Below are 242100 nucleotides of genomic sequence, written 5' to 3' on the forward strand. Positions count from 1 at the left end.
ATCCCGGTGACCAGAACCGGTAACGCACTCTCTCACCAGAGCAGGATTGGCCACCCTGGTGCAGTACTTGGCCACAACCTCCTATATGAATACAACAATCGAACCCCGGCCCTCAGTCCCCAGCAGCCGCGAAGCAACTGACCACGGCGGCGGTCAGATCTGTGACGCTGCAGAGGGTGCTAAGAATACCTGGCTCCGGACAGGCCGCCATTGGAATCTGAACCTGGCAACGTTTAACGTTAGAACGCTATCTAGTGAGGCGAGTCTAGCAGTGTTATTGGAGGAATTAGAGGGTAGTAAATGGGATATAATAGGACTCAGTGAGGTTAGGAGGACAAAAGAAGCATATACAGTGCTAAAAAGCGGGCATGTACTGTGTTACCGGGGCTTAGCGGAGAGACGAGAACTAGGAGTCGGATTCCTGATTAATAAGGAAATAGCTGGTAACATACAGGAATTCTATAGCATTAACGAGAGGGTGGCATGTCTTGTTGTGAAACTTAATAAGAGGTGCAAAATGAAGGTTGTACAGGTCTACGCTCCTACATCTAGTCATGATGACCAGGAAGTCGAAAGCTTTTATGAAGACGTAGAATCGGCGATGGGTAAAGTCAAAACAAAATACACTATACTGATGGGCGACTTCAATGCCAGGGTAGGCAAGAAGCAGGCTGGAGACAAGTCAGTGGGGGAATATGGCATAGGCTCTAGGAATAGCAGAGGAGAATTATTAGTAGAGTTTGCAGAACAGAATAATATGCGTATAATGAATACCTTTTTCCGCAAGCGGGTTAGCCGAAAGTGGACGTGGAGGAGCCCGAATGGTGAGACTAGAAATGAAATCGACTTCATACTCTGCGCGAACCCTGGCATCATTCAAGATGTAGACGTGCTCGGCAAGGTACGCTGCAGTGACCACAGGATGGTAAGAACTCGAATTAGCCTAGACTTGAGGAGGGAACGAAAGAAACTGGTACACAAGAAGCCAATCAATGAGTTAGCGGTAAGAGGGAAACTAGAGGAATTCCGGATCAAACTACAGAACAGGTATTCGGCTTTAACTCAGGAAGAGGACCTTAGTGTTGAAGCAATGAACGACAATCTCATGGGCATCATCAAGGAGTGCGCAATAGAAGTCGGTGGTAACGCCGTTAGACAGGAAACCAGTAAGCTATCGCAGGAGACGAAAGATCTGATCAAGAAACGCCAATGTATGAAAGCCTCTAATCCTACAGCTAGAATAGAACTGGCAGAACTTTCTAAGTTAATCAACAAGCGTAAGACAGCGGACATCAGGAACTATAATATGGATAGAATTGAACAGGCTCTCAGGAAAGGAGGAAGCCTAAAAACAGTGAAGAAGAAACTAGGAATAGGCAAGAATCAGATGTGTGCGTTAAGAGACAAAGCCGGCAATATCGTTACTAATATGGACGAGATAGTTCAAGTGGCTGAGGAGTTCTATAGAGATTTATACAGTACCAGTGGCACCCACGACGATAGTGGAAGAGAGAATAGCCTAGAGGAATTCGAAATCCCACAGGTAACGCCAGAAGAAGTGAAGAAAGCCTTAGGAGCTATGCAAAGGGGGAAGGCAGCTGGGGAGGATCAGGTAACAGCAGATTTGTTGAAGGATGGTGGTCAGATTGTTCTAGAGAAACTGGCCACCCTGTATACGCAATGCCTCATAACCTCGAGCGTACCGGAATCTTGGAAGAACGCTAACATAATCCTAATCCATAAGAAAGGGGACGCCAAAGACTTGAAAAATTATAGACCGATCAGCTTACTGTCCGTTGCCTACAAAGTATTTACTAAGGTAATCGCAAATAGAATCAGGAACACCTTAGACTTCTGTCAACCAAAGGACCAGGCAGGATTCCGTAAAGGCTACTCAACAATAGACCATATTCACACTATCAATCAAGTGATAGAGAAATGTGCAGAATATAACCAACCCTTATATATAGCTTTCATTGATTACGAGAAAGCGTTTGATTCAGTCGAAACCTCAGCAGTCGTGGAGGCATTACGGAATCAGGGTGTAGATGAGCCATATGTAAAAATACTGGAAGATATCTATAGCGGCTCCACAGCCACCGTAGTCCTCCACAAAGAAAGCAACAAAATCCCTATAAAGAAAGGCGTCAGACAGGGAGATACGATATCTCCAATGCTATTCACAGCATGTTTACAAGAGGTATTCAGAGGCCTGGAGTGGGAAGAATTGGGGATAAAAGTTGATGGAGAATACCTTAGCAACTTGCGATTCGCTGATGATATTGCCTTGCTTAGTAACTCAGGAGACCAATTGCAATGCATGCTCACTGACCTAGAGAGACAAAGCAGAAGGGTGGGTCTGAAAATTAATCTGCAGAAAACTAAAGTACTGTTTAACAGTCTCGGAAGAGAACAGCAGTTTACGATAGGTAGCGAAACACTGGAAGTGGTAAGGGAATACATCTACTTAGGGCAGGTAGTGACCACGGATCCGGATCATGAGACTGAAATAACCAGAAGAATAAGAATGGGTTGGGGTGCGTTTGGCAGGCATTCTCAAATCATGAACAGTAGGTTGCCACTATCCCTCAAAAGGAAAGTGTACAACAGCTGTGTGTTACCAGTACTCACATATGGGGCAGAAACCTGGAGGCTTACGAAAAGGGTTCTGCTGAAATTGAGAACGACGCAACGAGCTATGGAAAGAAGAATGATGGGTGTAACGTTAAGGGATAAGAAAAGAGCAGATTGGGTGAGGCAACAAACGCGGGTAAACGACATCTTAGTTGAAATCAAGAAAAAGAAATGGGCATGGGCCGGACATGTAATGAGGAGGGAAGATAACCGATGGTCACTAAGAGCTACGGACTGGATTCCAAGAGAAGGGAAGCGTAGCAGGGGGCGGCAGAAAGTTAGGTGGGCAGATGACATTAAGACGTTTGCAGGGACAACATGGCCACAATTAGTACATGACCGGGGCAGTTGGAGAAGTATGGGAGAGGCCTTTGCCCTGCAGTGGGCGTAACTAGGCTGATGATGATGATGATGCTCTGAGAAAGTTTCCGTAACATCTGGCGTCCCCCAGGGATTAGTGCTTGAATCGCTTCTTTTTCTTTTGTATATAAATGATATTGTGAGTAACATATCCGTTAACGTAAAACTGTATGCAGATGGCTATGTTATGTATTCTGAGGTAAAAAGCTTTAATTATCCAATAACGTTAAACGATGCATTTCAAAAAGTGATCGCTTGGTGTGACACTTGGCAGATGCCTATGAGGTATGAGAGAACCGTGTTTATGAGCATTTCGCATAGAAAGGAGCCTCTTGCGTTCCAACATCATTCAAACCATACATTTATCAGTGAGGTGCAGCACTACAAGTACCTGGGGGTAAGGATTACTAATAATCCCTCCTGAAATAAACACATCGATTACCGTGTGGCCTGTGCTAACACTACGCTTTCTAAGGAGGCCTCTCAAGCGCTCCACTCCTAGTGTTCGCTTGCTGTCGTACAAATCCACAGTACTACCAAATACTTGATTACGCAGTGATTATTTGGAATCCATTCTCGTTGACTTATATAAGGAGGATTGAAAACACGCAAAGAAAGGCTGCCCGTTTTGTCTATAACTGTTACGGTCGAACATCTGTAAATGCACTGCTGTCAAGAGCAAATCTCTCGCCCATAAGTGAAAGGAATAGAGGTTCCCGTCTCAAATTTGTATACCAATTAATTAACCGACACTATAGTATAGACCCTAATAAAGTATTGCATTTCTCTTCAGGTAATGCCACAAGGCAACGTCACGATCTCACTGCCGCACCCTTTCAATCGCGTAATAATTGTTTTAACAATTCGTTTTCTCCGAGGACTATCAGAGCCTGGAACAGTCTGACTAATGATGTTGTTCTACGACCATCTCTTGAAATGTTTGTGGCGTCCCCTTAACAGCTCACTGAGCTCCTTTGTTCACTATTAACACGGACATTGTTCTCAGTTTGACTATATCCTACAATTATATCTTTGAAATATTTGTATTGTATCTATAACGATCCACAAAATTATTTTTCGGTTTTCTCGCATTTTATTTTTTCATGCGTCAGATATCGTATAACTTAGAACACTTGCGCAATTCTATGTTCTTACTCGTATTTTCCTTCCATATTTGACTATGTTTTTGCTAATTCTTATGTACCTGCCAATACTTTTTCATTTGTACTACACTATAACCTTGGTAACTTATAAGTATACCTATAAACATGAGTAACGAATAAAATAACGGTTACATCGTCCGTCCTTTTGATGTTTTCATCATATTGCTCATGCTAAGGGTTACAATGACGAAACTGAGTGCGACGGGAGCTGTTTATTAGTTACATTGATCTGCTGCGAGCATGTAACCTCTATGTTGTAACCTATAGAATTTTAAGTAACCTTTAACCGAGACCCCTTCGCAATTTACGGATTAACAAAGCACAGGATAAGCTACCTGCGTGCACACATGGTTGATCCACTTGATAAGCACGTGTACGGGTGTTCAGTCGCAAATTTGCCTGAGTGCAAATTACTCATTGAGCCGGCTGAGCCGCATATCGGAAGTAGGCCGCGGGAAAATAATGTTCTGCAATAATAATGACGATTCTTGCCGGAAGTACAATCACCGACTGAGCAAATATTACATACAATTAGCGCTTTTCACAGACTCTACATGTGTCCTGCAGAAAGCCATCTCGTTGCCGCCGCATGCCGCTGCCCACACACGCTGCCGCAAGTGTTTTTGTTGTTTGTTATGAGTCTCACATTCACGGAATGGGGAGCACTTTTGACATACGTTTAGTTTGTCACGTGACAAAATAGTGCTCCTCTGGCAATTCTGCCTTCTTGATGAGGCGAGAAAAAAGAAGCATTATTATTATTATTATATGGTAGGAACCTGGAAGACCCTCTTGCCGTGTTTGCTTAGTGGGAATTTGGTTGGGTGCATTCATGGAGCAAGCTCAATCGCAGACTGATGTACCAACGTTTTCCTTATATTACAACCGTCCAGCGCAATGCGTAGTTGCCTACAAAGCGTCCAAAGAATTTAATGAGTCTTGCCCCAGCGGAAGGTATATTAATTTAGCATTTTTAGCAAACAATCTCTGCAGCCGAGGTGCGCAATTGGAGCAAACAAAATGCAATCATTAAAACGCTTGGAACGTTTCTCCAATTATTATTTGTGTACTCAGGAACGGTACGAGTAAACGTCAGCGACACGCCACATTTCGCTATATTGTACAGCAGCAACACAGTTGGTGCAACGCGCCAATGCATGTCGGCGCAACAAACCCAGCACGGAAAAGCCGCACACAGCCGCTCCGCTACCGCGGAGCCGTGTAGAGAGATGAAAGATACAGTTGTCTGGAAGTTATACCAACATGATAGCAATAAAGAATGATTGTGTTCAATGCTGCAACATTGTTTCCAAGAGCGCACTATGTCCATAAATTTGTGTTTTTGTTTTACCCTCAACGAACCTGTTTTTGTTTGAATATGGGCAGCTGGATCTGAATGTCCGAATCGTGCTTCAGCTACTGTACTTCAGTGCAGAAGCAGTGGCCATGTTTTATGCCATCTCTCCGCGTTTCCTTATATAGTTCCAGCATTGCATGACGGGACGTAGTTGCAAACATGGCGTTATGAGCTGTGCATGCATGAGTGCATGTGTGTTTTGTTGCTGGTTTCGCGCCAATTTTGTCAGTGGCAATGGTAGTGACGGACTGGGACTTGTTTGGGATAGCGCGCGGCCGCTGCAAGGAGTCATTTCGCGAGTGTGAGCGCTACAGCGTCCTCAGTTCGGCGAACATTCTCTGTGGCTACTGTGACCACAGCCCCGGATCGCATGGAAAAATAGACGAACTTGGTAAGTGTTCTTGCATTGTGCTGGTTTGTCTGTGAGAGAGAGAGAGAGAGAAGGGAAGAAGGAAAGGCAGGGAGGTTAACCAGACTCAGTCCAGTTTGCTACCCAACACGTGGGGAGGGGAATGGGGAGTGAAAGAGAGAGAGAGAGTGAGAACTTAGGTGTAGGATGTCTATAGTCGGGCACTCAAGTCTGTTGCCTTCAGGTAGTGAAAAAGCGCTCGAACTGCTTTCTGCGCTAATGAACTGTGAGGCCAGGCTCCCAAGATCTTCGCTTCAGTAAATGGCCTGTCATCCAGTCTATTCAAGGCACACTGGAGAGTCTCACGTTGATTATCGAAGCGAGAACAGTGGCACAGAAGGTGACTGATGGTCTCTTCACACTTACACTTAGCGCACATTGGTGAATCCGCCATTCCAATACGATAGCTGCAGGAGTTGGTGAACGCTACTCCTACCCACAGCCGACACAGCAGTGTTGCGTCACGTCGTGGAAGATTCGCTGGTAATTTAAGTTTCAGTGATGGGTCGAGGCTGTATAAACGACACTTAGAGTTCTGTTGTGTATGCCAGTAACTGTATTCAGTACATAACTATATAAGCTGCAGCTTTTCTTTCATCATATTTTGGAGGCACATTAACTCAGACGCAGTATATGTTAGAAACCTACAGCTGAGTTATATTGGCAGTCAAGCAGGAACTGTACCCCAAAGGCTATGTTAAATTTAGGGGTTACTTCAGCTATTTATTCAGATGTCTTTATTGTGATTGCGCTGTATTTTTATAGCTAACCTATAAAATATATCACCGCGTCATGATTCAAAATGTTCTGCATCTCGAATGGGGCTAACATTCTGATGCCTGTCACTTGCCTCTGATTTCTTCTCACCACAGATTGTAATGCATAAGTTTGAATTATGGCACTGAAAGAAAAATGTTTGGGTCAATACCAATTCGAGCAAATTACATGCTCTCTTCAAAGCTTTAATGAAACGCATGGACAGTGGAAGTCTCTTCTTTACAGTCCCACAACTTAAACACCAGCATCACTACAATCTGAGGTGAAAACATCAGTCAACTGGCAGGCGTGACAATATCGGCCCAATTCGAGATGCAAATATCTTGTAGTGGAACATTGTCAATTTTCTAGGTTAGCTATAAAAATAGAACGCAATCAAAAAGTAAAATATCCCTATAAGTTGCTGACGTAACCCCTAAATTTAACACTTCCTTTAGAGGTTACATTTGCTTTTAGAAAATAAAACACTACAGCGTAACCTCTAAAGCTGTATATTTTTTAGAATAACAATGTACCTTATAATATATTGGTTACAGTGTACCTTGTAAATTCTTTTCAAGGGCAACAATGTACTTTATATTTTGTATTAGTTAAAATGTACCTTATAATATATTAGTTACAATGTACCTTATAAATGTGAATTTGTACATCTATACTAAGGGTTGCCCAGCTATGGTTGTAGTCCCGATTGTAATTCCCACCCAGCTAAAATCCCTTGATGGGATTGCAGTATGTATAGATAAACAAACATATAAAGAAATAGACGGGAGAGAGGTGCACTAGGTCTGGCTTCCTGCTTATAGAAGCAAGATGCGCAGCAACTCCTTGCGACGCGTGCGATAGCGCACCCTGGCTATCCTCATCAAATGAAGAGCTCGGACGTCTTCACACGCATTAAGTCAAAACGCTTCTACTAAGCATTTTTCACTCTCGCTTCTGTTTCCCTCTGATCATCCAGTGTTCCCGGCCGGCCGATACCGGTGAAAACGCGGGCGTAGCGCCGTACGGGCCACGGACAATGCGCGAAACGGAAACTGATTTGAACCCACGGCGGGGTAGCCCAGTGGCCCTGACGTCGCTCTGCTGAGGTCGGGGTAGTGCGTACAGCCAAGGCCGCATTTCGACGAGATGGAAGTGCGAAAACATTCGTGCACTTGGATTCTAGTGGTCGGCGAATATCCGCAACTTTCGAATAATGAGTCGAATACTGCCCTATTTGATACGGCCCTGGAATCGAATGATCAATATTAGTGAATGCGAATGTTCTCGAATAGTTTTTGAATATTTCAGAGCCGTGAACTGTGCTCACTGAGGCACAAAATTGGAGCAATCGTACAATGAATTCCTTCCCCGCAGCCATATGAGGCATAAAACGCGAGAGAGAAATAACACGTGTTCGTATGCTGTAGCGACCGTCAGTCACTTCGTTGTCCCCGCTGTGGGAGTCATTGCCCCTTGCTCAGGAAATCCAGTTTGGCTCGCCGTGGGGGTTATTGCCCCCTGCTCGAACCGAAGCGGCTGCCTGACTGCGGCGCCACTTCCACTTGGCAAACCTGCTGCTACTTTTGAATAAACCCAGTCGGATCGCCGTACTCAACCTGTCAAAACGAGTATTACTTGCCTCCGCTAAACCGAGCTCCCAACAAGTGGTGACCCAGGACATTTACGCCTTTTTTTGGGGGGGAGCGAGGGCACTAGCCATGGACAACGCTGCTCATACTTCTGCTGACAGAGATGACGGCACCATTACGTCTCCTCTCATCGCTGCAGAGCTTCAGCTTCCCAGCTTCTGGCCCAAGAATCCATGAGTTTGGTTTATGCAAGTAGAGGCCCGTTTCCAACTCCAGCGCATCACTTCACAGACAGCAAGGAACCTGCACGTCGTCGCCGCGCTACCCTCCGACATGGCCAATGTCATAGACGACTTGCTAGCGGGTACATATATACGCCTTCGGCCACAGCACACAACGACCTGAAACGCACGGTCCCCTAGCGCTTCCAGCCATCGCAACAGAGTAGTCTTCAACAGCTCCTCTCCGAGGAAGTCGGTGACCAACGACCGTCACAACTCCTGTGCCGGTTGCGTCAGTTGCTGGGTGGCCGCTCCGCAAACGACAGCCAGCTCCCTATTTTGCGCGAGCTGTTTTTGCGGCGCCTCCCACGGTCGACAAGCATGGTGCTCGCGGGTTCCGACAAGACGAGCCTCAATCGGCAAGCTGCACTCGCTGACCGCATACGCGACTCCTCGTCTGCGTCACAGCTACCTATCACCGCTGCGAGAGTCTCAGAGCCAGGAGACCGACTCTCGCCTGGAAGAAACAGTCGACCGCCTTACCAGTGCACTGGAGAAGCTGACGACGGGCGGCAACTCGGGCGACCAACTTCGGCGCAACCATTGGTTTTCAGTCGCGCAGCGCCCCTAGACACTCGCCGCGGCAGTTGTGCAGCTATCACCGTCGCTTTTGGGAACAAGCAAGTCGCTGCACCCAGCCCTGTTCGTGAACGGGAAACGCACCGGCCAGTCGCTAACGGCGACATGCGACATCGGCCCTCGCGCAAGCCGCCTATTCTTCGTGGTCGACCGCATCACCGGCACCCGCCTCCTCGTGGACACCAGGGCTTAGCTGCCTATCGTTCCCGCCGCGACCGCAGATCACCAACGCGGCAACTCCACACCCACGCTTCATCGCGTCGTGTGGACTCCGGTCAATAACGCTAGACATCGGACTCCGGCGCTTGCACAGATGGGTGCTTGTGATTTCCGACGTCAGCTTTGTAATACTGAGAGCGGACTTCCTCGGCCGATATAATGGGATATAATAGGGCTCAGTGAAGTTAGGAGGACAAGTGAAGCATATACAGTGCTAAAAAGCGGGCACGTCCTGTGCTACCGGGGTTTAGCGGAGAGGCGAGAACTAGGAGTCGGATTCCTGATTAATAAGAATATATCTGGTAACGTACAGGAATTCTATAGCATTAACGAGAGGGTGGCAGGTCTTGTTGTGAACCTTAATAAGAGGTACAAATTGAAGGTCGTACAGGTGTACGCCCCTACATCCAGTCATGATGACCAGCAAATCGAAAGCTTCTATGAAGACGTGGAATCGGCGATGGGTAAGGTCAAAACAAAATACACTGTACTGATGGGCGACTTCACTGCCAAGGTAGGCAAGAAGCAGGCTGGAGATAAGGCAGTGGGGGAATATGGCATAGGCACTAGGAATAGCAGGGGAGAGTTATTAGTTGACTTCGCAAAAGAGAATAAGATGCGGATAATGAATACTTTCTTCCGCAAGCGGGATAGCCGAAAGTGCATGTGGATGAGCCCGAATGACGAGACTAGAAATGAGATAGACTTTATTCTCTGCGCTAACCCTGGCATCATACAGGATGTGGACGTGCTCGGCAAGGTGCGCTGCAGTGACCATAGGATGGTAAGAACTCGAATTATCCTAGACTTGAGGGAACGGAAGAAACTGGTACATAAGAAGCCGATCAACGAGTTAGCGGTAAGAGAGAAAATAGAGGAATTCCGTATCAAGATACAGAACAGGTATTCGGCTTTAACACAGGAAGACGACCTTAGTGTTGAAGCAATGAACGACAATCTTATGGGCATCATTAAGGAGTCTGCAATAGAAGTCGGTGACAACTCCGTTAGACAGGATACCAGTAAGCTATCGCAGGAGACGAAAGATCTGATCAAGAAACGCCAATGTATGAAAGTCTCTAACCCCACAGCTAGAATAGAACTGGCTGAACTTTCCAATTTAATTAACAAGTGTAAGACAGCTGACATAAGGAAGTATGATATGGATAGAATTGAACATGCTCTCAGGAACGGAGGAAGACTAAAAGCAGTGAAGAAGAAACTAGGAATAGGCAAAAATCAGATGTATGCGTTAAGAGACAAAGCCGGTAATATCATTACTAATATGGATGAGATCGTTCAAGTGGCTGAGGAGTTCTATAGAGATTTATACAGTACCAGTGGCACCGACGACGATAATGGAAGAGAGAATAGTCTAGAGGAATTTGAAATCTCACAAGTAACGCTGGAAGAAGTAAAGAAAGCCTTGGGAGCTATGCAAAAGGTGAAGGCAGCTGGGAGGATCAGGTAACAGCAGATTTGTTGAAGGATGGTGAGCAGATTGTTCTAGAAAAACTGGCCACCCTGTATACGCAATGCCTCATTACTTCGAGCGTAGCGGAATCTTGGAAGAACGCTAACATAATCCTAATCCATAAGAAAGGGGACGCCAAGGACTTGAAAAATTATAGACCGATCAGCTTACTGTTCGTTGCCTACAAAGTATTTACTAAGGTAATTGCAAATAGAATCAGGAACACCTTAGACTTCGGTCAACCAAAGGGCCAGGCAGGATTCCGTAAAGGCTACTCAACAATAGACCATATTGACACGTGTACTTATCTTTATCGGGCGAGCACGTTTCGCCGCCTAACAAATGTTATCGCACAGCGCGGGACGCGCCTGCATGCATCCGAAGTTTCTGGAAAGTTATCGATGCTTCTATCCGCTGTCTGTTGTCGCCGAACCTTATGTTATCTGATTTCATCGCCTGACGCCAATGGTGTAGAACTTTGTGGAAGGCACGCGGGTCCCAGCGATTAGTTTGGAACATTCGATGACTACTGTATAAAAGCCGACGCACTGGACCCGCTGATCAGATTTTCGACGATCGCCGACCGTGTTCGCCGCTATCGTTGTGCTATAAGTGTAGCCTGTTTTGTGGGCACAGGTTCGCCCAATGAAAGTTAGTTTTGTCGTTCACAGTATTGCTACTGTGTTATTCGACGTCACTACCACGTGACAATATTCACACTATCAATCAGGTGATAGAGAAATGTGCGGAATATAACCAACCCTTATATATAGCTTTCATTGATTACGAGAAAGCGTTTGATTCAGTCGAAACCTCAGCAGTCATGGAGGCATTGCGGAATCAGGGTGTAGACGAGCCGTATGTAAAAATACTGAAAGATATCTATAGCGGCTCCACAGCCACCGTAGTCCTCCATAAAGCAACAAAATCCCAATAAAGAAAGGCGTCAGGCAGGGAGATACGATCTCTCCAATGCTATTCACAGCGTGTTTACAGGAGGTATTCAGAAACCTGGTTTGGAAAGAATTTGGGATAAGAGTTAATGGAGAATACCTTAGTAACTTACTAATTCGCTGATGATATTGCCTTGCTTAGTAACTCAGGGGACCAACTGCAATGCATGCTCACTGACCTGGAGAGGAAAAGCCGAAGGGTGAGTCTAAAAATTAATCTGCAGAAAACTAAAGTAATGTTTAACAGTCTCGGAAGAGAACAGCAGTTTACGATAGGTAGCGAGGCACTGGAAGTGGTAAGGTAATACATGTACTTAGGACAGGTAGTGACTGCGGATCCGGATCATGAGACTGAAATAATATGAAGAATAAGAATGGACTGGGGTGCGTTTGGCAGGCATTCTCAGATCATGAACAGCAGGTTGCCATTATCCCTCAAGAGAAAAGTGTATAACAGCTGTGTCTTACCAGTACTCTCGTACGGGGCAGAAACCTGGAGGCTTACGAAAAGGGTTCTACTTAAATTGAGGAAGACGCAACGAGCTATGGAAAGAAGAATGATAGGTGTAACGTTAAGGGATAAGAAAAGTAAGATTGGTTGAGGGAACAAACGCGAGTTAATATCATCTTAGTTGAAATCAAGAAAAAGAAATGGGCATGGGCAGGAGATGTAATGCGGAGGGAAGATAACCGATGGTCCGGTGGTATAACCGATAGGATAACCGATGGTTAAGGGTTACGGACTGGATTCCAAGGGAAGGGAAGCGTAGCAGGGGGTGGCAGAAAGTTAGGTGGGCGGATGAGATTAAGAAGTTTGCAGGGACAACATGACCACGATTAGTACATGACCGGGGTAGTTGGAAAAGTATGGGAGAGGCCTTTGCCCTGCAGTGGGCATAACCAGGCTGCTGATGATGATGATGGTTACCTTGGTATGCCTTTAAATATATTCTTCAATAAAGCTTGCAGGCGTATGTGATTCGCCCATGTTTCAGTGCACAAAGACGTGTTTCCTTAGTTTTTATAGCTCTTAGGCCTTAGGCTAGGGGTAAGGAAAATAACAGATAGGTTGACTGCGTTATGTTGTTCAGCGTTTACGTTTTGCAGATTACGTGTCTCACCAGTTTGTGAACGCACGACTTCCTTTCCTTTTACATAGATTTGCTTCTGACAAGCCTGTTTCTCTGTGTAAGCGAGAGCTAGCGGTGCAGTAAAGCTCTTTCCAGCTCGAGTAACATTCTTTCTTTTCCTCTGCTCTCTCTCCACCTCCATCCCTCTGCCTATGTTTATTGTACACTTCTCCGGGCTCTTGGCAGTATAATAATGATCTCTTACGTTCATTTCTTTTTCCTTTTATAGCATGTGATCGTTGTCACTGGCTAGCAGAGAAATGTCGCAACAAAGGCTTTCTCTAGTGCTTACGACGCCGAGGAACAGTCTTTGTATCTGTTGCTGAAAACGACAAGTGACAGGAATTGTTTCATCCGAAAATTTCGTGGGATTGGCATTTTCAAATCCGGTTTTGAACACTGAGCTAAAAGAACAGCGTTTCTTACTCGCCTCTTGGAAAAAAGTGCGCCTTCGAAACACCCGAAAATGTCTTAATCGGCTTGGCACACGAAAGTACCAGTCGGCGCCAGTCGCAGGAAAAATTGCCCTGCGACTGGCCGTTCGAGGCACTTTGCGTGTATTCGCGGGCTTCCCTCGTGCTTGGAAAAACACATTTATTATAGCACGTATTAAGCAACAGGAAGCTGTGTCGGCAGTTTTTCATGTCGCTCTACAATTTTCGCATTGACACTTCTAGCATATTCGATATGTTGATTAATTAATGAAGACTAATTATGTAATTAGGCTAAATGCAAAAATATACTCTGAGCATCTGCAAGCGACGGCAAACAACATTACCTTGATTTTGTCCAGCTACGTAGCATTTGCATATCTTTAATGTTTAGCTCAAGTTACGTGGGACACCCTATACATCCCCTGCAAATATTATTACCCGTGATATGTATTCCCCGCATGTATGTATGTATGTATGTATGTATGTATGTATGTATGTATGTATGTATGTATGTATGTATGTATGTATGTATGTATGTATGTATGTATGTGTGCGCAAGTGCGTGTTCCAATTCATGTGAAGTGTGAAGCAAGCAGATGCTGGTGTCACTGCCGACACCAGCTCGTCTTTCTCTTTCAGCTAAGCAAGGTTTCATTACAATAGAGAATAACACGATAAGACGAGAAATTAGGTCTAAATGATAAGCGAATAGCGAACGAGCCCGCGAGAAAACGTACCGTTTGTGCAGCTGAGCAGGTAAAATGCTCTCGGTGCACAGAAGCGATGTTTCTTGTTGCCTTGGCTACACAGTCCGAAAATGGCAGCCACAGTGAAGAGGCCGCTGACAGAGGGTGAATCACACTCACTCACTCACTCACTCACTCACTCACTCACTCACTCACTCACTCACTCACTCACTCACTCACTCACTCACTCACTCACTCACTCACTCACTCACTCACTCACTCACTCACTCACTCACTCACTCACTCACTCACTCACTCACTCACTCAACTCACACACACATCCACTCGCTTGCTCATCACCCTAATTCATTCAAAAGGTATACTTTCATTTCAATAAAAAAATGACAGAATAAGACGACGAATTACGTCTAAGGAATAAGTGAATAGGAAGAGCTCACGAGAAAGACCGTGGTATGGCGGCACCTTCGAGCAAAGATGTTCCCCCGCCTCAGTCTACCCCACGCCATGCAACCCACATTTTGCTCTTACAAATGTCCATATGCTATGGAGCGTATACGCCTTACTCTACCACACCGTCTAGAAATGTCTCCTGCATTCCCGATACACCTCCCATCACCAACCTCACACTTAACCAATGGGAGGCCTTGCTGTCGAGCTCGGACCCACGTGACCAGCACAGACTGGTATGGCAGGCCTGAGAGACTGCTGAGGCCGCAGGGGTCGCAGACTAAGCCTTTTCGCTCAATGTTCAGTGAGACTTTATCGATTTTGACCAGCGCCCGTATTCACAAAAATCTCTTGTGCTACAGCTGTGCACAAAAGCGAATTGAAGCCAAACCTGATGCTATACGTATTATTAGCGAAGGGGACCGGCGAATCACAAAGAACACTTATAATCATTGGGTAGTCAGCAGCAGATAAGTTTGTTATCTTAGGATTTCATGCCGTGAGAACAAAATTGATTTCAGAATCATTTATTTGCAAAGCGTAGCAAAAGCTTTTGCTGATGCTTTTTACCTCAGAGATAAGCTACAACTTGCTCGGCGGAAGACCTGATATAAGGCAGTCTCCCTTGAGGTTCGCAACGTCCACATTTTGCGCTCTTGAACGTCCTCTATTGAGACCATTGAACGCAATGACAACTTAAGAGAAACACGACAAAATTTTCATCAAGATTTCTGTATGGGCGGGCTGAGATCCCCTCACTAAATACTGCCAGTGGTGATCATTATCGAACGACGCTATATACCGATAGACTTCGGTCTGCGCTAGCCGTCAACCCTGGCGGTGCGGGGGTTAGGGGAAGCGCGTCGTCTGGCAACCCTGCCAACATCCGAGCGGACGCACTTTATTTTTACGTCCAGCACCGGCGAGGATAATTTTCTGCCCTTCGGAATCCGGCGGCTTTCAAAGTAGGTCTCTTGTATTCCGTGCGTTAGCCTGCTATCCTTTGTCTGTTGTAACAGAATAATTTGCAGAATGGGAAACCCAAGTTCCTTCCAACGATGGCCCTCTCCACTCATGAGTATAATGCAGCCAAGTGCACGTATACAGTTGCGAGACGTTAAAGTAACGACGGAGGAAGAGCGCTTTGCAGACACGCGTGCATTCAACGCACCTGACAGCGTGTATTGGCGTTGGACCGACAGTATTCGCTGTATAGCGATTGCTGCAAGTTTTGACAGTCCCGATCGTACGTGCACGGTTATTGGGCCAGTTAAATTAAGATTCATCCCTACTTGTGCGCCCGTGTTCCAATGTGAGGAGAGAGGCGTCTGCTTCATATAAAGCGACCAGCAGTCTGTTTCCAACCGTGGTTTCTATGGCACCGTCACGTTCCGCCGCTGTTACCAGAGGTGGCTCTCTCATCCGACGTCAATACGACGCGCGCACCGAAAGTTTTGCTCGCGCGGAGTACCGGTATGTACAACAATGTTCGCCCAATCACATCCAGTGTTGCGCGTTGTTCTTGTAATACCCAAAGCGCCCAACGAGTTGTCGCAGTACAATAGAACGAATTCAAGTGTGTTTCATCCCGCGATGTCAGCAACACGATCAGTGCCGTCGCCACTGTACATGAGCTCGCTCGTTTAAGCGCAGTGGCGGGCTCTCTAGAACCCTGATGGTGCATACATTGCTAAATGTACAGTCGCTGCGTAATGAATGTTTAGAGAAGAGGTGCTGCAATTACATTCACGAACTTTTCACCCGTCTGTACTGAACGCGGTCGAAATCAGGATGGAACACTGAGGGAAAGCGAACGCATATCGAGAATGGGTGCGAAGTGTGGATCATGAGAAACTGCAAGGATCCTTCTTATTTCATTGCTCAGTGTCGGGCAAGAAATACTCGTTCCTCGCCGAATGGAATGATGCGAGCACTTTCTCCGTGAGAAATTTTATCCTGAACTTCTTCACCAGGGACTCGACGGTGGAAATGGTGAGCTGCTTTGGGTGTTTTTAGGTTGCATGAGTCATTTCTTGAACCCATGCGTGAACAGCCGCGTGAACGTCTGCATGTCTGACGATGCTTGCTCTGAAGGATTAGTGTGTTCCTTTCAAATTATCATTAATGACGCATTGTGGGCTCCTAATCAAATTCTCGGGGCCGTCCTTTTGTTCAATTGGAACAGGGCATAAACTGTCGGGTGACTCATTCTGATGTGCGATGGAAGCGATAGAAAAAGAAAGGAGAAACAGTGTTTTAACGTTCTCGTTCTTGATCTCACAAAAAGTCTCATAAACGATGAGGGCTGTTCGCGGCGCTTGCGGTACTACTACAGTGGGCTTGTAATGGTCGCACCCGTAATTTTCAATATAACTCTAATGGCGACTACGTTTAGTTGTATGACGCCACGTCGTCGACAGTCTGGACAGCTGAACAATTGAGCCACGTTGTTACCATGGGTATCATAAAAGAACTTACGCAAAAATTAGAGGCAACTCATTAATTTCAATCTCTATTGTAATCTGAGATGTTTGAAGTAAAGATAACCCGAAAAGAACATACTAACGCGGCAAAAGGCTAACTCGGCATAGCGTAGTCATATTATGCATACTGTGGAACGTGATGCACACGTAGGGAAGCCGACAATGTCGATATTACCTGATGGCTAGTCACCAGGTTTGGGTGATTGATCGATTTGCTAAATTTTATTTCATCCAATTTGATTCACTGGAGCACTTAGTGAAAGCATCCATTCAAAGCTATGTATAACAGGTATGTTAGAATAGATAAGTTGTAACAGTCCAACCGCTCGCTGAATTGTGAACCAAGTGCTAGCTAAGCGATCAACACTATGCCAGTAACAACCAATAGACTAGGTATATTTTATGTAAGTGTAGACATGTGGAATTGAAACCGTCTCTGGAATATGTACTGCCAGCCCAAAACCGCTACCGTTACAGCACTACTACTACTGGTTTGTCGTCGCGATCGTCGTCTTCTTTTCCTTCTTGCAATGGCTTACTATTGGTAGAGCCGGGTGGCGATAACGTGTAGAATTTGCATAACGCAAATGCTGCCGTTCTGCCAACACATACTCAATTCCTACCCGCCGTGGTTGCTCAGTGGCTATGGTGTTGGGCTGCTGAGCACGAGGTCGCGGGATCGAATCCCGGCCACGGCGGCCGCATTTCGATGGGGGCGAAATGCGAAAACACCCGTGTGCTTACATTTAGGTGCACGTTAAAGAACCCCAGGTGGTCAAAATTTCCGGAGTCCTCCACTACGGCGTGCCTCATAATCAGAAAGTGGTTTTGGCACGTAAAACCCCAAATATTATTATTATTACTCAATTCCTTGCTTCTCAGCTTTATACACTTCAGCGTATTTGTGCGACTCAATCATTGGCCATTCCCTGGAGTGTGTATGTTTATTTCCGCAAAACGACTGCTACTGCTGTACTGAAAAAAAAAAAAAAGCAGATTACCACACATACTGTAATCCACATGAACTCCTCCTCCTCCTCCGTGCGGGTGGCCAAACGGATGTCCGTCTTGTCACCCTCCCTGTCCTGTTTGCCTCTCTCTCTCCCTCTCTGCTTCTTTCTTGTGTCGCGCCTGCAGATTGAGGTGAAGACTCGGCGCGTGTTTTTGCGGCGCACCGAGTGCGAGGACTGTTCGTTGCGCGACCTGTACGCGGGCAACGTGGTGGCCGTGCTCTCTCGACACCTGCGCATCCTGGGATACGCCGACGCTCAGACAGCCGCATTCCTGGGACCCAAGCACGAACGGTATGATGGCGCAACGATGCGTGAACATCGCTTCGCGTTAATTCTGCCTTTTCCGGGTTTTTTTATTTATTTACTTACTTATTTAGTTTAACGTCCACACTTAGGCTGTAAAGCACATCGCAGTGGAGGGCTTCGAATGAATCTTCAATTCAATTCAATGCTTTATTTATCTTTCTGTGAAGGAAAGGAAGGAGCAGTCACAGAAAGCTACTGCAGCGAGTAGCTTGACATGGGGCCCTATAACCTAAAACTATTCCACTATGTTTTTATTCCAATCTCCTGACGTCAAATTTGCGTAACCGCCGACGCAAGGATCGGGCGGTCACCCACAGGGTTGTCTGAACAGACCAATAAAACGCTGTCCTCGTTCATAGGCGGTCACTTTTGTTTGCTTGAAGAACGAATAACATTGCCTACACTGAGCGGCTTGTCGAATCTAATTGGCTGGCAAGAGGCGAGGAGCACGCTCAAGTGGAGAGGGATTTGATGAGGCCGAGCCACTGCAGTGAAAATCGATAACTGGATGAAGGGGGTGGTGCCGGCGTCTGCGATTGGTCCACTTTCCCTTACTTGGCTTGAGGTGGCTGGTCGAAAATTGTGGCAACATGCAACGGAAGGTTGAGATTGCAACTAAGACGGATCCTCATCAAAGGAGAGTTGGTAAAGCAAGGTCGTAAATGTGCCGAAAGTGCTTGAGAACGTTACAAGGCCACGCAAAAGGTTTTATTGTATGCAAATAAACCCATGCTCTCCGGCAGTTGCGAGTCGCCAGTGCCTGAGCGATCGGTGGCAGCCATCTTTTATTCCTTTCGGAACGGGGCAGCCTGCGGCTATTCAGAAGAAAATGCAGTTTTGTTCGGCATATTAATGCATCTTTATCGCGTACACGTCACTTTGACGCGTGAGTTCTTGCGGTTTTGTGACGTAGCATGACAGGCAGGTGAAGTGGGTGCAGCCCGAAAACTTTTGACCAATAGCCGAGGGCTAATGGCGAAAAGGGGTCGAATCAGAAATAACTAATATTCTTTTGTTGGACCAAATCATGCATAATCAGTGTGTACACGTTATATCAGGTGGGGAGCTATCATGGTTTTCGTGACGTCGCGTGACAGGCAGGTTAAGTGGGGGTGGTCCAAAAAAGTTTTGACCAATCGTGGAGGGCTGATTGCAGAATTGGAATAGAAAGCTTTGGAATAGTTTTACGTTATAGCGTCCATAGTGGGTGCTGCTCCGAATGACGGCAGCGGGCAGTTGGCAGAAGAAACACAGAGTACATAGGGAAGATGTTACAAAGATGCTTGAAATTTCTTTAACACAGACCTGAGAAGCAACTTTTTAGTCTAACAAGCAATTTAGCAGTATGAAATAAATTTTACAGAAATAGGTAACGTCCCAATGTAATATGGTAACATAAGAAGCAGTTCAACAATTAAAATGATGAAGGAAAAAAATGAAAAATAAAAACAAAAAGAAAATGGAATTTCAAACAGGAAGGGTTCGTTAACGCGCTCATAAATTGTCATTGTGGAACATGGTTACGCTGTGCTAAATAAAAACGAAGACATAGCAGGAACTGCACAGGAAATGCGCTGCGCACCAACTGGCTTTACTGCACCAGTGCTTATATGCATGAAAGAACCATCGCATCAAAATTCGAGAGTACATGTCGTATCATTGAGAATGAGAATAAATTGTCATATTTACAATTCTCAATCCCAATTTGTCTGTTGTTTTTTTGTCTTGTTTTTGTTTTTCCACTGATTGTCGCGGAATTGAAGTCTAGATTAATGATTTTGCAAATTGCACTTGCATGCATCGATACCTACGTGTTTATATTGTAGCGGCGCGATTATCGCCTCCAGAGCAGGTGAAGAAGACGATTCACGTGCATGTAGCGTGAGAATAGAACACGCTCGACCGGAGCGGTCGCGGTGTCAGCCGCTCCCGAGATGCAGCGGCACGATGGCTGGCCGGCCTAAATAAACCGTGGCTACGGCGGCTACCTCTTCGCGCCGCCTCCAACAAAGTGGGGACCCGGACGACCGAGACCAGCCATGCCAACGTCAGCGCACCGACTCCACCAAGGCGACAGTCACGTGACCTCACGACGTCCGACAGACGTCCCGGGGTTGTAGGGTGTCCGGGAATTTTACATCGACATGCCGGACATCTGGTTCATCCAGCTGGACAGCTACTTCCATATCAGCAAGGCTCCAGGCTCCGGCTGGGTTCCAGGCTCCTGCGGCCATCCACCGGCCCCGACTTCTACAAGGACTTGCGGGCAGCCTCCCTTGCTCACTAAGTAACCTCGAGGGCTCAGTCGCAACAGCTCTCGCCATTCGAACCGTCGCGTCATTCCGCGTCTGGTCCCACATCGCATGCATCAACCCATGCCGATCGTCAGCAAGCGCTGGCTCCAGCATCAAACCTCTGCTCCGTCCGTGAGCCTCCTCCGCAGCGGCGCGACCACTCTTTCCAAAGAATTCACTGGGTCGAAAGCTTGCGCTTTCGGCTATTCCACAGACCGCTGCTCTCCCTCCTTGGACCTTTGCGCAAGCTGTCCGCTTTGAGTTCGGGGGCATCTCACTTATCACCGATTCAGGGGCTCTCCCACCGGCTCCACTAGGCGCAAATTTCACTCTCTCAGGAACGGAGACAAACAAGTACAACCTTCGCAATGCTTTCAGCGACGACCGCAACCCTGATGCTATCGGTATTCGAGATTTCACCGCAAGCAGCAGCAATCGGGCCTTCCGGTGTTCTGTGCACCCACCTTCCACGGGTGCACTGCCTATAGAAATTTTACAGGAGCACATCCCCCCCAGCTCTGCCATCTGGTTTCTTCAACTCAAATATCACTTCTACATCAACAACGTGGGTGACCAACACTTGCGCTATCTTCACGCAAGTCGTGAGCTGGTAGACGGTTTTCTTTAGGAGCTCCGACTTCTACCCGGGCCGGGCATCTACGAGAACCTGCGGCAGGTCGTCATTTCGCACTATTGGATCACTGTGGCTGCGCCTCGCTCGCAACCTACGCTGCCGGTGCTGCCTGGTACACCTCTCTCGGATTGCGTGAACCCGACGCTATCAACGACGACAGCATCTTCACAACCGCACACGCACCTGAAATGGTGACGCAGCAAGAATCAGCAAGGGCAACAAGGCACACTCGCGACCCTCGCAGTTCTCCGCCACTGCCACCGTTGCACGTCGTTCGACAACACCGTCTTCTGCGTGTTTTCCCTCAACGGCCTGAACTCTCGGCACTCGCCAAGAACCGGCCAGTATGCCGCAACTATGCTTGCCGAGTTGCACCGCACTGGGTGCGCAGACGTCGACAACGCAAGACCACGCCCTCAGCGCGCTAGACAATGCGCCCTGTGTTCAGACACTCTCAGCCACGGCCACCAGAGAGCTATTTGTGGCCTTCGCCGCAACACGGACGTTTCCTGGACTTCTTAACGGACGCTACGAATTGGCACTGATGTATATAGACTTGCAGACCCCCCCCCCCCCTTTCTATATGCATGACTTCTGCACATGCTTTGAACATGTTTTATACATGTTTTTGTACATGTTGTGTACATGTACATTTTGTGGGAGGCGGTGCGCCACCTCCCACAAAATGATTGTTACTTCCGTGCTTGCATGTATTACTTCTTGAAGTGAACATTCTGTATATCTTGCCCGTAATTATTTTTACGTGCTGATTCTGCTCAAATCGGCGCCTTCCTTTAATCAAGCTGCCTGTATTTACTGAGTGCTGTTTGTATGGTAACGGGGACTGATAAACTGCCAGACATAATAATGAGAAACTTTCTTAAAGTGTTCCTAATGTCCGAAAATAAAGCACAGGTGAGTTTTCGTTAAGCAGGGAAATAACTTACCGCCAATTTTTTCTGAAACTACCACAGTATGCATCGCACTTAGCAGTCTATCCTATTTTTGTCTGTAAACGGGGGTCGTTGATTTCATCAAGAGCTCCTTCAATATTCGACGCATGATGAAAGTTGCTGTGTCAACTAGTGCTTAATCTTCGATAATAGTATCCATTTCACCGTCTAAAAATGAAGTTTACCTATAGCAATCCGAAACATTTTGTCCATCAAAGTGGTGCTAGAAATAAACCGTGTAACATATTAAATGTGCAAAGAACGTTCAACAACGCATCAGAGTTTATTCGTAGCGATTAGCTTGTGCTGTCAAGCCTAGGCAATCCGTTCGGCCTGAAGCGAAGGTAGTCCTGGGAGGGGATCTTGCCCTCACATAGCCTAGATACAGGCAACAGTGCAAATACCGATGTTCAACGCAACGCATAAGATGGGGTTTCTTGTTTGTTACAACACAACCCTCCTCAGGAAAGAAAGAAAGAAAGAAAGAAAGAAAGAAAGAAAGAAAGAAGTACAAACAAATGCGCTCCAGGCTTCCCTGGGCTGTTCTCGAGCAGTTGTTTACACGGTTTCGTATACAAGCGATCCAATTAGCGCGTTTACAAAGCACCCAGCTAACAATGGCGCCACTGGAGAGCAGCGGGTTGCGTTGTACTCAAAATTTCACCGCTAATGAAGTTCCCTAACGCGTACGAGAACCCCTGCTGCTCGTGGTTAGCTGTGACCTCAATTTGCAAACTTGTTAGGAGTAGAGCAACACCAACTCTCTCTCCCCTCGTCACTTCACACCTCTTTCGCCTATCACACCTATTTTGCCTATCGTTTCCCCGAGTGTCACATCAACTCGTTTGTTCGTGGATTTCGGATCGCAGTTTGCAATATACTTGGGAAAGGTTACGTAGATTTTGAAACCTGCAGATATTCAAAGGCGATGGATGGCGCCCGCATCACGAAAACACTACGTAGGGAAAGGCATGTTAGACTGCACGCAAGTTGTCGCTTCGTTCTCGATGGTGAAACTTCCACATAGAAAGTTTATCCCATATGTAGATCAGAAAGATTAACAGCAACTAAAAAGAAATTTTACCTCCTTGTCACACACGCGCGCGCGCGCGTACGCACCTCGGTTTTTGTTTCAATTTGCGGCTCCTCCCATGCAGCGCCGTGCTCGTGCTGAGACCGGCTGGTGTGAAGAGGCTGGGAGACGTCTGGGCGGCCGTCGAGGCAGCGGGGGCCACGGTCTGCAAGGCGCTCATGCTCAGGCTCACGCCCCAGGATGTGAAACTGCTGAGCGGAAACCAGCAGGAAGTGTGAGTGTTCCCGCTTTGGGTGTCTCTAGCGCCAGCGAGCGCCAGTATACCACACGAGTACCAGTAACTGCACGGAAATGTTTACATGTGAGCATCCGCGAGTTTCAGCAGTAAGGACGCGAAGAAAGTAACACGCACCTTACCGTTCGTCCTGTTGCGCTGCGCTGCATGGTACTATAGGATCTGCAGGCCATGGAGATGTTGTCGCTCAAAAAATGGCCATTTCAACCGCGGTGGCTTGGGCACTGTTCTACGCGTTCTGGGAGACACGAAAATAGCGTAGCAGAAACCTGCTTGTGTGCAACGCGCCTTGGCACCTTTTTTGCGAGTGTCTATTTACGCGGAAGTAATGTGATGTCAATTTGAAATGTTCCTCAAAGGGTATATCAGCCGGCGACATTGTCAGCAAGGGAGTCACCTACAAATAACCTTGCTGAGCCGGATAGCTAGGTCATCATGCCAGAATAGCTGCACCCACACGGAGCGTTTTTACACCTTTATTGGTATATAAAGGGTGTTTGGTTGTCACACGGCCGACACCCTCACGTGTAAGGGGTAAGATCGAATTGATGGTAGGGGCCAATGAAGGCATGCTTGCCGACTTTTTCTGGCAAGTAATAGTTATGATAGCTGTGAGAGACGACAGAAAAAGTGCATTAAATAAACTTTCTAAGCTATCGCTGTCAAATTTATTTGTCACATATTTCTGCGCGCTCAAAACTCAGAATTATTACGCAGTTTTCGATCACACCTTTTCGCATAGCACGTCTAATTAGAGCTCTGTTGTCGTGCGGTATAAAAACTTTTTAAGTCCTAGAAATAGGGGTGTTACCCATGTGGCTGTGTAAAAATATTTAGAATGTAGTTTCTAGGATTTCTTTCAAGACTGACGCTGCAAGGCAGCTTCGAAACCTGGCACGCAGTCTCACAGTGACCGAGTGGAACTCGCCAAACTTACGACTTACACGACTGCATCGACTAAACCCCTCCCTGCAACTCTGACCTCCACTCGGACTTCCTCGACGTGAAGCTACGCTTCTCTGTCGCCTTTGGTTAGGAGTTGCCTTCACAAAGGCATACTCTACATTAATTGGAGTGACTGACAGTGCAGCATGCGAGGTCTGTGGCACCGAAGAAAACATCGACCACCTGCTGTGCCACTGTCCAAGATATGCCCTAGAGAGACAAGAACTTTCCAAAGCTTTCCAAAAACTGGACAATCGGCTGCTTTCTGTGCAGGTGCTGCTGGAACACCGCCCCCATCGCCCGTCGGCCCATAAAGTGGTGAAGGCGCTTTTGTGTTTCTTAAGGACGACGGGTTTGTGCGACCATCTGTGACTATCAATGCAATTTCTGTTAAACCACACGCGTCAGCGAACTTGCCGCAATTTCCTTCTTTCCTTCCCTCCTCTCTCTCCCTGTGATCTTTGTTTTCCCCTTTACCATTCCCCCGGTGTAGGGTAGCCAACCGGACGTTATTCTGGTTAACCTCCCTGCCTTCTACTTTTCTCTTTCCTCCTCCTTTCAGACGTTTGCTAGATTCTGCATTTACTCGCACCAACAGCTCATTTCTAATTGGTGATACTTTTCAAACTTTTTCACGCCTACAGATTCATGGTATGCTTTCATCGGCGACACATAGCACGGATCAGTGGATGCACGAGAAAAGAGAAATTTCGCCAAATCCGGACACACGGTTCAGAATACAGAGTGGAAGTATCTGATAGTGGACAAGCAGTGATGTATTCTCTTTCGAATACCACTATATTCAACCTTTCTCGCCTAACCCTCAGACATCGAGTGCGTTTTGCGAAAGCTGTCGATGTCTTACGCTGTAACAATACGACGTAGACAATGCGTTGCTCCCACTTGTACAATATTTATTTTCTTCCACCGCACACGCAGATTCGACGAGGGCCTCTTAAGCGACCCAGCTGTCTGCATCCAGGTTCTGGGAGAAAGGGTTCTCGCCCGGCTTAGGAACCAACTAGTGAAGACGGAAGGCCGAGATTCGGGCCAGCAAGGTATGACTTCGTGGCCATAGAACTTTGTTTTCTTCAAGTTACATACAGACGGAAGAATGAATATTAAGTTGGAGGAAAGGGGAGAGCACTAAACAGCTAGCACTCTGCAGGTCCGGTAATCACGAACCTGATTTAACATAAAGGCGTTTGCTAATGGGCTGTCCTTCGGGTGCAGGTAAATCATTATAACGATCGATGTCATAGCGAGGGAATTGCCGTGGTGGTGGCGATTTTTGGCAGGCAGTTGCAAAAGAGAAGTTTCAAGAACACGGTTCCCGTTCCATAACTACAGGCGTCAGCGTGCACACTTGTCCAGAATGGCGCTATGCAATGAAGCACGCAGCAGCGCGGTTTCGCAAATGTTGAGCTTTGTTTGGAAGAGTGTTCGTTTAGTTTCCATGTAGCTCGTCATTAAATCGAGCCATCGATATACACGGTGTATCCTGCGTAAATCTCGTGCCGCAATGACAGACTCAACTTACAAAAGAAAAAGTCTTTGTGAACGGCCTTCATTATTTCTTTGTTTTTTCGGCAACCAAAGAGGCTATTCAAAAGATGGCAGGCTGGTTTGATGGCTTGATTGCTTGCTTGCTTCCTCCCCCCCCCCCTTCCTTTTGTCTATCTATTTTTTCCATATTTCATGCTAATTTATTTTTCGCTTCTTTGGTCATTTCTCAAACTCGAAGCATTGCTCACCCTTACAAATCGTCAAGACGCCTTCGAGGATAGGTCCTATTATTTTGCGTGCCAGCGAAGCACATGATTTCAACATTTGCTCTTGCTTTTGTACCCTAATAGCGGACCGCACCGCATCAACTGCCATTGAATTAAGTTGGATTTCCTCCTAAACGGGAGTGCTCGCAGAAGAACACTTGCCTATCCCTTCTTTTTTCATGCGAAATTTCAATAATTCCTACAAAAATTTGGAGGATGCTTAAGCTTCACCTTTAAGAGTGGAACGCGATAGCGTTCAAAGACCGGCCTTACTGCTTTTCATGCTTCCAGGCAACTGAACCTTATGCAACCATAACGTTTACCGGAAAACGCTGGCTGCGAATGCTATGCACGAAGGCGAGCTTTCTGGTATACAAACCCGGCCTCTTGCATAGGTCGATGTCCTGTTATGGTTTCGCAATTTTAATATTTCAGTCTGAGAAGAGATAACATAAAGGACATGCGCTGTCGGTGTCTTTTTTTTTCGTTACATTTGTTTGTTGGCTGCCGTTCTCAAAATTCGGAGGAATAACTTTGTGAATAATGAAAGACAAGGTATGGACCAATTTGGCAGTAGAGAAGTGTAACGTAGAAGAGCCTGGTGCTGAGCCTTTTGGTACATAGCTTGACAAACATACAGCGAAACCCAGTCTTCGAAGACACGTGCACAACATGATAGAAAAAGACAACTACGCACGGTGGTACTAGCAACAGGGTTTAATGAAACACTTGGCAAGGTATATATGTAAACTGGTAGCGAAGCTTCCATAGAAGCCCACATGTCAAGAAAATGATGGGTCGTTGCAACCGTCGACATCTACGTATCGGGGGAACAACTAACCGCAAGCAAGAAATAAAGAATAAAAAACTGACGTCACAATGGGAAAGGGCAGTGACGTCAAGATCTTATGTTGCTTGGCGCGAATGTTTGAATTTCTTTAGCGTCCGGCATTTATACCGCTACGCCAGCAATTATTTTTCTTTTGATGCTGAGGCGAGCCGGCGAGCTTGCGACTTGCCTCAGCTGAAACGCTGGCGTGTCCTTTAGCTATAGGAGTGGCGTATGTCCTAATGTGAACGCAATTAGGCTGTTATCGATGGCAATCGCTCCAGTAGCTTCCCTTGGGAAAGTGAGAGAATAGGATGGAAATAATTGACAATGCCACAGAGGTTTCAAAAGCAACTTCACTTTTATTCGTCTAGAATAATGCAACCAATATGATTGACCAAACATAACGCCTTTCAATGGATGAAAAGTACTATGGCCAGCAGACAGTCGTAATGTGCAGCAACATATGCAAATCCTTTTCACTGAATCATTCGTAATTCCTTGCGACACCATGTATTCATAGGCAACTGTTTTCAGACAAGACAACATTGCCCCACATTATCATTTCGGAAAAACATTCGACTTACTCATGTTGCTACCCGTCGGACACTCAGAGCCTGTGTTACGGAGAGTAAACCAACATGCCGCGATGTTTCTTCGCTGAGCGGAGCGTTCCGCATTTATCGTCCCCACGAGACAAGCACGTCGGATGCCGCAGCTCGAACTTGCACGATAACAAAAACCCGCCGTGGTTGCTCAGTGGCTATGGTGTTGGGCTGCTGAGCACGAGGTCGCGGGATCGAATCCCGGCCACGGCGGCCGCATTTCGATGGGGGCGAAATGCGAAAACACCCGTGTGCTTAGATTTAGGTGCACGTTAAAGAACCCCAGGTGGTCAAAATTTCCGGAGTCCTCCACTACGGCGTGCCTCATAATCAGAAAGTGGTTTTGGCACGTAAAACCCCAAATATTATTATTATTACGATAACAAAAAACCTGCACCCGCACCTTTCGCCAATGAATTCCGTTCGCTAGGTCACGCAAAATTTGAAGTGAAGCGCATGCCGCACTTTGAACAAACACGCAAGGAAATAAAAAAACTCGGACGAAACCGCCGCGTTCACGTGAGCAACGCCATTCCGCACAACGTAACATCTTGTTTGCAGTCTTGCCAAGCCTTGCGCCCGAATCACTGGTTGGTATGGGTCATCAAGAACGAACTAACAAATTGTGAAATAGAAAAGAAAATCAACTTTTGTTGTATTGGTACAGGAAACATATATGGAACGGAATATTTATCTTATGGCAGTATTCTGATTTAAAATTTTCGAAATTGTTTTTTCACATACATAGGTTTTCTAGTTTCAGTGTTTGTCCGCCCCTCACCTAGTCGTGCTTCAATCGTGCACCACTAACTGATATCTTTGGGGACAGATTCTGGCACGCTTTTCGTTCCAAGCTTCGCGAATTATTTAGATGGACCTTGCACTTGGTTCGAAAAGAAAAGGAAATCAATACGCGCATGCGCCATACAAAACCAAGGCAGTCGTTAAAAGAGCGTAAAAACCTTAAAAATATTGGTGAATGACACATTCTAACGGCGGCATTTTTCCAAAGAAAAAAAGAAAAAGCCAGTTCTTTGCAAGATAGTGATACGGAGGGTGCGGTCACGCACTGATTGTGGCCGTGTTCTTGGATTTGGTAAGCTTCAATGACTTTCCTCTCGCATTTAGTGGCTCCCCTGCCAATATTTTGAGTGTCTTCACAAACAGGATGGCAAGAGCAACTTCGGCAGTGAGCGGGAAAGTTTGCCCCTCCACCTGACGTCACAGACGTTTCATCTTCTTTTAAGCGAACTTTGACGCAGCGTCCTGTCTGTCCGATTTTCACCATGCTGATCAGTTGTGATAGTTCCGCGAATTCTGTCTTATCTCTGGAGTTGGACACTTTCATTCTCTGTCGCTTCTTTATTAGGTCCTTTGTTACTTGGGAGAGCTTGCCTACTGGTTGCCTTGGTGCCTTGCATCCCACTTCAACTGCTGATTCTGAAGCAACCCTAGTTGAGGTTTCATCCATTACATCTATGTCATCTTCATCCCTCGGTTCTAAGGCTGCATATTTGTTTGCAGGTACCAACCTGAATTTGTCTGCTTGTGCCCTTACTGCATCTAGGTTGGCCTGTTTCTGCTTGACCAATATATTACTCTTTCTCTCTTCAAATTAAGGCTTAGATATTCCAAAAGCATATGACAGTGTCGAACATGGAATTTTAATTTCTAGACTAGCAAGCTGTGAGGTTTCAGGTTAAATAGGGGCCTGTATACAAAAGTTGTTTTCTGGTAGAAAATTCTTTTGTTTCAAGGATGGGGTTCCATCGGGCACATATGAACAGACCAGAGGCGTACCACAGGGATCAGTTCTTTCACCGCTTTTGTTTAACATTTTGATATCTTCTGTCCAAGTTCAGCAGGATGTGAAACTCTATCTCTATGCTGATGACATTGCACTTTTCTCCTCATCACGGGATATCAATACGTTAAACCAAATTTCACAATCTTATTTGTCTGCACTCGAGTCCTGGCTGGACCGACTGTATTTTTCCCTTAACGCCAAGAAATGCTCGTTACTTGCGTTTCCATTGTCAAATCCCGTTTTCACTTCTCTTCATTATCGAAATGAGCCGATACCGCAAGTTGCAGCTTTAAAGTACTTAGGGATAACATATGATGGCACGCTAAACTGGCAGCAGAAAATCGAAACAAATGCTAGTACAGGAGAACGTACGTGCAATCGGATTGTTGCACCGTTTCAGTAATAAAAAGACATGTATGCGTAGGGCTTTGTTGCTGATGATCTATAAACTTAACGCACGTCCCATTCTCGAATTCGGCTGTGTTCTTTCTTCAGGATGTGCAGCATACAAGCTAAGACCTTTAATATACACAGAAAAGCAAGCTCTGCATCTTTTGTCTTGAACTGTCAAATTTTGTGGCTAACGATGTGCTTTATCTGGAGGCTGAAATTCTTCCGCTTGAGTCCAGATTTAAGAAACTTACTGTGCTGACATTTCTAATGCTTTACGATGCATCTCTTTCCCGTTTGCAGTCAGTTTTCATCAATTCTTCCGATTCATTTTTCAGGACACGTTGGCGGCGTCATCGACAATTTTTTGTTCAGACGTTGTTACCAAAACTTATCGGGCGTCGTTATCAAAACTACTTGAAGGTCTCCTTCAAGATCACCTTAATCAATTTCCGTCTCACTTGGTTAATTCTACGGATGCAACACACGCTTTATTGAAGGCCAGAGTTGGTATCTTTTCAAATCAGCTGAATTGGTCTTTCGCTATCCGTTTCGCTGATTATACCCTAATATTTTTTGCGGAATTCTTGGCAATTATTCCGTCCATCATAAAATTGGGTCTGCAGAAATCTCAAATAATAATTGTTACCGATGCGCCTTCGATTTGTACACATTTAACTACTAATAATCAGTCACCCCTGCTGACTGTATTTTCGACTCTTGCACCGGACAATTTGTCTGACGTCCGCCTTGTCTGGGTCCCCGGTCATAGTGCTTTTTAAATGAATCAGATGACTCGCTCGAATTGTTATCACTAAATGGCTCAGTCTTAAAAAGTCTTCCCGATTTCGCCTGTATAACAGGAGCTAGATTTCAATGCCTTTTACTTCTAAATTATTATGAATTATTCCTGCTTTCCGCAGATGATTTTCGACACCTAAATTTCCAGTGGAACACAAGAAGAAAATGCCTTTCACGACAATGCGAGGTGACTTTATCAAGCTTCAGTTTGTAGAGTTCCCCGCCTAAATTTTTACCTTCATAGATCTGGTTTATGCATAACAAACCTCTGCTCTTTCTGCTATGAACTGGAAACTATGGACGGTTGCTTTGTTTTTTGCGTCGCTTCTCCTTCCTCCGCAGAAAGTTCCTCGTATTTCCAACTAGTATAAGCTGCAGCATCAGCGCTTACTACACCAAACATTTTGTCGTTTATTGGCGCCTGTCAATTAGGCGCAAGCCATGGGTCAATGATTAGTGCTATACATAAGTTCACTGAAGCGCCAGAAAGCCATCACTGCTCGGGTACCGACCGTGAGACACTTTATTTTCATTTTATCCTAAATTTATATATTGTGCCTCTAGAAATATCTATGAGCATTTAGTTGCCTAATAGTTCGTTTTGAATGTTCGCCTTCTCTCCTTTTCGTATTTTCTTAATTGCTCTTTCCAATCAACCTAGTGTGGCCAATCCCCCCTATGGGTACCGAGCCATGTTTTGAGGCAACAGCAACGCGCTAGTGCGCTCCGCCTGAGCGGTCGCGGTAATGGCCGCACCCGGGATCCCGCGACACCGTGGCTGGCCGGCCCAAATAAACCGTGGCCACGGAGGCTGCGTCCTTGCGCCTCCTGCCCACAGTTGTATATGAGCGTCTGTTAACATGCTGTTTCATTGTTTCATTAGTGTCATTGCCATGAGGCCCCAGATAACTTAATGTAGTTGTTAGTCGTTTGCCCGATCCTCGGCTATTCGGACGGTCGGACGACTAATTGTCAACGGCAAGTATACGCCAGTGTACATAAGCCTGTTTCTTTCCCCCCCCCCTTTTTTTTTTCACCAAGTGGACTCGGCACAAACTTCGTATTTGTTATTGCTTCATAAATGATAAGATATTCGGTATTCGATTCGTTTTCGGGGGTCGTTTTTCTAAAATAGTCATGTTCAACTGGATTTTGAAATTTCACTATGCGAATACCCCCAATAAAAATTGATCTCCATACTTTTTTTAGCAATAATGAGCAGTAAGGAAAGCTAGTGGCTAGTCGAATTTCGGTCACCATTCAATCACCGTTTTTACCCCCTTGAAAGGACTCTCTGCTCCGCATTGGAGGTGCGTGCGGTGAAGCACAACTGCTTTTGCGCACATGCCTCTATCTATACTCATATTCTTCGACGTTCGCAGAATGACGCAGACAACTCATTCAAAACAGTTACTCGATTGGAAAAACTATCATAGCATATCCTTAATGATTGAAGGAAGAATGAAGACAATGCTGAGGCATCTCGTGCTGTAGACAGCTACTTACGAAAACACTCCCCGCACTAGGACTCGAAAAAAAAAATTCTATGTTCGGAAAACAAACTGTACGACTGGCACAAAGAAAAAAAATCTATCATCTAGCTTTCTGGACCGCAAAGATACTATGGGATCGAGCTGGCGTCCCCAGTTGTTGTACAGCTCCGGAAAATGAACCCGGACTACCGTGTAAAAAATTACTTAAACTTAGGTAGTTAATCACTATAATGCTTGCACTTTATCTAAGTTTCGGGATATGTCGAAACCAGCTGCCGTTTATATTATTATTATTATTATTATTATTATTATTATTATTATTATTATTATTATTATTATTATTATTATTATTATTATTATTATTATCATTATTATTGTCGTCGTCGTCGTCGTTGTTGTTGTTGTTGTTGTTGTTATTGTTGTTGTTGTTGTTGTAGCATTGACACTGCAAAGCTTAAGCATTGCTCATGCTTCTTTTCTCTATTGCGTTATTTGCCAGATGTGGTTATTCTTTTGATATTGTTCAACTTAATTCTGTTTCACTCACTTTTGCATACAGCAGTCACATTGCAAAGTCTATGCTGGATCTCAAAGGACAAGCCGTCAGCCGAGAAGGTTTGTCCCAAATTTTACTTGTAACACAGCTTAAAAAAAAAGAAGTGTGCTCTTCCTTGCGTTCTTTTGTATCCCTGCGCTCTTTTGTAGTGCCTGTCAACTTCGCGGCCCCTATTTCTAAAACTCCCTAGTACTTGCGTTGTTCTGCCAACTCTTTCTGCCTCATCGGCGACTGCTCAAAATGAGCATCGTAGTAGCGCCTGGGACTTCGGAGGAAACGGGATCTCTGAATGTTTTGGTGGAATACGGAGGGCGACGGGGGGCGGGGGGGGGGGGGCTGGAAGTCATCTCAAAATGACGTGTAAGTCTCTAAACGTATGTCCAAAAGTCAACGGTGGATAACTGTTGCTTCGCAGGAACTGAGTTAATAAAATCAAGAAGTCACTGCAGAGTCTCAATCACTCTCGCAACGCTTGTCACGAGAAACGAAGCGTGTTGTAGTTGAAACGTTTATTTAGATAAAATGAATAAAACATTGTGTCCATCCCAGGAAACTGATTTATCAAGGCGGGGGAAAGCAATGGAAACAAGAGAAGAGTTAAAAATTGTCGACCATTCTTGCGTGAAGTAGAAAACGGAGCAGTGAGTCGAGTATGAGGCGTCGTTGTGAATTTTGTTGGGATACTGAGGAGAAACCGCCGTGTTTTGACAGGATCGACGACTAAGCTTACTTGAGATTTCACGTCATTAAATTAAACATAGCCAAATCACAAGTAAGTCAACTGCCCGTATATGTGTATGTACGTAAAATCACAGCATGTGTCATAAAGGTTGCCAAGCCAGAGTGTAAGAAGCCATATTTTAGGCAGCATTATCAGTTCCAGGTGGGCCTACAGCTCGTACAGCTCATACAGTTCAAGCTGATTCTTTCATGAACAAGCATTTGTATCAGCAGAAAAGAACACAAAGCCGGTATGACAAAAGCATAACTCTTAATTCCGAAGCTTCTATTTTCTTTGTAAGGGTTGTAGTTGCAAACACGGGTGCAATAGAACAGTTGAACAAACTTAGATGACCTAGATGAAGTGCTAATTGGCTCTAGGTAAACGTTATTGATGCATGAAACGACCATCCAGAAGAATTTACTTGGCAAAGCTCAGAAATAACAGGCTCTTGGCGAATTCAAGAGCGAGAGAGAGAGAGAGAAGAGGGCGACGATTGAAGCTCTTCCTTCCTTCCTTCCTTCCTTCCTTCCTTCCTTCCTTCCTTCCTTCCTTCCTTCCTTCTTTTCAGGAATCCCTGGTGCTCTTTGGAAGCCAGTTCGATCGTCGCTGTAACACAGCGGTTTTCGAGAACACCACCTGCTGCGTCGTCAAGCCACACGTGTTCAAAGACGGTTTGTTCAGATTTGTCCCTTTAACACAAACCGTGATCAACCTTCGAGTTTTAAGCTTGCGAGTGCTCAAAAGGGTTATTTCTACCTACCTTCAGCGTAGCAGAAAAATTATTTTCGCTGTTGACAGTACACGGCACCCGCGCGGGCCCAATAATGCCTCAACAGCGGCACTACAGTGGACGGTGGCAAAATAGGTGTACGATGCGATGACCTGTTGACAGCCGCAAATAGCGCTTGCAACACTGCCAGCCGTACCACTCCTCCAGCGTTGGACAGACAACGTCACAATTTTCTTGTTAACGTCCCGGCATTCCCTCTTGTCTTTCTTTCGCTCCCTCTCTCTGCTAAGACAGGTAGCACCATGTTAGCACGCATCATTGGCGAACATTTACCAGTGTGGACGCCGCTCATCATCGTGACGCGCTCAGTGCACATGCATACCCATAGCTTCTCACTTCAAGGTCACGTGTTGCTGCTGCAAAGGCAGCCAGGCTTTGAAGGAGACGAACTGGTTGCGGCACGGAGGGAACCGCGTGACAGGTCGTTCCTAGCGGGGAACGCAATGTTAGCGAATGTGAGCGGTAATTGAGGAACGTTCCTTTCGAACCGAAGCCTTCGGCAATTCGGCCTCTAGATTTGTTACTTATTTTCGCGAAGTCTGCCTTCGTTATAAATATTTCAAATAAGTCTGCATGGCATAAACAACATCCTCAAGCCTCAAAACAGTTTTGCTCATTGCTAAGGTCGTGTCACAAGAGCTTAGGACAGCTGTAACGTAACGATATTACTCCAATTATATTCCTTTCTGCGACTCGTCAGTGGTCCAAGACGCCTTCCCTACCACTGAAACCGGTCAGACCAGTGCGGTTGATGATATGAAATAGAATAGAACAAAAAAGGAATCGTTATGTTGTACCGAGCTTGAATGGAAAAACTCAATGCGCGGCATGTTCGGCTCTGTTGTCTAGCTTTAAGCGATGTGATTTGCTAGCAATTTGGATCACCGACCGGCTCTTTTCCAAATCCTGCTCCACTAACCCGTCGCTTAAGTCCACTTTGTGGCTTGTGCGAGTGTAAAGCTTATTGTGTTTTCTCGTTTGCATTACAGGGAATGTCAGCAGTGTGCTGGGGAAGATACTGACTTCGGGTTTCGAGATTACGGCGCTCCAAATGGTAAGGTAGTTGTAGAGGACCGTTAGCGTGTACTTGTTTTCGCTTGCACTGCCCGCACCTTTTAACAGCGCGTTATAAGCGATACTTGCGAAATTGCCCCCACTGCAACTGCAGCTTGCAAAGTAAATCAATAGCCGCCATGGTTGCGTAATGGCTTTGGATTTGCCGGTGCTAAGCCCGCAGTCACGGGATCAAATCCTGGCCGCAGCGGCCGCATTTTGATGAGGGCCAAAGCAAAGAATCACCGCTCAAGCACTCCGTACAGATGGTTAACCAGCGAAGCTGAAACGTGTGGCCCCGGTGTTTATCACTGGGTTGATCCCGACGGTTCACTAAATGACGGCTTGCTAGGTTGCCGGATCCTCAGTACGCAGCTGTTGCTCGCGCTCGGCTGCGCGAGCCTGTTCTTGTGCCCGGGCTGCAGCATCGGCACGGCGTAGACGAGCTCGTTCCGGGTTCTGCTCGCGCCGTTGCTGATCAAAAGCTGCCTGCTCCTCAGGAGTACATATGGCGCGAGGCCTACCCATTCCGGTGCAGGAGAGAAACTGCTGCGCGCGTGCGCGCGCTCGGCTGCGATGGATAGCAACGACGTCACTGCTGGCGCAGCCAGTCACGAGCCTCTCTTTCACTTTTTTTTTTTTTTTTGCGCATGCGCTCGGGGTTGCGCCGAAGGAGTTTTCGCCGTACAGACGGCGGATGGACGAATTGGTTAGCCACATCCCGCTTCGTTTTAAACACCCGTGCTACCGTGCATTGTGTGTAGGTTAAAGAACACGGGGTGGCCAAATCAGTCCGGAGTTCCCCACTAGGTCGTGCCTTACAACAATATCGTGGTTTCGCTTGTAAAACGCTAGATTTAATTTTGAACTTTTAATGTAAAACAATTGGCCCTCTTCGACCATCCCTGCTCCTTGCACTCAAAAAAAAGCCCGCACATCATCAAAATAAACCAATTAAGGTCCACTGAATCTCGGCCAAGCTAAAGCCAATACTTCTGCGCTGGGCAGGGAAGACGTGGCGTTTCGATTTCAATGCTATTCCTAATCGTGCTTCGCCAGTGGTAAAAGCAGCGTTCCGCCACGTTATCACCGGTATCGGCTCAACGCGAAGTTTGACTGATAAGAAAAGAACAGAACTGAACGAAAGGAATCCTTACGTTATACCTGTCCCGCTCTCGTGTTGTTCGGGAGACAGCGGGAGGCAGGGCACAGCGTAAAAGCGAATGCGCAGTGCGCGCTCTTGTAGGACCTCGTGATTGGATACCCGTCTATATGTTCCATGACCTTACCCTACTCGAAGTTGTTTTGTCATGTCATGCGCAGAATACAATGTGAACAACGAGGATTTTGGAGATCGACAAACTGAAATGAATAATTCTAGAACTAGTAGCGTGAGCCACTATATACGGACGTGATCCGTCGCTCCCGCACAGAATTAGTGAGCCCAACAGAAATTTTTGAGGCAGTGACTCAACCCACTTGTTTCTCTTTCTCTCTTTCTTTCTTTCGCTCTTTCTTTCTTTCTCAAATGAACACTGCATAGCAGATAAACTGCGAAGTAATGGGATTAATAACTTACGTACGTTATATTTTACCGTCTCGATTATTTGCCCACTACGTATACTCCTAAAAGCTGAGAAACGTTTTGCTATATCCGATTACGCACACGTCCAGCTCGAAAGAAAGATAACGCTTCCGCATGTGTACGTACATAACGTGAACTTTTCGGCAAGGTTCTTATATGTTTTCCATAATGACGGTTGCACTTTAGTATTTATGTTTCGGTGAGTTCGTTTAGCATACGAAAGTAAAATAAATACCGACAAGCAGAGGTCTCAGGAGATTACCCGAGATTATAATAGAGCAGACGGCGCAGGATCTCCGGGGCACCCACGGGGACCAAACATAGATGGAGTCCGGGTTCCATCTTCGTTGTGCTCGTTGCCTCTTTTGTGTCATAAAGGCACCACCAAAGTATACTAAATAATTACACGCGGCTTACGCTAAGTTCTTGCCAGAATTATCACTCCCTTTCATCACAATACAGTGCGCGTGCTCAGCCACGTTACACTTCTGTACTGCGGCGCAGCCATTATAAAACGCATATAACATCTTTGTCAACATTTCCTCTCTCTTTCTTCTATTCTTTCACTTCTCTCTTTCTTCTATTCTATCACTACCTTCCTTTCCCTTATTACTGCTCTTTCTCGTTCCCCGCCTCACTAAATTTGCGCATGCAAAATTGATTGCTAAGCGACATTTTGCAAAATTGTTTCGCCTGCAGGCATTTGGACCTCACAGTGAATCAATAGGGATGTGGCTGTTGCCCCAAGTTTCCTAGCCTTTTTCGTCCTTCAAAGCAATTCCGATGGCCATTTCTGCCGCAGTTACTTTTCAAAGAAAGCTTGGCACTTTCCGGATCTGCAATTCCCGTCTGTCCAACTGCAAGCACAGTTGTATTTCTTATCCTTCTTTCTTTTACAATGCAGTTCCATCTAGATTGCGCCAAGGCAGAGGAGTTCCTCTTGGTGTACAAGGGTGTTGCTCCAAATTACACCGTAAGTTTTTCTTTCCTTTTTTTTTACTTTGTCAAACGACGTAGCAGCTGCAATATCGGTAGCCTATAGAGCTGTATTCTAAAACGTAGCGTTTTCCAACGTCCCCCAAGTTTCCACACTTACTCCACGCGCCCCCATTTATAGCCAGGGTGTTCAACCGAAAAGTTTTCGGATTCGGCTCGAGTTCAGGTTCAGCCTTCCGCATATTTTCTGGTTCAGTTTAGGTTCAGCTCCGGTGCAAAAATATCGAACTGGTTCACACGTATTGATATCGGTTTAGAATTTGAGAGAACTAAAATATTTAGAAAACGTTTCTCCTCCTCGACCTCGAATTTATGTGACCGAAAGACAGTTTATTTGTGTCCTCACGTGTCGCAGATTATTGTATCTCTGATTACGCAAAAAATTTTGTACACTGCGACCCGAGCCGCGCTCTGTGGTTTGTTTTCGAAAGCTCACAGTACACAGGCTTGTGTGACAGCTGTGTTGCCCTTCCAAGTATTGTTCTGTTCTGTAGAGCCTGAAACCGAACTCTAATGATGCACCGTGCAGGTTTCGTTATTTCAATAGCTTGAAACCTAGACGCTGCCACGTTTTCGCCACGAAGCTGTTAGCTCGACTAGACACTTTCGAAAACGTTATATTCCAGATTCTCACAATTTTCTGGAAAAAAAAATTGATCACTCATGAAGTTTATTTGAGATACTGTGCCCAAATGTGGGAAACGTTCAAGGTGATATGCAGATAAATGTGGGCGCCTCTGCTTTATTTAGGTGCTAAATGAAATTTGCTAAAACTTCGTTTTGGGCCGCCTTAAAGGCGACATTTGAAGCGCTTACGAAGTTTCCCGCTCGTTAAGAAGGAGTAAAGGCAGCAGGAATTTCATAAAGGAAGTAAGGATCATGATATGTGTGTACTGTACCGAAAGCATGAAGTGAGTAGAATAATTATGTACCTTGAAAATAATAACTGAACACTGACTTTCGCACAATTCTCATGCGTTATACTGGGCGAATATTTCATTTTCCCCCATATTCTCCGTAAACTATGCCAGGTACTTTGTTTACTTTTCGTTGAAGTGGGAAGCATATTGCGGGTTACGTACAATAAGTGTCTAATGTGCACACAATAATAACAGTCTTTGTGGAAGATAACTTGTTGAAGCGTTCCAGAGTATCATATTGCTGTTATCTGCATTTTTTCCCAGAGTCCCAAGAGAACTATATATGGCACCCAGTTCAAATTCGTTGGAAATGAAGAGGGAGGGGGGGGGGGGGGGGCACTTAATTATTACTGCAAATATTAACTGAACTTCTGCCTTATTTGGGTACGTAGTTGTTTTCCCCTTGTCGTTCAATTAAACAAACCACCTGTTTATATTTCGTGGAAATATGGGGAACGTTACGGCTAATGCGTAGGTAAAGTGGAGTATGTCTGGTTTTATTGCCGTCTTTGCGATGAATCACGTATTTAAGTGCTTCAGAGCGTTATAAAATGGTACGTTTTACGAGCGGCACACGATTTTAGACCACTGCCGGCATAATTACAAATACCACAAGCGTTGGCGTAGCCAGGATGCAGAGGGGGGAGGAGTCGACACTCACCTCCCTCTGAAATTTTCTAACTAAACCCTCCTTCCCCTTTCCCACGGAACAAAGTTTCAGGAGGCGGGCTAAGACAGACATGGACGAAAGAAAAATTGATAACCCCATTCCCTACCGTGAACAGAGGTGCAAGCGAAGCTCGAGATCCGCGACTCTTCATTGTCGTAACGCTTGGGCTTCGCGCTCCCTCACGGCGACGTCGGCACGTCGACGACGAACCCTTTCTCGAGCGACTTCCCGGCGGCGTTCATGAAACGCCGCCTGTTCTTCCGCCGAACGCACGACGCGCAGCCCGCTCTCGATGCCGTTCCTTCAACGCAGCCTGCTCTTCGGCAGAACGAACAAAATGCCGCCTCCCCATCTGACTGCCAGGCCTGAACTGGCGGGATGATGATAGTGATCTAAAGAAAGGAACGGTGGGCGCGAGGCTAGCGAACACGTGATCACACCCTTTCCCTCCTCCGGAGGTAGGGGACGCCTGTGACTGGCTCGCGCCTTGCATTGCGTCTAGTTCTTCATAGATATAAAACCCTGCTTTAAAGGGTATGGTATGTACACTATAAGTATATATATACTATACTTGCAAGATTTCAAACGCGCGAGTCATACGCGGGAAACGTCTTAAAGTGCGTATTTTAATGGCAGGCAACTGGAAATTCTAAATGTAACTGCTCGAAAGAAAGAGCTTCGCTTGAAATTGAACTGTGATCCTGGAACGGTCGCACATGCGGGTCCTTTTGCGTTAGCGCGTCTATCGCGTCACGGGCTTTTTGCACCACTTTGTAGTTTGCTGTAGGGTTGATTGATATTAATTATTTTGTGACCACGCGGTCACTGCACCCAGGGGTTCGTACCAAGGGTTCGTTTCTCCTAGTTTAGTTGTCTTAGTTCGCAACGTTACATCAAGCTACAGCAATGGCCTGGTATCTCTCCAAGTATACCTGTAATAAGTGAAACAAACTTATGCCACACTGAAACAAGGTTAGTTCTCAATCCCATACGTATTTGGTCTGTGTGGATTCAATGTAGGGCTTTCCATTCCTCTTTCTTTCGCCGTCATTGTCCCATGAAGCATTGACGTCACACGTTTCGCCAAGCACAACCGTAATGACGGGCAGAACATTAAACGCTATACAGTTCTCTCATGAGTATAGTTGGATTACAACTGATGCACAGCCGCCCGCGTACAGCATTAAAACAGAAAAAGAAGTTCAGCGGAATTGTTAATCTCCCTTTGTGCGAGACTCACAAAGCACCGGCATTTTTTTTATCGCGTAAAAGGGAGCCTTGGTTGCATAAAAAATTAACAACGTAATGGTGACAGAACTGAGCTGAGGTTACTTGAAGTAATTTTAGCATTAGCGTGGGAATTGTTCGCCAATTACAGGGTGATTTGAGCATTTGTCCAACATTTCGTCTCTGACGTGACCTTCATAGGGCCCGCAGAGCCTTCTGAACCATTTGTCGAACCGATTCGGAAAGGTTCCTCCAATAAGTTCCGATTCGGGTACAGTTCCAAGATGGCGGGAAAATTACAGTTCGATTCATTTCCGAATAAGCTGAAAATACGGGTTCAGCTCTCGTTTTCGCTTCAGTTCCGATTCGGTTCGACACCCTCTTTATGGATATGAGCCTGTGCGAGTTCTCTGTACCCTTGTATCCCTAGTTCCCACTGTTGGTTTGTGTTTAAATCGTTCCGAGTTCGCTTGATTGATTTTGAGCTGCGTTGCCACTGCATCCTGCAACGCCGTTGCTTGTCGGGTGATATCGCAATTGACGCTGCCGCAAGAAAGAGCGAACACACATGCGGGCTCGTGTATGCATGTATTTTCTCTCTGCTTCTTCTCTGCTGGACGCCGGCGCCGCAGACCATGGTGCAACAACTGTGCAGTGGTCCCTGTCTAGCCATGGAAGTCAGGAGCTCGTCGGATTCCCAGAACTCGGCTCTGCACCTCAAGGAACTCGTCGGCCCGGCAGACCCTGTGAGAATGCGCGCCTAGATGCATTGCTCCTTTACCCTAACGCATACGTTATAAATGCCGCTCAGTGGTGTTTCAGTTGGTGGCCGCTTTTCCACGACAGGCAACGTGCACCATGCAGACGCAGAGGATAATTTTTTTTTTAATGACCTCTTTTTTTTCTTCTTTGCACGTACGTATTCACCATACTTTTGCGGGTTATAATATCGAAACGAGCCGGCTCATAATGTTCAGAGTGATGTTACGTATATAGTTTTAGAGGCGTCGAATACTTCAAAAAGCTGTTCTGATAACTCGGAATGTTGCTGCCCCCTGCAGCGAAGATTATTCACTATTATTCCTGCAGTGGAAGCCAAAGATATAGAGGAGGCACATTGCAGCCACGCACTAAAAAAATCAGTCCAGAGCTGCAGAGAATTCTAGCTTGTGCGCTGTGTGCAGGTAGCGGTAACGCGAAAATCGAGAGCTCGACGAAATCTCGTCTCGTCGGGATTGCTCATCGTCAAAGGTAAAAATTGACGCCGGCCAAAAAACATAAAATAAAATAAAACAAGACGGTTCGGATCCCTGTTCACAATGAAAGCAAACGAAAGGGAGAGGCGATTATGCACGTGCGAATAGATGGCGCAAACAGCGAGAATGAACGGAAGGAAGGCTGCCGCGATTGCGATTCAACTTGGTATCAGAAGTCTGCATTAGTAATGACCCGTCTGGGCAGACTAATGTCTCGCCCTTTCGTTTGCTTTCATTGTGAACAAGGCGCCCGTATGGGAGCCGAAACGCCTCGTTTCCTTTTGTTTTTATGTTTTTGGTCGGCGTCCGTTTTACCCTTGACTAGCAGTAGTACTAGCAGTACTTGCCGTAGTTGCAGTAGTAGTAGCAGTAGACTAGCAGTAGTAGCAGTAGTAGTAGTTATTACTTTTATCTGTTGGTGGATGGGGTTAAATTGGGCTTAACTGGAGAGGCTGGGAGCAGTACGACTCAAACTACTCCATTTGTATTATATCCCCCCAAAAATGGTTTAGAGTAACATAAGAATGACTAATTATCGAAAACAAAAAGAACGCTTTAGGGGGCACAAGCACTTCAAGAAAAAATAAACAAAACAACGAAGGCGAGTCACTGCACAAAATCGTCCCTGTAGTATTTCACTCACATGTCCGCACTTACATAAAAAAAAGTATTTTACTGCACTGAAAGCTGTTCAATCAAGGCCACTAACAGGTCATGCTCCAAGCATTGTTCCACGGGACAAAGGATGATTTGAAGAGCCCAAAGTTTAAAGCGTATCTATTGCCTTTGCTGGGTGTATCAATGGCCAGCCTAGCAGCACGTGGGCTAAGTCCCTGTCCGCCTCTCCACACGAACATGAGGCGGAGCTTGCACGATGGGGGAAAAAAAGGTAAAGAAAGGACCGGGGGTTTATAAGGTGCCAGAACCATGACATGGTTATGAGGCACGCCGTAGTGCGGACTCTTGGTTAATTTTTACCAGCTCCTGTTGTTTAAAATGCGCCCAATGCCCGGCACACGGGTGTTTTTTTGCATGTCGCCCCCATCGAAATGCGACCGCCGCGGTCGGGATTTGATCCCGCGCTCTCAGGCTTAGCAGCGCACCATGAAAATGATAAAGAAAATGTTTTGTGCATGCCCCGCCAAGGGGAAAGCGGTGAACTACTTCGAACTTTCAAAGTTGTTTGATATGTCACTTTATTATATCAGGTTTATTTTTTTAACGTACTGCAGGCTCATTGCGGCCGATGCAGGAGTGGGTGCGCGATCAAGTTTTGTGTACAGCAACAACACAATATTTATGGAGTTATTTGCAATGATAAACTTTCACGATGAGAATTCAATATACTGGATGGTTTACGAAGGAATCAATGCTATTCCAGCACACCGCGATGTTCGATAGATTTTATTCCGAAGAGGTTCATGCAGATAATGAGATTTCGGTATTTTGAAGTGGCCATGGCATAAGGTGTAAATAGATTTTTGTATAGAAATGATTCTTCGTTGTGAAAATGATTACAAGTTCGCACCCGTAAGCACTACAGTACCCGAAGTACTCGAGTACTTTGAGTAGTCTAAGTGCGCAAATTCAAGGGCTACTTTTGGCATGCGTTCTATTTTGCTGATTAAGTGTTTTTGATAGGGATTTAAGATTAAACCGGCGTGCTTGGTCTGATTAGTGTCTTATAAGCATTTAGTTTGCCATGTACGGGAGCTGTACAAAATTTCCTTTCTGGCATACGGCTGAAATATGGGGTGTCCAATTAAGACCAGACGTGAGGTTATGACCCAGATATTTCACCTGATCACTTTTGATAATTTCCGCGCTTCCAATAGTATGTATAGATTTAAGTGGTGTTTTTTTATTGACAAATGAGATGCAATGAGCTTTTGGCGTACTTAATTTTGTACCCCAAGTGTTACACAAAGAGTAGAAATGGCTGCAACGATCTATCAAGTTTTATTTGATCGATTGCTATGTACAACTGTGTAAACAACACAATCGTCGCCAAAGAGTACCATCTAAATGGGACCTTTAATGGAGAACTGGAGGTAATTAATATGCATTAGGAATAAGGGGGGGGGGGGGGTGCAAGAACTGACCCTTAAGGCCCTCCGGAACAAACATCAAGTTCTTGCGATATATGTTTGTCGATCGCCCACCTTGTCTTTCTCTTTTTAGGAAGCTTGAAATTCATGCTATTATTTTACTTTGAATACCAAAAGCTGATAGTCTCGTAATTAAATCTTGACGTGCGCACGTAATTATGCATACCTTAATATGTTATCACAAATCATGTCACATATCATCTATATATATAGTTCCGGCAGAAATACTCCATTGTCATGTCTACTTTTGTTAGCTGCAAGAGTTCCAAGCTTTTCGCTCGCGAAGATAGAAATAATTAAAAAAGCCGGTACTAAGGTGAGTGAGTGACACGACATCTCTTTTTCTCGGGAATTGATGTTTAAGTGGTAGGGTAGTTAAAAAAATAGGTTGTTTCAGCAGACTTGTCACCAAACTCGACTACTTTTCTTCAGATATGCCAAAAATCATTCTTCATGGTGGGTCTTGTAGTAATATATATCGCACTCTCCTTTTTATATTATTGCTTTAAGACGTCTTCTTATTGAATATCCGTGGCAGTGAGTGAGTGAATAAACCTTTATTGGGTTCAGCAAAACACGGTAAAACGCGGCCGTTTTAATGGTTTAGTGCAAGCCGCTGTTAAATGACAAATGCGAACGTGTTTAAACGCAGGCTTCGAGCTTTCTTTAAAACATTCCCATGGGACAGTTGAATTATGACGACGAAGACGCCGATATCGGTGACGAAATGAAGAACGTGAGGCAGTGTCTCGTCTCGATCGTGTATACTCGCCATATGTTGCGTTTTGCGGCAAATTGCTGTAAAAAAGTAATTGCGCATAAATTTCGCCCCCCTTCCTTGCTCTGTAGATTATTCTACTCATTGTATACGTAGTCGTGCGTAATATAGCGCTCGTCAGTACTCACCCCTCAGTTCAGTTACAGCCTGTTCAAGCTTCAATGATCGAGGAGTGAATGCACATTGAATTCAAAGACCCCTGAGGGCGTCGTGGTGGGTGGAGGCCAGCGTCCCGCAAGCGAGTCTGCCGCGATAGCACTAATCAGCAGGCCGCCATATTTTCCTCGGCAGGCTCTCGCGAGGAGGTTGTACCCGGACTCCCTGCGAGCCGACGTGGGAAGAGACCTGCACAAGAATGGCGTGCATTGCACCGACGTGCCCGAAGATTCGGGGATCGAGGTATGCGCAGCAGCAGGTGGACGCTACAGATCGCACGTGCAAGTGCACTAATACGCTGGCTTTACAGTTGACAGTCTAATCTAATTGCTCGCGCCGTGGGCGGTAACGAACTGGGTATTTATTTATTTATTTATTTATTTATTTATTTATCCATACAACACAGGTTCCAACAGGAGAACTGAGTGATGGGGGAGTAAGTACAACAAAATTACATAAAGCATAAACAGGAATGTTGTTAATGACTACAAAAATTCTATGCAATACTGAACAGACAACTTTACAAGAAGTGAGTGTAGAAATTCTCACGGAACGTTTCACGGTTCGTGAAGGAGACAAAGCTGTCACGAAGATCATTGTAGAGTGCAATGGTTTGTGGCAACGCCGAGGAATTAAAAGCGTTGGTTCTACCAAATATACGCGTGAGGCTGCGATGGTTATGAAGACGCCTATAGAAGTATGTACTGGGTCTACAACGGGCAACTTGTTCTTGGTTGTGCCGTGAATGTATTTGCGTGTCAGACTTAACAGTGCGATTGTTGTACGGGTACGTAATGCTTGAAGTCTGCGTAAGTCTGCGTAATGCGTAAGTCTGCTTTAATTCGTGTGACACTAGAGTGCCGGTCGCAGTTGGATGAAATGAATCTTGCAGCTCTGTTTTCTACTGCTTCTAACATTGAAATTCAGAAAGCTTTCCGTTGGTACGAGGCATTCACCTGGGTATGATAACTAGAGGTGGGAGAATATTGACTTTTTCTAATGTCGAACCGAATATCGAATAGTCAAATGCCGACGCAAATACAACAGGAACATTATCACGGACAATTGGGATCAGTTTCAAACACAAGATCATTATAATTGTCATTAAAAGAACTGCACGAATAGCCGCTCGAAATCATTGCGTCGTAAAACGGCAACGAGCATTCTTTGGGTGCTTCCCACGGTGCGACCCCTTCGCCCGCCAAAACGACAGCGGAGCCCCGCGCTGACTATTGACGGGTCGACTTCGAGGTGGCAACCGCCGCGTTCTGTGGAAGCGGTAACGACCGTCATGACCAGGGTTCTTACATCGCTGCCAGCTGACCCTCATGGAGAGCCCATTAATTGATTCGAGGGTCCAACGTCGATGACTTACTTGGGAACAGCGTCAACTTCAGTTTCCCTATTGCCGCGTGTTTGCGTGGCCCGCATGCGGAGGCGATCGCGCAAGATTTGGAGGTGGAGTCCGGTGGAAGGGTGCAGGATTTTGCGAATAATTCTACCTATGATTGGCTGAGACACGCTCATCAAATTCCATCGTGCAAGAACGACTGTTTTAAAAGCGAGGACATGTCTATATTGCAGTGAGGTGTTCTCGGACATCTTGTGCGCTCAGACTCGGACATGCAATGCTCCCCGACCTGGAGTGTGCTCCTATATCTCGGGACCAGTTGTTAGTTCTAAATATGTAAAGTAAACCAGGACGACCCCCCGTATAACTCAGGCCTAGCTACCATGTTTTAGGTGTTCGGGCGGCCCGAGTCCGAACCACAAACCCCCAGAGCCAGATCGCAACATTTTTAGAGCCTGGTCATGAACGAGCTTTCCGAGGATGACGTGGAGCTGTATGACTGGGTTTCCAAAGACGATAATTAATGGTTGTCGAAAAAATATCAGAAGTTGTCGAAAAAAAAAAGTCTGCTGAAGTATTTGTGTGCCGTGGGCACAATAAAGGGCCCGTTACAAGGAAAACATCACTTGTTGTAGCGTAAAAGATGAAACTGCTACATGACTAGACTGCAAGAAACACTAGTTGGCAGGCCAGAAGCAAAAATAACCGGTTATCAGGTCACGGACGAGAAGAAGGGGAACCGAGGGGCGCGATTTTCTTATTCACAACCATATGAAGCCAAAGGATAACGAAGCCAAGGAAAGCATATGGTAAATTATTTGGAATTATTGAAGTGCGAAAATTAAAAGCCCAAGTAAATGAAAGTATAGAAAAAACAAAACGACTAGCTGCCGGTGGGTGTCGAACCCACAACCTACGCATCGTGCTACGGCGACGGCTGATCCCACGTCAACATTCTTGGGTATTTGCGTGTCTGTGCAAGATCAAACCCGACGCGTGTTAGCCAGTGCCACGCTTCTGCACCGAAACCGAAAACGAAGCTTGCATTATCGATTTTGTTTCTGCATTGCTTGGAAAACCTGCGTCGTCGTTTTACTTCTGGTAATTTGCGATAGATCGTTCAGCGGGAGGAGAGCAGTAACTCGATTTTAGCAGTCGGTGGTTTGCGAAATAGTTGCTTAGTTTCGATATTCGAAAATACCGAATAGTTAATTTCCGAAAACGAATCGAATATCGCACACTAACTATTCGCATTCAAAACTGCAAATATTCGCCCGCCGCTAGTAATAACATGTCCAACATCTCGATTGGCTGACACTTGCTCTTACAAAAGAATTTCACAAGAAATTTTTATAAATAAGGCACAAATTCCGAAAAAAAGAAGGAAGCTTTCGTTTATATCCACTTACGCACCTCGTAAGCCCGCAAGCGAAACGTGATTATATATTCCTCAATCTACCATATACATTCCTGTTCACGTACCATTTATCTGGGGATTTATTTATTTATTTATTTATTTATTTATTTATTTACTTATTTATTTACAAAGACCTTATAGGCCCCCGTAGGAGCATGACGTAAGAGGGGCATAAACGGAGACAATACTATAAGAGCTAGTAAGCATATTATGTAGCAAGTGGCCACTTATTTTACATTTCTAATGCAAAGCATACAAACACAAGGGATACAGCTTACTTTCAAAATGTAACTGATGCGCAGTACAAACCAGAATGCGACTGAGAATTAACAAAGAAAAGCATTAAGTCGGTGAACAGATTAAAAGGTCGTAATTGAAAGATGACTGCTGGCTTGGTTGCGGTAGGAATCATGTTTTGTTAAGAAAGCGATATCATCGGGCAAATCGTTCCACAGAGAAATGGCACGTGGAAGCGCAAAGCTGTCGAAGGTTAATGTGTGACCGAAAATGCGCGAGTAACCGAAATTGTTATGGAGGCGTTTTGACATGCGCAAAGGCCTTTCGAGAGGTAGTGGAAGCAGCCTGTTACCATAAACGTACTTGTGAAACAAACAGAGAAGTGCGATGCAACGGCAAGCTTCAAGTGAAATGATGTCATTATTCTGTTTAATCTAAGTCAGGATAGTGAATATGACTGTCTTATCACTTGCCATACGCATCTAGGCCCGTATTAATTCACGAAATGCCAGCCAGTCTTGATGCTGGACATATTATTAGCAACGGCAGCCAGCGAATGACAAAGAGCACTACGATCGAAAACGTTCATGTCATTTTATGCGACCCACTTTTATATGGGTACAGCACGACGTAACATGAAAGAAAAAATTACAGAGCATATCCAATCTGGATCGAACCAACGACAAGCAGTTTGCAGCCGAGCATTCTAACCAACGCGTTCACCATGTTCACTTATACAGCATATAAGTGAACACATTGTATTTGCTGGAGCAAGTAAGCAGGTGTTACAATTGGTTGTTAATTGTGTATAACATCGAAAAATGTCTAGGACGAGCAAGTATGTATAATAGTGTCGTGAAATTTATCTTGTAGCGCGAATAAGGTGTATAGTTACAGCGAAAAAGGAAAGTTATCGCACGTAGTGTAGGTTTGAAGCGTTACCGGAACTAGCAAACAAACAAAAAGAAAGAAAGGAAAAGTGTGTACAAATAACATTCGATTCCTTGCTATAAGTTATAACTGTTATTCACAGTAATTCAGTTTAAAAATCAGAGTCACCGTGGAGTCGGACATTTCTATCTGGTTCTATGACTGCATACCAGGCATTTGACGCCATTGGGCAAAAAAAGGACTTTCCACATCCGCCCACCATGGCTCTGAGTGGCGCTGGTTAACACTCCTAGGATAGATCTTGTAAAACATGGAGCCCAGCATGGAGGAAGAGAAAAAAAACCTAGGTGGGAGCGTCACGTGACAATCTTGAAACCTTGCGTGACAGTGCCCACAGAAATAGTTCGTGTGTACGTGCGTGTGTGCGCTTAGGTTTTTTTTTTTTTCCTCTTTTTTTATCCTTCTTTCTTTCTCACCTATTGCATCCCCTTTCCCCTCCCCCAGTACAGGGTAGCCAACCGGAGATCATCTCTGGTTAACCTCCCTGTCTTTCCTTTGCCTTTCTCTCTCTCTCTCTCTCTTGAAACCTAGTCATAAAAAATTTAGAGGATTCGGATCAAATAGGCCCTCCCGTGATAGGTAAGCGGTAGATTTAGCCGGCTCGCTTTGGTTGCCTCTGCTGCGGGAGTTTATGAATATGCGCACATAGTAGGCGTGGCAAACGCACGCCGAGGCTGAGTGAAGGAATTGAAGTGTACGAAGCAGTCGAGTCTCGATCTGTTATGCCAGTCAGCCAATGCACCGAACGACCACGCGGCTCGCCGCTTAGGCAAGCAGCAGACATGCAGGCGCCGAGGCTGTAGCGAACGAAGGCGTCCGGTAATTAACCGTCATTGTGCCCAACAACCCGCCATGATCACCTAAAGTACGGCTGGTCTTGTTTCGGGGAAGTTTCAGGAAAACGAGGAAACCTTTCGCACTGCAAACGTGTGAAGGCAACCGAGCCGCCCTTGCGACGGCGATTCGTCGCGTTTGGGGCCATCTTCTAGGAAGCAATATGATGTCTCGTCCCTGCAAATATGTGCAGGCGCACAAGCGGGCGTCCAGGGCCCGCAGCGACTGCTTTCCTAGGTGAACAAAAAATTCGTCCCATTTTGTGCCTAACGGCGATGGGCTGCCGAGCCGGGGACCCCGACCATATTTAAGGCCATGCCGGCCCATTGTTATGGCTGACGGTTCCAGTCAACGCTGTCGTTCTGCTGAATGTCTTCTGCCTCTCGGCAGACCGGCGAGAACTTAATAGGCGCGTATCAACAGCGTAACGACGTCGAATCACACAATCTTACAAAATAGTACCACCACCACGTAAATCTCAAGGGAAGGCGACGATTTCGGCGTTTAGAGTGCTGGGTAATGCTATTTGTTTATTTCACAACGAAAGGCGCCCAGCAGAACCTTTTACTAAGCGAACACGCGACAAATAACTATCCCGTGAAACATGTCGTCTTATCCTATATAGGTGCAAGACAGCGGAACAAAAATTAGCAAGAAAATACGCACCGGAGTTTACGGTACACCACAGCTGGTTCGACGAAACAATAGACCACGCTCGGGCATTCTCTGGACGGTTTTCGAGGTGAGCGCGCTAACTGCGCAAGTGATAAGCGCAAGTGATGCTTTGAAAATTATGTCGTCGTGGGTCTGGCTTCCCAGTCTTTCTCCATGTTCCAAGGCAACGCGTTTGAAGCGAAGAATTAAGTATGGACAGCGGGGCTAGTTGGTGGTGATTGGCATCATGAAACATCGTCAAGAAGAAAAGAACAACACGAACGCCGGACTTGTTTTCCGTGTTTTCCTATCTGTTTTCCGTGAATAAAATTCAGTTGAAGTCCGGCGTTCGTGTTGTCCTTCTTTGTCGTCCGTGTTCAAATGTGCGCTGGAACGATGTTTCATGAAGCGAAGAACGACGTCCGCGGTAGCAGAAGGCCACGCGTTATACTTCCTACGTGCCTCCGTGCCTTTGACGGCAGGCGCCACTAAAACAATGATCGTTACCACGTACCAAACAATCACGAATGGCCCGGCAACAATGTGGGCCTATTCTTACCCAAAAGGCACCGCGCACAAGGCCCCAGAGAGCGGAAGGGGCGGCTTCAGAGGAGGTTGGCTAGCCGAGGCTAGCTGAATCAGCTGACGCTCCCTCCTAGTTTTTTTTTCCCCTTCCCTCTTGTACCCAAGTTAGTGGACGGATTACTGGCCGTCGCCGCAGCACGATTGGTAGTGCAACGAACGCGTAATGCGTAGGTTGTGGGTTTGGCTCCCACCGGCGACAGGTTATCTTTTCGCCCACTTTCGTTTCCCTTTTCTTCGTTATTTTCTACATTTCAATTTCAACTACAGCTAACTTCCCCGATGCCTTCCTTGGTTTCACTGTCTGTTGGCTTTATGCTGTCATGATTAACAAAATCGAGCCCTTCGGTTCCCCTTCTTCTCTGGTCTATTTCAAGTAATACGTCTCTACTGTATTTTTTTTTTCTTGCTTCCTTTCGCGGTGTGAGAAAGGAACGGAAGAGCTGCATCCTCTACACTCTTCTGCCCACTTCCTTGTGTATCGTACGAAGTTCATATAAGCCAAAGTGAAGAGAGAAATAATTGGAAGTTCTTTTCAGGGACTCCTAGTAATAATTAGTTAAGTGGGCTTTTGTGCATCAGTTTCTATTGTTTTGCCTGCTGTTGCACGTAAAAGTTCCGCATGTTTCTCGGGGCACATGGTCCGTAGGCGTCCACTTATTGTTAAGTGCATGCCGAAAAGTGGGCTTTTGCTTCTGTAGTCAGCTCTCACCTTGGTCTATTTGCAGGTGGAATTCTTCTTCCACGCTGGAAAATCCTGAAGCTCCGTGAGAAAGAATAAAAAGTCCACGGTGCTCATCGAAGGCACGCCTCACAAGAAATTGATTATTTTTCATCGGCGTTGCTTTAAATTTACAAGGAAGAGAGAGATTCAACAAAAAAACTAACTAGAACAATAGTAGCTAATTTATCTAAACGCCAAACAACCATGAGCTTAACTCAGCCCAAACTTTTCAGTAAGACTACAAGTCTAATACCATCAGCAAACCCTAGGAATGTAACTTCCATGACCACAAATTTTTCTAAAGCGCTCGTTAAAAAAAAAAAAAATAGGCGTTTGCTAACGGGATCATCAATTTCCTGAAAACAATGAAGCAGGACCACATTGAAAAGAAAATCGATTGCAGCAGGTGGAACATGAAGTACGATGGAATAAGCGGCCCCTTCATGCCCGCTCACTGATGCGGAAAAAAATCTCGCAACTCTTGATCCTTTGAGAAAGTTCTAATTGAATTGAATTGAATTGAATATATCTTTATTTCCAACAGATTGGAGGAGACAGGGAAGAATCATGAAGCGAAGAACGACGTCTGCGGTAGCCCGTCCGTCTGTCTTTATACAAGAACGACGTCCAACTGTCTTTATACGTGCGAGTAGTAAAGACAGTCGACAAGAAACACAGCGTCATTCACTAAGTCATTTTACCATGAATTGAAACTGGCCGGAAAGACCCGCCAAAATATAATATCGGTTGCTTCCGAAAATCTTGGCGCTCACAGGACGAAGCAATGAACATTTTGCCTGCCGGCCTTTTACCAAAACTGCGAAGCATAATGAAGGAACCCGTTAAGGTTCTTTATTTCTTTTTTTCTTCTTAAAAGCAGCCTATTTCCTCACAGAATTTAATCCATGCGAGAATATCCTTAGCTATGATAGCTACGCTACCAAGCGACTACTGTTCACCGGAGCCGAACAACGCGCTTTGCTGGTAAGTAAAAAACGCCACCAAAGCGCCAAGTGCAAGCTACATACAGCTAAGCTATGAATGAATGCAATCGGGAAGGATTCGGCAATGAAGTGGACGTAAACAAGTGGCTTGAACGGCGCACGGAGCCATGTAAGGTGAAAAACATGGGTAAATTATAAACTCCATTGGCTGTTTCATTTCTTTTAGTTGAATTCATGAGACTGCCAACAAACGAGACATTCCCCTTCTCTTTTCTTTCCTCTCTCTCTCTTTCTTTTTCGTGTAACGCCTCCTTGTACGGTTGTACACATTGCAAAGCATGGTGTGTATTATTGCAAATTTGTATTATTTTTTTTCACGAGAAGCTTTCTCTATGATACTTAGCTTCCAAGCATTGTTATAACGAAATAAATAAGGAAACATAGCTCGAAGCGTTGTTGTAGTGTCCATAGAGAAGTTACATTTCTTTCAGAAACTTGAAAAATGCAGCAACTCGGCATAGTGTTATTTTGGTCAAGTAGAAGAAGAAACGCAATAAATTTTGCCCTACTGAATCAAATATCGAAAAACAGGGTCGCTGTATTGCTCACAAAAATTTTCACAGAACATAAATGGGAGGATATTGAACAGAACATTTCGCACAGTGTAACAAACACACAAGTTCGGTCACGTTTTCAAGTTAAAGATGGAAACGGCGTGAACGAAAGTTTGCGTGAAAATTGCGACAATAAACCGGAACATCTATCTATCTATCTATCTATCTATCTATCTATCTATCTATCTATCTATCTATCTATCTATCTATCTATCTATCTATCTATCTATCTATCTATCTATCTATCTATCTATCTATCTATCTATCTATCTATCTTTCTATCTATCTATCTATCTATCTATCTATCTATCTATCTATCTATCTATCTAAAAAATCTGGAGTTGTACGTTTGAGATGCAAAAAGTTAGAGGCATTGAATGCCCTACATGCATTTAATGTACCTTTCTGCGTGATTTCTTTCACTTGGTTATGTGCTCGAATTTGCAGTCAATTTTGGGGGTGGACCAAATCAGTTTTTGGAGCGGGCCAGGTCGGTTTTGAACGTAGGTCAAGTCAGTTTTCGAATTGGGCAATGTCAATTTTGAGAGTAGGGCACCAGAATTTTGGGGGTAGGATAGGTCAATTTTTGGAAGGGGCCAGGTCGGTTTTGAATGTCGCCGGATTTTGCGTTTCATGGCGCATATGATGCTTTCGCATTAATAACACTTAAGAGGAAGCTTTAGCTCGGGTGCTCCTATCTAAATACATGTAAAAGGAGAATTCGTTTTTCTTGGCAACCACAGCACCAAATTTGACGGGGTTTGTTGCATTTAAAAGAAAAACTTAACATCTAGTGACTGTTGGTTTCGCATTTTCGATTTAGGTTGTCAATTTTTTATTAAAAATTGGCAAAAATTGCAAATTTTCAGAAAACGAAACTATCAAGTTTACAACTGTGTCAACTCAGCAAGAATAGATGATATCGCAATTCTGTGAATTGTACCTAATAGCACATCTAAAGCGGACAAATTTGACATCTTATACATGAATCTCAAAAAATGTATTAATACGTAATTACAACTTTTGCAGAACCCTCGTAAACAACGTAACAAACTCACGTAAGATGTAAAATGACATATAAAATTTGTCCGCTTTGAATGATCTAATGGATGCCGTTTAGAGAACCGCGATATCTGTTCTTGATGCAGAGCTATTAGTTTGTAAACTTCATGCTTCTATTTTTTTCAAACTTCTGAATTTTTGTAAATCTCTTTACCAAAATTCAAGCCCTAAATCAAAATTCCGCTTCCAACAGTCACTAGAACTTGACTTTCTCTCTCAAAAGCAACAAATTTAATTAAAATCGGTCCAGGGGTTATCTCAGAAAAACGTTTTTGCGTTTTTACATGTATTTGAATAGGCCGCGTCAGACTTGGGCCCGAGCTAAAGCTTCCTCTTAAGAAGTGTCGCCAGACGTTGTCCTTGGAATTTTCATACACGGACCACTATCTCACAATGCTACTTACTCTGCACATTTGTAATTTTTGTCATAATATAGGCATTTTTATGCAGTGTAAATACGCGCGAGTAGTAAAGACAGTCGACAAGAAACAGCGTCATTCTCTAAGTCATCTTACCATGAATTGAAACTTGCCGGAAAGACCCGCCAAAATATAATTTGAATAGGCTATCAGCAGATGGCGCTACAATAGCTACCGTTATCCAATTGCTGATATTTGGCCCCTCCTCAGGGGACTGTGTACCGTGTGCACTGTAATGAAGAAAAACGATAGGCAGAGTAAAACTTGAATAGGGTACACAGTTATAATCCAGGCTTTGGTAATAACATGCTGGCAGTAGAAACGGGCATACCAGAAAGGCACTCGAACTCCGACACCACTTTATGGATGGTATTGTCCTCTAGTGACCGAAAGAAAAATACTGTTTTTCAGGACCGTTTCCTTAGAAATTGGTGAGTCTTTTTTTCTACTTCTTGCGTTAGGCCAGCCTACCAGGTTTTCTGCTATTCAAGTGTGTTAAACGGCGAGGGAAGCAGTGTGGTGCGTTACAAGGACAATCTGAACGGCCCCACCATGGATGAATCAAAGAAGAGAGTAGCGAACACACCGCAACGCAATTGAAGCCAAACCTGGTGGGCGATTGGTGGCCCAACACGTGATCGTACGTCAGAGTGCGCGGTTGGTTTTAGTGCTCCCGCTCTGCAGGCAGAGCCACGGCAAGGCAGCTGAACAAGCGCGCACCGAATAAAAGCTACTGGAATAGACACTGGGAACCAAACGTCTCAGCAAATCTTGATTCTTCCTCCGGGATCTTGGCGCAGGAGGTCACGTGCTGGGCCACCACTGTGGCTTCACGGAGCGTTCGCTTGCCAAGGCTGGCTGGGTGACGTAAAGCTGTCTCCTATATTTTTCCTTCCTCCATGGGCTCCACCGACAGCAGCGCCGCCGCCACCACCGCTCCTTGACGCAGAGAGCACGCGGAGCTCGCTTCTCCTGGCTCAATTCATCGCGCGCGTCGGGCAACCCTGGGCATTGTTAAGCTGAGGAGGGAAGCGCGCTCCTCTCCCGCTTGCATTTGTACGTGCGGGCGCGTTGCGTGCGGTAAGTTGTGCTCCGTTCAAAGGCCCTGATTGTTATTCACAAGAGCGTGCATTGCGACAGCGATCGCTGCAGTCTGCCGAGCAGAGTCACCGCTCGAAGTTGAAGCACGCTCAAGGAGCCTGCTATGGGATACACCAGGACTACATAGCAATCTCCTCGCATCGTCTGCCGACTGTGCCTGCACGCCACTCGAGTGGGACACGCGCGCGCCTCTCCCTGTGGCCGCCTGGCCCCTCGCGATCGCCTCGAAAGCCGCCGCCGCCGAGCAATGGGGAAGCAGAACATGTTTGTGTTCGTGGTCGCCGCCACCGCTCTGGTCGCGAACTTGTGGCACGCCGCCGAAGCGCAGAGCAGTGAACCCGGCTGCTCGGGCGTCAAGTACGCCTTCCAAGGGAAAGGATTCGAAAACGACGTCCCTTCGCGGGCCATCTCAGGTGAGCCAAGGCGCATGACCATCTCTTTATCTTGGCCCCCGTTCTCTTGCGCCGACAGCTCACCGAGGCGAAGCGAGACACCGTGGACGTGCGGGTGTTCAGAGATGTGGTCGTTCGAATGACGGATCAGGTGTTTCGACATTTCGTGTAATTTGACTGCGGCCGTTGGTTACAATCGACAACGGAGACCTGTTGGTTGTGCGAGTCCAGTCGTACGCACCTGATACCGGCGAATTTCATAACGGACAACCTTGGCATTTGATTCTTAGTATATAGCGCGTCGCGAATGTTTCGTCCCGCTGGAATCGAATCGTGCGACATTTGCCGTGATTCATGATGACAGCCTGTGAATATGATCTTCTGGCACGAAACTTAGCACATTCTTTTCGAAGGCGTCCCCGGAGTACCGACAGCGTTCAGCTATGAAATCGTACTTCGCAGAGAACCCTGTAATTTATGCGTAACTCTACGCCATCGATGATGGTCAAATCGCCGTCGCGTGTCGTGAAAGTGAGATATGATCAAGGCATTGAATTATGTGCAAGCTGCCGACGTTCGGTGACTCCGTGCTTTGCTGTAAAGCGTGCTTAACGGAAGTTGTTAAGCAACACACGAAGGAGAACATTCAGAAAAATATTTGCCCCGCGAACATTAATGCGCTTGGAGACGGCTAGAATACTCGGGAGCAGCTCAGCGCGCTGATGAATTCTTAATGTCATGCATTGTCCTGCGTAGGCTTCATCTGATTACCATTAAACTCCTTGAAGAAATCAAACCGATGTCAGCAGTACGGGCAGGCTTGGTCATTTGGTCCACCATCGGCACCCTACCGCAATCTGTTAGGCAAACTTTGCATTCTTTTAGTTACTGCCGAGCTCGCCTTTACTGTCATTCGTTAACTCGCCATACATCTGATCGGAAACGTGCAAACCGTGAGCAAATTCATCAAGACGTACCTGGCTGGCACTAAGGGAACTTCAATGATGGAATAAATACACATTGTTATAACAAACGTCCCGATTTTCAAGAAAACGAGGGCCAAGTGTGCGTATACGTACTACAGTATACATTGTCAGCGTTACTTGAGCGCGCGGCTTTTGGCGAAACAGAATATTTGACAAATGTACGTTTTGGCGGCCGATCGGCGCCGCGTGCGCTTTGACTCGTGACTGGCGCTTTAATAACGGTTCTCTCCGACGAACGAGTCGTGCGCGAACCTTTTAAACTCCATTGATCATGGCTCTCGACCTTTCGGGTCCTCTTGACTTCGGGCGCAGGCAGTGCCGTGCCGCTTGCAGCAACAGCAAAGCGCAGCACCTACTTACTTTCGCTGGAAAGAAAAACCGTCTCGAATTCTCGCACGAGTTGCGTCAATACGCGAGCTTACGCGCATCCATTCACAGCCGGCATTCTATGTCGCGACCAAGTCGCGAGGAGGAAACAAGGTGATTTTCCTTTCGTGCGAGTATTTAGAATGCGTGTCAACACCATTGACTATTACGTGCAGACGTGTTAAGTGGCAATTGTGACTCGTAATGTCTATGAAGTGTCATTAGTGCGAAAGCTTCGTCTCACTAGTTCATTAAATAGATACATAAGGAAATTCGATATATCGATGTCGCGAATGGCGTCTTGTCTGGCCCCTTTGCTCAATATAGGAAACATAGACACAATGCAAATGCCGACGCGGGCGCAGGAAATGAAAAATCTGGCGATTTAGCGATAGATGCTAGAGAAAAGCTGTAGCGTTATGTCGCACCCCTTTGAGGTCCCGGATCCGTGATTTAAACGGCGTTCACCGCATTGCGAAGTGTTGTTTATAGAGCTCACTCGACACACGTCCTGCGTCTTCGAGAAGCGAATTGCAGCTGACGGTGGCACTTGACGGGCGTCTCGCACTTTCCACATGTACACTTTTTTTTTTCCACCATGACACTCGTAATGCTTGCACATAACTAAATATAATAATTTACAGGGCGCTCGCCGTGACCTTTTCATTCCTACTTCCGCGTCTGTTCCTGGGCTGTTTAATGGGCATCTGCCCAGCTTGCTTCACTTGTCAAGTATATAGGCGCTTTCAGTTTTCTCCCTATCATCCTGACGTGCTTATCTATAGGTTATAGTTCGACAGAAATTCAGCTATCCGTACCCTTTCCGGATATCAGCAAAACACGAACTTCCCCGGCAGTTGCCGTTGCGTAGGTGGCGTTTGCGTAGCAATTGGCATCTAAACCGTCTCATTAAAGGGACACTAAAGGTTACCATAAATTCAAGTTAAAGTGATAAAGCAATGCCGTAGAGCTGTCTAAGGCGTCAATATAATCGCGAACAGAGATTTAGTAACCGAGAAATTGAGGTAAATGCATGACACGATTTGAGACCCCCCAGCGACATTCCGGTACTAGCCCGATGACGAAAGCACACCTCATCATAATTTATGTCACTAGTACTCAACTACTCGTATTAAAAAGATCATTTCATTAGATTAGAAGAAGAAGAAAATGCTACTTGCCTACTTCTATTCGATTCTAAGAAAAAATAACATTTTGACGTTGCCTTTCAGTAGTATGGGTGATCGAAAGGTTTCGTTTTCGCTCGACTCTGCGCGCTCGACTTTGCGCCGCGCGCGCTTTGGAGTTTCAGTTGTTTCTTTATCGCGTCGTGCTGCGGTGCTCCTGCTGGCTCGCGAAGCTTGCATTTGAAACAAGCAGCGAGAATGCCACGTTCATGTGATGTTGTGGGATGCACGAACGGTCCGCGGTTAAGTGCCGTACCTCTGCCACAGCGCGCTGGCAAAGAGCCGAAAAATCACGTAGTGTGCTCGCTGCACTTTCGTCTAGAGGATTACGAGTTCAACGCCGACTTTATTGAAGTCGCGTGGAATGGCTTTCAAAGCAGGCCGCCGTCGTAGTAGTACGCAATGACGCTGGCAGCGCGAGCCCTCAGCAGCAGGTCACGTTCATCAGTGCTTAAATCACTGAACTCGAGCCCAGCATAGGGAGCCAATGTGTCGCTGTCAGGGTAGTCCATTGCAACGAGCGTCGAAGTTGGCGTCATAAAATAAAGAACCAGCTTATCGTCGCGCGCTTTCCCTTCCGTTAGCCACCTAGTTCCGGTTTCGCGCTACTGTCGGCTCTGTCTTTGCTCTGTTTCTGGCCGCGCGTTTGCGTTTTGTGCAGAAAAGCCGTAGCGGCGTCTGCGGAAGCCGTTTTACTCACCGACGGCGAAACGTCACTATGAGACCATGACATCAATACTCCTCGATCGGAGGGCGGGTGATTTGAACGGCGCTAGAGGTACGCGGACGCTTCAGAACGCATTTTCTCTTAAAATAAGTATCCTCTTCGCACGAAAGAAGCGTTTCGAGGTTTCTAGGATGGTATTTCAACAGTCCACCTTGACTTAATATTAACCTTTAGTGTCCCTTTAACAGAACAGATGTTTTCGAGACGGTATGCCCCGAGCATGTCGACCGGAACTAGAGCCATATAAATACTTGTCACTTGTTTCGAATTTCACGTATTCAGCCCACATCGCGACACGCATCCTCCAACGCGCAGCATTCAATAATTAAAAATAAAGGCGGGTGCCGGGACAGCGGCCGGTGGCGGCCTCGACGGTGGCGGACCGACCGTCGGCTGGTCACTTTGCGCACAGCGCAGCGGCGTTATCCGGCCTCGCGCTTCACACGCACACGGCCGGAACGCGGAACGTGCGCCGGGCGCTTAATTGGCTCGTCTAGCGGCCTGCACTTTGAAGGGATAAGGGGGGGGGGGGGGGGGGAGGGGGCTTGGTCGCAAGATCGACACTTGGTTTTCCGGCCGCGGTACGGTTGTTTTCCGACAAGGCATCCCAGGCCGATTGCGTCTGTTTGCTTCGGCGACCGCCTCCACCCACCCCTCTTGTTCTGTCGTCTGTCGACCGCGCGTCCAGCTGATGCGTGCACGTGGGAATGTGTGGCCGCCTATTACGCTAATGGCGCAACGTTTAGAAACCGAGCTGCGGCCAGCCGTCCGGCGGGCCACCACCACGGAAGGCGCATGCGCCGTCGCCGTGTTTTCGCATTTCTACGAGCGCTGTAGCGAAATGCGTCGTCGACGCTTTGCGGGAAAGCCCGCTTGCTCGGGACCTGACCGCTTTCCCTTCGCGTCGCATCTGCAGTGCTGCTACGCGACTCGAGAACGAATGCGTCTCGGTAATGCTGCTTCCGGCGTTCGTAACGACCCGTGACAGCTGGCTGGCTGTCCAACCATTTCTCTAGACACTTTCCAGCGAGCCACTGGGCAGCTGTAATGTGGCTGCGGGCTTGGCCGGCGTGAGCGCGCTCCGCGAGTTTCGACGACGCGAGGCTCTTTTAAGAAATCACCTGGAGCCCCGGGATCGAATACGTCACAGGTGTCGTAAATGTTGCGCTTTCGCGATTGCGTGTCAAAACTTCGTGCTCTGAGCGAACGCGCCGCTTTCAGCTCGTCTTAATAACTCTGACTAGCCTGGTCGACTTAATGGGGACTCCTGCGTTTCGATGGGTTAGAAAACACAACGTAACATCTGTATTTCGATAGCAATATCCCCACCGTGCACCGGTCAGACACATAACCGTGGCAGAGAGCACGTAAAGAACACACTGCTGGAAATGGAATTTTGAATCGTGATTTTCGTGCTTCTGTTTCATTTTTTTTTCCAAGTTCGTTCGTTCGTTCCTTCGTTCGTTTTTTTAGCATCATTCTCGGCCATCGCTGTATACCGTCGTATTCGCTCCACCAGGAGCAGATTTTTCGCCAATGGACACGTACGGCGTGGCGAACAACAACAAAACGGAAGAAAGTGATCCAGACAAGCGAGTGAGCGCAGAGCTGAGTCGCATGCGCGAGGAATGCAAGGTCGAGGGCACGATGAGTTTGCGCTTTTCTGCCAGACTCTTGCGATCTCCTTCTCTCTCGTATTGTTTTCATTATCGTCGTGCGTAAAGTTCCCGTTTTGCGGGGGACAGCGGGGCGAACGCGAGGGAAACGCCATAGCGGCTAAAACAGGCGGCGGCTGCAGTAGGACAAGCAGGCGAGCAGTTCCCCGAAATTCCTGCCATTCTTCGGCGCAACTCAGGCGCGCGCGCTGGCGGAGAAAACTTTGCAATCGGAGACAAGCCGGGCGTACGCGCGGGACGCTCTTCCCTGGTGCCCTTGGAGACGTGCGTGTATCGCTCTTTCGAAGGGGGATCCGAGAAGAGAGGGAAACAAAAGCGAGCTGCTCCACAGCAGACTACGAAATAAATAAACAGTTACAAAAGAAATTCTAACGCAATCACCGGAGCGAACACAAGCGGCAGGGCGGAAGAGAGAGAGAGAAAAAAAAAGAAGGAACTCCCACGATCTCGCGGCCGTGCAGAGAGGGGAGAGAGAGTGAAAAAGATATGAGGCTAAGGTGCAGAAGGAAAGAAGCAGCAGCGAGCGAGCGAGGGGAAGTATTTATTACCTTTCAGTGGCGCGCAAAGAAAAGGAGATTTTCTATTACATCTCCATCCTATTATCTCTTTGCTCGCTGCCGCGCTTCCACTGTTTGCGCGCTGCGCTGCTTGCTTGCTGCTGCTGCTCCGACGACGGGCGGCGCTTCGCGAGTGCCGGTGTAAAAAAAGCAGGCGGGGGAGGAGGGGAGCAATAATACGTTTCCGTTTCGCCGGCTGCCTGTCCACCGGCAAATTAGGCATCGATTCCCGTTCAAGACGGCACACGGCGCGACGAAGGACCATGCCAGAACCGTGTTCAGGAATTAAAGTGGATATGGTGCGACTGCGTGGGTGTCTGTGTGTGTGTTCGCGCCTGTGCAGAAGGCGAGGAAGCGGGAAAGGAGGCTCGTCCGGCGGGGAGGGGGATTTTCACGATGCTTGCGCTGAGGTCCAGCACGCGGTGAACGCCTGAGAGGGGGAAAGGGGAGAGCGCACAGGGACGGTAAAATCGCGTTGTTCTTATCAGAAAGAGTCGCTGGAGTGGCGCTTCGCTCTATATTCGGGGCACTCTGGGGTATCTCCGTTCCTGTGGAGAGGCAGCGCGCGAAGCCCTATAAACACAACTCACCAATGCTGCTGCGTGGCTAGCCGATAGATATCAAGGTACCGTAGAGCGTGACTTCGCATGCTCCGTAGAGGTGACTTCGCACGTTCGCGCGCAACAGTGCATGGTCCGGTCGTGTACGTCGTTGTGAGAATCTTTGGCGTACTTGCTCCTGTGGTCTCTCTCTCTCTCTCTGACACACACAGACACACGCACGCACGCACGCACGCACACACACACACACACACACACACGCACACACACACACACACACACACACACACACACTTTTGTCACACTCGCACAACTGCAGTTTAGTATAAAGTACAATATGAAACTGTGTGACTTTAGCCAGTGCCTGGAAGTATGTTCTCGCCTCACCGCCACACGAAACACATTTTCAGCGCTGAAGAAGGTTGTTCTGGCGAGTCCTAGTACAGGGCCCGTGAAGTTGCGGTGCGGGACAAAAGGACAGCGCGTGCCGCCCGATCTCGGACGCCATGTTGAAATACCGCAGGCTTGTACGCCTTCTTCGCGACATCAATGGTGCAGAACCGGCGTGGCCAAAAAAACACACATGCGACAGTAAGGCCGCCGCACGACTCGCGGACTGCCTCAAATTAAAGTTCCTGTTTGTACGCCTACCCACTCAGCAAAGCTGGAGATTGGGATTTTTTGCGAGTACTAGCGCGAGTAACCATACGTAATTCCAAGAGAGAGTCCTGGGCCGAGGTGTAGACGACACGACTGATGGCCATCAGAACCGTTACAAAAATGTCACTTGTGGAAATGTCATCGCGGAAATTCGGCTCCTCATTCGGTGGAGCACATCATCCTACAAAACCGATCTGGGCTGCAGTACATACTCTTCAGTACGCGGTGACAAGAACTCTTCGAAAACGATAGCCCTTCAATTGGCCACAAACGTTACTTCGTACACCCTGCCCCGCGTGCTTTGAAACGAGCCTCGAAAAGAATAACGCTGACCCTGTCTCTCTGCTTACGAAACTGAAGCCGCCGTGCACGGCGTCCTTCCGTGGCTCGAAGATTGAATCCTCGCGGCCTTGCCTGTCGTACAGTGCACTTCATTGGAGACGGCTTGCTCGCTTGTTTGCCGCTGTTACGGGCGATAGCTTTTTTTCGCCGGAACGCGCGAAACGCCAACGTGTCGCCGTCCGCGGTGGCGCCGAGGGAGGTCGTGTTTGAAGGCGTGAGAGACTGCGAAGGGGGAAAAAATAAAAGGGGCTCGGGAGCAGGAGCCAACGAAGCCAATTTCGCACAATACCGGGGAGACACATTAATCATCACGCCGCCGTGGGCCCTTCCTTCCCTGTGTGTGTGTGTGTGTTTATGTGTACTTGCGTGTGCGCGAACTCGAGCGCAAGTACGAGGCGTGGGTGGCCCCCGGAAGTGCCGTAACGATGCGCGTAATCGCCGCACCTTGTCAAGGTTGAACGAAAAAAGAAATACTTCTCAGATTGTTTAAAGATTTGAATTATGTACGAGCCGCGTCCATAAAGATTGCAGAGAGAGAGAGAGAGAGAGAGAGAGAGAGAGAGAGATCTTTATTAATAATAAGGGGGTTGTATAAATGATCGAGCAACTCAGTTTAAAGTTTGTATAGTGAGGTCGCTCGCATTATTGCCGATTCGATGTAAGCGGTCGGGTATACTGTCGGTCACGGTTGGATGGGACCTGAGTCGGCCACTGGGCGGAGCGAAGTACGTTGAGTTAGGTTTCGGTAGGAAGTGAAGAAACCTGATTCTTATAGCACATGTGTTGCGTTGGGTGTCCGCTGCATCAATTGCATTGTGGTGGAAAAGTCTTATCATCCTGTGCAAAAACAAAAAAAAGTACCATCGCGACCCGTGTTACCTAGAGCCGTACCTAGGTGCGTTTTGTATTTGACGATGTTGTTTCACTTTGTAAATGCAGACTTACCTTTCGTGAGCAGAAGAAAAAGAAATACATTTATTATGAAAACGAAAATCGGGTTTTGACCCGTGTTATAGCGGCTCTCCATTGTCTGAAACATCTCATATCCAGGCAGGAAAGCTTGACTATACACGCGTCTTTGCGGTATTAGCCCCTGTAGGGCAGCGTTTATAACGGGAAGAAGTTGGGCGCCCGGCGTCACGAGGTCTTAGAAGCTGTCCTAACTACACCTCCAGCCTCACCACTGTGCGCATCGGAAGAAGAAAAAGAAAGTTGGAGTGAGTAACAGTCTAGGAAGCCGCCCATCATATACTGTACGGGGGGGGGGGAGGGGGGGGCATCGACAGCCAGAAAGGGGGTAAAAAGAATTGGCCCGGAGGTGAAAATGAGAGAACAGGAAATTTGTCGCCTCCTGTCTTTGACAGCGAGGCGAGTCCGAGCACCTCTTCTCTCTCGCTCACTATCTGTCTCCTCCTCTCCGTGTTGCGCGCGCTGTATTGCTTCGACCCGCACGCAGCGGTGGCGTCGCACGCCGGCACGCGCAAGCAAGCTCGTGCTTTCAAAGCTTCGAGAGCATTACCCCCACCCTCTCTTTCCCTCCTCCCTGTCGCGTTGTGCACTTGTCGCTGTCTTGCCCCCTTTTGTCTCGGGCGAGAAATTGAAATCGATTGGGTGGGTGTGCGGTTATTCGTGTCTCCTTTGCTTGCCGTTGCTTTCTTTGATTGATTGGTCTCTTTTTCTTTCTTTTTTTTTTTTTGCAACAAACGAAGTGATCGAATTGTTGTGGTTGCCTCGGTGCACTTCAGAAGTTTGAAGTGAAACTGGAAAGGGGGACAAGGGAAATGAAAAATGAAATGAAGAAGAAGAAGAAATGCGCTATGGAAGGGTGTTGGATACGTAGAAAAATAAACGCTGCGCGTGCGAGACACCTTAGTTCACGCGAATGTAAGGTAGCGCCGACGTCGATGCGATGGCTTGCGCCATGTTCTCAGTTAAGAAGAAAAAAAAAAGGGGGGGCGGGGGTAGTAAGCAGAACCATAACGTGGAGAGAAATCGCGCTACTACGATAGTTGGAGCGGCCGTACGTGAAACGAGCTGCTGCTGCTGCTGAACGTTGCCTGCAGCGACTCCAGCGGCGAAAAAAAACTTGCGCGACTCTGCAAGGAATGCCATCGTTGATGGTCGCGAGTGTCGCAGTTTCTTTATTTTTTTCCTCCAAACGTGCTCTTTTTCCACTGCGGCGTCCGCCACTATAGCGCACTCTGCCGTTACTGCGTTCCTCAAACCAACGACGAAGCGTCTTGCTCTAAACGAGAAGGTCGCCTGCAGAGCTCGCGTAAAATAGCCGAACAGTTCGCCTTTCACTAGTTCGTTTTGTTTGACTGGTTTCTTTTCTCCGTCGTGCTCTCTATCCTCTCTCTCTTCCTTGTTTCCCTCCTGTGTATAACGTGCGTGTCTTAATCTCTCCTTCACGCCTGCTCGCAGACTTAGGTGGCGTGTGCGTGTTTTCATATTCCCCCCCCCCCCCCCTTCTCTCTCGCTCTTTCGAGAAAACGCGATTTGTTTCTTGGCTGAGGCCAACTGAAGAAGGCGGGCAGAACTTCGCAAGAGTACAAAAAAAAAAAAAAAGCGCAGGGGGGTGCATGTACAGGCGGAAACGTTAGTGGGTTTTTACGAGCGCCATTCCTTCGCCTCTTGTCCGGAGAGGCAGCAGCGGAAGCCGGCAGCGCAGGCCGCAAAGCGATCGCGTGCGGGCTGTGTTTTGTGGGTCTATATAAGACCTCTTGTGGTGCGCTGTGTTTTGTGTGTCTATAGCACCAGCGTGGTTCCCTGTACTATACCGGGGCTCGGTTGGGGCTCTCTGAGTGTGTGCACTACATAGCCCTGCGTGTATTGGCTCGAGCTTCTCTATTTTGGCTCTATCTTCTGAGGTTCCTGTATAGTCTCTTCGCTTTCGCCTTTTCTTTTCTCTCTCTCTCTCTCTCTCTTTTCCTGTTTGAACAAGACCTTTTGCACATTACTGCACTAGCGGCCCTCCGTTATGTCCGTTTCATGCCCGTCTATATGTGGATGTATACCGTGTAGATACAGATGGATATCGATATATATGACGACCATGGGCCATAGACGGAATTGGATTTCCCCCCGGGTAAATCTCGCGCGGTGTTTTCCTTCCCTCCCGCGGGGGGAGGGCCCGAAATCTCGTCGTCGTGCACTGAGCGTTCGCCTTCGCTGCAGCGCGCCGCGTAGAGCACACACGCACGGCGCTTAGACCTGTACGTCTTCTCTCCTTCTCTCTCAGTGCCTCCCCTCCTTTCGATCGCCGTTGGCGAGATTGGTCTCCGTGCTCGTGGTGGCTTCGACGGCATGTACTACATGCCTCAAAAAAGAAAGCAGCCGGTAAAGCTCGCTCCATCTGTGGCTGTTCAGTTTTCGAGAGAGGAAACTCGAAATACGAGCGTAAAAAAAAAAAAAAAAAAGGGAGGAGCGAGCGCCGCCTCCGTAAAGTTTCTGAAATTATTGAATGGCCCAGCGATATTACGCGGGCTGTTCTCCATCGCTGCGGTTTTCGTATATTCTGTCGTTCTTTTCTGCTATCGTTTCATGTGGCGTGCTCTTTACTATAATATTTCTTTTATTCGCCTCCAATCCCCGTTTTCCGTAGAAACAAACTGCCGCCTCTGCTCTTTCTTCAGTGCAAAGCGAACTGTATGGCGGTTGATGGGCGCATATGAACGGCGACCGCGCGTTACGTGAATCATTTAGTGTCTCCGCCGTTTTCCACGTTCCGAAGTGCTGCCTCTACTCCATCCCCCTCCCCATCTCTCCTCCATCCCGCCCCATTATTCTCGCTTTACGATGACTTATACGTACAGCCTGCGTCTCGCCGAGGGCTCTTGTCTGTCTTATTTGTACTCCGATTGGTCCGTCGAGACATTCCCGTCGTATGTCTTTCGCGCGCGAAGTTTTGCGAAGTGGAGGGAACACTTTCTTTTGTTTAGGCATCTCTCTCTCACTCCTCTCTCATTTTCCTTCTATTTACGTCCTTCCTATAAAGGCCTCCGATGTGTGACCTATATGCACTTTCTTATTCGAGTGGATCGTGTGCATCGCTCGTTTTTTGGACCGAATCGACTTGCGCCGTATTTATGAGAGGAGATGCGCGCAAGAAAGTAGTGCGCGTAAAGCTTTTGTACCGCGCCGCTAACGGGATTACTGCTCGTGTAGTGACGATGCGCTTCAGTGTACACGAAAAAGAAAGGAAACCGAGCTGAATTCGAGGCTGATCCGTCCCATGCTCGCGAGCTATTTCTTTATGCATGAACAGCAGGTACTGTATAGGGCCATATCTCTACCGCCCGCTTGTGTTATCTGAACTTATAGTGTTGCACGAGTTGCTGCATAACACAGTTGCGTGCTTGAGGGTTTGTTGCTGGGTTAGTGGGTATACATGCGTAAATATAACACTGGGGCGTGAAAGAAAGAAAATAAAGAACGCCGCATTATGTAAACAGTTTCCTTCCTTGTCACGTTCTTGTGCACTGTTTATCGACAGTTTCGATGACCTTAAGTGTACGTGGTCAGCCCTCGAAGCATTTCCCCTGCATGGCAAGCGTTTACGTCGTCTTTAATTAAGTCGTCCTTAACCCACCGACAGTTTTGGTTCGCATGAGGGTATCCGCAATGTAAAAGGGGTCCGCAGCAAACGGCTCAAATTGAGTTACGGATTCACGAGCACAGCAACGTCGCAAAGCACGACTGCGCAGACTATTCACCGTCACGCATTATAGCACCATCAAGGCTACACACGGTCCGCTAAAACTCGCTTCGTTTACACGAGGCCTGCGTGACATCGGAGAATTATCGACTTGCCAACGTCCTTGGTGAAGTTAGGCAGGCGAAAGCGAAAGCTAGTACACGCGACAGCCTATAGGACGTCCTGCTGGCGCGATTGGCTATAGGCTCGCCCAATGCCACGATACGTTAAGGCTGTCGTGTAATCGGCTGTCGCGCCTGGCTCGGGGGCCGCCGGCACGGTTTGTCTTGACGAGCGTGAAGCTGAAAGCCTTGACCCGGCCGGGCCTCTTAAAGCACGCGCTTGCTCCGTGAAACCAATATACCTCGGGTGTTCTGTGCACGCGTGTCGCCCACTCGGAACGTCCGCGTATATACAGGCAAAATAGGTCACGCATTCACGTAAGCTATTGGACAACCTTGATTGCTTACTAGTTGCTGGCGTTTTACGTCTGGAACTGACAGCCCCTGTGGGGATTTACAAACGCTGTTTGGTATAACACGGCACACACCGCCCACAGTTCTGGCTACTTACTTCGTGATGTCCGATGACGAGAAGTATATAGGGACACACTGCTTGCGGATTCAACTAGAAACCTGTAGTCTCAGCTCCAGCGTCTTGAGCTCATACACTGCCAGTGTGCTTAGCTACGGCCGGTTCTTTTTTCTTCTTTGTTTCTATGAAAGTGAGCTGGCAATGAAGCTTCGGTTCATGTTCGGTAAAGGGCTCTGTGGCGGGTTAAGCGAGGCGCAGGTCGAATAGCGTGACGGTATAGACTTTGCCCGAATAATCACCACTGGTTATACACCGCGCTCACGCTTGCGTCACTGATATCGAGAGCACCTTTGATCGATGCCTGGTTAGCGGGGATAGTGCATGTCAGCGGGCACGTCGAAGACAGAAGCACGTAGCGCATGTGTAAAGTCTGTGTCACTCTTACAGTGCAACACATGACTGTGTTCGTGCAATTTTCTTATTTTTCTTTTTTTTTTTTTGCTGCTGCCTCTTTGACGTCTGGTATTCATGTTAATAACAGGGATAAATGTGAAAGACCAGTGCAGAGGAGCCCAAATTATCACAGCGAGCCGGCTCCAAAATTACACCAAGTTCACGAAGCCAACAAACACCAAAGCCAAGGAAAGGATAAAGCGCTAAATGGTTTGATTAATTAGAGTTGTCTGTTAAGTACAGAGAAAGTGCAAGTTTACGTCTATACTGATGTTCGTTATAAACCATAAGGAAATCCTTGTTTAATAAGAAAAGGAAAATAAGAATAGATATTAGAGAAAATAGCGGAAGTGATTCTTCCGTTGCGCTTCAATGTCTGTCGGCCTTGCACGTTATGTCAAGTCCCTGAAAACGAGGCTCCTCCGTGCCCTTCCTTTACTCAACACGCCGCGAGTGCTCGATGACTCATGCGTTCTTCTGCCGAGCTCGAGGTCGGGAGTTCGAATATCTGCCGCGCCTACTGCACTCCGAAAAAAAAAAAATGGTCGTCTACATAAATTTAGGTACACGTTAAATGAACCCCAGGTGGCCGCAATTAATACGACGACCCCGCTATGGCGTTCTGTAGTATGTTGACTTTTTTTCTGGGGGGAGGGACGTTAAACAGACTAAACTTGAACAATTTCACTCGATTTGACCTCTCAGCCCTCAGAAGTAGCCGGTTTGGCTCTCTCTCTCTCTCTCTCTCTGAGGGCCTCAGAAGCAGCCGGTATGGCTCTCTCTCTCTTTCGAGAGAGAGAGAGGGGGGTGCAGGGATGTTAAGCAGTCAAGAGTCTGGTTGGCTACCCTACACTGGGAAAGAGAGAAGGGAAAGAGATGGAAGAGAGAGAAGGTGTAGAGATGTGCACAGACAGGCATTTAATCAAAGCTACTCGTGCAAACCAGACATTCTGAGAATATTGAAAACCTAGCGGCGCCCCCACCTGGGGGATTCACTCCTGTGATCTCTATAGCCTTGCGTAATCCCGCATCGCATCTCACTCGCTAAGCTTCGGAACAAGTGTTCAGAGAGAGAGAGGGGGGGGGGGGGGGGAGCCTGTCTGTCCGAGCCATACGTCGCGCGTGCGCGCGCACGTTCTGTGGCGGCGGCGGCGGCGGCGGCGGCGGCGGCGTTTGATGTCCGCGCTATCTCTCCTGGATACGCGCCAAGCGCCCCGCCGACCGTCGAGTGTGCGTGTGCCCCCGCGTCGAGCTGCGGTGGGCGTGGACGGGCGTCGCTCGCTTGGAGTGCCGACGCGGTTGTACTAAAGAGGCGTCGGCAGCTGCGTTATGTAGCGCCTCGTCCTCGCCGCCGTTTTCACGTGCGAGCTCTGGCTTGCGTGCGACGGGGCTGCGTCGAGAGAGAGCCTCGGTCTGCTCTGACGCGGCTCGCACGGACGATCGAGCCTCGCGTCCTCCCAGAATATGTTATTCCGCGCGCGGCAAGGCATACACAATGCGGCTTACGCAACGCGCGGCTTAGCGAGTGTGCGCGCTTCATAATAATGGCGCAGGTACACTTCATACGCGGCATTTCACCGCCGCTCGTTTTCAACAGTTCTCTCCTTCGAACCGTCCGGCAGCGCGCAACCTCCTCTTGGCCTCCTTTCCCGTTGCCTGTAGAGTCACGGCAGTGGCAGGCAGAGAGAGAGAGAGAGAAATAAAGAAATGAATGAATAGAGAGAGAGGGGAACGAGGAAAGAAATTAACATTTCTTATAACCAGATTGCCTGATTTGGCGAAAGCTGTTTATACGGCGAGAAGGTTGGCTCATCTCGCGCTCTCGTGAATTCCCTCTCTCGCCCAACTTCTCCCCCGTTCTCTCCGCTATCTGCTTTGATTCTTTTTTCTTCCATTGCTCTTCGTATATTGTATTTTGCCTCGCTGGATACACGGCCGTGCTGCGGCTCCTATCGCGCTGGCATGACCGCCGTTGTGCGACCCCCCGGTGTCGAATCGGGTGTCCCCGCTGCAGCAGTGCCGGCTCTTGGTCAACATGCGCGAATGAATAAAGAGGAATGCCGCGATGGGTCGCTAGGAAATGAATGCCGCGCCACCGCGGCGTTCCTTATCCGTCGCCGTCTCTCCTCCTTATGCGGGCGCTGCTGCTGCTTCCTCCGTCGGCGGCGGCCTCCGGGCCTCGGCTCGTTAATCATTAACGGCAAAGACACAGGCGGAGGACGCGCGGCCCGCGGATCTCATTTTTCTCCCCTGCCGTCGCTCTGATTACCCTCTGGACCTGGTGGTTGTCGGGCTGTGCTTCGCCGCTGGGAACCTCTCTCTCTCTCTCTCTCTCTCTCGGGCCGCCCGACGAGGAGCATGTTCTTTACAGTTGCCGCAATCTTGGGTGCGGGCAGCCCTAGGCAAGTGTGAGAGCAACGCGCTTCCTCTTCCACCTTAAGGACAGATGGATTGGAGAGTAATCGAATGGAAGGGATACGGTACCGGTGCAAGCTAGTCCTTTAACTGGGGTCGCGCATGCTTTGTTTCAGTGTCCATACTTGCTTCTCCCTTCTCTCTTTATTTATTCTGTGGTTTCTACGTGCAAAAACTACGATATGATTATGAGGCACGCTGTAGTGTGGGACTCCGGATTAATTTTGACTACCTGGGTTCTTTTAAGGTGCACAACCAGTGCCCGGTACTCCCGGGGGCGTTTTTGCGTTTCGCCTCCATCGAAATGTTCATAGTACAACTGCACCTCGCTTGATCTGAATTGTAAATTTTCTTTCCCCGGCATTCCTTTCGGTATCCCAGCGGGTTTTCGTTTCTGCGGGTGCAGTTTTGGTCTCTGAACTCACGAATTCTACGCTCTTCGGAGGCTCTGATACCACGCAACAATTCGAAGCCGAGGTGAAATTGTAGGCGAAGGCTTCCGGCGCATAATTACGGAAATCTCGTAAGCAAAAATTACTCGCAAGGGTGAATTCTAAACCATCTTGATGGTGGAAATTGTTTTAGCGACGGCGGCTTACCACTGGCGAAGTATACGCTTGAGAAGGAAGACCTTCGTGAATTCGACTCCGTTCTCTTCGAGTAGATTCTTCAAGGGCCGAATTCGCGAAGCGTTTTGTTCGTAAGCGCTATCCGCCATTCTACCGGGCGCATTCTCTAATGATATGTCTAGCACCAGGATTGGCTCGAATTTGGCTCTTGCGAACGATTCCAGCGTAAGAGAGCTTCGCGTGACTACGGGCCTCGGCCAGATCCTTGCTCGAAGTTCTTTGTTTTACAAGATAGGCGTGCCGCTGGAATATCGCGAACTCGCCTCGTCTACGATCTGACCACGTGTTGGCATAACCCGCACTCGTCTTGCCAGTCTTCTCGCGCAGTACGGCGTATACGAACACCTAGCTCTTTGTACGTTCTCGGCAGAACCGAAAGGACTTCGCCGGAGGCCCCGCCAAAGGCACAGCGGTGGTGGGGCTCCGTCTATTCCGGGAACGAAGAAAGCCTCTGGGCCTCGGCGCTAAAAGGAACGGTACACGTCCCAGCGTCGATGGAAGCATTGGCGCGGCCCTTTTGTCGTTCGATGACTGCGACCGGGCGGGCGACGCACGCTGCGGTAACACCGAGGAAGTGCGGATGGAGGGTCGCCCCCCCCCCCCCCTTTTCTCCTTTGGCTCCGTCGTTCCTCTTCATCCGTCACTCAGCGGTGGCGCCTCTTCTTCGCTCTTCTGTTCTTCCACAGAGGAGCGCGCCGCTACTTGAAAGAGAAGAGCTGGCTGTTTGAGAATGAGGCGAAGCTGCGACGGTTTCCCTCTCTTCTAACGAACGAGCATGTGTGTGTGTTTGTGTACGGAACGTAGCACAGAGTTGAGCCGCACAATGGAAGAGTAGAACGAAGCGAACGAAGAGGCTGCAAAAGAGAGAACGCCACGCTAAGATGGCGGCGTTCTTTCTTTTTGCACTTCGTGGGCGGTGGGTTTAGTCGTCCCGAGTGCGTCACGTCGCGTTCACACCTGTGACTCGAGGACCGGGCGAAGTACAGTGGAACGGAAAAGGTAGCAGGCTGGGTGGACGGTCGCTCGCGCTTCCGTTGTGCCCGATACTGGATCGAGCGGACGACGAAAAAGCGAACAAAAGGAGAGACCGCTGCGCTGGAGAAGGCAAATGACCGTCGAAGCGCTTTTCGGCGAACGGCTTTGAGCAGGCGGGGAAGTAGAAGAAGGGTCGGGGCGAGTAAAATGGAAATGCCAGCGCGAGAACGGGGGGGAAGAAACGCGCAGTCGTAATGACGGCTGTTCTCGCAAAAAGCTGTCAGAATACGCGAAGCGGCATAGACGCTAAGCCCGGTTCGTGCAGGGATTATCCTGCTTCGCTCGGCAGCTCGGTTCTGGAAAGGCTTCTGCAGTCGGCACCGGGGCCCTTCCGAGGAGCCAGGCCGTTCCTCGACTACGCACGGGGACACCTTCGCTTCCTGAATTTGCGCCGTTGCTTTTGTGCAGCTTCCTCCTTATTACAGCTCTCTCCCCCACCCCCTTTATTTTTTTCCTCTGCTAAATTTGGAAGGACGCGAGGAGCGTCCGTGCTGTCTCCATCTTCGAGCCTCGAAGTCTTTCTTGACGAAACGAGCGGCGTAGTAAACTCGGTTTGCGGGTGCGCAGAAAAAAAAAAGAAAAAAAAAGAGTTGGTGACGGCAGACAGACAACGTCTGTGCAGTCCAAAGCGGGGGCCACGCCGTTAGCATTGTCAAGGAAGGACTTTTGTTTGAGGGAGGAAGAAACCGGTGGAGCGAAAGTGTCTTTTCAGTTATGCTCGCGTTCGTCTCTGGGGAGGCGAGGTTAGAGACGATGGGAGGACGCTCCTCTGTTGCGAAGAGGATTAAAACGTATACCTGCGCTACAAGAGGGCGGCGAGAGTAGCGGCACTGACGAGGGGGGGGGGGGGGGGGGGGGTGGAAGAGGATTCCGGGCTATGTATAATCAATGAGCTCCCGCGACGTGAGGGAGGCCGGTGCAGCCCACGCTTCCTGCCGCATCGATGCCAACGCGCGCGTTCCTCGGCGTCCCATCGTGCTTCGTTTTCTGACAGGGATTTCTCCCTAGAGACCCGCCGTCTCTCACCCTCTCTCTCGCCCCCTTCTCTCCGCCAGCTCTTGCCTTTTCTTCGAAACTAAAAGCATTTTCTTTGTCGCGACGCTCACTGCCGCCGAGCTTTCGCTGTTCATTTGCGCCCAATCGCCCCCCCCCCCCCCCCCCCCGCTCTCTATAATAGCTAGAGCTCCCTCTAATCCTCTTGTCCTTTCATTTTTTTTTTTTTTTTTTGTGCGTCTCCACCGTTTGATCTTGGTTGCTTTTCATTGAACCTCCTCACTTTTGAGCTATTCTCTTTGTGTTCTCTCGTTTTTTTCTTCCGCGTCTTTCGGCAGCGTTCGAAAAGCGATTTCGGCCAATTAGCGGCCCGCTTCGACGATGACATCGCCGCTGGCACGACGTGCCCGTCGCACTTCCCCAACGTCTTTGTGTTCCGGCACTCGTGTTCGTTTGGGACCGAACGTTTCTCGGCCTTGAAGAGCAGCCTTTTTGTACGAGCCTTGTCCTCCCCCCCACTCCCGCTTACCTTCTCTCTCTCTCTCTCTCTTAGAGTCCAACCTCGTCTCCCGCGCTTTTTTGTGGGCGGTGACTAGCGTATTCAAAGTAAGCACTATGAAAAAAGTACGGCACGATAACTTCTTTAAGGCGACAACGTGTGATTCTGGACAATCGGACGAAACATTTGTTTCTTTTCCTAGTGGCGCCCTTTATCTTGGGCAACAAAGAAAATTCGCTTCGGAATCGACGCATAGCGGCGTGGTGTTCTTGTACTAGAGTACTAATTTGCGCCAGTTGCTTGAACACATCGACATACCGGACAAACAGCGCAGACAACAGGACTACGAGAAAACCAGCACACTGGCGCCGAGTACAAACTGGTGGTATTGATCGAGGAAGGGAACTGCATACAATAAATAAATAAATAAAACAACAAAAACAGGATATATATATATATATATATATATATATATATATATATATAGTGAGCGCTTGTGTCGTCTTCTGGTATTCCTGTTGCCATCATTTCCTTTCCTTTATTTATTATTTGCTTTTGTCTCGGTCTTGCACACTACGGCAGATAGGGCAATCAATTGACGAGCTCTCATCGGATGAACGCAATCTCGTGAATTCTCGGGGTACATACCGCTTACAGTATCATAAACAAGAACCCTGATCGAGAATGGATGCTTTAGCGATTGACAGCGTGCGGGTTATTTCTTACTTATTACTTCCCGCGGGCTCGCTCACTCTATAAGCACCAATAAGGAATGTGCGGCGGTGAGGACGCTGTAGTGTCACAATTCCGTAAGTTTCTTTTCTGCGTAACGCGCTACGTAAACATTGATCTGTGGCCGTTGCTCTCTCAAATCACAACTATACACATGCACTCTGTCGAAATGACTGTTCCTCTGCAATAATCCGTCAAGTGGAAGTGCTGCAGGTTGCCACACTCTCAAGGAAATACACAATTCTGTACAAAATTAAACAGAACCATGCACCTAAGTTGTGTGGGTACGCTTGAAATGCCCGATAGCTAGCGCTGCGACAAAGGGACGCCGACGCCCTTTTGTTGTACCCCGCTCTCCGTCGATCGCTTTCCCGACGTCGGCGTATATGTAGCGTGACGTGCGTTGGGCGCTCCAAAACACGTAAGCAGCTGGAACACGCGTTTCGGGGTTGGCAGCTCCTTGTCGTTGCACGCGGTACAAAGCTTGCGTGCACGTTTATCACCTTTCCAGATGCTGGCCTCCTTTCATGTTCCGCGTCGCCTCCGTTTCGGCGTGGCGTGCGCGCTTCGCCCGTTCGAAGAACGCGCGCGCCCGGTGACCCCCGTATTGAAAGTCCATCGAGAAAGGGTACTCCGGAATACTTGCGCCCGTGTCAGGAAAGCGTTGTTGTTTACGACGGTTTCACTCGCGCGCTCTCGCTGCTGCCTCGATGCGACGCGCGAATGCTTGAATTCGTTTTCGCGGCACCCTCATCGAGTCTTAGCTGTTGCCTTATTGCAATTTCTTGTTCACATGCATCTGCCAGCGCTCGATGCTGATCCTCTGTAGCGGTGTGAAATGCGAAAACGTCTTCATTCAGTGTTGAATTCCGCGTGGCATGGGCTTCGCCGCAATGATTCTTCGCTTCAGCATGCATGGGCCCCTGACGACTGGACAGCTACAGGCTCCGTGAACGCCCCGACTGATTTCCGCCGCCGTTTCTCGTCGCCCGAGTTGATCCACTCATGCAACGCCAAGGAAAGAGGCGGGGAGCTGGAACGTGCTAGCTCGTGCAGCATTCGTCAAATCCCATTTCGAAGAACCAATTAACACGCGCGCTTCTCATGATGTCGTCGGATAAGATACGCGCGCACGCGAGAGATTTGCCGGAAGCGTGTCGTGTATAACTATACCGTTGCCTCTTGAACTACTTCGGTGTGATGAACGCGATAAACTCTCGACGTCTCCTGTCCTCGCTTTGCGTCATATATCAATGGCGTCCTTCCCGTCGAAAATTGTCGCCCACTATAGCGATTCGCAGTTTCTGCAAATGAAGAAAACCGTGTGAAAACGTGCACCGGCAATGTGGAAGCAAAAGAGCACGCTTCTAGTAGTTTTTTTCTTTTTTTTTTCCTCAGCGGCCCGACTCACTCGATTGCGGTCTTCAAGCCGTCGTCATGGACCGGGGGTTTGGACCCACATCGTTGACCGCGGGCACATATCTGTCTCTGAAGTTTCCTTTCTATATATACTGTCTTGAGGCGCGCCTACCGCGGCAAGGCGACGAGAGACGCCACACCTCGCGCACATTTCGTGCGGATCTCCCCGTGCATTTGTCTCCATGACGACGTACGCTTCTGACCGTCGGCTTTGCACAATCGGGTTTGCAGGAGCCACGCCAGCTCTCTCTGCAGAGCTGGATAGAGTGCACCGGCCATTTCGGAGAGCCGTATACGAAAGTATATGGGTCCGCACGAAATGACGCATGCATTGCGTATGCGCCAGAGTACGTATACAACTTGTAACTGTTCGTTTCGGCCCCCTTTTTTTGATGAACTCAGTTGCGCTGGTTCTTTGTTTGTGAGGAGAAAAAATAAAAGAAAGGAAGGAAAGGCATGTGTGCGAAATTCTCAGCGAAAGTCGGACTCCTTTGAAAGGTGTCTATATAGGCTGAGACTGAAGAAGAGTTCAGTGGCCTCGTTCGGCTTGCCTGCGCACTTTCGTGGCGCACATTTTTGTTTCACTTTTTTTCTTGGTTCGACTTACTCGAGAAGTCTTCCTCTCCTACTCCTCGTTCTCCTCTGCAGGCGACGGCGTACATAACTCGAGTCAATTCGGTCTTCTTATATTTTAATTTTTTCTTTCTCTCGCGCGCCATTGATTTCTTGGTCGCGGCGCAGGCGCGAGCCGCATGCTTTGCTCATTTGCTTATTACGTGCGCTGCAAAGTTTCTGCTTGCTGAGCACCTCTTGAGAAGTCTGGCGTGCTTTCATTATACTTCGCTGTTCATTTTATATTTTATATTATTTTCTTTTTTAATTCTTCCGCTTCGAACGACTTCTTGCTTCCTACGCTATAGCGTGCTTTTCGCGCTCGAAGAAAGTGCAATCACGCCCACTCGTTGTGGTTCTTATTTACTCGTGTTCGCGAAATAACAAAAGAAAAAAAACGTCCCATTTCTTTGCTAACTTTACTAGCACGAATCGACGTTTTTTTTATTTATTTTTTTCCCCGCAAAGAACGAAGAAAAATTACTCTTTCCGTACTTATTTTTTGCCCGTCGTTACGCGCGGGTACGCGTAGTATCATCGAACCGTGGTTGGGGCGCCTCCCTTTATATTTATTTGTTTGCTGTTCGTTGTTGGTCGTCATTTTTCTGTGTTCCTCGCCGTATTTCTCTTGCCCTATGCCTGCGTACACGTGCTATCTTTTCTGCTTCTTTAAACCCTTACTCGGCATTCCGGAAGCCATCAAATCGTGTTCAAACCCTTTCTTTTGCTCGTTCGCTTTTGTGTCGGAAAAGTTAAATCGGTTCGAGTGAACTTGTTCGTGTCTGGAGCGACAGCCACGACGCGCCTGGTTCCCTAGTTGCGTGCAGCGTTCCTGAAGCGTGCATGCGATTGCGGTTCGGCCAGTGTGGCGCGGACGCGAGTGCGTTTGCTTCGAGCTGCGGTTATCGTCCGTTGCTAAATTACTCCTATATGACAAAGACATTAATTCACCAAGTGCCGTCCGCTTTTTTTTTGTCTGCACTTATCAATCGCTTGCTTTAGCTCCTCGTGAGCTAGAGAAAGCAATGCTGCCAGAGCTACCAGAATTTTGGGTATGTTTTCCTTTTCGGTAATCGCACAGAATCAGTAACGCATCGCCTCCGTAACCACAGCAGTCGTGGGGTAGTGGCTTTACAGAATGCCCTCTGCATGGACGTCATAAGTTTAACGTCATAGGGGGGGGGGGGGGAGCGAAGCGAGGGAAAGGGTGTTCGAGGAAGAGATGGGCGTTATTTAGTTGTTTGGGTGCAGGACGTTGATCTTTGCGCTGCCCCTGCCGAGGGGCGGCCTTTTCTCGGCTATATCTTCTCCCGGCTCTCTCGATTTTCTTCTTTTTTTATTCGCTCTCGTTTGTTTACGGCTTCGTGAAAAGCGGCTGAATCGCGAGCCTTTGAACTGCTGCTGCTGCTGCTGCTGCTCCCAGTCCGGGGCGTTTTCTGTTCTCGATCAGCGCCACTTGGCAACGCATCGCCCCTGCTCGCGTGTTCTTTATATATATATATATATATATATATATATATATATATATATATATATATATAGTCTCCCATTTTTCCGTTCGGTTGTGGAGGTGTGTATATACCGCAATCTTAGGGGAGGTATACGCGTATGAATTATTTAGCGGCGTTAGTTGACTCCCGTCTTGCTTCCATGCTCGGCAACACATAATAAATCGATGCTGTACCGCGCTGACGACGTACCCGTCTTGCTCGCTTTCATATGGCGTGGCCCAGCAGGCGTCTAGATCGGACTTGCTCCTTGGCGCTTTGAAGGCTCGATGTCACACAACCGTGCGCCGTACAAGTCAGCTTAGCTGCGCGCGTCCAGTGCGTGGGCGTTGTGAGTAATGAAGGACAACAAATTCACATCGAGAAAACGGTGACCCGCCTCTCTCGAACACGTGACAGGCGTTGTGTTCTTATAGCGCTGTTCAGAATTCGGCCTCTAGTTCCATGCGGTGGTTTCCTTATTTGTGAACCTGCGCGTTATTTCTACCTGACACCCATGCACATATTTCGCGACTACGCGAAGCACCCGTAAACGAATTGTTGGCGGGCTCGCATCTTCGCTACGCCGGGCTCAGTTGGCCAGCCGACATACTCGAGCATGCAGTGTTACGGGCTTCACGCTTTCCTCTCTGCGATCGCGCACTAAAGCGCACCACGTTTCTTCCCGCGCCACGTGAGCACTGGCACGCATGGACAGAGCAAGGGCGAAGCGGCAGAAGAGGAAAGGAATAGAAAATTCAGCGCCCTCCATGAGCCGATGTAGCCGAAAGGAGATGCGCGTATGTACCGGAGGGGGTTGACGAAGGGGGACGACGTTTCGCCTCGTGTTTGTGTAACGTTTTTCTGCTCACTCACTGTAGCGCGCGCTCCCCTATAAGCCGCCACCGGCTTTGAAAAGGAGGGGTAGTGCGCGCCGCCTAGCGTGACCGCCGAGATTTTTGACGCCTCATTACGCACCGCCACTGCGGAAGGAAAGGAAACGGTGAGGAGGCAGGCGGCGGGCGGCAGGAGACGATGGTCCTCAGCCGTCTGCTTGTGGACTCCCTCTGGAAGTGTTAGTAGCAGTTGTACAGTGATGGAGGTGCCTTCCTTCCAGCCAGTCTTCACTTTCTTTACTGCTTTCTCTGTGCTCATGTATTTCATAGTTGTGGTTCGCTCGGCCCTCTAGCGGTTTTGCTTTTCCCTTCTCTCACGTCCTCTGCTTTCGGTCACGACCCGTTAGCCCTGTTGCGGTGTCCTTTGGCGTATCGCCCCTCCTCCCTGATTACGCACGCCCACGACCGCTTCTTTCTTGACTTCGGTGCGGCGGCGGGTAGTTGAACTACCAGTGGACTCGCTGCGCGCGGACCGGCTAGAGGTACCGTTGCTGCGGTGCATGTAATATGTATCCTTGCTCGGCTCGGGCGTGGACGGTCGATGCCCACAGGAGAGCACCGAATGAGGCCCTCGCTTCCGGTTCTTTGCTCTCCCGATGACTTCCGGCGTCTGCACGCGATTCCTTCGTCTGCTGCGACTCTATCCACTGTCTGCAATGTCGTTTCCTTTGAGTGCCGTCTCAGTCGCTGCTGTTTATGCACCGACTGTGCATGGGAAACTGTAAAAGAGGTATGATGAGAGATGGTGATGTGAGGATGCATGTCAGTAATACCCGCGCATTTGCGTTTTCCTACGACACGACTCGAGGATTGTTTGTGGCTATAAATGAATGTAACGGTTTCAGGCCACCGCGTACTTGCAGTGTTTCCTTCGTGATGTTTACGCTACCCGGTTACCTTTTATATGCTGGCTTTCACTGCATATTTATCTTTCTGTGTATATGTTCCTTCTGTTAGTCGATTGTAGTGAGGAGCCAGCCAGAAAAAAAAAAAAAAAGAACGTCTGCCAAGTAGGTCGGACATAGCTGTCACATTGTCGTCCGGTGAGCGTACAAACAGCACTTCGCAAGCGTTCGCGCCTTCACCGAAGGCGCTAATTGAATATGGTATAGGCCGGCAGCACCGCGTAAGACGACGCAGCAGCTGGGGTTTGAAAAGCGCAAAAGGGCGTAACTGACGATCATTTCCATTTAGTTGGCCTCGTTTCCCGCCACCCTATGGATTTTCGTGTCTTTGAGCCGCCGATCAGGAGGCATGCTTTCTGACAGTTCTTTGGATCTTGCAGCGCATTGATGGATCACGGCGTATTGCAATTATCGATTACTCGTTTCTTTTTTAGAAGCGCTGGTACACGAGCTCATGCGCGGTACATTTGCCACACACTCCGCAAACGTTCCTTCGTGTGAGCGCACAAGCTTCCGTGGACCAAGAGGAAAAACCGCATAATCAGCAGGGCGGCATTCGTGCCGCACGACGAGTTTCCCAAAGCGATCAGGAACGTTTAATTAATGATGCAAATGAAAATAAATGATTTAGTTTAGTGTCCCGAAGAAACAAAAGGGCTATGAGAAGTGCCGGAGTGTGGGGCTTCTGATTAATTTCGACCACCTGGAGTGATTTAATGTGCACCTAAGAACACTAAAAGGTGTTTGCATTCCCCCCCCCCCCCCTCCCCACGGGAATGAGGGCGCCGCGGCATTTCACCGCGCAGGGAATATCAGAAGTTTGAATGAAGTCAAGCGCACGCCAGGTAGTGCGCACTTGTGGCTCAGTCGAGGAGCTGTAGCCCCTGTACGCACGCAGCTATACCATTACCTGCGCAAGGGGGCCGGATGCAGTGGGCCGATTCATCACTTCTGCGGACTTATTCCCTGACTTAAGGCACGTCGTACAGAAAGTAGATGGCACTCGCCGTTCTTCGCGGGTGCCCTGTGCTATAATGCTACCTCATTATACGGGAACCACGTTTCGCCCGCAATGTTCGGTGGCGGCAAGCGTTTCGTCATTTTCGCTGTTCGAAAGCGCCGCACCCTGCGAATGACCAGCGGCGGCGGCCGGCTCACTCATTTCATCCACAGCCAGCTGCTGCCACGCTCTCATCCCTAGCAGACGACGACTCCGGAAGAAGATCCCCTCTTTCCTCCTTTCTCGTCGGGCGTGTCTCTCGCAGCCGCGGCTGTGCCGCTTCTCGCGCTTCCGTTGCGTCGCCGCTTTTCGTGGAGGGCGAGGAACGGAAAACATCTGCTGCTGCGGTGTCCGAGCGACCGCGAGTGAAGAAGAGGAGAAGGGGGCCTCGCTGGCCGCACGCGTCCGGCGCGGGACTTCCTTGCGCGCGCGCGCGTACGTTGCCGTAGGCGCGCGAGGCGGCGGTGTTTTGTTGCATCCTGTGTTGTAGGGCAAGTCCATGTTTGGGGTTGGGTAGGAAGGAAGGGAGGGTGGGTGAGTGAAGAGGGTGTAAACTCCTCGCACTCTGCCAGGTGTGAAATCGGAGCAGCGGGGATGCGCTCTTTCTGTGGGACTTGAGAGCGAAGTATACCGAGACAGCTTGTAGGCGCGAAAGAACAGTGCCGTGGGTGCTAGCATTGATGCTGGAGAGGGGTTTGGAGGTGGAAGTGTTCTTCCAGGGGCCACCGGCAGAGGTCACGTAATAGCAGCTTGGCGCAGGTGATCGAGGCCAATTCGGGAGCGTTCCCGACTCGAGAGCGCACTTCGAGGGAGGACCGGAAGAGAAGACGACTCCTTCGCCCCAACAGCAGGGGGCGCAGGTGTCCTCGGTCGACGCGGCGCGTCGTTACAGAGGCCTCGGCCGTCGGGGTCTTGTGTTCTTCCGCTCGCGGCTATTGCTCGTTTGATAGCGGGCCACTCGGCTTTTCGATGCGTCGTATCTTCTTATCGTTTAGGTTCTTTTTAACGCGCTAGAGGAAAGATCAGGGCAGAGACGGCGCCTGCCGATGGCGTTGCCCGGCCCCTCCCCTTGGGTCAGTCACGGTCCCAACTTTTTATGGCAGGAACGTGCCCTCTAGACGCGTGGCAAGCAGCTCGTGTCGTGTTCCGGCGCTGCAGGACAGTGCAGTCAGGAAGGAGGCTTGGTCGCGGCAGCCTGTGCACGGATCGATGTTTACGGACACGCCCACCGTCTGTGTGTATATCCGCGAACATACTCTCGGCATAGTATACCTCGCATAGAAGTAGTGAAATCATAAAAAAACAAGGAAAAAAAACCTCGTTCCTGTCGAAGTAGGCCAGCTCTTCGGTCGTGCCGCTGCTGCCGGACGTCGCTCGTTCGCGTGCCGCCGGGGCGCTTCGTGGTCGTCAGCGCCATCTGTTGTTTACTCGTTGCACCAGCTCGCAGACGCTGTGCACGTTTCTTTCGCACTGAGCCGCTCGTTAGGCCGTTCTTGCGGGTGGGTCGAGTTGTTTTTTAGCTGTTTATTTATTTCCTTGGCCCGTCAGCATCTGGCGCACGTTTTGCTATAGAAAATTCGCACGAACGTGTGGCCAGATGCATCTGTAGGCGACCAGGTGCCCCTATTCGCAGGTGGCAAACAGTGCTTCAGGCAGCACAGTAATTCATTCATTCATTCATTCATTCATTCATTCATTCATTCATTCATTCATTCATTCATTCATTCATTCATTCATTTTCAACGTCATTACAAGAATAACTTAGTGTTGAATGCGAAGGCGAAACGCAGGTAATATCTACTCTGATAATGGTCCTGCCACGCTTATACGCCGGTAAATGCTGCTGGCAAAGCAGCGAGGACCATCTTTATATTTTTTTTTGAAGATCCTGTGCTACGTAGATATAATGTTTGTTGTCTATAGATAGATGAGTATTTGCAAAGAGAGCCCATAACAATTTTGTCTCCACCGTTACTGCCGTCACACACGATCGCTCTTCTCTTCCCGACACTTTCTCCCACATTCCGTCGCCCTAATGCAGAATACTCTATTTCACCAGGACACGGCGTTAGAAAATGCAAATATTATAATTTTCTCTAATTTTTCAAGATCACTGCGCGCTGAGTTAGACGGATTGGGAGGTGGGGAGGCTTTACCACCTCTGTACAGTTAGCAAGGACTGCTGACTTGACTATAGTTGTTGATCCATTATCGTGAGTGTACAGCGTGAAGGCCAAACGCGGACGCACACAGGACACCAACAAGCGCTTACGATAGGTTTACGCTGACGATATAGGTACAGTTGGGTTTCACAGCGCAGAATGACCAGGGCTTTATTGCATAGCGCTCTGGTACATACATCTGTCGTCGCACGTTTTCCTAATCATTGGCAGCGGCATGGGCGCTTTCACGAAGCGAGTAGCGATTCACAAACAGTTCACCGCATATGTAATATTTGTCAGCCGGGCGGAAAACAACGGCCGCATTGGACCTCCATTAATCAGCGGGCGTGTCCGCAGCATAGAACTGCCGTCGTCGTAGCTTGTGCCGCTCGACACCCTTGCTCGTCTACCAGCGAGGCTTAATTAACGAGACATAGTTGCACCGTACTGGTCCTTCATTCGCATCTCTAATTCGAAAACTAATGACCGGCGACCACTAGCTTTCGGTGACATATCTGTCGAGGCTAAGCTAGTGATGCTTGCATTGTCGGCCCTTGGTTACGTTCTCGAGCGTTGCGAGAAGTCGTTGGAACGTGTATCGCAATGTTAATAAACTAGTTTCCACCCCCCAGGAAGCGGATCCATCAGGGCGGGGGAAGGGATACAAGAGGAGGTCAGTTCAACTATTGTTGGCCATTTTTGGAGTCGCTTGTAGAAAGCAGTAACGACTGCGGCATGATGCGCATTGCTGCGTCCGTAAACCAAAAATGGCCAACAATATTATAACGTGCACCTCATCCGCAACTCACGTGATCTCACCGCCGTCAGCCGCTGCTCGGCGTCCAGGCGCCGCAGCGCCTGCCGGGCTTTTTTTCGAGCGGTGTATGGGAAGCAACAACATACAAGACACACTGCATGCAGCGAGCAGCGCGTAATATATACCACAGGCGGCGGCGGCGGCTTGTAAGGCGATACTTGATTGGAGAAGAGCGCACGGGGGCGACGGACACCCAGCTGACGTAAGAGAAGAAAAACGGAGTCGCTGCCCCGCGACACCGAAGCCTCCTTCCTCGGCTGTGTGCGAACGTGTGTCTGTTATGCGGGGGCCGGTGTCTCGCGTATCGGCGTGTGTTCGCGTTGCCTGCTGCTGCTGCTGCGCTGACACCGACGCCGTGATGAGAAGCGGCGCGCGCCCGCGATTCGGCCTGCTCCTCTTCTCCGCGCCTTGGTCGGCGGATGTGCGCGGTCTCTCACGGGACGTGAGGGGAGGGGAGAGCGGTGTCACATTGCCCCGTTGCGAGCGCACGGAAGAGCTCGCGTTTCCCGCCCCCCCCCCCCCCCCCCCCCCATTCTTTCTGTCTGCATCTGTGCGCGCAGTTGTGTCTCGTGTGCTCCTGCCTGCCCACGAGAGTGGAGGATGATGCGGTCCCTCATTTCGGCTCGTCCTTGTTTGTGTTGGCAGCCTTTCCTCCTCCCCCCCCCTTTTTTTTTTTTTCACGTGGTGTGTTGTCTCTGTGTACCTGTGGGTGTGCTCTTCTCTCCGATGTTGTCCCCACCGACTGGCGCATCGCGTGGACTCTAGGAACTCTTACGTATTATCGTCGACCGATGGCGGAGCCACCTGCCTCTGTTTGGTCTCTGTTGTCGCGGCAGATGCAGGAAACCGAATCCGCGAAGCCGTTTTTTGTTCTCGACCATTGTTTCGTCACAGCCGCGAAGCCGCCTTCAGTAATGTCGTGCCCGCTGTCACCCGATTCATCGGCCGGAGCGTATACAGATATTTCCGAAGCGCCGGTGACACCTGCTTTTTTTTTTTTTGGGGGGGGGGGGGGGGGGGGGGGAGTGGAAGCCACGTTTGAGAGCATCGTTGCACCTGCCTCCTTCGGCTTAAAGGGCAACTCCGGCGTTCTTTAAAACTATATTCGGATGTTGCCATTTTAGATGGCATTGACAGTCCTGTCACTAGTAGGGTGCTTCAATTCGCTGAGAACTTCATCAATATTTTTGAACAACCAATAAACCAGATGCCGAAATCGAAACGGGTGGCTGCTTCGGGTGACGTCACGATGAGTTGATAACGTCAGATCTTACACTATCAGAATGTAAACAAGTAGAGCGCGTGCTAAACACGCAGTACACGTGGCTCTGACGCCAAAGAAGCCAAGCTGGTGATGTCTTCTGACGACACACGGAGTTTTCTTTTTTTTTTTTCAGATTTTCCGAACTAGACAGCGGCGATTTCAGCGACAGTGGCGGTGTAGTCTCTCACGTCACAAACGCAGGGTGGCCAGTAAGAAGTCACATTACTCGGGGACGCATCCAATCTTTAAAATTCATTTTCAAGAAAACTAAACGACTAGCAGCTATATTGTTTGACACAGGTAATCAGAGTGCAAAATAGAACGTCTATGCGATGTTTTATTAAGATCAGTGCACATCGTAAAATCGCCAGAGTTTTCCTTTAAGTTGCAACACTTCCGGCGGTTACGTGCCTGGGAATCTCGAACTTGGCGATGTCGGAGCATTTCGGGAAAAGGCGCTTACTTGCAAAGTCGGGTGCTGCTTCTCAGCCGCTCTATGGCGTGGAAACTATACTTTGTGAAAAAGCGTGTAGAGTGGAGTGAAGGACAGAGGCATGCATTGATAGGCCGATGCTTTCAGTCGCGTGCGTCAGACAGATCCGCTTCGGCCTGCTCTCTCGTGCAACGATGCGAATGCTGGCGTATTGTTAGCGGCGCCCGATTCCAGATGGGATGAGCGAACAAAGTTGAAGCGCTTCATTGTGTGGTGATTCCAGAACGCTTCGTACGGCGTATAACGGTGTGCCGTCGGCACCATTTATTGGGAGACTTATTTCGCGTTACTCCCGGTGGCCGGTGCACTTTCACGCGTGTCCCTTTTCGCCTCGTTGAACCATCAATCACCGCGGAGGTGCATCAACGACGCGCGTTGTTCGCAGACGCACGCGTAGTCTATATAGTCGCGGTATAAAGGCGTCGACGAAAAGACAGGAGGGGCTCCCCGCCAGCGATTAACGTAAGCACGCCTCTCGCAATCCGCTCGGTTAGACGTGCGTTAAACGTATACCAGCGAAAGCTGCGTGAAATCGGGTGTGCGACATCCCAAAAATTACGATTGGTAATCTCAGTGTGATTAATCTGAATTGCTGCTCGTTCTTTAATAAACACCCCTTTTGACCCGGGTTCCTCGCGCTGTATGCCGATATATATATATATATATATATATATATATATATATATATATATATATATATATATATATATATATATATATATATATATATATATATATGATTCATCAGAAAAGTTTACGCGGAGAGATGTCGGAGCCTTCTACTAAGCCGCTTCGTATACCGCGGTGACGCCATGAGATATGTCCAAGGCGCCAGCTAGCGACGGCTGCGTCATCCCGAGTGTGGCCGCGGTGCACACGTGACGACTCCAAGCGGCCGTGACCGGGGGATGGGGGGGGGGGGGGGGTCGGCCACGCGAGGATCTGTTTGCTCCCTGGCGACGCGTGAGGTAGCAGCGGCGCTGTAGCCGGGTATCGCCGTCATCGCCATTGTGAAGCGCCGTGGCGGGTGGCCTGTGGGAAAAAAAAAAAAAAAGGCGCGTATCGCGCTCACACAGGCGGCGTGCCGCCTGCGCGTCAGGCCCGTGGGAGTGAGCGAGTCGCTTGATCCTTCCTCTCTCTGTGTATAATACTGCCGATTCCGGGACTCCTCCCCACGTCGCCTTGGATGTGGTGCCTATGCTGGCCGTTTTCGATACCATGCTTGCGATCCGTTCTGTGTGACGTGGACCTGCAGGTGCGCGGGCATGGTGGCGATATTCATCCGTGCTCGCCTGAATGTCGATCGCGCAGTTTATTTGAAGCGATTTAAGTTTGTTGAGCTCTATGTAGCGTAGGGTTTCATACAGTTACTAGAGGGAACTGTGGCGCTGCTGACTACGGTAGTTGCAAATCGGTAAAGTTCAGCCAGCATGGGTAGGGTGGCTAGAAGGTCCACCCTACCCATGCTGGCTGCCCTACCCACCCTACCCATTCTAGCCACTGATGGGTAGTACATTGATTTGCTTGAAGTTCGTCCTTGTGGCTTTTAATGGCTGCTTGAGTTGGCAAGGTGATCTTTTTTTTAAATGAAGTACTGCGTTATGAATAATTAAATAAACATTAATAAATTTGTCCGAAGGCAGTATTGGAACGCGGGACCTCTGGCACAGAAGCCCGATATTAAAACCATTACGCCACGGACGCATCGACGAACGGAACCACAGCAATTAGCAGCGATTATACGTGCTTGCGGAGTCTTATTATAGCTTCTGCATTGAAAAATAAATAAATTTCTTCGAAATTTAGTAGGGCTGCGCGAATAGGGATGTTTGAGACCAAATCTAATACGAATCGGATAGTGCCAGAAGCGAATTGAATCGTATTGAGTATCGACTAGATTTCGAATAATGAACAGTGGTTATCACAGTTAATATGAAACGATGTTTGCACTCTAGTATTCTTAAAGTTAGCACGTCTATATTACTACATAGTACGTTATGAAGTGTCGTTTGTTAAAATGACAAGTGGAGCATTAGGAGCAAACAAGTACTTTATTCACATGTAGAGGACTGTTCGGAGAGCACAAATTATCGCTGTATAGCTTGTAAAGTATGCTTATACCTAAGCGACGTAGATTGCTCCACTACGCAAGTTCTTATGTTTTATGTCTATATATATATATACTATGCCAGCGGGGATGAAGATTTGCCGCACTTTTACTCTGATTACATGTTTAACTGGGTGCAGTTCACGTTTCGAAATATTCGAACAGTATTAGAAAAATATTCTCATTTACGAATAGTGACTACTGATTCGAAGACCGAGAGGAATAGTATATACATACACTATTCGATTCGTTATTCGAAGTTTTAGAATATTCGCGCACCCCTAAAATTTTGTCCGATTTCTTATCCAGATAAAGCGGCATAAACTAAGCCACAAGAACGTATGAAGCCCCAAGTGCGAAGATCCGATAAATCCATGTACAATCCATCATTTCCATGGGGACTGAACGATCGCGCAGTGCTTGAGTTCCCTCTAATCATTGTCGGAAACTGTATGCTATATATATATATGGTACAAGGTGTGTATGCGTAATCATTCTTTGCACCGTCAAGTTGCCTGAACTGTACGTGGACATCGTCAACTACAGGGGGAAAGAGCGTCAAGACAGAGAGAGAGAGAGAAGAAAGACACAAAAGGTGAATACTTACAAGGAAGAATGCAAGCTCATATGAACTACATTTATCGAACTATTTTTACGCCAGCTTCTTTTCTGACATCCCGTATTTCGCGCCGTTCCTTTGTCTTCGTTCCGACATAAACGCGCATACCAACGTGTTCAAGTTGCAGCGCTATTGCAGCAGTAATCTCTCTACGCACTAAGCGTACGGGCGCATTGCGAAAGCGCAGTAGCCGGCCAACGGGTGACGCGGGCTAGATCAACGGGAAGAGGAGGAGGAGGAGGGTGGCTGCACTTTGGTCGGCCGCGGCGCGGCGACTGCGGAGCAGCAACCGCGCGATCAGGGATCGAAGGAAGAGGCCGCAGAAAGTCGTTCGTCGTCGCCGGAACCAATACGCCGTGGCATCCGCCCCTGGCGGCTTTTCAATTCGAATGGAAGTCCCGGCGGTGATGCCAGAGACGTTGGCAGCGCGTGCATGGCTGTTGGAGCTTAGAGAGGGGGGGGGGGGTCACCTTAGGAACAATGGGCGACGCTGATTGAAAGGGGTCGGCCGCCGGCGCTAAAGGGCCCACATCACTCTTCCGCCGGGACACGCTGGCACCTGACGTTATCAAGAGGGGGGCGGGGGCTAGAGGGGGGGATGCAGGCAGTGGGCGTCGCAGCGTGGATCTCTGCTTTCGATATGTAGCTTTTTCTTTTCGTATCCCCCTCATCGCCTCTTAGCTTTCTCCTGTCATTGAAGCTACCCTCCACGGCTGTCGGCCTTACAGCACGGGATGGCATCGTGTGGAGTGTGCTAGCCCAGATGGTCTGTCCGGTATAGCTTTGTTCCTGACTCTGCGCTTGTTACGAACCCGCAAGTTATTGCGATAGAAGAAACGCCAGGGAACTTAAAACGCGTAAAATGTATCATGTGTACCCTTACACCCATTCTTGCGTTTTAAATATTTATTTAACATGTAGCAATTCCTTTCTGACAAAGCGATGCAGCTGTTCCAGCTGCCGAACCTTTTGCGTTCATCTACTGATGGTGAAAATAATTTCTTATCGATGGTTCAACGCTCTCTGCAATGCCTGTCTTTGCGAGGAGACGCTGGAACACATTCTGTGCGACTGTCCTGAATATAATGTTCAGAGACAGTCCATGGCGTCCGTTCTAGCGCACCTTGACAGTAGACCATTGTCAGTTGCAACCATTTTCACATATCGCCGACTGAAGACATCGCAGCTGAAGGCGACGAAGGGACTACTTCGGTTTATGAAGGATACGGGCTTGGACAAGCGACTGTGACAGTGATGTCACGTACCACACAAGAGTGACAGACTGTAACCAATGATGTGTGTGCCGTGTTATGTGCCCTCTATCTCTTCTCCCCATCTTTCATCCCCCCCATCCCGCTCCCATGTGTAGGGTAGCAAACCGGTTAGGCAAAACTGGTTAACCTCCCTGCCTTCCTTCTCCACTTTTTCCTTCCTTCCTTATCGATGGTTCATTTCAGCGTTCGCGCATGTCGCTCGAAAGCGCTATCCCTTCCTTAGAAGTAAATAAACAGGTAAGTAAGCAAATAAATAATCCAGCGTCGTAGAAGCTACCGGGTTCGTAAACCGATTGTCGGATGCCGAAATTACAAAGTCGTTCAAAACAATATACAGGATTAGCTGCCGCACTGGCAAAATGTATTGCCGGGCTATCGCGATAGACCAACAGGACGAGAATCGCGATTGGCTCCGAAAAATTCGGCCTCTCGTTGGACGACGCCAGGCTCTACATAGTATTCACAGAACTGCACCGTTTTAGTGGGAAAACGTTTCGACTGGAAAACTCCTGCAGCCTCGGCGGCCAGTATTGCGACTCGCCGAGGAACATTTTCCAGCCGTTGCACCGTTCCAAGTGACGGAACATACGCAGTCGGTGCTCGGCATAGACGAGCGGGCGATAATCGAACTGACTGCAACATAGCTCGTGTTATCTCTCTCTCTCTCTCTCTCTCTCACGCACCTGATCGAGTGAGCGTGCCACGTGCAGCAGTAGGCAATGGCTGTGAGAGAAACAGCCTCCTGCGCAAGTTCAACGCCGCCGACTTGTCGAACCGAGCGCGCCAGCGGCGAAAGGAACCAGTGCACACTCGAATTTGTTTCGTCGAATCGGAAAGGCAGGGCAAACCCACCGTGCGTGTCGAGACCACCTGTTCCGATACGCAGCCGCCGCCCGTCCCGTCGTTATCGGGTAGTAGTAAGCGAGCAGGGAAAGCGGAACGCAGGTGTGCTCGTAGGAAAAGCACGGCTCGAGGGAATGTTGCGAGGGCGCACGTGTATGGTGGTGCAGCACCAGGACGCGTATGCACGCTGCTCCAACGCGCGCCTGGTTCGGCGCTCCCCCGGATTACCTCGCGGGGGCATTCGAGCGGCCCCGCGTTCGGAAGCAGGAAAACACGGGAGCGCCGCAGGGAAGCCCGCTTCTCGAGGGAGAAGTTTGCGCCCTGGTGCCGTTGTAGAGTCTTGCGCGTGCTCCTGTCGCCGCGGTCGGTTAATTGGTGCCGGATGGTTTCGCGCCGTTCGGAGGGCGTGCTACCGAGACCCGCCGCTGGGACGGCGGTGTTCGCCTCACGGCGTTGAGCGAGTAGTTACGGGTAACTGTGACGGGGCGACCATGCGTCTCGAGGATGCTCGCTGTGCGAGGCATGCTCCAGTTGGCCCGTTGCACTGGTGGAACGCGCGAGTCGCACAGCTCAGCCACGAGCATTTACGTGTACATACCGTAGACGAGGCCGAATGGTCACTTGCGAAACGCGTATCGACCGTTGTTGCCGAGCGCAGCGCCGAGATAAGCGGTCACGTGGAACGAACCATTAGGCAGGCGTTGATAATTTCAGTGCTCCATATGGGGGAACAGCGGCCTTCGGGCCTCTTTATTGCTCCGTACTTGGATTTCGGCGCGTGGACTGTGAATCTTCAGGCCTTGCGCTTGGACTCCCTCCCGGCCATTCGCTGAATCTGCTCACGTAGTATATTGTTACAGTGGGTGCCTGTTCTGTCTCCCGCGAAGACGAGTGGTCAGACTCGGAGCATGGGGGCAGGCATCTTGCCTCGCGGACAGCGCGAAAGTCTCGCGTTCCTCCAGGCGTGTAGTACGTCATTCATTCATCCATTCATTCACCGTACCAGCGTTCGTTATAGTTTCGTATTCCTGTTGCAGGAGTGGGAATGCCCGTGAGGCAACGTCCGGTCATCGCTGGCACCTCAGATGGTGCAGTTTCATTGGGATATTGCGAGGCTGACCCCACGCCCGCCCCCTTCTCCGTACACACGCACGCGCGCGCACGTGCTTTCGCAGCAGCATTGTTTCTACAGCACGGGAACTACAGAGGTACGGCCGTGCCCTTGTTAGGAGGTGCGGCGCCGGGGTCGGCCGAAGGTGCCGCCGCCGTAGATAGGCGGCACTCATGCCGCCGCCAATTCTGCCACGAGCTCGGCCGCGCTGTGCATGCCGTGGGCGGCGGCGGTGGCGGTTGTTCGGCGGCGCAGGGAGGGCCGCGCAAAAAGGGGCAGCCGACATCGTCTTCTGCTTCCCACGGGGCCCCGATTTCCCCGCGGCCTTTTCTCACAGCGTCGGCAGCGTGTTAGCGCATGCAGGGGCCTCTGCGGAAAAGGAGGGCCGAGAAGCAGCAGCAGCAGACAGGCGCGGTCTACTCGTGCGTCCCCCTCCCCCTTCTCCTTTTCTTTTTCTCTGGCTAGTGCTTGTCTCGCGGCTCGTTTGTGGACACGCTCCCTCGCTCGTGGCGCGCGGCCCATTGAAGCCGCGCTTCTCGGCGGCCATTCATTAAGATTCCGATCGGGCGCCGGATAAGCGCGGCTCGAGGTGCCGGGCCCGCCGACGGCGCCTCTTTAGCCGGCAGCGCGTCGCCGTACACAGTTCGTCGCTCGCTTGCCTGCCTTCATCGCCCCCCCCCCCCCCCCTTCTTTCCCCCGTCCTAGCTCGCGCATTCGGTTCTTGCTCGTTTTCTGATCATCGGCGGCGGCGGGGCAAAAGAGCAGGCCGCCCAGACGTGTCGTCGTTCGGTCGGTCGGCCGCCCCAAAACGGATCTGGGCGAACGGCGACGGCGGCAGGCCGTGCTTAGACGAGATATATAGCCTCACCTCGGGCGTGCACTCGCCTGGCTATGCCACCCCCTCTACACGCGCCATTTCTTCACCACCACCACCACTACTACTATGTTGCGAAGCCGAGCCACGCTCGTGTGTGTGTTCGGCCGGGCGTCGGCGTTGCTAAGAAAGAGAGAAAGCGCATCCGTGCGTGCGTGCGTGCGCGAGGTGTTCCCCACGTGACGCACAGCAGCGAGTTTATTAAACGGAGTGATTTGTTTTAGGCCCTCGCGAGTATCTGCGGCTCTGGCCTTGGCACATCCGACAGTAATTCCTGCGGGCTGATTACACTCATCGGGCCAATTAATTAGGCGATGAATGCCTTAACTGCCCGAGGAGTCTGCGGCGAATGTTGTTACTAGTGTTGCAGACTGTGGCAGGAGAGCGAAAAAAGAAAAATGTACGCAATATTTTTTCCTTGAGCAGCGCCATTCAAGAAGTACTGCCATGAGCGCCACGCTTTCCGGTCCGCCACAAGCTGCATCTTCACGGAAATATGCTTGCAACGGGCTGTTAGGGTGCGTGCGTATGTGCTTTCATAAGTTGCCAAGAACACGAAGCACTGTTGCCTAATTCGGAGGCACGGGAGCGTGCGTTGCATAATATTTATGGGGGGGTCTAAGACGGGAACAGACAGCCTGTTGCACCAACACGTAGATTAGATAACAGTAGGCCTGCGCTCGCTCTAAATGTGACGTCACCTAGTTAGGTCAACGCTCCCACTCGGAACCATAGATGCTTTGATAAAGGGAGGAGAGAGCGCAAATTGTGTTAGCCATCCTTCATCTAACTGTGCGCCGCTTACCTTACTCGCTTCATGTAACGCAGCTCAAAACAAGTACAGGCTGGCGTAGGCACTGTGCCGTTCGAAGGGTGTTGACCGACCTGTTCTGTTACTTGGGAATTCATTGCTCGCGTGCGCGCTAACGTCTGGCATGGCCGACTTCAAATACGTGCCTCCGAGAGGTGCTTTGCAACGTTACATGCATCAGCGAGGCTCTCGCTTGGACTGCCTAGAGTTTTCAATTCAGCCGAGTGGACCTAGACTTCCGAGCAAGGAGGCACCCTGCTTCCTGCTGAAGCGCAGACCTGTTATCGTACCACCCTACAAGTAGGTATAGATCTGAATGCGCACATACAGCTCGCTCGCTAACACACTCACTCATTAGTCAGTAAAGGGAGTAACTGTACTAACAACTTTTGATATGTTAACTTCGGCTGCATATAGTTACAAAATTCTTCCCGACTCTTTGCCCCTACGGCACATCCACAGGTATGTACAATAAACGCGATAGCTTACAATAGGGAAAGATATTTAGTTATCACTTAAAAGACAACTACGCGTGGTCTCGATAATCGTTTATAACATCCTGTTTTCCGTGGTGTCACATAGTGGTTGAGCCATTTTTACAAAGTGCTACCTTTGTGGGAGTACTGTATTAACAACAGTTAATGTTGTTAATAACAACCACCTGAGCGCAATAGGTTTGGCAAACTTCCGCAGACGGCACTGTAGTCGCGCAATACGGGCGGGCGCTCACGACGCGCCTCAAGTTAACACTAATAAATGGTGGTGCCGTCGTCCCCCATCGCGACGTGAGATCGTTTCGTGCATTGCAACGCCTATCGCTGTCCGCGCACGGCAGTGTGCAAGTTTGTGGGGTGTAATAACGCGCTCCGATCGCGTTGCAAATGTACCCATACATTGACCCCCAATTCTGGCGCGAATTTCCTATCGTGAGAGTACACCACATAAGGAATGAAGCAGCCGAGGGAGATTTCATTATTTTCTTTCTACTTCCTCCTCTCTTTATTCTCTCTCTCTTCCCCTTCCGCCCTTCCCTCGTTCAATATGCCGCAAGCGGGTGCCAATGTGGAGCGGCCTCGGTTTCGATTCTGCGCCACAGAATTCGTTCGGCTCGCGGCGGGATGACTCTCGTCGACATCGGGGCACGAACCATTGCAGCGCCCGTTGCACGAGAGGAGAAAGGGATGTGAAGAACTGAAGCTGAAGTGGAGGAGGAGGAGGGAGGGAGAGGGGGGCGCGATGAGATCTTGAGCCAAGCCGTACAGCATGGACAGACATAGACAGATCGAAGGCGTTATAGTGTGCGGTCTAATTAGCGAGCCATCGACTGCCACCGCCGGGGCACTCCCTCCCACATCTTCGTCTCGTTCGCGCCGAACATACAGCGTGCGCGTGCGGGCGTGTATGTGTGTTACGGAGAGTGAGGAACGAAAAAGAGAATGAGTGCGTGTGTGAGAGAAAGAGGTAGCGTGTGTGAACACGTGCGCGTGGGAGACAGAAGGGGGGATGAGTGCGTGTATCGGAGCGTGTGTGAGAGAGCGAGAGGTCTTGGAAGAGGAGAAGGAGGGAAGGGCACGCACGCACACTGCAGGCGCGATCGCACGGCCCCCTCGCGATGCAGCGATCGTCGACGTTGAAATGATGGCCTCTGCCGCGCCCTCCCGGCGCAGCCACTAATTTTCGGAGCTGTCAGAAGCAGGCTCGTTATAATTGTGCCCGTAGATTTGCGGTATGTTTATGTACGAATATAATTCCCCTTTCGTGCATATGCCTGGTGTAGAGCCACGCGTTGGCACGTCTGTTGGCGGCGGTGGGAGAGTTGGGTGGCAAGTGTAAGCACGGGAAGACTTCATGACATATATATATATACTCACATGCCTATGTGCACGCATTCTACTTCGTTCGAAGTGAAATGAAACAGCGATTCGATCGCCCTTTTCCATTTCTGCCGCGCGAAACGGGTGATTGCGCTCGTTTCCTTCTGTTGGATGAACGTTTCCCCGGTTTGAGGGTGCGTGTGCTGTCGTAATTTCAGTGCGGGGCTTTTTGTTTCGCCGGTCGTTTGTGTCGGAAAGTGCTTATTTGCGTAGTTTCGTTGTACGGCCTCCTTTGCTAAAAACATTGACCGACAGAACTCTATACGCATGATTTCCATGCCTCCCACTCTCGGCTCTGTGCTCTTCAACTATACAGAAAGACCGGTGTTATATTTTTCTTTTCTTTACTTGTTCTTATTGAAAAATAGCGACCTCGCAACAAGTTGTGGGTGGCACGGCCTGAGGCGCCGTCAGAGAGGCCGTAGCTGATGGCCGAGTGCTTGTACCGACGTCCGATTGGTCGGAATACAAAATGCGGCTACCTTCTTGCCTGCCATTACGCAGTCGTCAGGAGCTGCCGCGCTCAACAGTGGACGTGCACGGGCTTGTGTGCGCGTTGTGTGTGAGTGCGCGCGCGCGCGTAAAAAGGGGAGGCGGGGAGTAATGCATGTATAAACAGCCATGCATAAACCGGGCGATCGCTTCGAAGTGGAAAAATCTGCAGCGACAAGCTGCGATCGCTTGGCGAACCGCAGTGCAGAGTGAAGAATCGGCAGGTCCGTCTCGCTGTATGTTCACTTTGTGCGGTGTATATCGGTCGTGGCACAGCTGCGTTGAGCGGCAGTATCCTTGCGGTGGTTCCACACCAACGCGCATACTTACCTACACTCGCACAGGAGATCGCCAGGCGCCGGCCGAGAATGCTTGCCTGATATCGATTACCGACCACAGCGCATGCATGTATGCATGCATGCGGCGGAAGGAACGGCCGTCATCGTGTAAAGGCGTTGCCGTGGTAGGAGAGCGTTTCACTAACGCTCGCTGTTTCACAGCGTCCTCTTTTTCTTGTTTTCTTGTATGGGTTCAAAAACAGTGAAACTACACTGAGCCCTTGTCACAACAAAGTCTCTTTATTCGAAGTACCGCTTTATTCGAAGCTCCGCTTTATTCGAAGTTAGCCGCGCTCGAACTGCGCGTGTTTTAGTGCGACCGCAGGATACCAAAAAAATGCAATGGTCGTAGACTAAGCGCTCTGTATACATAAGATTAAATTGTGGAAACCACCGTTTCTCCACGTCACATGTGTACACTTGCAAACGTCGACTTGCAAGCATCTTGCCAATGCTGGGACGTATAATGCATTTAACAAGGATTGTTCGCTGTCCCCGTGAATATGTTACGATGAAAGTTACCCCTGTTGTTTGTTTCGTGCTATTACTTAGCGGCGTTCGCGTGGGATCGCGAGCCTACGAAAACACGGGCGAGTGGTTGATGGCTGGCATTCACAGAGCAGCTCGTGCGGCACGGAGGCTCCTAAGACCAGACGTCAGTGGACATACGCACACTATTATTGCTAAGAAGCCAGGCTGATGACTACCCGTCGCGGTGGCTTAGTGCATGACTCTGCGTGGCGTTCTGCGGCTGAACACGAGGCCGTGGGCTCGATTCCCAGGTTACGGCAGTCGCATTGTGATGATGGTTGGATGAAAGAAAGAATTAATAAAGCGCTAGTGTAACCATATTTAGGCGCACGCGAAAGAAACTCGGCGTGTTCAAGATTAACCCTTAGCACTTCACTATATAAGGACGCCTCCTAAAGCCGCATGTGTCGGCTTGGGACGTTAAACCTAGAGTATCAACGACAACCACCCACGTCTTATCGGTCGAAACCTCTACGAATCTGGGGCAAGCTGTAGAGAGTAAATCAATCCAACCGACCGTGCATATACAACTCCCAGTCATTGCTTTGCACGCATGCTGCGGACAGTGTTGTGCGCGCTTGCATGTACTGCACGCGGTGTGTAATAAACGACGAAGGCCCGTGTATGCTTAAACTTTCTATGTATTTTCCCAATATCATTACACGTACTTTCGACGCTTTTTTCTTTCCCGAAACCACCCGACGCGCGCATACAGTGAAATGGCCACTTACACGCTCGCAAACAGCCCGAGGGCCGCCGTGCTCGGACTTCGCCGCCGTATCTACAGAAGGGAGCACTCCAATAATCGCTCCCGGGCACGGCTGCGGCACGACGTACATTCTGGGCGCCGCGGGCTTGCGCCTAATACAGATCGAATCCATTAGGGCGAGTCTCTGCCTGTATAGTGGACCCTGAGGATCGCCTGGTGGCTCCCTATCTCCCGCAGCTGTGTACGGGACGAAGGAGAAGCCCGCGAATGGAAGAAGAGGGTAGGGCATGAAACCGACGGGGAAGGGGAGGAGAACGCCCGTCATTTTCCCCACGCGGTCCTAGCAAAAACTGCCCCGTCCGTTGTTCGTCCGGCGGCCTGTTGTTGCTGTTCTTTTTTCGCTTCGATCAGCTCATTACATTTTACACCGTTGTCTTCTATCTCTCTCTTCTTTTTTGGGTTTGTTGCTTATTTGCGCCTTCTTATCTCGCATTTGAGGAGATGCAGCGCTTACCATTTGCTATGAGAAATCTTCTGGCGTCGTTTAGGGGGCAGTGTACAGAAAGCAGCTGCTACGCACTTTCTTTGCCTCCTTGCTGCCTTCAGGGCATGTTTTTACGCTCTCTCTCTCTCTATCTTTTGATTGGTTTATTGACTGTTTTGTTTCTACCTTCTCGGCTCGCGTAGCATGGATTTACTGTCTCTGCTTTATAACCTACAAATGCCCCGGTGCGCATTATATTCAGTGCGTGCTTTCTTTCCTTCTTTCCTTGTTCAAGCCTGCCTTTCAAACGCTGGCCTGGTACTATTTCTTTTTTCAAATACGTGCTTCACGGAAGAAAACTACGATCTTCGTTCTTTCGTTCTTTATCTTTTTTTTATTTATTTATGTACGTTTCTTTTTGTTCTTTTCCTAACTCGATTGAGCAGCCGCTGATGCCTGTTGGGACAAGGGCTACTTTGTCTCGGGTATCGCACAGCGGCCTTCTCCGCTGCAGCAGCAAATTGTCCAAGAGGAGGAGGAACGCGAAGCCGATGAACTGCCATCGCCAAATTTTATTCCGTTCGACGTGCGCAGACCCACGAAAGGACGCGGCTTGCGTGTTGCCGAAAGAGAAGCAAGCTCTTCAGAACGGTTCATTCTTTTAAACATTTTTCCCCCTCGGGTTTAGGTTCGTGTACTTCGTACACATTCGACAGCTTCTGAAAAAATAAAAATAAAGAGAGAGAGAGAGAAGTAATAATACTAATAATAAGAAGAAAAAGTGCTGGCGCTATATGGTTCGATGTCGTGTTTCGCGGATTCTTGATTCCTGCCGCTTTCTGTCTTTAGGGCGAGCGCGTGATCTGCCTGCTTACCTATACCGAGGCCAAGTTTCAGCTTGCGTCTTCTGTGCTAGTTCGTGGAATAACATTTTAATAAAAATGGTGGCATAAATTGAGGATGTATCGTTCGCGATTGCTTTGTTTTCTCTTGTCTTCGTTCATGTGCCGTTCTTTTTTTTGTGCTTTGTGTATCTGTATATACAAGCAAGACAAGACCGACAAGAACACACACACACACGCACACACACACACATTATATATATATGTATATATATATATATATATATATATATATATATATATATATATATATATATATATATATATATATATATATATATATATACACACACACACACACACGCTCGAGCTTACATTTTCATCTTACGAGAACCGCTGCCTCCCGCTGCGGTTTTCGCAGCTTGAAACGCTGTGTCGTGGTGCCCGCTTTCGAGATGCTCTCCTTTGTTTGTTTGTTTGTTTGGTTGTTTGGTTGGTTGTTTGGTTGGTTGGTTTTGATACTCTACCTTTTCTGCGCCGCATTTTTCTCCGCCTCAGATCCTTTTTCGCGGCCCATTCGGGTATCCCGGCCAATAGCCCGGGCAGCGCGCGCCGTGCGCGCATTTTATATACGCGACGCGGAACACTTTATCCCGTCCATTCCCTCGGCCGTGCGTTATGCCTAGTGCTTTCGTTTTTCCTTTTTTTACCCCTTCCGTCGCGTTGTTTCTCCTGCGATACAGCAACGTTTGCGAGTCCGACGCCAAGCCGAACGGGTGGCCAGCCACGTCGTCCGCGTGAATGAGCTCCGCGCTTTGTCTTGCGCGATGCTGCTTCCGCGGTCAACCTATGCTGCACGTTGCCTGCTCGCTCCGCCCGAGCCATTCCTGCACTCCGTCTCGAGTTCTACTCACTGCAGCGAGATCTACGGACTGTTGTGAGGTGCGTATAATGGCTTCACGTCGGGCTACAATTGGCAAAAAATATCTAAAGAGCATATAATTTCGAGTTAAGCTTCGTGGTGATTCTGGACACCGTCAGCGCCTCGTGGCCACGACGTAGTATCTGCGGCGTCGCCGCTATACAGCGCAAAATAATTTAGGCCGTTGAATGTGTGTAAGGGTTGGATTATAACTCGCACGCTTACACCTTTTCCTTGGCTGTAACGGGGTAATTTATGGGTTGATTTAACGATTATTCACTTTTGAAAGTGTGTTGGGCGTAAGCGTGCGAGCAATGGAGCGATTTACACCGCTAGTCATGTTTAAGGGTGTGAATTATTCTTCGGCGTATGCCCAGCGAGCCGCTGCTTCTACACGGTTGAGCGCTGGACCTTTTTTGGCCTCAACATGAGCAGCTCGACACACAAGAGGGACCCCCGCAAGAGACGCGCTGTGCGATTCATGAATCGGCCCGGGGGCCGATCCGTACCAGCTGCGGCTACGGATTTTTCTTCGGCGCTGTTCTAAGCTGCACTTTACTCATGCTAATAATTCGCGGGAGAAGGAATAAACCGGCCCATCGTGCTTTACGAAACGATTTGTCACTTCATAATCCCACAACTGCATTAGAAAGTTCTTCCTTTGGAATAGCCGGAAAGAAGCCGTTTCTCTAGCGTGAGAAAATGCTTGGTAATAAGCCAGTGAAAGCGCACTATACCGAAATGAGGGTGGCGGCGCTTCTCCGAAGTCCCCGCACTCGAGGTCTCTCTAACGCCATGTAGGTTTTGACAGCGTCTGCTGAGATGGAATTAATTGTTTATCGGCAAGTATACGTAAACTTAAGGAACCAGTACTAAACCTGATGAACTTCCAAGGCATTTGTTGTTCTAAATTAGGCATCTAATCTCTGAGAAAAATAAGATAAAAATAAAGAGAATACTTTGAGGTCTCGGAATCTTTGACGCGTCACGCTGTGGTGCTGGCGCTGCTGTATCGGCGCGAAATTAAAGGAGTCGAGCTGTCATTTTCTTTGGTAATAATAAACCCTTATTCCGCCTCATGAATGAGATGAGCGTTTTGACACAATTTTTTTAACTTGTGAGAATCTATAAAGCTGTAGTAGCGCTGCTCCTTGTCCACCTTTAAAAACGAACACGGATACGAATGACTCTTGTATATGTCGTTCATACATGCGTGCATTTTTCTCACCTTGCGTAAGATATGATCTCTCTCTCTCTCTCTCTCTCTTATTAACGATTGTACCAGCCAATGAGGAACAAGGACCGACTTCAAATGTCAAGAGAAAGGAGCAGAGAGCTTGCCGTCTGTGAGCCTTTAATCATTCCGGTATTCTATTCAGTGTGCGTCGATCAGTTCCACAGGGGGATTAGCGACGGACAATGAATGAGCCTTTCTTTCGGCCCTCATTCCATGTTTGAGTGGCGCTATATATATATATATATATATATATATATATATATATATATATATATATATATATATATATATATATATATATATATATATATACGATCGGAACTGCACGGATATATAATAATGCACGGATCTGTACGGCACCTTTGGCGTCCGCCGTCTTACTCGTGCCGCTGCATCCAGACATACCTCTGCGCTTCTCATTGATTGCGAACTATAAATGCGGGTGAGCTAAGCGCACACGTAAACTTAAAAACTTGTCACATCGACCATGCGCGCCCCGCGCGAGTCTTCCGAAGAGTGCCGCGGTCGGACCTGCCGAAAATGCGTTCGGTGTTTATCGCCATGTCTAGCGCTTTGTCTTCTCAACCTCCGTTTCAGCGTATGTGCGGAAAACAGTGCATCGAATATCGTTAGCGCTGTTGATTCCGTCACGTGGCAGGGTATGCGCTCCCTTTCTCATCTGCGTCGTTCTTTTCATCGCAGAAGCGTTTATCCTTTTTTTTTTCAAGCCTTAGCCCCGCTCCACAGCCTTATTTCTTCCCCCTCTCTCTCTCTCTCTCTTTCTCTCTCTCTCTCTCTACTTTGTCTTTTTTATTCCGATTCCAACGCCTTGCTCGATCGTTCCTTTCCGATTTCCGCTCGGTTCGCTTTTAGTGTTACGATTCTTGTTTCGGTGTTTCGGCCGCTCCTTCTTGGACGTGTCGGGTCCGTTCTTTCTTTCTCTTCCATTTATATCTCGACTTGCGGGAATGGACGGCCCATATCGCTTCTGGCGCTGCTGTGTCTCTGATCGTTATTCCCCTGCCTTTCTTCTTTCTCGTAAGTATGCGTAGTGACCCGCGCAGTTACGCTATGCTCCGAGCTGTGTTCTTTAGTTGTTGCCTATCTCTCTCTTCAGTTTCTTTCTCACTCTCCCTTTCGTTTCCTTTTTTTCGGTTTTTCTCGTCAGTGTACGCGGCACAAAGGCGAGCGAAAGAAGCGACTGCGCCAACGTCGAGTGAGCTTTCTTTTGTCTTCGTGTTTTCTTTCTTCTTTTTCTTTTTTTATCTTCCTTTTCCTTTTTTCCATTTTTTTTCTTTTTTACGAGCGCCCACCGTTATGTTTTCGCAGCTTGATTGGGCTGCCCCAGTCGAGAGACGAGAAAATGACTTTTCGCGCTCGAGTGCGTAATTCGTGGAGAACACAACTGAATAGGTGTGTGCGTGTGTGTGCGTGCGTGGTCGACACAGTGTTGCAAATTTTGCCTCGACTGCTTTACGACGCGCCAGCTTCGTTGGCCCTGCAGTATGGAGCTGGAGCTCCTTTGCTTCGACCGTACTTCGACGAAGCAAAATCGAATTTCGAAGCCTGCTCCCACACAGGTCTTCCCATTCGATAAGCGCCAAATCCAATCGCGAGAAACGACTTTAGGGACCGTGGTTTTTCGTCTTCCAGTTTCTGCTTGTCATTTTGTTCGCGTGATATGCGCCGGTATTGTTGTTCTTGTTGTTGTTGTTTTTTCTCTCCTTTCGTGTACTTGTTTCTTTGGTTGGTCGCTTATTTCGCGCGATATTCCACGGGCTCGTGAATTTCCGTGGCTCATGTTGCCTCTGCTCTCGGGCTGCTGTTGAGGCATTCCGGGATTGATGTACGCTACATGCGGTTTGGTGAAACGCTTTAAGCGTTTAACCAGCATTAACCCGGACATTATCACAGCGCAGTAAACAGCGTATTATATATTTTTTTCTTCGGATGTTGCACGGCGTTGCGCAATTGTTTCTTTCTTTCTTTCTTAGGAATAGTTTTTGCGGCTTTCGCTGCTTGCTTTGTAGGCATTTTAGACTCCGTTATCGTGTGGCTGCGGCGAATAGTGCTGTAAAATTATCCGTAATTCAAGCCACAACACTTTAACATAAATAGAGGAAGATAACATAGTTAGTTAGTTAGTTAGTTAGTTAGTTAGTTAGTTAGTTAGTTAGGTAGTTAGTTTAAATGACTTTATTGTGCCAAGGAACCACTAGGGACGGTTACTGTAATCGCCAGCTGCGCGCGCTGATATGAGGAACGTTTGAGTGTCGGGGACACAAAGCGGCGGCGTGTAGGTGTCGTCTTTTCCTCACCGCGGTTCTCATAGTTTCGAGTTCCCATACACTTTGCTTGTAAAGTGACGAGCGCATCGGTCGCGTGCGTGCATTTCGCTCAAGTGAACTCTCAACGAATTCTGGGCGCGCACAGCCTGAACAGAGTAAAAAGGCCTTTCCTCGTTTTTTTTTCTTCACTTCATTCATTGACATTGGTGGCGCGAGTGCACCCTTCGCATAGGCAGTTCTGTTTCCACGTGCTAACGTTCATATCGAGTTGCGAACTTGCCGGGGACGCTGCGTCTGAGCAGCACCGCTATATATGCTCCAGTTTATCGGTGTTACTGCGTCATCACTTCTCATCCTCCTCCGTTTCACCTGAAGGCCCATAGGCGCGCTCATCCGTTTCATCTCTCTTCATGTTTTCGGTCGTCAAATTTTATTCTCCTCTCATCCGCAGCAACTACAACTATAGCCCCTAACTTCGGCTCTGATCAAACGTCGTGTGGTGCGGCGAAAATTTCCTCCTCGCGTTGTCTCCTCACATGACGCGATGGCTGGCCAAGCCGGTCGCAGCCTTCCCAAGGCCGCATTCCATCCTCAGCGATGGTGCTCGCCGTGCATGTGTAAGGTGGGATCCGGTTGACCTGCCGCCATCTTCTTTTTTTCTCCTCCCATTTTTATCCCCCCCGCCTTCCTTGCCGTTCGGCTTCGCCGTGCAGACGCCTCGCATTCTTACTTCGGCCCTTTCGCCGCCCAACCCTTTCCACCCTTTGTCCGGAACCGGCTACGGCACGGCTGCTCGGAGCCGTCCGGTAGAGTTAATTGCTTTTTCACACGTGGCGGAGACGAAGAGTCGCTGAACGGTCGATTAGCCCCCTCAGGTCCCGTGGAGAGAGTGGGATAGAGAGATCGAGAGAGTAAAGGGAGGGCTTGGCGACGCGCGCGAATAATAATGCACTTTGCATTTCCTGTTCCCTCGCACTGCTATTAGCCGAACGTGCAGCTCGCGCAGCTATACAGTAACAACGCCTGCCTCCACGAGTAGAATTACGAGTTGCGTGGCTTTGGCGACCGTGTTCGCACGTTTTTCCAGGCTCTCTCTCTCTCTCTCTCTCTCTCCCGCCGTTGCTGCTGCAGCGTTGTTATGTTCAGGTGTCGGCGTTGCGCGCAACCGTGCACAGTTTATCTATGGCGGCTTTAGCGCCGGCTGTGCGTGCTTGCGGTTGTGTACCGAGTGCCGCGCAGTACGCGTGCAGCCAACCCCGCGGCGAGCACCCGGTATAACGAAGCTATTTATCTTTAATTATGCGTGCCGCCGTCTCTCGCGCAGCTTTGCATGCGTCATCGTTACGCAGACTTCAACAGCGCTCCACGGTTTGGCGCTCGTTGTTTTGTGCATACGGTCTGTTATTGTACACACCCTCCTCGCTGTGGCAATTATAGCATTTTCCTTTTCTTTCTCAGGGGTGCCCGGCTGCGGCGAGTAAAGCCACTAGGGGCGTTTCCTATAACCGACTGCGGCTTATGTGTCGAGCGGCTGCACATCTCATGGGCCATAATGCCTCGCGTTGTCTCGAATAAGCGGCTTGCGTCGAGCAGGTTAATAATAATAATAATAATAATAATAATAATAATAATAATAATAATAATAATAATCTTTGACAGCGGAAACGTAGTCCCCTAGACGGGGGCTCGCAAGCTCACAGAAAGACTGAGGCCCGTACTCCCGTGTACGAACTGCGAGGCTGAAAACGCGAAGGTAGCCTGCGTTCTTTGCCCAGGCTGTTTAATAACACAACGACACCCGCGAAAAGCGGGGAGACCACTGTGAAATAAACTGGCGAACAAAGGGGGGTTTGGGGTGGGCGGGAACTGGGAGTTCTCCGCGCGCACCTCGGACGGTCGGCTTCGTAAGCTGTATACTCGCGAGCTGGCGCAGCGGCGCTGCCAGCGAAGGATTCGCCCGGATTAGCGAGGAAAGCTGGGGTTCCGCTCCGGGGTATTAACGGGCTATGCCTACAGTACGGCTGAAAGATTAGTAGTCGCCGTGCAGCGTTGACCGGGATTTCTCTATATGGTATATATATTTTCTTGCCTCTCGGCCCGCTAATTGCTGGCGCTGGGCCCGACAACTAGTCGCCGTTCCTTTTAACCGGCTCGTTTAATTATCTCGCACGCCTTTACGCGACTCCGAAAATAGATATATATATGCCAGCCGCCCCGCGGGGCTGCTCACCCGTTGAAGAAAAGTCTAGGGTGAAAACGCTAACTTCGAGCGTCCTCGTTAAGCGTGCCTGACGCACGCTTGGCATTATGTGACGTATACCGTTTGTGTTGAAACTAATCGAGCCGTTCGCTTTGAGTGCTGCGTGAGTGCAATACTGATCGACGGGCAACTGTCGCACTTGTTGGGCCACGTTCTAGTCGAACGAGATTGTACCTTACCGGACAGTGAACCTGACTATCGGGGAATACGAAAGTTGTAAAAGGGCACAAAATTACAAAAGTGGCTGACGAGAGGCCTTGGGATGGCGTTAGGGCAGTGTTCTGATTTAACCAGTTCTAAAGGGTTCTAACGTTTAGAACTGACAGGAACTCTACGAATGTTAGCCTAGAACTGAAGGCGGTGTAGCCTGGTAAAAGAGTATGGAACAGGTGTGAACCTCATGTGTATACGGCGTGTTTCATATATGCCATCTCAAACGGGACACACTCAACAGTGGAATACTTCTATACTGCAGTCGGGACACCTCGGCACTTTAGGCACATAAGAGGCTTTGCAAGCCGTTGTTCTTTAAGTGCACATCAAGTTCAGAGGCAGAATGCGTAGGTATCATAAAGCTTCAGTCAGCTAAACTCCTCTCCTATGTGTATTTTATCCGGCGTATTGCAGACCTCGCCCTATACCTGGGTACCTTGCAGGTGTCGTCATTCGTGCCGCACCCACGTCATTTATTCTGGGCGCGTTATGTCCAATGTTTTCTTATCGCCGCGAGCACGCTAAATCATTCGTTAACGCGAGTATTGCGCGTGGTAGAAAAGGAGAGTTGATAACGGATATTGCGAGCGACTTAAATTTTTGGACTCTACACTTGGCGAAAAAGCGGATCCGCGTGCAGTTTCTGCGTATATGTGGCCTACGATAACTACGAAAAACGAATCGCTTGAGATGTTATCCCAAAATTAAAGAGTGGACTGGATACGTGAAATATATCAGCAAGCAATACGAAGTCGATTGTCAGCCAGTGAAAGGTTGTTTAGGGTATACCGTATATACGGTTCTAATCTATACCATAATCTCTGGTCTTCTTGTCAGTCGCTTTAGAGCCAGCCTGTTATAGCGTCAAATTATTATTATTATTATTATTATTATTATTATTATTATTATTATTATTATTATTATTATCGTCATCAGCTGCAGAAGAAAAAGAAGAAGTACTCCTCTCCCAACGATCTCAAATTATGGATTTTTAAATTTATTCACTTAGCACATATGCAAAACCTGCACAACTCTTGGGCAACCCCCGAGTGGGTATGTGCCAAATACTTTAACGTTATCGTCATAATCAACAACAACAACAACTCTAGCTTACTGCAACTCGCGCCTGCAAATTTCCCAATTTTATGTACGTACCCCACCTAACGTTCTGCCATCCGCGACTTCGCTTCCCTTCCCTTGCAACCATTTTGTAACTGTAATGGGCCGCCTATCACGTTCCTTACGCATTACATGGCCTGCCCAGCTCCATTTCTTTCTTTTACTGCCAGCTAGAATATCGGGTATATCCACGTTTTCTCTGTGATCCACGCAGCTCCGGTTTGCAGATGACATTGTCCTGTTCAGGAACGCTGGGGATGAATTGCAACAGATGATTGAGGATCTTCGCCGAGAAAATGTAAGAGTGTGGCTGAAGATTAATGTGCCGAATACAAATGTAATGTTTAATAGCCTGGCAAGGCAACACCAGTTCATGATCGCCAGCCTACGCCTACGTTTACCTAGGTCAATTACTCACCCTGACCAGGAGAAGGAAACTTACGGAAGAATAAAAATGGGTTGGGAGTGCACAGGGCAGGCATTACCAAATCCTAACTGGGAGCTTACCACTGTCGCTAAAAAAGGAAAGTATACAATCATTGCACTCTACCGGCGCTAACGTATGGGGCAGAAACTCGGAGGTTAACAAAGAAGTTCGAGGACAAGTTAAGGACCGTGAAAAGAGCGATGGAATGAAAAAAAGTGTTAGGCGCAACGTTAAGAGACCGGAAGCGCCACATTATACTACATTTATTCCAGCCCTCTACATGCGCGCTGATGATGTTCCGAGGGGCTTGAAAGGTGTAGTCGTGTTTAGGTGAGTGAAAAACGAGGGCCACAGGCCACACTCGTCTTATTCAATATAAGCGACGATAGGAGGAAGACTGATGACGCGTCTAATGGAGAGCGCAAACAACCACGCGGCCCGAAGCCATATATAGCCTGTAGCTGCGTTAGCCGTACCGAAAACCCACGCGCCTCTCTCGGCAGCATTCAGTCGCTGTGCGGATCGATCCTCCACGTTTGGGTGCGACAGCGCACTTCGCTGCGTGAACTTTACCTCCCATAACATTTCCTCTCCTTGTTTTGTTGCTTTCCCTGGGAATCAGAAGGGCGCCAATCGCTTAGAATTGCTTCGATGCGTAACTTGCCGAAGGGTCGTTCGTCCACTTTGATTGGCGGAGGCAGCCAGGCATATGGGAAGGAAATCTACCGGGCGAGGGCTGGAGATGTTCTCAAGTAAACAGAGTGGCACAGCAGTGGCACGTTGCGGCTACGTATAAACAGAAAAAAGAAAGCAGTGGAAAGGCACCAAAATATAGGCCAGGGAGGGAAGGAAGCCGTGCGCGGGGCTACTATACGTGCGATTAGACCCGGGAAAAGCGACAGCGCGACTCTCCTCCCGAAGGGCTGCCTTAATCCTGTCGCCTAATGGACGCGTCCGAAGAGCGTCGCAGTGTCCGAATCGCAGCAAGCAGTACCGTGCAGCAGGGACCGGAGCTTGGACTATGCGCGGCCAGACGCGTTAGCCGTATACATGTATTTGAGTCGCGAGATTGACACTTCCCCGTATTACGGATAGGAGTCGGGGCGTGCTTTTCCTTTTGTGCGTTTTTGAGACGCGTACCTGAGCTGCCTGTCCGCGATGAGACTCGGGCTTAGACAGGTTACTCTACGAGACTTGACGATTGTTTGAATAAACGGCGCTCGTCGCATCCAGCTCCACTGCACGCAAGCGACGAGTATACCGAATCCGCACAGTGGGAAGGCAGCCTTGTGTACAGCTTCGTGCCGCACGCCGTATATACCTATACCTACCCACGCTCGTCTGATGGAATCAACGGCGCGGGGCTCTGGTTGTTCGGCCGGAACGCCGGGATGCCTGTCCGGCGGTTCCAGACAAGGCGTGAGAAAGCCGGTAATGGAGACAAAGTGGTGCGTTTTCTCCGCCGACGAAAGCCCCCCACCTCCTTCGTTCAATCGAGCCATCGGTGTCGATGGGCGCCGCCGGGAGAGTGTATTGGACGCCGGATGGCCGTATAGTACAGAGCCGGACTTGCCTCTTCGCTGGCTGGACTTTTAAAGCGTGGCCGATGGGGGAAAGGCTATATGAAGGCGAGGTATTGGAAGTCAGGCCTGCACCATTTCGGTGGTTGCCGTTCTCTCACTGCGTATCACTGGCGGCGGGCCTTGGTCCTGGGAATCTACAGCGGTTGCTGTGGTATATTGAAGCGAGCACTGGCCCGTGGACTCTTGCGTGAAAAGGACAAAGGAAAAAGAAGAAAAAAAGAAAACGCCAAAGCTTCGCGATTTTCTTCCTTCTGTTGACCGTGACACTTAATTTTTCGGTGTACTGCTTCCAATGTAAGAGTAACAGTTCAGGCGGAACAAAGCTCGCGGCTGGTGATGAACTTGGCTAAAACACGTTGGCGGGCAAGTTGGTCTGCATTCATGATACGCTCTGCATGCGCGACCGGACGAGGACAGACATAGAAACAGACACACACACACACAGTACCAGTATCTAGACGGTGTGTTTGTGTGGAAAAATCGTAAAGCATATAACGGTGGGTCTGTCCTCGCAATGCTCTAGCACTCGCCTTTTGCGTGCGACTCGACCAGGGCAACCGACGCAGGGCGGGCCTCTTGCGCATTACAGGCTCGAAATATCAGGAAGTTTCCGCTCTGGCTACAATTTTGAAAAGGGCGATCGAAAAGCCGACAAACCGAAACGCGCAGGGGGCCAGGAAACGCACGTTCGTGTTTCATTTTGCGGCTTCTGTTGGCCTTTCCGCTTCTCTTTTCCGACTCACGGTGTCGCCCGACCGTTCTTTCTGTCTTTTCATTTTCCGCGTCTACTGGTCTTTGTGAACGTATCGGGCAAGACAAAGAACGAAAGTGCGCGGTCCCCATTGAAACGGAGGTTCCGCTTACACGCGCGGTTGGGGAAGCCGGCGGGGCAGTGATGGCCGATCAAAGGACGACAAAGAAACGCCGCAGAAGCCGCGGAGCGGCGGACCTTCGCCTCGCGCGCCTCCACTTGTTTGTCTCGGCGGGTCGTGTGTCATAGTGACGAGCAGAAGGCGGGAAATAAGGAGTGGGGGTGTCTCCCTCATCGTCATGGCCGTCACGTGTCGGTCAATAAAGGATCCTCCCCCCCCCAACACACACACGCTGGCCATCGCAGTGCGGCCGATGCGTGGTCGAATCACGGTCGAAGACAGAAAGAAAAGAAATATAGACGGACGCGCGGTCTGTCATTGCCTCCTTCCGGCTTCTTGACATTGCGGGGTGTGGCTTGGGGCCTGCGACGGAAGGTACAGTATAACAAGCAAATGGGAACACGCGGGAGCGTAGTGCAGAAGGCTGCTGCGGCGGCCGTTTAGCCGTACCACAGTCGCTGGCGACTGTGGCGGCACTGCGTGAAATCACTAATGCGCAGTCTTGTGCGCACTCTGCATGCACGACCGTATAGCCTCCTGCGTGTCATGGTGCAGTCTTTGGAGGTGCATTGGAGCTTCTGTAGTCGTCTTGCCGCGTCTTGTGTGCACGCCGCTTTCTGTGTCCGCTGGGAAACGTTAGGCAAACGTTTTGTCCCGCTCGGTGGCAGTTACCAGCCTGCTCCCTCCCTATTTCCCTCTTTGTACATTATATCTGTGTTATCATGTCGAATAATAGTAATAATAATAATAATAATGGGTGCTAAGTGCTCGCGAGATCGGGTTATCACTTGTATGTATACTCATGCTTCTCGTGCTGAAGCTTGAACTACGAGAAGGTCGGAATGTTTTGTATATGCGCTAGGCTGTTATGGATTATTTCGCTCCTGCATCGATGGCATAGTGAAAAAAAATAAACCTTTATCCTGTCGTTATGGCAGTAAACAAATTCAAGAAACAACGCTGCGTTTTTCCAGACAATGACTCATCGTATCAGTCGTTCTCAATTCATTCATTCATTCATTCATTCACCAATGGGCTCAATTGCATATGCTCAAACTCGAGTATAACTTTGATGCAGTGCGTGCCCTTCCACCGCAAACTGCTGCCGGCTCCTTTAAAAGACGGCTCAACATAGAAGCAAGCACGCTGAGTAACTGCGGGAAACGTGGCGTAAGATAAACCGAAACAGGCCCTTCCACCGCGTTGGCACCTGTCACTGGCGGCGCACGCAATTGCATTCGCTAGAACTTACGCGCGCTGTCTGTCTAAGACGAAAGAATACGGGGGAAAAGATGACGCCGACGTAGTGCGACCGCATAGTGCTACTGTCGCTACACGCGAAAGATATATATATATATTTACACGTAACACGAAGAGCTCATTAAAAGCGCTGAAATTGAGAACGCCTTCCGCGGTACACATTCGTGTATAGCGTTCGCTCGCTCGGGGGATAACACGGTTACGGTTGACGGCGACAGCGCGAGGTACACAACTCATGCCCGCCTGGGGAAAAGGAAAAAAAAAAAAAAAACGTAGTTGTCGCATCTGAAACGTACAACTCGTTCGTGTGCGCTGCCGGTCTTTTCGGTATGAGATATACCGCAAGGGTACCGCAAGAGAAACACCGACTCGACGTGAAAGGAAGAATAACGGCAGCGCGAACAAGCAGCAGCGGGGAAGGTGACAAAAAATGGAGGAGGTGAAAAGACACGGTAAAGGAACGACAAACACAGGCAGCCGAGACGCCCAGCTCCAGTGAGATCCCCCTCCCCCCTCTCTCCCCCTTGGGCACTGCGTCCGGGGCCTCTCTAAACGAGACGACGCCTTCGCCGTGCCCGCCGAGGTTTGTTCTCTCTAGGGTTCGCTCCGTCGCTCGGTTCTTTCTCTTCTCACGCGGGACTCGCTGTTCCTCACCCCAAGGCGACGCCCGGCTCGACAGCGAGCTGTTGTCACTTTAGATTGGCTCGCCCCCTTTTCCTGCTGCTTCTGCTTCCTCTTGCTTTTTCAACCTCGGGCAGATTTGTGTTCTCGCGGCTTTGTTTCTTCTCCACCACCCCCCACCACCCCCTCTCTCTCTCGACCACTGCGTCAGCGTTCCTTTATTCCCACAAGCCGCCGCTATCCCAGCCTTCGCCCGACGCGTTCTCTTCCTTCTTTTTCACTGCAGTGGTGGCCCTATAGTATAACGTGTTTCTGCAAGATTACACGGCGCTCGCCCCGCTTTCGCCACCGCGTATATTCGGGATGGCTCTGTTGGTTTCCCTCTGCCCGGCCTTCTCGTTAACTCGCCCTCTCGCACTAATCTCGGCCGCTGGTTATTTCACTGTTTTTTTTTTTCCCCCGCTTTCTCACGAGAAAAAGCGGTCAGCCTGCGCTTCGTCGTGCAAGTGTGCGTGTATGCAGTGGCCCGGATTTCTCGAACGTCGACGTGTGTTATTCGTTTATTTTGCGCGTTGTTTAACGACCAGCGTTCTCAGTGACGTCTTCTTCTGTTTTCTTAAAATTAGCGGAGCGGAAAGCAGCGCTCCGCGGACCAGTGGCAAAGAGCTCGCAAGCATTGTTCCTTTTTCTTTATATTTCCCTATCTCCTGCGCGTGGTTTCCCGCGTAACCGGCCGTAGAGTTTTACTCAGTGCATAAAATTAAGCCCGAAAAAAAGAAGACGAAAAGATATCGGAGAGGTAGAAGAAAAAGGATAAGGGGGGGGGGGGCAACTGCTCTCGGCCGGTCGACGTCGCTCTTTCGCTTATATACGTCAGGTCTTTCGATCCGTGTTATTTTGGGTACTGCGAAGGCCGGCCGCCTCTTCGGCGTTGTGTTAGCGATGAGCCTCACCGCTCACGCTAATGGCCGTACGACGTCGATGATGATCATCCGATTGACGCGCGAAATGAATTGGCCCTGCCCTCTCCTTCACTCTCTCCGTCTATTTCCTTTCCCTCTCTCAACGGTGCAGCGTCCATAACCGGCACCGAATCGCCGCACTTCGTTTTTTGTTGTTTCTTCTTTTTCTTTTCCCTCCCTATTGTCGATGATGGGGTTTCGTTGAACGGTGTGTATACCTTCCCTACACTCTTCAAAACGAACGCCGATCTCGTCCAACCCCGCACGTGTGTTGTGGGCGGCGTGCGCAGCTAGTTTTGTTGTTTGTAGTTTACTTGCTTGCGACCGAACTTCCGCAGTTCGGCCTCCACTGCCTCTCGTTCTGCTGCCGCTGCTGAAAAGAGGAGAAGCGGCGGGCACCCTTTACACACGCTCACACACACACCTACGCACAGCGACGCACTACTGAGCACCACTATCTTAGTTCCCGCTCGCCGTGTAGGGGGCTGGAGGAGATCGTTTGCTAGGTGGAAGAAAGAGCGAGAGAAAAAAGAAACGAGAGAGGCGGACGGAAGATCGAAAAAGAAAGGTTTCGGGCCGATGTGTATCCTCGGTTCAGTGCAGCCGAGACAGGCCCTGCGGGCGGAATCAGTGGGGACGCGTTTAGCGAACCCCCGGTTGGTGCAACTATGGACGGATGAACGGACGATGGCGGCCGCTGCCAGCTATACCCGGAGGCTACGATCCACGCCTCTCTCTCTCTCTCTCTCTCTCTCTCTCTCTCTCTCTCTCTCTCTCATTCTCTCTCTCTTTCTTTTCTTTCCTTCGGCCCTCGAGAGAGGCGTTCGTTGTCCGTCTCCCTTCTCCCTACGCACATAAAGTGTGCGCGCGCAGCGACAGGACCGGCGTAAAAATGTGTCCCCTGGGGAGAGAAAGAAAAAAAATGTGAGAGAGCCCTGCTTGGTCCAGCCGAGGAGTTCCTTTTCTTTTTTTGTTGTTGTTCTTACCTTTGCATTCTTATCCACCCCCCCCCCCCCCCACACACACACACAACGTTTGTCTCGTGTAGCCTTCTTTTCTTTAGCATCCAATCACCGTTCACGCTGGCTTCTTTCAGTTTTTTTGTTGTCCTTATCCTTGCGCGCACACTTTCCTTCTGGTCCTCCTCCTCCTCTTCTACTACTTCTACTTCTTCTTCCGCATACGTACTTGGATTTGAGGCCGCCCCTATTTGCGGTACCTCTTAGTGCTCGCCTACGTATTACACACATACGTCCACGGCGGGCTGTCTCGGACAGCCGGGTGTTCACGTATACTTTCGTCGCAGTCTTACATATCAATTTTGTATTTTATTTTACCTCCTTATGTGTTCCAAGAATCTCCACGCCTTCCCTACTTTTTTCCACCCCGTTTTTATTTACCTACGTTTCCGGCGTGCTGTCCGTTCGCGTCTCCTGTATATACAGAACGTCGCCAACCCGCACCGTCATCGTTCTCGCTGGCCATGCAGCCGCTAGCATCTCGTGTGTATCTCGTGTGTCTTCTTTAAAACACACACACACACACACTCTCTCTCTCACTCACTCGCACCAGCGGCGCCGCTCTCCCGAGCCGGCGCTCGCGCGACTTTCTCTCTCTCTGCTGTCAGACTCGCTTAATGCCGCACTTGTGATGGATGGGCAGAAAAAAAAAAAGAAAAAAATCCTCCCGCCGCGCATCGTTTTTCACGCCCGGCGCACTGCTTTGCGTGCGGCGCGCTTTGCCGCACTGACGTACTGTATTGTTTGCTTCCGTTTCCGAGGTTCGTAGTGTTCCTTGAAACCCTTACAGGGAACTTAGGATGCGAAGTTCCCGTTTTCAAGGCCCTGAAAGCCGTAAAGCTTCAAAGTGCTTAAAAAATCCTCGAATTTATGCTTGCGGCGAAGCCTAATGCTTCCTAGTAGCTTCGAAAGGTTTTGCGAAAAAAGCCTAGCTATCAACGTGTTTTCTTTTTGTTAGTCCCATGCGCAATAATAATAATAATAATAATAATAATAATAATAATAATAATAATAATAATAATAAATGTTTGCTAGTTGTTTAAGACTATTTCATTTTAAGCATTTCAGGCTTCATTGCGCTTTAACCCTTCAAAATGCTTTTGCAGAGCCTTGAAAGACTGAAAACCTGTCCCCCGCAGTAGCTGCTGCGAAGCCTCATTTGTTCTAGTTATATTTTTATTTTTTTTTAGCGTCCTTGCGTCTAATAGCATAAGCCACGATCGTGCCATTCGTCAGTTCCGCTGGATAAATACGGATTGCGTGTTCGTGCGTGTCATGTGTCATATGCATTCTTATCAATTCGTCGTATGCGCGTGGGCGGAGGCTACTGTATCTATAGCAGGGTCGATGTATAGCGCACCTATTCCTTTGAAACGGTTCTAGTCCTCTGTCTACCTTGCACCGCTCGCTACCCGTCTGTCACGAGACGCCTTCCTGGTAAGAGCAGAAGCGTTAAAAGGAAAATACTTGGAACGGCATCGTCGCGTTACGCCTACATGCAGACAGCAGCGTTCATTTGTTCATAGTTGCATTCGCTCGCGCACCCTTTACTCAACTCTCTCCCTCGTACTTATTTTTCTTTCGCTCGCTTGGTGTGCCCCTTGATTGTTCAACACGCGTACTTAATTGCTGCAGAATCGCTTCTCACAAACGGACGCGTTGTTCCGCGCATTGCTCTTTTTTTTTTTTTTCTTTCTTGTTGGTTCTCCGCGGATCGCTCACCGTTTCTGTTCTCTTTCTTTCGCGATTTCGGCTTTCGCGGCAAGCGCGCATTTTCGTTTTCAACTAGCGGCTTACGCGCACGTATTTCCTTTTGCGCGTCTTTTATTTTTTTCCTCGTTTCTTTGTCATTTAATAATTCGCCACACGTTTCTGTGGATGAGCTTATCAACGTGGACTGCGATTTTGTCGAGTTTACACATAATTTATGCAGAGTGCGCGACAAGCGAGGTGTGGGGCTGGCTCGCCGTCATCCGTGTTAGCTTCGCATGACGAGATCTCAGACGAGCCAACGGAAAAAAGCGCAAACCAGACTGTAGTGACTCTGTGCCTGTATAAGCAGGCGGCTCTACTGAAACTTAATATCGCGGCTCGCAACAAAAAGATTACCGCTGCAACGAAAGAGAACGAAGCAGGCGCTGAAAGCAGGATGTGGCGAGAGCTACTGAAATTATGCGGCCGCCGCTTCGAGTTACCCGTGTTCGCTTTATCAGCACGAGAAATGTGCCTGTTTCTTTATTCGTGAAGATCTAATAGGGCAGTGTGGCTTCGTATCTCGTTTAGACTCTGCTTTCGCGTCTGAGCACGGACGAAAGCAAGAGGGTATTATCATTATTGTTATTATTTTAATGTGCTACCACGTAGGATGCCATAGGAAATATAGAAGACGAGGGGGAGGGGGGAGGGACAAGTATCAAGAGCAGTTGACAGCGTGATGTACGATAAATCACGCGCATCCTCCACTAAACAAGCGATAATTTTGTCAGTTCCGGATGAATCGAAGGAAGTTACGAAAACATTTACCACAACAGAAGAGAGATCAGTATATAAAACAACTGCAAAAAAAAGAAGGAATTAAAGCTGCGTGTGCGTCGGAGCCCCGCGACTACATTATTTTGCTTTCCGACTATTTTTCGAGCCTTCGAAGAACCACCAAGAAGAAGCTAAAAGGGAGAATTTTCGGGAGCAGTGCTTGATGGTTTAATGAATGGCGGTGGGCAGGGGTGGGCGAGGCGAACTGTACGTGATGCGTCGATCTCGTAATTACGCGCAGAGCGGTCGCTTGTGGTTGTCACAATCGCGAGCGCTTTCTGGTGACTCATGCGGTACGACTTCTTGCATACGTTGGTGAAGGTTTCTATGATGCTTGATGCATCCGAGTAGAAGGAACGGGCCCGTACGCAAAACAAAAAAAAAGAAAGTGATGCTGCAGAACAAATCAGAGCGATATAAATTGAGCTTACTTCACGATGATTTTTGTTTGTCTCTGACTATATGCTATTTATTGTGGTGCTTTCGAGTCAGCGTGCTTACAAATTTGAAAATTTTCTGAACGGAGTTGTTCCGATACGTGCCATGTATTGCTCGGGTATAGTGAGGTTCCTTGATCTATCGTCGATGTGATATCTCTTTGTTTGTATCAGCAGCTTCTCTGACGCGCTTTGTATTATAAATGAAAGAGGAGGACAACTTAAGACAGTCTGCGACGCCTGCCCTGTTTCCTTTCTGAGCGGTCCTGTCTCCTTCGATGGATCCACGAAAGAAAAAGAAATGCTCCCCCGTGCCCGTTTTGGAAGCTATGCAACCTCGCGAACTTCGAATCTCGCGATTTCCTCGGAATGCGGTTTCGGGCCGCATTGAGCCTTTCGTCTTCGTTGTTCTCTTCGCTTGCTACCGCGTCGGCTTCTGCGTGTGTGTGTGTGTCGATATTTGCTCGTTCTGTTTCTCCCACTCGAACGGGAGGCGGCTGCTTTCTCGCAGGACCGGTATACGCGCCCGCTGGAGGAACGAGCGAGCGATTCGGGCAAACGCGGGTTCCTTTCACCCACATATCGACTCGTACTACAAGGCAGCGTGCGCGGATGTAGGTTGGCAGCGCATCCGTCGTCGTTTGGGATCGTTTGCCACTTGCGAGAGAGCGTCTGTTTCTTTCGCCTTCGTAGTACGTTCTCTCTCCGCTAGACAAACAGGGGGTAAGAGCCGAAGCTGGCAGGAAACAATTTCTTCTCGCGGCCACGGGAAGAAGCCGGGCTCGATGTGAGGTGCCGCCGCCCAACCCAGGTGGTGTCCTTTCTTTCTTTTGTTCTTCCACGCCGGCGTCTCCGGGTGCTACACCGTGCGTATAAGATGGAAGAGGAGGCCGCAAAAAAGGGAGAGGTGGAGGTCGAGGGAGGTTAGACAAGCATCAGAGAAAACGATGCCGGATCGCCGCCGTTTGTATGGCTTCGTCGCTCCCTCCGTGGCCGCTCAGGAGAGCGTTTTATTTGGTTGGGTGTCTGTCGGTTCGCTCGCGCGATGGCGTCGCGCGAATGCCGTGCTAACGCGCCAACCCTCTTCTTCGTCTCTGTTGCGGGATGAACCCTCCTTTGCCTTTTAATTTATTTTTCCTTCACACATGTTTCGCCCGGGCACGTTCCATGTGTTCGACAGGGTTGTGCGTCTCTCTGCAAGGCGCCGGAGGAGGAGCCTCGCCCTCCCGCGTATCGACGTTCGGTGGTCCGATTTCTCACCCGCACGCGTTTGCTTTGCCCCCGTCGGCGAGAACGATGGGTGCAGGATCACGCCGAGTAGATTCATTCCTCGCTTCGTTGGCACGTATGCGCGTCGTTGGCTCACCACGGCGCCCTATGTGTTCCGCCGCGCTTTACGTTCTTTTTTGTTTGGTCTCCCAGGCTTGTACACGATACCTACCGCCCGCCTGCTTGACTTGAGCTTTGAAAATCCGTCTTCTCCACCGTGCTGCAGCAGAAGGCAACGCGCCGACACACATGCGCACTGTCGTCTGCTAAGCGAGTGAGCGATCGAGCTATAGGGGGAGAAGAAAAATGCTCCGTTTGAATTGGTTTTACTACAGACGCCGCCGCCGCCGCATTCCGGAGCGCTTCTCCTCTCCTACTTTCCTCTCCGTGTGTGTATCGCAGTGAATCGGTGCTCGCGGTGTCTGCGCTACCTTCACCCGCGGTCCTTTCATTTCTGACCTTGCCTTCGTTTGGTTCCGTCTGCTGCTGCTGCTTCTGCTGGTTTCTGCGTAAACGAGGTGGAGAGGCGAGGCTCGTCGACGCCGCCGGCTCGCATCCTGAAAGCGGCCGCGGCACCCGCCGAGTCTCTTTCCCGCGAGGAGCAGATCGTTAATCATCGCGAAGAGCGAGAAAAGGTATGCCGGACCTTGTTCCTCCCTCGTCCGGTTGTGCGCTGAAGTACTCTGCTTTACCTTTTCGTTCCTCCTTTCTTTCTTTCCGCCCGTCCGCCGACTGAGACTCGTGCTCTGTGCCCTCGTGCGCGCTCGCGGTAGCAACGGCGGAAGAAGGCCGGCCGCCGCTTCGTCTCATCGCAGCATTGTTCCTCGCGAGGCACTCCTCCGTCTGTTCCACTCGTCTCTTTCGCGCATTCCTGCTCCGTTGCCCGGAGTAGCGGCTCCATTTCCGATAGAAGTGCGTGACAGCTCTCGTAGAAGAGTCTTGTCGGTTCATCGGTGTTGAGAGCTCCCATCCGCATCCGTCCCGACAGCGTAATAATACCTTCAGCAGAGTCGAAAAGTTGGGAGACAGTCGACGAAAGGACGTTGTTAAAAGTGGGGTAAGCTTGCTGCAATACCGAGAAGCGATATGATTTAGATTACATGTACAATAGATTTTTTAATGGTGGAGTTATGAAGTGGTCTTCTTTTTTCTTTTTTGCTCTTGAATGGAGCGCCAGCGTATATATTGTTTTTTTAATGGTGTAGTTATGAAGTGTCCTTTTTTTTTTTGGTCTTGAATGGAGCGCTAACGTATATATTGTTTTGCTTTGCAGTGACAACTTTTACGTAACTCGGCTCTTTAAAACACACGCACATAAAGACCGAATCTGCCGCGATGATTCATCTCTGCAAATTTTCTCGAGAAAACCGGCACAACTAGGCAGACCCTATCCGCCTCTAAAAGTAAAGCTCATCACGTGTCTGCAAGTGAAGTTGCACGTTAGCTGCCTTTTTTTTTTTTTTATGCGGATCTCAATTTTGTCAGCTCGATCCACATCGAGGCAAACGCAATGCTATGCTGCCCCAAGGAGGGTTTAGTTTCTAGCCTAAGAGAGCTTGGTTTCGCAATCTGCTGCGGCAAATGAAGAGCCGCGAACTGCTATACGCCCGAACGGACGGGAAGCTCCGCGGAGTTTGCTCTGCGTTCGCCACCGCTTTCTTGCATTGCGACAAAGTAGCGCGGGGCGCGAGAATGGGTGCTAACGAACTGCGCGCGCCGGGGCTAATTGCGTCCCCCCTCCCCCCCTTGGAAGAAATCCCCGAGTAATTGCGTTCCTCGCGGGCTGCGAGGGTTTGCTGCAAGTCCCACCGCGCTCCTCCGCGAGATGCTGCGAACGTGACGACTGTCTTTACAGAGACGGCGCTCGCGGATGAATCCGACACATATTTCTCTCCATGTCCCGTGGCGCACTCTTTCGTATCCCGTTTTACTGGGGCAGTGCAGTTTTAAGAAGGTCGGAATTGGACAGGCATAATCAAGCTAGGTGTATAAAGTTGGGGAGTTATTTCGATTCCAGTTATATGCATTCCCTCCTTATGACCTGACCGCCGATCCCGACGGCAACGTTTGGCGGAGCGCTGATTGCGAAGCGCGCATAAGAATTGTAATGGAATCGTTTTGTTGTCGTAGGGGGGGGGGGGGGGGAGGGGGGCTTTGCTTTTATTTCTGTCCGTCTCTTTTCCTTTATGTAGTCTTCGTCCTTAGAGATCTTTTTCAATCCCAGCTTCACTTTCAACCGTATGGCGAAAAAAATAAAAAAAATGAGACAGAATCTCGCCCAGCACTGCGGGCGAGATTTAGAGACACCCCTGATCCGATGTGGAGCGGAGAGGTGGACGCTGTAACCAGCCAGCTATCGCTCAGCTTTCGCGTCCATAGGCTGTTTGTGAGTGGGGTGGGGGGCTCGGCTCGGGTGTGTAAGTGTCGACGTGAGCATGAGCACGTACGCGCGAGTTTGAGTGAGCGTGAGTATATGAACAGTGAAGTGCCGGTTAATGCGAGTGCGAATGAAAGTCGGTGATGGTGATGCACGTGAGCATGAAAGCGAGTGAGTGTCGGTAAGTGGGAATGCAAGTGAGTCTAAACGTGAGTTAGTGCCGACAGGGGGGGAGGGGAGTAAACAGCCTGCGAAAATATTTGCGAGTGAGTATGTACGTGACTGAGTACCGGCCTATTGCTGCCGACCCGAACGCGCGACATGGGAGTGCTGGTGCATGTCCGTGTATTTCGGAGGTCGCAGCAGCGGTGCTATTGTATTGCGGAGGAGGACAACGCCGTGTACGCCGCAAAACGCTGGTTTTTTTAGATGATAGCACCGTAATTGTGGGCCTGCTGTGGGAACCTGCTGCTGTCACAGTCCAGAGCCCGAAACGTCGCTGAGGTCTACCGATTCGTTTTCCTTTAATTTTTTTTAATATTATTTTTTGAACGCCGCGTTTTTCTGCTGCAGCGTAGAAACGACCCATATTTTTTTTTTTAAATTAGATTACGGGGTTTTACGTGTCAAATCCACTTTCTGATTATGAGGCACGCCGTAGTGGAGGACTCCGGAAATTTTTACCACCTGGGGTTCTTTAATGTGCACCTGAATCTAAGTACACGGGTGTTTTCGCATTTCGCCTCCATCGAAATGCGGCCGCCGTGACCGGGATTCGATCCCGCGACCTCGTGCTCAGCAACCCAACACCATAGCCACTGAGCAACCACGGCGGGTGACCAATAAATAGCGTGTTAGACTTGTTTACGAAATCACTATATGTGGCCCCGTGCATTGGCGTCTATATATAAAATAATCACAGCAAGCTCCACGTGGTCGGTGCCGTGGGCTTTCGATATCGCCGTCGTTTCCAGTATGTATAAAGTGACCGAGCGCACGGCATTGCAAGTCCCATGGCGACATGACGACAAGTCACATGGCGCATGCACAACTATAGCGCCTTGCCGGCACGCACTGCGGTAACGAACTCTCCTGCTACACCTACGTCCTCTGCGAAAATGATGGTGTCTGCGTACTGGAAAGCTAACAAAAGGAACCTTCGTGCCACTTTACAGTGAAGCCTGGTACTGTGTCTGCGATGGCCCTCGCGAGCAGCGTTCCAAGCGTGTCCGGGCGGGCGTGACGGTCAGTTAACCTGCCGCTTTGCGTAAATGCGGATGTGAGAAGAAAGAGCGCGAGGGAAGGAGGGGGCGAGGCGGTAATTAGAGAAGCACCGTCCGACGGCGTGTTCGAGAGAGGTCATTGCGCGCTCCCGCGCGGTCATTTGCAGTCATCGTCCGGTCGTTACTGGTGTCGAGAGCACGTGCGGAACTCAGCCGGTGGCTACGCTTGGAGTCCTGCTAGTGTCTCGATTCCGCTTCTGCCCGTGCCCTGTACCTGATCGGGCCCTAATGTGTTTTAGAGACCGTTATTTGCAAAGCGGGGGAGTAATCGTTGAAGAGGGCTTCTCCTCATAACGCCACTTATTGTGGAGAAGTCGGCTTTGACAATTACACTTCTCTTTTTGAATTCGCTCGCACGTTGTCATCGCGAGTGCACATCTGCTCAGGCGCGTCGCCAGCAGTACTACACAGGCAAGCTGCGTGTCTCAGGAAAAAAAGAAAAGATGGACATCGCGACGTGCGGTGCGAGAAAAGCGAAGCGGAACATTGCGCATTGACACTCGTCTTGTCTTTCTTCATTCGCTGCATTGAAACAGTTGTTTTCTGACCAGAAATAACTGACAGTTTTCATCTGAGCAAGCTTACGCGATTAGTGCTTATTGTATGATTGTTATTTTTCATGCCCAGCGTAGGACTGATGCCAACGCCTGTCTTGTCCTGAAATCTCCTTAAGAAGCGTGTCGCTACAGACAAACTAAGCAAGACTCTATTCTACAGGGATCACAGCAATCTCAGCCCCTTTGGCCGTCTCTGTGTGAGCACACAACAGGCGCATACGTCCGCTCCACTGGTGCAGGGAGATCCTCAGATCCGCCTTCCGCCGCGTTACGCGGGAACCTTCGGTCATTGTGCGCGATGGAGGAAATGCGAGAGCGCCCAAGTTCAGCGCCGGCGTGTTGCGCGGCAATTAACGCGAGACAGCGGGCGCACGCTTATTCCGCTCGGCTGAGCCCGCGGCGGGTCAAGAATGCGAGTGAGGAGAGCTCGCGTGCCTGGGGGCCGAATTAGGGACGCCGCAGCGTCGTCGTCCCGTCTTCTTCCTCGCCTTTCTTCCGAACCGGCCACGTGCGACCGAAGGAAGAGACTTCGGGCAGAAGGGGCCGATGGGGGTCGGCCAAGCCACTGTCCGCGCCCTTGCGTGCGCGACACGCACGTACGCGCTCGGACTGGGGCAGTTCCGTCCCGTTTAGCTCCGTGCGCATACCTCCTTCAGATGTAGCGCTGCAGAGTGAAAGGTTCACCGGAAGGTTCGTGCCTGGCGCGCGCGTACAGTTCGCGCAAGCGCAGGTCAGCAACCTTGGTACATGCGTGTAGCATGTTAAGAAGTTATGCAGGAGGAGACAGAGAGAGTATGTGGGTGAAGAGAATATGTGAAAGGAAGGGAGGTTAGCCGGGAGAGAAGTTCAGTAATCGCATAGAAAGGTGAGAGAGAGAGAGAGAGGTTTTCTATATGCACTGCGCGCGCTAGATGGACGGACGGACGGACGGACGGACGGACGGACGGACGGACGGACGGACGGACGGACGGACGGACGGACGGATGGATGGATGGATGGATGGATGGATGGATGGATGGAAAAGAATCGTGGTTAAAGGCAATTACTCAAGTGCGTTTGTTTAAGCACACACACTCGCGCACACACTTAAGGGCATCTTATAGTACCTTGTATATATACGCCCACGAACGATAAGGTCAGTGGTCGGGCGGGATGGGTGCATACAACCATTAGCGGTTATCAGTGAGGACTATTCCTTGCGAATGGTTGTATCTACTGCTACCGTCACAGCACGAATGAAGCTTATGGCAAGAACAAGGAGGTTCGTGAAGTGCATCTGGCCGGCCCATGTGCGTGTTTATCTTATAGCCGTTCGTATTGATCTGCGCCGTGGCAGTGGGAGATCTGCCCCGCTTCCCTCGCGAAGCTGCAGTTGCGTGTGCCGCTCCGTGCGAGCGCGAAGCGGTACCGGAGAGCTGCATATCGTGTTCAAACGTCGTGTGTAGTAGCGTTGTAGTTTCCTTTGTAGCGTTTATTGAAATATACTGCACACTCGTGCGTCGTTTCCAATACTGTCGGAGAGAACAGCGATAACTTTCATTATGCGTGTGCATGTTCGTTTTGTTGGGGCAGTGCTGCGGCGATCTGAAGATATAGCTAGCTCTTTAAGGTGAGCATTCGCGGCAACTACGTGTGTTGTCGTGTAACGCCGCTGCCCATTTGGTTGCACTATATATCCCTGTTCGGCGGAAAAGAATAAATACGTGCAAATTTCCAGGTCATTCAGTTCGTGCGAGCCACAAGAAAAAAAAAGAAAAAGCAAGATGCAGGCGTGGAATGAAGAGGAGGAGGGAGATGCTGGTACTTGCAGAGGCTTACGCGAGGCGAAGCCGCTAACAACCGTTGCGCGAGTCGCCGGGAAGACAGGCTTGATCCCTCCCGATCGTCGGTTCCCCTCTTTCCTTCCTGTGCATGCCTGCATGTGTGTGACGCGAAAGGATGCGCAAAGATTATCGCGCGCTGTGCCGGTGGGCGCCCGCGAATTAAGCGCAGTGAGCGAAAGCTGTCTGGACCGTGTGCTTGCGCACCGTATACTATATGGCTCGTGGGCTACGTGCGGGTATAGCGGTGCGCTTTGCAACCTCCCGTTGTGCGTGCAGGAACAAAGGGGATGGGGAAAGGAGAGGGGGTGCTCTGCCAGTTTTTCCGGCAGTGCAAGAACTGCACGCCGGTGAATAATCAACCGTGGCGCGCGCTCTCTTTGTTTGGCGACGCGGGATTTGCGCCCACCGTCGTCGGAAGCGGGTTCGTGGCGAAATTCCTCGCTGGCGCAGTCTGCGTGTATATCCCTCGGCGCTAACGCGACTGCGAGGTGAATGTTCTCGCCCTGTCTGAGCCGCGACGATCCGTGCGCATGACGGAAGAGGCTTTTCATTTTCTCTCGGCGCTGCAGTCTCTGGGCGGCACCTGTTTACTTGGCTTATACAGATATCCGTGCTTCCGCGGCATCTCGTCGGGATTACGCCTTACCGGCCTTTCTTTCTACGTACGGCGTTCTTCTGTCGATGTACGTCGGCGCAGCGCCGTGCTTTTGACCAATAAAGACGGTAGGTAGCTCGCTGCGACCGCTCGCTAGGAAGCAGTTACGAGCGCCGAGACCGACTCTCTCTCGAAATGTTCACCTTAAAACGTGAAATTACCTCTTATAGTTGTCGTCGCGCAAGGGCTTCTGCTTGCCTCGTAAATTTCTTCCTTCTTCTCCACATTGCCGTTTTTTTTTTTCTCTCTTTCTTCTTTAAGTTCGCAGTCTTCGCTCGAGGCTTTCGTTCTAGCGTTCCAACTCTCGAAACCAGATCAACTATAGTTTTGAAGAAACAGTCCCCAACCTTCTTACCATCGACTTCTTGTTTTCTTATTAACATTACTTTTTGTTGCCCGGTTGGACTACTCTTTTAACGGCAGTGCTGGACCAGAAGCAGCAATGAAATGCTTGACGAAACCTCGCCGGAAAAAGTGCCCGAGACACAATAGCTCTCGATCGAGCTATAGCTCCGGCCGCTGCAAGTAAATCGCCCGAAGTCGTCGGATATATATATATCGACTCGACGGGCGCTAGCGGGAAGCTTGCGGTCCGGAACGAAGCGTTCGATTTCATAGTTTCGTAACCTTCCGTAATCTGTCTTTCCTTTTTTTTCACGTCACTTGCCTGCGGGGGGTCAGGCCACTCACTGCTTGCCGTGGTAGTGCGGCGGTCTGTTTCGCAATACACACGTCATCTCGCCGAAGGAACATGGCGTTGCAGTGTCCGTTTTGATCCTCTGTCGGGGCAGTTAATACTTTCTGATGGGTAGTTTCGCGAGGCGAACCGCGCAGTTGCGCAAGCTTGAAACATGGGTGGCCACTCTTGTACCCGACCGAGCTTTTTGAGCGTTGCGAGGGATTTCAGAAGTCACTTCCCAACTGCCTCCCTCCTTCCCCCTTCCTCCCCAGCCCTGCATTTTAAACCGCTAGTCTGCAGCGGTATATTATAAGCTTCCAAAGAAAGCGCGAAACGACGAACGACGGCATTATTGCCGCGCTTGCTTCTGCTGTTCACCTCTGGCTGTACATTTGCGCGTACAAATGAGATCCAACCGGAGCTTGAGATGCGAAGCGAAGCTTTTTGTCTCGTCTCCCCGCTTTTCCTGGAAGCAACGTCGTCCTGGCAACGCGGGAACCTCAAAGTCGGAAGCTTATGTCGAGCGATGGCCGTTTCTTGCGCCCGACGAACAAGTCGCCTCAGGCATCCGCTCGGCGCGTATGCGCGATAAGTGAACCGATTTATCCTCGCGCAGTCGGCATTAGGCGATGTTTACGGGCCTCGCTCGACTGCTTCGCCACTTCGAGAAGCAATGCGTCTAGTCGCTTCCTAACCTAACTTGAGCCGCTTGGAACAAACAGCTCGGGGGACCGAGTTTTCAGAGAAGGGCTTTGGAGTCCTCAGCTGTAACGCAACTTTCTCTACGCATGACAGTTCGGTGTTGGCGGTAATGGTCTGCCTTCTTGTATATTCTTTCCGTGTGTTTTCCCTGGTAAAACTTGCTGGCAATCGGCGCTGCGCCTCCTCTGCAGCTGCCCGTTCGTCTGGCGATTTCCGCGCTGCACTGCGATTCGCCTAATACCAACCAGACCGTGTGTACCCACAGTGGTGATTAGCTCTACTCATTCTTGCGGGTGTCTCATTTTTTACGGGTCATTTTACGGGCCCAAATGGTAAAGGAAATTGTGCCATGCATGTCGCCTGTGTATACAGTCGTAGACCACACTTCGCCTTAGTGACTCCCTGCTGTGCGGGGAAAGCAATGGCTTACGCTAGCCAGTGACAAGCGTGTAAAGCGCAGGAAGGGCTCGGCCGTTGTCCGGCGCTGATCACTTGGCACGCGGCTCCGATCGGTTAGAAGGTTCACGGATGGATTAGTGACGCGAAGTGGGTAAGCCGTCCTTTTGGAAACGTGCACTCCGGTCCCCGTTTATTGACCGATGGGGCATGTATTTAGCTTTCGTTTTAGTAGTGCGCGAAGGTGGTGAGGAAACAGTGCGTGCGCGCTATGATCGCACTTTGGGACGTGTCGTCGGATTGTTGGTGCACGCTGCCTGAACACGGGATTTATGAACGTGCACGGTCACGCGTGCCCCGCTGCAGTATGTGGAACGAAGCCACTTGTGGTCTTCTTCGTTCGTTCTCTTTTTCATCTTTGTGGACGGCGCTCCGCCTCTGAGCTTGCCGTTCCGGTCAGAGGCTACACAAACCTCTGTGCAACCCCCTCCCCCCCTCCTGCCCTTGCCACCGCCTAATCCACCCTACTGGTGCGATAGGGCAGGAATGCTGGCTCTTTCTGGTGGTGTATAAATAGAGATGCTCAGCGATGTTTGTTAATCTTGCTGATACTGTTTTTCATTTTTTACCCGGTTCAAAGCGTGGATTGCGGCTGTCATATATATAATATGAACACGGGAGCCGAGCGGAGACACTTGAACGCAGGACAGAGTGGGGCTCTGTACGTTTAAAAAGAAAAAAAAAGAAAGAAAATAACCGTGTCGCTGTCGTTTCTGCGTGGTCTCCTTCTTTTTTCTTTATTTTGTACGCTCGTCTTATTTCGTATTGAAGGAAGCGCCAAGGTTCGTAACTACACGTCCTGAAGGCACTCTATCTCTGCCCATTCCCCTCCCCCACACCCTCTTGATCTATCCGCAGTTTCGGCCTGGGTTAGTTGCGGCTCTAGCGAGCGGATTCGTGCGTATTTATCTGGTTCATTAACCACGGTATTTTCTTTTGCGATCGCAAGATCTGGAGGTGCATGGACGTAAAGTCTGCCCTTGTGCGTGCGTGTGTGTGTGTGTGTGTTGCCCGGAAGAAGGTTAGATCGGCAAAAACTTTTCTGGACACATTTAGTACATTGTGGATTGGCCCTGTTACATCGTTCGATTCGTGTTGCATGGAGGGCCTCGTATCTGTGTAGGCTGCGCCAATCACGACGTAGTGTGTGGTTGCGTTAGCCAACCTCAGAGCTGGGGTATCTTTCGTGGGCTGACAAGAGAGAACCGTTTAGAGCAATTGCATATCCGCAATTCACGGTAACCTGTATAGTGACACAAATCGAGGCTATCAACGAGGACTTTTTCCCACGTGCGAAAGTTTGGTGGAACTGTTTGTTCGTCATTGAAAGCGCCAGGCAATCCCGTTGCCGGACATATCATTAGGCAGTTACAGATTTCGCCCACTCAAAAGCGCCGTGCCTTGCTTGCGTTCTTTTGTAGCCCTTTCGCATTCTTTCTTCATCCCGTTGGTTTGCGACCCCAAACTTTGGATGCGCAACATCTAAAAATCCCTATCACGGGAGATGACCGCAGAATGGCAAAGAGCGCTTACGAACAACAGCCTTGTGAATTCGGACCCCGCGGTACGCTTTAATGTAGATTTCCGTATTCATTTCGACTACTTGCACTGTTATTCGGTGCCAGTCTAATTCAATTGCACGAGCGTTGCTTGCTTACTGCATTCAGTTGTCACCAGGAACGTTGCCGCCGCGGCCGGCAGGCGAACCCGCGACCTTGCGCCCATTGGCAGAACGCAGCAGCGGCCACTGCATGCGGTGGGCATGTCGCCCTCGCTGTTTATCGTATGCGGTCGACTCACGCCAGCCACGTCTCTCGCAATCTAATCTAATGGCATTTAGCTCTCCTACACGGCTATGCTGTGCGCTCCACGAATGTCATCTCCGCCTCCTCCTTCCTCACAGCTCTCTCTCTTGACCGGGCCTGCTGCTGTACATGCGCATGCAAAGCAGCGTTCCGAGGGCGGCCGAATGGCGGCGGCGGCGTTTCAATGTCCATTAGGACGCATTCGCAGCGCGCACAAAAAAGCGTTCGCAGCCAAAGCGAAGAGACCGGCGCGCAGAAGAGAGGAGCCCCGTATCTATCTGGCCGCAACACAGGCGGTCCTCGGGAAAATGAAAGGCACGAATGGCCGCGCGAAACTGTCTTCGAGGCCACTTATGTAAACGGCGATGGGAGGAGCTGCCGGCTCTTTTATGCTCTTCCTGTACGCAGGCAGTGAAAGAAGAAGAGGAAGGAAAGTAGCAAGAAGGGTGTTTGAGGAGGAGAACAAGCGTTGACTGCCTCGTGGTCGAGAGAGAGGGAGAGAGAGAGAGATCGGTCTCTCAGGAATGCTCGCCCGCTGTATGTATAGCTGGGAATGGCCGCGCTCCGTATAACCCGCGCCGCTGGCTCTGCGTCATCGCCTGCACGCCAGGGCCCATTATCGCCTCTTCTCTCCATTCATGGGCCGCGCTTCTTTAGAAGCGGTTCCCGTCTGTATACACGCGAGTGCTAAACACTCACTTGGCAGGGATATTTGTGTACATGGTTTGGATATACTAGGGAGCGCGCTTGAACTGTCCGCCACCTCGAAAAACAAGAAACTCGGGAGGTGCTCGAACCCGCCTCCTCGCAGGCGGTGATGCTGTGCGACTCGTAAGACGGAGGCTTTCTGCTCATCAGCACCTCTCTCACGTGTACGCACAACTTTAACGGACTTTCCATGGAATATACAACCAGTCCGTACAAACGGGACATTCATTTATTTTTTGCATGCATGTGGCGCGTTGAGGTGTTTGAGATCTGGATATGTGTATAGAACACATATCCAGACCTCAATGTCAAACAAATGTTAAACCGGTTGTGAAGAAGCTGGTACACCAGTTTAGAACGGGCTAGTACGGCTCGGTTTTGTAAAGTTAAGATTCCAGCTTTCTTAAGCTGTTCGGTGGGCGAGTCAAATTATTCTTGCTGTATGTATGGCCTAGTGCTTTCTTTTTTACGCTTTCTAGTTTGGTAATTGGTTTCTTAGTTTACGGGAAGCAAACATTTACGCAGTGAAAAATTGCCTGGGCGAAAGTGTTGCAAGCTATAGATTTTGTATCGGGTAGCGATTGTCAGAGGTCTCTTCGAAGAAAGAAAAGACGTTGCATTGCACTAGATTTAACCTCGTTAATAGGGGGAGTTCCATGTTACCACGTATGGTAAAGTTAACCAGAAGTACTTGTGTTCGTACTCGTACGAATTAGCGCTGTGCGGCGTTCCTCTGTTTAGGCGGCGTTCGGCAGACCGCAGCTCCCGACCCCTGTTTTCTTCCGTTAAATTCGTGCTGCTGATGTTAAAGAACAAAACGCGCTCGGGGCAAGTATGCGCTAATGAGGTATATTATCTTTGGTCAAGAAGTGCTGCCATAAGAAATCATTTTCTTATCGCCCCCGTGCCTAGCACCAGTCAACTCCTGTCGTCAGTGCGTGAGATGCATTGCTATTCGGGTTGACCAACGCGCACTGTTATTCCTTAGTGTTTTATATATTCAACATCAACAACCTGGCAGAGGAAGCTCTTATTATTTACCTATTACTTGTTATTATTTGCTTGTTACTTATTTCCATTTCAAACGGCATGCCTGTAGGCATCATCATATCTGTTTTGATGATTACTAATTTAGTTACAAAATTCTCTATATCGCGCACCACGTAACAACTGCATGTTATGTGCAACGATAAGGACAGAGAGAGCAGCATGATTGCGTACGCGCGCGCTGGCATGTCGGCAACGCTGAAAAAGCCGTAACGAAGTAGCTCGGCTTAACCGGATTCCCCGTTTGCCACAACTGTCCCATCTTATTTCTGTGATTACACTTGCACTTTAGGAAGCGCACTTGGGCGGGTATTTACAAAGCTTTTCTTTCTTATTACGTGTTAGCGATTAGCGTGCATTCTTCGCCAATATGTCCGTCATCACGATTGACCAAAATGAGCTATTAATAGCAGCTCTAACGGAAGAACCTTTTCGTAAATACGGGGGACTTGGGTCATTCATTGAACGCTGGTCATTCCGTCGGCCTATCGTTGCCCCGCTTCAAGCCCCGTGTTTCAGGACGTTCCTCTGTCCGATTCATGAGTAAGCATCCATGGTTCAAAAAAGGAAACAGCAAGAAGCGTTCCTTTACCGCGCGCCCTCTTCTGTGTACGTGAGCCCGCACACAAAGAGCCGGACAGGATGCCTGGCCCCCCTCTGCCACCGCTGCCCCCCCCCCCCCCCAACATATTCTCGGACGCCTTCCTGTCGCTCCTCGTGCCCCCCCCCCCCCCTCCCCCCCAAATCTTTCCGGGGCATTCTACGGATGCCTTCACGGTCGGTCGTCCCAGCCTCGACAGGTGGTGACTGCGCAGTTCCTTTTTCTTACTACGCGGGCCCCGCTCTTCCTCCCGGTGCCGTCAGCTTTCTTCCAACTGCTGCTGCCCGCCGAGAAGCTGGGGCACCGTTTTAAGTTTAGGCGTCAGGCTCCCGCAATGGGGCGGCGGTGGGCAGTCACGTCCGGCACGGCTGCTGCTGCCTCGGCTGCCTGCACCGAATCGGACGGCAGCAAAGGAGGAGGAGGAGGAGGAGGTCGTGTCACTGCTTGTGATCCGGGATCACCCTGGTGGCGCGCGTCAGCGGAACTCGGAGGGCGAGAAGATGCGGCGTCCCTCGGAGTGCTGGTCAGTCCCTCCTCGGTGACCACGCAGCAGCCCAAAGCGAAAAACCATGCCCCGATTCTAAAGAGACAGATGCGTGACGTCTTTTTTCTACTCGTATTTTTTTAGGGAATGAGTGATGCTGCGGCGATGAACAACGTTTCAACGGTTCGAGAAAAAAAAAATAACGAAATGCTCTTGCCCGTTGTTTTTATTTTTCGCTTTCTGTTATGCACGCACCGACTTAATGTTTGAGTGCTTTGGCTCAACGTTGCTCACTGCGAGCAGCACCGCGGCGAAGCAACTTCAGCGGAGCAAGCGATCATGATTTCTAAGTATGCCTGACGGACGCCTGACTTGAGGGTACATGTGGCTACGCGACTCTCGATCAGTCTCTCTCTCTCGTTAGTTCTTGCTTTCGCTCCTTAAGCGTCGTTCACGCATCCATCGCAGCCTCCGTCAGTTTAGGCGCATTGGGCGTTACAGTGGTATTCATCACATCACGAACTCAGGTTGCGTGAAAATGATGAATGGTATCCATTAAAATCAGTGCCGTGCTCGCCCATGCAGCTGCGAGTGTGCCCGCTTGGCAACGGGTCATTTCTTTGCGCGGCAATTTACAGCCACGACAACAACAAGGGCACCCTATATACTATGCGCAACGCAGCGTCCTTAGTTGTCTTCGTGATAAGTTGCGCCACATATACAAGCGTAACATAAATCGATGCCCTTTGTTATTCGGAAACTATTTCATAAGCCAGAACAGTTAAGGTAAAGTCGCCATGGTTAGTCATGATAACGAACATTGCATTAGCGAAGGCCACCAACCAGAGGGACAAATACTTATTACAAATGGAAAGCTTTGTGAATTTAGCCCCAGTTTGTTGCGTAATATAGCGGCTTCCGCTTATGTTGCAATGGCGCCACAAGGCCGAATCACCGCTGGGAGTCTCTGCATGCTGCAACGCTAACTTATTTTCTTAGTCTTGTTCTTATGGTGCTGTCGCTGGCACAGCAGCCAGCCAGCGTGCTTATGGCCAGCAGAGCTTTCTGCTTGTGCTGGAAAAAACAAGTAGTAATGCGCCATTTGAAGCAACAAAGAAAGAAAGAAAGAAGGAAAGAAAGAAAGAATACAGTCGCTAGAGCTTCCGTCCTTGGTCCGCGGCATCCGTTTCGTCTGTGGGGCTCCCAGGAGTGTTCCTCCCAAGAGAAACTGAGAACTCCTGCGCATTACAATCTGTCCATCCGCGGATTACGTCTGATCCCCCGACCTCGCAGGCTTGGAACAACAGCGGCGCGGTGGATGCTAATCTCCTGAGCGGCAAAGCCTTTCTTCTAGTTTAGCTGTCTGGCTGTTTCTTTCTTCTGGCCAAAGGGAATACAAGTACAACTTGGGGAGGGGGTGAGGAAGAAAGAATGAAAAGCGAGGACAGCGAAGTATAGACGGAAGCAGGGAGAAACTAAGGAAAATGTCCAGTGTCGTAGAAGCAAGGGTGTCTGTTACGTCGTCCCGCGGCTCGGTGCTGCGAAAGTAAAAGCTGCCGAGGCTAATCCTTCAAGGGCTAATAATATCCGCCGTGGCCTTGAATAAGGAACGCTGCCTCGTCGCAAGGAGACCTTGCCGTCTCCGCCCTGTCGCGACGCCAGTTGAGGTCGTCTCTCCGCCTGGCTGGACCTGAAGCGGCCTGCCCCCAGCTTCTTCCCGCTGCACCTCTGGGGTCACCGATGTTAATCGCCGGCCGTCGTTGTGTGGCCTGAAAAGAAAGAGCGGGAGAGCTAAAACGTACAAAACGCCCTCTGCGCCGAGTCACTGGCCTCGTGAGATTTGTTCGGACGTCATCTCGGTAGGCGATCTCTCCAACTCTTCCATTGTTCAGAGCTAAAGGGAGAACGTGAGTCTTTGAGGCCGCCACCTATATGCGCAGTGTTTCGCTAGTCCCTGCGATGCCCGAGTTGGCGGAAACAGGGAGAGAACAACGTGCGTCCCAACGGGGGATCAACTCGGTTGCACTGGCCGTAGGCTTGACCCGGGGGAGTATTCTGCAAGTGTCCACCTAGTGCACATGTCCATTTTGTCTGCTGCCATAGTGCTGATTGGCTGGGGGCGCCTGTCTCTTTCTGCCCGCCTGTCTCTTTCTGCCCAGCCAATCAGAACTGCAGCAGCAGACAAAGTGGACATGTTCACTAGGTTGACATTTACAGAATACCCCCCCTGAATGCGTCGTCCTTGCTACATTTGTCGTTGGTAGAAGCTCGAAAACAGAACGACCGCGCAAGGAGCCATGGAACGAAGAATGTTAGGCGTAACGTTAAGAGACAGGAAGATAGTGGTGTGGATCAGAGAGCAAACACGAATTGCCGATATTCTAATTGACATTAAGAGAAAGAAATGGAGCTGAGCAGGTCATGTAATGGGTAGGTTAGATAAGCGTCCTTAGTCGGTTACACAATGGGTGTCAAGAGTATACAGGGAAGCGCAGTCGAGGACGGCAGAAGACTAGGTGGGATGACGAAATTAAGAAATTCTCAGGAGCTAGCTGGAATCGGTTGGCGCAGGACAGGGGTAATTGGAGATCGCAGGGAGAGGCCTTCGTCCTGCAATGGACATAAAATAGGCTGACGATGATGATGACGTGTCGTTCCATTCGCGCCTGGTGCACAGGCCTTGGAATGCCCGTCTGGCTGAAGGCGTCCTCGACCAGAAATAAACTCTAGGCTGTGCTAGTAAACAAGCATACCACTCGAAGGTGAACAACGATCAGGAAAGAGGGAATGTGACGACCTTATTCGTGCTTATATTGACAAACTTGTCTGTCTTTGTGTCATCCTGCTTTCAATTAAGTACGTCTCGCAACAACGCAAATCCGGTGTCCTGAATGAACTCAAACGTGAGCCATGTATAGAACGTGACACGTTTCGAGCGATTGCCGCGCGACTGTCCCCTCTAGGCACTATGCGTGTATTTGCGGGCTTCTTTCACGCTCGGAAAAACACTTTTTATGTAGCACATATTGAGCAACAGAAAGCTGTATCGGGAGTTTTGGTGTCGCTCTACGATTTTCTCATCAGCGCTCTTGAACTAACTTTAATATTTGAGAAGTTGAATAAATAATTAAGACGGAATATGTAATTAGGCGGAATGCAAAAAAATTATCTGAGTATCTCCAAGCGACGGCAAACGTTACCTTGGTTCTCTCCAGCTACATGACATTTGCATACTTTCAAACCTTAGTGCATGATAGTTGGGACACCCGGTACGTATACTACATAGCTTACTCGAAGAATTCCCCCAGATACGTATTTATCTCAAAACAGCCGAGGTGCTACCATTGTGTATATACTGTCTGAAGCGGCAGTAATAATCTTGCATGTCTCGGCACTGCAACGAGAACGGAGAAAATGCCAGGGCATTCCTGCTTAAGATGTATAATACCGCGAACCATGCGCCAGCTGAGTGCGCTGCAGGTCGCACGAAAAAAAGAAAAAGGAAGAAAGCCCTCCTGCGGGCAGATCGCTACCCTATTCTCTGCCACTTCACCATTTAAACGGGACATTCCACCTACATAGAGTGGCACATAGACATACATAAAGTGTGAGGGCGGCCTTCATCGCCTGCTATCTCCGGCGCATTCCGCGGAGACGGCCATTATGCGCGCGACAGAAAAGAAAAACGATGTTCTCGGTAACGTCTCGCCGCGGAGACTCCTCCGTCTGGCAGCACGCCACGCATCTCGGGATGCAGCGAGAAGGTGGGCGGGCGGGCGGGCATCTCGGGTCACAGAGCACACACATTCTGGAGAGGACCACAATGGCGTCCCTTTTGTGGGCCGCTCTGCTACGCTGTGCGCGACCGAGCGGGTCGCGGGTGGGAAGTGGCGGTGGCACATCGGGCTCAGCGGCAAGCGGACGCGGGAGAAGGAGCGCTCGCTGCGCCCCCTATGTGTGGAAGGGTGCGGCTCTGCGTTGTTGTGCACGGTATGGGGTGGTGGTCGCACAACAGCTGCCCCTTTACCCCCGTCGGTCGTGGTGGTATGTCCGCGTTCATATGTATATGAACGCTGTACGTACGTACTCCTGCAATATCAGCTATACCCGAGTGCACGCGGCGTTCTCGCCGTTGTACGCGGTCGAGGTGCCACGTACACACTTCGCGCGCCTCAGTGCCTGCGCGCTTGTGACAGTCTCTCCGCCCTTCGTACTCCGACCGCGTGTAGGAATGCTTGGCATTCTTCTACAGCCTCATCTGCAAGGGTCATCTAGGTATAAGGTTATTCTTTTCCGGCTGCTTGCGTAGAAGGGAGTATTGTATATACGCAGTTGCCGTCGGCGTCCAGTATGCGAGATTTGGGCGATGTCCCCTTCGCTCTTAATATACTCGCATCAGCATATAAGCTCCCAGCGTAGCAGTGCTTTCAGATATAGTCTTTTGTAAGTCGAGAGGAATTCTGAAGAATCATTGTCCCGCGTGCGTATCAAGATATAGACCCATATATATATATATATGCCTATATGACTATAGACGATATACACCCATAGGAACATGTTCAATCACCAACTCGCCCAGCTTGCCGTCTTAATATATGCCTGGATTTAAGCGAGTGTGGTTGCTATAGGTCTCGATATGGCGCTGTGCTGGCTGCATTTCGGGCTGGGACATGTCAGAACGGGAAGTGTGTTTCGACGCGATGAAGACTGTACGTGCGCGTCTCTTCCTTGCCTTTGCGGCATTCACGTTTTCGTAAACGTTCCGTTCTGGCGCTGTGCTTAAGAAGCTACGTTAATTATGCGCAATCTCGCGATCACAAGCGCAAGAGTATCATGGTGGGTGCATGCCGCGGTCGATCGAATTCAGCGCTGACTCAGTTCGTGCGGCGGGGGAGGGGGGAGGAGAAGGGCACCCGCTCGTACGTCGTACGTGTGCTTTCGAAAGTGGAAGGCCATTTTCCGCGTCTGCAAGCACGCCACTGAACGGCGCGCTTTTCAGTGTAATTGCGCGTTACACACATATATAAGGCGGCCGGGGGACACAGAGAGCCTGCGAGACCGCCCTCATTAGTCCTAATTGGACCCTGACGAGAAACCGACTCGAAGGCGGTGCGCGGAGGAGCGTACAACGGTGGGAATAAAGCCAGCTGAACCCTGGTACGTGCTGAGCCTCGGCCAAGTCGGGATGCGCACTTCAATGAAGCACGCTCGCGCAAGGCTGCGTCTTCGAGATCATGCGTCACCATGAGAGGAGAGCGCGTTTCCATAGAATTCTTCCTCGTGCGCATATACTTTATACGAAACCAAACGGGTGGTGTGTGCCCTGCACTGTTGATATCACCCTTCATCCCTGTTCCTTATATGAAATCGAGTGGCCTGGAGACATCGGGAACGCATGAGAGGGCGCGTATAAGCGCTCGCTTGTTCAGGACATTTGGTTTAGCTATTCATTTATTTATATTTTTAAATGGCCCTATACCGTCTGACAGCTGGCGCAAGTAGAAGCCCCTGCGTGTCGCCTTGAGGAGTAACTCTCTTTCCCACAGATTGCAATGAGGCCGTGTGACGTGTGTCGCACGCGACCGAGCGTCTGGCTTCCGCAATCGTTGTCGCCGAGTTTATCGTGCTACCACCGGAGACTATGGCGTTAAGATTGTTAGCTTGCGATAACGAAGGGCGCTCAAGGTTCCTGCGTTTGCCTATATAGTGAACGCAGGCCTGATCAAAATAAGAAACAGAATCGGCTTTATTGTGATGATTATAAAGATTACAGGATGTAATGTGCAGCAGCAATCACGCATACGCAAAATACAGTTGATGTCTTCGTTTAAAAGATAACCACACCATCTGCCCATATCGTAGCAGATCTTGACAGCGTTTTCTCGCGACAGGATAATCTTATTTTATCACCAAAGATAACGGTATATCATATTAGTTAAGGAAAGCACCGACGTACGTCATAGGCTTTCCCGTGCAGAAATTGCGCTAGTCTGAAACAACGCCGCGAAATTTCTCACGTCCGCCAAAGTCAAGAATAGCAAATTAGTTTTTTTATTATTTCCTAATCAACGCTTCGTTTTCTTTCCTCAAAGGAAACGTTAACGGTGCTTCGAAACAATAGAGACTTTTAGCTTGTACGCTATTCCGGTAAACGGGAGCGGTTTGGGCGGATTACCGGATGGCCGGGGCGTAAACGTGAGCGGTGAAGCCGCCTGGTGTTGTAGAGCTCAACCAGACAAACGCATAGCTAAAACTGCAGTAACTCACCATATCCTGCTTCGCCACTCGTGCAAATTTTTGGCAGCGGCGTAATTGTGAACACGATTACGCCACTGTCGAAAATTTACGCCAGCAGCTAAGCAGAATATAGTAATTAGCTCTGTCTTTGTGTGGTTGATCTTTGCCACCAGCTGGCGCCACCAATCTGGCCGCTCACCTTGACGCCCCCGCTAAACCGGAAAACCGCCCGCGCTTGCCCGAATACCGGACACGCTAAAAGTCTCTAATACTATATTACCCGGCACTTGCGCACCACTCGTCTGTCGTGTTCCTCCGCATGCGGGAGTAATTACTCGTCGAACCGAGAACTTCGCTCAAGTGACGCTCTCGTAAACTTATTTCACGCCGATGAACGGCAGCACGTCAACTGCCACTGCACGCCCTACATGTGGGTGTGTCGTATCGCTTGCACACACACACGGCCTGTGCGGCACGGGGCTGAAGTTGTTCGTCCGAGGCTGTGCTCGCCGCCAAGAGGCCGTCATTTGCGAGGCGATTTACGAGCTCTTTGTGGAGAGAAATACCCCCTTTTGCGCGCCACGCCGCATGCATACGCGGGGTGGCCCCAGCCTTCTTTCGTGGGACAGCACGTGCCTTCCTTTGTTGGAGAGAGAGAGAGAGCCCCCTCGTCCAAGTGCCGCCGGGCACGCTTGTGCCGGGGTCGGCTGCCCTGCTGCGGGCATGTGTCACCCTCTCGAGGGAAGGAGGGGGAGGGGGCGAGGCGAGCGGACGTGTTCGCGTGAAGCACCGAGCTCGAGCGGCTTTATTATGAACTTGTCTCGGCTGGAGCGAACGGCTCGTCCCTTCCTGTCAGCCGTCTGTATGGGTTCCGTTTCTTTCTCTTCGCTCGTCCTCTTCGTTTTAAATATATATCTTCCTTTCTTGCATTCAGTGTGTGTGTGAATTCGGTGAAAGGAGGGAGAGCCGGGGGACGAACGCGAAGGAATGTTGGACAGGCTGAAAGGTTGCGGGATGCTTGCGGGAGAGCGCCTGTCGGAGGAGCGTACTGTAGGAAGTCGTGAAGTATGGAAATTTGAGCACTCTAGAATGCGTCTAAGCTCGCCTTCGTGCTGTGCCGTGCTATGCGTAGGATATATTGCGGATGGGAAAATCGCGGAAGCAAAGGTTTTCGTAATGTCGCTGTTTATACGATGCGGTGAATGTGGCGTTCAGGTTTATACCCTAGTCCTGTATGCGACAGCCTTATGGTCACGAAAATGTCGCCGGTGAAAAAAGAAAACAAAGAAGGGGTTCTTGGTGTGATGAGAATAACTAAACGTGAAAAGGACCTATTCTGCCTCAATAACTGTGCGGTAAATTACTCGTATGGCTTGAGTCCCGTTTCTCAAGGAAAAAAGAACGGTGTAGGATTAAGCGGGATTCACTTCACCGAGTGGCCGTGCGTGGCCTCGCTTGTTTCAGGAGCTCGCGTCTCTACACTCCGATGGCCACGCGCAAAAGAACATTTGGTGAAAAAAGGTGGCGTTCAGAATGTGTATAGAATGTGACCCACTCGCGTTTTCGCCGTCTTTGAATACCCGCAGCCCTCACCGTGCTCCTCCATATGTAGCGTCGCACGTTTGCTCAGATGCTGCATGCTGCGCGGTTCGAGAAGAGAAAGCGCTACCTCATCGAACGCACTGGGGGTCTGCGCGTCCGGTGGTCGCCCAAGGCGGCATCGGCGCTAACACAAAAGAGCTGAGTCATCCGGACCAGCTGGCCGAAGCCGCTCAATTACGCGGCGCGTCGCCACACACGCGCCCGCGAGTTCTCTCCTCCGCGGCCACCGGTGCTGCCGAGAGGGATCCGGGCCCGCGCTGCGTGCGCCCGTGCCTGCTGCCCTTTTCGTCGCCGCCGCGTCTTCTCTCGGTGATTAGGAGGCGTGTTCGTCTCTGGTGCGCGCTTCGCGAGTGGTTCTTGGCTCCGCGGGGGAAGAAAAAGGCAAACCGAGGGCGACCGACAGAGTCGTAACTGCCCCGTGCCACGCCACGGGCCTACCACCTGCCGCCGCTTAGTCGTATACGTATAGTATAGGTATGAGTCTGCAGGAATGCGTCCGAAAAGAAAGCGCTTGGAGAGAAGGAAAATATGCTTCCAGACAGTACCGGCGCGTAATAGAGAAGAGGAGGGGGGACGTGCGGAGTGAACAAACAAAAGAGCGATGAGCGCGTGGCGCCTTTAACGTGCCGGCACGCTGCGTGAGTGAGTGAGTGAGCGTAATGGCCAGCAGAGATGGTTCGGCCGGCTGCTGGCGTTGTCGGGGCGGCATTCTCGGGCGGTGAGCGGCGGCGCGCGCTCGTCTTTCGTGCCTCGCCGACGGCGGTGGATGCAGCACAGGGAGGAGACCTCCGCCGAGAGGAGCCGCCGAAGACCACCCCGTCGTAGCGGATCGTCGCACGGCTTGCCTTCCAAGGATCGCGACGCGGAGCGCTCGCGCTTTTCCAGCTGCCATAATGGAAAATACACCTCGATATCTCCCGGTTCTCTCTCTCTCTCTCTCGCGTATTTGTTAGCTGCTTATAGCTCACGTGCCACCTTAGCGTTATGGCCAGAAAATCGAGACCTTCGCCTTCCTGACTCTCCCGCCTGACCTGTTCCGTGTGTAGGTTTCTGTGTGTGCGTGCGCGCGTGTGTGCGTGTTTGTTTGTTTGTATGTGCTTCGGAGAACCATCAGCAGTCTTGGCCTGCGTTGGTTGCATACATACGGGTGAATGGGGAGGCAGCGAGAAATGTTGCGAAAGGGCGCAACATGTGACCTGTGCGTATAGAAGAAAGCGCTGACATAGCGTTTAGGATGGGTGCAGGGTGTTGCCGCGGAGCGCGTGCGAGCGTTTTCAGGGCCACAAATGATCCAGGTACAGGCGGGGGAGCGATAAGTGTTATGACAATGCCGTTGTCATTTTCCAAAACCCCTGTCTACGGTAGGTGCGAAGCCCCTCGAAGCAAGCGCTAATGGAGTCTCTCGGTTCACCATTTATTTCACATCTGGCGATGCGAAGTGGCCTTAAGCGCTTCGAGCGCGCACGCACTAACTGAGGTCACGGTATGGGAATCACCACTAGAACCACCACCAGTCTTTCGGCATGCACGACAGCGTCGATCTGCAACCAGGAATTCCTTTCTTTCTTTCATTTTTTTTTCTGATTGAGACATTCTTATTCAGGAATTCTTAGCACCGTCCGGTTCGGTGGTCCGGCATCTTTATACGTAAACAGACCGGGGGAAGTATGGTGTAACTGATCGAACCGTGTATGACGAATTGTATATATAGCCTGCATTTAGGTTGGGGAGCGGGGAGGGGCTCGATGAGACTTAATACCTGCACCCTGTATCGTGCAATCCGGCAATGTGTATAGAAGGAGCAATCGAGAGCTGGAGCCGATGCGAGACGAGTGCAGGGCGTGTGCGGTGTACCAATTTGCCTCCTAAGTGATAAAATAAAGAAAACACTGAAAACAAGGAGGAATGCTGAGTTACCCGGTCATACACATTGACCGTGAGTAACCGTGAGGCAGGGCGCGCTAGCTATGTTTTCGAAACGGCGGCTCGAATCAAAAGACGCTCTGCGAGATAAGCGTAAGGGAGGGGAGGAATCCCAGAGGAGCGATGCTGTACAAGCGGCAATCGAGGAACGCAGTGAGCGATACGGATCTCTATTTCATCCGCCGTGCGCTTTCGCTTGCCGACCGCTGCTCCCCTCTTTTCCGCCGTGCGTTTCCATCCACTCGGAGTGTGGCAACTCTCTTGCCTCTCTCTCTCTCTCTCTCTCTAGGAGAGTTTATACGATGAGCCGACTCTTGCGCCGGCGGGTGGCTCTGTCAATAGCGCGCAAGGAACTGCAACCGAAACGCTCGCGGTTGCAGGTAAGGAATCCAAAAGATGGGAGTGTGTCTGTATTAGAGCAGCTTTTACACGACCCCGTGGTCAGGGCGGGTCGGCTTGTCGGGCCGGAATCCGTTGTCGTCGGGGTTCTTGATTCGCCTGCACGTCGTGTACTGTATATGCATCTAGTTCACCGTGGCTGAGTGCCACTTCTGTGCTCTCGCAGAACCTCGGCGGTGCGCACCTCTCCCGCGAGCGTGTAGGTGAATGCCGCGAACCTCTCGTGCACGAAGCCTGCATGCACTGGATAACACGAATGGCGCGGTGCGGCATTTACTGGACTGGAAACTATAGCTGAGAAAGCGTAAGCGAATAGAGTAGACCTGTAAAAGCGAACCTTACGGTGTACGCTATCCCCACACGAGAAGCGGGCTTGTTCGGCGTGAAATGAAAGCCCATCTATCGTTCCGTGCGTTTTCGCGATCCTCATGCAAAGTTGACATCGGCGATACGAAGCGCCCGGGGTGTGGTATATTGTACATTTTACGGGAAAAGTTATCTGCGTGATAGTTGGCAGCAACATAGACGTAACAGAAGTAGTAGGGTACAACACATCCTTCTGTGCTTGGTTTTTCCGCTTCATTTGCACTGTGCCGTACCAACAAGGCCGATTGTCTACCCTTCTCAAGTTTGAGATTACGTTGCGTCGATTCCTCCCTTTTTCAAAGACGTGCCTCTTTCTGTCGCGGATGCGATCGAGGAAGTGCAGCAGAGTAACGCTATGTCCGCCAGTTCCGACGATGCTTTACCAATGAATGGCCTATTTCCGATCGACTGTAGGCGGAATATTGTGCCGCGGCCCAGACTGCAAAACTGTGCTCCGCCCTCGTTGAGCGCGTACCTCGACGGCAGTCGCGCGTTCGTCCACATGGCGCGCGTTCTGGTTCGGCGAAGGGGCCAACTCCTGTCGTTGCCCCGCTCGCGCACGCAAACAAAACCAACTTGCCCGATGTGCCGACCTTTCGCTGTTGCAAGGAGCCGTCTCTCTTCTGCGCTCCGCGGCGCGCGCCTCGCGAACGTAGACGCGCCGTCCCGATACCGGCGTCCGTGGGCCCCCGCAGCGGCGGCGCCAATCGGTAGGTCGGCATCTTTGGCGGCCGCCGCTAAGAAGACCCACGGAGCAGCAGCGCAGAGTCGGCGCGGCGGCGAGACGAAGGTATGCGGCCCCGCCGCTGCCGCGCGCGCACTACGGGACGGAGGCAGGGGGGGGTGACCCCCACCTGTTGGGCTGTTACCGCGGCAGCCGCCTCTTCTTCCACTCCATGGGTGGTTAGCCTCGGCATAGGCGACGACGTGGAGGATCTCGCGGGCCGCACGACGGCGATGCAGCCGCCGCCGGTGCGCATTCCTTCTCGCGCCTTCTCACGCTTTCTCGGGCGTGCGTCTTATCCCCCGCGCGCGCATCCTCCACCTATCCCGCCTCAGCCGCCGTGCACAGTAGTCATCGACGCTCTTCTACTTGCCAAACGGCGTGGCTTGCCTACCTGACGCGTTGGTGCGCGAACGAGGGGCAGTCCCGGGATAATTGACATCGAATATTGTGCACCGTCGATACTATGCGTATTCGTTCAAGCTTGTTCGCACGGCTTGCATTTGTTATAAAAAAATATAGAAAAAATGGAGGCAGGTGGTGTTAGAAGGGCGCGGCGATTGCTGCACAACGATAATCAGACAGTTATTACCGGGATGGCACTGGCTTCGCAGTATACGCGCTGTTCGGCAACAGTGCAACGCCTTTGCTGGGAGCGTAATATCGTGTGCTTGTGGAAGCTTAGTGCAAACCCGAACTCGCTAACACTGCTTCACGTCCATCGTTGGAGATCTTGGGTGGCACCGTGCGGTCTCGCGCTTTTTCCTGTCTTCCTAAAACGCTGTCGATCCAGCACACTCGCCGGCTTGTGTGGACCAGCGATGTACGAGCCGCCCGCTGCATCCTTCGTCGCACACTCGACCCAGCAGTCCACCACTCCTTGCCGGCTACTGTCATCGGGTTCCACACGAAACTACCCTACACTAAACGGCGCCGTGGATCCATTACGCGAAGTTCCTCCGCTGCATCATTCTTCGTCGATGCCCGGGGGGAAAAAGCGTTTGACGTGCGGCTCCCCCTCTCGTTGGTTTAGTTCCTAACTCAATCGTGCGCGGCGGGATGCGTGAGCGGCGGCTCCGCGCACGAACCCAACCGGAGTCCTCCGCGCTGCTGGTATGCGGTGGTTCACGGCGGAGCGGCAGGGGTGTTCCGCCTCCCCACCTCTGCCATCTCTTTCTCTCATTTGACCGGCGCCGCTGGTGGCGGCTGCTACAGCCCCCCATATTCGCGATCGAGTCCTCTCTCTCTCTCTCTCTCCGTGCAGCGCTCTTGCTTGTGTGCCGCAGGATGTGTTTGCTGTTCGGCCGCGTTTTAAGGAGACGTGCCGTCCGAACGGGCGGCCTTTGTGCCTACAGACGGCGATAGCCGATGGTGCCCGGGTGGCTTCTAAGCTACACTTTCTTTCTCGCTTCTGCTTCCTCTCCGGGGCGCTCGATGAAAGCTTGGAAGGCGCGGCTAAGTGCGTCCCGACAGGAAAGGTGCGCCTCGCGGAGCGCGGCGGCATCCGAATAACTCACCGGACAACCCTCCCCCCCCCCCCTTCCTCCCTCCGTCCGTATGCACCGGCACATGCGCCGGCTTCGCATCGTGTTGTGCGTGCGCTCAAGTTTGTCTGTACGCAAGCTAGGGGGATGCTGTGGGGGGGAGTTCGGTCGGGTTGGCCTGGGAGTGCCCGATGACCGCTGTAGGGGCTGCGCTCTTTCTTTGTCCTCTCTTGGCGCGTTGCCCCCTTGGCGTTCTTTCACGCCGAGCATGTTTGGATCTGTCCGGAATTTGTTGGTTCGAGCTCGTCACTGCGGGGCGTCCCTCCCCCTCTCCACCCTCGCTTTTGCCCCATCGCTTGCAGCGTTCGCGAGCGTAGCTTTCCTTTCATTCATGCTCTCGCGGACGCGACTGCTCGAGAAGAAAGTGCCGCGATGGGATGTGAGAAATCCGGGAGAAGCAAAAGTATGAAAATCTATTGTTTTGGACGGCTTCTTTTCGAGAGATTAACAAATGATTGCTCGAAGGTTTAGCGGAGTTTATATGAAAACCGTGCCAGCAACCTTCATGACGGTTGCTTGCCTATTCTCCATTTCTCCTTCTTCATCGTTCACTCTTTATGACCCACGCAGAGTAGGCGACCGGATTTCTGCTGGTTAACCTTACTGCCTTACCTATTCTATGTTCTTCTCTCTTTCTCTCCCTTTTTTCTATTCCCCTTTTCCCTTCCCCTAGCGCAAGGTAGCCAACCGGACTCTTGACTGGTTAACATCCGTGCCTTCCTTTTATCTCGCCTCTCTCTTCTCGCTCGATCACGTGCCCACCAAAGGGTCTCAAACTTCGACCTTAGTTCCGTTCGAACAAAGATAATGTTATTTCCTCGTCCTCCTCCTCTCAGGGTTTGAACCAGGGCCGTGCAGTGCAGATCGGGAGTATAGGATCGGGGTGCCCCGTTGAGACCGCATCGTGTCTGTTGATGGCACTAGCAGGCGCGTCCCAGGCTTGCAGTAGAGCGAAACCGTCTTTTTGTCGGAGCAGTTCGCTGCAAAGGAAGCGAGGCGGGTGGTAGATTAACAGAGGCATACAGGAACTGGGGCACAAAACATGCGAGCCTTCTTTTCGGCGGCCCTTGTGCTTGCGGAGAAGGCAGCTGACCGATAAGAGCGTACTGGGAAAACGGAACAGCTAACCTCTCGGGTCGGTCTTTATAAGCTCTAGAACGCCTCTCTTTCTTTTTTCTCCGAAGCCGTTGAAGTCACGTTGTTTTTGCAGAGCTTTGAAGAACTGCATGCGGTCGGGTAATACGAGGCGATCGATATTGGCATGCATTGATAAAGGGACAGTAAAAAGGAACAGCCGATAAATCTTAGGGGCGTAAAATCCGCTTTAAGAATCCCGCTCGTGGTTTCTTTCGCCGAAAATTGTTGATTATCAGCTGATTACCGAACAGTGGCATCGCTGGAATCCGTTCGACCTCACGTGCATCGCTTTTTTTCGCGCGACACAGGATTTGTGTCGGTAAATATTGTCACTTTATAAGGTCGCCGGGTGCTTATATAGAATGCGACATAATTAGTCTTTGTCGGTGAAGACCTTACTAGACCCGTGCAGACGGTGCCTAAATTCATGACGTCACAGGGTTACGCTGCGAGGTGGGGTCGCGACATGCCTTTTGGGCTCGCCCTTTTCGATACGTTAGCAAACATCCACTCATGCGTGGTTCGAGACTGACCTAACTACACCGCGAAAACCAACTGCCGTTCTCTTTTCTCTGTCCGTGTATTTGTGCGCTGGTTTTCGTGATGCTATCATACCAACTCGCTCAGCTTACCGTGCATTTATAACCTAAATAATTATCCGCAATTCCAATTCACCAGTAATACTTATGTAACTGCCACCGTCACATTTTTTGTCACGAGCACAGATAAAGTTACCTTCACAGCCTGCATGCTCATCTTGGGCTGATTGGTACATGTATATAAACTGCTTTAAACAGCACGACACATGTAGGGCACAGCAAAAGAGCCACAGGACAGGGCGTTCTGTCTCTCCTGTGGTTCTCTTGGTGCGCCCTATGTCGCGCTCTTTAACGCTCTTGTTTAATAAAGCTACATACTTGTGCCAGCCTTTGGTACAGAAATGACCGTATAGAATCATCACCATCATAAAAAGAGGCTGCGTGTTCACTGCATTGCTTTCGGAAGCACCACAAGCTCCAGTGCGCATAGATGGCTTAAATGGGCAAAGGCACACGTGGCGACAGAAACTCTCCGACGTGCACGGCACTCCTCACCTTGATTTTCACAGCGGAGTGGTTTAGCTCTCTCTCTCTCTAGAGTATATTGTGGCACAGTGCCCGCGTATTGAAAGGAGATGGGAACAACGTCTGCAAAGCGAGCAGCAGTCAAGATTGAGTCGACACTCCGCCCCACCGACACCGATCGGTGTAAGCGTCGTGTCAGCCAATCGGTAACGAGAGTCGGCTGCAGCGTGTTCCAGAGAAGAGAGGAGAGCTCGCCCATTCTGCTCTACTAATCCATCCGTGACGCTTATAACATTCAGTCGGCGTCGCTCGGAGCGAGATCAAAGGCTGGACAATGCAGGCGTTTTTTTTTTTGTTTCTTTTTCGTGTTCTCTTGTGCCTGGTTGGCCGAACTTGCGCTGCGCTGCACGGAATTTGGTGATAAACAGGAAAAAGAGAAGCGGCGAGATGCTAAAGCCGAGCGACGAGTGTGGAGAAATAGTACGGCGTTGGCCAGCCAATCCACGGTCCACTACCGCGGATTGGCCACCAATCTTGTGGTCGCGTGTATGTATTCTTTCCCGTGTGCTAGGGGGTCAGGGCTCCTCAAGCCGTTTTCACAGCTTTTACCTGTCCTCCTCGTAACTTTTTTCTTGTTGCGGAATAAAATAAAATTAAATTCAAATAGTCAATATTACGAGTATACTATAGTTGGCTGACTGAAGAAAAACGAGATAAGAAAAACGAGATTGACAACGGATAAGTTGCAGATGAGCCGGGATGTTGTGCAGTTGCTTTTCGATACACCGAGGCGTCATCCCGCAGAGTGATCGTTCTAGAGCTCGGCGCCAGGTGGCGCCAGAGTAAGAGGAAGATAAATCCGGAAGGAGTTTGACCGTGGTTTCAGCGGATGTCTTTTTCCCTGTTTTAGAGGTGTCATAATGTATCGCCCTGTCAAGGTTCGTTCTTTCAACGCGAAGCCAGAAGCACAAGGAGCCCGCGCCTCTCTTACGGAGGTTTTTATCTCGCTCTCTTGCATACGCACGCTCGAGCGCCCGATCTAGGTGCGGTTGCTCCAAAACGTGACATGACAAATGTCGTGAGCTGATTCTATTTCATGAAATATATATGTGTGCGAAGGAGCCTGCATCCCCGCCTCTTCCTTTTCTGCGTTTGTTTATTTTGCTTCTTTCTTTCCTTTCATCTCTCTTTCTTTTCTCTGTTTGCGAAGTTCCGACGTAGGTTCATGCATGAAACATGACTGCCAGGACGATCGTCGGCCTCGGCGCTGCTCAGGCGCGGGCGTTCACGTTTTCCCAGCTTCGAGCTTTGGTTTCACCACGTAGCTGACCGGATGATGGTCTTGGTGCCTAAAAGTGAAGTCGACGTTGAGTTCCTGCACGGCACGTGAGGGATCTCGCGGGCGCCGAACTTTGCCTCGGCGCGCCTTCTGGCGGCGCTTTCCGGAGTCATCGCAAGCCACGGGAATGTGAACGCCGCGCGTCCATTGATATATCCGCCCTTTCCATAAAGCGAGTGCTTATGACATGCGCAGCCTACTGGCGAAATAGGCCGAATTGGTTGCAGGTGCAGTTGACGGTGCTACGTACCAACGGCTGAAAGGCGCGTGCGCCTTGAGGCGAAGTCAGCTTTCCCGACGAATGTAATTGACTGCACTGCAGGACTCGCGGTAGCGAAAGTGCCAAGGGCCTATATAGTAATCTTGGAGAGCTTCAGTGAGCTGGCAATGAGTTCGGGCTTCAAGGCAAACGTCGCAATCACGTGATCGTGCGATACAAAGTGATACAGATAGGAGCCCGCTCTTGTTTACACACTAAATGCAAGTAGGTTTGTGTGTGCGTGTGTGGTACTGAATGCAAGCGCACTCCTGTCGTTTAATATACCTCGGCACAAAACAGGAAGCCCTCGCTCTCGAGTCGGGGACAGGGAGCGGCTGGAGATCCGCGACTGTGTTCCCGCGCCGCGTTCGTTCGTCACAGCAGGAAGCTGATTTACGAGGCTCGTCAGTCGTAAACACGGCGCGGTGGTCCAGCTCCGCGGCGTAGCCAAGAGGGACGCGGAGATAAGAGAGAGGCGTCCCGAAAGCGGGTCGGCGGGGAGCTCGAACCAGTGAAGTCTGGTGACACGCAATGTATATACGCCGCGTGCATTCCGTGTACGTGTAGTTTACACACCCGCCGGCCCCTGGCGAGCAGAGAGAGAGAGACTCGGGCGTAGGACGAGGGTTGCATGCACGGGCGGTGTCGTAAACTGGTCATTCCTTCGGGATGCGCGCTTGCGTTCTGAATGGTGCCCCGCACTCCCACTTGACCTCCTGCGGTGATGAAGACGTCTCTATGTCCCTCGCCGCTTGGGTCTATGGCGCGCAGTGCCGCCAAAGGTGATATCTCCGGTGCACTGCTTCGAAGCGACGTCTGCGCAGGCACAGACAGCGCGCCGCGGCAGCGTATATCGCCCGTCGTGTTGCGCGTTGTGGTATGTAGTGCATCGGAAGCTGGAGGTTCCGTCAGTCAATCGGGAAACGAGATGTGGTAGAAGAGGGCTCGGCCTGTTATGGTGATCCTGTCTACGCCTATGTATACGCTGAGCGCGAAGGCCTGTCAGCTATTTAGCGACCTCCATTTTGCCCCTGCGTCAGCTGACCCCCTCCGATGACTGCGCGTTTCCTAATGTCGCCGCTATTCTCATCGCTCCGCCTAACTTTTTGTTCCGTTGTCCGTTGTTAATCCTCCAGTGCGCGTCGGTGCCGGTGGAACAACGGATGGGTATATTAACGGTGCATTATGGGCGAACTTTCTTCCTCTAACGACACGCCACAGAGTCTCGTTCCCGGTCGTCTGGCGACGCCCGAAGCTTTGGTCGAACTGCACGGTAAGGAAGATTACAAATCGGTCTTTAATAAGCTTCGGTTAAGCGTTGTTCTCTCTAGCTGTGACAGCTGAAGTGGCGGGCGTTTTCTGCCTCCTGTTGCCCATGAGCAGCAATAAGTCGTCCTCATTGACGAACCCATGATGTATACGTTCGTTGTGCTCCACTGAGAACGCGATAGCATTGAACACGTTGCGTCATATTGAAATATGTTCGTAAGCAGAGGAACGAGAGAGCTATATATATCTACCCGCATGTTTACCACCACCATACCTTGCACGGACATGTCTCCTCTTACTTCGGCGGGAGAGAAGCGCTGCTTCCGTGCCGATAAGCAAAGGTGAATTTTCTCTTAGCGTGTCGTAGGTAACTATGCAGTTCAATGAAAACATAATACGGGAATGGTGCTAATGGATGACACGCGGCCCGCTATAATCGACAATATCGCGAACCGTTCGATATTTAAGACGGGAACCATAAAACCCGATAAGATATGTTCATTGTACCATGTTTACTTTACTGTTGGGCTCCTCGTCGCCCACACTGTAAAGTTATTTACACCCTTTAAATCGAAAAATGGTGTAAATGTGTCTGTAACTCACGCCATTAGGGTGTCAGTTATGTAAATCACACCCTATAAGGGTGTCCGTTATAGACACTTTTACATCCGTTTTCACTTTTAAGGGTGTAAATTATTTTACAGTGCACCGCGCTTGGGTTGCTATATTTTTTTACGGTCCCGTGACGTGTTGTCCTTTCGTGTGAACACCAGTCTTGCTCACGGTCCCTTACCGAATGTTTTCTGTTTTCTTCCTTCTTTTTTTTTTCTGTCAGTTTATTGCGTTCTCAGCCGTAGCATAACGCATATAAGAATCGATGTTCGTTTGTCGACGAGTTTTCACTTTAGTTCAATTCAGTGGGAGCTGCGAAAAGTACGGCGTTTTGCCACCATATCAAATAAAATAAATTATTGGGTTTTACGTGCCAAAACCACTTTCTGATTATGAGGCACGCCGTAGCGGTGGACTCCGGAAATTTCGACCACCTGGGGTTCTTTAACGTGCACCTAAATCTAAGTACACGGGTGATTTCGCAATACGGGGCGTACGTAAACCCGTGTACTTAGATCGAAATGCGGCCGCCGTGGCCGGGATTCGGTCCCGCGACCTCGTGCTCAGCAGCCAAACACCATAGCCACTGAGCAACCACGGCGGGTGCCACCATATCGATACGTGTGCATAAATATCGGGTCGACTCTGCTTCCATCTGCAGCAAGAATCAAGCTATAGGGACGAGCAAAATAATAATAATAATAATAATAATAATAATAATAATAATAATAATAATAATAATAATGTCTGAGCTGCCAACGGCGTACGTCGTTTTCTCGAGAAAGTCGTAATTGCTTTATAATGAAAGCTAATCGCCGGTATACGACGTAGATACGGGCGCTGGCCAAGTCAGTCTCGGCGCCTATGTACTTTGATCACTCAACCGCGAGCGGCGGCTTCGATTGGAATGCCGTCCCCGTCCACCAGCCGCCCTCATGTGCGTTCATTGGCAGTGGCTGAGCTTTACCAAATAATCAGGATCAGCGCTTTCGTGTTTACAGCGTAGCATGGGAGCTGGATAAAGTAGATGGAAGGCCTTATTGGGAATTCGGATAATTAATGAGAGGGTCGGCATTTTGTGCTATGGCCACACTTCACTCACACGAAAACGGAATTGAACGTGCTCCATTCAGCGCCCCCATTTCTCTATAACAGTTCTCGAGCGTTATATATATATATATATATATATATATATATATATATATATATATATATATATATATATATAGTTTTGCGTCGAAGCGCAAGCGGTGAAGAGTAAATTAATAACGGCCGACCTAAGTTCGTTTCAGCACCCCTCAAAACTTACTGGGAAGAAAGCATGCAATTGTTTTTTTATGTATTCTTCTTCTTCGGCCTCCTTAAAGCTCCTCGAGCGAGCGCTGGTAAGTACGCGCTCGGTCTCGTGGCAAATTTGCGGCGATAATTATTCTCCGGGCGAAACGAAGGGCCTCGCACGCGAACGGCTCCACGCGGCGCTGACGCTGATGGGGCTCGGCTCGTCGTCGCTTTCGTTCGAGTGCCTACACCCCCCCCTTCCGCCCCCTTTCCCAAACTGCTCATCATATTAATTACTCGGCCCAGCCACCGCCGGCACTTGCCGCCTTTTATGTATACGCTACAACCTACCTTAATTGTGCCTGCAGCACTGCTTTCCCGCTTATTTTGCTTCTTTCGCGCATAGGGATTTGTCTGGTCTATCGTTGCCGAATTCTTTGTTATCTCTTTCCTCCGTATACGGCACTTTGCCTCGCGACCATCTCTGCCAGCGAGACGGGGGATAATTCTCTCGGGTGGCCGACGTTCGTCCACCCCGCATGTGCGCGCCCGCCACCCTTCTGCGTCGTCCCACCGAGCGCAGTTTAGGGACAGCCTTTCCCGATTCGCTCCTTCCCTACATAGATGGGCGCCGAACTTTCCTAAACGGCGTGTAAGCGCTCCCGTTTACTTTCTTCCTTTAACTTTGCCACCTGTTCTGCAAAATTAGGAAACGTTGTGTGCGTTGTTTGTTGCGAAGAATGAGTGGCACGTGTATACTGGCACCTGGGAGCGCTCTGTCCTGTCGAAATATCGGTGCACCCAACCTCCCTCGGCTTCCCTAACTTCCTTTCTCTGTCGTCAGTCCTGTCTTGCGGCCGCTGTCTTACCCTATACCGTGCTTTTCTTTTTTTTTTCTTTCTGCCCGTCGAGTTTCCCGGAAGCAATTTGGGAAGCAGACGACTAATAAATCGCCTGCCTTTCTTTTCTATCCGTCTGTCGTGCGCGTGCCTGTGTGTATGTACGTCTATGCGCACGCACACGGGTGCATTAATCAGGGACTCGTTAGCGTGATATACTTTCGCGCATTTTCTTTTTCTCATTCTATGCGTGTGCGCGTCTTGACCCTCCAAGGTATACTTTTGTGAATCCCCCCTTCCCCAACCAATTTGAATCAGATGCCTCCCCCTCGCCTCGGTAAAAGGAAAATAAGGAAAAGCGATAGAAGGTAAAGAAGGCAGAGGTGAAAAACACGGGATTCGTCTCGTGATGACCACAAGCCGGGAGGCCTTCCGTAAACGCGCATTCACTTTTGGCGCTCGATGGGCGCTTCGCGAGGGAATTGAGCCGCGTATTCTCGAGCTTCGCTAATGACGTATTGATTGGCCGCCGTCAGGGACGACGAAGACGCTCCCCTTGTCCGATAAGCGAGACGGGCTCTGCGCCGCACTTAAGGTTGAAAGAAGCGCGAATATATAAGAAGAAAGGAAAGGGAACGACTGGCGTATATGGGCAAAAAAGAAGACTTTGCAGCTTTCACCTGGAGTTGCCGACCGGTCCCGTCTCCTATTCACTCGGCGGCATGCATAATTTAACCATTCCCACCGCGCTTTTTATTTTCTAACGTCGCTCAACGTCGCTGCTGTTCTTTCCTTTTTTTTTTTTTTCGAAAGGATCGAGCCTTCGTATTTTCCCCCTTTCGTTTCTCTTTCTCTCTCCCTCACAGTCATGCACTTCCTTCGTCCTAGGATATTTCTTTTTCCTTTGAAGCCGCAATGCCTTCCTTTGCTTTGACCTCGCACAGCAGAATTCTACGTTACGCATCCTATATAGACGACACTGCATTGCTTTGCCAGGAGCGTCGCCGATGCGCTTCGTGTGGGCGTTCCCGCGAGGTTGTCGTGGGCCGGCCGCGTTTCGTTGTGGAAACTAAGCTTTGGAGCGACGCTGCGCGTCTGCGTTTGCCTGATTTTAGAACCCTGCGCCTCGTGAGATTTTCATGAAAAGGTAACTGGACCGTCCTCTTGATATATTTTCTTTCTCTCTCTCTCTCTCTTCAAAAACGAGGCCAAAACGCAAAAAAGAAGAGAAGAATATCCTACACGTGTGCTTGTGATAAATGATGATGCTCTGCGCATGCTAAATGTCGTAGCGCGTGCAAATCATCGGGCCGTATTTTCTTTTTAAATTTCATTGTCGGAAGCGTCAAGCATGGTTCAGGAAATTCGTGGTATAGAAGAAAAAGAAGGAAGGTATCGCGGCTCTCGCATTGTATAGACGATTTCGCGTTGCCCTATAGCTTGCAGTAATAACACGCTGCTCTTGTTTGTTTGTTTGATTCTTTGTTTGTTTGTTCTCCAGTACCGCCGTCATCTGAGCATAGCAGGGTTTATCTGTACTGGACGAAAGACGGGAATAAAACGGGAGAACAAGACGTTTATGATGCGACTATTGTTCCTACCATAATCTGCACGCGAAAGAGGGAAGCACCACCCTGACGAGCACCGTGAGGAAGCCTGGAATCTACAAGAAGGCCAGCGATGAGAATCAAACAGTGACCAATACGCTAGTCAGGGAAGTTATGCTGTAAGCGTCCACCTATAGTGGGCTGTCAATTTCGGCCGCTGCTGATTGGATGCAGCTGTATGAGCGAGGAGGAGACGAGCGGCCCCAGCCAGTCAGCAGCGGCCGAAATGGACAGTCCACTAGGTGTACTCCTACAGCATACCTCTCCAGGACGAGAGCAACAGCTTGTCTCGGCGACGACTACAACAACGATGACGATGATACTGGTGATGGGATCAGCACTCTCTCATTATGCCTCTTCCGGGTCGTGTCTGCGCGCGCGTCCTGATTCCGTGCTGTGAAGCTGAGGCTAGCGCTAGTGTCGGCCGATCAGCTGTAAGAGCCGGCTGCATCGTGCTCCGCGGAAAGGATGAAGGCTCGCCCATTGCACGCTGCTAGCTAGTCCTCCCGAGAAGCTTCCACTCAGTCGGCGTGGTTCGGAGGGCGTTCAGAAGCAGGCAATATTGGAAGAGCCCTTCTTTTGGTCCTCTTTTCTGGTTCGCTTATACGCGACCCGTAGGTTCGGAGCAAGACGATGAACGGCAGTATAGTCGGTGCTCATTCATTTTACACAGCGCTGAGTGATACTAACAGTAATTTATCATTTCTTTAATTCACTTAGTAAGTACAAGTAATTTCCCCTATGTTGTGTCCTTGGTGTGTTTGTTTGTTGGCTTCTCATGATACGATTAATAAAATTCGGGCCCCTCGGTCAACCCCATTTCTTCTCGTACTGACAACAATAAGTAACATAAACAGGCACGCCACACAGAACGAGAGAGCTTTTACTGTAGCCCGCAGTGTTAGGGAGACGGAGCGGATAGTTGCCAGTTTGCAGCACCGTAAAGTGTCTTGGTTCGTGCGAAGGTGTCAGAAGTTAAATGGGCTGCTTCATCTTCCCGTTGAACGATGAAGGAGGACGGCGGCGGCGGAAGGCTTCATTCGACGCGAAAGGAAAGAGAGAGAGAGAGAGAGAGAGAGAGAAGGCGGACGGATGTGAGTGCAAACCATAATAATCATTAACGCTATACGTATAACACCCCCCCCCTCCCCCCATGTGCTGGCTTCAGCCCTCGTTAGCGGTTCTCGCTGGAGCGCGATGCGCCGTCGTTGTGTGCGTACATACAAGAAGAAAAAAAAAAAACAAAGACGCATTAACAAGCGCGGTACAAAAGCAATAAAACGCGCATTATATGGCACGCAACGTGCACGCACCGTCAGCGCTTATGAGGACATCAGTGGAGGGGCGGGGTCAGTTGTATGGCGCAGTGTGATTACGGAGCGCCGTTACACAGCACGAAAACAAGCGCGCAGTACATGCCTGGCACGCGTATGCATGCAACTCACCCCCCCCCCCCCCTACACCCACCCCGATTTCCGCGTTCCCTTCAGCTAGGTGCGGCCTTTGCTTTTTTTATCCTAGTTCTCCCGTCGTTCAACCATAGGGACTCTGAGAACGCGAGCTGCAAAACAAAAGGGAGGTTCATAGGCGCAGCGCCAACAATAGGGTTTGCTATAATAAGCCTCGTAATTGACGATCGACACGCGTTGCTTCTTCCTCTGCCACCGCTCTCCGAAGCAGCCATGTGTACTTATTTCGTCAAAAGTGCACCTGCCTGCGCGTATATCGTGAGCTTTGCTTTTTTCTTCTTTTTTTTTTCTTCATTTCAGACATCTTTTCTTTACTCATTGGCTCAACGCAGGCGCACGAAAACACGCTCGCGAGGACCGACACGTATATGGACCTACATTACGCGCAGATGTGAGACAGAATTATCGTTTAATGGATGCCGGAGACGTTTGTTTGGTCATACGCCTATATAGCATGCTGCTCGGTATAGATGACAGGGATATGACATACGAATTGACGCATTCATATACATCGCACGTGCGCATACAACATACGGAAGAACACGCAGTAACGTGTAAGTTATAACTGTTCCGGTGCATTTCTTGCCCGCAAAGCAATACCCAGTGCGGGGCATGCTCCTTAGAGTTGCACCATGCATGCATTTGGACCTCGTAGCAGCGCGCAGATGAGCACATCCACACAGCGCTTGACGCGTAATGCACCGGCAAGATGCGTAAAACCGTTCGTGTCGTACTTCCTGCACGTATATACGACTTATTTACAGTGGCCTAGTTTAAACGAGCGCTTATGGAAGTAGTTTGAGGTTGCAGGGGGAAAAAAGCGTCCTCGATTGTTGTTGCCTGGGGTGTTCTGCCACAAAAAGGGTCTGGATTCACGCGAGCAAGTACGGACATGTAATCCCGAACGGTTAATTAGCAGGAGGATGTTGGGAGGGAAATGTTAACCGGAATGATAACGTGACATCACTTTACCGCGATTCGGCTTCGATTTCGCAATTTAAATTCCCATCCTTACGAATAATAATAATAAAGAACGGTTGAATTGCGGATCTATTCCATTACATACCTGGGCATTGCGATTTGGCGTGCAAGTATAATAAGCGCCTCTTCAGGTGGTCCACCTAACAACTATACGCATAATATTGCTTAATATTTTTCACGGGTGACATAAAAAAAAAATATTTGTTCGAAGTAAAATAGAAGAAGAAAATAATATGACGCAGACGTATACTTAGTACATGACGCAACGCAGCATACACGCAAGTCCATTAGCGGAGGATAATCGGCCCTTTAATTATGGCGAGCGTCAGCGTTGTTAGAATCGCACCGCTGGCACGAGTTGTTGCAAACTCAGCGCTGACACCCGTTGTTGCAATCGGGTCGCAAGCCCCAAGGGTAGCGTTGGCCTGGCGGCCTGGGGCACTGGAAGCATCCGAAGGTCCCGGCAAAGCATGAGTCAACTGGTAAGAGAACAACTGGTTTATTCTAACATCGCAAAAGAGCGGTCGGTCAGGTCGACCGAAGTGAGAGACGGGAGAGCACGTAACTCGACAGAAGAAATCGGAGCCTCTCTCTCGGCGTCCGGGGGCAGCTGCTCTTATAGTCTCGGAGTTGAGGGCGAGAAGGAACGCCTCGTCACTGGCGCACGTGACGGCGCCACGGACACGCTGAGAGACAGGTTGAGACGAGTGTAGTGACGCATCGCCAGGCCGGCGCCGTGGTCAGACCTCCTCGCTTCACTCTTGGGGAGCTCCTCTCCCCGGCTGCCGCGCTTTGACAAGCGTGGGCACACACACACACACGAAGACACGTGGCACTGAAACACGCCTGGACGCGCTTGGCGGGGAGACTGCGGGAGCTCCGAACGGGCCAAAATGTCCGCCGCTTTGAAGGAAGCCCCGGCGTCCGTTGCATCCGCGCCGGCTATACCGCGCGTCGTAGGCGAAACGTAACAGACCGCCCCGCCGGGGGAAGGAGATCCCGATGGTCAGGGGACTGCATCCGCTGTCCGGAGGGATGTCGCTCGATGATGCACATAACCGAAGTCGGGCGTCCGTCGGCGTTTCTTGAGCGCAGCGCACGGAGAAGGCCTCGTTCTCTCGTTCAGGTTCACACAGGACACTGCAAAGTGACTTCGGGAGAGTTGACATTTTTGTTCTCGTTCCCGGCAAGCGTTAGAACTACGCCGAAAGTCAACCGCTCAGTCAGCAAGCACGGCACAACCCTCACTAAGCTCTGCCAGGCTCTTTCCCCTTTTATACTACTGTCTAGTTCCTTACAGTAGTTTAGCAGCACTCAGAACGCGTCCACAAATCGGAAAATTGCACTAGAAAGCACATCATCACTTTGAAACACTACACAAAAGCAATATGTTAAAAATCCTGCCTCAGGAAGAAAAACATCAGTAACAAACAATTTTGAGGCTGATTCCCACGTTAGGGGCTTCGACTTAAGCCATTGGCGTTACCGTTGAGACTCCCCTTTTTGTAACGCACCTCAAAGGAATATTGCAAAGCGAGGCTCCAGCGCAGGAGGCGGCCATTTGTGGAAGAGATAGTCTGCAGCCATTGGAGAGGGCAGTGATCCGTCTCGAAGCATGCGAAGCGGAGATCGCAGCGAGCGACCGTACACTAGCTCAGCTGGCGAAAACCCCGTAGCCGCATGCGGCGCTGTCCTTAATGCAAACTTCACCCCAGGCAGACACAGCTCCCAGTCAGTTTGCTGTTCAAACCACAATGCTCTCAACACGCGCTTCATGACGGAGTGGAGCTTCTCAACGGAATTCGACTGGGGGTGGTGCACTGAGCTGTGTAACAGCTTTACCCCGCACCTTTCGAGAAAGGCTGTCGTCAAAGCGCTCGTAAACACCGTGCCCTGATCTGACTGGATTTCCGCAGGAAAACCAACTCGCGCAAATATGGACAGTAGTGCATTGACTATCTCAACTGAGCTTAGTTCTTTAAGCGGCACTGCTTCAGGGAACTTTGTCGCTGGGCAGATCACAGTCAAAATGTGTCTGTACCCCGTGGCTGTTACCGGCAGAGGTCCCACTGTATCAATAACGAGCCGTCTAAAAGGCTCCGTAATGATAGGTACCAACTTCAACGGCGCCCTCGATTTGTCCCCTGGTTTGCCCACCCGCTGACAGGTGTCGCATGTCTTCACAAAGTGGTCTGCGTCCCGAAAACACCCTGGCCAATAGTACTCCTGCAAGAGACGGTCCTTAGTTTTCTTAACTCCTAGGTGTCCGGACCACGAACCCCCATGCGACAAGCGCAACAGATCCTGACGGTAGCACTGAGGCACGATCAGCTGATCGAACTCCACTCCTCTGCGGTCTAGATACTTCCGGTACAGGACCCCACCTCTTTCCACAAAGCGAGCATTTTTCTTGGCGATACCTTCCTTGACAATGCAGCGTATGTTTTCTAGGCTGCCATCCTTCTTTTGCTCGGCTATCAAAGCCGACCGGCTGACTTTTAGCAACCTGTTAAGTCCATCTGACGTAGGCGCGATGAGCAAATCTGCAGATAGCTCTTCTAACTATCCCGTGTCGGGCATTTCCTCTCCAGTATCTGGTGCCTTCAACGCTACAGGCTCAATTTTATTCAGTTCGGGCGTGCTCTGAATATCAGCTTGCTGCGCTTCTGACTCTTTCTCATTGTTCGACAACGTCGGCCCCGCAACTACCGCCTTTGCAGCGAGCTCCCGAACCTTCGATCTGGTTAAGGCCTGAACGCTAGCCTCACCAAACAAAAGCCCCTTCTCGCGCAGGAGGTGATCGGACCTGTTCGAAAATAGGTACGGGTACTGGGGGGGCAGCATAGATGACACTGCCGCCTCCGTCTCAAGCGCTCCGAAAGGTCCTTCAATCAGCACTTTTGCTACGGGCAGACACACGCTGTGAGCTTCCACGGCTTGCTTGATCCATGCGCACTCGCCCGTGAACATATCGGGTTCTACGTAAGAGGGGTGAACTACATCCATTGTAGCTGCGGAATCGCGAAGCACTCGGCACTCTTTCCCGTTCACGAGGAGGTCTCGCATGTAAGGCTCGAGAAGCTTCATGTTCTCGTCAGTGCTGCATAAAGACAAAAACACGACTTTTGTTTTTGTTTCTGGACACTGCGCCGAAAAGTGACCCGGCTTCTGGCACGTATAACAAACGCGCGCTTGCCTCGTCTCGAACCGCTTTCTGCGTTCGGCTTCGGTTGCCGCCGTCTCCTTACGTTCGGTCGGACTGCTTTCACTCGCATCCGCACTACGTGTGTCCCCCTTTGCTCTCATGGGCGTGAACTTTGGCCTCTCAAACTTGGAGCCAAATTCACCCTTTTGACCGTCCTTAGCTCCGCGAGCCCGACGCGTCACAAACTCCTCGGCTAGCTCAGCGGCTCGAGCCACCGTACTGTTAGAATCGCACCGCTGGCACGAGTTGTTGGGGTCTCGGTGCTGACGCCCGTTATTGCCAATGGGTCGCAAGCCCCAAGGGTAGCGTTGGCCTGGCGGCCTGGGGCACTGGAAGCATCCGAAGGTCCCGGCAAAGCAAGAGAAGACTGGTAACAGAACAACTTGTTTATTCTAACATGGCAAAAGAGCGGCCGGTCAGGTCGACCGAAGTGGAGAGACGGGAGAGCACGTAACTCAACAGTACAAATCGGAGCCTCTCTCCTGGCGTCCGGGGGCAGCTGCTCTTATACCCTCGGCGTCGCGGTCCAAAAGAGAAGGTCACGGGATGAAGGTCACGGGACGGCGGAGCATGAGCCCACGACGGCGCGCACGGTCGAGCCGAGAGACCTGCTGAACCGAGTGCAGTGACGCATCGCCAACCCCCCCCACACGACGGCGCGAACGGTTGAGCCGAGAGACCTCCAGGCTCCTCATTCGGGGAACTCCGCTCCCCGGCTGCCGCGCTTTGACAAGCGAGGGCACACACACACACACGCACACACGAAGACACGTGGCACTGAAACACGCCTGGACACGCTTGGCGGGTAGGCGTTGCGGCGGCGTCGGACGGGCCAAAATGTCCGCCGCTTTGAACAAAGCCCCGGCGCCCGTTGCATCCGCGCCGGCATTACCGCGTGTTGTAGGCGAAACGTAACAGTACTAACGTCTGGCCTATCCAAGACCCAGTACCGCACGTTCTCAGGTAACCGACTATAAAACTGTTCTAGCCCGAAACACTGCAGAACTTTCTCGTGGTCACCAAACGCTTTCTCTTCTTTGAGCCACTCCTGCATGTTTGACATAAGCCTGTAGGCAAACTCTGTATATGACTCACTTTTGCCTTTCTCATTTTCCCGAAACTTCCGACGGAACACCTCCGCGGACAGCCTGTACTTTTTTAGCAGACTCGATTTCACTTGGTCGAAATCCTCTGCCTCCTCTCTCTTCAAGCGAGCGACTACGTCGGCCGCCTCGCCGGGTAACAAAGTGAGCAAGCGCTGTGGCCACGTTTCCCGAGAGAACCCCTGCTTCTCGCACGTTCGCTCAAAGTTAACCAGGAACAAACCAATGTCCTCTCCAAGCTTAAACGGCCGCATCAGGTCAGTCATTTTGAACGATACTCGTTCTCCTGCACCGTGTGCCTGACTTCCATTACGAGCGCGTTCCATCTCTACCTCGAGACGCTTCATTTCCAAAGCGTGTTGACGGTCGCGCTCTTCTTTTTCTTTTTGTTCTTTTCGTTCGCGCTCCTGTTTCTGTTCTTTAAGTTCGCGCTCCTGTTTCTCTTTTTGCTCTTGAAGTTCGCGCTCCTGTCTCTCTTTCTGTTCTTTAAGTTCGCGCTCCTGTCTTTTTGCCCGCTCCTCAATGGTCTCAAGGCATTCCGACAGCTCGTCATCCTCAGCTTCTAACTCAAGAATAGCCCTTAGCAGTTCTGGTTTTCTGAGTTTGTCTGAGACATCCAGACCCAACTCTCTTGCAAGCTCCAGCAATATCGGTTTGCGCAACGACTTCAAATCCATGGCTGCTCTGAATGCTGCTTTCTCTACTGCCTACTATTGTCTTGCCGCAATGTAACCCGGCAGCAACGACAACCACAATTACCAGCTCTGTTTCTGACACTAACAAAAGCCTGGCAAAGCTCAGAAGAAGAAAGTCCCGCACTCACCAAACCTCGCAGCCAAGAATTCAGCGCAGTCGTTCCGCTGCAGGCAACCAGTCATCACACAGGGCTCGTTGCACTGCTCCCGGATGGTCGTTGTGCTGCTCAGCATACAGTCAACTGCATCTCTTCGCTGCTGGCCTCCGTTGTCGCGATCTCACCGCTACCAGCCAGTTGTTAGAATCGCACCGCTGGCACGAGTTGTTGCAAACTCAGCGCTGACACCCGTTGTTGCAATCGGGTCGCAAGCCCCAAGGGTAGCGTTGGCCTGGCGGCCTGGGGCACTGGAAGCATCCGAAGGTCCCGGCAAAGCATGAGTCAACTGGTAACAGAACAACTGGTTTATTCTAACATCGCAAAAGAGCGGGCGGTCAGGTCGACCGAAGTGAGAGACGGGAGAGCACGTAACTCGACAGAAGAAATCGGAGCCTCTCTCTCGGCGTCCGGGGGCAGCTGCTCTTATAGTCTCGGAGTTGAGGGCGAGAAGGAACGCCTCGTCACTGGCGCACGTGACGGCGCCACGGACACGCTGAGAGACAGGTTGAGACGAGTGTAGTGACGCATCGCCAGGCCGGCGCCGTGGTCAGACCTCCTCGCTTCACTCTTGGGGAGCTCCTCTCCCCGGCTGCCGCGCTTTGACAAGCGTGGGCACACACACACACACGCACACACGAAGACACGTGGCACTGAAACACGCCTGGACGCGCTTGGCGGGGAGACTGCGGGAGCTCCGAACGGGCCAAAATGTCCGCCGCTTTGAAGGAAGCCCCGGCGTCCGTTGCATCCGCGCCGGCTATACCGCGCGTCGTAGGCGAAACGTAACAGCGTACGTTCAGCACATGATTTATGGTCTATCGTTTCTGCGCTTGCAGTAGCAATGTTGCCCGATTTTTCTCGAGTTAAATCGGCGCGGCTTATGACGTGGGGCGCGTTTGAAGAAGGAAACGGTGCGGCGGTTCTGATCGATGTTTATAGCAGAGCGTGCGCTGCTTGAAAGCACTATAGGCAGAATCACGTCACGTATATAGCTATACCATTAGACAAAGAGAGAGGGGCCTTGCTGTTTCGTATCATTTTAATCTTTTTTAAGTGAAAGCACGTGTAGAGCGGCATGTATCTTTGCGAAATTGAGTACTGCGCGTTAAGCGGCGACTGGGAATGTTAGCGGCATGCCATGCGTATAACGGATAGAATATCTTTAACGCACCTCAGTCGACTTTAATGAGAGAAGAAGCGTTAGTTATGCCTTCTGTTTAGCAAGTTGTCGTCAATCAGTAAGTACACAACATACGCTCCGCCTCTGTGTTATACGCATGTACATGCATGTAATTACATGCATACATGCATGTAATTAAACGCAGCTTCGCTCGTACGGCCAACCTCGCATTTCGTCGGTCATCCATCCATCTATCCGTTCTCTATCCATCATCTGTCCGTTCGTCCGCCCGTTGAAGGAAGATGTGAAAGATCGTTTTGTAAATGACACGGAAACTGTGTTACGGAAATTTATTTGCATCCGCCAAGTCTGGCATAATGAGCAGAATGGTGCAAATGAATCGCCCAGTATGCATCGTGATCACTACAAGAATATTCTTAATAGTATGGATCCAGTGTAATATATACCCCCCCCCCTCCTTGTCCACTTTTTGCGCCCGAGAGGGCAGATTTGTGCGAGAGCGCAGAGAGTGCTAGCTCTCTGTCTTCGCGTTGAGAGTGCAGTCCTTGCTGCATAGCATATGCAATCGGGAACCGAATTCGCAAACCGTTTCGTTCGCAAGAACCGTCATCACTACTGGGTGGACGCCGTTGCTAAAACCTTCGCTATCATGATTTGATTTGCCGACGCCTGTTCTTCGCGAATCGGCGTGGCGTTTAAGGACTGCTTTGCGAATACTGGCCGAGGTCCCACAGTACGTTTTGATTACGCCATCATTCAGGCCGACCTCTCGGATCTTCTCATCTCTGTCTCTCTTTCCAACGCGTCTTCGTGCTATAGTTTTGTGCCTGCAAGTCAGTCAGACAGGCTTGTGTTTGGCTTTTTCCCGCATCGTCTGTCATGTATTGAACACGAATTCAATCGTACGTGTAGCATCGCTCGATCGAGTTCGTTTCATCCGGGGCAAGGGGGGCGTCCCCCGCAACCTTGGCCCCCGCTTAGTTCGTCGCCGTCGCGGGTGACCCACTGGATGGATGGTGGGCCGTGCCATGGAGGAACTCGCGGAATGCGAAGAGGGCCTCAAGGTCGGCGGGCGGTTGCCGTCTCCGCGGGAGTGCATGCCCGCTGTCCGCCTATCTGATCCCAAGACGTCTTCGATACCGCGCTGGCGTGCCTCCCTGTTGCCCCCGTAACAGCGTGTCGTTTGCCCTCCCCAAATGGATTCCAAGGGCAACGGTCTTCTTTCAGTGGGCCCGCGAAGGACGGTCCCGCTTGCGCTTGTGTACCCGCCTCGCTAATTTTCTTTCTTCTTTTTTTTTTTTTTTTTTCTTCTTTCGGATGAAGGCCTGACGATATATTGGAGTTCCGTCGGTGGCGAAAGTGAGGAATGTAAGAGAACGGCTGCAGAAAAAAAGAAGTAAATAGATAGATGTCATTTATTTTATTATGATATTCGTTTTATCTCTATTCGTCCTCTCTCTGCTCCGGTCGGGCCACAAATGCGGGAAAGGCGCTGGGGAAACAGAAACGCTCGACCATGCGAGCGGAACGCGTTCGACGAATACCGTTAAAGATATTCGTTCGGCGCTGTATAACCGCCGACGCTTGTCAGTAGTGCAGCAAAAGAATGCATACATTTAAATTGGAGTTTCACCTCCGCCGCGATTACTTCTGCTCGCTTGCTTGCTCTTTATTTCTTTCTTTCTTTCTTTCTTTTCGTCGCGTTTCCTTTGTTCCGGTGTATATAGGGTGTCTCCGTGCAAACTCTGTTCGAGACTGTTCCGATTGCAAGCTTTCCGCATGCGAGCCACATCTCGCTCACGTATATTCTCTGACGCAGTGCCTGACGTGCAGAGCGAAGAGGTTGTTCCGCCGGCAGGTTTTGTACAAGTCTCCTCGAGATACACGTTTCGCATCCGAAGACAGGAGAAGTGTACGCCTCGATTACAGGAGATCCCCGAGGTCAGAGAGCGAGAGAGAGAGAGCTTTTCGGCGCATTTTCCAGACGGTATTAGCGGCAGCGGGGTCGTGTTTTGGACGGGAACCGCTGCGGAGCGCATACACCCGGAGCATTGTCGGCGACATTCGCGCCAGTTCACACGCTCGCGCTTCGCAGACTCCCTCCAGTCGCTGCGGGCGCCTGCAGTGCGGCGCTGTGTGCATGCGAGCCGCATACCTTTTGTGCATGCATCACCGCTGTGTTTGCATTCCACCTGGGGAACACGAAGAAGGAAGCTCTTTTCGCGGCCTGCAGCAGCAAGGGCGAGCCGCTGCGCGAGTACAGCAAATAGACGCACGCAGGCTGAAAAGCGCTCGCAGATCCGAGAGAAGACGCGAGGTGCGCCATGAGGGATGGATGAGGTGGAGGAGGAGGGTTCACCGCGCTGCTCCCAGCGGGATTAAAGCCCTCCCCGCTCGGCTTGTCTCTCGCTGCTGCTGGCGGTTCTCTTTCGCGCCAGGGGCAGTTGAGGTGTGCTTCCTCTTCTGTTCAAATCCTGGCTGTAGGTAGGGGAATGGGAGGTAAAGAAGGCGGGGGGGGGGGGGGGAGGCGAGGGAACGATGTGATGGAGGCGGCACGGCGGCGACGGGGGAGGACGGGGAGCCGACCGGGCGCCCTAGAAGAGATGGATGACGTCATGCGGCGGCGTGAAGGAGAAAGGACGCCTCGCGGATGGAATGACACATCGCTTTTCTATTCACCGGTCCCCGGACAAATTCGCTCGGTCTGTGCCCGCCTCCCTTGTATACCTTCGTCGCTGTGGGAGAGAGGCTGTCTGTCGCGCTACGCGTGTGTTTCTGTGCGCGGGTGGGCGGCAGGGTGGGCTCGGGTGGGGTGGCGGGCAGTGCTGCGTGGCGGCTCTGATGGCTTTGAAACGACTCTCGAGCGCCGCGCGGCCGCAGCGGTCCGCTTGCCGCCGTCACCGCCTCCTGAAAGTAATATAGCCAGGCGGGCAAGCGCTCGGGATCTGTGTGTGTGTTGCTAGGATGACGAAATCCTTTTCTTGATTGCGCCGTTTTATATTTGCTGCACGCGGGGACTCGCGAGGATTTGTTTCTGCACTAAGCGCACTTGTTCCCGAGCTCCTCTTGCTCCTTCTTCCTCTGGTCTTCCTCTGTTTGCATTTTTTTTCTCTCCATCCTAACGTGCATTTTGTCTTTTTTTTATTTGTTTCTTCTTTTCGCTCAAGTATATACCTCGCTAGCAGCCAGGGCCGTTTTGCGGGATTCGAGTAACCTGAAAGAACGCATTCGCGCGAAACGCGAACTGTTGAGAACGTGCGGACGAGATGATGACGCACGCAAAGCCGTAGGTCCCTGTATTCCTTCGTTTTATCATCTGCCGCGCGGACAGTGCCACATCCATCGCCCGCGTCGTTCTTTCTCACGCGTCGCTGTCAGGAAGCTAGAGCGCATTCCTCGTTTGGATTTGTCTTTGTTCCTTCTCGAGCAAGGCTCTTTCTGCGTATGTCCGTCTCGTAGCAAGCGAAGGAAAGAGAAGGATTTTACCTTTCTTTGGCACCGGCGTTTTCTTTACTTCGTCGCGAACCGCAATACGTGCTCTCGCGCGCGTGTCAAATGCCATAAGCGAGTTTAACGAGCCCTAAGCGACGAGAAGAGTTTGAGGCACTGCATTAGGAAGCCCTCTGCCCCCTTCTCGTCACATCCCGCGTCTTCGCTTTCTCTCCCCCTCCCTTTCTCGCTCTCCACTCTCCTGCAGCAAACACCTCGCATCAGCCGGCAGCTTGCTCCTGCGCGCAGCACAACCGCACTCTGCCACGCGTTTGACACGAAGTGAAGCAGACCAACCTCCGCTTTCTCTCCGGCAGAATCTAAAAGAAAAATAGGAAAAAGAAAACGCTCCGGGTGCTCCCTCCCCCTCCCGCGACTCTGCAGCGGTCACCGATCGTGGCAGATTGCGGAGCTCGTCGGCACTTTTCTATAGCCGCACGCGCTCTGCTCTGTGCTCGCCGCCCCGTTAATGCATTTCACAGCGCATTTGCGTCGCGCTGACGGCTCCCCGGGGACCCGTTGAAGACTGCGACGACGACGCACGCTGGCGGCGCTCGTGTCGAGTGGTCTGGGGTCTGAACGTGGCTTGAGGTGGGTTGGCTGAAGAAAAAAAAAAGGGGGGGGTGGGGGTGGAGGTGGGGGGGGGGGGGTAGGTGCGACACGACAGTGCATGAAAGTCCCTGTTGATCGCGTCACGCCCCAGCGGCAGCCCGGCGGAGCGCGCCCGATGAAATCACCTCCTCCCCGACCCTTCCTTCCGCAAGCGAAGACTCCTTCATATAACGCGGTGACTTTTCCCCCGTGACACATCTTGCTCTCAAACAGTGAATAGCAGCGAGGGCGGCGTCAGTTCAGTGCATCACGGGCGGCGGGTAAGAGCGTTCGAAACGGCGCGACAGTATATAAGAAGCTTTGGGAACGCTTTGCCAACTTAACGGTTTTGCACGTCCCTGTTATTTCTTGCTACCTGATTAGCAAAAGCTAACTAAGCCTGTCTGTTGAAACCATTAACTGTAGCTCTCATTTTGTTCTAACCCTATATTTTCTTTCCCGCCTCGCCTGCTAGATGATCTTAACGATAACCAGAGCGGACGGCTTTCTCGCACGTTCAGCACATACCGGGAATTTCCAAACTACGAAGCGCCGCACGACAACGTGGAACCAGAGCCGACGGCTCGGACGAAAAGCCGTTTGTATACGTAAAGTTGAATGTCTATGAGCAAAGAGTGTCAGGTTATTACGGAATCGAGGTAGAGTCGTTGCGTTATCGAGTGCTCGTTTTACACCTAGAGCACATGTGCCGTGTCGTTTTAAACGCTTCACTTCTTTTGCCGCGAGAGACTGGCTTCATCTACGCTGCATGACAAGACAAGCGCCGACGAAAGACCAACGCGTAAGCGTAGCATATGGCGTATTTCATCGTTTCTAACACCATCCGTGGCTCAGCGGCTTCTTATGTACTGCGGCAAAGTACGTGCAGCGGAAAAGTGAGCAAGTGGGGGTGCGTGAGTTGGCGTGTGAAAGGAGGACGACGTGCTAGCGCTTATGTGTGTTTTGTATATGTGTGCGCGTTTGCGCGCTACAGTTTGTCTGACGAAGCAGCGAGAAGATGCGCGCGGTCGCACGATTGTATAGGATACCTGAGACACTACGGCGTGGCTCCTCTCTCCGCTTGTGTTGGCAACCGGTTCCGGTCGCTTCGCTCAGCGGTAACGCGCTTTTGTTTTATGCTTTTTTTTTTCCTGAGCGCCTTTCACCTGCCACTCTCACTTTGGCATGCAGGGGGCGATATTGAGCATGAAAGCGATGTCGTGTACCCGTTGCCTCGAGTTGCTTTTATTTTTTTCTCCGTCCCCCTGTAAGTATGATGTTTCTGAGGGCTGGGGACGCTGTCGCGGGAAGTGGTGCATGCCGTGCAATTGAGTAAACGCGTGCATTTACTCTAGTATATACGAGCGTTGCTCATACGGAAGGACTGTGTGCCACCTGTGGTTTTGGGAGCCATTCCTCCTCGCATTGGCGGTATACATGTTTGCTCTGCTGCTCATGCTTTGCGAAGACACAGAGATCGGAAAATATATATCTACACGTGTCGTGTCGGGAGGCTTGACAGCCTCCGGACATGCCTGATATAGACCTGCGTCTACAAATTCCGTATGCATTTCTGTAAAATACCTACTCAAACCCTCCCGAGTAAGAGCAACCCTCCTCTTGGGCCGAGTTTAGATAAGATGATAGATAGATAGATAGATAGATAGATAGATAGATAGATAGATAGATAGATAGATAGATAGATAGATAGATAGATAGATAGATAGATAGATAGATAGATAGATAGATAGATAGATAGATAGATAGATAGATAGATAGATAGATAGATAGATAGATAGATAGATAGATAGATAGATAGATAGATAGATAGATAGATAGATAGATAGATAGATAGATAGATAGATAGATAGATAGATAGATAGATAGATAGATAGATAGATAGATAGATAGATAGATAGATAGATAGATAGATAGATAGATAGATAGATAGATAGATAGATAGATAGATAGATAGATAGATAGATAGATAGATAGATAGATAGATAGATAGATAGATAGATAGATAGATAGATAGATAGATAGATAGATAGATAGATAGATAGATAGATAGATAGATAGATAGATAGATAGATAGATAGATAGATAGATAGATAGATAGATAGATAGATAGATAGATAGATAGATAGATAGATAGATAGATAGATAGATAGATAGATAGATAGATAGATAGATAGATAGATAGATTAAAGTGTGGATAGCGAAGAAACGTAGAGAACGGGATTTCAAAAGGTGGCATTCAAGGTTGTCACACCAGCACATATCTTTACTTCGGCGCTGGATGCGGCGCGGTAAGCGGTCAGAGTTACTGGTGATGGCAACGGGGAAGGGGCATAAAGTCGGAATGACAGCAGTATGCTAGTTGTGAGCGCAGCTTTACTTAGCTCAAGCCGAGATGCCCATGCCAAGAAACAGTTTCCTAAGGCACACGCTTAGACCTGCTGCAGACTTGCATTATATTATTCGGAATCGTGTAGGTGCGTCAGTTTTAATTTGCTAAACGAAGCAGCTGGCAAAGTTTGCTGCGAGAAAATAAACAAAAAAGAACCGAACTGAACGTGAGGTTGTAGTTTGTTTTCTAATTATGACGGAACAGCCACAGTTTCCCTTTATTTTAGTGTGTGTGTGTCTGCGCACGCTTCGCAGTGTTTCCTGAAAATATAACAGCTCTAGCGTCGCCTTTCCAGACCTTTCTTTCTCCGCTGTGTCTCCGCTGTGTGCTACCGCTGTAGCGCGTATGCATCGTGATTGGTTGGAGAAGCCCTTGCGGAACGGCGCGCCCGGATTAAGTCGCCTAACTAACCCTAACGAAGTACACGCGCCCTAAGACGGCACAAAGGCGGATTCTCTATTAAAGGGCAACGAACGGGCTCGTCTCGTCGCTTTATTTCTTCCTTTTTTTTTAATCTCTCCCGGGCCCTACCTTCATGCACGCCTTAAACTAAATGAGGTGTGCCTTCGCTATACAGGCGGATCCGAGCTCAGTTTTTCTGACATTGCTCCGAGTTAGCGCGAACCGCGGCTCTCGTAGTGAGAGGCAAGCTCTTTGCGCGAGTTGTCATATAGGGTCTCTCTCTCTCTCTGTCGTCTCCCGCTGCTTGCGATGCCAGCTTCTCTGCGCGCAGCGCATGTCCGATATAGCGTCTCGCCTTTCCTCCTCTCTCTAAGCATCAGGTTGGAACCGCAAGCGAGCTCTAGAATGTGAAGGAAATTGAACCGGTCTGGGGGTGTGCTGGCAGACTGATGGATTTCTTTCTTTCTCACGTTTCTTTTTTTTTCCTATAATGCGATATACGCCGAGGAAAAAAGGGGGGGCGATGGAAAGAGGAGCCTTCTTTTCAAGACGCTCCGGGTTCAAAGGGTGGTCGGCGGGAATTCGTTTACGCTGGCGCGGGGCTTTTCCATTTCGCCCGTCCTCGCTTTCTGCCGCCGGCGCACACCGTCTCTTCTTCGTCCCTATAAGAGGATTTTCGACAGTTCTTTTTTATTTGTTTAGTCGCAGGGAGGAAGAGTTGTGAAGTACGACGCGGCGGTGTTTAATTCGAGTATACGCGTAATAACGTGAATCTCGGGGGGTCAGCAATGCTCTGAACGTGATTGCATTTATCCTCGGCGTCGTCCCGCCATTCCTATAGCAATTCCTGTAGCTCTCAACTCATCACTGCGACAGCATCGGACTATATCGCAGGGGACATGACCATTTTGTCGATGTTCATGTTGTTACTTCCCATATAGAGCTAACTCTTGGCAATGCACACAAAGTCGTCTTCGTCGGCAAGGGCATTGCGCGCTGTGGCCTCCGAGATGCGTACATGCACGGTACGCCGCCAGTCTCGGAGTCTTGCGCGGCGCTTGAAGCCCCGCACAAATTGCCAAGCACACCAGAGCTGTGCGTCTACGCTATAGCAGATGAGTGACAGAGAGCCGGCGGTTATTGTGATCAACACGTCGCTGCCAGCGCTGCTGATGTTGATTTTTATTGCGGTCCTCTTTGAAAGGAGGCGGCGACAGGTAGTCACTATAACTTGCTTGAGCTAATCAGGTTTACTACATCTATTGCAATCTACTTTGCCTATAACTACTTTAAATGATTTCCTCTCATTAAAGCTTCAAGTCGGCATTCTACAGTTACCTATGCCTGTAGTGACTCCGGCTGCATCTCTTTCCTACATTATTTTTTATTCGTAAATATTCTTAACGTCCCTTATCTCGACCGCTGACTGCTGCTAACGTCCTCATATCAGCTTTGAATTCCAGCGCTTCTCGGGAGGCGGACGTTTCCTTTTGCTCTACTTGCGTGTACAGCGTCTTCGCGATTCCGGTGCAAGTGTATATAGGCTATATAGCACTACGTCATAGCTTTCGTAAAATGAAAAATTGTATTTTTATCGTTCGCTTTATCAAACCGACGTAGCTATACACTGGACTCTGAGGTTTCGCGAGGGGCGTCCGCCGGACCGCGACAACTGCACCCATATAACACTCCGGCCGGAATGTTACGCCCGAGCCATATTTCTGGACGTTTTTCTACTCAGCGTCTCAAGAACGGTCCACGTTCTCTTTGCTCCTCCTCCTCGCTTGAAGCTCGGGAAAACGTCCTCTCGCGCGTGCGTGCGAGGCCCGCAGCCGGTGCGCGCCACATCGTTTTCTTACTTCTTTTTCTTCTTCTTCTTCGCGTTATTTTTTATATATATTTGTGGGCTTTCTTCGAGGCGTCTGCTGCTGCCGCTGCTAATCTGGCGCGTTTCCGGTCGGTGCGCCCGCGCTCGGTCCCATGCGTTCTGGGGACGCCGGCCAGGGTCGTCGGTTCGAGGGTCGCCGCGTGTCGCGTGGCCCCGCAGGCACCCCTCCCTCCCTCCCACACCGTTGTCGCGCCCGAAGAGGAGGCATCGTCGCAGGCGCAGCGCCTAGCTTTTCATCCGGTTTCAATCTGCCGCCCACCTTCCATCATCACGCTCGGATGGTGGTACCGCCCGGCTTCTTTCGCCTATACCCGCCGCCTCCTCACTCGCCCTCTCTCTCTCTTTTGTGTGCGTGCTTGTCTAACTCTTGCGCATTGGACTCCTCGCTTGCTACCTCTGCTTCTTTTATTGTTTGTGCCTTCGTATATAGCGCGTCTGGATGCGCGTGTTCGCAGTTTTACGCCCTTCGTGTCGTCGCAGCATCCACCTTCCCCCCCCCCCTTTTTTTTTCTTTTTCTTTGCGCCCCGTTAAAGGAGGGGTGTCTGACAATTCTATTACGCGATCTCTCTACAAATCGTCGCGCCTCTATTTTATAAAATTTTGTTTCTTTGTACATTTCTTCCTTTTTTCCCCTTCTTTCTTTCTCTATATAGTAAAGGGTGTCTGTTCTTCAACGACTGCATTTTTTTTTGTATAGAGCGCGTCCTCCTTGCCTTTCTTCTACACACCACTCATCTCTCATTTCATTTCCCCCCCCCCCCCCTACCGTATAGCCTCGTTATCGTAGTGGCACGTCGTCTTCAGAGCTATCATCGATTCGCGCATATCGTGGCTCGCATATCGGACCGAGCGAGACAGCATTCCCCGTTCCGTTTACCGTGACGCGCAGTTCCTGTTGTCGTCCCGTACGTCGATCGCTATCGCTTCCTTTTCCTTGTTCTTTTCCTTCCTTTCTTTGTTTATTTTTTCGCTTTGCTCCCGAGCGCTGCCAACTGCCACCGCTCAGCAGACGCCGCGCTTCTTGCGGCCAAGCAAGTAAGCGCTCACATACAAACAACACGCACGCACGCACCATAATGCGGCTTACGCAAACGCATTCAAACGAGCTCGCAACCTGTGCGCGCTGACGTGCGCGGGAACGCAAAGCAGGACCCGGGCGCGGGGCGGGCGACGAGTGCTGGCCCACAGGGGTGAGGAAGGGTGGGGAGTGGAACGTCCTTTCAAATCGAGAAAGGGCGCGTGCGCGCGTGCGCGCGCGCTCTTCGAATTGAAATCTCGGCGCACGGTCGCATATATGGAAAAAGAACACAAGCACGCACACACTCGCAAATCTAGAGGAGAAATGACGGCCTCGGTGCTTTCATCACGGTCTCTTTGCCCGTTTTCCCTTATTCGTATTTCTTACTCCTTCCTATAGCCGCAGCATGACTGCGCATTTGCAAATCTTTTTTTCTTTCCTTTTTTCTGTGACATCGCAAGAGAGCTGGCTCTGCAGCCAAGTCTCTGCTGACGTTATGCTGCTGCTGCTGCTGCTTCTTGTCCTTCATCCTTGGCCGACGTCTTTGCCGAAGCCTTTGGGGGCGTTCGCCTGTCTCCGCGTGTCGCTGCGAGCCACGGCTCGAACGGCGGTCCCCTTTTCAAAGGGTTCTCTCGGTCTCTCTCTCTCTTCCTTCCATTTCGCTTATTTTGTTTCTTCTTCTTCCTTCTCGACAGAATAAATTTGCGCGTCAAACTTAATTTCGTGGCGAAAAGGGACCGCTTGGCCCTTTTGTCCGACGTCAGCAGCGACGCCGCATGCACTAGCAGTGCGTGTGCGAAGCGCGAGTTGGGGAGAGCTAACTTCCGATGACGTTTCTTAAGTGCGACGAACGAAGCCCCGCAGGTGACGCGTTGCCGTGTGTAGCAAGTATTGTGTCAGCGTGCGCGCGTGCCCGAAGGCGGGGGCAAAAAAGTGCGATTGCGTCTGACAACATGTGACGTGGGAAGTGATGGGGGCGTGGTAGTAATAGAGGTGCTTACCCTTCCCCCTCCCCCCCCCCCCTTCCTCGCGCCACCGCGACAGAGACACGCTCACTCATACGCCTTTCTCTTTGCTACAGCTGCCGCGCCTGATTTCCTATCCTCTCTTGCCATTGCTTGCGACTTTGAGAAGCTTTGCGCCTTTTGTTTTTATTCGCGTGTGTAAAGACCACAGCCGTCGCGTTTGTTTCTGAAGTGGGATAATGTGCCCCGAAAGACGTTTTTTTCTGCATCGCTTCGGCATACCGGGCATGCGCGCGCAGTTTTTGCTGTGCGCCAAGTCGTCGTAATTAAGCGAGCACGCCGAGACTGACCGACCGCATTCACACCTCCTATATTCGCGTCTCGCGCAGACGTTTTCTTGTTTTTCGTTTCTTTCTTTCCCTTTTTTCTCGCTTCTTTCTTTCTCTCTTGCATTTCACTTCTCTCACAGAGGCTCATTGAAAAGGTCCTTTTGTCTGCGGTGATTTAACGAGGCACAACAGTGTTCTTGCAAGTCACCTCGCCCGGATTTTTCTCTCGCCATCTGCGCTCTATCATTCATATATAGTAAGCATTTCCCTCTTGTCTGTATACTTGCGGTTAACCTCCCCCCACACGTTTCCCTGCATATGTTAGTTGTCTCCCTTAGGCGCGTTAGTTCCCGGCTTTGATAACGCTGAAGCAGCGGGGATTCACCTTATTATAACCAGCGATTGCCGCCTCAGTCTTCGTTTAATAAATGTGCGTGCTATAGCGCCGTCGTGCTCGTGGAAGGAAAAAGAAAGGACCGAGTAAGCGCTTTGCGATTCAAATGCGAAAGAGACTGGTCCCACAGGCAAGCCCTCGCGATGTTGGATGCTTTATGTTGCTGGTCGCGCAGGTTTTATCTTTTTCCGGCTTACAGAGCTTTTGTCCATCGAGGTATCGAAACGGACATGGTTTATCTGTCGCACGGACAGGTTTAATGGTTCTAGGGGAGGAAGCGTGGCGACGTATACCCGGCACCTTCCCTAATAGATAAGGAAAGAGAGAGAGAGATTGGCCTAGGCATTTTTACCCAACCTTGACCATAATTCACACATGCTGGCCTTAAGCTTTCTTCGTTGTACATGGACAGTCGTAGTTTCAAATGCACTATTGCTTCATATAGCTACGCTCCGGGCAACTGTGTTTCAATGAACGCGCGGTGTAGCTGTATTTCGATGGGCGGCTGCAGCCGAACACCCATGCGGTCGGAAAATGGGCCCCGCGTCTCGTTTAAACAGGATCGAGTGACCGTTTTGTAAATATTGTTCGTTATTTCTCGGTCCCTCGTCTTACGTCGAGTTGCAGGTATACACTACTGTCCGCCACCCCATTACTACAGTGTTGCCTTGTTCCTATGTGATCCCTTCTCAAGACCGATTAACCACGGTAAACGCTAAATAACTCTCACGCATGCCCGATACCCCATTAATATTGATGTACAAATGCCCCGCAAAAAAAAAAAAAGTGTCAATTATGTTTGTACGCGGTGCCGTCGGCGCTATAAACACAGGTTGTGTGTTTTTTTTACGTGCATGCAGTCGTTGAAAACGTGGTCGCCATTACGCACATTGCCTATATAGTCCATACTCCGTGTATATACCGCGCTCGTTGAGAGGGCCGAGGTTAAACCGCATCCCTTCTTCGTCTCCGCTTGCAGGGGAGCACCTTCAGATCTGCGAGCGCTCGCTCACCTGCTGCACCCAGGAGATGGAGCACCTGCTCAGCGCCCAGAGCCGGGAGGAGTTCGAGCGGGTGCTTCGGGACGAGATCGGCAAAGTGCGCGCCAAGTTCGCCGCCCGCATGCAGAGGTTCGACGGTGAGTAAAGGCAACGTGCACGTGCTCTTCCCTCACTTCGCGTGCGTGCATGCGCGCTTTGCACGGAGCGGGCTCGTGCGATGCTCATTAGTTGTCGAGACGTTTCATGTACGCTGAGCCAGCGCCTGTGGCTCAACGCTCTGGCTGTGTTCAGCTGCTGAGCGTGCACGCGGTTGCGGTTGTGATCACTGGCTGCGCTGTTGTACGGGCATGAGGCAGAAGCGCCCCTGTGTGTTGCGATTCCAATGCGGGTCGAGAAGACTCCCGATGGTCGACGTTTTGTTTTATGCGCGCAGTTGTTATCCGCGGCGCTTTATATATATATATATATATACACCGTATCCTCGTCATGGCTTCGAATAGCAGCGCTGACGTATGGTTGGTCAGCCCTGTATGTCTCGTTTGGTCGAGTGTGCAACCGGTGTGAAAAGCTTATATGGGCAGCAAGATGTTAAGAAAAAGGAAAAGAAAAAAAAAACGCAATATTTCCTCGTCGTGGGCACGTGGCACAAGGTATACGCGCTACCGCTCTGCATTATAGTTATGGTGGCTAGAAGTTCATATTACAGTATACGCGAGAACATAGTGTTGTACGGTCCTACTGGTTATATACTGGTTATATTTGACGCCGTCTTCAGGTGATTTTGTGCTTGGAAGTGCATACGCAATACGAGTCCTGAAATTATCAGTTGATATGCTTGGAAATGTGTATAAGACGACGCGAGAATAAAACGAGGGTCTTCTGCCTCCCGAGTTCACGGCTTTTCGACTCCATCCTGTAGGAGCACGCGCTGCACGGCGACCCCATCACGACAACCTGTGTGCATCCCCCGCTTGCAGGCAGATTCGAATGCAAATATCTTCGAGCCGGCTTCTTCCTGAGCCTTAGTTTCGAAGCCCGCACGTACCTGGCACTGTTTGCTGCGCTTTTCAACAATCCGCTTTGACAGCGCAGTAGCGTTAAGTGTGGTCAAGAAAAAAGTTCTATCTATCTATCTATCTATCTATCTATCTATCTATCTATCTATCTATCTATCTATCTATCTATCTATCTATCTATCTATCTATCTATCTATCTATCTATCTATCTATCTATCTATCTATCTATCTATCTATCTATCTATCTATCTATCTATCTATCTATCTATCTATCTATCTATCTATCTATCTATCTATCTATCTATCTATCTATCTATCTATCTATCTATCTATCTATCTATCTATCTATCTATCTATCTATCTATCTATCTATCTATCTATCTATCTATCTATCTATCTATCTATCTATCTATCTATCTATCTATCTATCTATCTATCTATCTATCTATCTATCTATCTATCTATCTATCTATCTATCTATCTATCTATCTATCTATCTATCTATCTATCTATCTATCTATCTATCTATCTATCTATCTATCTATCTATCTATCTATCTATCTATCTATCTATCTATCTATCTATCTATCTATCTATCTATCTATCTATCTATCTATCTATCTATCTATCTATCTATCTATCTATCTATCTATCTATCTATCTATCTATCTATCTATCTATCTATCTATCTATCTATCTATCTATCTATCTATCTATCTATCTATCTATCTATCTATCTATTTCTTTTTTTTACAGCTGTTCTGCTTGTGGCTAGTGTGCCGTGAAATTTTAATGTGCGCGAGCAGAAGCTCGGCGCCCTCTATTTGTTGTCTCTTCCAAGCTCGTGCGTGCCTAGTTTCCTTCCGCTCTCCCAGGGTGGCGGGTACGTAGCGTGTGTCTGTTTTGCGCCTGTGGGCGGTCCCGTCGTCACGCTTGTCTCCTTTCCGCCGGTTCCTCGGGTACAGTGAAGTGTACTGGCCTAGTACACTCTAACTGGACTAACAACTTTTAGCCACCATAACTGCACCTTGGGGCAGCAGCGCTCCAATCACGTACCACGGCACTTACGTGGCTAGTTTCATCCTGCTCCCCGTAGTGGCGGTAGTCATCCACGCTCAAGCACAATAATAAAACCAGCAGCTGCCGCCCAGCCCATTTAATTGAGCATGAGCTATTGGTCGCGCACAGATTTGACTCTGGGTAAGAACGTGTCCTACGTTGAACCCAAGTCGATCAGTATGTATCACAGCGACCACAAGGCCATCGTCACCAACATCACGACCAAGAAATAATCACCCACCGATCGAGACATTAAATGCATGTGCGTACCTTTCGTCACGGTGACCACCCATCAAGACAATAAATGAGTTCGTACTTTTGTTCAATATTCTGTACGACCTGTGTGCCAAAAAGCTTCGCTGGTCATCCACCTTCACAGAGTGGAATGGCTCACCATGTCTCTCTTGTTTTTGTTTTTTTTTCTATTTTCTTAACGTGCGCGTTCAGTGGCCTGGAAAACACACGTCGCGCCGCGGGGCGTCCTTGCAGAGACTTCTCGCGCCAGTTCCGATTGTGTCTCGCGCCATCGAGAGCACACGGTGGCTTTCCGATCCCCCTGTCTGCGTCTGTCGTGAACAGATCCCCGACTGCAATTTCCGGTGCCTGCCCGCCCGCCCGGGTCTTGCCCGCAATCACGGACCGATGCCAGCAGCGGCCTCACGCTGCTACGAAGCCGCGCCGCGCACGCCTTCAATTACGCTACCGGAGCACCGCCGCCGCCGAATTCGCCATACACGATTGCAGAATGGAACAAGCGGCCGCCGCGTTTTCTTTCGATCGACCCTGTGCGTGCGTTTGCACGCGCGTATGTGTGCGTCGCTCGCGGGGCCCCGCGCGAGCGAGCGTGTGTGCATACGGGGACAACAAACTTTTTAATGACCGCCGCGTCTCGAGGCCGCGCCTCGTCGCCGTCCCCATTCTGCGCGCACGCTCCGCAATCGGCGCTGCCGTCGTCTTCGCGGTGGGCCTGATTGCGTGCGGGCGCGGGAGGAGGCGGTGCGCTGGGTCGAGCTCGTCGCGGACTTTCGGTAGGCCGGGCTCGACGAAGTTTGTCTGGGGACGCGAGGAGCTTGGTTCATGATTGCCGGGCTGCCGACCGCCGCCTTTGCATAACGATAATGATAATGGGCCCCTGCCTCGTGATGCGGGGAAGTGCATGCAGCGCGATTTGCCTTGTTCGCGGGGAAGTGACTCTGCCTGACCTGACGGCTCACTCACTACGTGCGAGCAGAATCGGGAAAGGAAATGACGATGCCCTCGAGCTATGGCGCTGTTGTTTTTTTTAGTTGTAAAAGTGCATTCCCTGCACTGTGTAGACATAGCGCGGAAGGTCAGCGTTGAATTGTGACGGTGTCGTTATAAAAGTAAAGCAGCGCGCTGACAACTGTTCAGGCAGCCGATGGTTTTGGCGCTTTATCACTACTGAGAGTACTGACGTCAAATTTTAGAATATTCATTTCTTGCGTTAAACGAAGGTACGACACCTCGAAACTCCTAAAAATACACTGGCAATAAGCCTTAGGGAGCACTGAATAATTTACACTAATAACTGTTCTGTGAACCAGTGTCGGTTACGGTTCCCGCAGGTGCATGCATGTGTCGTGGCGCGGGAGGTGGTCACGTGGCATCAGAACATCGTGACCAGTTTCAACACTCACACCGACTCGTTAGGTCGTAGCATATAAGACGATCGAGTGAGCCGGAGCTAGCTAGTCGCTGAGACGTCACGATATCCTGCTGCCTGCCACGTGACACACACACCTCCTGGGAAACGAAACAGAAACTGACCTCCCCCCCCAACCACACACACACACAACAGTTCTTACGTTAAAACTGTTCGTAAGGTGACATGTCAGCCAACAGTGACGTCGGACGCCTTCGCTAATAATATGTGCAGCACCAAAATTGTGTTGAATCTGCTCTTTCGAACTATTTTAACCTAAAGGCTTTTTGCGAATATGGGTCCTGTTTCGTAGAAAATATATATTAGTGTAAATTATTTGAGGTGCTGTGAGACTTGCCAGTAACGCAAAGAACGGAAACTCGAAGATGTCATATGTCACGACTCATATAACGGGGTCGAACGAAGAGGAGGTTGCTGATACATCTTTCAGTTGACCTTTCGTTCGTGTCACCGTCCTTATACCCTCTTCCTGCTGTGCTACTTATTGCAGTCCCTCTCTTCGCTTCGTATATACTTGCTTTAAGGCTCCTTGGTTGTTTTCGCTCTTTCTGCGTGGAACTTCTCCGCGCGTGGCAACAGTGCAGATGGAGCCTGCATTGTGTGGCCGCATTATTCGATGTTCCGCCTCCGGCGCACTTCTAGGAAAGCGGAAGCAAAACAGTTCAGCAAATAAATAAATAAATAGGGGGGGGGGGAGGGGTTTAGAGAAGAAGCAGTTCCTTTCGGAAAACAGCAGGAGCTCAATTCCAGAAGAGCTCTCCGAACGCGGCTTCAGAATAGCTTATACATAATGAATCTGATTGTGTTTTCTATTCTGTCCGTCCTCTGCATCCCCCTTTCGAGTGATCTTATATTCGTTTTCCATTTCGCTAAATAATGCCGGATGAGACTCGTGCAAGTAGAGAGAGATAGCAGACACACAAGGATGCGCGTGCGGGTTACAAATTTGTGTACCGACTCGCTCGCACTCTGTGATCCTGGTTGCATGCATCTTACATCCTCGGCACGCAGCGCTAAAGGCTGGACAGTCTGTTTGCTTTTCTGGCTTATCCTCGTCCCGCTAACGATTTTTTTCTGCTTCTACTTCCTTTTTTTACCCGGCCTTTCCATCCTTCCCTGGTAAGGCAACTCCTCGTCGTCGTACCAAGCTCGCGGAGAAAAAAAAAAGAAAAAAGAAAAGGAACAGCCTCCTCCCGCTGTGCGTGTCCCTAAATGATGCAGGACCGAGTCGGGAACGCACCGCCGGCTTCCGTATACACACAGTAGCCCGCAGCGAGGAAGGACTTACGTAGATGGGATCGTGCTGGGAAAAGGTGGCTGCGCTCATTTCACGCGAGATGACATAGCTTTGCGCTGTCGGTTCGTAGCGTTGCTTCGCAAATTCGCACGATTTCGCAAGCTTGACACTTTGTTCGAGGACTCCGCGCTGTGCACATGCACCCAGCTCTGCTTCGTTTAATGAAACAAAACAGGCATAGGCGTCTCGAGGGGATCAACCGTAAGAGAAACGCGAGAGGCTTAGGGATGTGACGGGAAAGCAGCACGTGACTCGGAAGTTCTGCGGAGCCATGGCGCGCGCAGCGCGTAATCGTGTATACAGGGCGAAAGGTATGCACATACAAGATGAAACTACACATTTACTTTCAACTTTCGTGCTACGTTATGCTTCCGTCTCGCAGATCTGTTGCGTGCTCCGCTGCTGAATCTGCAATACTGCGCGCAGCCTTCGTTTCACGCGTGCGCCCTCCACCGGGGCAGCGAAGCTCTCTATATATAGTACGCTGTAGCGGAGCTGTCATCGTCGGGCGACAAGCGCGGTCGTCGCGCTGCACGCAAGTTCGTTCGCCCGCGCGGATTACTAGCTTGGCGCTCCTCATCTCCTGTCGATTCGGCCGAATGCCGTGCTCGTTCCCGTGGCTGGAAGGATGAGCAAGTCCCTCCTTCCTCTTTCGAGCCAGTGCGTCCCCGTCCCGTCCCCCATTTTTTTCCCCACCACCAACCTCTTCTTTTTTTTTTTTCCTCTTACTTCCGCAGTGGCAAGAGTACACCAGCAGTGGCAACTTCGTTGTCTGGCTCAGTCAATTGGTCTCTTCTATACGCGTGCACCTCTGCCCTGCCTTCGCTTTAGCTTTTTATCTTTTCCGCGTACACGCACGCACTATAGCGCGGTTAGTTGCCCTCCGCCGGTCGTCTTCTGATCTTCTTTCGCGATGTGCGCCCCCCCCCCCCCCTCGGAAACGCTAGAAAGATGGGGACAAAGTGGGCGTGAGCGACGCATTGCGTGCGCCCCCGTGTGCGCCCTGCGTTTGGCGTGATGCGGGCCTTGCGATTCCCGATGTTCCCCGCTATAGTCGAGCGTGCGCGTGGTGCCGTATATACGCAAGCGAGCGCTCTACGATCGGGCAATGCATGCGTATGCTATCGCCTGCCGCTTTCGTCCTGACGCCATGAATGCTGCCCTTCTATACCGACTTCTCTTTCTGTTTTCTTCTTGCCCGCCTGTATACAGTAATCGATGTCGTGCCGACCTGTCAGCAGAGAGCGAAGTCAAGTTTCGATGCGATATGGCGATAGCGTGGACACGGCGCGAACGCGCACATTTCGATCGGGGTGTACGCGCAGAACGGATCGGTCTGAATGCGTTCGCTCGAGGTCTGCTTACGAAACACTGTAGAAAAACAAAAAAAGTGGTCCAATTCAAGATATTCTATAAAGTACTCTGATTTCAATTTTGTAGCGTTTACTGTGTCCAGCAAAGGTTCCCAGTTCCAAGTCAAAAGTGCCCGCGGTCAGCAAGGGCATATTCACGTGTGGCGGTGCTCTTTTTTGTCGTCACTGAGCTCATTCAGACAAGAGATGTCTCTAGACCTTTAGAATGCCTAATCGTGTCTCCACGAGGTTGAAAAATTGGAAAATACCATCGGAGGATGATTGTTTAAGCCGAGGGATGGCTTCGTGGCGTAACCTGCTGAGATATCTAATCGCGTCTAACGCGAGCGTGTGCGACGACTACGACAAGACGGCGGCCGTAACGATGGCGTGACGGCGAAGCGGCGAAGACGGCGGCACGACGTTGCTTCTTGCCTTCTCTCATTTGGTCTCTGCTCCGTTCCCGTGCTGCTGCAGTCTTGGCGGTGTCAATGTCCTCGTCACGCGCGGCGCTGCATGTGCCAGATATGGCCCACCCACGGAAGACCACGAGATAGATCATCATCACCGCCACCACCACCACCACCATTATCATCATCATCATCAGCCTGGCTACGCCCACTACAGAGCAAAGACCTCTCCCAAACTTCTCCAACTACCCCGGTCATGTGCTAGTTGTGGCCGTGTTGTCCCTGCAAACTTCTTAAACTCATCCATCCGCCCAACTTTCTGGCGGCCCCTGCTACGTTTCCATTCTCTTGGAATCCAGACCGTAACCTATATCGCTTTATATCTATATCGCTTTAAATGACGCCATCGCCGACGAGCGCAGCGCCACAGCGTGCCGATTATATGCCCGTTCGTGCCGCGCGCGAGCACGATACATTTCGAGAGACCAGATAGCCATACACTGTTCAGTCGAGCAGCGCCGAATCACACGCGGATCGTCTCCCGCGAGTTCCCTTCGACCGCGCGTCCCGAGCGGTGCACCTTACAGGGCGGCCAACGCGGTACACCTATTCGGCCCGGGGCTCATTACAACTGCTGGCGTAGGCCCTCGGTCGCTCGTTTCGGAACCACCGCCGGTGGTTCTCCTCCCTCGCTTCTCGCGCGGAGCATTTCTTGCGCTTCTCTCAACGCAAAGCCGGCCTTCGTCGGAGGACACCGGCCGGGAGGGGCGCGGGGAGAGCCGAGTGTGCGGGGCGGCTTGATGCTCGTTCCCGCAGCAAGCATCGAGCACCGCGTCGAACGTCCTGCTCGAGCCGAATGCGTTTGCGGCCGTGGCCCTTTAACGGCCGCCCTCCCAACTATACATCTTCTTCTCCTCCGACCGCGCGTATACACGTTCGTGTCGTTGCTTCTTCTTCTTCTTGCCCGTCCAGCCCGCCGACTGTTGCCTTTCCTGCTTTTGTTATTTGCAGTCCCGCGCAGAGCCGCGGCACTTATTAGACTACACGCACTCGCATTGTGGTCGTGCGAAGCGTACACACCTTCCCATAGCGTTCTTCCCTGCGACTCGTTACTTCCTGCGGGAGCGTGATGCGGGCCCCGATCTGCCCGTCTCGTGTGCGCGATTCATTTGTATACACCGAGCAGGCACGTGAGGAACCTCGCGCGTTCCTGTATCCCCCCCCCCCCCCCCCCCCTCCCTGCCTTACGTGGCGCCCATCACGTGCCGCGTGCTTTCCTTTATTGCCGCCGTGCTGCTGCCATGGAGATCGGTACCGCGGCGATCCAAGCGCTAGGTAAAAGGCAGGGGAAGAAGGACACCGCGGTAAAGAGAGCTTTAAGGGAGCAGGCACTGCACGGCAGCCATTTCTTAGGTCGGGCGCAATGGTTTTCCCGGTGGAAAATTTTTTTTTCTTTTTGCGGAAGCGTTAATGGAATCTCCTCGTCCTTCCCGCGGGGCGTTCTTGAGAGTACAGCTTCGCTCTCGAACACGTGCGCGTGGTATGGGCGGGAGGGCGACCAGATTGGTTAATGTAGCGCGCAGCGCCCCGAAATTAGAACAAAAGATTTAATTTCGCGCAAACGCGACAAACACGTCTGCCGTCTGGTCTTCCCCAGCCGGATGTCCGTGCCGTGTACCGCGCAGCGCCTTTGAGACGAGCGTCGCTTAGGCCAGCTGACGCGGTCTTTTGTTTCCGCCACAAAGACGAGCGCTGTACCGCGTTAATTTGTTTGGCATGCGCCTTCCGAATGTGCAAGCCGCCGTTCGGTTTGCGGTTTCGATTCGGTCGTTAGCGAAGCGCGGCGGTTTGCGTCGAGGTGCGCGCTCCTGTTCGGTTGCTTCAGCGGTGACAGTTAGCGTTCCCTGCTGTCGTTGTTAATACTAATCCTAATCACCAAACACTCAATACTAATCACTGGTTAATGCTACTTCAATGTCACACTTCCTGCTTCTCTACCTCACTCTCGCCAGAGAGAGGCGTGCTCCTGGGACCAACGCCTGTGCCTTTCCCCTCGTCGAAACTCTTTCTCCTCTCTCGACGCTACTGTGCGCGTTTCATCTTAGCGAATCGCGGTGTCCCGTGACGCGATCGACGGCCGGAGCGTGAAGGGGTTAATGCTCGCTTCGCTGTACGCCCAGGCACAGGACTTCTCCCCTCGTCCCCGTGACCGCTTTCATCGGCTGCCGTTCTAAAAGACCCGAAAGCGGTGAGCAAGGCGCGGAGACGAGAAGGCCCGCAGTGAGTCGCGAGTAGTATTGAAACTTTGGTGATAGAAGAGTGGTTGGGAATGCGTGGTTCAAAATTTGGTTCGAAATTCGTTTGTCGAAGCGACGTCCCACGCCGGACGCCCGATTTTCAGCGGCACGGGGCCCTTAAAAGCGCCTCCATCTATATCTGCACTCAAACGTGGACGCTCGTCGCACGCACGTCTGTCCTCTGTAAATACAGTGTGCGCAAAAGAGGCTAGCTCGCGCCCGCCGGCGTGTCCGGGGCTTCCCGTGGAGCCAGAGACGTTGGCGATGGGGCTTCCGGAGAAATAATTGCTCCGCAAGAAGCCCCAAAGGTGGCGGACGCGTAGCGCGCGCTTGGTTGAAAGGGTTCGTCCGACGAACCCGGCAGACGAGCTGCAACCCTCCGGTGCTCGACCTTCTTTTGTTTGGCGCAGCAGCGGATCGCGCGCCTTTGTGCACGCGATCAGTATAGCACGTATACATATAGCGCACGCTCTGGGCTTATACACCTCGTCGTCGTCGAGAGAGTGTACGGGAGGGAAAGGATGAGGCGGAATTGAACTGTATATACGTGTACGTACACGTACCGGCCGTCCTGTTCGTCTTATCGGCCTCCGCGTGGTCCCGTGGTCGCTATATATTTTCCGCGCGTTGCTCCGCGCAATAATATTTGGCTCCGCGGGGCAGGGGGAATGCGTAAACACCGGCCCTTCTGTGCGCGAGCGCTTAGGGAGAATCTCGTTCCCTGCTGCGCGTGTACCTTGATTGCTTTTCTGCGCAGTATGCACCTCTTTCTATGTTTTCATCGTCAAGTCCTGGCATCTATCCCCCAAGAAGACGCGCGCGTATTCTTAGCACTACTCTGTATATGCCCGCTGTGCAGTATTACACAGTCGGTGCATCTGCTCACTTCCTCGAGCCACGTGTGCGCTTTTTCTCCGTGCGATTTCGAAGTGGTCGCCTCGGTGGTCGCGACGTGCGAAGAGCGAAAAATCGCACTCGCGTAAGTGGCTCCTTGCTGCTGCTGCTGTTGCTCCCGATTGTGGTTTAGCAGGGAAGAACCTGTCGCTTGGAGACAACTACAAACAGGGTCGTATACCCTAACCTCAACGTGCTAAGTAACATGCACGCCACACTATACATAAGGACAGATAGGAACTTTATTGTAATGGAAAAGATTTGAAGGAGGGGTGGTCGGAGCCTCTCAGTCCAGGGCCCCACTGGCCTCTGCCGCCTGCCTGACCTGGCTAATTAAGGACAATTAAGGCTAATTAAGGACAATGAGAAACCCACATTATACCACATAACATGGGCGTGCCAACAAACTGACGTATATAGTCCCAATTATATCACACCCAAGTGCGGAGCAATGGGAGGAACTGCTGTCCAGCGACCGCTGCGAAGACCAGCTAGGCCTAGTGCGGTGTGCACGGCAGACAGCAGAGGCCAGCGGAGCCCTGGACTGAGGGCAGCCCACCATTGCGATAGAGTACGGACGAAGCAGCGTGTGAAGACCTCCGGGGAAGGCGCAAGGAGGAAGACTCCCCTGGAGAATCCGCCCCAGCCGCAGTAAAACAATTACTAGAGCTCAGTAATGTTTTCACTCACTCACTCACTCACGATTGTGATTATTTGCTGCTTCTCCATATGCGTTTTTTTTTAGCATGCTACCACGACTCACGGTGTTTCCTGCAAATATTACTAGAGAGGGTATCTGGGGCCAGTGTCTATATAGCTGCAAGGAGCTGCAAGCGTGACAGTTCAGCCCATATGGGAATGATGTGTATAGCATATGAATTCGCCTAGACTTCGTTCCTCTGATCACAAAAGACTGCGAAATTATGATGGTCAACACAATATTGGGTTACATAGCAACAATTCTCAATGTTTATGCATTTGTGAAATCTTATCGTCTCCGTGCATCTAAAAAAATATTGTTTGGAAATTTAGGCCAATAAATGCAGATAAGGCGTAATAAATAAAGCTGCAAGAACGCGTGAAGCCACAAGCCACGAAGATTATAGGGACAGAGCCACGTGCTACACATCATTCCAATGGTATAGCTGAACAATCGCAGCGGCAGAGTTCACTCAGGTCATTTTTGCAAGAAACTCTTATGCCGTGGCTTATCTGATCTGGCGGGCTCCCTAATGCTATTCTTCCCACGCGGACCCAGGGTTTGCGAATGATAGTTCTTTGTGCTTATTGACGAAGTATCCAGAGGTGGGCGTGTTACAACGACGCCCCTCATGATCGTAGCTGCCAATCAGATTGAGTGGAATGCACGAACGCAGTAATTGACGGCCACATATGCTTCAACGATAAGCACTCGCTCACTTTCTGGCCCACCCGCTCAGAGGAGCCTCGCTTGCTCACCGTCATTATAAGTTTGTGCGTGATGGCTTTGCAGCGGGTGACTCGTGAGTGGGAAGAGCCTTTCATCGCGGTGCCTCGGCGCAACGATACCGGCTCTGAGAACGACACACCAACCCCAGGCGTCAGCAAATGTGGGACTTGTAGACGCGTACTACGTATATACTGTGTTCCGGCGAACGAAGCCCGGCGTATACCTTTGTTCCTTTGGCGGTACTCAGAGCAGGGATCCTACGGCGTAATTTGGTTATTCCGAAAATATGCCTCAAATTGGTTCCGGATTATGCGATCACTTAAGAGACGCGCACTCTGGCCCATTAAAAGCCGAAGAGGAGGAGAGTGAGCGCCCCCTGTTGTTACGCGCAGTCGGCTTCCATCAGGCTTGCTCCGCCTCTGCTCGTAGCTCCTTGTTCTCAACTCGCCGCGCAGCACTTCGGTGGCATCCCGGAAGCGCCGCCGCTCAGAGAGGGGGATCAACCCCCCCTTGCTCGGGAAGGGAGTGGAGGGCTCTGTTCACGTCCATCGATGCCCACACACGGCGTTCTCTGCGCGCGCAGAGTGTGCGGAGCGTACGTTCAGCCTTCCGGTCCGGATGACATCCATTCCCATCCTCATCCGCGCTACATGTCTCTTCACAAACCCCCTTTCAGTAGTCGAAAAAACGCTATCCTCCCGGGATCTTCTGACGCGCTCGATCGGTGTATAGGCGCTGCGCTGGCCGCTTCCATCTCGAGCCTGTATGCTACACGGGAATTCGCTCGCGAACTCCGCTTCTTGTGTAAAGCAAACCGTGCGGGCCTCCCACCTCTTCCCGTCCCGCTTCCTCCCGCCACCACACGAAGCGATGCCCTGTCGAGCTGTCCAAACAAGCGCTCATTGGTCTCCCGGCCGCGCGGCTCTATCGAGTCTCGCACTCGACGGTCCGTCCGTCTGCACCGTCGGCCGGCAGCTCGGCTTTTTCTCCCCGCCCGAATTGGAAGGGTTCTTCGCGAGCTCCGTTGTTTGTGTGCTCGCCCAGAATGGACGGCGGATTAAGGCCGGCCCGTGTGAGAGCGCGTGTGCTGAGAAGACCGACGTGTGCGGCGCGGGTCCATTGTTTTTTATCCGCGCTGCGCAGGGTAGTACTTAGCCCTCTCCTTGCTTGGCTGCCCCTTTCGACCGTGCCGGCGACGGCGAACGTGGCCGTACAAGGTGAACCCGAAGCCCCTCGAGCGCGCCCGCTGGCTCGCTCGCTCGTCGAGAGCGTCGGCGAGATGAAGGCCGCGGAGGAAGACGCGTGTTTGTTTGCACGTCTGCTGCTGCCGCTGCTGCTGCCGCTGCCACGCGCGCTGTTGTTATTGTTGCCCCCAGCGTGGGGGCCGCTTCGGAAACAGGAGGGGGAAGGAAGGAGGGCTTTGACAGCAAAGGGACGCCGGCTGCTTCAGTTGCCGCGACGCGAGCAGACGGAAGAAGATATCCAAGCGAAACAAGAAAACGAAGGGGCGCGACACGCTGTTTGCGAGAAAAGGCGGAATGTAGAGCAAGATTTACGACGCCTGGAAAAGACAAATGGCTCTCGCCCAGCTGCGTTCGGCGAGAGAATCGAGAGACACGTCGCCGGCGCGAAAGGCCGGGATCGCGATAAAGGCGCTGCGAGTCGCCGTTGGTCAGTCGCCTTCGACGATCGGCGGCGTCAGGGAACGGTTTAGGCCTAATAAAACATATACGTCGTCCATGGATCTTCTGTTCCCGTCTCTAGTCTCGCAATGTACACGGTTCCTTTGCTTTAGGATCTGCTGCAGTTGCTACAGTTGCAGTTCGCGCGTATATCGCATCATCGCGCACACACTTGTCGGTTTAAGCCGGGAACTTGGGAAACCGTGCGACCCGAGGAAGAGACGTGCCTCGAGTGAAGATACGCCCGAGGCGTTACGGCGAATCTGGAGAGGTTTTCGGAGAATCCTACGAAGCGCGTAAACACGAAGCGGGAGGTGTTGAAGAAGGAGGCCTGCGCCAACAAATCACGAAAACGTCTGTCGGCGCGGCGTGCGCGCGGCCGGAGCTCACCGTGCAGTTTCATCGTCGTTCGTGCCACGTGAGAAAGATGGGCTCCGATGACGTGACGCTCTGCAGGTTACTTTCCCGAGAAGAATTTCCGAGAATTCAGCCAGGGCGCAGCTGTCGGGCCTACTCGGGACAAAATTGAACCGCTTAGGTGGCGTGTTGCCGCTTGCTGTGTGTATATATATATATATATATATATATATATATATATATATATATGCTTATTCGTTTGCATACACAGTCGCACGCAGTATTAACACGGGCAAGCGCGACACGCTTCTGTACGCCTTACGCAACGAGAACGCGGATATCGAAAATCAAGAAAAAGTTTGTTGAAGAGGCTGGTGTTGCCAGTAACTAAAGTGCGTGCCGAAAAGTGCACTTGAAGGACTCGCACTCCGTCTGTATAGATAATCGTGGGACGATCATCAAAGCTCGCTCGTGTTTTGTGTTGGGACAATCGTGCACAATAATGTTTCTCCGGGCCTTTCGCGGGAACCATAAATTCCAAACGGGCATATGGAAAGCGATTCACGTTCGGTGAATAATTCACGTTCGGTGAATAAAAGGGCACCAACTTCTTTTTCCACAGAACTCGTAGGCTGTCACAAGCAGCGTTAAAGCGACACTAAAGCAAAACAATAAATAAGTTTAGACTGATAAAGCAGTGTTCGAGAACGCTATTGTCGGTAACTTCGCGATAATACGTTTATGATGAGAAAAAGAAATGAAGGGCAAAGTAGAAGTTTTTGAATTTCGCGCCGTAACCGCAAACCGGCACGTCAGTCTGGCGTCACGAATGCAAAAGTATTTTCTCGTATGTGGACAGCGTTGGGCTCAATGAAAGTTCTTGAAACTTGCCATGCTCGGTCCTTGGCTACCTTGGAACACATTGTAGTTCATTTTTACCCATAAATAATTAACTAAGACCCAGTAGATTCCGTCAAAATTTCTGTGACGTCACGGCGGGCTGATGCGGGAACTCCAAGGCGTCGCCGCCCGTTTTTAGTTTTCGCGCCTTTTCTGGCTCCCCCGAGCGACTTATGGTATGTGAGAGTGGCGTTTTTCGTCGAGGAGGGTATTTACAAATACAGGTGAAACAATTTGTCTATATTGTGGCCCTTTAAAAGGACTCTACGAATGCAGAGTAAAACAAATGTAGGTATAGTATATTACCCCTCCAATGATATCTGCACTTCGGCGGAGAAATATTGAAAAACCAAGGAGAAATTAAGAAATGCAGACGATAGAGTAAGAAAGGGGAATGCAGGTGCAACAAGTCGTAGACAGAGAGAGGGATTGATAGCTTTGTTGGAATTTCAGCCCCTGTACTGCACTTTTGCTTGAGGTCTGTGAGCGTATAGAAACATTACAGACGAACTTAACCCTGAATGAGAGGGAGCACTTTACTCTGTGGGGAGTGATCCAGATTCAGGAGACGTACGCGGGATTCTTGGACTATACGGGGAATCCCCACACGGTGTGTGCGTAAGATGGGGAAAATCCCCAGAGCAGGTGTATAGCGCAGGGCGAGGGCTACAGGTAAAGTGCTGGTTCTTGTGTAGGGGTGTGCATACTGACCTGCTCGATAATAACGCCCCGCGGATTACGCTACCACAAGTTGACTGAATTGCGGAATTAAAACTTTTCGCTACCTCGCTCCCGAATTTTGCTTGATATTTCTTCGCAAGCCCCGTGACATGTCTGTGGAAAGGCCACTTGGGGGAGTAAGTTAGAGACCGATGTACTATATGAGATATCACTATTGAAAAACGTTCTCCATCAACTGAATTCCAGTTTTCTCTTCTCCCTCGCTCTCGAGCAAGGATTGCGCCGTCCGCCGCTACGGTCGTGAGAAGGAGCAGAAAACATGCAGTACACGCCGCACACGCAATGATGTGAGCTCAGCTGGCACCGCCAATGGCACGACTGGCAAGGAGAACACACGGTCGTCGGCGCTGGTTCCTTCGGGACATCATAATCATCATCATTTGGTCCTCGCGGGAGCCAGGAGTGGGAAGTTTTAGATGTCAGGGGGAGCGAAAACAAAGGGGCCATTAGATGCCAAATAGGTACACATAACGCTTAAGCAAGATTCATAGTTCGTCCGCGACTTTTCCCGCAGTGTGTGTGTATAGAGGGAGAGAGAGGCAGGTGGCAGGGGGGCGAACTTTTGCCAGTGCTATTGGCTGCACCAAAAGCGAGGACCTCGGCCATCAAGCGTGCGAATGGTTCTGACATTGGGTACATTCCTGCGGCGGCATTTCTGTGTATGTACGTGCTCGGGACGCTGTCAGAAAGAAACGTCCCGAGAGAGAGAGAGAGAGAGAGAGAGAGAGAGAGAGAGAGAGAGATGGGAGGGAGGGAGAGGGAGAGAGAGAAGTGTGCACGCAGAAACTCGCCAGTATATATACGTACGTGCTCGTGTGCCTTAGTATATATATCCTTGGGGGCGTATATACTACACGTAATAGAACATGGGCTGTACCACTATACTACTACACATCGGCGTTCAGGCCTCGCCATCTGGGGTCCGAGCACGGTGCCTGAAGGCGCTCATTCTTCGCGCCCGCGGGCTTTGTTTTGCTTCGCCCTCCGGCGGTCGGGGCCCGCCCTGCTGGCTGACTGGCCAAGGCGCGAACGGCCGTGTTCTCCCGGCCGATGGGTAAACAAAGAACCAGAGGCGCAGCACTCTTCGAGCTGTCTCGCTGGCAGCCGCTGCCGTTTCGTCCCAGCAAAGGATGGGTGGAGGAGGGAGGGCCCCGGCAGCTGTGACGAGGGGCGCCGGCCGGTATTAAAAAAGTTCTCGCGCGCGCGTCACTGACGGCCGACAGATCACTCGTCGGGAGCCGCCCTCCCCCAAGTTCTGGTTCACAAGGGCGAAAGATGCAAAGGATATGCTAAGAGGAGTAACACACACACACACACACACACACACACACACACACACACACACACACACACACACACACACACACACACACACACACACACGCACGCACGCTCGCGCGTGCGGGGGGCAGCAAGTGAATGCGCATAGCTCTTGTGCATAGAGGGAAGAAAAGACCACCCTTGAGAGGAGGGCGCCGTAGGCTAAATCAATTCGTGTGACGCACAAGCCGCAATAAGTTTGCTATGTGCCGGACCCTGTTCCGTGTGCCCAACCTAATGAACCGTTGATGTGCATGTCATTGTGCGCGCGAAACTGTCGAGTTCGTGTGCAGCCACGAGCTGCTGCGTCTTTGGTTGCCTTTGATTCTTCTCCAAGACGAGGATTCCTCCGTCTCGGCGCAACCTACTGCGGCAACAGTAACCACCCGGACTGTTGTCACAAAGCACTGTAGCTATGTCGCACACAGGTCGCATTGTGCTTAAAGCGACACTAAAGTGAAAAATGATTCCTTCTGCATCAGTAAATTACCGTTCTACAACACCAAAAACACCGCTCTTACAACGATAAGACGTTTGGTAAGCCAGAAAAAGCGCAAATACGAAATACGTGTGGCGACGCCTACTTAAGTTCCCGCACCTGGGGGCTGTGACGTCTTGGATTTTGATGGCATGTTCTAGGGCCTACTAATTATATATAGTGGTACAGATTGACTACATTGCGTTCTAAAGGAACCAAATATTAAACATGGCAAGTTTCGGGAACTTTTATTCAGCCAACAAATGCGAAAACATACTTTGGAATCCCTGACGTCACGCTGACGTACCGGGGCTGGGGTTTGGCCGCGAAATTCAAATACTGATACTTGGACCTTCATTTTCTCATCTAATAATCAAACTATTTTTTTTAATGAGTGCCTGTAGGGTTCTCAAACAATGCTTAATTAGTCTAAACTGATTTATTGTTTTGCTTTAGTGTCCCTTTAAGCAAAGCGTCATCGCCTATGTTAAGGTTTGGAACGTTCAACAAAAATTGAAAAAAAAAATGTTTGGTCGCCATGTCATCCCTGCAGCTGGGAACTAGGTCGCCGGTTTGACTTTCAGGCACGGCTGCCGCATTTCGGTGGAGGTGGTAAACAAAAGCGCTCGTGTACCGAGCGTTGAGCGCACGTTAAAGAAACTCGGGCGGCCATAATTAATCTGGACCCCTCCAGTGCAGCGTTCGTCATAGCCCATGAATCGTTTCGGGACAGTAAACCGAACGAACCACAATCGCCATATTAGAACTTTACCGTGCACGATCGTGGTCGGTCCTCATATATAGGTCTGATGAACGAACGTAGATCTTAAAACCGTATCTTGCACCATGTTATTTAGGTCTTCTTTTTCGTTGAACAGCTCGGCTGACGTTAGCTGACACAGCCTATATGAGTGCTAATCGACGCGGTTCTAATTAAGCGCTCTCTCTCTCTCTGCTCGCGACTGCTGCGCAGAGTTCTTCAAGGAGCTGCTGAAGACGTCCAAGAAGGACTTCCACGGCATGTTCCTGCGCACGTACGGCATGCAGTACGACACCAACTCGTACATCTTCCACGACATGTTCGACCAGCTGGAGAAGTACTACCGCACCGGCGGCGTCGACCTGGTGGACGCGCTGGACGGCTTCTTCCTCGAGCTGTACCGCAAGATGTTCCAGGTGATGAACATGCAGTACGCGCTCAGCGAGCGCTACCTGCAGTGCGTCAGCGACTACCGCGACGAGCTGCGCCCCTTCGGCGACGTGCCCCAGAAGCTGACGCTCGAGGTGAAGCGATCCTTCGTGGCCACGCGGACCTTCGTCCAGGCGCTGGCCGTCGGCAGAGACGTCATACAGAGCGTCATGGAGGTACGAATGAGCGCTTGTTATTACTCCGTTCTTCCACGAACGGTATGCCATATGCACGTATACAAAGAAAAAGTTGCACCCTTTAGGGCTTATCTCGTTCTCTGAAAATAATCGCCGTCTTTCTTCTCTTCAACGCTATGCGCCAGGCACACGCATGCCAGCGTAACATAGCGTCCGTGATAAGAAAGCGGCCAGCCCAGTGTATAGAAAGGAATTTGTGTATAGAAAGGAAAGGAATGGCGATTCTTGTCCGAGGCGTAAAATTTTTTTTTAGAAAGTACGCTTTCAAGCAAATGGAGTGCTGACAACGCCCGTATGCGTAAATACCTTCGTGCCTTTTCTGTTTTATGAAACTACTCTATTTACGCCCACACAGTCATATATCCTCACCTTTAACATCATCTATAGGGTACCATGGAATGAATATTCCGCTATGCTTTACTATGCTATGCTATGCTATGCAAAGCTCAATGGGGTGGTAATCGTTTTATTTTTTTTTTCTTCTTCTTGTACACATTCAGAATGACTGCAGCGCCGCCGCACATTCGTAATATCGTCCGCGTGCAGGTAAAGGTAAAACCGGTGAAACTGACCAGCCGAACTAGGAATCCCGCCTCCGGTCACTTGCGATGTGGCATAACAGCCGGGGCTTTTTTTTTTTTTTTTCGATTAGGGGTCACAAATTGAAATGAAAGCATTCTCCAGTTCAAGACAGTTGAGCATTTTTCCTGGCCTGATGCATACCTGGAATAGGACTGCTCCTTTTCACGAATGGTCTCGATTTCGTCAATTACCACCGCGTGTCTACCTTCGATTACACAGTGCTCGGTGGCGCGATCGCCTGCGGGAGCCAGCATAATACCCACACTGCCGCCGGCCTTGTGCCTGGATATTCATGCGTTTAGCCGGCGCGTAAGCCACACGCAGTGCAGTTACCGAGGCCACGTGCCTGCCGAGCCGTCCTATCTAAAAACGAAGCGTGCTCCCCTCCCCCCCGTTTCATTTCGTTCGCGTTGAGGCTAAACAAGGTTCAACTAAACTTGATGCAATGATTGCTTAGGTGCATGCTCGAGTTCCAGACCTGTCTGTAAAGCAGCAGGCGTACTCACTTGTATGTGGTTTCGTATTTCCCGCTACCGACGCTGACTTACTTCTGTTTGGTTTCGTATTTCCCGCCACCGACGCCGACGGGGCCCCGTTCGTTGTAGAAACTTGTGCGACTGTAGAAGGGAGCGCCACAATAAAGGATATGTAAAAAGAAAGAAAGAAAGAAAGAAAGAAAGAAAGAAAGGAAGGAAGGAAGGAAGGAAAGAAAGAAAGAAAAAAAAAAACGAAACCTTCAGCGGTCACGTGGAGTTTTTGGCTGCAAACGTTCCAAGAATTGCCGTGTGCTTCATTCGTCCTCAACCGCGTTATCTTGATGGTGCTTTTTCATCTCTTTGTCTCTTTCTCTCTTGCCATCGATCTTTACACGTGGCGAGAGGGACATGAAAGCATGGGCTGTTCCTTACTCGATGGCAGACTATTGAGAAGCGCCAGCAAATACTCCTATTCGGGCAGTGCTGCACTTAGCGCAGATAAGCAGACACGCGTGTCCAATGTTTCATGGATGCGCGGAAATGTAGGGGTCGCTATTTGCGGCCAATTGTAGAAGCCCGCTGTCACACTATCTGGAGCCGATAAGCCCTGCAGCTTATCCTTACCCCTTGCCCCTGACTCCTTCATGGCTCTTGCAGTGAATGCACATGCTCTGAATGAGCTCCACACAGTGTGGGACACCGATTTGCCATTCTGATCTCACACAGACACGAAGTTGGCTCATTTCTCAACCTACATGTACAAAGAGAGCCTCCTCTGAATTATGTACTGATGTTATCTGCAACTTTAAGAGACATGAAGACAACAGTGGAGATCAGAGAGAAAACAAGGGCAGCCGATGTTCTAGTTCAGATTAAGAGGAATAAATGGAATCGGGCAGGCCACGTAAGGCATAGGACATAGAACCGATGGTTTATTAATGCAGGGGAAGTACTGTCATCCTTGACAGTGCTTCCAATAGGTGGTGTGATTACATCAGGAAATTTACAAGCGTATAATGCTGACGCAAGGCAGGAGTAATTGGAAATTGATGAAAAAGGCCTTCGTCCTGCATATTTAACATAAATTGTGCTAATGATGATGATTACCATTATTTGGTATATCATATCAGGGCTACCCTCATCTCCTCACAGTAAAGATGATGTGATAAATATGCAATATGCACAATATCAACTAAAGCTAATTAATTATGATAAAATGTATGATACCAGTCACTTCCTTGCCCAATATGCCAGAACTCGATTTGCAAAAAATGTGTCAACATGCTAGTTATCATTTCCTTGCTCCATATGCCAGAATTAAATAAGTAAAAATTGCATGAATTGAAATACCGTGCAAAATACTAAGTCATAAATCCTCAGAAAGACAATTACTGATAAAGCTAAACAGATTGCAGCTTTCTCCTTTTGGAAAGAGTGTTATCTGCACATCGTACAGTATTGACTTGTTCACTGTGAAACTCCCTAAAACAAATGCATTTCAGTTGTCTTTATGATTGTGATTAGCACATGCTGTGCTGTACCAAACATCACAGAGCCATTCCTTGTGATTGCATTGCAGGTCGGCCCTTCTGCCAACTGCAGCCATGCACTCATGAAGATGAGCTACTGCCCACACTGCCATGGCCTACCAAACCTGAAGCCCTGCTCGTCATACTGCCACAGTGTCATGCGTGGTTGTCTGGCCCACCACATGGAACTCGACAGCGAGTGGGGCTTATTCATTGGTCAGTACAAGACCCTGTTCTAGACATGTGACCTCATCCCATTGTAGATTTTCCCCCTTCCCCCCTTGCAGCCACTATAGTCGGCGACAGGTCAACATCGCAGTGACAAGTGCCCCACAAAGGGAACATGTATACATATGGCCAGCATATCCCTACTCTTCCTTTCTCCTCCCTTTGTATCCATGTCTTCAACTTTGGTTTCCTTAGACACTTCCTTGTTGCAAAAGTTATGTTGTACTTCATATAGGAGGTCAGTAAGTTCCCTGTCCAAATTTTCTATTAGAGGAACCAATTTGTGCTGCAAGATATCTATTCGTCCTCACACTCCGCGATTTTGGCTGTTTGTGCAAGTGGTGTGATATGCTCATTATTGCCAAGTAACTGCACACCTCCTCTTTATGACTGTGGCATCTGCAAAGGAGCTATTTCTGGAAGCACACACAAACATCTGGCAGGTACATCAGACATTTTTTTGGGGGGAAAAGCCTTTCTAGCATCCTTGACTTGTCAGTGATTTTTTTGTCAGTGACACATATATGAACAGATAACATCTCTAATTCTTTTTGAAGTACATCTTGTTTTTATGCAAAGATATGACTTCTCTGTGTATCGACTAATGCTCTTGAGGACTATTGTATCATATTAGTAATGGAATGAGCCTCGAAGTACCACAGACATAGTACGTTCTGACAGGTGCGCAGCCCTTCCATGCTTGTTAATGTGTAGCTTTCCTGCACTGGTGCTCTGTTTCATGTGGGTGCCCATTATTGTTTGATACAAGCATACGTGGGATGGGGACAAATTATATTTCGCAATGTGCCTCATGATTTTGAGGCACACAGGCACACTTCCAACAATTCATTTGGAAGCCAATGTAAAACTGAAACAGCAAGCAATGTCCTAGAGATGGCAGGCATGACACCATATATATTTGTCCGACACCACTATTCTGTTTCATTGTGTAACTGCGGCATGTTGAATATGACCGGTCAGAGTCATCATCATCATCATCATCAGCCTAGTTACGCCCACTGCAGGGCAAAGGCCTCTCCCATACTTCTCCAACTACCCCGGTCATGTACTAATTGTGGCCATGTTGTCCCTGCAAACGTCTTAATGTCATCTGCCCACCTAACTCTCTGCCGCCCCCTGCTACGCTTCCCTTCTCTTGGAATCCAGTCCGTAGCTCTTAGTGACCATCGGTTATCTTCCCTCCTCATTACATGTCCGGCCCATGCCCATTTCTTTTTCTTGATTTCAACTAAGATGTCGTTTACCCGCGTTTGTTGCCTCACCCAATCTGCTCTTTTCTTATCCCTTAACGTTACACCCATCATTCTTCTTTCCATAGCTCGTTGCGTCGTTCTCAATTTCAGCAGAACCCTTTTCGTAAGCCTCCAGGTTTCTGCCCCATATGTGAGTACTGGTAACACACAGCTGTCGTACACTTTCCTTTTGAGGGATAGTGGCAACCTACTGTTCATGATTTGAGAATGCCTGCCAAACGCACCCCAACCCATTCTTATTCTTCTGGTTATTTCAGTCTCATGATCCGGATCCGTGGTCACTACCTGCCCTAAGTAGATGTATTCCCTTACCACTTCCAGTGTTTCGCTACCTATCGTAAACTGCTGTTCTCTTCCGAGACTGTTAAACAGTACTTTGGTTTTCTGCAGATTAATTTTCAGACCCACCCTTCTGCTTTGCCTCTCCAGGTCAGTGAGCATGCATTGCAATTGGTCTCCTGAGTTACTAAGCAAGGCAATATCATCAGCGAATCGCAAGTTGCTAAGGTATTCTCCATCGACTTTTATCCCCAATTCTTCCCACTCCAGGCCTCTGAATACCTCCTGTAAACATGCTGTGAATAGCATTGGAGATATCGTATCTCCCTGTCTGACGCCTTTCTTTATAGGGATTTTGTTGCTTTCTTTGTGGAGGACTACGGTGGCTGTGGAGCCGCTATAGATATCTTCCAGTATTTTTACATATGGCTCATCTACACCCTGATTCCGTAATGCCTCCATGACTGCTGAGGTTTCGACTGAATCAATAATTGGGGACATGTATGCATTGGTGTAAGCAAAACATCATTGAGTGAATTTTTTTCGAAATCCACAAGCTGTCCTCAGCTGTTTCCCCGTTATTAAATATGTACGTTGCTGCCAGTGGCTCAGCAGCTCTTTGGCTGCCCTGGCTGGTGGCACAGGTAGCAGCACTATGACACCATCCATGGTGGCTCAGTGGCCGTGGTGTTTTGCTTCAGAGTGTAAGGGTTTGATTTCCAACCACACTAGCTGCATTTCAATGGGCGCAGATACAAAAATGCCCATGTGCATAGATTTGGGCACATGTTTAAGAGCCCCACGTGGTCAAACTTAGTCTAGAGACCTTCACCACTGCATCCTTCGTAGCCAACAACACCAGCTTCGGGATACTAAACCCCAGTAATCAATCAACCAGTAACATTGTACTGCTACCATTCACTCATTGTGAAAAAGCAAGTTGGGGAAAAAAAAGAAAAGCCTGATAATAACAAGCATCACTGATAGATTATTGACCTTGCACTGCTCCTCTGCACTGTTCTGTTCTAACCAAGTACTTTTGTCCAAAGTTCACAATGTTACCTGTAGTGCAGAGCACTTTATTCTCTCTCTCTCAACATTTTGTGAGTAATTGATGGCTATCACAGCTCTAACTCATCCGTGCTTGTCCTCCGAAAGCCCCTAGCACAAACAATCTTCAAGACGGCCTGTGACAATCAAAGTTGAAAGTGTTGAGATCTGGAATTGGCTTATGGAGGCCAAATGGCATTTAACCCTTTTCTTTCAAATGAAAAATTACATATGTGCCTGTGAGTAAGAGCTTCTGGTTAGGCTGGAGATGCTCGGGAAAAATTAACAGGTTTTTGCAAACTTTTATTTAGTGATCATGTTGCATGGTTAGGGCGTTGAATGGCACCACTATGGTGGAATATCTGCCTCACAAATGGTTTCATTCTCTGCAGATGCCCTCATGAACCTGGCAAACCGTTTGGAAAGTTCCTTCAACATTGAGTCGGTTGTAAACCCAATAGGAGTGAAGATATCCGAAGCCATCATGGATTTCCAGGAGAACAGGGCAACTATTCTGCAAACGGTGAGCAAACTGTGTGTTACAGTCAAACCACTGGCGTCCTGATTTACTGTTCCTGTCAAATTTAACTATCACTATTTGTGTTAATTATGAATGTTACTTCCTGAACCAATTTCTGGTCACTTTACATAGAGAGGCTATGTTGCCTTTTGGGTGACTGATACTTTGCTGTTGGCTTATCAAGCCTTCCCTTTCCTTTTTCTTTTCGCAATTACTGTGTGTCCGTCATCAAGCTGACCAATTATAATAAGGCATTTTTCATGTTAATTGTGAGATTTCAGTGAATGCTAACTTTGCCAGTGGCGAAACAGACACGAAGAAAACTTGCTGGTGTTTCTTGCCACGAAATATTTTTCCACAGAAGTGTCGCTATTTGCGAGAAATGTGCCACAGCATCGAAATTAATCACTTGCTGTAAATCTGCAGTAGGAATGCTTTCTCAGTCTGGCGGCTGATAGATACAGTTTGCAGTTAATGCACGTGCAGTCAACAGCACTTGACTCAATTATAGTGGTGCTCGCTTTCTGGGCACCCTGATCATAGACAACAAGAATGAAAAGAAATGGGCTGTTGCAAATTTCATTTTATTGCCATAGCAATGATGCAGATGCTCGAGGCGTGCTAGCACCATCACAGTGCTGTTACATCTTTTTTTTCTTGTTATCTTTTATTGAAATGAAAATAAAAGAAAGAGATGCAGTCACCCGGTAATGGTGACGGCTGCTCTTTTTCTCATAGCAGAAATAACAACATCAATGCATGCATGTGCGCACACAGATCAGCATTTCGGCTGAGCAGCCTTGTGCATATCACATCATGGCGCATACCCTAGTGGACAGTAAACCTCGAGCTAAATCTATCTAATCCCTTCTTTTGGTGCTGACAAACCGTGGCAGTTTTCCTTCAGTCTCATTTTACGTGCCATCGAGATACAATGCATGCAATCCTACTGGCAGGGCTCCTTATCATACCAGCTTTCTGAGACGCCTTCAGCGCAATCCTAAACCATGCTGTAACTTTCAATGCTTTGCCTTTGGCCAAAACTGCCAATTTCTTTCTTTAGTTTTTGATCATTGTGTGGGCAATGACTGTTCAGCATCACGAACATTGGTGCTTCATGTAAGCAAAAGTATTTTCTGCAGCAGTATTACTGAATCACATCGCATTCCTAGTAAACACATACATAGTTATTAGCTTACAGCATCTTTGCAGGGTCATGGAGAAGTTGGCTGTTGCCTTCTGGAACTCACAAACAAGATGCACCAGCAGTCCCCGGAATTCACCATCGTGCCATAGTATCCGAGGGCAATGCAGTTCATATTAATCATGCAAACATTTGGGCATCCACTTGTTTCACGTCTTTGCCAGTAACATCACGTCAGCATGTTGCTTTGATAACACATAAAATTCTGCACATTCTTTCATGTTGGAAGAAACCCATGGAAAATTGCACCATTGAAACTAATAAAATGATGTTAAATATTTTCCAGTAGATTGCAGACCATGCATGGCTTGAAATTATTTTTTTTTTCACATCCTATCCAAGTTGGCTGAAATTGAGCAGTTCAAAATGCGTGTTCTTGTTTAACCAGTGCACTGCAAATCTCCATATTTCACGGTGCAGGGACACGCATCATGAAAATGTACTTTTGTCTTAGTAAGGGGTCCCCAAACCACCTCTGATAATTAAAAAAAAAAATTCTGAGCTTTTTTCGTCGCTTCATAACATGTTGTGATGCCAACAGGGTCACGCGTGTGATGTCACCAAGGTAAAATCTGTTGATGTGTCTATATACGAGGAACACATCAGCAGTTCTGATGTGTTCAGCAGTTCTGAAGATGAGGCGGAAACAGCTTGCTCACCTTCAAGCTTAGGGTAGCTTAAGAGCCCTCTAAAGCTTCTAATAATGATGGTGCATGCAAATGTCTTTTGTGTGCATATTAGGAGTTGCAAAAATGCATGTGCATTTTTTCTCTCTTCCCTGCCCCCTGCTGCGCAGCTATATGACAAGTGTGGCACGCTTCGTCTGGCCCGCCGTGGCAGTGGCCAGGAGCTGCACTTCGAGACGCTGAAGTTTGGAGGCACCGGAGGCGGCCAGCAGCCCGCAATGAGGCCAACCACCGCAGCGGGGACCAGCATGGACCGGCTGGTGCAGGGCATCAAAAAGCAGCTTCGTGCCACCCGTTCAATGTGGTCCCAGCTGCCCGATCGCATGTGCCGCCAGCCTTCGGCACAATCCCCACCTCCCGAGGAGGAGTGCTGGGATGGACTGAGTCGTGCAAAGTGAGCGCTGAAGGGACATATTTCCAATCGGCATGGTAGAAAAAATATATCAATGCATCAATGGAGAGTTTAGCAAAACTGAAAGTTGTCCCAAGTTTATGTCAGTTCATCTTTGTGAAACAGTGCAAGATGAGGGAAATTGGAACTGTAGGACTTAAGAGAAAGCAGCTTACTTTTCATATTTGCATGCATTCTTTAAAACCTAGTTTGCACACTCTTTCATTATAGTGACTTGTGTCCGTCTTCTTCGTTATCATTCTTAGCCTTTATTTTCTTTTTCAGTTCTAAGCACTTTGTGACATTGTGTATTAGATTGTAAGCATACAAGTGATGTTGTATGCTCACAATCATGTAGTTGCCTCCAATCATAGTCCCCATTGAGAAAATCCACATCAGTACTGTTGTGTTCGACTGTGCATTTTCACAGTGCTGTCATCCTTCATGCCCTGCCGAGATCAGAGGAGATGACACTAATTGTTTATAATCGTAGGCTGCTAATATCATAATTACTCATGTAATGCTCACCCTCATGTAAGGCCTACAGCGTGAAAATTGTGAAAAAAAATATTCAAATGCGTGTACCCGCGCACAGGGCCTCCGAGATTGGGCTAGCGTGTGCCAAGCAATGATCTCGGAAGCTATGTCGCATACAGGCCGACATGCACAAATTGTTACTAAATGTCACTATTACTGCTACTGTCCATCTGATGATGACATGATTGTCATTATTGCAATATCCGATTGGGCCATGCAGCATAACTCCGGTGCACTATTGGCTGAGCTGTGGCCTGCTCTTTAGCTGTGGTGTAGTTTTCGGTGCTTGAAGAGTGCATAGCTGCAAAAAGTGTACGTGGTGTGCGGTTTTGCTAGTGACCGTTGTCAGTTGTCAAGAGCTTAAAGGTAATTGGAATCTTAAACAGGACAAAGGACAAGCTTGGGGAGGTCACAAATGAGGTGAGCTTGTGAAACAATGAGGGCAGCAGACGTGACGAGGATTATTGATTAAAAGTGTTCATAGTCGACCGCCAGTGGTTGCATTATTCTGCATAGTTGTCAGATCACAGTTCGAGGCTTCAGTGAGAAGCCATAAGCTTGCTTCATGTAAGGCGCGCACATTGCAAAACTTTTTAGAAAGTGCAGTCCTTACAGGTGCAAATACGGAACTTGCCTTTTGTTTTGGAAGCCAACTTCCAAAAATTACTTACACTTAAAAACTTCTGCTCATTAAGCTCCGACATTAATGGCAGGTTCTCGAATGTAGAGTCTGTTTTAGGAGCTTAGCGCCTGCGTGCATTCGTGCATTTGTTACATGCAGCATGTGTTGTCATTTGTTCAGGTCTGAGGGAGGAAACCACACAGTTCCGGGAGGCAAAACTCGAGGTTCGCACCAGCAGTTTCAGCAGCAGCCACACAACGGCCACCACAGGGGTGGTGGCACAGAGTACACAAGTAGCAACGTGGTTATCAACCAGCTCATACTCACTCTCAAGATCATCACCAACAAGTTGAACCTGGCCTATGGAGGGCATGATGTCCAGTGGCAAGACACCGGTTAGTGGCTGCATAATTTTGTCGAGTCTGCTGCTTTAGTTCCTGGCATTTTGCCACTGAAGCAGAACCTTGCTGCCAGCATTAGCAGCGGTGGGTGTGCCCCTGCTTGGATTTTGCAACAACTTGCTTTTGTGGTACATTGATAAGAGTTCTCACTAATATCTTGTTACTAACGTAACGCGCAGGTTGAAACCAAGCAAGAAAGCATGTACTGCACAGAGGTTCTGCTTCACTAGCTCTTCATAACTTATAGTTTCCAAACTGGCATTAAACAAAGCGTGTATTAGATGATTATGAATATAGTCGGGTACAACTTTAGAAAAAAGGGGTGGCCTCGCCTAGATGATTGAAGCGCGACAGCCGATTGCCTCTGCGACTAAAATAGTCCCGCTCAAAAATCTGTACTTCTAGAATGCGTAATTCTCTGTATAAATACTTTTGTAATTTGATGACTGGTTTGGTAGAGCTTGATTAGTATTGGTAGTATTAGTATTATTGATTAGATGATTAGAGTAGATTAGTAGAGTCGTGATTGGAATGCTACCGTGAGAGAAAAATAACCCTGTGCCTTCTACAACGCTGGGCGTCGTCTGCTTTTTAGCTTTATTGAACGGGAATAAAATAGAAAGAGCAGCTCTGCAAGGCTTTTGCGCTGGTTTACATGTATACAGCACATTTGCTACTCGTTTCCTGAGCTTAAAATGATTCTATTGCTATTTAACAAGTACTTAAAATAATGCCTTATTGAAACCATTACATACCTGGGGCGAGAAGACGATCGAGGCAGGAAAGGTACAAAAAATGCTTCATTCATCATTTTAAATAACTACTCTCGGTTTTAAATAGCGCAATATCTATATTTTCTATTGGTTTTATGTTTTCACAAACTCATATTCAGGAATGTGATAGGTTTTCTTTCATTCCTTTTCAATTGTTTTTTTTTTTTTTTTTGTACCGCAACACACAACATGAGTTCCTGCTGCCAACAGTAGGCACCAGACTCGCAGTAACTTCACAAAACAAAATGCCTTGGAACAAACATGCAGGATGTTTGTGTCTAGCAGTGTGTCATCATGGGTCCTGTTTTCAGACGAAGCGTAGCGCAGCGTCAGGGATGCTTGCTGCAATCTTATGTTGCCAGATCACGGCTCAGAATAAATGCATGCAGAACGAATGGTGCATCGTAAGCTCGCAATAATATTTCCGGCATGTTCGACCACCATAAACAGCTTGGGAATTCACTCTGATGAGGGACAGACGCACACGACTGACGCAACTCGGCCCAGTTTGAAGCGCGGGCGGCCATCATCTCCATCAGCGGGGTCACCAGCTGTCCGGCTCGTGACTTCAGTCTAGAGTGCACGCTTATTGGTGAAGGCTTGTGTTCATCCACCTTCGAGGAGTGAACGCACCCTTTTTCTAAAGCTGTACCCGAGTATAGTAAGTATTGTTAGTACTACCTGTAACCAATGTTAGTACATTGATTACAGAATGAACAAAATGAAGGTGTATGTTCGCTTCCATAAAATTTTGTGTTGGTTTCCACTGTCTTGGAGTTGCTCGCTAATGCCACCTTGGGATAACTTTTACTGCAAGAATAGTCACAGTATCAAACACAGCCTGCAGCTTAGCAGTATAGCACCAATATTAGGTTCAAAGAAATATGGTAATCACTGGTAATCTTTCTTGCTACTTTAATGTTTTGAGACTGTTGGGAGTATTTAAAGGAGTATTGATACTGCACTTTCTGGCCGACCTCTCTCCCTTTTCCGGTCAATAAACTACTTCTTCTATGCTAAGTCTGCTTAGTTAACCAAGGAAGCAGTAAAGGTCATATATGGCAGTTTATATTGTAGTGTATTCTGGACAGACCTATGGTGAGTTGAGAGCATAGAACTCTGTATATTATTCTGTTATGTCAAATCATAAGAAGCCAACAAACACTGACACCAAGGACAACATAGGGGAAATTACTTGTGCTTGATAAATGAAATAAAGAAACGGTAAATTAATGTAAACGAAAGTGGATGAAAAAAAACTTGCCGCAGGTGGGGAACGATCCCACAACCTTCGTATCTCGCGTGCGATGCTCTACCAATTTCTATTAATTTATCGTTTCTTTATTTAATTTATTAAGCACAAGTAATTTCCCCTATGTTGTCCTTGGTGTCAGTGTTTGTTGGCTTCTTATGATATGACAAAATAAAAATCGGGCCCCTCGGTTAACCCCCTTTCTTCTCATTTGTTATGTCAAAGTAATTGAACTATTGTGACAATCTCCCTGTTGTTAATGAAATCCCCACTTCATTTGTTTTTGTACAGTGTTCAGACGCTGGCTTGCATGTGAAATTCAGTACAGTTGTGCTTGACACGGATTTATGTGTGACAGACAGAATGTGGGAGCGCCCAGCGTCAAATGCAGTCAAAGAAAATTAGTTGCTCTGAAAAATTTGCTTTGCCTGGAAAATTCCTCCAAATGTACGGAGCAACTTAGAAAGGGCACGACCAGTTTCCCATGCTTAAGCAAGCTTGTGTGGTTGTTCGTTACAGCTGACCTCGATGACATGGGCAGTGGAAGTGGGAGTGGAAGTGGCGATGACGAGTACGAGCCAGCGCCGACATCGACAACCCCCGACATTTTCTTCACCGGCTCGCTACCAACGTCCGGCACAGTGCCCAAGCACCCTGTGACACCGCACACCAGCTCTGCACACCGTGTGCTGTGTGGTGTCCCTCTATGGCTCCTGGTCATCGCTCTATTGCTCAAGAAATGTCTGAGCAGCAGCGTCTGACGTTCGTTCCTGATCCTACACCTCTTCTTCTACTTGGCGGCTGCACTGCCCGCCTGCTGCTAGTGCCTGAGTGGGAAATAGAAACGAAGAAAAGAGAACGTTGCACAACATCTGTGCAAAGTGACTCTCATGTGTCGAGTTTTCGTGACTGTGATGCAGCATGGTTGAGACATCTGGATTTCTGCTGTCGCTTGTCTGTCAAGCGTGAAGCATTTTGTTGTGGCTCAGTGTGTGCACAAGTCGTGCACAGCCGTGGAAACTACAGCGCACAGTGCGGCGTGCTTTCTGGCTCTGGCATGACCCAGGGGTCAAGTTTAGGTGTGGACACTTGTCAAAGGCGTGATCGAGACTTGCACGGTGATGGGACTGACGCGTGTCCAAGCTGGTATTGTGTGACTGTAGCCTACTCGTTTTATTCTTCGATATTTTCTTTGGACATGGACGCACATCGCGGATGAACCTGTGTGGAAAAGAACAGTGGCACCTGTCACAAATTGTGAACTCTCCGAAGTGGAATGGCCCTATGGTTTGTAATTGCTACCAGTTGCAAACTCGAACGAATTGAAGACTGAAAAAAAAAATGTAGGCCATAATCGTCACAGTGGCATGCTTCTTTGTCCGTAGCAGAATAAGTAGCACATGTAGCTAAATTTTCATATTCCTTTTTTTCGTTTTTTCACTCGTAATACATGCAGAATCGAAAGTCAGAACCATACCACACAATTTGTGTTATGGCTGTGTAAGCTATAGCACCATCTTTACAGGACCTTGTAACTGAAAGATATTTGGCGTCATTTGTCTGGCTTTCTCACGACTGTGAAGTGGCATGCTAGCCATTACTAACAATGAGCATCCACTCTGTGTCATTCTGCTTTAGCAATTTTTCAGTTTTGTTTGGCATATGCTGCACGTTTGTGCTTTTATACAGGACTTCGAACACTTGACACCCTAAACTTAGTTGTGCTGTGCAGTAGGGTGTCGCAGTCATTCTTTTGTAAAGTAGACCGACCTGGTGTTGATCTAATTTATCTGCACTTGACATTTCACTCTTGCACAGAAAGAAAGGAAATTATGTCTCTTCGGGGCTCCAGTTTAATTGTTTGTACAATGAAGCAGCGAAGATGTTTCAAGTTCTTATGTTGGCATTTCTAGGATATCTTGGGTGCGTGTGATGTTCTTCATGAAACATTATGTAATTTTTAAGTGCCTGACCTGTAACTTACTTCATTGTTCTGCTGTAACCACAGCAACATTTTATTTACACAAATAATTAAGTCATTACTTTAATTCCTTTAGCTTATGGTATCCTGGCTACAAAGCAGTATGCTATTCGTTAGAAAAACGTCTGTCACTGACACCATTTCCAAGAGCTCAATTCTTCGCAGTCCCGTTCCATGTTGAAATTTCAGAATAAATTGGGGGCACTGAACTTCACAAGACTATTTTGCTGGTGGAGAAATCGGTCCTCCAAAATGTGCTGGGGAACAATTTTTTTACAAATGGTGAGCCACTTACAAGAAATAAATCTAACAATAACTTAAGTTGCTTGCAGTGTTCAAGTATCCAGATGAGAGCTAAGCCTGACTAATCAAATTGAAGTTGTTGTGAGCATCTTATGTTTAGTACTTTCTGTATGCCTGTAGTGTTTGTCCAGAAGAAGAGTAGGGCATTGCTAGATGAGGGTCGTCACAAGTTATCATGAAGTCCTTCCGGACCTCATTGCACAGCCATTGTGAAATGGTTGCTAGCTAGGTAACATACCGTCTCCTAAACATGGTTGCTTAAGACCAATAATGTTCTCTCAATAATGTTTTAAAGTTCATTTGCACATTTCTGTCAGTGTTATTCATGTGGCAGGAGCAAGGTTAGCTGAAAAGCAGGTGATAGCTGTGCTCGGCAAGTTATAATTTGTTGTTTAAGAATCGGGATTTTGCATTTAATGCACATTTGTCTCATCATTCTCATAATTCTTACATTAAAGCATATACTTAGCAGTCATAGAACATTACCCTACCAGAGGTATACCGAACATTCTATGCGGTGACGTAATAATGTGAATTGAGTCACAAAGCGTGGGCTCCTCCCCTTCCGTTGACATGAAGTTTTTAAAATCTTACTATTAATGTTTTTCCTATCACCCAATTGAGATGTTGAGAAATCTCAATTAGCTGGCAAGCGCTAGCTTTGAAACATTCAAAATCTGTTTTTATTGGGTTGTGGAGGAGAGACAAAGAACACCATTGTCTGTCTAAAGAGGTGTAGTCAGTGCAAAATGGCATAGCCTTCGATACCTTCTATAGGACAGAGCATATTGATTAATGCATTCTCATCACTGTTTTTTCACCACTCTAGATTGTGTACATGTGAAAGTTTCAAGAACATTTCAAGCTCCCAGTTATCGGTTTCCATTCCTTGTGATTTGTTAGAAAAATTACTGAATTACAGCATGTCCATCGTAACTGAACACAGACACGTGATACAAACATCTTGGTCTCCTCTGTTGCAAAATTTGTCAGTACAAGATAACATTCTTATGACAAAGTATAGCAACAAAATCTAAGGTATTTTTATTTTACCTGACATTAGCCATGAATGAAAGTCCATAAGTTGGTGCACAAAGTGCTTAGACTGGCAATGCCATTTAACAGCACAGTGCTTTCGCTATCATTATTTAGCAGAATAATTCACCAACCACCGCTTGATCATCTTCACTTCCTAATATAATTTATACTTCTTTGGTGTTCTGTAAAATCTTCAGCTCTATGCAAACAAAAGGCTAGCGCCACTGTTACTTAATCACTTTGAACTTGAGTTGCTGGTCTTCCTGCAGAAGAACATCCATTATACAAACACGACAGACTGCGGTATTTGATTCAGTTAGTCGGATAATTTCCTATATTAGTGTTCATTGTCTCCAGGAGGTGGATTATATTAATTTCTGCAAATACGACTTAATCAGGTTCAAATGCTTATGTCAGTTGCGTAGCAACAATGAAAATTCCCAATTTACAGCTTTCTTGTGCTCAGGTTAACTGAGGCAGAAAGCTTATCAACAGCAGAGTTCTTCACGGTATTGTAATATGTGATGTTTTCACATGATATTTTGTGGCCTCATCGTGTACATTATTTAAAAAAAGTATTTCACCTGTGCTTCTTGGCCCTCTGCCCATTGAAATGCATTTATATGTGTTCAGAGTCTTCATTTCGAAGTGGTCCAAATGCTACTCATTTTTAGCATGATGGAGATAAGTGCTCATCAATACATTGGCTCCTTTTACCCACATATTTTGTTCAAGAGGTCACAGTTTTTTGCCAAATTTTCTGTGTTTTTACTTGATGATGCATCATTTATGTGCACATTCTTTTTTAACTCATGCTGTTACATAAGGTAGCTTTTAAGACACCTGCTGAATAGATTAATACACGTGCGCTATTGTTCACACACACGTTTATGTTCACGTTTTGCATTAGAAGCTGTGCAGAACCTGACACACTGGGCATGTTACCTGCATTTTCATTTATTTGCGTAGGGGAGCTTTCCCAGCAATGCATCTGCAGCTACAGTTGAACCTTAGTGCAGCGAACACAGACATGCTTAACTAATTACTGGTTATAACGAAGTCAATCTCAAATGTCTCTCGCCGTTATTGAAGTGTAATGAATGTGTCGGCTGTATAGGCTTGTAATGGATATCGGATATAATGAAGGTATTTTTCGTGTCTGATGTGGCGTCGTTATACTGAGGTTCAACTGCTATTACTATTTATTACTGCACTAAGCATCATATTATTTCGACTCATTTTTTGTTCGTTTAGTCACATTCCTGAAGAAGTAAATAAGTGGTACTGTTAACCACTCTTCAGCCTTCTTTATTTCTTTTTCTACTGCCAGTCCTCGAGTTTTCCTAGATGCACAGTGAAGTTGTTGCTTTTCTCTGGCCCGTTTCTCTATTAAGTTGACAGTCACGTGTGTTGTTTTAACAATGGCATTTTCTACGTGACTTAATTTATGCTGGCAGCAGACAGATGAGTTCATGTAGCACTGTATCTAGCCGCTTAGATTTGTAGTCCACATTTTAATTATTTATTAATCTAAAGCACTGTCACCGTTTTTTAATATCTTCTCCAATTACAGTTTTCTACTCATTTTCATGTCAGTGGCAAAAGCCATTCTTCCTTCTTGTGTTTTCACCGCGTGCGTGGTTGATGCTGTAAATTGACCATTTAGGCAGTATACGTGTTTGACGTGCTATTTATTAGGACTTGCAACATTTTTCACGCTAGTGTACCTTCATTCTTTAGATAGGTTTAGTAAGCATTTCAAGTTAGCAGTGTGTTATTATTGTTGTAACTGCAACTTCAAAGCTGTTGTAAATGTCTGGTTTCTTTTCGTATACATGCGTGGATGCTCATGTATATGTTTTGTTGTGTATGTGCTTATAAAGCAGCTCGGTGTTTACTTTGGCTATCAAAAATGCACAAGTGAGGGAGGGGTAGCAGGAAAAACAAAGTCATGAGTTAGTATTTTGCTTGCGCGAAGGCATTCTCTGAAAGCTTGAAGTGTTGCAAAAAGAAGTATACGTATGTGCATTGAACTGGACTGATGATGGTTGTGACTATACTAACGTTTAAGCTATACGTCGTTGGCACTTTTAACATGTTCGTTTTATTCTTTCTCATGTTTCAGTCTTTTATGTGATGATGTAATGCATAGTACACTATGTCTCGTATGATTTGTACTGAAGTGCCAAACACATGGCAGAATGAACGGCTCTCTCTGCTGCGAGTGACCTTGACCGATGCTGACTTTATTTGACCATCGTTGTGTGTATGTGTGATCACTCTTCGCCGTATGTATGTGTACATATTTATGTTCTAAATGAAGAAATTTATTGCTTTTCAAGCTGTCATTGTCTTGATGCGTCATTTCCACATTCACATAATTCTTATAGTGACACATCATTTGCAAGCCTAAATGTGCTTGTTGATCAGCAGTTTTGTTATATCTTGGGTTCAGTGTTATAAGTTCTTCCAAAAAGATTTTTCATTTGTTCATGACTGAACTGCAATTCCCATCTTTCATCACTGGCCTCTTAGAATGAATGCTAATCAACTCTTCATTTGCTTCTTTATTTAGTGGGAGGGGGCAGAGTTTCCATCTTTCATGAAAGGGTGTGGCAATGTTTTTCTTGCCAATCCACATGAAGATTTACCCATTTCTTTGGCAACTTATGCAGTATATAAAGAGTGGTATGCCATGGCCATATGAAGAACATAAATATGTTTGGCGCCACTTACCACAGTGTGCAGTAAGTGGGACACTGGCGCATTTGTGAAAGACATGATTGGTACAGCCTTTTGTCAAAAGTATTGGCCACGGGATCGAGCAGAGCCACCGCCTGTCGGGCACTAACCGAACCACAGAGAGTGTGGATTGCGCCGCGTACTGTCTGCTACGTCATATGTGTTTTCATATGCACATACGGTGTGCATATCTTTAAACACCATTTCTTCAGTGGATGTAGCATGGGCGTAAAATCTGGTCTGCATTTTCTTTTTTGGCAATGGACAGAAGCCTCGCTCTTTCGTCTTTGCATTGTAGCAAGATCAGTGACTGCTCATTTTGAGTGTGCAATGTGTGACCGTCGCAGCCTCCATTTGCCACAATCATACCAATTTATTGTCACTTGGATTTTTGTGCAAGCCACAGCAAGCATTTCTCTTCGTTTTAAGGAAATCAAGTGGTTGCAGCAATACGTGGCTACCGTGCCTAAGATACTTGTCATGATGTGTTGATCACTCCTCTACTCTGTGATAATACACAACATAAACAAGGTGGCATCAATATCACTTAGCAATAAATAATCATTAGCAAGCTCTCATTATCATATCACGATAACTACATCATGATAATTGCAATAATTGCACAACTCTTGTTTTATGGTTACATGGCAGCCTGAGATGTTCCTTTAATATGTGGTCCTGATGCCACAAGGGTGAGTTTATTTTGCCTTCCAAGATAACCATGGGCTTTTGTGTTTTGACTCGCTGCTGTAAAATCAAAGATAAAATAAGGTGTTAGTGAGGGATCGTGTGTGATAGCAGTCTTGAAAACCAGGATGTCATAACACTGAGTTAAAAGTAGGTTTAATTACTATAATTTCTTTTTACTCTTCAGCGTAGGGCTATTAGTTCGATGGAAAACTGTGGCCATTATTAGCCGAAGTAAAACAACCGGATGATTTTTGTCTCTCAAATAATTTCAACTGTGCACGTAACCATGCAAGGGCAGCTTATTTGTGCTTAAATTAATTACATGTTTTTAGTCTTACTGCAATAAAAATATTCTCGCGTGAATCAAACTGGTGGTCCTGCCAACATGCTGTCACTCGGAGTGGTCCAGCTTGTTTAATTGAGCTCATTAACTGTTAGCATGTTGCAGCAAATTAAGAAAAGGGAGATGAGGACGTATACCTAAATTGGTGTTATAAAGTGTACATTACCTTGGCTGTAGATACTTTAACTTCCTCGAACAGGGATGCTGACCTTTTTATAACCAGTGCAGGATTCTCAGAAGAATGCAGTAATAATTAAGTTGCCGAACAATTTTAGCAACACAGGCGGAACTCCAGTGAAACATGCACAAAAAGCCCCAAGTAAGTGCCGAAACACATGTACATTGCTTGCCTGAGTGCCAGTCCCCCTTGGAATGACAGTTCATGCAAAAATCTGGCATTAGAGGGTGATATATAACCAGTTCACTGCAGTCAACGTGCTTCATTGCCATAGAATCTGGCCAAATCATTCACAGCAAAGTGCTGTCATGAACATTACAATGTGTGCAGTCGACCACTTATCCACACTAGAGATGTAAAATTTTGTGAAATTTTGGGGTGTATGAGAAAAACAAGTTTTTTCATGTATTTCTTTTCCAGAAAAATACGAAATATGGAAAAATATATGATTGTGCAAAGAGCTATGAAAAACACAACACATTTATTTCTCTAACAGTGAAAAGAATATAATTGTTGCATCATTGCATCACAAAAGTCCCAGCAGAGCTTCCAGGTTCAATTTCTAAGCACAATTTTACGTCAACGCATTGATATCGCATCAAAGCGGCAAGACAGACACTCGTATCAATCTGTGTCCGATTCATTTCCGTTTGACGCATCAACATTTCGCCGTGCAGCGAACGAAGCGTTCCAGACACTGAGGTTCGAGTGCACGTACACAAGTTTTTGCACGCAATCCCCTGCGAGCCTGCTGCGTTGCTTGGTGTGCACATTTCCAAACTTCCGAGTGGTTGGAAGGCATACTTTCTTGAAAAAATGGCCGCCCGTGGATAAGAGCGAACTCGAGCGGCTTTAGAGACGGAAAAGCTTGATCACGTGCCCGAGTAACTATCTCAAGAACTGCTGCTCACGAGGGCGAAATACCTTCGTGTAATTATAATAACTATAATAAGACTACTTTCGAAAAAGAGAACGGCCGAGAGGGCTGTACTACGAGTGCTATGACTGATAATTTTCTCTCTCTCTCACTCTCTCTCTCCATATATATATATATTCAGAAACTTTCCTTTCCTTTCTTCTTCTCCTCCCTTAAATTATATATTCATCTCATATATGGGATCAAATGCGAGCGCTGTTGCTTTGTCTCTGCGTGTAGTAGTTAAGAGAACGAATTTAAGGGAGGAGAAGAAGAAAGGAACGGAAAGTTTCTGAAACATAATTGCAGCGCCGTGGTTTTAAAGCGCACCCGCGGTAGAGAAACGGAAGGAGATATAAGCGTGCGTGGTCATGATACGCACACGACAAACTGCCTTAAAATATTTAGAGACTTGAGAGAAAGTTTCGTGAACAACCGATAACAGGGCAATCAGCACTCGAATACGACGAGAGAAATTATCGAGACGTGGAAAATTCCCTTGAACTAAGTATGGTTTGCGAGACAAATGCTTGGAATTATTGAACTTTTTAAAAGATGAGGGGAATATGCGCTCACCGAGAGGACAGCGTCCGCACGAGACCACACCAGGCATCTTACTGAGACATGGAGTGCTTTAATTGTGGCCGGAACGAAGCCCCCTTCTCTGCCGGCCAAGCGCAGAAAACGTGCGTTCCGATCGCTCAAGGCTTCGCGGGCATAGTATAGCTCGAGAGTCTAGGAAAAGCTTAAACAGGTGCGAGCGCGGCACTCTTAGCGTGGGAAGCTAGCCCGAGTAACTATCTCAAGGAGTGCTGCTCACGAGGGCGAAATACCTTCATGTAATTATAATAACCCTAATAGGACTACTTTTGAAAAAAAAAAGAACTGTCCAGGGGGCTGTACTACGAGTGCTATGACTGATAATTTTCTATGTATATATATTCATCTCATCTATGGTATCATAGCATCATAGCGCACGTTAAAGATCCCCAGTTGGGCAAAATTCTCCGTAGACCTCCACTACGGCGTCAGTGGGACGTAAAAAGACTATTGGCTATATAATTATCATTACTCTGCCCAATGTTTTCCTGCAAAATTCTCTTCTCGAGGTTCAGTTAGAAAAAAAAAACAAAAAAATACCAGATGTCGTTTTTTTTCGACAGTGATCAGCCCATGTGGCTAACAATTATCTTGCGTACCAGTGAGAGCATGCAGAGGGAATGGTGAAATTATATATATCAAGGTTGCATGAACGCCTTTCTTTTTTGTATAATCGACTACTTGACTGATTTCCTTCCAATTTCACTGCATTGAAGTGTGGCTCATACCTAACGATCCAAGTTGCGGTTAACAAGGTTTATTGAAGAGGGCCACATACTTCGTGGCCCATCTCCCGTGACCCAAATTCTCGTCATGGAAGTTCATTGCAGCTTGGCACACACCTAAATTCGTATGCCAAGTTATGCAAGTTGAAATGAGCAAGGTTGGTTGAAGAGAAGCACATGCCGGTGGCACCTATGCAGTGGCCGAAATTCACGTCAAAGACGTTCATTGAATCCGGCACTAGCCTGTTTTCTTCTATTCAGTGATGGGCATTCAGGATTGGGCATTCACTGATCTTATACAGCGCAAAGATGACAGCGCAACGCTAAATGCTTTTGTACACTGTCCAGAAATGTAGACCAGTGTTACGTTTCGCCTACGGCGCGCGGTATAGCCGGCGCGGATGCAACGGACGCCGGGGCTTCGTTCCAAGCAGCGGACATTTTGGCCCGTTCAGCGCCGCCGATACGCCTCCCCGCCAAGCGCGTCCAGGCGTGTTTCAGTGCCACGTGTCTTCGTGTGTGCGTGTGTGCGTGTGTGCCACGCTTGTCAAAGCGCAGCAGCCGGGGAGAGGAGCTCCCCAAGTGTGAAGCGAGGAGGTCTGACAGGCGCCGGCCAGGCGATGCGTCACTACACTCGTCTCAACTTGTCTCTCAGCTCGTCCGAGCTCCGCCGTCACGTGGTCTCATCCCGTGACCTTCCTTCTTGCCCGCGACGCCGAGAGTATAAGAGCAGCTGCCCCCGGACGCCAGGAGAGAGGCTCCGATTTCTTCTGTCGAGTTACGTGCTCTCCCGTCTCTCACTTCGGTCGACCTGACCGCCCGCTCTTTTGCGATGTTAGAATAAACCAGTTGTTCTGTTACCAGTCGACTCATGCTTTGCCGGGACCTTCGGATGCTTCCAGTGCCCCAGGCCGCCAGGCCAACGCTACCCTTGGGGCTTGCGACCCGATTGCAACAACGGGCGTCAGCGCTGAGTTTGCAACAACTCGTGCCAGCGGTGCGATTCCAACAACTGGCTGGTAGCGGTGAGATCGCGACAACGGAGGCCAGCAGCGAAGAGATGCAGTTGACTGTATGCTGAGCAGCACAACGACCATCCGGGAGCAGTGCAACGAGCCCTGTGTGATGACTGGTTGCCTGCAGCGGAACGACTGCGCTGAATTCTTGGCTGCGAGGTTTGGTGAGTGCGGGACTTTCTTCTACTGAGTTTTGCCAGGCTTTTGTTAGTGTCAGAAACAGAGCTGGTAATTGTGGTTGTCGTTGCTGCCGGGTTACATTGCGGCAAGACAATAGTAGGCAGTAGAGAAAGCAGCATTCAGAGCAGCCATGGATTTGAAGTCGTTGCGCAAACCGATATTGCTGGAGCTTGCAAGAGAGTTGGGTCTGGATGTCTCAGACAAACTCAGAAAACCAGAACTGCTAAGGGCTATTCTCGAGTTAGAAGCTGAGGATGACGAGCTGTCGGAATGCCTTGAGACCATTGAGGAGCGGGCAAAAAGACAGGAGCGTGAACGTAAAGAACAGATAGAGCGAGAGCAACAAGAAAAAGAGCGCGACCGTCAACACGCTTTGGAAATGAAGCGTCTCGAGGTAGAGATGGAACGCGCTCGTAATGGAAGTCAGGCACACGGTGCAGGAGAACGAGTATCGTTCAAAATGACTGACCTGATGCGGCCGTTTAAGCTTGGAGAGGACATTGGTTTGTTCCTGGTTAACTTTGAGCGAACGTGCGAGAAGCAGGGGTTCTCTCGGGAAACGTGGCCACAGCGCTTGCTCACTTTGTTACCCGGCGAGGCGGCCGACGTAGTCGCTCGCTTGAAGAGAGAGGAGGCAGAGGATTTCGACCAAGTGAAATCGAGTCTGCTAAAAAAGTACAGGCTGTCCGCGGAGGCGTTCCGTCGGAAGTTTCGGGAAAATGAGAAAGGCAAAAGTGAGTCATATACAGAGTTTGCCTACAGGCTTATGTCAAACATGCAGGAGTGGCTCAAAGAAGAGAAAGCGTTTGGTGACCACGAGAAAGTTCTGCAGTGTTTCGGGCTAGAACAGTTTTATAGTCGGTTACCTGAGAACGTGCGGTACTGGGTCTTGGATAGGCCAGACGTTAGTACGGTGGCTCGAGCCGCTGAGCTAGCCGAGGAGTTTGTGACGCGTCGGGCTCGCGGAGCTAAGGACGGTCAAAAGGGTGAATTTGGCTCCAAGTTTGAGAGGCCAAAGTTCACGCCCATGAGAGCAAAGGGGGACACACGTAGTGCGGATGCGAGTGAAAGCAGTCCGACCGAACGTAAGGAGACGGCGGCAGCCGAAGCCGAACGCAGAAAGCGGTTCGAGACGAGGCAAGTGCGCGTGTGTTATACGTGTCAGAAGCCGGGTCACTTTTCGGCGCAGTGTCCAGAAACAAAAACAAAAGTCGTGTTTTTGTCATTATACAGCACTGACGAGAACATGAAGCTTCTCGAGCCTTACATGCGAGACCTCCTCGTAAACGGGAAAGAGTGCCGAGTGCTTCGCGATTCCGCAGCTACGATGGATGTAGTTCACCCCTCTTACGTAGAACCCGATATGTTCACGGGCGAGTGCGCATGGATCAAGCAAGCCGTGGAAGCTCATAGTGTGTGTCTGCCCGTAGCAAAAGTGCTTATTGAAGGACCTTTCGGAGCACTTGAGACGGAGGCCGCAGTGTCATCTATGCTGCCCCCCCAGTACCCGTACCTATTTTCGAACAGGTCCGATCACCTCCTGCGCGAGAAGGGGCTTTTGTTTGGTGAGGCTAGCGTTCAGGCCTTAACCAGATCGAAGGTTCGGGAGCTCGCTGCAAAGGCGGTAGTTGCGGGACCGACGTTGTCGTACGATGAGAAAGGGTCAGAGGCGCAGCAAGCTAATATTCAGAGCACGCCCGAACTGAATAAAATTGAGCCTGTAGCGTTGAAGGCACCAGATACTGGAGAGGAAATGCCCGACACGGGAAAGTTAGAAGAGCTATCTGCAGATTTGCTCATCGCGCCTACGTCAGATGGACTTAACAGGTTGCTAAAAGTCAGCCGGTCGGCTTTGATAGCCGAGCAAAAGAAGGATGGCAGCCTAGAAAACATACGCTGCATTGTCAAGGAAGGTATCGCCAAGAAAAATGCTCGCTTTGTGGAAAGAGGTGGGGTCCTGTACCGGAAGTATCTAGACCGCAGAGGAGTGGAGTTCGATCAGCTGATCGTGCCTCAGTGCTACCGTCAGGATCTGTTGCGCTTGTCGCATGGGGGTTCGTGGTCCGGACACCTAGGAGTTAAGAAAACTAAGGACCGTCTCTTGCAAGAGTACTATTGGCCAGGGTGTTTTCGGGACGCAGACCACTTTGTGAAGACATGCGACACCTGTCAGCGGGTGGGCAAACCAGGGGACAAATCGAGGGCGCCGTTGAAGTTGGTACCTATCATTACGGAGCCTTTCAGACGGCTCGTTATTGATACAGTGGGACCTCTGCCGGTAACAACCACGGGGTACAGACACATTTTGACTGCGATCTGCCCAGCGACAAAGTTCCCTGAAGCAGTGCCGCTTAAAGAACTCAGCTCAGTTGAGATAGTCAATGCACTACTGTCCATATTTGCGCGAGTTGGTTTTCCTGCGGAAATCCAATCAGATCAGGGCACAGTGTTTACTAGCGCTTTGACGACAGCCTTTCTCGAAAGGTGCGGGGTAAAGCTGTTACACAGCTCAGTGCACCACCCCCAGTCGAATTCCGTTGAGAAGCTCCACTCCGTCATGAAGCGCGTGTTGAGAGCATTGTGTTTTGAACAACAAACTGACTGGGAGCTGTGTCTGCCTGGGGTGATGTTTGCATTGAGGACAGCGCCGCATGCGGCTACGGGGTTTTCGCCAGCTGAGCTAGTGTACGGTCGCTCGCTGCGATCTCCGCTTCGCATGCTTCGAGACGGATCACTGCCCTCTCCAATGGCTGCAGACTATCTCTTCCACAAATGGCCGCCTCCTACGCTGGAGCCTCGCTTTGCAACAACATTCCTTTGAGGTGCGTTACAAAAAGGGGAGTCTCAACGGTAACGCCGATGGCTTAAGTCGAAGCCCCTAACGTGGGAATCAGCCTCAAAATTGTTTGTTACTGATGTTTTTCTTCCTGAGGCAGGATTTTTTTTTAACCTATTGCTTTTGTGTAGTGTTTTAAAGTGATGACGTGCTTTCTAGTGCAATTTTTCAATTTGTGGATGTGTTCTGAGTGCTGCAAAACTACTGTAAGGAACTAGGCAGTGGTATAAAAGGGGAAAGAGCCTGGCAGGACTTGGTGAGGGTTGTTTCGTGCTTGCTGACTGAGCGGTTGAGTTTCGGCGTAGTTCTAACGCTTGCCGGGAACGAGAACAAAAATGTCAACTCTCTCTAAGTCACTTTGCAGTGTGACTTAGAAACGCCGAAGGACGACCGTCTTCGGTTATGAGCATCATCAAGCGACATCCCTCCGGACAGCGGATGCAGTCCCCTGACCATCGGGATCTCCTTCCCCCGGCGGGGCGGTCTGTTACGTTTCGCCTACGGCGCGCGGTATAGCCGGCGCGGATGCAACGGACGCCGGGGCTTCGTTCCAAGCAGCGGACATTTTGGCCCGTTCAGCGCCGCCGATACGCCTCCCCGCCAAGCGCGTCCAGGCGTGTTTCAGTGCCACGTGTCTTCGTGTGTGCGTGTGTGTGTGTGTGCCACGCTTGTCAAAGCGCAGCAGCCGGGGAGAGGAGCTCCCCAAGTGTGAAGCGAGGAGGTCTGACAGGCGCCGGCCAGGCGATGCGTCACTACACTCGTCTCAACTTGTCTCTCAGCTCGTCCGAGCTCCGCCGTCACGTGGTCTCATCCCGTGACCTTCCTTCTTGCCCGCGACGCCGAGAGTATAAGAGCAGCTGCCCCCGGACGCCAGGAGAGAGGCTCCGATTTCTTCTGTCGAGTTACGTGCTCTCCCGTCTCTCACTTCGGTCGACCTGACCGCCCGCTCTTTTGCGATGTTAGAATAAACCAGTTGTTCTGTTACCAGTCGACTCATGCTTTGCCGGGACCTTCGGATGCTTCCAGTGCCCCAGGCCGCCAGGCCAACGCTACCCTTGGGGCTTGCGACCCGATTGCAACAACGGGCGTCAGCGCTGAGTTTGCAACAACTCGTGCCAGCGGTGCGATTCCAACACCAGCTTCTATGACTGTGCTACAGCCATGGAAGAAGCGGCCTTTAAAGATATTCACGCTTTACATAAGCTGTAAAGAAGATGAAAACAGACTGGAAGGAGAAGCGGCGATAAATTACATCCGAAAAATAACAGCCGAATCTTTCCAAGGCAATGACGAGGTTGTATTTGAAGAAAAAAAGAGCATGAAAGAGACCCAAGTGGAAAAGGAGCTCGTGCTGACAAATTTCAACTGGAAGAAAGCGGAAGAGAAAATTCCTAAGCGCAGAGCCACATGACTAGACGAGGTTCCCGTTAGGCTAATTAATGAACTAGGGCCGAAAAGTAAGGAAGCTCTGGTGAAAGCAGTGGAACAAACAATAAAAGATAAACGAATACCAGACAGTTGGCGACAAAGTAGAATGAATTTAATTTATAAAGGCAAGGTGGAGAAAGATAGAATTCACTCGTATAGACCGTTGACCATTACATCGGTAATATATAGGCTAGCAATGCAGGCAATCAAATTAAAGCTTCGAGCTTGGGCAGAGAATAATGGCATTTTGGGAGAACTTCAGAATGGCTTCGTAATAGGTAGGCGTTTAGATAACTTATTTGTTCTTACTCAGTGTATTGAAATATCAAAAGTAGAAAGCAGACCGTTATATGTGACCTTTTCAGACATTACAGGAGCCTATGACAACGTAGACCGCAACATTTTGTGGGATATTCTGAAAGGGGAAGGCTTAGGTGACGATTGTCTACAGCTTTTGAGAGAGATTTACCTAGAAAATACCGTTTGTGTTGAATGGGAAGGGATGAGAAGCGAGGAGAAAGTTCATATCAACAAGGAACTGAGACAGGGGTGCCCTTTATCGCCGCTGCTGTTTATGATGTACATGGTGAGGATAGAGAGGGCGCTAGAAGGAAGTAATATCGGGTTTAATGTCTCGTACAAGCAGGCGCTCAGAGCAGCAGCTCCCAGGTTTATTTTATGTGGATGACATTGTGATGCTAGCTAACAAGCAAAGTGATTTGCAACGTCTGGCTAATATCTGTGGACAGGAAGGCAACAATTTACGTTTGAAATTTAGGGTTTGAAAATCAGGTGTTATGGTATTCAATGAAAACAGTGAACAGACAGTGGAGATACAGGGCCAGGAAATAGCTCGGGTAACAGAATATGAATACCTTGGTATATGGATAAACGAGGGCAATAGATATATGGAAACACAGGAAAAAACAATAACAGTGAAGGGGAAGAGAAATGCAGCCATAATTAAGCACAGAGCGTTATGGGGATTCAATAGGTACGAGGTCCTCCGAGGTATGTGGAAAGGTGTAATGGTTCCAGGACTTACTTTTGGAAATGCGGTTGTTCGCTTTAAATCAGTCGTACAATCAGGAATCGGTGGGAACCAAAGGTCAGTGGGTCGCCTCGCATTGGGCGCTCACGGGAAGACTACAAATGAAGCTGTGCAGGGTGATATGGGCTGGACTAGTTTTGAAGTGAGGGAAGCTTGCAGTAAAATTGAGTATGAAGAACGCCTGAGGAATATGGAAGAAAGTAAATGGGCTGGGAGAGTGTTCAGGTATCTACAGGAAAAAGATTGATTCACAGTGGAGGAAAAGAACTAGGAAGCTTACCAGCAAGTATGCGGCTTGTAGGGTGGGCAGCACAGCAACAAAGACGGTCAAGCGGAAAGTCAGAGAGGCTGAAATAATCTCATGGGTGGCGGCAATGGTAAAGAAACCTGCCATGAGTAACTACTTAAGAGTAAAAAACGAAATCAGGAAAGAAACAATTTATGATAACTCAAAGGGAAGCTCATTACCTTTCGAAGCGAGATCGAGATGCCTTAAAACACGCACCTATAAAGCGAGATATAAGAAGGAACAAGAAGCATGTGCTTGCTGCGGTAAAGCTAGGGAAACTATGGAGCATGTTTTATTAGAATGTGAAGACGTCTACCCAGCGGTCGATTTAGGCACCACTGGCCTCCTTGAAGCCCTTGGGTTCAGCGAGAGCAGTGGAAAAGTAAACATGTCCGCAATAGGCATTAGTAAGAGGCGCTTGGAGGATTGGTGGACGGAAAGTAGGGAAACGACAAAAAAAAAAAAAAAAATTAACAAAAAAATAAAAAAGAAACCACAGACGTACAACAGCACAGTTAGCAATATAGCTAGGATCAGAAAACTTGGGTGTGGGAGTTCATATTGTTTATTTTTTTTATTGTTTAACTTAGGTAGGACATTAGGCAGTATAATAGCAAGAGCTTGGTGGCGCAAACCACCGCCCCGTTCCAAAGGGGACGCTCACAACATCCATCCATCCATCTATCCACTTGCGCCATCGCGGCAACAGCTCGCATCCCCATAGGCGAAGGTAAATTTGCACTTTCTTCCTTAAAAACCAGGCAATCAATTGCGTCAACTGTTACACTAAACGACATAGACTTCAAAATGCGATCTCTCAGCAAAATTTGAGCACGAACAGAGCAGCGGTGAGCGCAAAATATTTTTCGAACAGTCGCAGCGAAAAATGCAGAACCCTGTACAATAATTATTACAGGGAACTCTGGTGCTAGTGTCTACGGAAGCTGCAATTGGAGTGGTTGAGCCGGTATGGGAGTTACGGTAAGTACATGGATTTGCCTAAATTTCGTCCTTCTGGCTTCAAGCGGCCTCGTGGCTTTGTAAACTCGACATATTCAACAATGTACTGGGTAATAAATAATTAAATAAACATAATTAACGTTGTCCGATAGCAGTATTCGAACACAGGACCTCTTGCGCAGGCGCCCGATAGTGGCACCATTACGCCACAGACGCATGCATCGACAAGCGACATATAACGCCCTTATGAATTTATCGCGGGCAAGCCAGTGCCTTCGATGGGGGCGAAATGCGAAAACACCCGTGTACTTAGATTTAGGTGCACGTTAAAGAACCCCAGGGGGTCGAAATTTCCGGAGTCCCCCACTACGGCGTGCCTCATAATCAGAAAGTGGTTTTGGCACGTAAAACCCCATAATTTAATTTTTTTGAAGCCAGTGCCTTGAGACGCTTGGCGCGTTTTGACTTCGCCACCTGGACAAGCTGAAGCGTTGCAGTTAGTAGCGATTGTGCATCTTCGCATCGTCTTCTACACTTAGAAAAGTTATAATTGCTCTGAAATTTACGACAATCAAGGCATACAAAGCGTAATAAACGAATCCACAAGAATGTCTGAATCCACAAGCACGAAGATCAGACAAATCCATGTACTTCCCATTATTCACAGCGTGCGTCTATTTGTCGTACAAAAATCCCTCACGTGACCAGATCCTGGGTGCCTAGGGACAGCATCATTTAGGGATTTTTGAGAAGGCGCGATGCTGGCGCCGAGCGACGCCGTGGCGTGTTCGTCCTCGGCGTGGTCGTTTTCTGGAGCGCGCGTTGTTCAACATTGCTCATGTAATCGTGCGTGCGTTGCTTATGTGTTGGTTGTAGGTTCTGTGTTACTTGGTGGAAAGCCGTGAGTAATGGCGGTGCGGCAATGTGGCTTTGGCCTCGATGAGCTCTGGCACTACAGAATCTGCGTTGTGTGACCCGTGCTTTCTTGAGAACCCGGCGGTGGTCACAATTGAAATATCGAAGTGGCCTAGCGCCTCGGCAGCGAAGTTCTGCGAACCGCGATGTGGCGTCGCCGTGTCCGACTTTGCTTAACGGACATCGAGGGATGTGCTGCTCGCTGCAAGTCATGTAAATGCAACTGCGTCGACCGCCCACTGTTCAGCGCTGAATGTGTGTTTGGTGTGCTGTGCTTGAAACGATTGATGCAGCCGTGCAGCGGGGGTGGCGGAGGAGCAGAGTGGCTTAGGGTTTCCGCGTTCACAGACATGTGCTCCCGTCTTGGTCTCATTAGCGGCTGTCGCGGGATTGTGGTGTCTAGCTCCTTACCTAGTATGAAGTTTACGACGCTAACACACAGCATGTTCACGTTTTTCCGCGCTATATGTCATTTGCATGACGGCCGAGTTGAAAACGAGACATATAGTGTTCTTTGCGTTTGTGTGTTGTAAATTACTTTCTATTGTGGAAGTTCTGGGAGTCTTATTACGCAAGGAGTGCGAACGTAAACATAAACACATATGTGTGTCTGAAATTTTGAATTACCCATAATACCCTTTACGACTGATAAGTGGGCTACACGGCCTGTGTGAATCAGCTACCGTATATTGCGACGCTCTTCCGTGTGGTAGAATGATGCATGGTGCGCGTTTATTTCTGTACTGTTGTAAAAACCATTTGTTTATTCACTCAATACAAATGTACGGCTTCTTCGCCGCAGCACAGCTTAGTTACGCGGTGAATCATACTAGAAGTGAGAGGGGGCCGCTATCAGCCAGCATAGTATGTCCACTTAGGTGACCTGAGAGGCGGCGGGTGCGCGAGTGTATAATTTAAGAACTCTTATTATGTCCAGTGACAGTGGAGATCATTAACTGTAGCACCAAAGTAGTGGACCACTACCAGAACAAAGGCATGTAGTATGCCCATCTCAATTCTTGTGCTTATGCCAGTCTTGTTTTTCACAGCAATAGCTGCTATGGGCTAACTCCCCTGGTTCTGATGTCTACTGATGTTGTCGCTGGAATTCCCGAATTTCTTGTTAGAATATTGCAAATAAAGTTCTCATTGTGCTGCGAGGATTCAAACATACGATCAAAAGAGTGGCAGTCCACATTTCTACATTTCAGCCACTCTGCTGAAGGTAGAGTCGTGGTGAATACTGATCCCGGAGAGCGTGATCTAGCCAACAGGTGCCTAGATTGGCTAACACCTGCTCAATGTCTGCATACTGTATATAGAGCTGGCATCCACACCTTCAAGTTCTTACACATCACCTTCCCACTTGTGAAGGCAGTCCTATGTTAAGTTTTCTTCTTGCATGTGATGACAATGATTGGGTGCATCTGCTTCGTTAATCTTCTAGTGTTTGGCTTCTCAGATTTACTGGATGGAGCTGCTGGTGTCTTGTTTTCCTCAAGCAAAGCGCGAGATATAGCAATGCGTAGCCCAAATATAGATTTGAGAAAACCAAAACGAATTCAGCAGTAAGAAGCTAAAGGGTTGTTTTGGTGTAGATCAGTGGCTAAGTCCGGATGTGAAAGAGGAGGAAGAAAAGCCGAGTCTTTCCACTTCAACACTGAGGCACAACTCCCACAAATAAATAGGACTCTTACTTATTTTACTTTTTTAAGGAGATTACCGACTTGCATTGGCAAGTGTTCACTTCAGCAAACACTGCATGAAGTAAGCTTCCTGTGCATATTTCACCAGCTACTGCATCATTTTCACATTATGAGTGAAACTGCAATTTTCTTTATGCCACAACTTGCCCAATTTTGTGTTTTGCAGTGGGATGTTAGCAGTGCTAATAAGGCACCTAAATACTCATGAATAGTAATACAGAGAAAAAAAACTAAGAAAGCAGTGGCTTTTTGTGCTTAGACTATGCATACACCTGGTGCTCTTATGGTCATTTTTTCCCTATCCGCTCATCCATTCTAAACAAGAAATATTTATACACAATTAGTTTATACACAGACCACAACTAAACCACAGGTATTGTTGGTAAGCAAAGTATATTTATTCGGTGACATTTTCTGCAGCCCTGCTATTGCGCTTTCCTTCCTTCCTTTTCAGCTGTGCAGGTTCATTAAGAAGTGATGATACAGTTTGACAATTCTAATCATTGAAAGACTTAGCGAAACCTTTTTCGGGCTGTTTTTTCTTGGTTTCAGACTCTGCACATTGCATTTTAAGGCGTGTTTTCTGTGTTTGTTGCTTTTTCTTTATGGGTAGGGCATGTCAACATTTTTTACACCATTACAAGCATGTGGTGCCATAGACTGTTCTTAGATGAAGTCTTGCCCTTTCATTCTGTACAATATGATGTCGGTTTTTTGTGTCCAAGGCCGTTTTACAGCGCGATTGTAGCATTTTGCTAAGATTTGCCTCTGTCACCCAAGCTTGAAACATTGCTACCCACTGGTGGTGGCATGACACATGTCACGTTTCTTTTTTAATAAAAGGAAGTCTGTCACTTATCCTGTGCACTGGTTGCCTTTTGTCTCTTTGAATTGCAATTTGTTGCCTATATTTGCTCTTTTGTTGCATTTCAGATTAGGAATGGCTTGTTGCCTATATTTGCTCTTTTGTTGCATTTCAGATTAGGAATGGCTATCATAATTGACATTTAACCATATTGCACACAATGCGGATGATATGTAATTGCAATATATGGCCACCATAAATATGATAGAAGTTAATAATTCAAGAATAGTGCCTTTGCATGGTAGTGCAGCCATGAATTGTGGCTATAAGGTACCAGCGCTGCAGATAGCACTGCTTGTGCAGAATATAGTGCAGCTCTACTACTTTCAAACATCATTGTTTTTATCTGCATTTGTATAGCTCCAGTTTCTGTGAACAACACACATCTGGTGGAAGGGTGGCTTGCACCTGCAGTTGGGTCCAACGAATAGCCAAATTTCTGCCCGTTTTCATGTTATTAGCATATTAGTAAAGAGAGTCATTTTTATAGTAGCCTGTTTGCCCAGTGTAGAAGCCGCCGCAGGGTGTCAGGATCTCATACGCATCTTCAGCTTTGCAGGGGACACAGCATCTGGCACATAGTTTGTCACAGGCCATGTATTCGGGGCAAGTTGAGTTCACTCACTAGCAAAGGGAGAACCAAGCTTGTCGGATATGCAGTAAACCGCCTGTATACTCAATGGCCTTCATTTCGTGTGACATATGTTGTTATAGCGACCCTTGTTTTAAGCACTTCTTGTCTAGCAGCGGTCGTTTGCTTTTTGAAACACTCAGGATAGCTTTCAGTAAGCTGGACAGGAATAACACTGAGAAACCAGCAGATGTTAATTGTCGCACTTATCATGCGAAGCTTCATACAGCATGATGAGGGCATAAATAAATGCGGGTGTTCCTCAAGGCCTTGTAGCACATGTTACGAGTTTGGAGCAACATGATGTATAGCACTTTTTTGATCGCATGCTATAGGTTTAGCAGGTGTGGCCATGGTTGAAGTGCAGTGCAAGGTCAAGAAAACAGATATCTATGAGCAGCACCCTGGTAAGGAGACTCTGGGAAAACTAGTGGGAAGCCTGTTGAACATCTGGTTGACCCACTTGCTGGCTCCACCAGGCAAAGCATGATAAAGAGAAGGAAGTCATCAACACATCAGAGAGAGAGAGAGAATCAACTTTTGAACTGAGCGCTTAGTGACGGTTGGTGCTCGCTGGCACCAGTTGGGGTGGAACCTTATTCTCAGGTCCCATATGCGTCCAGCAATTCCTGGCCCCTAGCCGCCAGCGCGAGCTGGGTCGGTAGGTCGGGGCTGGACAACAAGGTCTCCCATCGCTCGGGGGGGTTGGGGCTAGGGAGGGTGGGGGGTAGGGATGGTGGGGGGTTTTTGAGCTTAGTGCACTCTGCAATGATGTGTGCTAGAGTGCCTTTTGACCGTCTGCAAAAAGGGCATGAAGTGTCATGCTCTGTTGGGAACATCTTGTGCAAGAGCACGGGATGCGCTAGCGACCGCGCTTGCGTGCGTCGCAAGATCGTTTGCTGCTGTCGGCTGAGTTGCGGATGCGGACGGGGAAGCCTACATCTGCCACTTCTGTACATTTGCGTGATTTCTTTGTAGCTTAATTGTCACGGGGTGCGGTAGCTCTGGCTCGTCCTCGGCCCGGATTGACAGTTCTCGGGAATAGTGGTCGGCGAGTGCGTTGCCTTCCACTTGCGAGTGAGCCGGGACCCACATGAGCTCAACGGCCCGTCCCGGTGATTTGCATTTGGTGAGGATCGCTAGTGCCGCGGGAGAGATGTTCCCTTTGCGGTAGCTTGCGTAGGCAGTCTGGGAGTCTGTGACCACGGTCCTCACTCCCGGTTGTGCGAGTGCGAGGGCCACGGCCACTTCTTCTGCTTCGGCTATATTCGTCATCCGTATCGACGCGCCTGTGACCAGTTTATCGATGGTGGTGACGACCGCCGTTGCTCTGGTTCCGTGCTTGGGAAGCGAGGCGTCCGCGTAGAGAACCTCTGGGTCCTTTTCCAGCTGTCGAGCCATTGCCTTGGCCCGCGCAGAGCGTCTCTGGTCGTTCCTCCCCGGCTGCATGTTCCGGGGGAGAGGCTTCATCTTAATAATGTCTCTCCACGTTGTGGGGAGTGGCTCCGTTGTCGGTTGCTGTTCAATTTGCCATCCTATCTTGCGTAGGATGGCCCGACCGTGCTCTGTCCGGCTCAGCCTCACTCTCTGGTGGGATAGGTGTGCTTCCACCAGCTCTTCCACCGTGTTGTGGGCACCCATTTCCAGCAGCTTCTGCGTTGACAAGTAGACTGGGATGCCCATCGTGAGTTTCACTGCTTTCCTTATCGTCGTGTTCAGCGTCTCGCGGTTCACCTTCGCAAGCTGGAGGTACGGGGCGGAGTACGTTACGCGTGACATGACGAATGCCTGCACCAGGCGCAGTGCGTCTTCTTCTTTGATTCCTCTGTTCCGGTTGGTGACTCTCCGGATCATGCTCAGGACTTGCTCCGATGTGGTCTTGATTTTGTTGACGGCTGCGTGCGCCTTGCCGTCGCTGCGCAACAGAAGGCCCAGTATCCGGATCTGCTGCGTTGGTTTGATCACTGTGCCGTCGATGGTGATGATTATGTTTGGCGGCGGCTCTTTCTTCGGTCTTCCGGGCTGTACCATGAGCAGCAGCTCCGATTTCTGTGGAGCACAGCTCAGGCCGCAGGTCGTGGCATACTCGTGGACGGTCGTTGCCGCTCTCTGCAGGGCTTCCTCCGCCCAGGCGTCGGACCCCGCGCGGTTCGTCCACACCGTTATATCGTCGGCATCGAACGCGTGGTCCACGCCCTCGATCTGATTGAGTAGTTCAGGCAGGGGCAGGAGTGCTAGGTTGAAAAGCAGAGGCGACAGGACAGACCCCTGTGGGGTACCCCTGTCTCCGAGCTCCACAGGCTCTGACCGTTCATTTCCTATCCGGATAGTTGCTGTTCTATTGGTTAGGAAATCTTTAATATAGCCGTAGGTCTTGCGGCCACAACTCGTCTTGCGCAGGTTCTCGAGCATGCTGGCGTGGGACACGTTGTCGAAGGCCCTTTTCAGGTCCAAAGCCAGTATACCCCGGGGCGCGTGCCTCGTTGCTCTTTTAATCACTAATTCGTGTAATTGGATCAGGACGTCTTGGGTGCTCAGGTGCTGGCGGAATCCATACATGGTCGCTGGCATCTATTTTGTCTCGTCCAGGTGTGCTTGAAGTCTTCTGAGAACCATGCGTTCCATGACCTTGCCCACACAGGACGTGAGCGAGATAGGGCGCATGTTCTCGATCGTCAGAGGTTTGCCGGGTTTAGGTATGAACCGTACCTCGGCCTCTTTCCATTCTGCGGGCAACTTCGAGCTTTCCCAGGTTCTGTTAATGTGACCCAGGAGCCCGCGTGCCACCGCATCACTCATGTTATTGAGCAGCTTGTATGTAATGGCATCCGTTCCGGGTGCGCTCGTCTTATTACTCTCGTCTATGGCTGTTAATAACTCCGTGATGGTGAACGGTTCATCCAATGCCGGATTTTCCGGTCCCCCGTACTCGTCCGGTATTGGAAACCGCCCTCTCTCCGTCTTGAAATAGATCGCCTTGAGGTCTTCAATGAGCCTTTGGCCGTTGCCATCGTAAGCGTTCAGAACTTTGGTGAGGTTGCGGTTGGTTGCGGTCTTGCTGCTCAACGGGTCGATCAGGTGTCTGAGCAGGCACCAGGTCTTGCGCGCCGAGAGCTTTCCCTGCAGCCCGTCGCACGTACTCATCCAGTTCTCTCGGCACAGCTTGGTTGCGTATTCGGCGATCTGTTTGTTGAGGAGCGCAATGCGTTTGACGAGCTTCTTGTTTTGTCGTTGACGCTTCCATCTTCGTGTGAGCGAGTGCCGCGCCTCCCACATGTGTGCTAGTTTGGCGTCGACGAAGGGCGTCTGCATCGTTGTTACAACTTCTTGACTAAATCTGTCGAGCGCGATCTTTTGTTCTCGCGCCCATTCTGCGTACGTTTGATGTCTGCCCTCCTCCTCGTTGTCTCCGGAGGTCTCGTTTTCTTCGTCCGTGTGCTTGCGCATTCGGTCCCAGTCGGTGATCCGGGCTTTGCCGAGGGCTGCCCGGTACCTTGGTCCCTTGATCGTTACACTTATGATGCTGTGGTCGGAGCCCAGGTCTACGTCTTCGTTCCGCCAGGCCACTTCTAGGGAGCCCGCCATCCACGACAGGTCCGGGGTGGTGTCCCTGTTGACGCTGTTTCCCTTTCGGGTGACGACGCCCGGTTCATTAAGGAGCGCCATTCCTTGGTCCTCCATTGCCTGTGCAAGAGCCTTGCCTCGTTTAGATTGGTATTTGTAACCCCATGTAGTGTGAGGGGCGTTGAAGTCGCCTAGGACCAGGAGCGGCCTGTTCCCCGCCAACCTCTTCGTCTTACATATACATATACACATATACATATATACTTTACATATAAACACTGTGCTAAGGTCATAACATGCCAACAAGTCTTAGTGCGCAGGCTATGCACGACCAACTACATATGCCTTCTGTTCGGACATTGCTCATTGTAACTAACAAGGATGGAGTGGACAAAAAAAGAACAGCAGCTCCATTAATTTAGTTTCACTGGTATCGACAGTGTTTTGTAAGCGTACATTGCCATACTCCCCAATGCCTTCTTGGGTGACATCAGCAAAGACCAGCTTGAGGCAAGGGGTAATAGACGTCTTTACAAGCTAAAAATGCATGAATGCATGGAGAGCACATTGTGTCCAAAAAGTAGGCACTTCACAGGGGCACTGGAGAAGGAACAGGTTATTAACAGTGGGCAAAGACAAGCTACTAAACACCCAACACTGTTGCCATGTAACGACCTCTGAAACAATTCCTCTTAAAGAGGAAATCATCTTTGTGTATCCATAAAGAGGGCAGATGGGCAAAGCCCCTTCAGTAATGCTGCCAGCTTCAAAAGCCTATTTTGCACATCCTGAATTCTTCCTTCTTAAGACTTTGCTGGGTGCAAGCATTCTACTGTCCAAAAGCTGTCATTGAGAGCACTGTTGGTTTGGTGGCAATAAAGTTCAGAAGCAATTGCAACAAACCTCCCTTCCTAGTTGGCCTGAATGCTCACGGTGCTTATGAAGCAGCACCATGAGGCAAGCAAGGTGAATGGATGCCTCCAAGCCCTTGTTCGTTTATCACACTGTTCTGTTAGCAACAACCATGAGACTTGAAACCAACAAGCTCAAGCTCAGCACTCGCATGGTTACTGCGGAGGATTCATAAAAAGCACAAAAACAGAAAACTCAAGGGAAAGGATAAAGCACCATTTAACACTTAGTATTGCTACAGCCCACCCCTTTCTTTTATTTTGTCTGGTCGTGCTACATCTTTTTACTATATGTGGGCATGAACTTAGGTGGTGTTCCCAATCAGTGTCCAATATTTATATGCACTATGTGCTGGTTCAATGATGTGCGAAACACTGCAATGGAAGCTTCAAGTAGAAAAGGTGCCTGGTAGAAAAAAAAAGCTGTGCTGCAACCATCTTGGCAACATCTTGTCCCCTTAATAAAAATTGTGCTTTCATATCAACTTGAGCCCTCCAGTTTAGAGTAAAGTACCAGTGCGCTTATGAACAATGAATCAATTCTCAAAGAGCATGTGCAGTCCAGCCAAAAGCAGGGGCAAGAATCCACATTGTGCTCCTGCATTGAAGGTGAATAACACGTACCATAATGGCGAATGTGCTTTAGTAAGCTTCATTGCAATATTAATTTGTAATGTACAAAGAATTGTCAATGAAGCTTACCACGAGCACAGATGCACTTGCAAATTATGTCACAATTGAAAGTAATGAGCACAGTGTAAACCTATGTGCCCTTTCCACTCTCAGTATGCTTTACTGCACGATTCTTATTTACAACCCTGTATTGCGGTGTAGCAAGCTACAAAAGAAACGTTGCATAATTAGGCCTTTTACGATTATCTTTCTCGCAATACACTATTATGTCGCGGTGAAGCCTAAGCAATGTACTGCGGTGAAGCATACTAAAAGTGAAAAGGGGCCACTGTCACTGGAGATAATAAGACTTCTTTAATTATACACTCGCGCACCCGCGGCCTCTCAGGTCACCTAAGTGGACATACTATGCTGGCTGATAGCGGCCCCCTCTCACTTCTAGTATGATTCACCGCGTAACTAAGCTGTGCTGCGGCGAAGAAGCCGTACATTTGTATTGAGTGAATAAACAAATGGTTTTTACAACAGTACAGAAATAAACGCGCACCATGCATCGTTCTACCACACGGAAGAGCGTCGCAATATACGGTAGCTGATTCACACAGGCCGTGTAGCCCACTTATCAGTCGTAAAGGGTATTATGGGTAATTCAAAATTTCAGACACACATATGTGTTTATGTTTACGTTCGCACTCCTTGCGTAATAAGACTCCCAGAACTTCCACAATAGAAAGTAATTTACAACACACAAACGCAAAGAACACTATATGTCTCGTTTTCAACTCGGCCGTCATGCAAATGACATATAGCGCGGAAAAACGTGAACATGCTGTGTGTTAGCGTCGTAAACTTCATACTAGGTAAGGAGCTAGACACCACAATCCCGCGACAGCCGCTAATGAGACCAAGACGGGAGCACATGTCTGTGAACGCGGAAACCCTAAGCCACTCTGCTCCTCCGCCACCCCCGCTGCACGGCTGCATCAATCGTTTCAAGCACAGCACAGCAAACACACATTCAGCGCTGAACAGTGGGCGGTCGACGCAGTTGCATTTACATGACTTGCAGCGAGCAGCACATCCCTCGATGTCCGTTAAGCAAAGTCGGACACGGCGACGCCACATCGCGGTTCGCAGAACTTCGCTGCCGAGGCGCTAGGCCACTTCGATATTTCAATTGTGACCACCGCCGGGTTCTCAAGAAAGCACGGGTCACACAACGCAGATTCTGTAGTGCCAGAGCTCATCGAGGCCAAAGCCACATTGCCGCACCGCCATTACTCACGGCTTTCCACCAAGTAACACAGAACCTACAACCAACACATAAGCAACGCACGCACGATTACATGAGCAATGTTGAACAACGCGCGCTCCAGAAAACGATCACGCCGAGGACGAACACGCCACGGCGTCGCTCGGCGCCAGCATCGCGCCTTCTCAAAAATCCCTAAATGATGCTGTCCCTAGGCACCTAGGATCTGGTCACGTGAGGGATTTTTGTACGACAAATAGACGCACGCTTATTCACATGGTGGCTCAACGAATGCCACGCCTGAATTTCGCCCATTATATTGTAGGAAACTCTATAAAGCCTACGGTTGCTAAACGATCGCAGTGCCTTAGTTCCTACAAGTAATTATTGTAGGATGCTCTATCGCGGAAGTCACCGCTATAGTCACAGTTGCGAAAGTATAAAACCAATAAAACGCCGCCTGTAGGAGCAGTAAGCTGCGCCACCCAGTGCAAAAAATTGCGTAACAGATAAACAGATTCAGTAAAAAAAAGCTTTTAGTTATACAAATAATTGCATTGCATTAGTTCTGTATTAATTAATTTGTAGATTCCTTCATTCTTTGGGTGCCTATGTGCGTCCCTACCGCAAGATTAGCAATATTAAATTATACAATCGAAGCTGTCTCACTGTCGTTCGTCTGGCGTGACCGCCGTATTCCTTGTGTCGCTATTCCGTTTCCCAACGTGCGTCAGGGATCACTCCACGTAAACGTGACAAAGAGCGTGGCAACAGGGCGGCTGCAGTCGCGATCTTTTTGAGCGAGAACATGGGAGCGCGTGGCTTTCTGTACTTCCGGCGCAGTTAGGCGGCGCCTCAGAACATCTGTGAGCATTCGCGGCGAGAGTAGCTTCCCCTCGTGCGCATCACGTCATCGGAGCGCTCGCTCATATGGCTCGCTTGTCGTATGCTAGACAGACAGACGTGTTTTTTTTTTTTTTTTGCTCGGTGGTTATTTCATTATGACAAAACAAAATTGAGATGCTTCCAGTTCAAACGGCGTGTTTCTCGGGCTTACCGTTACCTTAGTTACTTGAAAATCGTTACGTAAGTTTTTTTGTTTGTTATTTTCGTCCGGGCTCTTTTAGTCACACAATGCAGGAAACAGGCCACGGAATACAAGCGTTCGACCTTCTTCTTTCTTTTGTACTTTTCACAAACTATTGGAACACTTAGAGAAGTAACAGCTGTAAACTGGAATTATTCGCTGTTTGAATTTCGTTAATATTTTGTCATATCCCCCTTTGCAGCAACCAGTGCTGCCATTCTAGACGGCAGTGAAGAGTACACTGCAGGCAATCAATTATTTGCTCTATGATGCTCCAACCCTTTGTGACCAACTACAAACAGTTCTCAACAGTCGCCCAACAAATATAGTGCTGCAACGTGGCTGCTTTTATGCGCCCCCCTACATTTTCGCAGGTGTCATGTCAGCGCCCTTGGCCGGTCAGCGGAGCAGATGGGCCCTACGAGTTTTTAGGTGCTGTTTCTCAACCTTCGCAGTGTGCACCCACGCAAGGTCGTGCGGGAACACAAAATCAGCATCTGGGAAAGCGGTGTGGGTGTAAGATAAAGGCACATTGTCCAAGATTTCGCTACAGCAGCTGTGCGAATTAAGAGCGCCCTCTATGCGGTGTAGAGGCCCGAGACCATGCATTGACACTACGCCCCACGTGTCCGCGCAGGTGCGTCCTCTCGCGGCGACTTCCTGCTCATTGGCTGACTCGTAACTGCATAGAAATAATTTTAAATTTAGTTCTTCACACAAAGTAAAGTCCGTTCAAGAAACGTTCTTGCCATGTCCCTCTTGCTCGCCGCACTCGCACGCGTTGGTTTTGACGTGTTAAAAACGTTCACTCGTCGGAGAACACTCGACTCCAGTCATCGGAAGTCCACGAGGCGTGCGCTTCGGCAAATTGCAGTCGTGACGCCTTGTTCGAAGCAGTGAGGACGGGCTTTTGGGCAACCACAGGACTTCGCGGACTTGCGCTCCTGAGGCGTCGCCGTGTTCTAACAGAAGCGTCCACATCCAGCAGCTCCCGCACTTCCGTTACCGACTGAAACGGGTTCTCCACGACTGCAGCTACCACAAGTGCCTCCTCTTCATCTGTCGTTGCCCTTGGTCGACACCTATGTGGGGCGTCAAAAATGCGGCTTTCCTTGCTCAACGCTTGCATAATCCTAGTGACAGTCTTTAATGACCTCTGTACTTGGGCATCGATAGAGCGCAGAGGACATCCCTTGAGAGAAAGTTGGACTATATCTCGCCTCCCTTCTTAGGAACACGGGCCATGCTGAGGTTCAACAGCTGCTCTGACCAATGTGGTAATGTGGACAAATATTGACACGTGTACTTATCTTTATCGGGCGACCACGTTTCGCCGCCTAACAAATGTTATCGCACAGCGCGGGACGCGCCTGCATGCATCCGAAGTTTCTGGAAAGTTATCGATGCTTCTATCCGGCTGTCTGTTGTCGCCGAACCTTGTGTTATCAGATTTCATCGCGTGATGCGAATGGTGTAGAACTTTGTGGAAGACACGCGGGTCCCAACGATTAGTCTGGAACATTCGACGACTGCTGTGTAAAAGCCGACGCGCTTGGCCCGCTGATCAGATTTTCGACGATCGCCGACTGTGTTCGCCGCTATCGTTGTGCTATAAGTGTAGCCTGTTTTGTGGGCACAGGTTCGCCCAATAAAATTTAGTTTAGTCTTTCACAGTATTGCTACTGTGTTCTTAACGTCGCCACCACGTGACATCTGGTGGAGGTGCTAGTGCGTTCATGTACCGAACGCCCCCGCAAAGCCGCGATCCAAGCCCGAAGCCCGAGGACAAAACCAACATCGCCCAAGACCAGCGTGCTAGCCGCAGACTGCAAGGACTGCCCCCAGAGCATGGACTTCTACCTGAATCGACAAAGAAGGTCGTAGTCAAAACAACCCCAATGGCTGCCCCAGCGTCCCCCGTTATCCTACAACAACCTCGGGACCCACCGACTTTCCATGGAGCAGCGACTGAAGACCCTGAATCCTGGCTGGAGACCTACGAGCGAATCGCGACTTTTAACAACTGGGACTCCGACGACAAGCTGCGGCATGTATACTTTGCCTTAGAAGATGCCGCCAGAACGTGGTTTGAGAACCGGGAGTCGACCTTGACGACATGGGACCTGTGCCGTAGCGGCTTCCTGCGCACCTTTACGAGCGTCGTGCGCAAGGAAAGGGCCGAAGCCATGCTGGACGCCCGAGTGCAGCTACCTAACGAGAACGTTGCCATCTTCACGGAAGAAATGAACCATCTGTTCCGCCACGCCGACCCGGATATCCCCGAGGAGAAGAAAGTCCGCCTTCTCATGCGTGGTGTGAAGGAAGAACTTTTCGGCGCAATGATACGAAGCCCACCGAAGACCGTAGAAGAGCTCCTTCACGAGGCCACCAGCATCGAGAAGACACTCGAAATGCGGAACCGACAATTCAACCGCCGTACAAGCTCTACCCACTACGCAGGAATTCAATCACTGGCCACGGACGATATGCGCGAGACCATCAGGGCCATTGTGCGCGAAGAACTGCGCAAGGTCTTGCCTTCGTCGCAGCCTCAAGTGGCCTCGATCGCCGACATCGTGAAAGAAGAGGTGCACCGATCGCTTGGAGTTCCTGAGGTGCAACCAGAATCACCACAGCCCAAGCCGGAAGCAATGACCTACGCCGCCGTCGCACGCCGTCAAGGCACCCCTCCGCGACCGCGCCAGGGCCCTGTAAGGCCGCCACCAGCACGCCCACCCGTCGCCCACCGCACCTACGCGAGGAAGACGGACATTTGGCGAGCCCCCGACCACCGCCCGCTCTGCTATCACTGCGGAGAAGCCGGCCATGTGTACCGCCGATGCCAATACCGCGACTTGGGACTGAGAGGGTTCGCCGTCAACGCGCCGCGTCCACAGCTTGGCGAGCGCCCACGTGACATCGCCGATTACCTCGCCGCTACTCAGTGGAGCCCTCGACGGCCGTCCCGTTCACCGTCACCAGGCCGCTACCTGTCGCCGCAGCGCCGACCATACACCGGCCCAGCCCGGGGCCGTTCTACGAGCCCATATCCGGAAAACTAAAAGCAGCAACCGATGGAGGTGCGGTTGCTGTTCGTCGAACTGACGAAGATCCTCCGCCACCGACAAAGACGACGAAGAGACCACCTCGGCGACATAACGACACGCCGCCGTCCCGAGGAAGTCTGGAAGCAAAGAATACGACGACGAAAGACGACCTGACGACGCGACGTTCCAGCTTCAGTTCAACACGACGCAGCCGTGATCCGACGCCGAGACCTAACTGCAACGCCAGACAAAGAACCACCGACCTCGACGTGCTTCTCGACGGCCACGCAGTTACCGCCTTAGTGGACACAGGTGCTGATTACTCCGTCATGAGTGGACATATCGCCGCCCAGTTGAAGAAGGTTAAGACTGCATGGGAAGGCCCTCAAATTCGCACCGCTGGAGGACACCTGATTACGCCGACTGTAATCTGCACGGCAAGAATAACCATTCATGACCAAACCAACACGGCGCAATCATCGACCTGAAGTCGAAGTCAATAACGCTGTCGGAAGATAAAGCGATACCGCCGGAGAGCCCTCGTAGTCACCACGCCTTGAGTGTGCTCGAAGATCAAGTAAGCATCCCGCCTCGCTCCAGCATTGTTATTTCGGTCGGCACCGAAATACCCGCTGACGTAGAAGGTGTCATCGAAGGCGACCAACGTCTACTGCTAGACCGTGAAATTTGCGTCGCAAGAGGGATCGCTCGACTGCATCGAGGGAAAACTGAAGTGTTGCTGACAAATTTCAGCCAGGAGTTCAAGCACATCAACAAGGGCACGACGATCGCGTACATCGAGGAAATTCTGGAAACCAGTAATGCGTTTGTGCTCTCGGATTCCGCCGCATCTACCCTGACGACCATAATTCCCGAACCAGACTACGACATTAATCCAAGTCTCCCCGTGATTAAGCAACAGCAGCTCAGAAGTCTGCTCCGACGATACAAAGGCTGCTTTTCGACGTCATCGAGTATTCGACAAACACCAGTCGCCAAGCATCGCATAATCACCGAGGAGTACGCTCGACCACTCCGCCAGAGCCCTTACCGAGTTTCGCCGCGAGAACGCGAAGCTATAAGAGAACAAGTCGACGAAATGCTGCGCGACGACATCATCCAGCCGTCGAAAAGCCCGTGGGCATCCCCTGTTGTCCTGGTGAAGAAAAAGGACGGAACCCTACGTTTCTGCGTCGATTATCGTCGTCTGAACAAGATCACGAAGAAGGACGTATACCCCCTCCCACGGATAGACGACGCATTAGATCGGCTCTGCAACGCTAAATACTTCTCCTCGATGGACCTCAAGTCTGGCTATTGGCAAATAGAAGTCGACGAAAGAGATCGCGAAAAGACCGCCTTCATCACCCCAGACGGCCTCTACGAGTTCAAGGTTATGCCATTTGGACTGTGCTCGGCGCCTGCAACGTTCCAGCGCGTGATGGACACGGTTTTAGCAGGATTGAAGTGGCAGACCTGTCTCGTTTACTTGGATGACGTCGTTGTATTCGCCGGAAATTTCGACGATCACCTTAGGCGGCTTGCCACAGTACTAGAGGCCATCAAGTCATCAGGGCTCACTCTGAAACCAGAAAAGTGCCGCTTCGCTTACGATGAGCTTCTGTTCCTAGGCCACGTCATCAGCAAGTCTGGAGTCCGCCCTGACCCGCAGAAGACAGCTGCCATCGCAAAGTTCCCGCAGCCCACCGACAAGAAGGCAGTGCGTAGATTTCTTGGCATGTGTGCCTACTACAGGCGATTTGTCAAGGACTTTTCACGCATTGCTGAGCCGCTGACACAGCTAACTAAATGTGACGTCGAGTTCAAATGGGAAACGGCGCAGGCCGACGCATTTCAAGAACTAAAACGACGCATGCAGTCGCCGCCCGTACTTGCGCACTTCGACGAGCACGCCGATACCGAAATCCACACTGACGCCAGTAGCCTAGGCCTCGGTGCCGTCCTAGTCCAGAGAAAAGATGGACATGGACACGTGATAGCTTACGCTAGCCGGTCGTTGTCAAAAGCGCAAGGCAATTATTCTACAACCGAAAAGGAATGCCTCGCCATCGTTTGGGCTACAGCGAAATTTCGCCCTTACCTATATGGCAGGCCATTCAAAGTGGTCAGCGACCATCACGCGTTGTGTTGGCTAGCTAACTTAAAGGACCCTTCAGGACGGCTGGCACGGTGGAGCCTCAGACTACAAGAATACGACATCACTGTAACATACAAGTCTGGACGAAAGCACTCAGATGCTGATTGCCTATCACGCGCCCCCATTGACCCACCGCCGCAAGATGACGAGGATGACGACGCATTCCTTGGAATAATAAGCGCGGAAGACTTCGCCGAACAGCAACGACGAGACCCGGAGCTAAAAGCCCTAGTCGAGTATTTGGAAGGGCACACCGACGTTGTCCCTAGGGCATTTAAGCGTGGATTGTCTTCGTTCACGCTACAAAACAACCCGCTCGTGAAGAACTTCTCACCAGTCCGCGCCAGCTACCTTCTTGTTGTACCGTCAGCGCTGCGTCCAGAAATACTGCACGCCCTACACGACGATCCAACCGCTGGGCACCTCGGATTCTCCCGGACGGTGTCGAGAATACAGGAAAGGTATCACTGGCCGCGTCTGACCGCCGACGTCGCCCATTACGTCAAGACATGCCGAGAGTGTCAGCGACGCAAGACACCACCGACAAGGCCAGCAGGATTATTACAGCCGATCAAACCTCCTCGCCGACCATTCCAGCAGATTGGGATGAATTTGTTGGGGCCCTTTCCGATGTCAACATCCGGGAATAAGTGGATCGTCGTGGCGACTATCTCACCCGCTTTGCTGAAACTAAAGCACTACCAAAAGGCAGCGCAGCCGAAGTGGCGAAATTTTTCGTCGAGAACATCCTGCTGCGACATGATGCCCCAGAAGTCCTCATCACCGACCGACCGACCGACCGACCGACCGACCGACCGACCGACCGACCGACCGACCGACCGACCGACCGACCGACCGACCGACCGACCGACCGACCGACCGACCGACCGACCGACCGACCGACCGACCGACCGACCGACCGACCGACCGACCGACCGACCGACCGACCGACCGACCGACCGACCGACCGACCGACCGACCGACCGACCGACCGACCGACCGACCGACCGACCGACCGACCGACCGACCGACCGACCGACCGACCGACCGACCGACCGACCGACCGACCGACCGACCGACCGACCGACCGACCGACCGACCGACCGACCGACCGACCGACCGACCGACCGACCGACCGACCGACCGACCGACCGACCGACCGACCGACCGACCGACCGACCGACCGACCGACCGACCGACCGACCGACCGACCGACCGACCGACCGACCGACCGACCGACCGACCGACCGACCGACCGACCGACCGACCGACCGACCGACCGACCGACCGACCGACCGACCGACCGACCGACCGACCGACCGACCGACCGACCGACCGACCGACCGACCGACCGACCGACCGACCGACCGACCGACCGACCGACCGACCGACCGACCGACCGACCGACCGACCGACCGACCGACCGACCGACCGACCGACCGACCGACCGACCGACCGACCGACCGACCGACCGACCGACCGACCGACCGACCGACCGACCGACCGACCGACCGACCGACCGACCGACCGACCGACCGACCGACCGACCGACCGACCGACCGACCGACCGACCGACCGACCGACCGACCGACCGACCGACCGACCGACCGACCGACCGACCGACCGACCGACCGACCGACCGACCGACCGACCGACCGACCGACCGACCGACCGACCGACCGACCGACCGACCGACCGACCGACCGACCGACCGACCGACCGACCGACCGACAGACAGACAGACAGACAGACAGACAGACAGACAGACAGACAGACAGACAGACAGACAGACAGACAGACAGCGAACTTTATTTAATCCTGAGGAGCTACTGTCAGGACCTCCTAACGGGAGGCCATTGTAGCCGCTGGCCGCGCCCACGTAAGGGACAGACGCCGTGACGCTCCGCTCTTTCCTGGGCCCTCTGGATAGCCTGGGCTTGCTTTCGGAGTACCGTGCTTCTGATGGCCTCCTCCCATTCGGCCTCGCTGGAGAGGAAGTCGTTAGGCAACGCGGGACATCGCCAGAGCATGTGAGCCATTGAGCAAAAGGTTTCAGTGCAGTCGGGACAACTAGGGTCCACATACCGACAGAGGAACGGCTTTTACCGCAGAGCTCGTCCAAGCCATTCTGCAGTACAGCCAGACAAGCCACAGGAGGACAACTGCCTACCATCCGCAGACCAATGGTCTCACGGAACGCCTGAACAAGACCCTCGCCGACATGCTAGCAATGTACGTCGACGTCGAGCACTAGGCGTGGGACGCGGTCCTGCCGTATGTAACCTTCGCTTACAACACGGCAGTGCAAGAAACAACACAGATCACGCCGTTTAAGCTGGTTTACGGCAGGAACCCAACGACGACGCTCGACGCCATGCTGCCCCACGTCACTGACAAAGAGAATGTTGACGTCGCTAGCTATCTCCAGCGCGCCGAAGAAGCCCGACAGCTCGCCCGCCTACGGATCAAGAACCAACAGAGGACCGACAGCCGACACTACAACCTGCGACGACGCTTCGTCGAGTACCAGCCCGGCGACCGTGTTTGGGTTTGGACCCCGGTATACGCCGACGAGGACTGAGTGAGAAACTATTGCGCCGCTATTTCGGACCCTACAAGGTCATTCGACGTATTGGCGCACTGGACTATGAGGTCGTGCCAGACGGAATTTCGCATTCACAGCGGCGCCGCGCACGATCTGAAATGGTCCACGCGGTGCGCCTGAAACCCTTTTACGCACGCTGACGAACTTCCTTATTTTGTTTTCTTTGCTACGGGTGTTTTCTTTATTACTTTCGTTTGTATGCAGCATCGGGTCGATGCTTATTAAGAGGGGGGTATTGACACGTGTACTTATCTTTATCGGGCGACCACGTTTCGCCGCCTAACAAATGTTATCGCACAGCGCGGGACGCGCCTGCATGCATCCGAAGTTTCTGGAAAGTTATCGATGCTTCTATCCGGCTGTCTGTTGTCGCTGAACCTTGTGTTATCAGATTTCATCGCGTGACGCGAATGGTGTAGAACTTTGTGGAAGACACGCGGGTCCCAA

At 49.6% G+C, this 242100-nt stretch overlaps 2 protein-coding genes across 3 annotated transcripts; both read left to right on the forward strand.

Moving 5' to 3' along the window:
- The first annotated feature begins 16271 nt into the window (after positions 1–16271).
- nmdyn-D7 (nucleoside diphosphate kinase homolog 7) lies at positions 16272–53104 on the forward strand. 2 transcript variants are annotated; one of them, XM_055076447.2, is made up of 11 exons: positions 16272–16487; positions 18116–18282; positions 23336–23485; positions 25391–25509; positions 32708–32763; positions 33997–34099; positions 35208–35272; positions 37761–37829; positions 41302–41415; positions 45103–45210; positions 51722–53104. In XM_055076447.2, the coding sequence occupies exons 1-11, from the start codon at positions 16485–16487 to the stop codon at positions 51752–51754; spliced, it is 987 nt and encodes a 328-aa protein (XP_054932422.2). In that variant the 5' UTR covers positions 16272–16484; the 3' UTR covers positions 51755–53104. The 2 variants fall into 2 exon arrangements, with proteins under 2 accessions (XP_054932422.2, XP_072142681.1); XM_072286580.1 differs by lacking the exon at positions 16272–16487 and having other exon boundaries at positions 17845–18282.
- A 2677-nt stretch (positions 53105–55781) lies between these two features.
- Positions 55782–210666, forward strand: LOC126540523 (glypican-6-like). The gene is made up of 8 exons (XM_050187337.3): positions 55782–56270; positions 174876–175034; positions 192787–193178; positions 195837–196002; positions 199010–199140; positions 201138–201421; positions 202758–202972; positions 205523–210666. Exons 1-8 carry the CDS (start codon positions 56105–56107, stop codon positions 205762–205764), a joined length of 1755 nt encoding a protein of 584 aa, XP_050043294.1. The 5' UTR covers positions 55782–56104; the 3' UTR covers positions 205765–210666.
- The last annotated feature ends 31434 nt before the right edge of the window (positions 210667–242100 follow it).

This window comes from Dermacentor andersoni, chromosome 2, assembly GCF_023375885.2.
Source record: "Dermacentor andersoni chromosome 2, qqDerAnde1_hic_scaffold, whole genome shotgun sequence".
Taxonomy (NCBI): Eukaryota; Metazoa; Arthropoda; class Arachnida; order Ixodida; family Ixodidae; genus Dermacentor; species Dermacentor andersoni.

What these genes read in the sequence shown, in the direction of transcription:
- nmdyn-D7 (XM_072286580.1), top strand. Translation starts at nt 17,999, where the DNA reads ATGAACTCCTCCTCCTCCTCCGTGCGGGTGGCCAAACGGATGTCCGTC. An exon ending in AGCGGAAACCAGCAGGAAGT is followed by an intron (nt 23,486 to 25,390) that starts GTGAGTGTTCCC and finishes CCGCACACGCAG; the next exon opens with ATTCGACGAGGGCCTCTTAA. An exon ending in CCGAGATTCGGGCCAGCAAG is followed by an intron (nt 25,510 to 32,707) that starts GTATGACTTCGT and finishes TTTTGCATACAG; the next exon opens with CAGTCACATTGCAAAGTCTA.
- LOC126540523 (XM_050187337.3), top strand. Translation starts at nt 56,105, where the DNA reads ATGGGGAAGCAGAACATGTTTGTGTTCGTGGTCGCCGCCACCGCTCTG. An exon ending in TCATACAGAGCGTCATGGAG is followed by an intron (nt 193,179 to 195,836) that starts GTACGAATGAGC and finishes ATTGCATTGCAG; the next exon opens with GTCGGCCCTTCTGCCAACTG. An exon ending in GATGGACTGAGTCGTGCAAA is followed by an intron (nt 201,422 to 202,757) that starts GTGAGCGCTGAA and finishes TCATTTGTTCAG; the next exon opens with GTCTGAGGGAGGAAACCACA.